This window comes from Rhinoderma darwinii, chromosome 13, assembly GCF_050947455.1.
Source record: "Rhinoderma darwinii isolate aRhiDar2 chromosome 13, aRhiDar2.hap1, whole genome shotgun sequence".
Lineage (NCBI taxonomy): Eukaryota > Metazoa > Chordata > Amphibia > Anura > Rhinodermatidae > Rhinoderma > Rhinoderma darwinii.
Window position 1 is genome coordinate 59,350,434 of NC_134699.1, and position 285,658 is coordinate 59,636,091.

Below are 285,658 nucleotides of genomic sequence, written 5' to 3' on the forward strand. Positions count from 1 at the left end.
CTGAATTACGTCTGAAAATAGGTCGTGTGAACATACCCTTAATGCCTACTTATATATTTATATCTTTTGTGAGGGAATAACCGTAAATGGTAATGTTTTTGGCAAGATATACGTCATGGACGCGGCACATAGACATACCACACATCTGCATTACTTGTCTATTCCAGCACCTTGAAGTCCACACATAAGAAGCACTTTACTAAATCGTGCGGCCATTAAAGTTCTGTTTACACATTTTTATCAAATTGTGCTGCAATTGTTGCAAATTCGTGGCATAAAACGCTATGCGACTGCGACCTGTTTGTTAAAATTACTGTCGGTTCAGGGAACCGGGGAGAACCAGGATCCAGAACTGGTCCTTCTGCACTCAATTGTATCCGCGTCCTTAGGACATTGTGGCCCTATCTCAAAGGGGCATTGTGGCGCTTTCTAAAGAGGGCACTATATAAAGGGGGTACTGTGAGTGGCATCATCTACAAATGGCAAAATTTCCAGGGGGCACTGAAAGTGGCATTGTCTATAGAGGGCACTGTGAGTGCTACCATCTCAAGGGAGCACTATCTCCAGGGGGCACTATTTCCACCGAGCACTATCTCCAGGGAGCACCATCTCCAGGGGGCATTGTGAGTGGCATTATCTACAGATGGCACTATCCCCAGGGGGCACTATCTCTAGAAAGCACTGTCTCCAGGGGGGGACTTTGTATTTTTATCTCCTGAGGGCACTATCTCCAGGGGGCACTATCTCCAGGGGGCGCTGTGAGTGGCATTATCTACAGAGTGTACTGTGAAGGGCGCTATCTCCAGGGGACACATCGTGTGTGTGGTGTTTTATTTAACTGTGTGTGGCAGTATATTCTGAGGCATAGTGTGTGATACTATTATATTCAGATTCACAGTGTGTGGCACCGTGATTTTCTTGTCTTAGTTTAGAGGTGTGGATGTATTCGAAAAGTGAGAAGATGATGGCATCTGAGCGGCAAACTCTGCAGAAATCAGTCATGGCCGGAAGAGGTCGTCATGGAGGTTTGAGCGGATGGAGAAGAAATGAGAAAAAGAACAACTAAAATCTGAGTAGATGCCACCTGTGAGATGCCTACCTTTTTTGTAAAAGCAACTGCCATCATATCTTTACCATGGTTGAGGCCATACTGTGAGCTGTAGATTCACACCGTACAAACTTATATGGCAGGGGTTTACTTACTTTGCAAATGTTCTCTGTACTGAGCTGTATTTTTGCTGGTATTACATATATATCTACTGAGCTTGGTTCTGGTGCTGTATATATGTACTAAGCTCAGTTCTGGCCATATATATATATATATATATATATATATATGTACTGAGATTTGTTCTGGTGCTGTACATATGTACTAAGCTTCGTTCTGGCTATATATATGTACTGAGATTTGTTCTGGTGCTGTACATATGTACTCAGCTTCGTTCTGGCTATATATATGTACTGAGCTTTGTTTTGGTGCTGTACATATGTACTCAGCTTCGTTCTGGTGCTGTATATATGTATGAGCTTTGTTCTGGTGCTGTACATATTCACTGGGCTATGTTCTGGTTCTGTAATGATGTATTAAGCTTGCTTCTGGTGCTGTATATATGTATGAGCTTTGTTCTGGTGCTGTACATATGTACTGGGCTTTGTTCTGGTTCTGTAATTATGTGTTAAGCTTGCTTCTGGTGCTGTATTTATGCACGTGTGTCCTCACCCTAACTTTCACATCGAGCTGGTAACCACTTTGGGGGTCCATTGAAAGGTTTTCTATGGGGCCCAGCAATGTCTGCTAAAGCCTCTGACACTAGAGCCGACTCAGGACCCCTAATAACCACTGACCCCCGTATCTCGTGTAGAATGTAGTGACGTTCATATCTCCTTATTACTTCTAATTTTTAGCTGTTTCTCTGTTACACAGGAGATTTGTCAGGTGTTTTCCCTTATTCTGGATTTTGTCCATTCTTCTAGGTTCCTCCAATCATCTTCATTCATTATCGGCCCCTAGATCTTGTAGGAAACATTTGAAGGAACTTTACAAAGTTTTACATTTATTTTTAGAGAACACAAGAAAAATAAATCAACAGTGATTAACCTTAATGTACTATTATGTCATGGGGCGGGAAGGGGTTAAATGTGCATCGATCTCTCTTCTACCAGGTTGTGTGGACCCGCCCTAGTGTGTGGCTGCTTCATCCTGAGTTTATTTATATGGGGGTCTGTATTTATAAAGGGGTCTGGGGTCTGTATTTCTTAGAGGGCCTTGGGTCTCTATTTATTAGATGGTGTGGGGTCTGTATTTATTAGGGGTCTGGTCTGGGGTCTGTGTTTATTAGGGCGACTTGGGTTTGTATGTGTTAGGGGTCTGGGATCTGAATTTATAATGTGATTTGGGGTCTGTATTTATTAGGGGGTCTGGGGTCTATATATATAAGGGGGTCTGTATTTTTTAGGATGTCTGTATTTATTAGGGGGTCTGGGGTCTGTGTTTATTAGGGGTCTGGGTTCTGCCTTTTTTAGGGCCAGTTCACACAGAGTTTATGTCAGCACTAAAAAATGGCCCAAATTGCTTCCCATGGACTTCAATGGGAGGCAGAAGCGGTTTCGGACAGTTTTGGCCGCTCACGGGAAAAAAAGCGGCATGCTCTTTCTTTGAGTGGATTCTACCTTTGACCTCCCATTGAAATCAATAGGAGGCAGAAGAAACCTACGGCACTCGTTTGCCCGAGAGAAAAAAACACGGAAATAAAAACATCAAATAATGCTGGCACTTACAAAAATGTATTGACTTGGAAGAAAACTAGACAATAGACAATGATTGACATGAAGCTTTCCTATCCCCTCTTCAAAGCACTTCTCCAGGTTCTGAAAATAGACTAGATCTTTTAATACACACCTTTCTTAGCTACTGCAGAACATCTTTGAGAATAAGAACAAGAATATGAGGAGTTTCATACCGATCACTCCCAACATTTAGGTGACGATACACAAGCTGGGTGCCTTGTACTTTTTATATGACTCTGGCCCCTGCCTGTAACCTGTCCCATATATAATATACATTATGTGTACAGGAATCCAGGGAACTCCCCAATGTTACTCTCCTGGATTCATCAGGCAAATTACCAAGTGCCACTCGGGTCGTTTTTCACAGCATCCGAGTGGCAACCGATAGTTTCCATGCACTCATTCACTGCAGTAGGTGAATCGGGTTGTGAAAATGCCCTATCTTTTCAAGGACCATGGACGGGACTCGGGCATCACACACGGTCTTGTGCAAGAGCCCTTAACCCCTTAAGGACGCAGCCTAGTTTGGGCCTTAAGGCTCAGAGCCCATTTTTCAAATCTGACATATTTCACTTTATGTGGTAATAACGTCGGAATGCTTAAACCTATCCAAGCGATTCTGAGATTGTTTTCTCGTGACACTTTGGGCTTCATGTTCGTGGTAAAATTTGGTCGATATATTCAGTCTTTATTTGTGAAAAATTGCAAAATTTGGAGAAAATTTACAAAAAATTGCATTTTTCAGAATTTAAATGCATCTGCTTGAAAAACAGACGGTTATACCACCCAAAATAGTTACTAGTTCACATTTCCCATATGTCTACTTTAGATTGGCATCGTTTTTTGAACATTATTTTATTTTTCTTGGAAGTTACAAGGCTTAGAACATAAACAGCAATTTCTCATATTCTTAAGAAAATTTCAAAAGCCTTTTTTTGAAGGTACCAGTTCAGTTCTGAAGTGGCTTTGTGGGGCCTTTGTATTAGAAACCCCCATAAAACACCCCATTTTAAAAACTAGACCCCTCAAAGTATTCAAAACAGCATATAGAAAGTTTTTTAACCCTTCAGGCATTTCACAGGAATTAAAGCAAAGTGGAAATGAAATTTGCAAATTTCATTTTTTCTGCTGAATTTCAATTTTATAAAAAAAAATTCTGTAACAGAGAAGGTTTTACCAGAGAAATACTACTAAATATGTATTGTCCAGATTCTGCAGTTTTTAGAAATGTCCCACATGTGGCCCTACTGCGCTCGTGGACTAAAACACAAGCCCTAGAAGCAAAGAAGCACCTAGTGCATTTTGAGGCCTCTTTTTTATTAGAATATATTTTAGGCAGCATGCCAGGTTTGAAGAGGTGTTGAGGTATCAAAACAAAGGAAATCCACCAGAAGTGACCCCATTTTGGAAATTACATCCCTCAAGGAATTCATTTATGGTTTTTGTTATCATTTTGACCGCACAGTTTTTTCACAGCACCTATTTGAATTGGGCTGTGAAATGAAAAAAATGATATTTTTTCCAATAAGATGTCATTTTTTAACAAAATTTCTTATTTTCACAGGGAACAACATACCCCATTTTGTTGCCCAATTTGTCCTTAGTGCGTCAATACCCCATTTGTTGTGATAAACTGCCGTTTGGGCCCATGGGAGGCCTCAGAAGGAAAGGAGCGCTATGTGTTTGTTGGAGTCCAGATTTTGCTGGATTGGTTTTCGGGTGCCATGTCGCATTTGCAGAGCCCCAGAGGTATCAAAGCAATGGAAACCCGCCAGAAGTGACCCCATTTTGGAAACTACACCCCTCAAGGAATTCATTTATGGTTTTTGTTATCATTTTGACCGCACAGTTTTTTCACAGCACCTATTTGAATTGGGCTGTGAAATTAAAAAAATGATATTTTTTCCAATAAGATGTCATTTTTGATCAAAATTTCTTATTTTCACAGGGAACAACATACCCCATTTTGTTGCCCAATTTGTCCTTAGTGCGGCAATACCCCATTTGTGGTGATAAACTGCCGTTTGGGCCCATGGGAGGGCTCAGAAGGAAAGGACCACCATTTGGCCTACTGGAGCTTTTCTGGTGCTAAGTCATGTATGCAGAAGCCCCTGAGGTACCAGTAGAGTTGAAACCCCCGAGAAGTGACCCCATTTTAAAAACTACACCCCTTAAGACATTCATCTAGAGGTGTAGTGAGCATTTTGACCACACAGGTACTGTGTAAAAGATAATGCGCAGCAGATGGTGCAGTGTGAGATTTGCAATTTTATATATATATATATGCCATTTCAGTGTCCAATATATTGTGCCCAGCATGCGCCACCGGAGATATACACCCCTTAAATTGTAATGTGTGATCTCCTGGGTACGGCAATACCCTACATGTGGCTGTTATCAGCTGCCTGGGCATACGGCAGGGCTCAGAAGGGAAAGATGAGGGGGGTAAGCTGTGCGGAGTGCATCAGGGTAAATTAAAAATCAAGGGATGTATGATACATTTTAAAACAATCTTTTATACAGAGCCCTGGTTTTTCGGGACACGTGTCACATTGGTATATTGTGTTCTTCCTTATCCCCCTCTTATAGCAGACTCTGCACCTCTTTTGACTCTTTCCCTCTCCACCGGTTTTGGGAACTTCTCCTGGAAAGTGTTGCCCTGGTACGATGCGTGTGGCCTCGCTTCCAGAAGTACTGGGTGCCCCCCCTTCCTGGTCCCTAAAGATTAGATCTTGAAATTCCAGGAAAGTTCCCCTCTGGCCTGCACATCGACGTAGCACGTACGCATTGTACAAAGCCATCTGTATGATGTGCCCGGCCAGCTTCTTATACCACACCGCATGGCGCTGTAGGGCTTCAGGACTTGATTTGACAAGTCCATCCCTCCCATGTACCTATTGTAGTCCAGGATGCAGTCTGGTTTGGGGGTGGCCTTTCCTTCATATATCCTAAATCTGTAGGTATACCCTGATGCACTCTCGCACAGCTTATACATCTTCATGCCATACCTTGCCCTCTTACCCGGCAGGTACTGGCGGAATTGAACCCTCCCTTTAAAATGTACCAGGGACTCAGCAATAGAAATACACTTCTCGGGGGTGTATGTTTGGGAAAACCGGGCACTGAAACGGTCTAATAGGGGTCTCCGTTTATACAAACGGTCAAAACTGGGGCCATCTCGGGGTGGGCACGGCTCATTATCAGTATAATGTAAGAAGCGAAGTATTGCCTCATTAATGTATTTTTTTAGGTTCCAGTTCAGTTCTGAAGTTGCTTTGAGGGGCCCATATATTAGAAACCCCTATCAAACACCCCATTTTAGAAACTAGACCCCTCAAAGTATTCACAACAGCATTTAGAAAGTTTATGAACCCTTTAGGTGTTTCACAGATATTTAGAGCAAAGTAGAGGTGAAATTTACTTTTTTTTTTTGTCAGAAAATCCTCTTTATACCATTTTTTTTATAACACAAAAGGTTTTATCAGAGAAACGCAACTTAATACTTATTGCCCAGATTCTGCAGTTTTGATAAATATCCCACATGTGGCTCTAGTGCAGTAATGGACTGAAGCGCCGGCCTCCGAAGCAAAGGAGCACCTGGTGGATTTTGAGGCCTCTTTTTTATTAGGCACCATGTCCTGTTTGAAGAGGTCTTGTGGTGCCAAAACATTGGGAACCCCCCAAAAGTGACCCCAATTTGGAAACTAGACCCCTTGAGGAATTCATTGTAGTTTTCTTGGGGTGCATGTGGCTTTTGATCAGTTTTTATTCTATTTTTAGGTGGCGCGGTGACTAAAAAACAGCAATTCTACTATTGTTTTTTTATTCTATTTTTTTTACAGCGTTTTACCGTGCGCTATAAATGACACATTCACTTTATTCTGCGGGGCGATACGATTACGGCGATACCAGATGTTTATAGTTTTTTTTTATGTCTTATGGCGTTTGCACAATAAAATACGTTTTGTAAACAATCATTCACTTTTTGTGTTCGCTTATTCTAAGAGCCAGAACGTTTTTATTTTTCAATCAATAAAGCCGTGCGAGGACTTATTTTTTGCGTAACGAACTGTAGTTTCGAACAGTACCATTTTTAGGTACATGCGACTTTTTGATCTCTTTTTATTCCATTTTTTGGGAGGTGAAGTGACCAAAGAATTGTGATTGTGGTACGGTTTATTATTATTTTATTTTACGGCGTTCATCGTGCGGGATAAATAACGAAATAGTTTTGTAGTTCAGGCCGTTACGGACGCGGCGATACCAATTATGTATAGTTTATTTGTTTGTTTATATATTTTTATTAATAATAAAGGACTGATAAGGGAAAAGGGGGGATTTTTACTTTTATTACTTTTAAATCTTTTATTTTCTTATTTTTACACATCTTTTTTTAACTTTTTTTTAACTTTATTACTTTGTCCCACTAGGGGACTTGAGGGCAGGAGGCCCTGATCGCTATTCTAATACACTGCACTACATGCGTAGTGCAGTGTATTAGAACTGTCAGCTACTCACTGACAGCAAGCATAGTGGGTCCTGACGTTGTCAGGACCCACTAGGCTTCCGTCTATGGCATAGTCGGACGCCATTGTTTGGTGTCCGGTTGCCATAGTCACCATCGCCGGCCGCTATCGCGTAGCAGGCCGGCGATGGCAGCTTAACCCCTAAAAAGCCGCGATCTCTATAGAACGCGGCTTTTAAGGGGTTAATCGGAGGGAAAACAGCGATCGGTCCCCGATGTAGGAGCTGTGACAGCTGCTGAACAAGACAGCAGCGTCACAGCTCCTGTATGTGTCGGGAGGACGGCCGAAACGGCCGTTACTCCCGAGACGTACTATTACGGCATGGAGCGCGAACGATACAGCTGCCATGACGTAATAGTACGTCAAGGAGCGGGAAGGGGTTAAGGAATTGAGGGTTGGAGGCTTTTCCTTCTCCTTGCAGGCTGTGCTCAAACCCACAAATCAGGGCACTGGGAAAGGCTAAACTGCATATAATTCCAGTACTCAACACTCCTGTCACAAAGTGCCCCTGAAACTATATGTACCACTGACTACCAGACTCTGGATGCTATATGTACCACTGACTACCAGACTCTGGATACTATATGTACCACTGACTACCAGACTGTGGATACTATATGTACCACTGACTACCAGACTCTGAATACTATATATACCACTGACTACCAGACTCTGGATACTATATGTACCACTGGCTACCAGACTCTGGATACTATATGTACCACTCATCACCAGACTCTGGATACAAATTATGTATATACTGCTGACCAACAGACTATGGCTAGTGTTTGTACCACTGACCACCAGACTTTGGATACTATATGTACCACTGACCACCAGACTCTGGATACTATATGTACTACTGACCACCAGCCTCTGGATACTATATGTACCACTGACCATCAGACTCTGTATACTATATATACCACTGACCACCAAACTCTGGATACTATATATACCCATGGCCACCTGACTCTGAATACTTTATATACCACTGACCACCAGACTCTGGACACTATATATAACACTGACCACCAGACTCTGGATAATATATGTACTATGAACCACCAGACTCTGGATACTATATGTACCATGAACCACCAGATTCTGGATACCATATGTACCACTGACAACCAGACTCTATATACTATATACACCACTGACCACAAGACTCTGGATACTATGTGTACCATTGACCACCAGACTCTGGAAGCTATATGTATTACTGACCATCAGACTATGGATGCTATATGTATCACTGACCATCAGACTCTGGATACTATATTTACCACTGACCACCAGACTCTGAACACTATATGTATATATATATATATATATATATATATATATATATATATATATATATATATACATATATATACCACTGACACCAGACTCTGGATACTATATATATACACCACTGACACCAGACTCTGGATAATATATATATACCACTGACCATCAGACTCTGGATACTATATGGACCATGAACCACCAGACTCTGTATACTATATGGACCATGAACCACCAGACTCTGTATACTGTGTATATCACTGACCACAAGACTGTGGATACTATGTGTACTACTGACTACCAGACTCTGGACACTATATATATACCATTGACACCAGACTCTGGATACTATATGCAGGGGCATAACTAGGAAAGACTGGGCCCCATAGCAAACTTTTGACTGGGCCCCCCCTCCCCTGGGTGTCACACAACCCCCCCTTGTAGATAGTGCATTCTTTACAGCCCCCCTGTAGATAATGCCATACAGCCCCCCCCCTGTAGATAACGCCATACAGCCCCCCTGTAGGTAACACCATACAGCCCCCCTTTAAGGTAACGCCATACAGCCCCCCTGTAGGTAATGCCATACAGCCCCCCCTGTAGGTAATGCCATACAGCCCCCCATGTAGGTAACGCTATACAGCCCTCCCTGTAGGTAACGCTATACAACCCCATGTAGGTAACGCTATACAGCCCCCCTGTAGGTAACGCTATACAGCCCCCCTGTAGGTAACGCTATACAGCCCCCCTTTAGGTAACACCATATAGCCCCCCCTTTAGGTAACGCCATACAGCCCCCCCTGTAGGTAACGCCACCAGACTCTGGATACTATATATACCACTGGCCACCAGACTCTGGATACTATATATACCACTGGCCACCAGACTCTGGATATTATATATACCACTGGCCACCAGACTCTGGATACTATATGTACTACTGGCCATCAGACTCTGGATACTATATATACCACTGGCCACCAGACTCTGGATACTATATATACCGCTGGCCACCAGACTCTGGATACGCCAGACTCTGGACACTATATATACACCACTGGCCACCGGACTCTGGATACTATATGTACCACTGGCCACCAGACTCTAGATACTATATATACCACTGGCCACCAGACACTGGATATTATATATACCACTGGCCACCAGACTCTGGATACTATATGTACTACTGTAATGTCCGTGGCTGCGGGCTTTCAGCTCCAACCTCCCACTGACAGCCGCAGCTACGAGTCGGCAAGCGCTGGCCTCAGCCTCCTCCTCAGGAGACGCCAGTGCTCGCGTCCACTTACCTCTGCCGGACCCGGTAGGGTGCGTGCGCCCGCTCTTAAAGGGGCAGCACGCGCACCGGACCTCATTGATGAACTTTGACCCGTGAGTACCCTGGACTATAAGAGGGGTCCAGCCCCCTAGTTCTATGCCTGAGCGTTGTTGTGTTCCCTAGTTTGTCTATGTGATGGCCTCCTAGTGAGTTTCCAGTTCCAGTCCCTGTCCCTATACCTGTTTCCAGTTCCTGTTCCTAGCAATCCATACCTTCCTGGTCTAGCACTGAGCTGTGCCAAAGTCGTGCCGTGCTATATCCACGTCTGACCTGCTTCACCTCACCCTACGTCCGCCTGCTACCTAAGTCCCAGCCGAGCCTGCCCTGCTGCTGTTTGAGCTGCCACAGGTACCTATAGAACTATAGACATTCACCTGCTCCCTGTTGGCCAGCTGCCTTACCGCCAAGGCGGTACGGCTCAGTGGGTCCACAGACCCTTCGTGACAACTACTGGCCATCAGACTCTGGATACTATATATACCACTGGCCACTAGGCTCTGGATACTATATATCCCACTGGCCACCAGACTCTGGATACTCCAGACTCTTGGCACTATATATACCACTGACACCAGACTCTGGATACTTTATGTACCACTGGCCACCAGACTCCGGATACTATATATACCACTGGCCACCAGACTCCGGATACTATATATACCACTGGCCACCAGACTCTCGATACTATATATACCACTGGCTACCAGACTCTGGATACTCCAGACTTTCGCCACTATATATATTACTGACACCAGACTCTGGATACTTTATGTACCACTGGCCACCAGACTGTGGATACTATATATACCACTGACCACCAGACTCTGGATATTATATGTGCCTCTAACCAACAGACTGTGGATACTTTATATACCACTGGCTGTCAGACTTTGGATACTATATGTACCACTGACTACTGGAAACCACTTGTAAGTGGATTAGGGTTAGTTCACCACCACTGGATTAGGGTAAATTCTCTACCGAAGGCGGCTGTATGACAATAGAGACTAGTGAAGAGGCCGGTCAGTGTTTGTGTTTAGTCAGTATTCACATTAGTCGGCAGAGTCACAGGTGGAGTGAAACGCGTGGGACGATGGCGTTGATGGACGGCACATTCAGTGGCGTCGACGCCTCCTCATCCTCCTGTTCCATTGGTGCCGGTGCTGCAGGTTTCTTCCAGCGACATAACATATATGATCCCCGTGTGGTAAGTTCTTTCTTAAGATTTTTCCTATATGACATTTTATGCCCTGTCACATATAGACACATAAAGGTGAGGTACTCACCAGGGCCGTATTTACCATTAGATACCTGCGGGCACCAGATCACTGTAGTACTACCGATAATGAGTCCTCTACCTGTGTGTTTTCCGATTTTATGTAACTAAAGCTTAATTGCTGTATAAATGAAAAGATCTACAATTTCCTAATCTACTTTATGTTTCTTAGCTGAGAGCAGGACTAGCGATGTACAGGTTTACTGCATCTGAATGTGAGCAAGAGCGTCCTCATTCACTGACAGCAAACAGATCTTGAAAATGGTGAGTAATTGAAACATAAATTATATTATAAAGTTGTAGAACTTCTCATGTATACAGGAATGAAGTATTTATTATATGGGGCTTGGCTGTAAATATGCTCCCGGATATGAAGTCTCCTTGTATAGACCAGTCCTATTGGATCTCTCGGTGTGGACGTCTCTGCAGGGGATTTTTCTTCTTCATGAATGTTGATCTCTGGTGTGTAGGATCTGGTAACAGGAGCATCCATGAGGTGAGGGCCCTGACTGTAGGGGGCAGCATTGTAGCCGATCCTCCATCTCCCACTGTGCCCCATTCAATGTATCCAGTTTAGATAATCCTCCACAATCTAAATAGCCTGTACTTCAGCTCTCTCCTGCACTGATACATTGTAACAAACTCTCACTTATCATTATATAACCATTAAAGCTGTTTTCTGGTTTGGAAAACCCATTTTCAAATGCCCTATTAGGGAATTTTAGTGTAATAGTGTGGGTTCCCCTGTTCAGGAACCTGATTAATTAGCCAGAATGGAGAGGAGCTACAAACATCATCTCCTGCTAAGGAGGATCAACACATCCATGTACTACATGCACAGCCTGGTGATTTTAGAACTGTGTAAGGCCTCATTCACACGGCAGGGTTTCCCGGCCGGGTGCCGACCGTTCATAAATCGGCCGGCACCCGGCTGCATTAGGAATAATAGACCCCTAATGGGGCTATTCACACGACTGATTTTTTGACGGCCGGGAAAACCGGCCGTCAAAAAATAGGACATGCTCTATCTTCGGCCGGGTACCCGGCCGCCCGGCTCCCATAGAAGTCTATGGGGCCGGGTATTACACGGCCATCACCGGGATGTGTCCCGAGTGATGGCCGGGTTTTCCGGCGCTTGCGCTCTATCTCCTCCTCCTCACAGCGCAGAGTGCATGTGAGGAGGAGGAGTTAAAGCCATTCGGACGAATGGCATCGCTGTACACTGTGTGGCAGTGCCGGGGTGTACAGCAGGTGGAAGGGAGCGCTGCGCTGGCTCCCTTCCCCTGCTTGTTTTAAAAGCACCCTGGCCCGGCGACACCTTCGATGGCGACGCTAGCAGCTGCAGCTGCTGCTGCTGCGGCTGCTACTACTGTAGCGACGCCACTATAGCAGAGCGGGGAGGTATCTCTGCTATGTGCTAGCCGCACTTTAGCTCCTTGAAGGAGCGGAATCCCCGTGTTTTCGGGGATTCCGCTCCTGGACAGAGCGCTTGATGTCTCTGTCCATATCTGGGCAGTGACATCAGGGGAAACTCCTGAAGCGGAATCCCCGAACACATGGGGATTCCCCTTCAGGAGTTGCCGCTGATGTCACTGTCCGGATCTGCCCGGCCCGGCATGGATGCAAAACTTAATGCAAACCGGCCGGACAAAATGGCAGATTTTACTGGCCGACACTCGGGCTCGGGAACCACCCGGTCGTGTGAATCCCGCCTAATACTTTAATAACCCTTTAGAGAGAGTGTAGGGAAATTAAACTCTTGTATTAAGTTCCCCCAGAGATTACGGGACCCCTCTAGCAAAACGGTATTGTAAAAACCTAACAACCCCTGTAAGACTCTGTTCACACCACATTTGGGCTTTAAATCTGGCATATACCTTTAAAGTGTAGCTAAACGTTTGACAAACTTCTGACATGTCATAGTGACATGTCAGAAGGTTAGATTGGTGGGGGTCCGAGCACTGAGACCCCCACCAATCGCTAGAATGAAGCAGCTGAAGCACTTGTGTGATCGCTCCGCCGCTTCGTGTTTGTTCGGACATGTCAGAAGTTTGTCAAACGTTTAGCTACACTCTAAATGGGTAAAACCTGGAGAATAAGACATTGAGACCTATACAACATTTACAACATAGACGTCCAATGGGAATAACAACAAGCACAAAGATGTAGGGGGTAAAAGGAGAATTTTATTTATAGATAAGGGAAGGTTATATTTTATTATTAGGAAATTATTATATAAGTATTAAGACTACTATTATTATATACTGTGTATATGTATGTGTCATCTATTTATCTATTATACTAAACCTAGCTAAAGGCCGTGTTGATCCAGAGGAAGGCGAAAACCCCCTGTGAGGAATGAGCCAATTGTCCTCATATTAGGGGGGAAAATTCCTTCCTGACCCCAAATATGGCGGTCGGCATAAATCCCAGGATCAAAGGCTGATGTGTAATATAGGGAAAAATTCTTAGTTTATTTTTTTTTTATTATTATTTTTAATTAACTACTGTATTTATATATGTGTAAACTATAAATTGTATTAAATTAAGAATTATTTTTTATAAATTATTTTTCTATATTTATATTATGTTACTTATGTGTGTTACTACTTATTACTCTATAATCCTAAACCTATTTAAGGCCGTGTTGATCCAGAGGAAGGCGAAAACCCCCTTTGAGGAATGAGCCAATTGTCCTCATATTAAGGGGGGAAAATTCCTTCCTGACCCCAAATATGGCGATCAGAATAATCCCAGGATCAAAGGCTAAAGTCTAATCTAAATGTACTATGTGTCTATATGCGGGTGTCTATACTTATCATGTAGTGCGGTGTCTATACATATTATGTAGTGCGGTGTCTAATCTTATCATGTAGTGTGGTGTCTATACTTATCATGTAGTGCGGTGTCTATACTTATCATGTAGTGCGGTGTCTATACATATTATGTAGTGTGGTGTCTATACTTAATATGTGGTGATGTTAGTGATGTGGGTGATGCTAGTGATGTGGGTGATGTGGGTGCATTACTTACCTGGCCTGTGCTGAGGTGAGATCAGGTATAATGGCCGCTCCGGCCCCAGGACTACAACATGCGGCTATTATTCCTGATCTCTCCAGATGGAAACTAAGCACAGGCCGCTCCTGGGGGGTGTAGAGGATCTTCAGGCTGGAGTGATGTCAGATGCCAGCCCGGGATTGGAGGATGGCAAGTCAAGGCCCTGGTGCAGCAGCAAGATGGCAGAGGTGCGGCATGAAGATGTTACGGAGAGAGATGATGGTCTGGGCAGCCGAGGTGACATACAGCAGCAGAGACATTAGGCGCGGGTCAGGAGGCGTGAAGTTCTGGGCCCTTGTCCTGAGATGTTAAGGGGTCCAGCTTGGTGACATGAAGCTGAACCCGGACAAGGGGTGAAGGGCTTTGTTATTCTCTGGCCACTTCAGATGTTGGTTCTCCAGAACGGGCACAAATGGTGTAAAAGGTGGCTGTGCCCTCCTCTCCTGCAGTTCCTCCCAGCCGATGGTGGAGAAGAATGGATGCGCTCTGATGTTCCCGCACACACCGAGGCGCCTCTCAGAATTTTTACGGACCAGTCTCTTGGTTAGATGTTTCACGTCAGGATTAAGCCAAGTTGGAAATTTAGGCTTCGCGGTGGTGATGGCTTTGAAAGCCATTCGCCTGACGGGGCCGTTGTAAAAGGGGGAGCGTCCTGCTGCCATCCTGGACACCACAATCCCCAGGCTCCACCAGTCAACTGCGGTGCCGTATTTTTTTCCAAGAAGCACCTCGGGGGCCATGTAATCCAACGTTCCCGTCACTCCACTGATCTTATTGGAGGCGGTGACTCCATCTTGGGCCAGTCCCAGGTCGATGATACGGACGTGGCCATCTGCATCCAGCATTATATTCTCCGGCTTTAGATCTCTGCAAAGAAATAAGAAGAGAGAATGACAAATTCGCCCAGTGATCCAGGAGACGGGGGATGGGTCACTGCACCTCCAAGCAGAATAGCCATTCAGGAGTGTAGGAAAGCTGGGTGCATTATTTATAGCATGTAATGGAGACGGAGAAAATGGGGAAGTTCTGCTTACCGGTGGACGATGTTGTGTCCATGGAGGAACTGGAGGCCACATATCATCTCTGCTGTGTAGAATCTGATGGGGAGAACAGAGCGGAGTCTCAATGTCATGAAATCTTCCTCTATCAATTCCCTAATATCATGTTATGATGGAGTGTGTGTGGTCTCTATCAGAGAAGAGGCGCTGATTATGGCAGCCTGTATTCTGCATTCTCTGCATTGTCCTTCATCTGACCTCTCCCTCACCTTTTCTTCTGTCCACCCCCCTCAGTCTCCTGATTATTTACTCGCCTTACGTTGCCGATGTTCAAGCAGCCGCACATCCTGATCAAAGCCTCCAGGCTGCCACCGGACAGATACTCCGTGATAAAATATGCCCGTTCCTCAGACTGATGTGCGGCATAGAGGTGGCATAGGAACGGGCAGTGTCTGGCCGCCAGGAGTATCCGCCGCTCTCTCATAATTTCGTCCGCATTGTCCCGTTTGGTGATAATTTTTACGGCCATGTAGGTGTTTCGGCCGGGGACTGATGCCAGGACCACCTGAGGAAAACAAATGGAGAGTGCCCATGAGAAGAAGAAGGATCAGGCATGGACTGAGAGGTGGGTCAGTCGGGTAGTGCCCAGAACCCTACAGCAGAACAAAGCTGAGCTACCGGCATAATGCAGTAATGCAGTGTCTGCTGTTGGGTGCTGTATGGAGAGGTCTTCACGCCTTACTGACATCTGACGTAAATGTAAGTCATAGTTGGTAGGAGGGAGAATGGAGCAGAATCACGCGCTTTAAGGATAAGTTCACACGTAGCGTAAATTCAGCAGATTTTCCGCAACGGATTTTGTTGCGAGAAATCCGCAGCATAAGACAGTAGCAGCAGAGTGGATGACATTTGAACAAATCTTATCCACACGCTGCGTAAATGATAAGCAAAAAAAAACGCTCAGAAATTGCACTGCAGGGCGGCTTTTTAATTCGCAGCATGTCAATTGTATTTCCATAATCGCTGTTTTTTTGTTGCGGGTTTTCCCCATCAAATTCAGTCGGGAGATAAAACCAGCAATAAATTGCAGATGTTCCATTTTTGTGGCGGAAAAGCTGCAATTCATTTGCAATAATCAGGGGGGGGGGGAAATCTTATACTTACCCAGAATTCTGTGCTTCTTCATCCAGATCGGCCCCTTGGGATAAAGTTTATTCCCATGTGACCGCTTCAGCCAATCAGAGGCTACAGCGGTCACATGGGATAAAACATCATCCCAGGAGGCCGGGCTGCAGGACGGCAGGTGGGTGCAGTGGCGGATTATCATTAGGGCTGTTCGGGCAGCCGCCCAAGGCTCCTGGGGGGCCCATGGCCGGCAGAACTGCACATGATCGCACGTGCCCCCTCATGCCCGATGCCATCGCTAGCATCGGAGGGGGCCCCGGTACTAGCGGTAGCCACATTCATTTGTATCTGAGTTCTCAGGACTTAGATACAAATTAATACTATAGGCTGCAGCCGGTCACGTTGGGCTTGCAGCCTATAAGGCACTGGGAAGACTCCCAGTACTGCATCACGCCGGTCTGCGCATGCGTCTAGTCCGGAGGATTCACATGCGTCCAGCTGGAGCGGCCGCCACGGGGTAAGGTAAGTAAACTGTATACATTTTTTTAGGTGGGGGACTATCGCTGTGTATATATTCAAGGAGGGGGGGGATTGCTCCGTTACACTATATACAAGGGGGAGTGCTGGGTGGCCCTATATACAAGGGGGAGGGTAGCGCTGTGTGGGCCTGTATACAAAGGGGGGAGTGCTCTGTGTCACAATATACAAGGGGGGGTGCTATGTGGCCTTTATGCAAGGGGGAGTGCTGTGTGACACTATGCACAAAGGGGGAGGGCTGAGTAGCACTATATACAAGGGGGGGCTGTGTAGCGCTATCCACAGTGGTATGTGTGTGGCGCTCTTTGTAGGGTTTTTTTTTGGCGCTATTTACAAGAGGGGAGGGCTGTGTGGCGCTTTCTACAGTGGGGCTGTATGGCACTATCTATAGGGGGCTGTGTGTAACGCTCTCTACGGGGGATGTGCGATATCTACAGGGGGCTATGTGGGGCGCTATCTATGGGGGTGTGCAATATCTACAGGGGCTGTGTGTGTGGCACTATGTATGAGAGGCTGTTTGTGGCACTTTGTACAGGGGGCTATGTGTGGCACTATGTCCAGGGGGCTGTGTGTGGCACTATGTACAGGGGGCTGTGTGTATGTGGTGTTTTACAGTGTGTGGTATTATTATATTCAGGCGCGCAGTGTTTGGTGCTATTATATTTAGGGGTACAGTTTGTGGCACCATGATAACTTTATTTTCATTTATAGGTGTGGAAATGGTGGAAAAGTGAGGAGCCGAAGACATCTGAGTGGCAAATTCTGCAGAAATGAGTCATGGCCGGGAAAAGTCGTCATGAGCTCTGGACCGGATGGAGTAGAAAAGAGGGAAAAAAATACTAAAATCTGAGACGTTGTCACCTGTGAGTCACTAGATTTATAAAAAATCTGGCACCTCTCCTGACATGTTTATTATAGAAAATTCTTGTATTTCACAAAAAGTCTTTCTGCAGTCCAGGACTGATAGACAATTCCCCTTGTCAGGAGGACGTGTCCCTGCACAGTGTGATACTGTCAGTATGTAGGGACACAGCCCTGTGACAAGGGGAATCGTAACACCCATTTGTTAATGCTTGCCCAAAAAGCTAGTGTTAAAAATTGTTACAGGGCGGCGGTGCGGAAGGGGGGCCCAAGTTTGGTAACAGCCCAGGGCCCATGGTCTACTTAATCCGCCACTGGGTGTGTCACCATGGTTATGTAAGTATAAACTAATAGCAACCGTGCCATCTAAACCGTTACTCAGGGGAAAGCTCCCTTTGTCACCCCATCACCTCTATTACGTGACACGATCGCGGTGTATAGATAGTTGTCATGGCAGCTAGAGGTCCTAATGACGGCTGCCATCTTGGTCCTCCTATTAAGCCATGCCAGAGGAAGGGCTTAATAGGAGGATGCTAAAAGCACAATACATAAATATTACAGTGTATTGTACCAGCAATCTTACCATCAAGTCCTCTAGTGGAATTTATAGAAACTCATTTAAAAAATGGTCAAACAAATGTGTACGGAACATACAAAAAATATCTAAAAAGTCACTTTACCCCTAATTTATAAAATAAAAAAAAAATAAGATGAATTGTTTTCCGTAAAAAAGATAAACGTTTAAAATCGAACGTTATTTAACCGTAAGGTGAACGCCGTAAAAAATAAATTAAAAAAAACGAAATTAAAAAAACTTTTTACATTTTGTTTTGCTCACTAAAAAATGAAATACACAGTGATGAAATGTTATATGTAACCCAAAATGGTACCAATTAAAACTACAGCTCGCCCTGCAAAAAACAAGTCCTCACACCGCTCCACCGACCGAAAAATAAAAAAAGTTCTGGGTTTCAGAATATTTTTTACAAATGGTTTTTATTGGATAAAAAGTGTAAAAAAAAAAAAAGTTATAATTTTGCTGTCACCGTAGTTGTGCTGACCGCAGAATAAAGGCAACACATTATTTTTACTGTTCAGTTGACTAAAAAAAAGTGAAATCCTAAAAACAAAGGACGAATTGCTGTTTTGTTTTCCACTCCATCCATCGAAATAAGTTTTAATTGTTTCCCAGTAGATTATATGAAACATTAATGGCAGCATGAAAAACTACAACTCATCCCGCAATAAAAATAATAATAATCTGATACGGCTATGTCAGCAGAAAAATAAAAAAGTTATGACTTTTAGAAAGTGGGGAGGAAAAAACTAAAATAAAAAACGGAAGTAGCATTCCATAGACTAACACTACAATCATCATCCATCCAGCGTGACATGGCTGATAACAGAGAACAAATGATGGAGATAAAATAGAAACTTTAGGTTTACTGCCCCTTTCAAATGTAATATTTAGATATTATACTCACTTTGCCAAAGCTGCCCCTACCCAGGACCTGGTGGATGGTGAAGCGGCTGATGGTAAGCCTGGCATAGGGGCTGGATGTTCCAGGGTCTCCGCTGCTCCCAGGTCTTGGCTCCTCATCCTCCAATCCTCTGTCCTTGGCTCCTCTCCTCTTCTTCATGATCTTCTTGAATCCGGTGACGCTGTCCTCCTCCCTCTTCCTCTTCTCTTCTTCTCTCTTCTCACTGTCTTCTCCATGTCCATTGGACGCCATTTTCTCCAATATCTTCCTACCTGTAGACTCCAGTGCGATCGCTGCCGTCGACAGTTGAAAGTAAAGGGCAGTTGGTCGTGTGCAGGTCACATGATGTCAGAGGTCATGGAATCCTCAGGTGGCACCTGCCTGGCAGTAACCTGCTCTGCCATGTCTGATGTGGGCATCATGAGTGCCAGACTCGTGTCCAGCATAATGTTTTCCAACCATGGTTCCTGAGGTTCCAGGTCAGGGGTCCACAGAACACAGTAGCAATACATGTCACTCCTACAGTAGAAATAGAAAACAGAGTTCTATTTGCTCAAGTTATTGGTGAAACATTTCTCATCCAGAATATACAATTATAGAACGCTTTACCTCCTTTACACCAAACTTCTATGAGATACATAGGAATGGGAGTAGTAGTTCCCCGGGAGTGGAAAACATGTTCCATGTTTTAAGGTTGGGAAACACCGGTCTAGAGGAATGAGAGAGAACGTCATGGCGGATCTTCTAGTGCTGTATCATTAGTAGATGGGGGGTGGGACAGGTGATGAGACGGGTATATCGGGCTGGCAGTGGATGTACAATAAATAAAGGAGTGTGAATAGATCATAATTATAAGATTATTTATAATGTAAAGCATGACACAGCGCCGGATCCATGGTATGAAGGACACCCCCGGCACCAGGACACCATTGACTTATTATGACCATTGGGTTCGGTCATTGTGTCAGTAGTTTTGATGTCATCTGATGGAGTTTGTGACAGAGATTCTGAAAGGACCCGCCAGCAATAATGTGAGATTGATAGGTTGTCTCCTGCACGTCATCTATGTCCTCATCCCAGTCCAATGGCTATGGAGGAGAAAATACATTATTATATTTTATTACATACACATTTATATTATAAATGATAGATAGATAGATAGATAGATAGATAGATAGATAGATAGATAGATAGATAGATAGATAGATAGATAGATAGATATGAGATAGATAGATAGATAGATAGATAGATAGATAGATAGATAGATAGATAGATAGATAGATAGATAGATAGATAGATAGATATGAGATAGATAGATAGATAGATAGATTGAGAGATAGATATGAGAGATAGATAGATAGATAGATAGATAGATAGATAGATAGATAGATAGATAGATAGATAGATAGATAGATAGATAGATAGATAGATAGATAGATAGAGTCCACCGTCCAGCAGCACCAGCACATATAACGGATGGGTGCACGCCTTGGGAACCCGATTTTTGGTTCCAAATCTTTCAATATGTTTCCAAGAATAGGCAGCACTCCGATTCAAAGTGAAAAAAGTGGTTTTTTTTAGCCCCTGTGCAAGGTTTCGGCTGTATTTGTGGAGCCTTTTTCAAGCACGCTGATGGTGTATAAAACAGTGGTATATACGGGGGCTGAACAAATAGTCCCATTAACATGTGATTAATACTAAGACTAAAAACAACCATGATGTCTATAAATGACATCACATATAATAATACATAAAGTATCCACAGTGATCAATACAAATATCTTCTCAATACACAAGAAAAGTGCATAATGTGCTAATTAATGTGTCCGTTATTAAACATGTACAGCTGTGAACAATTAAAAACATTAACATGTAATACTTTGGATCCAAGTTCACGTGTGTGTTGATTTCGGGGGTTCTAAGGATTCGTTTGCGCATGTCTATGACATCACGCGGGTTCGCGCATGCGCATTAGACATGTGTAGTCATCGGCGGCCTTTTTGGTTAATATAATATCATTACCTAATAGATGAAATACTGCGCGTGTCAGCGCATGCGTGATGTGATAAACTATCGTACTAGGTCAATGAGAATGATATAGGAAACAGTGAAATCGCTCACTACTCAAATTTAAGAGAATTATATATGAGACATTATAAATATAGTCCCTAATATAATATAGTTTGTTTAGAGGTGACATTTTATTATGTAGTATATGTCCCTATGTTATAAATTCTGAAAGTTATTGTGATAATATAACTAGAATTATATCAAAGTAAAAAAAAAAAGTAGCTGAAAAAACGCATCGGTGTGAATAGAGACATAATGTTGGAAAATTCAATATTAAAAATTTCTGGTCACAAGAACACTGTTATTATATATCATCCTGGTTTTCTTATGGTACATAGACGCAATTTATAAAGATAAATTTCGATGCTCATGGCGATATTAAATATAAAAATGTATGTTACCCACCGGAACAAAGGGAGTCCAAAGTAAACATGGGGAGAACTTGTATATGGCTCAGGTAAAAGTAATCTGAAAGAGATCATTTTAAAGTTATAACAAATGATGTAATAGTACACTAAGTTATATACACGATAAACGTGCGTCAACCCATCCCGACCTGTGGGATAGAATCGTTTCTCATATGTCCGTTTAGTCAAAGGATGAGTAAATTCCCCTCTCTAAGGGGGCGGCGGCGCCACTGAAACCAGCCGCCGCCACCACCTCTTGCACTATAATTGCATAAGCGATGAATGGCCGTGCACCGTTCCCGGCCATTTAGCGCTTTTCAACGATGCATGCGGCACGATGACTTCTTTACGCCGCTTGCGTCATTGAAAGCTGCTGAATGACAGGGCAGAATTACTTGCCCTGTCAATCAACGCCTTTCGTCGTTCAGCCAAAGCAAACCTGCCCAGAAGAGAGCAGGTCTGGATTGCCACCGAACGGCGTGGGAATGGGATCAGGGTGAGCATGTAAAGTTTTCGTTTTTTTTGAATAAAAAGGGCGTGTCATTATCTACAGAGGGAGATATATGTGGGGCATTATATACAGGGGTGGGCTATATGAGGGATACTATATACAGGGGTGGGCTATATGTGGGGCATTATATACACGGGTGGGCTATATATGGGGCATTATATATGGGGGGCTATATGTGGGGCACTATATACAGGGGTGGGCTATATGTGGAGCACTATCTACAGGGGTGGGCTATATGTAGGGCAGTATATACAGGGGTGGGCTATATGTGGGGCACTATATACACGGGTGGGCTATATGTGGGGCACTATATACAGGAGTCAGCTATATCTGGAGCACTAGCTATAGGGGGAGCTATATGTAGGCCACTATCTACAGGGATGAGCTATATATGGGGCACTATATACAGGGGAGTTATATGTGGGCACTATTTACGGGGGGCTATATGTGGGGATTGTCTACAGGGGGCTGTATGTAGGGCACTATTTAAAGGGGGCTGTATGTGGGGCCTTATCTACAGGGAGCTCTATGTGGGGCACTATCTACAGGGGGCTTTATGTGGGGCAATATCTACAGGGGCATCTAAGTGGGGCACCATTTACAGGGGGATCTATGTGGGGCACGATCTGCAGGGGTCTCCATGGGGGGCACTATCTACAGGGAGCACTGTGACTGTGGGAAACAGTGTATAGTGCTATTATAATCAGGGACACAGTGTATGGCACTATTTTAATTAGAGGTGCAGTGTATGGCGCTATTATATTTTGCGGCTTAGTGTGTGACACCATGAGAATTTTATCTTCGTTTATAAGTGCAGAAATGTTTGAAAAGTGAGAAGCTGAATACATCTGTGCGGAAAACTGCAGAAATGGGCTGTGGCCGGGAGAAGTAGTCCTAGAGGTGTGGACCGGATGGAGAAGAAAAGAGAAAAAGAACTAGAATTCGAGAAGACGTCACCGGTGAGTCACCTAATGTAAATGTTTATTCTGCCTCTAATCAGCACTGTAGTCACTGTATGATCTGCAGCGAGATGATGGGTGGTATGAGTTGTGTTTTTTTGTGGAACAGCAACTCCCAGCATATCCTTATGATTGTTCGGCCAATGCTGGGAGCTGTAGTTTTACGCTGTACAAACCTATGTAGCAGGGGTTGCACTACATTGAGCTGTATTTGTGCTGGTGCTGTATATATCTATGATCTTAGTTCTGGTGCTGTATATATGTTATCATCTTGATTCTGATGCTGTATTTTTGTACTGAGCTTTTTTCTGGTGCTGTATATATGTACTGAGTTGATTCTCATGCTGTATATGTTACGGTTTGTGGGTATGTGGACCAACTATGCCGCACCGACGTAGCGGGGAGGCAGCTGGCCAAACAGGGAACGCCAGCAATACAAAGTCCCGCACAAGGGTACCTGGATAGTCCAGACAGTGGCCGCAGCTCTGACATGGATGGAGGTGGGTGCAGCATGTAATGCCAGACGTGGCGGATGACAGCAGGTGCCGCAGGTTGCGCCAGACGTGGCGAATCCCTCCGGACATGGCAGATGACACAGGACGGAGCGGATGACACAGGACGTGGCAAACAACAGCAGGTGCAGTAGACACGACTCCAACTAGTAGGCACAGGAAGAAGTACACAGCACGGGATACAGGAACAAGTATCTGGGCATGGGTAACAACTGGAACGGGAAACACTAAGGGACCATTTGCAAGACAGACTAGGGATAACTAACAACACTCAGACAAGGATCAGATGGGCTGGGGCCCTCTTATAGTCCAGGAAATCATGTGTGTTGATGATGATGATGATTTCTTACATGTGCGCGCGCTGGCCCTTTAAGAGTGGGCACGAGCGTGCGCGCACCCTACGGGACACAGCGGACCGGAGCGGAAGTGAGCGCGGCGTCTCCTAGGAAGGAGATCGGGACCAGCGTTCACAGATCCATGGCTGCGGGCATCAGGCGGTGAGTAGAACTGACGGCCCACGGCCATGGACGCTACAGTATATATGTACTGAGCTTGGTTCTGGTGATGTATATATCTACTGAGCTTGTTTCTGGTGCTGTATATATGTTATGAGCTTTGTTCTGGTGCTGAATATATGTTATGATCTTGGTTCTGGTGCTGTATATTTGTTATGATCTTTGTTCTGGTGCTGTTTACATATTATGAACATTGTTCTGGAGCTGTATTTATGTACTGATCTTGGATCTGGTGCTGTATATATGTACTGATCTTGGTTCTGGTGCTGTATATATGTATAAGCTTTGCTCTGGTGATGTATATATGTATGAGCTTTGTTCTGGTGCTGTATATATGTATGAGCTTTGTTATGGTGATGTGTGTGTATATATATATATATATATGAGCTTTGTTCTGGTGTTGCATATGTGTACTGAGCTTTATTCTCATGCTGTATATATGTATGAGCTTGGTTCTGGTGTTTGTATATATGTTATAACCTTTGTTCTGGAGCTGTATTTATGTACTGAGCTTTGTTCTGGTGCTGTATATATGTTATGACCTTTGTTCTGGTGGTGTATTTATGTACTGAACTTCGTTCTGGTGCTGTATATATGTTATGATTTTGTTCTGTTACTGTATTTATGTACTGAGCTTGGTTCTGGTACTGTATATATGTTATGATCTTGGTTCTGGTACTGTATATATGTATGAGCTTGGTTCTGATGCTGTAATTATATATATTTATAATAACAAAATTGCAGGGAAGATAGAATTGTTTTCAGTTCATTATATATTTTATGGGATTTTTTTCAGGTAGTTTTAACCCCTCGAACCTCCACCATGCGGTAATACATGACCTGACAATATTTCCAAAGATTCCCTTGTATGTATTTTTCAGATGAAGCAAAATCTATAAAATCAACTTTTAAAATGACGCACACTATATGCTAATTACTCATAAAAAGGGTCATTTGGCGGTCATGTGAAGAGTCACATAGTCTTGCCTCGAAACCCACCTTTCCATTCATGATTGACATCCCCCTGGCTGTTATACATCACTACCAGTCTCCTCCAACTTTTTCGGATGCGCCATTGCCTTGTACTCCTTTGGCACACACCGTGCAACGAGGTGTACTCTGCCAGGCTGCACCGCGCATGCCAGGGGAGTACAAGGCAACGGCGCACCCGAAAGAGTTGGTGGTGGCTGATAGTGATGTAGAACAGCCAGGGGGATGTCAATCAAAATCAGGGGGGCGCCATCTCAATTTTCACCTTAAGCAGCAGAAAAGCTAGAATCGGCCCTGATATATAGACAGACAGACAGACAGACAGACAGACAGACAGACAGACAGATAGATAGATAGATAGATAGATAGATAGATAGATAGATAGATAGATAGATAGATAGATAGATAGATAGATAGATATGGGAGAGATAGATAGATATGGGAGAGATAGATAGATAGATAGATATGGGAGAGATAGATAGATAGATAGATAGATAGATAGATAGATAGATAGATAGATAGATAGATAGATAGATAGATAGATAGATAGATAGATAGATAGATATTAGATAGATAGACATTAGATAGATAGATAGATAGATATTTTGGTATCACATTATGTAATCACATTCAACATACAGTGGTACAGGCAGTGCTTATCTGTGGCACCTGTGATTGGGTGGAAGATCCAGCCAATCAGCATGGGCATTATACTGGTAGAAGTCTGTGTGTCAGCGCATAATACTGGAGGCAAGTAGAACCAATCAGTGGCCACTTTATTAGTGAAGTGCATGCAGTGATTGGCTGGCTGGCGCCTCTCTGCAGGATAGTACTAGTCTACTATGGACATCATTTTTAAATGGATTCCAGGCATCATTAGACATCCATGCCCCACGCTCCAGGGTGGCACGGCGCTGTAGAATAAGACCCCTTAGGGTATGTTCACACGCAAACGCAAAATACAACTGAAATTACGTCAATGAAAAGCAGGTCCAATTACGTCCCAAGAAGTGACATGCCCTTCTTTGAGGCGGGCGTCTTATTCCGCGCCGTCTTTTGACAGCGACGCGTCAAAATATACCTCGTCTGAACGGAACATCGTAAAACCCATTGAAATCAATGGGCAGATGTTTGCAGAAGTTTTGGAGACGTTTTTTCAGGCGTAATTTGAGGCGTAAAACGCCTGAATTACGTCTGAAAATAGGTCGTGTGAACATACCCTTAATGCCTACTTATATATTTATATCTTTTGTGAGGGAATAACCGTAAATGGTAATGTTTTTGGCAAGATATACGTCATGGACGCGGCACATAGACATACCACACATCTGCATTACTTGTCTATTCCAGCACCTTGAAGTCCACACATAAGAAGCACTTTACTAAATCGTGCGACCATTAAAGTTCTGTTTACACATTTTTATGAAATTGTGCTGCAATTGTTGCAAATTCGTGGCATAAAACGCTATGCGACTGCGACCTGTTTGTTAAAATTACTGTCGGTTCAGGGAACCGGGGAGAACCAGGATCCAGAACTGGTCCTTCTGCACTCAATTGTATCCGTGTCCTTAGGACATTGTGGCCCTATCTCAAAGGGGCATTGTGGCGCTTTCTAAAGAGGGCACTATATAAAGGGGGTACTGTGAGTGGCATCATCTACAAATGGCAAAATTTCCAGGGGGCACTGAAAGTGGCATTGTCTATAGAGGGCACTGTGAGTGCTACCATCTCAAGGGAGCACTATCTCCAGGGGGCACTATTTCCACCGAGCACTATCTCCAGTGAGCACCGTCTCCAGGGGGCATTGTGAGTGGCATTATCTACAGATGGCACTATCCCCAGGGGGCACTATCTCTAGAAAGCACTGTCTCCAGGGGGGACTTTGTATTTTTATCTCCTGAGGGCACTATCTCCAGGGGGCACTATCTCCAGGGGGCGCTGTGAGTGGCATTATCTACAGAGTGTACTGTGAAGGGCGCTATCTCCAGGGGACACATCGTGTGTGTGGTGTTTTATTTAACTGTGTGTGGCAGTATATTCTGAGGCATAGTGTGTGATACTATTATATTCAGATTCACAGTGTGTGGCACATTGATTTTCTTGTCTTAGTTTAGAGGTGTGGATGTATTCAAAAAGTGAGAAGATGATGGCATCTGAGCGGCAAACTCTGCAGAAATCACTGACTCCCGTATCTCGTGTAGAATGTAATGACGTTCATATCTCCTTATTACTTCTCATCTTTAGCTGCTTCTCTGTTACACAGGAGATTTGTCAGGTGTTTTCCCTTATTCTGGATTTTGTCCATTCTTCTAGGTTCCTCCAATCATCTTCATTCATTATCGGCCCCTAGATCTTGTAGGAAACATTTGAAGGAACTTTACAAAGTTTTACATTTATTTTTAGAGAAAACAAGAAAAATAAATCAACAGTGATTAACCTTAATGTACTATTATGTCATGGGGCGGGAAGGGGTTAAATGTGCATCGATCTCTCTTCTACCAGGTTGTGTGGACCCGGCCCTAGTGTGTGGCTGCTTCATCCTGAGTTTATTTATATGGGGGTCTGTATTTATAAAGGGGTCTGGGGTCTGTATTTCTTAGAGGGCCTTGGGTCTCTATTTATTAGATGGTGTGGGGTCTGTATTTATTAGGGGTCTGGTCTCTGGTCTGTGTTTATTAGGGCGACTTGGGTTTGTATGTGTTAGGGGTCTGGGATCTGAATTTATAATGTGATTTGGGGTCTGCATTTATTAGGGGGTCTGGGGTCTATATATATATATATATAAGGGGGTCAGTATTTTTTAGGATGTCTGTATTTATTAGGGGGTCTGGGGTCTGTGTTTATTAGGGGTCTGGGTTCTGCCTTTTTTAGGGCCAGTTCACACAGAGTTTATGTCAGCACTAAAAAATGGCCCAAATTGCTTCCCATGGACTTCAATGGGAGGCAGAAGCGGTTTCGGACAGTTTTGGCCGCTCACGGGAAAAAAAGCGGCATGCTCTTTCTTTGAGTGGATTCTACCTTTGACCTCCCATTGAAATCAATAGGAGGCAGAAGAAACCTACGGCACTCGTTTGCCCGAGAGAAAAAAACACGAAAATAAAAACATCAAATAATGCTGGCACTTACAAAAATGTATTGACTTGGAAGAAAACTAGACAATAGACAATGATTGACATGAAGCTTTCCTATCCCCTCTTCAAAGCACTTCTCCAGGTTCTGAAAATAGACTAGATCTTTTAATACACACCTTTCTTAGCTACTGCAGAACATCTTTGAGAATAAGAACAAGAATATGAGGAGTTTCATACCGATCACTCCCAACATTTAGGTGACGATACACAAGCTGGGTGCCTTGTACTTTTTATATGACTCTGGCCCCTGCCTGTAACCTGTCCCATATATAATATACATTATGTGTACAGGAATCCAGGGAACTCCCCAATGTTACTCTCCTGGATTCATCAGGCAAATTACCAAGTGCCACTCGGGTCGTTTTTCACAGCATCCGAGTGGCAACCGATAGTTTCCATGCACTCATTCACTGCAGTAGGTGAATCGGGTTGTGAAAATGCCCTATCTTTTCAAGGACCATGGACGGGACTCGGGCATCACACACGGTCTTGTGCAAGAGCCCTTAAGGAATTAAGGGGTGGTGGCTTTTCCTTCTCCTTGCAGGCTGTGCTCAAACCCACAAATCAGGGCACTGGGAAAGGCTAAACTGCATATAATTCCAGTACTCAACACTCCTCTCACAAAGTGCCCCTGAAACTATATGTACCACTCACTACTAGACTCTGAAAACTATATGTACCACTGACTACCAGACTCTGGATACTATATGTACCACTGACTACCAGACTCTGGATACTATATGTACCACTGACTACCAGACTCTGGATACTATATGTACCACTGACTACCAGACTCTGGATACTATATGTACCACTGACTACCAGACTCTGGATACTATATGTACCACTGACTACCAGACTCTGGATACTATATATACCACTGACTACCAGACTCTGGATACTATATGTACCACTGGCTACCAGACTCTGGATACTATATGTACCACTGACTACCAGACTCTGAACGCTATATGTATCACTCATCACCAGACTCTGGATACAAATTATGTATATACTGCTGACCAACAGACTATGGCTAGTGTTTGTACCACTGACCACCAGACTTTGGATACTATATGTACCACTGACCACCAGACTCTGGATACTATATGTACTACTGACCACCAGCCTCTGGATACTATATGTACCACTGACCATCAGACTCTGTATACTATATATACCACTGACACCAGACTCTGGATACTATATATATACCACTGACACCAGACTCTGGATACTATATATATATATATACACCACTGACACCAGACTCTGGATAATATATATATACCACTGACCATCAGACTCTGGATACTATATGGACCATGAACCACCAGACTCTGTATACTATATGGACCATGAACCACCAGACTCTGTATACTGTGTATATCACTGACCACAAGACTGTGGATACTATGTGTACTACTGACTACCAGACTCTGGACACTATATATATACCATTGACACCAGACTCTGGATACTATATGCAGGGGCGTAACTAGGAAAGACTGGGCCCCATAGCAAACTTTTGACTGGGCCCCCCTCCCCTGGGTGTCACACAACCCCCCCTTGTAGAAAGTGCATTCTTTACAGCCCCACCGTAGATAATGCCATACAGCCCCCCCCTGTAGATAACGCCATACAGCCCCCCTGTAGGTAATGCCATTCAGCCCCCCCCTGTAGGTAATGCCATACAGGCCCCCATGTAGGTAACGCTATACAGCCCTCCCTGTAGGTAACGATATACAACCCCATGTAGGTAACGCTATACAGCCCCCCCTGTAGGTAACGCTATACAGCCCCCCTGTAGGTAGCACTATACAGCCCCCCTTTAGGTAACGCCATATAGCCCCCCCTTTAGGTAACGCCATACAGCCCCCCCTGTAGGTAACGCCACCAGACTCTGGATACTATATATACCACTGGCCACCAGACTCTGGATACTATATATACCACTGGCCACCAGACTCTGGATATTATATATACCACTGGCCACCAGACTCTGGATACTATATGTACTACTGGCCATCAGACTCTGGATACTATATATACCACTGGCCACCAGACTCTGGATACTATATATACCGCTGGCCACCAGACTCTGGATACGCCAGACTCTGGACACTATATATACACCACTGGCCACCGGACTCTGGATACTATATGTACCACTGGCCACCAGACTCTGGATACTATATATACCACTGGCCACCAGACACTGGATATTATATATACCACTGGCCACCAGACTCTGGATACTATATGTACTACTGTAATGTCCGTGGCTGCGGGCTTTCAGCTCCAACCTCCCACTGACAGCCGCAGCCACGAGTCGGCAAGCGCTGGCCTCAGCCTCCTCCTCAGGAGACGCCAGTGCTCGCGTCTACTTACCTCTGCCGGACCCGGTAGGGTGCGCGCGCCCGCTCTTAAAGGGGCAGCACGCGCACCGGACCTCATTGATGAACTTTGACCCGTGAGTACCCTGGACTATAAGAGGGGTCCAGCCCCCTAGTTCTATGCCTGAGCGTTGTTGTGTTCCCTAGTTTGTCTATGTGATGGCCTCCTAGTGAGTTTCCAGTTCCAGTCCCTGTCCCTATACCTGTTTCCAGTTCCTGTTCCTAGCAATCCATACCTTCCTGGTCTAGCACTGAGCTGTGCCAAAGTCGTGCCGTGCTGTATCCACGTCTGACCTGCTTCACCTCACCCTACGTCCGCCTGCTACCTAAGTCCCAGCCGAGCCTGCCCTGCTGCTGTTTGAGCTGCCACAGGTACCTATAGAACTATAGACATTCACCTGCTCCCTGTTGGCCAGCTGCCTTACCGCCAAGGCGGTACGGCTCAGTGGGTCCACAGACCCTTCGTGACAACTACTGGCCATCAGACTCTGGATACTATATATACCACTGGCCACTAGGCTCTGGATACTATATATACCACTGGCCACCAGACTCTGGATACTCCAGACTCTTGGCACTATATATACCACTGACACCAGACTCTGGATACTTTATGTACCACTGGCCACCAGACTCCGGATACTATATATACCACTGGCCACCAGACTCCGGATACTATATATACCACTGGCCACCAGACTCTCGATACTATATATACCACTGGCTACCAGACTCTGGATACTCCAGACTTTCGCCACTATATATATTACTGACACCAGACTCTGGATACTTTATGTACCACTGGCCACCAGACTGTGGATACTATATATACCACTGACCACCAGACTCTGGATATTATATGTGCCTCTAACCAACAGACTGTGGATACTTTATATACCACTGGCTGTCAGACTTTGGATACTATATGTACCACTGACTACTGGAAACCACTTGTAAGTGGATTAGGGTTAGTTCACCACCACTGGATTAGGGTAAATTCTCTATCGAAGGCGGCTGTATGACAATAGGGACTAGTGAAGAGGCCGGTCAGTGTTTGTGTTTAGTCAGTATTCACATTAGTCGGCAGAGTCACAGGTGGAGTGAAACGCGTGGGACGATGGCGTTGATGGACGGCACATTCAGTGGCGTCGACGCCTCCTCATCCTCCTCTTCCATTGGTGCCGGTGCTGCAGGTTTCTTCCAGCGACATAACATATATGATCCCCGTGTGGTAAGTTCTTTCTTAAGATTTTTCCTATATGACATTTTATGCCCTGTCACATATAGACACATAAAGGTGAGGTACTCACCAGGGCCGTATTTACCATTAGATACCTGCGGGCACCAGATCACTGTAGTACTACCGATAATGAGTCCTCTACCTGTGTGTTTTCCGATTTTATGTAACTAAAGCTTAATTGCTGTATAAATGAAAAGATCTACAATTTCCTAATCTACTTTATGTTTCTTAGCTGAGAGCAGGACTAGCGATGTACAGGTTTACTGCATCTGAATGTGAGCAAGAGCGTCCTCATTCACTGACAGCAAACAGATCTTGAAAATGGTGAGTAATTGAAACATAAATGATATTATAAAGTTGTAGAACTTCTCATGTATACAGGAATGAAGTATTTATTATATGGGGGCATGGCTGTAAATATGCTCCCGGATATGAAGTCTCCTTGTATAGACCAGTCCTATTGGATCTCTCGGTGTGGACGTCTCTGCAGGGGATTTTTCTTCTTCATGAATGTTGATCTCTGGTGTGTAGGATCTGGTAACAGGAGCATCCATGAGGTGAGGGCCCTGACTGTAGGGGGCAGCATTGTAGCCGATCCTCCATCTCCCACTGTGCCCCATTCAATGTATCCAGTTTAGATAATCCTCCACAATCTAAATAGCCTGTACTTCAGCTCTCTCCTGCACTGATACATTGTAACAAACTCTCACTTATCATTATATAACCATTAAAGCTGTTTTCTGGTTTGGAAAACCCATTTTCAAATGCCCTATTAGGGAATTTTAGTGTAATAGTGTGGGTTCCCCTGTTCAGGAACCTGATTAATTAGCCAGAATGGAGAGGAGCTACAAACATCATCTCCAGAAGAGGCTGGACGCAGCTGCAGGCTTGAGGGAAGCCGACATGACCGTCCTGGTAGGGAAAGGGTTAATGTTAAGAGGTGAGGGAAAGGTGAAGGAGCTGAAGGAGGGACGGGGAGGAGCTAGGGGGGACGGGGGGGCCGTTACTGCGCTTCCCGCTGTTTCTCGGCATTGAGCCGGAAGCAGCGGGAGGAGTAATACACAAGAAGCAAAGCTCCCACCCTCCCACCCTTGTTTTGTTACTCCTTAGGTCTTCTGTACGTCCGTATATGAGCGTTGTGTTTTATTTTGTGTGTTTATTTAACATGTTTTTCTTTTTTCCGGAGTAGGTTCTGTTGTCATGGCAGCTGGCGGGGGGAGTCCTTGAGGCCAGTCAGTACAAAATGGTGGGGGGGTCGCATCGGGGGTATGCGTCCCCCAAAAAAGGTACATGGTTGAAGACTTCATCGGGTGTTATCCCTTTGAAGTGGTCTTCTGGTAGAAGGTATGTCACTTGAAGGCTTCATCGGGTGTTATCCCTTTGAAGTGGACTTCTAGTGGTCGGTATATCACTTGAGGGCTTCAACGGGTGTTATCCCCTTGAAGTGGACTTCTAGTGGTTGGAGCCATCTGCAGAGGTGAACGGTGCTTCCGAGCTGGTTTACGGCTGGAGGTAATTAGTGGTTTGCAGATGGCTAATTCGGTGTGTTCTTGAAAGGAACATCTGAAGGGGCTTCAAGGACTTCCTCTGCTCGGGTTAATGTTAACGTTTAATTGTTATTTATGATTCTGACCCATGTTGGGTCATGTGAATTATTAGGAGGAATTCTCTGGTGGATTCCTAACTAGTTATCCGAATGTTTCGGATTTAAATTGTTTTTATAAAACTGTGAAATTAATAAACGGCTGCTGTGGCCATTTCACATCCAACCTCGGTGTCATGTGTCGTTACTAAATGGGGGTGGGGGATAGTATGGTTTAAGGTTAACACACGACTCTACCTAGGCAGGTCATGCTAAGGAGGATCAACACATCCATGTACTACATGCACAGCCTGGTGATTTTAGAACTGTGTAAGGCCTCATTCACACGGCAGGGTTTCCCGGCCGGGTGCCGGCCGTTCATAAGTCGGCCGGCACCCGGCTGCATTAGGAATAATAGACCCCTAATGGGGCTATTCACACGACCGATTTTTTGACGGCCGGGAAAACCGGCCGTCAAAAAATAAGACATGCTCTATCTTCGGCCGGGTACCCGGCCGCCCGGCTCCCATAGAAGTCTATGGGGCCGGGTATTACACGGCCATCACCGGGATGTGTCCCGAGTGATGGCCGGGTTTTCCGGCGCTTGCACTCTATCTCCTCCTCCTCACAGCGCAGAGTGCATGTGAGGAGGAGGAGTTAAAGCCATTCGGACGAATGGCATCGCTGTACACTGTGTGGCAGTGCCGGGGTGTACAGCAGGTGGAAGGGAGCGCTGCGCTGGCTCCCTTCCCCTGCTTGTTTTAAAAGCACCCTGGCCCGGCGACACCTTCGATGGCGACGCTAGCAGCTGCAGCTGCTGCTGCTGCGGCTGCTACTACTGTAGCGACGCCACTATAGCAGAGCGGGGAGGTATCTCTGCTATGTGCTAGCCGCACTTTAGCTCCTTGAAGGAGCGGAATCCCCGTGTTTTCGGGGATTCCGCTCCTGGACAGAGCGCTTGATGTCTCTGTCCATATCTGGGCAGTGACATCAGGGGAAACTCCTGAAGCGGAATCCCCGAACACATGGGGATTCCCCTTCAGGAGTTGCCGCTGATGTCACTGTCCGGATCTGCCCGGCCCGGCACGGATGCAAAACTTAATGCAAACCGGCCGGACAAAATGGCCGATTTTACTGGCCGACACTCGGGCTCGGGAACGACCCGGTCGTGTGAATCCCGCCTAATACTTTAATAACCCTTTAGAGAGAGTGTAGGGAAATTAAACTCTTGTATTAAGTTCCCCCAGAGATTACGGGACCCCTCTAGCAAAACGGTATTGTAAAAACCTAACAACCCCTTTAAGACTCTGTTCACACCACATTTGGGCTTTAAATCTGGCATATACCTTTAAAGTGTAGCTAAACGTTTGACAAACTTCTGACATGTCATAGTGACATGTCAGAAGGTTGGATTGTGGGGGTCCGAGCACTGAGACCCCCACCAATCGCTAGAATGAAGCAGCTGAAGCACTTGTGTGATCGCTCCGCCGCTTCGTGTTTGTTCGGACATGTCAGAAGTTTGTCAAACGTTTAGCTACACTCTAAATGGGTAAAACCTGGAGAATAAGACATTGAGACCTATACAACATTTACAACATAGACGTCCAATGGGAATAACAACAAGCACAAAGATGTAGGGGGTAAAAGGAGAATTTTATTTATAGATAAGGGAAGGTTATATTTTATTATTAGGAAATTATTATATAAGTATTAAGACTACTATTATTATATACTGTGTATATGTATGTGTCATCTATTTATCTATTATACTAAACCTAGCTAAAGGCCGTGTTGATCCAGAGGAAGGCGAAAACCCCCTGTGAGGAATGAGCCAATTGTCCTCATATTAGGGGGGAAAATTCCTTCCTGACCCCAAATATGGCGGTCGGCATAAATCCCAGGATCAAAGGCTGATGTGTAATATAGGGAAAAATTCTTAGTTTATTTTTTTTTTATTATTATTTTTAATTAACTACTGTATTTATATATGTGTAAACTATAAATTGTATTAAATTAAGAATTATTTTTTATAAATTATTTTTCTATATTTATATTATGTTACTTATGTGTGTTACTACTTATTACTCTATAATCCTAAACCTATTTAAGGCCGTGTTGATCCAGAGGAAGGCGAAAACCCCCTTTGAGGAATGAGCCAATTGTCCTCATATTAAGGGGGGAAAATTCCTTCCTGACCCCAAATATGGCGATCAGAATAATCCCAGGATCAAAGGCTAAAGTCTAATCTAAATGTACTATGTGTCTATATGCGGGTGTCTATACTTATCATGTAGTGTGGTGTCTATACTTATCATGTAGTGTGGTGTCTATACTTATCATGTAGTGCGGTGTCTATACTTATCATGTAGTGCGGTGTCTATACTTATCATGTAGTGCGGTGTCTATACATATTATGTAGTGCGGTGTCTATACTTAATATGTGGTGATGTTAGTGATGTGGGTGATGCTAGTGATGTGGGTGATGTGGGTGCATTACTTACCTGGCCTGTGCTGAGGTGAGATCAGGTATAATGGCCGCTCCGGCCCCAGGACTACAACATGCGGCTATTATTCCTGATCTCTCCAGATGGAAACTAAGCACAGGCCGCTCCTGGGGGGTGTAGAGGATCTTCAGGCTGGAGTGATGTCAGATGCCAGCCCGGGATTGGAGGATGGCAAGTCAAGGCCCTGGTGCAGCAGCAAGATGGCAGAGGTGCGGCATGAAGATGTTACGGAGAGAGATGATGGTCTGGGCAGCCGAGGTGACATACAGCAGCAGAGACATGAGGCGCGGGTCAGGAGGCGTGAAGTTCTGGGCCCTTGTCCTGAGATGTTAAGGGGTCCAGCTTGGTGACATGAAGCTGAACCCGGACAAGGGGTGAAGGGCTTTGTTATTCTCTGGCCACTTCAGATGTTGGTTCTCCAGAACAGGCACAAATGGTGTAAAAGGTGGCCGTGCCCTCCTCTCCTGCAGTTCCTCCCAGCCGATGGTGGAGAAGAATGGATGCGCTCTGATGTTCCCGCACACACCGAGGCGCCTCTCAGAATTTTTACGGACCAGTCTCTTGGTTAGATGTTTCACGTCAGGATTAAGCCAAGTTGGAAATTTAGGCTTCGCGGTGGTGATGGCTTTGAAAGCCATTCGCCTGACGGGGCCGTTGTAAAAGGGGGAGCGTCCTGCTGCCATCCTGGACACCACAATCCCCAGGCTCCACCAGTCAACTGCGGTGCCGTATTTTTTTCCAAGAAGCACCTCGGGGGCCATGTAATCCAACGTTCCCGTCACTCCACTGATCTTATTGGAGGCGGTGACTCCATCTTGGGCCAGTCCCAGGTCGATGATACGGACGTGGCCATCTGCATCCAGCATTATATTCTCCGGCTTTAGATCTCTGCAAAGAAATAAGACGAGAGAATGACAAATCCGCCCAGTGATCCAGGAGACGGGGGATGAATCACTGCACCTACAAGCAGAATAGCCACTCAGGAGTGTAGGAAAGCTGGGTGCATTATTTATAGCATGTAATGGAGACGGAGAAAATGGGGAAGTTCTGCTTACCGGTGGACGATGTTGTGTCCATGGAGGAACTGGAGGCCACATATCATCTCTGCTGTGTAGAATCTGATGGGGAGAACAGAGCGGAGTCTCAATGTCATGAAATCTTCCTCTATCAATTCCCTAATATCATGTTATGATGGAGTGTGTGTGGTCTCTATCAGAGAAGAGGCGCTGATTATGGCAGCCTGTATTCTGCATTCTCTGCATTGTCCTTCATCTGACCTCTCCCTCACCTTTTCTTCTGTCCACCCCCCTCAGTCTCCTGATTATTTACTCGCCTTACGTTGCCGATGTTCAAGCAGCCGCACATCCTGATCAAAGCCTCCAGGCTGCCACCGGACAGATACTCCGTGATAAAATATGCCCGTTCCTCAGACTGATGTGCGGCATAGAGGTGGCATAGGAACGGGCAGTGTCTGGCCGCCAGGAGTATCCGCCGCTCTCTCATAATTTCGTCCGCATTGTCCCGTTTGGTGATAATTTTTACGGCCATGTAGGTGTTTCGGCCGGGGACTGATGCCAGGACCACCTGAGGAAAACAAATGGAGAGTGCCCATGAGAAGAAGAAGGATCAGGCATGGACTGAGAGGTGGGTCAGTCGGGTAGTGCCCAGAACCCTACAGCAGAACAAAGCTGAGCTACCGGCATAATGCAGTAATGCAGTGTCTGCTGTTGGGTGCTGTATGGAGAGGTCTTCACGCCTTACTGACATCTGACGTAAATGTAAGTCATAGTTGGTAGGAGGGAGAATGGAGCAGAATCACGCGCTTTAAGGATAAGTTCACACGTAGCGTAAATTCAGCAGATTTTCCGCAACGGATTTTGTTGCGAGAAATCCGCAGCATAAGACAGTAGCAGCAGAGTGGATGACATTTGAACAAATCTTATCCACACGCTGCGTAAATGATAAGCAAAAAAAAACGCTCAGAAATTGCACTGCAGGGCGGCTTTTTAATTCGCAGCATGTCAATTGTATTTCCATAATCGCTGTTTTTTTGTTGCGGGTTTTCCCCATCAAATTCAGTCGGGAGATAAAACCAGCAATAAATTGCAGATGTTCCATTTTTGTGGCGGAAAAGCTGCAATTCATTTGCAATAATCAGGGGGGGGGGAAATCTTATACTTACCCAGAATTCTGTGCTTCTTCATCCAGATCGGCCCCTTGGGATAAAGTTTATTCCCATGTGACCGCTTCAGCCAATCAGAGGCTGCAGCGGTCACATGGGATAAAACATCATCCCAGGAGGCCGGGCTGCAGGACGGCAGGTGGGTGCAGTGGCGGATTATCATTAGGGCTGTTCGGGCAGCCGCCCAAGGCTCCTGGGGGGCCCATGGCCGGCAGAACTGCACATGATCGCACGTGCCCCCTCATGCCCGATGCCATCGCTAGCATCGGAGGGGGCCCCGGTGCTAGCGGCAGCCACATTCATTTGTATCTGAGTTCTCAGGACTTAGATACAAATTAATACTATAGGCTGCAGCCGGTCACGTTGGGCTTGCAGCCTATAAGGCACTGGGAAGACTCCCAGTACTGCATCACGCCGGTCTGCGCATGCGTCTAGTCCGGAGGATTCACATGCGTCCAGCTGGAGCGGCCGCCACGGGGTAAGGTAAGTAAACTGTATACATTTTTTTAGGTGGGGGACTATCGCTGTGTATATATTCAAGGAGGGGGGGATTGCTCCGTTACACTATATACAAGGGGGAGTGCTGGGTGGCCCTATATACAAGGGGGAGGGTAGCGCTGTGTGGGCCTGTATACAAAGGGGGGAGTGCTCTGTGTCACAATATACAAGGGGGGGTGCTATGTGGCCTTTATGCAAGGGGGAGTGCTGTGTGACACTATGCACAAAGGGGGAGGGCTGAGTAGCACTATATACAAGGGGGGGCTGTGTAGCGCTATCCACAGCGGTATGTGTGTGGCGCTCTTTGTAGGGGTTTTTTTTGGCGCTATTTACAAGAGGGGAGGGCTGTGTGGCGCTTTCTACAGTGGGGCTGAATGGCACTATCTATAGGGGGCTGTGTGTAACGCTCTCTATGGGGGATGTGTGATATCTACAGGGGGCTATGTGGGGCGCTATGTATGGTGGTGTGCAATATCTACAGGGGCTGTGTGTGTGGCACTATGTATGGGGGGCTGTTTGTGGCACTTTGTACAGGGGGCTATGTGTGGCACTATGTCCAGGGGGCTGTGTGTGGCACTATGTACAGGGGGCTGTGTGTATGTGGTGTTTTACAGTGTGTGGTATTATTATATTCAGGCGCGCAGTGTTTGGTGCTATTATATTTAGGGGTACAGTTTGTGGCACCATGATAACTTTATTTTCATTTATAGGTGTGGAAATGGTGGAAAAGTGAGGAGCCGAAGACATCTGAGTGGCAAATTCTGCAGAAATGAGTCATGGCCGGGAAAAGTCGTCATGAGCTCTGGACCGGATGGAGTAGAAAAGAGGGAAAAAAATACTAAAATCTGAGACGTTGTCACCTGTGAGTCACTAGATTTATAAAAAAATCTGTCACCTCTCCTGACATGTTTATTATAGAAAATTCTTGTATTTCACAAAAAGTCTTTCTGCAGTCCAGGACTGATAGACAATTCCCCTTGTCAGGAGGACGTGTCCCTGCACAGTGTGATACTGTCAGTATGTAGGGACACAGCCCTGTGACAAGGGGAATCGTAACACCCATTTGTTAATGCTTGCCCAAAAAGCTAGTGTTAAAAATTGTTACAGGGCGGCGGTGCGGAAGGGGGGCCCAAGTTTGGTAACAGCCCAGGGCCCATGGTCTACTTAATCCGCCACTGGGTGTGTCACCATGGTTATGTAAGTATAAACTAATAGCAACCGTGCCATCTAAACCGTTACTCAGGGGAAAGCTCCCTTTGTCACCCCATCACCTCTATTACGTGACACGATCGCGGTGTATAGATAGTTGTCATGGCAGCTAGAGGTCCTAATGACGGCTGCCATCTTGGTCCTCCTATTAAGCCATGCCAGAGGAAGGGCTTAATAGGAGGATGCTAAAAGCACAATACATAAATATTACAGTGTATTGTACCAGCAATCTTACCATCAAGTCCTCTAGTGGAATTTATAGAAACTCATTTAAAAAATGGTCAAACAAATGTGTAAGGAACATACAAAAAATATCTAAAAACTCACTTTACCCCTAATTGATAAAATAAAAAAAAATAAGATGAATTGTTATCCGTAAAAAAGATAAACGTTTAAAATCGAACGTTATTTAACCGTAAGGTGAACGCCGTAAAAAATAAATTAAAAAAAACGAAATTAAAAAAACTTTTTACATTTTGTTTTGCTCACTAAAAAATGAAATACACAGTGATGAAATGTTATATGTAACCCAAAATGGTACCAATTAAAACTACAGCTCGCCCTGCAAAAAACAAGTCCTCACACCGCTCCACCGACCGAAAAATAAAAAAACTTCTGGGTTTCAGAATATTTTTTATAAATGGTTTTTATTGGATAAAAAGTGTAAAAAAAAAAAAAGTTATAATTTTGCTGTCACCGTAGTTGTGCTGACCGCAGAATAAAGGCAACACATTATTTTTACTGTTCAGTTGACTAAAAAAAAGTGAAATCCTAAAAACAATGGACGAATTGCTGTTTTGTTTTCCACTCCATCCATCGAAATAAGTTTTAATTGTTTCCCAGTACATTATATGAAACATTAATGGCAGCATGAAAAACTACAACTCATCCCGCAATAAAAATAATAATAATCTGATACGGCTATGTCAGCAGAAAAATAAAAAAGTTATGACTTTTAGAAAGTGGGGAGGAAAAAACTAAAATAAAAAACGGAAGTAGCATCCCATAGACTAACACTACAATCATCATCCATCCAGCGTGACATGGCTGATAACAGAGAACAAATGATGGAGATAAAATAGAAACTTTAGGTTTACTGCCCCTTTCAAATGTAATATTTAGATATTATACTCACTTTGCCAAAGCTGCCCCTACCCAGGACCTGGTGGATGGTAAAGCGGCTGATGGTAAGCCTGGCATAGGGGCTGGATGTTCCAGGGTCTTGGCTGCTCCCAGGTCTTGGCTCCTCATCCTCCAATCCTCTGTCCTTGGCTCCTCTCCTCTTCTTCATGATCTTCTTGAATCCGGTGACGCTGTCCTCCTCCCTCTTCCTCTTCTCTTCTTCTCTCTTCTCACTGTCTTCTCCATGTCCATTGGACGCCATTTTCTCCAATATCTTCCTACCTGTAGACTCCAGTGCGATCGCTGCTGTCGACAGTTGAAAGTAAAGGGCAGTTGGTCGTGTGCAGGTCACATGATGTCAGAGGTCATGGAATCCTCAGGTGGCACCTGCCTGGCAGTAACCTGCTCTGCCATGTCTGATGTGGGCATCATGAGTGCCAGACTCGTGTCCAGCATAATGTTTTCCAACCATGGTTCCTGAGGTTCCAGGTCAGGGGTCCACAGAACACAGTAGCAATACATGTCACTCCTACAGTAGAAATAGAAAACAGAGTTCTATTTGCTCAAGTTATTGGTGAAACATTTCTCATCCAGAATATACAATTATAGAACGCTTTACCTCCTTTACACCAAACTTCTATGAGATACATAGGAATGGGAGTAGTAGTTCCCCGGGAGTGGAAAACATGTTCCATGTTTTAAGGTTGGGAAACACCGGTCTAGAGGAATGAGAGAGAACGTCATGGCGGATCTTCTAGTGCTGTATCATTAGTAGATGGGGGATGGGACAGGTGATGAGACGGGTATATCGGGCTGGCAGTGGATGTACAATAAATAAAGGAGTGTGAATAGATCATAATTATAAGATTATTTATAATGTAAAGCATGACACAGCGCCGGATCCATCGTATGAAGGACACCCCCGGCACCAGGACACCATTGACTTATTATGACCATTGGGTTCGGTCATTGTGTCAGTAGTTTTGATGTCATCTGATGGAGTTTGTGACAGAGATTCTGAAAGGACCCGCCAGCAGTAATGTGAGATTGATAGGTTGTCTCCTGCACGTCATCTATGTCCTCATCCCAGTCCAATGGCTATGGAGGAGAAAAGACATTATTATATTTTATTACATACACATTTATATTATAAATGATAGATAGATATGAGATAGATAGATAGATAGATAGATAGATAGATAGATAGATAGATAGATAGATAGATAGATAGATAGATAGATAGATAGAGTCCACCGTCCAGCAGCACCAGCACATATAACGGATGGGCGCACGCCTTGGGAACCCGATTTTTGGTTCCAAATCTTTCAATATGTTTCCAAGAATAGGCAGCACTCCGATTCAAAGTGAAAAAAGTGTTTTTTTTTAGCCCCTGTGCAAGGTTTCGGCTGTATTTGTGGAGCCTTTTTCAAGCACGCTGATGGTGTATAAAACAGTGGTATATACGGGGGCTGAACAAATAGTCCCATTAACATGTGATTAATACTAAGACTAAAAACAACAATGATGTCTATAAATGACATCACATATAATAATACATAAAGTATCCACAGTGATCAATACAAATATCTTCTCAATACACAAGAAAAGTGCATAATGTGCTAATTAATGTGTCCGTTATTAAACATGTACAGCTGTGAACAATTAAAAACATTAACATGTAATACTTTGGATCCAAGTTCACGTGTGTGTTGATTTCGGTGTTCTAAGGATTCGTTTGCGCATGTCTATGACATCACGCGGGTTCGCGCATGCGCATCAGACATGTGTAGTCATCGGCGGCCATTTTGGTAAAGATAATATCATTACCTAATAGATGAAATACTGTGCGTGTCAGCGCATGCGTGATGTGATAAACTATCGTACTAGGTCAATGAGATTGATATAGGAAACAGTGAAATCGCTCACTACTCAAATTTAAGAGAATTATATATGAGACATTATAAATATAGTCCCTAATATAATATAGTTTGTTTAGAGGTGACATTTTATTATGTAGTATATGTCCCTATGTTATAAATTCTGAAAGTTATTGTGATATAACTAGAATTATATCAAAGTAAAAAAAAAAAGTAGCTGAAAAAACGCATCGGTGTGAATAGAGACATAATGTTGGAAAATTCAATATTAAAAATTTCTGGTCACAAGAACACTGTTATTATATGTCATCCTGGTTTTCTTATGGTACATAGACGCAATTTATAAAGATAAATTTCGATGCTCATGGCGATATTAAATCTAAAAATGTATGTTACCCACCGGAACAAAGGGAGTCCAAAGTAAACATGGGGAGAACTTGTATATGGCTCAGGTAAAGTAATCTGAAAGAGATCATTTTAAAGTTATAACAAATGATGTAATAGTACACTAAGTTATATACACGATAAACGTGCGTCAACCCATCCCGACCTGTGGGATAGAATCGTTTCTCATATGTCCGTTTAGTCAAAGGATGAGTAAATTCCCCTCTCTAAGGGGGCGGCGGCGCCACTGAAACCAGCCGCCGCCACCACCTCTTGCACTATAATTGCATAAGCGATGAATGGCCGTGCACCGTTCCCGACCATTTAGCGCTTTTCAACGATGCATGCGGCACGATGACTTCTTTACGCCGCTTGCGTCATTGAAAGGTGCTGAATGACAGGGCAGAATTACTTGCCCTGTCAATCAACGCCTTTCGTCGTTCAGCCAAAGCAAACCTGCCCAGAAGAGAGCAGGTCTGGATTGCCACCGAACGGCGTGGGAATGGGATCAGGGTGAGCATGTAAAGTTTTCGTTTTTTTAGAATAAAAAGGGCGTGTCATTATCTACAGAGGGAGCTATATGTGGGGCATTATATACAGGGGTGGGCTATATGAGGGATATTATATACAGGGGTGGGCTATATGTGGGCCATTATATACACGGGTGGGCTATATGAGGGATACTATATATAAGGGTGGGCTATATGTGGGGCATTATATAGATGGATGGGCTATATGTGGGGCATTATATATGGGGGGCTATATGTGGGGCACTATATACAGGGGTGGGCTATATGTGGAGCACTATCTACAGGGGTGGGCTATATGTGGGCACTATATACACGGGTGGGCTATATGTGGGGCACTATATACAGGAGTCAGCTATATCTGGAGCACTAGCTATAGGGGGAGCTATATGTAGGGCACTATCTACAGGGATGAGCTATATATGGGGCACTATATACAGGGGAGTTATATGTGGGCACTATTTACGGGGGGCTGTATGTGGGGATTATCTACAGGGGGCTGTATGTAGGGCACTATTTAAAGGGGGCTGTATGTGGGGCCTTATCTACAGGGAGCTGTATGTGGGGCACTATCTACAGGGGGCTTTATGTGGGGCAATATCTACAGGGGCATCTAAGTGGGGCACCATTTACAGGGGGATCTATGTGGGGCACGATCTGCAGGGGTCTCCATGGGGGGCACTATCTACAGGGAGCACTGTGACTGTGGGAAACAGTGTATAGTGCTATTATAATCAGGGACACAGTGTATGGCACTATTTTAATTAGAGGTGCAGTGTATGGCGCTATTATATTTTGCGGCTTAGTGTGTGACACCATGAGAATTTTATCTTCGTTTATAGGTGCAGAAATGTTTGAAAAGTGAGAAGCTGAATACATCTGTGCAGAAAACTGCAGAAATGGGCTGTGGCCGGGAGAAGTAGTCATAGAGGTGTGAACCGGATGGAGAAGAAAAGAGAAAAAGAACTAGAATTCGAGAAGACGTCACCGGTGAGTCACCTAATGTAAATGTTTATTCTGCCTCTAATCAGCACTGTAGTCACTGTATGATCTGCAGCGAGATGATGGGTGGTATGAGTTGTGTTTTTTTGTGGAACAGCAACTCCCAGCATATCCTTATGATTGTTCGGCCAATGCTGGGAGCTGTAGTTTTACACCGTACAAACCTATGTAGCAGGGGTTGCACTACATTGAGCTGCATTTGTGCTGGTGCTGTATATATCTATGATCTTAGTTCTGGTGCTGTATATATGTTATGATCTTGGTTCTGATGCTGTATTTTTGTACTGAGCTTTGTTCTGGTGCTGTATATATGTACTGAGTTGATTCTCATGCTGTATATGTCACGGTTTGTGGGTATGTGGACCAACTAGGCCGCACCGACGTAGCGGGGAGGCAGCTGGCCAAACAGGGAACGCCAGCAATACAAAGTCCCGCACAAGGGTACCTGGATAGTCCAGACAGTGGCCGCAGCTCTGACACGGATGGAGGTGGGTGCAGCATGTAATGCCAGACATGGCGGATGACAGCAGGTGCCGCAGGTTGCGCCAGACGTGGCGAATCCCTCCGGACATGGCAGATGACACAGGACGTAGCGGATGACACAGGACGTGGCAAACAACAGCAGGTGCAGTAGACACGACTCCAACTAGTAGGCACAGGAAGAAGTACACAGCACGGGATACAGGAACAAGTATCTGGGCATGGGTAACAACTGGAACGGGAAACACTAAGGGACCATTTGCAAGACAGACTAGGGATAACTAACAACACTCAGGCAAGGATCAGATGGGCTGGGGCCCTCTTATAGTCTGGGAAATCATGTGTGTTGATGATGATGATGATTTCTTACATGTGCGCGCTGGCCCTTTAAGAGTGGGCACGAGCGTGCGCGCACCCTACGGAACACAGCAAACCGGAGCGGAAGTGAGCGCAGGCGTCTCCTATGAAGGAGATGGGGACCAGCATTCACAGATCCATGGCTGCGGGCATCAGGCGGTGAGTAGATCTGACGGCCCGCGGCCATGGACGCTACAGTATATATGTACTGAGCTTGGTTCTGGTGATGTATATATCTACTGAGCTTGTTTCTGGTGCTGTATATATGTTATGAGCTTTGTTCTGGTGCTTTATATATGTTATGATCTTGGTTCTGGTGCTGTATATTTGTTATGATCTTTGTTCTGGTGCTGTTTACATATTATGAACATTGTTCTGGAGCTGTATTTATGTACTGATCTTGGATCTGGTGCTGTATATATGTACTGATCTTGGATCTGGTGCTGTATATATGTACTGATCTTGGATCTGGTGCTGTATATATGTACTGATCTTGGTTCTGGTGCTGTATATATGTATAAGCTTTGCTCAGGTGATGTATATATGTATGAGCTTTTTTCTGGTGCTATATATATGTATGAGCTTTGTTATGGTGATGTGTATATATATATATATATATATATATATATATATATATATATATATATGAGCTTTGTTCTGGTGTTTTATATGTGTACTGAGCTTTATTCTCATACTGTATATATGTATGAGCTTGGTTCTGGTGTTTGTATATATGTTATGACCTTTGTTCTGGAGCTGTATTTATGTACTGAGCTTTGTTCTGGTGCTGTATATATGTTATGATATTGGTTCTGGTGGTGTATTTATGTACTGAGCTTTGTTCTGGTGCTGTATATATGTTATGATATTGGTTCTGGTGGTGTATTTATGTACTGAACTTCGTTCTGGTACTGTATATATGTTATGATCTTGGTTCTGGTACTGTATATATGTATGAGCTTGGTTCTGATGCTGTATTTATATATATTTATAATAACAAAATTGCAGGGAAGATAGAATTGTTTTCAGTTCATTATATATTTTATGGGATTTTTTTCAGGTAGTTTTAACCCCTCGAACCTCCACCATGCGGTAATACATGACCTGACAATATTTCCAAAGATTCCCTTGTATGTATTTTTCAGATGAAGCAAAATCTATAAAATCAACTTTTAAAATGACGCACACTATATGCTAATTACTCATAAAAAGGGTCATGTGGCGGTGCCGCTATCCTGAAGAGTCACATAGTCTTGCCTCGAAACCCACCTTTCCATTCATGATTGACATCCCCCCTGGCTGTTATACATCACTACCAGTCTCCTCCAACTTTTTCAGATGCGCCATTGCCTTGTACTCCTTTGGCACACACCGTGCAGCGAGGTGTACTCTGCCAGGCTGCACCGCGCATGCCAGGGGAGTACAAGGCAACGGCGCATCCGAAAGAGTTGGTGGTGGCTGATAGTGATGTAGAACAGCCAGGGGGATGTCAATCAAAATATGGGGGGCGCCATCTTTTTTCACCTTAAGCAGCAGAAAAGCTAGAATCGGCCCTGATATATAGACAGACAGACAGACAGACAGACAGATAGATAGATAGATAGATAGATAGATATGAGATAGATATGAGATAGATATGAGATAGATAGATAGATATTAGATAGATATGAGATAGATAGATAGATAGATAGATAGATAGATAGATAGATAGATAGATAGATAGATAGGAGATAGATAGATAGATAGGAGATAGATAGATATTAGATAGATAGATATTAGATAGATAGATATTAGATAGATAGATAGATAGATAGATAGATAGATAGATAGATAGATAGATAGATAGATAGATAGATAGATAGATAGATAGATAGATAGATAGATAGATATAAGATAGATAGATAGATAGATATGAGATAGGAGATAGATAGATAGATAGGAGATAGATATGAGATAGATAGATAGATAGATAGATAGATAGATAGATAGATAGATAGATAGATAGATAGATAGATAGATAGATAGATAGATAGATAGATAGATAGATAGATAGATAGATAGATAGATAGATAGATATGAGATAGATAGATATGAGATAGATATGAGATAGATAGATAGATAGATAGATAGATAGATAGATATGAGATAGATAGATAGATAGATAGATAGATAGATAGATAGATATGAGATAGATAGATAGATAGATAGATAGATAGATAGATAGATAGATAGATAGATAGATAGATAGATAGATAGATAGATAGATAGATAGATAGATATTAGATAGATAGATAGATAGATAGATAGATAGATATTTTGGTATCACATTATGTAATCACATTCAACATACAGTGGTACAGGCAGTGCTTATCTGTGGCACCTGTGATTGGGTGGAAGATCCAGCCAATCAGCATGGGCATTTTCCTGACAGAAGTCTGTGTATCAGCACATAATACTGGAGGCAAGTAGAACCAATCAGTGGCCACTTTATTAGTGAAGTGCATGCAGTGATTGGCTGGCTGGCGCCTCTCTGCAGGATAGTACTAGTCTACTATGGACATCATTTTTAAATGGATTCCAGGCATCATTAGACATCCATGCCCCACGCTCCAGGGTGGCACGGCTCTGTAGAATAAGACCCCTTAGGGTATGTTCACACGCAAACGCAAAATACAACTGAAATTACATCAATGAAAAGCAGGTCCAATTACGTCCCAAGAAGTGACATGCCCTTCTTTGAGGCGGGCGTCTTATTCCGCGCCGTCTTTTGACAGCGACGCGTCAAAATATACCTCGTCTGAACAGAACATCGTAAAACCCATTGAAATCAATGGGCAGATGTTTGCAGAAGTTTTGGAGACGTTTTTTCAGGCGTAATTTGAGGCGTAAAACGCCTGAATTACGTCTGAAAATAGGTCGTGTGAACATACCCTTAATGCCTACTTATATATTTATATCTTTTGTGAGGGAATAACCGTAAATGGTAATGTTTTTGGCAAGATATACGTCAGGGACACGGCACATAGACATACCACACATCTGCATTACTTGTCTATTCCAGCACCTTGAAGTCCACACATAAGAAGCACTTTACTAAATCGTGCGGCCATTAAAGTTCTGTTTACACATTTTTATCAAATTGTGCTGCAATTGTTGCAAGTTCGTGGCATAAAACGCTATGCGACTGCGACCTGTTTGTTAAAATTACTGTCGGTTCAGGGAACCGGGGAGAACGAGGATCCAGAACTGGTCCTTCTGCACTCAATTGTATCCGCGTCCTTAGGACATTGTGGCCCTATCTCAAAGGGGCCTTGTGACGCTTTCTAAAGAGGGCACTATATAAAGGGGGTACTGTGAGTGGCATCATCTACAAATGGCAAAATTTCCAAGGGGCACTGAAAGTGGCATTGTCTATAGAGGGCACTGTGAGTGCTACCATCTCAAGGGAGCACTATCTCCAGGGGGCACTATTTCCACCGAGCACTATCTCCAGGGAGCACCATCTCCAGGGGGCATTGTGAGTGGCATTATCTACAGGTGGCACTATCCCCAGGGGGCACTATCTCTAGAAAGCACTGTCTCCAGGGGGGACTTTGTATTTTTATCTCCTGAGGGCACTATCTCCAGGGGGCGCTGTGAGTGGCATTATCTACAGAGTGTACTGTGAAGGGCGCTATCTCCAGGGGACACATCGTGTGTGTGGTGTTTTATTTAACTGTGTGTGGCAGTATATTCTGAGGCATAGTGTGTGATACTATTATATTCAGATTCACAGTGTGTGGCACCGTGATTTTCTTGTCTTAGTTTAAAGGTGTGGATGTGTTCGAAAAGTGAGAAGATGATGGCATCTGAGCGGCAAACTCTGCAGAAATCAGTCATGGCCGGAAGAGGTCGTCATGGAGGTTTGAGCGGATGGAGAAGAAATGAGAAAAAGAACAACTAAAATCTGAGTAGATGCCACCTGTGAGATGCCTACCTTTTTTGTAAAAGCAACTGCCATCATATCTTTACCATGGTTGAGGCCATACTGTGAGCTGTAGATTCACACCGTACAAACTTATATGGCAGGGGTTTACTTACTTTGCAAATGTTCTCTGTACTGAGCTGTATTTTTGCTGGTATTACATATATATCTACTGAGCTTGGTTCTGGTGCTGTATATATGTACTAAGCTCGGTTCTGGCTATATATATATATATATATATATATATGTACTGAGATTTGTTCTGGTGCTGTACATATGTACTAAGCTTCGTTCTGGCTATATATATGTACTGAGCTTTGTTCTGGTGCTGTACATATGTACTCAGCTTTGTTCTGGTGCTGTATATATGTATGAGCTTTGTTCTGGTGCTGTACATATGTACTGAGCTTTGTTCTGGTGCTGTATATATGTATGAGCTTTGTTCTGGTGCTGTACATATGTACTGGGCTTTGTTCTGGTTCTGTAATTATGTGTTAAGCTTGCTTCTGGTGCTGTATTTATGCACGTGTGTCCTCACCCTAACTTTCACATCGAGCTGGTAACCACTTTGGGGGTCCATTGAAAGGTTTTCTATGGGGCCCAGCAATGTCTGCTAAAGCCTCTGACACTAGAGCCGACTCAGGACCCCTAATAACCACTGACCCCCGTATCTCGTGTAGAATGTAATGACGTTCATATCTCCTTATTACTTCTAATTTTTAGCTGTTTCTCTGTTACACAGGAGATTTGTCAGGTGTTTTCCCTTATTCTGGATTTTGTCCATTCTTCTAGGTTCCTCCAATCATCTTCATTCATTATCGGCCCCTAGATCTTGTAGGAAACATTTGAAGGAACTTTACAAAGTTTTAAATTTATTTTTAGAGAACACAAGAAAAATAAATCAACAGTGATTAACCTTAATGTATTATTATGTCATGGGGCGGGAAGGGGTTAAATGTGCATCGATCTCTCTTCTACCAGGTTGTGTGGACCCGGCCCTAGTGTGTGGCTGCTTCATCCTGAGTTTATTTATATGGGGGTCTGTATTTATAAAGGGGTCTGGGGTCTGTATTTCTTAGAGGGCCTTGGGTCTCTATTTATTAGATGGTGTGGGGTCTGTATTTATTAGGGGTCTGGTCTGGGGTCTGTGTTTATTAGGGCGACTTGGGTTTGTATGTGTTAGGGGTCTGGGATCTGAATTTATAATGTGATTTGGGGTCTGTATTTATTAGGGGGTCTGGGGTCTATATATATATAAGGGGGTCTGTATTTTTTAGGATGTCTGTATTTATTAGGGGGTCTGGGGTCTGTGTTTATTAGGGGTCTGGGTTCTGCCTTTTTTAGGGCCAGTTCACACAGAGTTTATGTCAGCGCTAAAAAATGGCCCAAATTGCTTCCCATGGACTTCAATGGGAGGCAGAAGCGGTTTCGGACAGTTTTGGCCGCTCACGGGAAAAAAAGCGGCATGCTCTTTCTTTGAGTGGATTCTACCTTTGACCTCCCATTGAAATCAATAGGAGGCAGAAGAAACCTACGGCACTCGTTTGCCCGAGAGAAAAAAACACGGAAATAAAAACATCAAATAATGCTGGCACTTACAAAAATGTATTGACTTGGAAGAAAACTAGACAATAGACAATGATTGACATGAAGCTTTCCTATCCCCTCTTCAAAGCACTTCTCCAGGTTCTGAAAATAGACTAGATCTTTTAATACACACCTTTCTTAGCTACTGCAGAACATCTTTGAGAATAAGAACAAGAATATGAGGAGTTTCATACCGATCACTCCCAACATTTAGGTGACGATACACAAGCTGGGTGCCTTGTACTTTTTATATGACTCTGGCCCCTGCCTGTAACCTGTCCCATATATAATATATATTATGTGTACAGGAATCCAGGGAACTCCCCAATGTTACTCTCCTGGATTCATCAGGCAAATTACCAAGTGCCACTCGGGTCGTTTTTCACAGCATCCGAGTGGCAACCGATAGTTTCCATGCACTCATTCACTGCAGTAGGTGAATCGGGTTGTGAAAATGCCCTATCTTTTCAAGGACCATGGACGGGACTCGGGCATCACACACGGTCTTGTGCAAGAGCCCTTAACCCCTTAAGGACGCAGCCTAGTTTGGGCCTTAAGGCTCAGAGCCCATTTTTCAAATCTGACATATTTCACTTTATGTGGTAATAACGTCGGAATGCTTAAACCTATCCAAGCGATTCTGAGATTGTTTTCTCGTGACACTTTGGGCTTCATGTTCGTGGTAAAATTTGGTCGATATATTCAGTCTTTATTTGTGAAAAATTGCAAAATTTGGAGAAAATTTACAAAAAATTGCATTTTTCAGAATTTAAATGCATCTGCTTGAAAAACAGACGGTTATACCACCCAAAATAGTTACTAGTTCACATTTCCCATATGTCTACTTTAGATTGGCATCGTTTTTTGAACATTATTTTATTTTTCTTGGAAGTTACAAGGCTTAGAACATAAACAGCAATTTCTCATATTCTTAAGAAAATTTCAAAAGCCTTTTTTTGAAGGTACCAGTTCAGTTCTGAAGTGGCTTTGTGGGGCCTTTGTATTAGAAACCCCCATAAAACACCCCATTTTAAAAACTAGACCCCTCAAAGTATTCAAAACAGCATATAGAAAGTTTTTTAACCCTTCAGGCATTTCACAGGAATTAAAGCAAAGTGGAAATGAAATTTGCAAATTTCATTTTTTCTGCTGAATTTCAATTTTATAAAAAAAAATTCTGTAACAGAGAAGGTTTTACCAGAGAAATACTACTAAATATGTATTGTCCAGATTCTGCAGTTTTTAGAAATGTCCCACATGTGGCCCTACTGCGCTCGTGGACTAAAACACAAGCCCTAGAAGCAAAGAAGCACCTAGTGCATTTTGAGGCCTCTTTTTTTATTAGAATATATTTTAGGCAGCATGCCAGGTTTGAAGAGGTGTTGAGGTATCAAAACAAAGGAAATCCACCAGAAGTGACCCCATTTTGGAAATTACACCCCTCAAGGAATTCATTTATGGTTTTTGTTATCATTTTGACCGCACAGTTTTTTCACAGCACCTATTTGAATTGGGCTGTGAAATGAAAAAAATGATATTTTTTCCAATAAGATGTCATTTTTTAACAAAATTTCTTATTTTCACAGGGAACAACATACCCCATTTTGTTGCCCAATTTGTCCTTAGTGCGTCAATACCCCATTTGTGGTGATAAACTGCCGTTTGGGCCCATGGGAGGCCTCAGAAGGAAAGGAGCGCTATGTGTTTGTTGGAGTCCAGATTTTGCTGGATTGGTTTTCGGGTGCCATGTCGCATTTGCAGAGCCCCAGAGGTATCAAAGCAATGGAAACCCGCCAGAAGTGACCCCATTTTGGAAACTACACCCCTCAAGGAATTCATTTATGGTTTTTGTTATCATTTTGACCGCACAGTTTTTTCACAGCACCTATTTGAATTGGGCTGTGAAATTAAAAAAATGATATTTTTTCCAATAAGATGTCATTTTTGATCAAAATTTCTTATTTTCACAGGGAACAACATACCCCATTTTGTTGCCCAATTTGTCCTTAGTGCGGCAATACCCCATTTGTGGTGATAAACTGCCGTTTGTGCCCATGGGAGGGCTCAGAAGGAAAGGACCACCATTTGGCCTACTGGAGCTTTTCTGGTGCTAAGTCATGTATGCAGAAGCCCCTGAGGTACCAGTAGAGTTGAAACCCCCGAGAAGTGACCCCATTTTAAAAACTACACCCCTTAAGACATTCATCTAGAGGTGTAGTGAGCATTTTGACCACACAGGTACTGTGTAAAAGATAATGCGCAGCAGATGGTGCAGTGTGAGATTTGCAATTTTATATATATATATATATGCCATTTCAGTGTCCAATATATTGTGCCCAGCATGCGCCACCGGAGATATACACCCCTTAAATTGTAATGTGGGATCTCCTGGGTACGGCAATACCCTACATGTGGCTGTTATCAGCTGCCTGGGCATACGGCAGGGCTCAGAAGGGAAAGATGAGGGGGGTAAGCTGTGCGGAGTGCATCAGGGTAAATTAAAAATCAAGGGATGTATGATACATTTTAAAACAATCTTTTATACAGAGCCCTGGTTTTTCGGGACACGTGTCACATTGGTATATTGTGTTCTTCCTTATCCCCCTCTTATAGCAGACTCTGCACCTCTTTTGACTCTTTCCCTCTCCACCGGTTTTGGGAACTTCTCCTGGAAAGTGTTGCCCTGGTACGATGCGTGTGGCCTCGCTTCCAGAAGTACTGGGTGCCCCCCCTTCCTGGTCCCTAAAGATTAGATCTTGAAATTCCAGGAAAGTTCCCCTCTGGCCTGCACATCGACGTAGCACGTACGCATTGTACAAAGCCATCTGTATGATGTGCCCGGCCAGCTTCTTATACCACACCGCCAGTGGCGGATTAAGTAGACCATGGGCCCTGGGCTGTTACCCAAACTTGGGCCCCCCTTCCTCACCGTAACTATTTTTAACACTACCTTTTTGGGCAAGCATTAACAGTGTTACGATTCCCCTTGTCACAGCGCGGTGTCCCTACATACTGACAGGATCACACTGTGCAGGGACACAACCTCCTGACAAGGGGAATTGTCTATCAGTCCTGGACTGCAGAATGACTTTTTGTGAAATACAAGGATTCCTATAATAAACATGTCAGGAGAGGTGACAGATTCTCTATAAATCTAGTGACTCACAGGTGACGACGTCTCAGATTCTAGTAGTTTTTTTCCTCTTTTCTTCTCCATCCGGTCCAGCACTCATGACGACTTCTCCCGGCCATGACTCATTTCTGCAGAATTTGCCACTCAGACGTCTCCTCACTTTTCCAACATTTCCACACCTATAAACGAAAATAAAGTTATCATGGTGCCACATACTGTGCCCCTAAATATAATAGCACCAAACACTGCGCGCCTGAATATAATACCACACACTGTAAAACACCACATACACACAGCCCCCTGTACATAGTGCCACACACAGCCCCTGTAGATATTACACACCCCCATAGATATTGCACACCCCCATATATCGCCATACACAGCCCCCTCTATATATCACACATCCCCCTCGTAGAGCGTTACACACAGCCCCCTATACATAGTGCCATACAGCCCTCCCCCTCTTGTAAATAGCACCAAAAAGCCCCCCATATAAAGAGCGCCACACACATACCACTGTGGATAGCACTACACAGCCCCCCCCCCTTGTATATAGTGCCACACAGCGCTCCCCCTTGTATATAGTGCCACACAGCGCTCCCCCTTGTATATAGTGCCACACAGCGCTCCCCCTTGTATATAGTGCCTCACAGCGCTCCCCCTTGTATATAGTGCCACAATGCTATGTACACATTTAAAAACGTTATATTATAATTATATATATATATATATATATATATATATATATAATATATATATAGTATGTGTGTGTATCAGTGTGATTGATTGATTTTATTAAAAAATATTTTTACTTTTTGAGATACAGCTGCTTTGTATCCTGTATCCGTCAGGTCAGCAGGACTGACAGGATCAGTGACACGCAGGATCCACCTCAAATCTATCACATTTAAGATTATAATTTAGCGCAGGGCCCGTTTCACTGATCCCGTCAGTCCTGCTGACCTGACGGATACAGGATACAAAGCAGCTGTATCTCAAAGTGAAAATATTTTTTAATAAAATGTAATTACAAAGTTGCACCAAACACACATTTTTATTAAAAAAAAATAAAACCAACGTGATTTTTGCGACGTTTTTTCCGTAGACAATGCAGGTTTCGTTTTTTATCATTTTTATACACACCTTTTTTGCTATTTTAGAATTTTTATTCATAAAGTTTGAAAATAATAGTAAAAAAATAAGCTTTTTTACGTTTCAGCTATTTTTTTTGGGTAATAACATAGTTTTAACCTAAAATAGACCTTTTATTTGTGATCGCCATTGTCTACCGTAAACTTTAATATATTACATGTCTATATTAGGGTAATTGGGTCAGCGCTAGCGTTACAACAATGATTGGCGGGGGGAACGTTTTTTTGGGGTGGGTATTTTATGTGTATTTATTATTTACATTTTTTTTGCACTTTATTATTTTTTTATTACTATGGTCTGATCCTCAAAGGTCAAAAAAGACCTTTGGGGAACTTTATATATTTTTTTTTCTTTGTTTTACACCATGTTTTTCCACTGTAACTGGGGCTGCACAGCAGCCCCAGTTACAGGGGAAATCAGCCCTCTCACAGTGACGATCGTCACTAACAGGGCTGTGCTGGGTCTAGTAAGACCCAGATACAGTCTGCCACTAACGGCACCCGGCGATCATGTGACCAGTCACATGATCACCGGGAGGAATAGAGACAGCGCCGCTGCTGCTGTCTCTATTCCTGTACACAGCGTTCATTGAACGCTGTGTAAGAAGACATCGGAGAAGACAGAAGCAGCGAAAGCTGCTTCTATCTTCTCCTCAGGGTCCCCGGCAGTCACTGACAGCCGGAGACCCGACATTCAGCTGCCCGATCGCGCGGGCAGCAAGTTAAAACCCGAGCCGTAGAAAGTCTATGGCTCGGGTTTTAAGGACCCGTCCCTGACCGCTGGCCGTAAAAATACAGCCAGCGGTCGGGAACCAGTTGGGCAGGAGGATAAGCCTGTACTGACCTCAGCGCCGGTGACCGCCCGCCCGGCTCTTCTCTTGCTGCTTTGGAGTAACAGAACAGCCGTCCGTCGCTGTTCTGTTACTCAATGGCGGCGGGCCGCACTTGTCAGGGAGGCGTGTCCTACCTATTTCCCGGCCAATTCCCTGCTCCTCCTCATCTTCAGCCGTTAGCAGCGCTAGCGCGCTGAATAGATTTAGGAGATGATGTGCGTTTCGGGCTGCCATGGGCCCCCTGGGAGCCTCGGGCCCCGGGCGGCCGCCCGAAACGCCCATATGATAATCCGCCACTGCACACCGCATGGCGCTGTAGGGCTTCAGGACTTGATTTGACAAGTCCATCCCTCCCATGTACCTATTGTAGTCCAGGATGCAGTCTGGTTTGGGGGTGGCCTTTCCTTCATATATCCTAAATCTGTAGGTATACCCTGATGCACTCTCGCACAGCTTATACATCTTCATGCCATACCTTGCCCTCTTACCCGGCAGGTACTGGCGGAATTGAACCCTCCCTTTAAAATGTACCAGGGACTCAGCAATAGAAATACACTTCTCGGGGGTGTATGTTTGGGAAAACCGGGCACTGAAACGGTCTAATAGGGGTCTCCGTTTATACAAACGGTCAAAACTGGGGCCATCTCGGGGTGGGCACGGCTCATTATCAGTATAATGTAAGAAGCGAAGTATTGCCTCATTAATGTATTTTTTTAGGTTCCAGTTCAGTTCTGAAGTTGCTTTGAGGGGCCCATATATTAGAAACCCCTATCAAACACCCCATTTTAGAAACTAGACCCCTCAAAGTATTCACAACAGCATTTAGAAAGTTTATGAACCCTTTAGGTGTTTCACAGATATTTAGAGCAAAGTAGAGGTGAAATTTACTTTTTTTTTTTGTCAGAAAATCCTCTTTATACCATTTTTTTTATAACACAAAAGGTTTTATCAGAGAAACGCAACTTAATACTTATTGCCCAGATTCTGCAGTTTTGATAAATATCCCACATGTGGCTCTAGTGCAGTAATGGACTGAAGCGCCGGCCTCCGAAGCAAAGGAGCACCTGGTGGATTTTGAGGCCTCTTTTTTATTAGGCACCATGTCCTGTTTGAAGAGGTCTTGTGGTGCCAAAACATTGGGAACCCCCCAAAAGTGACCCCAATTTGGAAACTAGACCCCTTGAGGAATTCATTGTAGTTTTCTTGGGGTGCATGTGGCTTTTGATCAGTTTTTATTCTATTTTTAGGTGGCGCGGTGACTAAAAAACAGCAATTCTACTATTGTTTTTTTATTCTATTTTTTTTACAGCGTTTTACCGTGCGCTATAAATGACACATTCACTTTATTCTGCGGGGCGATACGATTACGGCGATACCAGATGTTTATAGTTTTTTTTTATGTCTTATGGCGTTTGCACAATAAAATACGTTTTGTAAACAATCATTCACTTTTTGTGTTCGCTTATTCTAAGAGCCAGAACGTTTTTATTTTTCAATCAATAAAGCCGTGCGAGGACTTATTTTTTGCGTAACGAACTGTAGTTTCGAACAGTACTATTTTTAGGTACATGCGACTTTTTGATCTCTTTTTATTCCATTTTTTGGGAGGTGAAGTGACCAAAGAATTGTGATTGTGGTACGGTTTATTATTATTTTATTTTACGGCGTTCATCGTGCGGGATAAATAACGAAATAGTTTTGTAGTTCAGGCCGTTACGGACGCGGCGATACCAATTATGTATAGTTTATTTGTTTGTTTATATATTTTTATTAATAATAAAGGACTGATAAGGGAAAAGGGGGGATTTTTACTTTTATTACTTTTAAATCTTTTATTTTCTTATTTTTACACATCTTTTTTTAACTTTTTTTTAACTTTATTACTTTGTCCCACTAGGGGACTTGAGGGCAGGAGGCCCTGATCGCTATTCTAATACACTGCACTACATGCGTAGTGCAGTGTATTAGAACTGTCAGCTACTCACTGACAGCAAGCATAGTGGGTCCTGACGTTGTCAGGACCCACTAGGCTTCCGTCTATGGCATAGTCGGACGCCATTGTTTGGTGTCCGGTTGCCATAGTCACCATCGCCGGCCGCTATCGCGTAGCAGGCCGGCGATGGCAGCTTAACCCCTAAAAAGCCGCGATCTCTATAGAACGCGGCTTTTAAGGGGTTAATCGGAGGGAAAACAGCGATCGGTCCCCGCTGTAGGAGCTGTGACAGCTGCTGAACAAGACAGCAGCGTCACAGCTCCTGTATGTGTCGGGAGGACGGCCGAAACGGCCGTTACTCCCGAGACGTACTATTACGGCATGGAGCGCGAACGATACAGCTGCCATGACGTAATAGTACGTCAAGGAGCGGGAAGGGGTTAAGGAATTGAGGGTTGGAGGCTTTTCCTTCTCCTTGCAGGCTGTGCTCAAACCCACAAATCAGGGCACTGGGAAAGGCTAAACTGCATATAATTCCAGTACTCAACACTCCTGTCACAAAGTGCCCCTGAAACTATATGTACCACTGACTACCAGACTCTGGATGCTATATGTACCACTGACTACCAGACTCTGGATACTATATGTACCACTGACTACCAGACTGTGGATACTATATGTACCACTGACTACCAGACTCTGGATACTATATATACCACTGACTACCAGACTCTGGATACTATATGTACCACTGGCTACCAGACTCTGGATACTATATGTACCACTCATCACCAGACTCTGGATACAAATTATGTATATACTGCTGACCAACAGACTATGGCTAGTGTTTGTACCACTGACCACCAGACTTTGGATACTATATGTACCACTGACCACCAGACTCTGGATACTATATGTACTACTGACCACCAGCCTCTGGATACTATATGTACCACTGACCATCAGACTCTGTATACTATATATACCACTGACCACCAAACTCTGGATACTATATATACCCATGGCCACCTGACTCTGAATACTTTATATACCACTGACCACCAGACTCTGGACACTATATATAACACTGACCACCAGACTCTGGATAATATATGTACTATGAACCACCAGACTCTGGATACTATATGTACCATGAACCACCAGATTCTGGATACCATATGTACCACTGACAACCAGACTCTATATACTATATACACCACTGACCACAAGACTCTGGATACTATGTGTACCATTGACCACCAGACTCTGGAAGCTATATGTATTACTGACCATCAGACTATGGATGCTATATGTATCACTGACCATCAGGCTCTGGATACTATATTTACCACTGACCACCAGACTCTGAACACTATATGTATATATATATATATATATATATATATATATATATATATATACCACTGACACCAGACTCTGGATACTATATATATACACACCACTGACACCAGACTCTGGATAATATATATATACCACTGACCATCAGACTCTGGATACTATATGGACCATGAACCACCAGACTCTGTATACTATATGGACCATGAACCACCAGACTCTGTATACTGTGTATATCACTGACCACAAGACTGTGGATACTATGTGTACTACTGACTACCAGACTCTGGACACTATATATATACCATTGACACCAGACTCTGGATACTATATGCAGGGGCATAACTAGGAAAGACTGGGCCCCATAGCAAACTTTTGACTGGGCCCCCCCTCCCCTGGGTGTCACACAACCCCCCCTTGTAGATAGTGCATTCTTTACAGCCCCCCTGTAGATAATGCCATACAGCCCCCCCCCCTGTAGATAACGCCATACAGCCCCCCTGTAGGTAACACCATACAGCCCCCCTTTAAGGTAATGCCATACAGCCCCCCTGTAGGTAATGCCATACAGCCCCCCCTGTAGGTAATGCCATACAGCCCCCCATGTAGGTAACGCTATACAGCCCTCCCTGTAGGTAACGCTATACAACCCCATGTAGGTAACGCTATACAGCCCCCCTGTAGGTAACGCTATACAGCCCCCCTGTAGGTAACGCTATACAGCCCCCCTTTAGGTAACACCATATAGCCCCCCCTTTAGGTAACGCCATACAGCCCCCCCTGTAGGTAACGCCACCAGACTCTGGATACTATATATACCACTGGCCACCAGACTCTGGATACTATATATACCACTGGCCACCAGACTCTGGATATTATATATACCACTGGCCACCAGACTCTGGATACTATATGTACTACTGGCCATCAGACTCTGGATACTATATATACCACTGGCCACCAGACTCTGGATACTATATATACCGCTGGCCACCAGACTCTGGATACGCCAGACTCTGGACACTATATATACACCACTGGCCACCGGACTCTGGATACTATATGTACCACTGGCCACCAGACTCTAGATACTATATATACCACTGGCCACCAGACACTGGATATTATATATACCACTGGCCACCAGACTCTGGATACTATATGTACTACTGTAATGTCCGTGGCTGTGGGCTTTCAGCTCCAACCTCCCACTGACAGCCGCAGCCACGAGTCGGCAAGCGCTGGCCTCAGCCTCCTCCTCAGGAGACGCCAGTGCTCGCGTCCACTTACCTCTGCCGGACCCGGTAGGGTGCGTGCGCCCGCTCTTAAAGGGGCAGCACGCGCACCGGACCTCATTGATGAACTTTGACCCGTGAGTACCCTGGACTATAAGAGGGGTCCAGCCCCCTAGTTCTATGCCTGAGCGTTGTTGTGTTCCCTAGTTTGTCTATGTGATGGCCTCCTAGTGAGTTTCCAGTTCCAGTCCCTGTCCCTATACCTGTTTCCAGTTCCTGTTCCTAGCAATCCATACCTTCCTGGTCTAGCACTGAGCTGTGCCAAAGTCGTGCCGTGCTATATCCACGTCTGACCTGCTTCACCTCACCCTACGTCCGCCTGCTACCTAAGTCCCAGCCGAGCCTGCCCTGCTGCTGTTTGAGCTGCCACAGGTACCTATAGAACTATAGACATTCACCTGCTCCCTGTTGGCCAGCTGCCTTACCGCCAAGGCGGTACGGCTCAGTGGGTCCACAGACCCTTCGTGACAACTACTGGCCATCAGACTCTGGATACTATATATACCACTGGCCACTAGGCTCTGGATACTATATATCCCACTGGCCACCAGACTCTGGATACTCCAGACTCTTGGCACTATATATACCACTGACACCAGACTCTGGATACTTTATGTACCACTGGCCACCAGACTCCGGATACTATATATACCACTGGCCACCAGACTCCGGATACTATATATACCACTGGCCACCAGACTCTCGATACTATATATACCACTGGCTACCAGACTCTGGATACTCCAGACTTTCGCCACTATATATATTACTGATACCAGACTCTGGATACTTTATGTACCACTGGCCACCAGACTGTGGATACTATATATACCACTGACCACGAGACTCTGGATATTATATGTGCCTCTAACCAACAGACTGTGGATACTTTATATACCACTGGCTGTCAGACTTTGGATACTATATGTACCACTGACTACTGGAAACCACTTGTAAGTGGATTAGGGTTAGTTCACCACCACTGGATTAGGGTAAATTCTCTACCGAAGGCGGCTGTATGACAATAGAGACTAGTGAAGAGGCCGGTCAGTGTTTGTGTTTAGTCAGTATTCACATTAGTCGGCAGAGTCACAGGTGGAGTGAAACGCGTGGGACGATGGCGTTGATGGACGGCACATTCAGTGGCGTCGACGCCTCCTCATCCTCCTGTTCCATTGGTGCCGGTGCTGCAGGTTTCTTCCAGCGACATAACATATATGATCCCCGTGTGGTAAGTTCTTTCTTAAGATTTTTCCTATATGACATTTTATGCCCTGTCACATATAGACACATAAAGGTGAGGTACTCACCAGGGCCGTATTTACCATTAGATACCTGCGGGCACCAGATCACTGTAGTACTACCGATAATGAGTCCTCTACCTGTGTGTTTTCCGATTTTATGTAACTAAAGCTTAATTGCTGTATAAATGAAAAGATCTACAATTTCCTAATCTACTTTATGTTTCTTAGCTGAGAGCATGACCTGCCTAAGTAGAGTCGTGTGTTAACCTTATACCATACTATCCCACCACCCCCACTTTAGTAAAGACACATGACACCGAGGTTGGATGTGAAATGGCCACAGCAGCCGTTTATTAATTTCACAGTTTTATAAAAACAATTTAAATCCGAAACATTCGGATAACTAGTTAGGAATCCACCAGAGAATTCCTCCTAATAATTCACATGACCCAACATGGGTCAGAATCGTAAATAACAATTTAACGTTAACATTAACCCGAGCAGAGGAAGTCCTTGAAGCCCCTTCAGATATTCCTTTTTAAAGAACACACCGAATTAGCCATCTGCAAACCACCAATTACCTCCAGCCGTAAACCAGCTCGGAAGCACCGTTCACCTCTGCAGATGGCTCCAACCACTAGAAGTCCACTTCAAGGGGATAACACCCGATGAAGCCCTCAAGTGATATACCGACCACTAGAAGTCCACTTCAAAGGGATAACACCCGATGAAGCCTTCAAGTGATATACCTTCTACCAGAAGACCACTTCAAAGGGATAACACCCGATGAAGTCTTCAACCATGTACCTTTTTTGGGGGACGCATACCCCCGATGCGACCCCCCCACCATTTTGTACTGACTGGCCTCAAGGACTCCCCCCGCACAGCGAAACAGGCCTTGACCACCTTAAGCCTGTGAGTTCCTCCACACCACCACCGCCCTTTCTATGCCTTCTGCTATCGCCAAGCTCCAAAGATCAATGCCAACCTCGGTCAGATGAACCCCGTCACTCCTCCAGAAATTCCCCACTCCTGACTCCAAATCCCTATGCCTCACGCAAATGCCCCCGTTTCTTGCCACAAAACGGGACACCGCCCGGTTAACTTTAATGCGAGCCTTATTGACTCTCTCCACAGATCTAGCTAACCGCCAATGCTTTCTTGGGACTATGTCCGACCACACTATCACCAACTTGGGATAAGATACCCACAAACACAACATATCATGTTTGATATCCCGCACCAACTCACGAAAGGGGCGGACTCCTAAGTCATTCCCACCCACGTGCAACACTAAGACCTCCGGAACCCTATCAAGCCGCGCATATGTCTGGAATTCCGCCAACACCCTGCTCCATGACATACCTCTAAAACCCAGCCAATGCACAACCGCGTCCTGTCGCGGAATGCGCAACTGGCGACCATCCGGGCGGACGTCCGCCCTCAAAGCCCCCCAGTGCACGTACGAATGACCCATCAACCACACCAAGCACGGAGGCGAATCTGAAACGGAAAACACAGTTAGGCACCACCATATAACATTTGTAAAGCGTAAACAACAAAATTATAACATATGGGGGCGGACATAGGACTTAAACCTTTTAGACTCCCAACGACCAATACGCCTCACCCCCTCATCATCCAACCCCCAGCGCCCCGCTTCCGTTGCTGCGCCAATCCTGAAGGAATGAGATGAATATGAGCCTGCCGCAACACCAACCGCCGTCAAACATTTTTTAAATACAGCTCCAAACTGAAACCTGGACAAAAACGACCCGTCCACATGACGTAACAAAGGCAAATCTGGAGACCCCCTGTTTTTCGTAAAACCCCGCATGCACTCTACTGGGCACATGACCGACCCCGGGAGAGCGAACAAAACTATCAGTTTACCCTTCCCTACTTGGTCAGTTTTAGATCGACGCAACCATACCTCCAGCCGATCTGCAAAAAGGCTCACCTCCCCAGATCTCAGCCCCCCTGCCTGTTTAGTACTTGGCGACACCAACTCACCTATTCTAAATGCTCCAAAGAACGCTAACGAAAAAGCCAACCGAAACAAATCCATTTCATCTGAAGAACGACATACCGATGCTAATGAACCGCCCAACGAGCTAAGCAAAGCAAACGACACCGGCCTTCTACTATCCGCCTCCACCCTACCTCGGCGCAACCCCTTCAAAGCCTGCGATACCAGAAATTCCTTCGATACATCCCGAAAGCCCCGCAACTTAAACCCAAACGCCACCGCAGATATGAACCGGTTCACCTTTGCTACTGAAAACCCCGCCTCCCAGGCGTCCCCTAACCAGTACAAAAGTGCCACCAACCTGTCTCTATCCGTATTGACGTCACCCAACTCTCTTACCCACTCCTCCCACTGCCTCCAACAAGCAGCATAAGCACTCCACGTCGTGCGCGCCAAAGACCTTTGTAACAGCTGCTCTACGGGACCGATACCAGATCCCAAAGATGCTCCGGACAAGCCAAACCGAGACGTTCCGCTCCCGGTGCCAATTGCCGAAACCGGTCCCACTGCGAGCGAGAAAGAGCATCAGCGATACAATTCCGTACACCCGGGACATGCACCGCCACCACCCACGCGTTCAACGACAAACACAACAACACTAAATGTCGCAACAATTGAACTACCGGAGGAGAGGACGCCGTGATGTTATTAATGGCAAGCACCACCCCCGCAGTAAAAACGGACCTTCTTATCCCTGAGCCTGTCCCCCCAAATGGTAGCCGCCACCATGATGGGAAACAGCTCGAGCAGGGCCAGATTCCGCGTGAGTCCACTGGACACCCAGCTAGCCGGCCATTGACCCGCACACCACGGACCTCCCCCGTAAGCTCCAAAACCACCCGCCCCAGCCGCATCCGTAAAAATATTCAAATCACTCGTATCCTGCGCTGGGGCCATCCATAGCGAGCGACCATTGTACTGGCCCAAGAAGTCATCCCAAACCTGAAGATCAGCTCGGTGCTCCTCCTTGAGCCGCACAAAATGATGCGGCGCACGCACTCCCGCCGTTGCCGCCGCCAACCTCCTACCGAACACCCTCCCCATCGGCATAATCCGGCAGGCGAAATTCAACTTCCCCAACAGCGACTGAAGCTCCCTCAGCGTCATTTTCTTCATTCTACAAGCCCGTCGAACCTCCAGCCTCAAAGCACCCAACTTATCCGCCGGGAGACGACACTCCATTGCCACCGAGTCTATTTTGATTCCCAAGAAACAAATCGTCGCAACCGGGCCCTCCGTTTTTTCCGGCGCCAAAGGAATCCCAAAATCCCTCGCCACCTTCTGTAGTGCATGAAGCAAATTACCGCAAACCGGCGAACCCCCAGGGCCAACGCACAAAAAATCATCTAAGTAATGGATCAACGAGTCGACCGCGGATACTCCCCTCGTTACCCACTCCACGAAGCTGCTAAACGCCTCGAAGTATGCACAAGAAAGGGAACACCCCATCGGAAGGCACCGATCCACGTAAAAAGCCCCATCCCAAAAACAACCCAACAGCCGTTGGCTTTCTGGATGGACCGGCAACAACCTGAACGCAGCCTCGATGTCGGTTTTTGCTAGCAGCGCCCCCGGACCCGCAGCCCGCACTAACCCCACCGCCTTATCGAATGAGGTATAAACTACGGAGCACAACTCGTGATCAATCCCGTCATTTACCGACGAACCCTTGGGATACGATAAATGTTGAATCAAACTAAATTTTCCGGGCTCGCGTTTAGGGACAATACCCAACGGGGACACAACTAAATCTTCTACCGGCGACTCAACAAACGGCCCCGACATGCGGCCCAACGAAACTTCTTTTAACAACTTTTCCGACACGACTTTCGCATGCAAGTAAGCCGATTTTAAATTCCTCCGCGTAACCGGAACCTGATAAGGAGGCGGAGGAATAACAAAACCAACACGAAACCCTTCATAAAGCAACTTAGACGCCGCCCTATCCGGATACTCATTTAGATAAGGGGCCATCCTTTCCACCCTCACCGGCGACACCCCCTTGACCAGCCGCGTGCTGGTTCCCTGACCTCTTTTTTCGCAGACATTTTGCCGCCCCGTGTGATGCACCATTACACTCGGAACACACATGCTTGAACTTGCACGTGGCCCCGAACTTGCACTGACCTTCATTAAATTGCCAGCAAAACCCCGCCTTTCCCCCGCCGCTTTGTCCAACCTGACTAGACTGGCCTCCCTGGCCGGCGCTCCCGGGAAAGGACTGCCTAACCGGAGCCGTAACCCGTAACCAGAGAGCAATATCCTTCTGGTCCCACCGAATCGCCGGCCGAACCGCCTTCCGCTGACGGAATTGCTCATCGTATCGCAGCCACGCCTGACCCCCATATGCCCTATGAGCCTCCCCAATGGCATCGAAATAACAAAACAACGCCGAACAATTTTCCGGCGCCTTTTCCCCTATCACACTGGCCAATATGGCGAACGCCTGCGACCAATTAACGAACGTCTGCGGGATAAGCCTATACCGCCGCCGTTCCTCCTCGTCCTTTTTACTCTCATCCCGCTTGCTCTTATCCAAATTAAATTTAGCCAGCGGCAAGAGAGAAAAAATTTCAACATATTCGTCCTTCCAGATCCGATCACGCACCTCCTGCTTTAAATGCGCCCCCAACGGACCCTCAAAACAAACGTACACCTCCCCCCGAGCACGATCATCCATACGCACTCGATCGCCATCCTTTTGTGCCTCGGTCTGTACCGACACCGCGACCGCCTCTCTAACCGCCATCACGGGACGCGCCTGTAACGATCCCACGTCCCTGGGGCCTTCCCAAACTACCGCAGGGGACACTTCCGTTACTACCGGCGCCGCGGCCCTGTCTAGGCGCCCCACCAGCTCCCGTAAGCAACCCACTAAGTCTGCCAAACCCGCTCCGTCGCGTCCGCCCGCGCCACTACCGGCCCCCGATGCAATGCTAGCAGCCCCCCCGCCGACACCCGACATAAAAATCGCTGGATAAGACAATGATGGAGTTATACACTCACCGGGCTGCACAGGCGCTGTGTTCCCGTCAGCCGGACCATCCTGACCTCGACGATACACGTCCAGTTCACCTTCCTCCAGCTCTTCTCTCGCCGACGACTGTCCATCCCAACCACATCTGTGGAACGGGGATGAGGACGCGCTGACCGATGGGCCGGCAACCTGCCGCCCGACCGCCGGGACCCAGACTTCCGACCGGACCTGTTGCCTCGACGTCGCTGCAGATCTAGGCGTCCGTCTAGACGATCCTGACGAAGCCTGTCCCCTGGCCGGAACATCACCAGGCGGGGCGGCCGTACCTTGTCCTCCAAATCTTCCATCTGATGGGGGAGGGGTGACAGGGAGCCCAGCCTGCGACTCCCTGCTTACCGCCGGACCCCGTCGCGGCCTGGGATTCCTGCCAGGACGCAGGACCTGAGAAGGGGCGGTCCTCCCAGCTGCCTGGCCTGCAGCGTCCGGGATCGGGCTCCCTCTGCGACGCCGTGTCCGCGGGACTGCCTCCGGACTGAGGCACTCTGGAGGTCGGGACCGCCGAGAGGGACGGGTCGACCCGGCCTGCGTCGCCGTCACCCCCGGCAACGCTCTCTGCCTGCTCTGCGCAGGAGCGGTTGTTGCCGACTCCCCCCCGCCGCCATAGCCATGCTTGTAAGGGGGCCGGGGCGGGGAGCCTGTCCTGTGCAACAGACCCCGAACGCCGGGCCCGACGTGGCGAAACGGCGTCCGGGATCTTAGTTATTGCAGCCACGGTCTCCTCTAGCCATCCGGGACCGTGGTGCACAGCAGCGGCACGCAGCCGCTCTAACATTAAAGACTCTGCCATCCTGAGAAGCACGGGCAACGGGGAGCTTACTGTTTCCGTGTTACTCCTCCCGCTGCTTCCGGCTCAATGCCGAGAAACAGCGGGAAGCTCAGTAACGGCCCCCCGTCCCCCTTAACTCCTCCCCGTCCCCCCTCCAACTCCCTCCAACTCTCCCTCACCTAATTAACCCTTTCCCTACCAGGACGGTCATGTCGGCTTCCCTTAATCCCTGCAGGCTGCGTCCAGCCTCTTCTGGACTAGCGATGTACAGGTTTACTGCATCTGAATGTGAGCAAGAGCGTCCTCATTCACTGACAGCAAACAGTTCTTGAAAATGGTGAGTAATTGAAACATAAATTATATTATAAAGTTGTAGAACTTCTCATGTATACAGGAATGAAGTATTTATTATATGGGGCTTGGCTGTAAATATGCTCCCGGATATGAAGTCTCCTTGTATAGACCAGTCCTATTGGATCTCTCGGTGTGGACGTCTCTGCAGGGGATTTTTCTTCTTCATGAATGTTGATCTCTGGTGTGTAGGATCTGGTAACAGGAGCATCCATGAGGTGAGGGCCCTGACTGTAGGGGGCATCATTGTAGCCGATCCTCTATCTCCCACTGTGCCCCATTCAATGTATCCAGTTTAGATAATCCTCCACAATCTAAATAGCCTGTACTTCAGCTCTCTCCTGCACTGATACATTGTAACAAACTCTCACTTATCATTATATAACCATTAAAGCTGTTTTCTGGTTTGGAAAACCCATTTTCAAATGCCCTATTAGGGAATTTTAGTGTAATAGTGTGGGTTCCCCTGTTCAGGAACCTGATTAATTAGCCAGAATGGAGAGGAGCTACAAACATCATCTCCTGCTAAGGAGGATCAACACATCCATGTACTACATGCACAGCCTGGTGATTTTAGAACTGTGTAAGGCCTCATTCACACGGCAGGGTTTCCCGGCCGGGTGCCGGCCGTTCATAAATCGGCCGGCACCCGGCTGCATTAGGAATAATAGACCCCTAATGGGGCTATTCACACGACCGATTTTTTGACGGCCGGGAAAACCGGCCGTCAAAAAATAGGACATGCTCTATCTTCGGCCGGGTACCCGTCCGCCCGGCTCCCATAGAAGTCTATGGGGCCGGGTATTACACGGCCATCACCGGGATGTGTCCCGAGTGATGGCCGGTTTTTCCGGCGCTTGCGCTCTATCTCCTCCTCCTCACAGCGCAGAGTGCATGTGAGGAGGAGGAGTTAAAGCCATTCGGACGAATGGCATCGCTGTACACTGTGTGGCAGTGCCGGGGTGTACAGCAGGTGGAAGGGAGCGCTGCGCTGGTTCCCTTCCCCTGCTTGTTTTAAAAGCACCCTGGCCCGGCGACACCTTCGATGGCGACGCTAGCAGCTGCAGCTGCTGCTGCTGCGGCTGCTACTACTGTAGCGACGCCACTATAGCAGAGCGGGGAGGTATCTCTGCTATGTGCTAGCCGCACTTTAGCTCCTTGAAGGAGCGGAATCCCCGTGTTTTCGGGGATTCCGCTCCTGGACAGAGTGCTTGATGTCTCTGTCCATATCTGGGCAGTGACATCAGGGGAAACTCCTGAAGCGGAATCCCCGAACACATGGGGATTCCCCTTCAGGAGTTGCCGCTGATGTCACTGTCCGGATCTGCCCGGCACGGATGCAAAACTTAATGCAAACCGGCCGGACAAAATGGCCGATTTTACTGGCCGACACTCGGGCTCGGGAACGACCCGGTCGTGTGAATCCCGCCTAATACTTTAATAACCCTTTGAGAGTGTAGGGAAATTAAACTCTTGTATTAAGTTCCCCCAGAGATTACGGGACCCCTCTAGCAAAACGGTATTGTAAAAACCTAACAACCCCTGTAAGACTCTGTTCACACCACATTTGGGCTTTAAATCTGGCATATACCTTTAAAGTGTAGCTAAACGTTTGACAAACTTCTGACATGTCATAGTGACATGTCAGAAGGTTGGATTGTGGGGGTCCGAGCACTGAGACCCCCACCAATCGCTAGAATGAAGCAGCTGAAGCACTTGTGTGATCGCTCCGCCGCTTCGTGTTTGTTCGGACATGTCAGAAGTTTGTCAAACGTTTAGCTACACTCTAAATGGGTAAAACCTGGAGAATAAGACATTGAGACCTATACAACATTTACAACATAGACGTCCAATGGGAATAACAACAAGCACAAAGATGTAGGGTGTAAAAGGAGAATTTTATTTATAGATAAGGGAAGGTTATATTTTATTATTAGGAAATTATTATATAAGTATTAAGACTACTATTATACTGTGTATATGTATGTGTCATCTATTTATCTATTATACTAAACCTAGCTAAAGGCCGTGTTGATCCAGAGGAAGGCGAAAACCCCCTGTGAGGAATGAGCCAATTGTCCTCATATTAGGGGGGAAAATTCCTTCCTGACCCCAAATATGGCGGTCGGCATAAATCCCAGGATCAAAGGCTGATGTGTAATATAGGGAAAAATTCTTAGGTTTTTTTTTTATTATTATTTTTAATTAACTACTGTATTTATATATGTGTAAACTATAAATTGTATTAAATTAAGAATTATTTTTGATAAATTATTTTTCTATATTTATATTATGTTACTTATGTGTGTTACTACTTATTACTCTATAATCCTAAACCTATTTAAGGCCGTGTTGATCCAGAGGAAGGCGAAAACCCCCTTTGAGGAATGAGCCAATTGTCCTCATATTAAGGGGGGAAAATTCCTTCCTGACCCCAAATATGGCGATCAGAATAATCCCAGGATCAAAGGCTAAAGTCTAATCTAAATGTACTATGTGTCTATATGCGGGTGTCTATACTTATCATGTAGTGCGGTGTCTATACTTATCATGTAGTGCGGTGTCTATACATATTATGTAGTGTGGTGTCTATACTTAATATGTGGTGATGTTAGTGATGTGGGTGATGCTAGTGATGTGGGTGCATTACTTACCTGGCCTGTGCTGAGGTGAGATCAGGTATAATGGCCGCTCCGGCCCCAGGACTACAACATGCGGCTATTATTCCTGATCTCTCCAGATGGAAACTAAGCACAGGCCGCTCCTGGGGGGTGTAGAGGATCTTCAGGCTGGAGTGATGTCAGATGCCAGCCCGGGATTGGAGGATGGCAAGTCAAGGCCCTGGTGCAGCAGCAAGATGGCAGAGGTGCGGCATGAAGATGTTACGGAGAGAGATGATGGTCTGGGCAGCCGAGGTGACATACAGCAGCAGAGACATGAGGCGCGGGTCAGGAGGCGTGAAGTTCTGGGCCCTTGTCCTGAGATGTTAAGGGGTCCAGCTTGGTGACATGAAGCTGAACCCGGACAAGGGGTGAAGGGCTTTGTTATTCTCTGGCCACTTCAGATGTTGGTTCTCCAGAACGGGCACAAATGGTGTAAAAGGTGGCCGTGCCCTCCTCTCCTGCAGTTCCTCCCAGCCGATGGTGGAGAAGAATGGATGCGCTCTGATGTTCCCGCACACACCGAGGCGCCTCTCAGAATTTTTACGGACCAGTCTCTTGGTTAGATGTTTCACGTCAGGATTAAGCCAAGTTGGAAATTTAGGCTTCGCGGTGGTGATGGCTTTGAAAGCCATTCGCCTGACGGGGCCGTTGTAAAAGGGGGAGCGTCCTGCTGCCATCCTGGACACCACAATCCCCAGGCTCCACCAGTCAACTGCGGTGCCGTATTTTTTTCTAAGAAGCACCTCGGGGGCCATGTAATCCAACGTTCCCGTCACTCCACTGATCTTATTGGAGGCGGTGACGCCATCTTGGGCCAGTCCCAGGTCGATGATACGGACGTGGCCATCTGCATCCAGCATTATATTCTCCGGCTTTAGATCTCTGCAAAGAAATAAGACGAGAGAATGACAAATCCGCCCAGTGATCCAGGAGACGGGGGATGAATCACTGCACCTACAAGCAGAATAGCCACTCAGGAGTGTAGGAAAGCTGGGTGCATTATTTATAGCATGTAATGGAGACGGAGAAAATGGGGAAGTTCTGCTTACCGGTGGACGATGTTGTGTCCATGGAGGAACTGGAGGCCACATATCATCTCTGCTGTGTAGAATCTGATGGGGAGAACAGAGCGGAGTCTCAATGTCATGAAATCTTCCTCTATCAATTCCCTAATATCATGTTATGATGGAGTGTGTGTGGTCTCTATCAGAGAAGAGGCGCTGATTATGGCAGCCTGTATTCTGCATTCTCTGCATTGTTCTTCATCTGACCTCTCCCTCACCTTTTCTTCTGTCCACCCCCCTCAGTCTCCTGATTATTTACTCGCCTAACGTTGCCGATGTTCAAGCAGCCGCACATCCTGATCAAAGCCTCCAGGCTGCCACCGGACAGATACTCCGTGATAAAATATGCCCGTTCCTCAGACTGATGTGCGGCATAGAGGTGGCATAGGAACGGGCAGTGTCTGGCCGCCAGGAGTATCCGCCGCTCTCTCATAATTTCGTCCGCATTGTCCCGTTTGGTGATAATTTTTACGGCCATGTAGGTGTTTCGGCCGGGGACTGATGCCAGGACCACCTGAGGAAAACAAATGGAGAGTGCCCATGAGAAGAAGAAGGATCAGGCATGGACTCAGAGGTGGGTCAGTCGGGTAGTGCCCAGAACCCTACAGCAGAACAAAGCTGAGCTACCGGCATAATGCAGTAATACAGTGTCTGCTGTTGGGTGCTGTATGGAGAGGTCTTCACGCCTTACTGACATCTGACGTAAATGTAAGTCATAGTTGGTAGGAGGGAGAATGGAGCAGAATCACGCGCTTTAAGGATAAGTTCACACGTAGCGTAAATTCAGCAGATTTTCCGCAACGGATTTTGTTGCGAGAAATCCGCAGCATAAGACAGTAGCAGCAGAGTGGATGACATTTGAACAAATCTTATCCACACGCTGCGTAAATGATAAGCAAAAAAAAACGCTCAGAAATTGCACTGCAGGGCGGCTTTTTAATTCGCAGCATGTCAATTGTATTTCCATAATCGCTGGTTTTTTGTTGCGGGTTTTCCCCATCAAATTCGGTCGGGAGATAAAACCAGCAATAAATTGCAGATGTTCCATTTGTGTGACGGAAAAGCTGCAATTCATTTGCAATAATCAGGGGGGGGGGGGGAAATCTTATACTTACCCAGAATTCTGTGCTTCTTCATCCAGATCGGCCCCTTGGGATAAAGTTTATTCCCATGTGACCGCTTCAGCCAATCAGAGGCTGCAGCGGTCACATGGGATAAAACATCATCCCAGGAGGCCGGGCTGCAGGACGGCAGGTGGGTGCAGTGGCGGATTATCATTAGGGCTGTTCGGGCAGCCGCCCAAGGCTCCTGGGGGGCCCATGGCCGGCAGAACTGCACATGATCGCACGGGCCCCCTCATGCCTGATGCCATCGCTAGCATCGGAGGGGGCCCCGGTGCTAGCGGCAGCCACATTCATTTGTATCTGAGTCCTCAGGACTTAATACAAATTAATACTATAGGCTGCAGCCGGTCACGTTTGGCTTGCAGCCTATAAGGCACTGGGAAGACTCCCAGTACTGCATCACGCCGGTCTGCGCATGCGTCTAGTCCGGAGGATTCACATGCGTCCAGCTGGAGCGGCCGACACGGGGTAAGGTAAGTAAACTGTATACATTTTTTTAGGTGGGGGACTATCGCTGTGTATATATTCAAGGAGGGGGGGATTGCTCCGTTACACTATATACAAGGGGGAGTGCTGGGTGGCCCTATATACAAGGGGGAGGGTAGCGCTGTGTGGGCCTGTATACAAAGGGGGAAGTGCTCTGTGTCACAATATACAAGGGGGGGTGCTATGTGGCCTTTATGCAAGGGGGAGTGCTGTGTGACACTATGCACAAAGGGGGAGGGCTGAGTAGCACTATATACAAGGGGGGGCTGTGTAGCGCTATCCACAGCGGTATGTGTGTGGCGCTCTTTATAGGGTTTTTTTTTGGCGCTATTTACAAGAGGGGAGGGCTGTGTGGCGCTTTCTACAGTGGGGCTGTATGGCACTATCTTTAGGGGGCTGTGTGTAACGCTCTCTACGGGGGATGTGTGATATCTACAGGGGGCTGTGTGGGGCGCTATCTATGGGGGTGTGTAATATCTACAGGGGCTGTGTGTGTGGCACTATGTATGGGGGGCTGTGTGTGGCACTATGTACAGGGGGCTATGTGTGGCACTATGTCCAGGGGGCTGTGTGTGGCACTATGTACAGGGGGCGGTGTGTATGTGGTGTTTTACAGTGTGTGGTATTATTATATTCAGGCGCGCAGTGTTTGGTGCTATTATATTTAGGGGTACAGTTTGTGGCACCATGATAACTTTATTTTCATTTATAGGTGTGGAAATGGTGGAAAAGTGAGGAGCCGAAGACATCTGAGTGGCAAATTCTGCAGAAATGAGTCATGGCCGGGAAAAGTCGTCATGAGCTCTGGACCGGATGGAGTAGAAAAGAGGGAAAAAAATACTAAAATCTGAGACGTTGTCACCTGTGAGTCACTAGATTTATAAAAAATCTGTCACCTCTCCTGACATGTTTATTATAGGAAATTCTTGTATTTCACAAAAAGTCTTTCTGCAGTCCAGGACTGATAGACAATTCCCCTTGTCAGGAGGACGTGTCCCTGCACAGTGTGATACTGTCAGTATGTAGGGACACAGCCCTGTGACAAGGGGAATCGTAACACCCATTTGTTAATGCTTGCCCAAAAAGCTAGTGTTAAAAATTGTTACGGCGCGGCAGGGCGGCGGTGCGGAAGGGGGGCCCAAGTTTGGTAACAGCCCAGGGCCCATGGTCTACTTAATCCGCCACTGGGTGTGTCACCATGGTTATGTAAGTATAAACTAATAGCGACCGTGCCATCTAAACCGTTACTCAGGGGAAAGCTCCCTTTGTCACCCCATCACCTCTATTACGTGACACGATCGCGGTGTATAGATAGTTGTCATGGCAGCTAGAGGTCCTAATGACGGCTGCCATCTTGGTACTCCTATTAAGCCATGCCAGAGGAAGGGCTTAATAGGAGGATGCTAAAAGCACAATACATAAATATTACAGTGTATTGTACCAGCAATCTTACCATCAAGTCCTCTAGTGGAATTTATAGAAACTCATTTAAAAAATGGTCAAACAAATGTGTACGGAACATACAAAAAATATCTAAAAAGTCACTTTACCCCTAATTTATAAAATAAAAAAAAATAAGATGAATTGTTATCCGTAAAAAAGATAAACGTTTAAAATCGAACGTTATTTAACCGTAAGGTGAACGCCATAAAAAATAAATTTAAAAAAACGAAATTAAAAAAACTTTTTACATTTTGTTTTGCTCACTAAAAAATGAAATACACAGTGATGAAATGTTATATGTAACCCAAAATGGTACCAATTAAAACTACAGCTCGCCCTGCAAAAAACAAGTCCTCACACCGCTCCACCGACCGAAAAATAAAAAAACTTCTGGGTTTCAGAATATTTTTTACAAATGGTTTTTATTGGATAAAAAGTGTAAAAAAAAAAAAACTTATAATTTTGCTGTCACCGTAGTTGTGCTGACCGCAGAATAAAGGCAACACATTATTTTTATTGTTCAGTTGACTCAAAAAAAGTGAAATCCTAAAAATAATGGACGAATTGCTGTTTTGTTTTCCACTCCATCCATCGAAATAAGTTTTAATCATTTCCCAGTACATTATATGAAACATTAATGGCAGCATGAAAAACTACAACTCATCCCGCAATAAAAATAATAATAATCTGATACGGCTATGTCAGCAGAAAAATAAAAAAGTTATGACTTTTAGAAGGTGGGGAGGGAAAAACTAAAATAAAAAACGGAAGTAGCATCCCATAGACTAACACTACAATCATCATCCATCCAGCGTGACATGGCTGATAACAGAGAACAAATGATGGAGATAAAATGGAAACTTTAGGTTTACTGCCCCTTTCAAATGTAATATTTAGATATTATACTCACTTTGCCAAAGCTGCCCCTACCCAGGACCTGGTGGATGGTGAAGCGGCTGATGGTAAGCCTGGCATAGGGGCTGGATGTTCCAGGGTCTCCGCTGCTCCCAGGTCTTGGCTCCTCATCCTCCAATCCTCTGTCCTTGGCTCCTCTCCTCTTCTTCATGATCTTCTTGAATCCGGTGACGCTGTCCTCCTCCCTCTTCCTCTTCTCGTCTTCTCTCTTCTCACTGTCTTCTCCATGTCCATTGGACGCCATTTTCTCCAATATCTTCCTACCTGTAGACTCCAGTCCGATCGCTGCCGTCGACAGTTGAAAGTAAAGGGCAGTTGGTCGTGTGCAGGTCACATGATGTCAGAGGTCATGGAATCCTCAGGTGGCACCTGCCTGGCAGTAACCTGCTCTGCCATGTCTGATGTGGGCATCATGAGTGCCAGACTCGTGTCCAGCATAATGTTTTCCAACCATGGTTCCTGAGATTCCAGGTCAGGGGTCCGCAGAACACAGTAGCAATACATGTCACTCCTACAGTAGAAATAGAAAACAGAGTTCTATTTGCTCAAGTTATTGGTGAAACATTTCTCATCCAGAATATACAATTATAGAACGCTTTACCTCCTTTACACCAAACTTCTATGAGATACATAGGAATGGGAGTAGTAGTTCCCCGGGAGTGGAAAACATATTCCATGTTTTAAGGTTGGGAAACACCGGTCTAGAGGAATGAGAGAGACCGTCATGGCGGATCTTCTAGTGCTGTATCATTAGTAGACGGGGGATGGGACAGGTGATGAGAAGGGTATATCGGGCTGGCAGTGGATGTACAATAAATAAAGGAGTGTGAATAGATCATAATTATAAGATTATTTATAATGTAAACCATGACACAGCGCCGGATCCATGGTATGAAGGACACCCCCGGCACCAGGACACCATTGACTTATTATGACCATTGGGTTCAGTCATTGTGTCAGTAGTTTTGATGTCATCTGATTGAGTTTGTGACAGAGATTCTGAAAGGACCCGCCAGCAGTAATGTGAGATTGATGCGTTGTCTCCTGCACGTCATCTATGTCCTCATCCCAGTCCAATGTCTATGGAGGAGAAAAGACATTATTATATTTTATTACATACACATTTATATTATAAATGATAGATAGATAGATAGATAGATAGATAGATAGATAGATAGATAGATAGATAGATAGATAGATAGATAGATAGATAGATAGATAGATAGATAGATAGATAGGTAGGTAGGTAGATAGATAGATAGATAGATAGATAGATAGATAGATAGATAGATAGATAGATAGATAGATAGATAGATAGATAGATAGATAGATAGAGTCCACCGTCCAGCAGCACCAGCACATATAACGGATGGGTGCACAACTTGGGAACCCGATTTTTGGTTCCAAATCTTTCAATATGTTTCCAAGAATAGGCAGCACTCCGATTCAAAGTGAAAAAAGTGCGTTTTATTAGCCCCTGTGCAAGGTTTCGGCTGTATTTGTGGAGCCTTTTTCAAGCACGCTGATGGTGTATAAAACAGTGGTATATACGGGGGCTGAACAAATAGTCCCATTAACATGTGATTAATACAAAGACTAAAAACAACCATGATGTCTATAAATGACATCACATATAATAATACATAAAGTATCCACAGTGATCAATACAAATATCTTCTCAATACACAAGAAAAGTGCATAATGTGCTAATTAATGTGTCCGTTATTAAACATGTACAGCTGTGAACAATTAAAAACATTAACATGTAATACTTTGGATCCAAGTTCACGTGTGTGTTGATTTCGGTGTTCTAAGGATTCGTTTGCGCATGTCTATGACATCACGCGGGTTTGCGCATGCGCATTAGACATGTGTAGTCATCGGCGGCCTTTTTGGTAAATATAATATCATTACCTAATAGATGAAATACTGCGCGTGTCAGCGCATGCGTGATGTGATAAACTATCGTACTAGGTCAATGAGAATGATATAGGAAACAGTGAAATCGCTCACTACTCAAATTTAAGAGAATTATATATGAGACATTATAAATATAGTCCCTAATATAATATAGTTTGTTTAGAGGTGACATTTTATTATGTAGTATATGTCCCTATGTTATAAATTCTGAAAGTTATTGTGATAATATAACTAGAAGTATATCAAAGTAAAAAAAAAAATAGCTGAAAAAACGCATCTGTGTGAATAGAGACATAATGTTGGAAAATTCAATATTAAAAATTTCTGGTCACAAGAACACTGTTATTATATTTCATCCTGGTTTTCTTATGGTACATAGACGCAATTTATAAAGATAAATTTCGATGCTCATGGCGATATTAAATATAAAAATGTATGTTACCCACCGGAACAAGGGGAGTCCAAAGTAAACATGGGGAGAACTTGTATATGGCTCAGGTAAAGTAATCTGAAAGAGATCATTTTAAAGTTATAACAAATGATGTAATAGTACACTAAGTTATATACACGATAAACGTGCGTCAACCCATCCCGACCTGTGGGATAGAATCGTTTCTCATATGTCCGTTTAGTCAAATGATGAGTAAATTCCCCTCTCTAAGGGGGCGGCGGCGCCACTGAAACCAGCCGCCGCCACCACCTCTTGCACTATAATTGCATAAGCGATGAATGGCCGTGCACCATTCCCGGCCATTTAGCGCATTTCAACGATGCATGCGGCACGATGACTTCTTTACGCCGCTTGCGTCATTGAAAGGTGCTGAATGACAGGGCAGAATTACTTGCCCTGTCAATCAACGCCTTTCGTCGTTCAGCCAAAGCAAACCTGCCCAGAAGAGAGCAGGTCTGGATTGCCACCGAACGGCGTGGGAATGGGATCAGGGTGAGCATGTAAAGTTTTAGTTTTTTTAGAATAAAAAGGGCGTGTCATTATCTACAGAGGGAGCTATATGTGGGGCATTATATACACGGGTGGGCTATATGAGGGATACTATATATAAGGGTGGGCTATATGTGGGGCATTATATAGATGGATGGGCTATATGTGGGGCATTATATATGGGGGGCTATATGTGGGGCACTATATACAGGGGTGGGCTATATGTGGAGCACTATCTACAGGGGTGGGCTATATGAGGGCAGTATATACAGGGGTGGGCTATATGTGGGGCACTATATACATGGGTGGGCTATATGTGGGGCACTATATACAGGAGTCAGCTATATCTGGAGCACTAGCTATAGGGGGAGCTATATGTAGGGCACTATCTACAGGGATGAGCTATATATGGGGCACTATATACAGGGGAGTTATATGTGGGCACTATTTACGTGGGGGCTATATGTGGGGATTATCTACAGGGGGCTGTATGTAGGGCACTATTTAAAGGGGGCTGTATGTGGGGCCTTATCTACAGGGAGCTGTATGTGGGGCACTATCTACAGGGGGCTTTATGTGGGGCAATATCTACAGGGGCATCTAAGTGGGGCACCATTTACAGGGGGATCTATGTGGGGCACGATCTGCAGGGGTCTCCATGGGGGGCACTATCTACAGGGAGCACTGTGACTGTGGCAAACAGTGTATAGTGCTATTATAATCAGGGACACAGTGTATGGCACTATTTTAGTTAGAGGTGCAGTGTATGGCGCTATTATATTTTGCGGCTTAGTGTGTGACACCATGAGAATTTTATCTTCGCTTATAGGTGCAGAAATGTTTGAAAAGTGAGAAGCTGAATGTATCTGTGCGGAAAACTGCAGAAATGCTGTTATGGCAGGAAGGAGGTGAAGGGAACAAGTGAGCCCTAATCTACCCACCGCCCTGTCCCTGCCTACTTGCAACGACCCGCCCTAGGCGACGGGGTACAACTTGGCGGCGGTCCCTACGCTGTCTAAGTGCAAGGGAATACAAACAGGGAACAAGCAAGGGAAGGGGCAGTAGCCCACGGAACGCCGCGAGGAAACGGAGCGGTGAATGAGCCAGTCAGGATCAGGATGTAGTGGAGTATACAAACGGGAGCACGGAGCAGGAAGCAAGCCAGGGGCAGAGCGAAGCAGGATAAACGGAACTGAAGCAAGGCAGAAGCACGGCAGAAGCAGGCTGGAGCAAGGCAGCAGTGGGGCCAGGAATTCAAGAAGAATAACAAGCAAAGAGGAAGAGAAAACGGCAGGTATAAATGGACAGGGGGCGGAGCTAACTCCGACTGACCAGGCCGCGATAGGCTCTCCCACTCCTGAGCCTGCCACCCTGATTGGTGGGAGCCGGTGTCAGTCTCAGAGGTCTGGCCTCAGGTGTCGACTGATTAATCCTGGGAGTATACCCAGACGTAGTGCCTGGCAGATCCTTTACAGTACTCCCCCTTTTATGAGGGGCCACCGGACCCTTACTAAGAGGACCCGGTTTAGTGGGGAAGAGAAGGTGGAACCTCCTGATCAATACCCCAGCGTGAACATCTCGAGCAGGTACCCAAGTCCTCTCCTCTGGCCCGTATCCTCTCCAATGGACCAGGTACTGGAGGGAGCCCTGGATCATCCTACTGTCCACAATCTTGGCCACCTCGAATTCCACCCCCTCAGGGGTGAGAACAGGAACAGGAGGTTTCCTCGAGGGGGACCAGGACGGGGAGCAGCGTTTAAGGAGGGAGGCATGGAGAAGAAAAGAGAAAAAGAACTAGAATTCGAGAAGACGTCACCGGTGAGTCACCTAATGTAAATGTTTATTCTGCCTCTAATCAGCACTGTAGTCACTGTATGATCTGCAGCGAGATGATGGGTGGTATGAGTTGTGTTTTTTTGTGGAACAGCAACTCCCAGCATATCCTTATGATTGTTCAGCCAATGCTGGGAGCTGTAGTTTTACGCCGTACAAACCTATGTAGCAGGGGTTGCACTACATTGAGCTGTATTTGTGCTGGTGCTGTATATATCTATGATCTTAGTTCTGGTGCTGTATATATGTTATGATCTTGGTTCTGATGCTGTATTTTTGTACTGAGCTTTGTTCTGGTGCTGTATATATGTACTGAGTTGATTCTCATGCTGTATATGTCACGGTTTGTGGGTATGTGGACCAACTAGGCCGCACCGACGTAGCGGGGAGGCAGCTGGCCAAACAGGGAACTCCAGCAATACAAAGTCCCGCACAAGGGTACCTGGATAGTCCAGACAGTGGCCGCAGCTCTGACACGGATGGAGGTGGGTGCAGCATGTAATGCCAGACATGGCGGATGACAACAGGTGCCGCAGGTTGCGCCAGACGTGGCGAATCCCTCCGGACATGGCAGATGACACAGGACGTAGCGGATGACACAGGACGTGGCAAACAACAGCAGGTGCAGTAGACACGACTCCAACTAGTAGGCACAGGAAGAAGTACACAGCACAGGATACAGGAACAAGTATCTGGGCATGGGTAACAACTGGAACGGGAAACACTAAGGGACCATTTGCAAGACAGACTAGGGATAACTAACAACACTCAGGCTAGGATCAGATGGGCTGGGGCCCTCTTATAGTCCAGGAAATCATGTGTGTTGATGATGATGATGATGATTTCTTACATGTGCGCGCGCTGGCCCTTGAAGAGTGGGCACGAGCGTGCGCGCACCCTACGGGACACAGCGGACCGGAGCGTAAGTGAGCGCAGGCGTCTCCTAGGAAGGAGATGGGGACCAGCGTTCACAGATCCATGGCTGCGGGCATCAGGCGGTGAGTAGATCTGACGGCCCGCGGCCATGGACGCTACAGTATATATGTACTGAGCTTGGTTCTGGTGATGTATATATCTACTGAGCTTGTTTCTGGTGCTGTATATATGTTATGAGCTTTGTTCTGGTGCTGTATATATGTTATGATCTTTGTTCTGGTGCTGTATATTTGTTATGATCTTTGTTCTGGTGCTGTTTACATATTATGAACATTGTTCTGGAGCTGTATTTATGTACTGATCTTGGATCTGGTGCTGTATATATGTACTGATCTTGGTTCTGGTGCTGTATATATGTATAAGCTTTGCTCTGGTGATGTATATATGTATGAGCTTTGTTCTGGTGCTGTATAGATGTATGAGCTTTGTTATGGTGATGTGTGTATATATATATATATATATATATATATATATGAGCTTTGTTCTGGTGTTGCATATGTGTACTGAGCATTATTCTCATGCTGTATATATGTATGAGCTTGGTTCTGGTGTTTGTATATATGTTATGACCTTTGTTCTGGAGCTGGATTTATGTACTGAGCTTTGTTCTGGTGCTGTATATATGTTATGATATTGGTTCTGGTGGTGTATTTATGTACTGAGCTTGGTTCTGGTGCTGTATATATGTTATGATTTTGTTCGGTTACTGTATTTATGTACTGAGCTTTGTTCTGGTACTGTATATATGTTATGATCTTGGTTCTGGTACTGTATATATGTATGAGCTTGGTTCTGATGCTGTAATTATATATATTTATAATAACAAAATTGCAGGGAAGATAGAATTGTTTTCAGTTCATTATATATTTTATAGGATTTTTTTCAGGTAGTTTTAACCCCTCGAACCTCCACCATGCGGTAATACATGACCTGACAATATTTCCAAAGATTCCCTTGTATGTATTTTTCAAATGAAGCAAAATCTATAAAATCAACTTTTAAAATGACGCACACTATATGCTAATTACTCATAAAAAGGGTCATGTGGCGGTGCCGCTATCCTGAAGAGTCACATAGTCTTGCCTCGAAACCCACCTTTCCATTCATGATTGACATCCCCCCTGGCTGTTATACATCACTACCAGTCTCCTCCAACTTTTTCGGATGCGCCATTGCCTTGTACTCCTTTGGCACACACCGTGCAACAAGGTGTACTCTGCCAGGCTGCACCGCGCATGCCAGGGGAGTACAAGGCAACGGCGCATCCGAAAGAGTTGGTGGTGGCTGATAGTGATGTAGAACAGCCAGGGGGATGTCAATCAAAATCTGGGGGGCGCCACCTCAATTTTCACCTTAAGCAGCAGAAAAGCTAGAATCGGCCCTGATATATAGACAGACAGACAGACAGACAGATAGATAGATAGATAGATAGATAGATAGATAGATAGATAGATAGATAGATAGATAGATAGATAGATAGATAGATAGATAGATAGATAGATAGATAGATATGAGATAGATAGATATTTTGGTATCACATTATGTAATCACATTCAACATACAGTGGTACAGTGCTTATCTGTGGCACCTGTGATTGGGTGGAAGATCCAGCCAATCAGCATGGGCATTATACTGGTAGAAGTCTGTGTGTCAGCACATAATACTGGAGGCAAGTAGAACCAATCAGTGGCCACTTTATTAGTGAAGTGCATGCAGTGATTGGCTGGCTGGCGCCTCTCTGCAGGATAGTACTAGTCTACTATGGACATCATTTTTAAATGGATTCCAGGCATCATTAGACATCCATGCCCCACGCTCCAGGGTGGCACGGCGCTGTAGAATAAGACCCCTTAGGGTATGTTCACACGCAAACGCAAAATACAACTGAAATTACGTCAATGAAAAGCAGGTCCAATTACGTCCCAAGAAGTGACATGCCCTTCTTTGAGGCGGGCGTCTTATTCCGCGCCGTCTTTTGACAGCGACGCGTCAAAATATACCTCGTCTGAACAGAACATCGTAAAACCCATTGAAATCAATGGGCAGATGTTTGCAGAAGTTTTGGAGACGTTTTTTCAGGCGTAATTTGAGGCGTAAAACGCCTGAATTACGTCTGAAAATAGGTCGTGTGAACATACCCTTAATGCCTACTTATATATTTATATCTTTTGTGAGGGAATAACCGTAAATGGTAATGTTTTTGGCAAGATATACGTCATGGACACGGCACATAGACATACCACACATCTGCATTACTTGTCTATTCCAGCACCTTGAAGTCCACACATAAGAAGCACTTTACTAAATCGTGCGACCATTAAAGTTCTGTTTACACATTTTTATCAAATTGTGCTGCAATTGTTGCAAATTCGTGGCATAAAACGCTATGCGACTGCGACCTGTTTGTTAAAATTACTGTCGGTTCAGGGAACCGGGGAGAACCAGGATCCAGAACTGGTCCTTCTGCACTCAATTGTATCCGCGTCCTTAGGACATTGTGGCCCTATCTCAAAGGGGCATTGTGGCGCTTTCTAAAGAGGGCACTATATAAAGGGGGTACTGTGAGTGGCATCATCTACAAATGGCAAAATTTCCAGGGGGCACTGAAAGTGGCATTGTCTATAGAGGGCACTGTGAGTGCTACCATCTCAAGGGAGCACTATCTCCAGGGGGCACTATTTCCACCGAGCACTATCTCCAGGGAGCACCATCTCCAGGGGGCATTGTGAGTGGCATTATCTACAGATGGCACTATCCCCAGGGGGCACTATCTCTAGAAAGCACTGTCTCCAGGGGGGACTTTGTATTTTTATCTCCTGAGGGCACTATCTCCAGGGGGCACTATCTCCATGGGGCGCTGTGAGTGGCATTATCTACAGAGTGTACTGTGAAGGGCGCTATCTCCAGGGGACACATCGTGTGTGTGGTGTTTTATTTAACTGTGTGTGGCAGTATATTCTGAGGCATAGTGTGTGATATTATTATATTCAGATTCACAGTGTGTGGCACCGTGATTTTCTTGTCTTAGTTTAGAGGTGTGGATGTATTAGAAAAGTGAGAAGATGATGGCATCTGAGCGGCAAACTCTGCAGAAATCAGTCATGGCCGGAAGAGGTCGTCATGGAGGTTTGAGCGGATGGAGAAGAAATGAGAAAAAGAACAACTAAAATCTGAGTAGATGCCACCTGTGAGATGCCTACCTTTTTTGTAAAAGCAACTGCCATCATATCTTTACCATGGTTGAGGCCATACTGTGAGCTGTAGATTCACACCGTACAAACTTATATGGCAGGGGTTTACTTACTTTGCAAATGTTCTCTGTACTGAGCTGTATTTTTGCTGGTATTACATATATATCTACTGAGCTTGGTTCTGGTGCTGTATATATGTACTAAGCTCGGTTCTGGCTATATATATATATATATATATATATATATATATATATATGTACTGAGATTTGTTCTTTGTGCTGTACATATGTACTAAGCTTCGTTCTGGCTATATATATGTACTGACCTTGTTCTGGTGCTGTACATATGTACTCAGCTTGTTCTGGTGCTGTATATATGTACTCAGCTTTGTTCTGGTGCTGTATATATGTATGAGATTTGTTTTGGTGCTGTATATATGTACTGAGCTTTGTTCTGGTGCTGTATATATGTATGAGCTTTGTTCTGGTGCTGTACATATGCACTGGGCTTTGTTCTGGTTCTGTAATGATGTATTAAGCTTGCTTCTGGTGCTGTATATATGTATGAGCTTTGTTCTGACGCTGTACATATGTACTGGGCTTTGTTCTGGTTCTGTAATTATGTGTTAAGCTTGCTTCTGGTGCTGTATTTATGCACGTGTGTCCTCACCCTAACTTTCACATCGAGCTGGTAACCACTTTGGGGGTCCATTGAAAGGTTTTCTATGGGGCCCAGCAATGTCTGCTAAAGCCTCTGACACTAGAGCCGACTCAGGACCCCTAATAACCACTGACTCATAGCTAAAAAATGGCCCAAATTGCTTCCCATGGACTTCAATTGGAGGCAGAAGCGGTTTCGGACAGCTTTGGCCGCTCACGGGAAAAAAAGCAGCATGCTCTTTCTTTGAGTGGATTCTACCTTTGACCTCCCATTGAAATCAATAGGAGGCAGAAGAAACCTACGACACTCGTTTGCCCGAGAGAAAAAAACACGGAAATAAAAACATCAAATAATGCTGCCACTTACAAAAATTTATTGACTTGGAAGAAAACTAGACAATAGACAATGATTGACATGAAGCTTTCCTATCCCCTCTTCAAAGCACTTCTCCAGGTTCTGAAAATAGACTAGATCTTTTAATACACACCTTTCTTAGCTACTGCAGAACATCTTTGAGAATAAGAACAAGAATATGAGGAGTTTCATACCGATCACTCCCAACATTTAGGTGACGATACACAAGCTGGGTGCCTTGTACTTTTTATATGACTCTGGCCCCTGCCTGTAACCTGTCCCATATATAATATACATTATGTGTACAGGAATCCAGGGAACTCCCCAATGTTACTCTCCTGGATTCATCAGGCAAATTACCAAGTGCCACTCGGGTCGTTTTTCACAGCATCCGAGTGGCAACCGATAGTTTCCATGCACTCATTCACTGCAGTAGGTGAATCGGGTTGTGAAAATGCCCTATCTTTTCAAGGACCATGGACGGGACTCGGGCATCACACACGGTCTTGTGCAAGAGCCCTTAAGGAATTGAGGGGTGGTGGCTTTTCCTTCTCCTTGCAGGCTGTGCTCAAACCCACAAATCAGGGCACTGGGAAAGGCTAAACTGCATATAATTCCAGTACTCAACACTCCTCTCACAAAGTGCCCCTAAAACTATATGTACCACTCACTACTAGACTCTGAAAACTATATGTACCACTGACTACCAGACTCTGGATACTATATGTACCACTGACTACCAGACTCTGGATACTATATGTACCACTGACTACCAGACTCTGGATACTATATGTACCACTGACTACCAGACTCTGGATACTATATGTACCACTGACTACCAGACTCTGGATACTACATGTACCACTGACTACCAGACTCTGGATACTATATGTACCACTGACTACCAGACTCTGGATACTATATATACCACTGACTACCAGACTCTGAACGCTATATGTACCACTCATCACCAGACTCTGGATACAAATTATGTATATACTGCTGACCAACAGACTATGGCTAGTGTTTGTACCACTGACCACCAGACTTTGGATACTATATGTACCACTGACCACCAGACTCTGGATACTATATGTACTACTGACCACCAGCCTCTGGATACTATATGTACCACTGACCATCAGACTCTGTATACTATATATACCACTGACCACCAGACTCTGGATACTATATATACCCATGGCCACCTGACTCTGGATACTTTATGTACCACTGACCACCAGACTCTGGACACTATATATACCACTGACCACCAGACTCTGGATAAGATATGTACTATGAACGACCAGACTCTGGATACTATATGTACCATGAACCACCAGACTCTGGATACCATATGTACCATGAACCACCAGATTCTGGATACCATATGCACCACTGACAACCAGACCCTATATACTATATACACCACTGACCACAAGACTCTGGATACTATGTGTACCATTGACCACCAGACTCTGGAAGCTATATGTATTACTGACCATCAGACTATGGATGCTATCTGTATCACTGACCATCAGACTCTGGATACTATATTTACCACTGACCACCAGACTCAGAACACTATATGTGTATATATATATATATATATATATATATACCACTGACACCAGACTCCGGATACTATATATATATATACCACTGACACCAGACTCTGGATACTATATATATACACCACTGACACCAGACTCTGGATAATATATATATACCACTGACCATCAGACTCTGGATACTATATGGACCATGAACCACCAGACTCTGTATACTGTGTATATCACTGACCACAAGACTGTGGATACTATGTGTACTACTGACTACCAGACTCTGGACACTATATATATACCATTGACACCAGACTCTGGATACTATATGCAGGGGCGTAACTAGGAAAGACTGGGCCCCATAGCAAACTTTTGACTGGGCCCCCCCTCCCCTGAGTGTCACACAACCCCCCCTTGTAGATAGTGCATTCTTTACAGCCCCCCTGTAGATAATGCCATACAGCCCCCCCTGTAGATAACGCCATACAGCCCCCCTGTAGGTAACACCATACAGCCCCCCCTTTAAGGTAACGCCATACAGCCCCCCCTGTAGGTAATGCCATACAGCCCCCCCTGTAGGTAATGCCATACAGCCCCCCATGTAGGTAACGCTATACAGCCCTCCCTGTAGGTAACGATATACAACCCCATGTAGGTAACGCTATACAGCCCCACCTGTAGGTAACGCTATACAGCCCCCCTGTAGGTAACGCTATACAGCCCCCCTTTAGGTAACGCCATATAGCCCCCCCTTTAGGTAACGCCATACAGCCCCCCCTGTAGGTAACACCACCAGACTCTGGATACTATATATACCACTGGCCACCAGACTCTGGATACTATATATACCACTGGCCACCAGACTCTGGATATTATATATACCACTGGCCACCAGACTCTGGATACTATATATACTACTGGCCATCAGACTCTGGATACTATATATACCACTGGCCACCAGACTCTGGATACTATATATACCGCTGGCCACCAGACTCTGGATACGCCAGACTCTGGACACTATATATACTACTGGCCATCAGACTCTGGATACTATATATACCACTGGCCACCAGACTCTGGATACTATATATACCACTGGCCACCGGACTCTGGATACTATATGTACTACTGTAATGTCCGTGGCTGCGGGCTTTCAGCTCCAACCTCCCACTGACAGCCGCAGCCACGAGTCGGCAAGCTCTGGCCTCAGCCTCCTCCTCAGGAGACGCCAGTGCTCGCGTCCACTTACCTCTGCCAGACCCGGTAGGGTGCGCGCGCCCGCTCTTAAAGCGGCAGCACTCGCACCGGACCTCATTGATGAACTTTGACCCGTGAGTACCCTGGACTATAAGAGGGGTCCAGCCCCCTAGTTCTATGCCTGAGCGTTGTTGTGTTCCCTAGTTTGTCTATGTGATGGCCTCCTAGTGAGTTTCCAGTTCCAGTCCCTCTTCCAGTCCCTGTGCCTATACCTGTTTCCAGTTCCTGTTCCTAGCAATCCATACCTTCCTGGTCTAGCACTGAGCTGTGCCAAAGTCGTGCCGTGCTATATCCACGTCTGACCTGCTTCACCTCAGCTGACGTCCGCCTGCTACCTAAGTCCCAGCCGAGCCTGCCCTGCTGCTGTTTGAGCTGCCACAGGTACCTATAGAACTATAGACATTCACCTGCTCCCTGTTGGCCAGCTGCCTTACCGCCAAGGCGGTACGGCTCAGTGGGTCCACAGACACTTCGTGACAACTACTGGCCATCAGACTCTGGATACTATATATACCACTGGCCACTAGGCTCTGGAAACTATATATACCACTGGCCACCAGACTCTGGATACTCCAGACTCTTGGCACTATATATACCACTGACACCAGACTCTGGATACTTTATGTACCACTGGCCACCAGACTCCGGATACTATATATACCACTGGCCACCAGACTCCGGATACTATATATACCACTGGCCACCAGACTCTCGATACTATATATACCACTGGCTACCAGACTCTGGATACTCCAGACTTTCGCCACTATATATATCACTGACACCAGACTCTGGATACTTTATGTACCACTGGCCACCAGACTGTGGATACTATATATACCACTGACCACCAGACTCTGGATATTATATGTGCCTCTAACAAACAGACTGTGGATACTTTATATACCACTGGCTGTCAGACTTTGGATACTATATGTACCACTGACTACTGGAAACCACTTGTAAGTGGATTAGGGTTAGTTCACCACCACTGGATTAGGGTAAATTCTCTATCGAAGGCGGCTGTATGACAATAGGGACTAGTGAAGAGGCCGGTCAGTGTTTGTGTTTAGTCAGTATTCACATTAGTCGGCAGAGTCACAGGTGGAGTGAAACGCGTGGGACGATGGCGTTGATGGACGGCACATTCAGTGGCGTCGACGCCTCCTCATCCTCCTGTTCCATTGGTGCCGGTGCTGCAGGTTTCTTCCAGCGACATAACATATATGATCCCCGTGTGGTAAGTTCTTTCTTAAGATTTTTCCTATATGACATTTTATGCCCTGTCACATATAGACACATAAAGGTGAGGTACTCACCAGGGCCGTATTTACCATTAGATACCTGCGGGCACCAGATCACTGTAGTACTACCGATAATGAATCCTCTTCCTGTGTGTTTTCCGATTTTATGTAACTAAAGCTTAATTGCTGTATAAATGAAAAGATCTACAATTTCCTAATCTACTTTATGTTTCTTAGCTGAGAGCAGGACTAGCGATGTACAGGTTTACTGCATCTGAATGTGAGCAAGAGCGTCCTCATTCACTGACAGCAAACAGATCTTGAAAATGGTGAGTAATTGAAACATAAATGATATAATAAAGTTGTAGAACTTCTCATGTATACAGGAATGAAGTATTTATTATATGGGGGCATGGCTGTAAATATGCCCCCGGATATGAAGTCTCCTTGTATAGACCAGTCCTATTGGATCTCTCGGTGTGGACGTCTCTGCAGGGGATTTTTCTTCTTCATGAATGTTGATCTCTGGTGTGAAGGATCTGGTAACAGGAGCATCCATGAGGTGAGGGCCCTGACTGTAGGGGGCAGCATTGTAGCCGATCCTCCATCCCCCACTGTGCCCCATTCAATGTATCCAGTTTAGATAATCCTCCACAATCTAAATAGCCTGTACTTCAGCTCTCTCCTGCACTGATACATTGTAACAAACTCTCACTTATCATTATATAACCATTAAAGCTGTTTTCTGGTTTGGAAAACCCATTTTCAAATGCCCTATTAGGGAATTTTAGTGTAATAGTGTGGGTTCCCCTGTTCAGGAACCTGATTAATTAGCCAGAATGGAGAGGAGCTACAAACATCATCTCCTGCTAAGGAGGATCAACACATCCATGTACTACATGCACAGCCTGGTGATTTTAGAACTGTGTAAGGCCTCATTCACACGGCAGGGTTTCCCGGCCGGGTGCCGGCCGTTCATAAATCGGCCGGCACCCGGCTGCATTAGGAATAATAGACCCCTAATGGGGCTATTCACACGACCGATTTTTTGACGGCCGGGAAAACCGGCCGTCAAAAAATAGGACATGCTCTATCTTCGGCCGGGTACCCGGCCGCCCGGCTCCCATAGAAGTCTATGGGGCCGGGTATTACACGGCCATCACCGGGATGTGTCCCGAGTGATGGCCGGTTTTTCCGGCGCTTGCGCTCTATCTCCTCCTCCTCACACCGCAGAGTGCATGTGAGGAGGAGGAGTTGATGCCATTCGGACGAATGGCATCGCTGTACACTGTGTGGCAGGGCCGGGGTGTACAGCAGGTGGAAGGGAGCGCTGCGCTGGCTCCCTTCCCCTGCTTGTTTTAAAAGCACCCTGACCCGGCGACACCTTCGTTGGCGACGCTAGCAAGTATCTCCCCGCTCTGCTATGTGCTAGCCGCACTTTAGCTCCTTGAAGGAGCGGAATTCCCGTGTTTTCGGGGATTCCGCTCCTGGACAGAGCGCTTGATGTCTCTGTCCATATCTGGGCAGTGACATCAGGGGAAACTCCTGAAGCGGAATCCCCGAACACATGGGGATTCCCCTTCAGGAGTTGCCGCTGATGTCACTGTCCGGATCTGCCCGGCCCGGCACGGATGGAAAACTTAATGCAAACCGGCCGGGCAAAATGGCCGATTTTACTGGCCGACACTCGGGCTTGGGAACGACCCGGTCGTGTGAATCCCACCTAATACTTTAATTCCCCTTTAGAGACGCTGTAGGGAAATTAAACTCTTGTATTAAGTTCCCCCAGAGATTACGGGACCCCTCTAGCAAAACGGTATTGTAAAAACCTAACAACCCCTGTAAGACTCTGTTCACACCACATTTGGGCTTCAAATCTGACATATACCTTTAAAGTGTAGCTAAACGTTTGACAAACTTCTGACATGTCATAGTGACATGTCAGAAGGTTGGATTGTGGGGGTCCGAGCACTGAGACCCCCACCAATCGCTAGAATGAAGCAGCTGAAGCACTTGTGTGATCGCTCAGCCGCTTTGTGTTTGTTCGGACATGTCAGAAGTTTGACAAACGTTTAGCTACACTCTAAATGGGTAAAACCTGGAGAATAAGACATTGAGACCTATACAACATTTACAACATAGACGTCCAATGGGAATAACAACAAGCACAAAGATGTAGGGGGGTAAAAGGAGAATTTTATTTATAGATAAGGGAAGGTTATATTTTATTATTAGGAAATTATTATATAAGTATTAGGACTACTATTATTATATACTGTGTATATGTATGTGTCATCTATTTATCTATTATACTAAACCTATCTAAAGGCCGTGTTGATCCAGAGGAAGGCGAAAACCCCCTGTGAGGAATGAGCCAATTGTCCTCATATTAGGGGGGAAAATTCCTTCCTGACCCCAAATATGGCGGTCGGCATGAATCCCAGGATCAAAGGCTGAAGTGTAACGTGTAAAATGGGGAAAGACTAGGGAAAAATTATTAGTTTATTTTTTTTTTTAATTATTATTTTTAATTAACTACTGTATTTATATATGTGTAAACTATAAATTGTATTAAATTAAGAATTATTTTTGTTAAATTATTTTTCTATATTTATATTATGTTACTTATGTGTGTTACTACTTATTACTCTATAATCCTAAACCTATTTAAGGCCGTGTTGATCCAGAGGAAGGCGAAAACCCCCTTTGAGGAATGAGCCAATTGTCCTCATATTAAGGGGGGAAAATTCCTTCCTGACCCCAAATATGGCGGTCAGAATAATCCCAGGATCAAAGGCTAAAGTCTAATCTAAATGTACTATGTGTCTATATGCGGGTGTCTATACTTATCATGTAGTGTGGCGTCTATACATATTATGTAGTGCGGTGTCTAATCTTATCATGTAGTGTGGTGTCTATACTTATTATGTACTGCGGTGTCTATACTTATCATGTAGTGTGGTGATGTGGGTGATGTGGGTGATGTGGGTGCATTACTTACCTGGCCTGTGCTGAGGTGAGATCAGGTATAATGGCCGCTCCGGCCCCAGGACTACAACATGCGGCTATTATACCTGATCTCTCCAGATGGAAACTAAGCACAGGCCGCTCCTGGGGGGTGTAGAGGATCTTCAGGCTGGAGTGATGTCAGATGCCAGCCCGGGATTGGAGGATGGCAAGTCAAGGCCCTGGTGCAGCAGCAAGATGGCAGAGGTGCGGCATGAAGATGTTACGGAGAGAGATGATGGTCTGGGCAGCCGAGGTGACATACAGCAGCAAAGACATGAGGCGCGGGTCAGGAGCCGTTCTGGGCCCTTGTCCTGAGATCTTAAGGGGTCCAGCTTGGTGACATGAAGCTGAACCCGGCCAAGGGGTGAAGGGCTTTGTTATTCTCTGGCCACTTCAGATGTTGGTTCTCCAGAACGGGCACAAATGGTGTAAAAGGTGGCCGTGCCCTCCTCTCCTGCAGTTCCTCCCAGCCGATGGTGGAGAAGAATGGATGCGCTCTGATGTTCCCGCACACACCGAGGCGCCTCTCAGAATTTTTACGGACCAGTCTCTTGGTTAGATGTTTCACGTCAGGATTAAGCCAAGTTGGAAATTTAGGCTTTGCGGTGGTGATGGCTTTGAAAGCCATTCGCCTGACGGGGCCGTTGTAAAAGGGGGAGCGTCCTGCTGCCATCCTGGACACCACAATCCCCAGGCTCCACCAGTCAACTGCGGTGCCGTATTTTTTTCCAAGAAGCACCTCGGGGGCCATGTAATCCAACGTTCCCGTCACTCCACTGATCTTATTGGAGGCGGTGACGCCATCTTGGGCCAGTCCCAGGTCGATGATACGGACGTGGCCATCTGCATCCAACATTATATTCTCCGGCTTTAGATCTCTGCAAAGAAATAAGACGAGAAAATGACAAATCCGCCCAGTGATCCAGGAGACGGGGGATGAATCACTGCACCTACAAGCAGAATAGCCACTCAGGAGTGTAGGAAAGCTGGGTGCATTATTTCCAGCGTGTAAAGGAGACGGAGAGAAGGGGGAAGTTCTGCTTACCGGTGGACGATGTTGTGTCCATGGAGGAACTGGAGGCCACATATCATCTCTGCTGTGTAGAATCTGATGGGGAGAACAGAGCGGAGTCTCAATGTCATGAAATCTTCCTCTATCAATTCCCTAATATGTTATGATGGAGTGTGTGTGGTCTCTATCAGAGAAGAGGCGCTGATTATGGCAGCCTGTATTCTGCATTCTCTGCATTGTCCTTCATCTGACCTCTCCCTCACCTTTTCTTCTGTCCACCCCCCTCAGTCTCCTGATTATTTACTCGCCTTACGTTGCCGATGTTCAAGCAGCCGCACATCCTGATCAAAGCCTCCAGGCTGCCACCTGACAGATACTCCGTGATAAAATATGCCCGTTCCTCAGACTGATGTGCGGCATAGAGGTGGCATAGGAACGGGCAGTGTCTGGCCGCCAGGAGTATCCGCCGCTCTCTCATAATTTCGTCCGCATTGTCCCGTTTGGTGATAATTTTTACGGCCATGTAGGTGTTTCGGCCGGGGACTGATGCCAGGACCACCTGAGGAAAACAAATGGAGAGTGCCCATGAGAAAAAGAAGGATCAGGCATGGACTGAGAGGTGGGTCAGTCGGGTAGTGCCCAGAACCCTACAGCAGAACAAAGCTGAGCTACCGGCATAATGCAGTAATGCAGTGTCTGCTGTTGGGTGCTGTATGGAGAGGTCTTCACGCCTTACTGACATCTGACGTAAATGTAAGTCATAGTTGGTAGGAGGGAGAATGGAGCAGAATCACGCGCTTTAAGGATAAGTTCACACGTAGCGTAAATTCAGCAGATTTTCCGCAACGGATTTTGTTGCGAGAAATCCGCAGCATAAGACAGTAGCAGCAGAGTGGATGACATTTGAACAAATCTTATCCACACGCTGCGTAAATGATAAGCAAAAAAAAAAACGCTCAGAAATTGCCCTGCAGGGCGGCTTTTTAATTCGCAGCATGTCAATTGTATTTCCATAATCGCTGTTTTTTTGTTGCGGGTTTTCCCCATCAAATTCAGTCGGGAGATAAAACCAGCAATAAATAGCAGATGTTCCATTTTTGTGGCGGAAAAGCTGCAATTCATTTGCAATAATCAGGGGGGGAAAAAAATCTTATACTTACCCAGAATTCTGTGCTTCTTCATCCAGATCGGCCCCCTGGGATAAAGTTTATTCCCATGTGACCGCTGCAGCCAATCAGAGGCTGCAGCGGTCACATGGGATAACACATGATTCCAGGAGGCTGGGCGGCAGGTGGGTGCAGTGGCGGTTTATCATTAGGCCTGTTCGGGCAGCCACCCAAGGCTCCCGGGGGGCCCATGGCCGACAGAACTGCACATGATCGCACGGGCCCCCTCATGCCCGATGCCGTCGCTAGCATCGGAGGGGGCTCCGGTGCTAGCAGCAGCCACATTCATTTGTATCTGAGTCCTCAGTACTTAGATATAAATTAATACTATAGGCTGCAGCCGGTCACGTTCGGCTTGCAGCCTATAAGGCGCTGGGAAGACTCCCTGCGCAGGCCGGCGTGATGAGGTACTGCATCACGCCGGTCAGCGCATGCGTCTAGTCCGGAGGATTCACACGCGTCCAGCTGGAGCGGCCGCTACGGGGTAAGGTAAGTAAACTGTATATATTTTTTTAGGTGGGGGACGATCGCTGTGTATATATTCAAGGAGGGGGCATTGCTCCGTTACACTATATACAAGGGGGAGTGCTGGGTGGCCCTATATACAAGGGGGAGGGTAGCACTGTGTGGGCCTGTATACAAAGGGGGGAGTGCTCTGTGTCACTATATACAAGGGGGGGTGCTATGTGGCCTTTATGCAAGGGGGAGTGCTGTGTGACACTATGCACAAAGGGGGAGGGCTGAGTAGCACTATATACAAGGGGGGGCTGTGTAGCGCTATCCACAGCGGTATGTGTGTGGCGTTTTTTATAGGGGGTTTTTTTGGGCGCTATTTACAAGAGGGGGAGGGCTGTGTGGCGCTTTCTACAGTGGGGCTGTATGGCACTATCTATAGGGGCTGTGTGTAACGCTCTCTACGGGGGATATGTGATATCTACAGGGGGCTTGTGGGGCGCTATCTATGGGGGTGTGTAATATCTACAGGGGCTGTGTGTGTGGCACTATGTATGGGGGGCTGTGTGTGGCACTATGTACAGGGGGCTATGTGTGGCACTATGTACAGGGGGCTGTGTGTGGCACTATGTTCAGGGGGCTGTGTGTATGTGGTGTTTTACAGTGTGTGGTATTATATTCAGGCGCGCAGTGTTTGGTGCTATTATATTTAGGGGTACAGTATGTGGCACCATGATAACTTTATTTTCATTTATAGGTGTGGAAATGGTGGAAAAGTGAGGAGCCGAAGACATCTGAGTGGCAAATTCTGCAGAAATGAGTCATGGCCGGGAAAAGTCGTCATGAGCTCTGGACCGGATGGAGTAGAAAAGAGTGAAAAAAATACTAAAATCTGAGACGTTGTCACCTGTGAGTCACTAGATTTATAAAAAAATCTGTCACCTCTCCTGACATGTTTATTATAGGAAATCCTTGTATTTGACAAAAAGTCTTTCTGCAGTCCAGGACTGATAGACAATTCCCCTTGTCAGGAGGACGTGTCCCTGCACAGTGTGATACTGTCAGTATGTAGGGACACAGCCCTGTGACAAGGGGAATCGTAACACCCATTTGTTAATGCTTGCCCAAAAAGCTAGTGTTAAAAATTGTTACGGCGCGGCAGGGCGGCGGTGCGGAAGGGGGGCCCAAGTTTGGTAACAGCCCAGGGCCCATGGTCTACTTAATCCGCCACTGGGTGTGTCACCATGGTTATGTAAGTATAAACTAATAGCGACCGTGCCATCTAAACCGTTACTCAGGGGAAAGCTCCCTTTGTCACCCCATCACCTCTATTACGTGACACGATCGCGGTGTATAGATAGTTGTCATGGCAGCTAGAGGTCCTAATGACGGCTGCCATCTTGGTCCTCCTATTAAGCCATGCCAGAGGAAGGGCTTAATAGGAGGATACTAAAAGCACAATACATAAATATTACAGTGTATTGTACCAGCAATCTTACCATCAAGTCCTCTAGTGGAATTTATAGAAACTCATTTAAAAAATGGTCAAACAAATGTGTACAGAACATACAAAAAATATCTAAAAAGTCACTTTACCCCTAATTTATAAAATAGAAAAAAAAAAAAAATGAATTGTTATCCGTAAAAAAGATAACCGTTTAAAATCGAACGTTATTTAACTGTAAGGTGAACGCCGTAAAAAAATATTAAAAAAACTTTTTACATTTTGTTTTGCTCACTAAAAAAAATGAAATACACAGTGATGAAATGTTATATGTAACCCAAAATGGTACCAATTAAAACTACAGCTCGCCCTGCAAAAAACAAGTCCTCACACCGCTCCACCGACCGAAAAATAAAAAAAGTTCTGGGTTTCAGAATATGGGGACACACAACAACTTTTTTTTTTACAAATGGTTTTTATTGGATAAAAAGTGTAAAAAAAAAAAAAAGAAAGTTATAATTTTGCTGTCACCGTAGTTGTGCTGACCGCAGAATAAAGGCAACACATTATTTGTATTGTTCAGTTGACTAAAAAAAAGTGAAATCCTAAAAACAATGGACGAATTGCTGTTTTGTTTTCCACTCCATCCATCAAAATAAGTATTAAAAGTTTCCCAGTAGATTATATGAAACATTAATGGCAGCATGAAAAACTACAACTCATCCCGCAATAAAAATAATAATAATCTGATACGGCTATGTCAGCAGAAAAATAAAAAAGTTATGACTTTTAGAAGGTGGGGAGGGAAAAACTAAAATAAAAAACGGAAGTAGCATCCCATAGACTAACACTACAATCATCATCCATCCAGCGTGACATGGCTGATAACAGAGAACAATTGATGGAGATAAAATGGAAACTTTAGGTTTACTGCCCCTTTAAAATGTAATATTTAGATATTATACTCACTTTGCCAAAGCTGCCCCTACCCAGGACCTGGTGGATGGTGAAGCGGCTGATGGTAAGCCTGGCATAGGGGCTGGATGTTCCAGGGTCTTGGCTGCTCCCAGGTCTTGGCTCCTCATCCTCCAATCCTCTGTCCTTGGCTCCTCTCCTCTTCTTCGTGATCTTCTTGAATCCGGTGACGCTGTCCTCCTCCCTCTTCCTCTTCTCTTCTTCTCTCTTCTCACTGTCTTCTCCATGTCCATTGGACGCCATTTTCTCCAATATCTTCCTACCTGTAGACTCCAGTGCGATCGCTGCCGTCGACAGTTGAAAGTAAACTGCAGTTGGTCGTATGCAGGTCACATGATGTCAGAGGTCATGGAATCCTCAGGTGGCACTTGACTGGCATGGACCTGCTCTGCCATGTCTGATGTGGGCATCATTAGTTTGGATGGTGCACTGTGCAGAACCTTCTTTTGACGCCTCCCCCTATGATGTACCATACTGTGCCCAAATAACACTGCCGGACAGTTACCTTAGTAATACAAACGGGCCAAATCGCTAAACTAGGGGCTGAATCTACCTCCCGCTCTTATGCTCGCGAGTTTTGGACTGAAGTGTATGTATATAATAAATGTATAATCGACATGTGCTGATTTATAGAGGTGAGATGAGCGGGGCTACATAGGTGCCCCTTATCCTGCCTATAACAGGTGCCATGTGCTATCTGTTACACTATTAATGACACAATCTCTAGTTTGTACTGTTTAAAGAGGTTTTTGCACTGTTTATAGGGGCACATGGCACGGGTTATAGGGGCACTCTGGCATTTTTTCATATGGGTACTGACACTGTTATTAGGGGCACTTTACTACTGTTTATAGGGGCACCCTGGCACTGATCATAGGGGCACTTAGTTTTAATGCAGGTGTTTTGTCTATCATTGGGCGGTGTGGCCATTATTTCAAGGCAGAGCGTAAGTGTGTCCTCTAAAATCTCCCTTATGGCAATTCTCAATTTTCTCCACCATTATGGAAGCTCCAGTGACATTTTTTGGGTTTCTACAGAGTGGATGATGGGGGCATCAAGTAAAGGTGGCCAGACACGTAATGATAAGAAGCACAGAGTCGACCGGAAAGATGATTGTTAGGGATTATCACGTATATTTCCTGTTCCAATCATTGCTGATATCTAGTAGTGTCTGTCCCTTTAACAACCAGCGACCGATACATAAAACGCACAGACTTCAGATACTTTTATGAATAAACTTTTTAGCAATACGCCCCTATTAAAACTATTACTGTAAAGCAGTGGCGGGTAATATATATGGTGTTCACGTGAGAAAACTGGCGTAATTCCATTAATAAAAAATTGCCCCTTGTGTCATTTAAGGTGGTATTAAAGGGGTCCTGAAGGCTTATTACTTTTTCTCTTGTCATGCGGTGAAACATATGGGCTGGCACCATTTTTTATGGGGTTGTTCTCTGCCTGGTACTGTTTATAGGCTGCTCTCTGGCTAGTATGGTTCTGGAGGCACTATTTTGTTGGTATTGTTTACGAGGGCACTCTCTAGCATGTTCTGTATATGGGGCACGCAGCACGCTATAGCTTGTACTGTATATAGGTATGCTCTCTGTCTGGTGCTGTATATGGGGGCACTTTCTAGCTTGTTCTGTATATGGAGATGCTCTCCGGCTGGTACTGTATATGAGGGCAATATCTAGCTTCTACTGTATATGGGAATGCTCTCTGGCTAGTACTGTACATGGGGCACTCTCTAGCTTCTACTGTATATGGGAATTCTCTCTGGCTAGTACTGTACATGGGGCACTCTCTAGCTTCTACTGTATATGGGGATGCTCTTTGGCTGGTACTGTATTTGAGGGCAATCTCTAGCTTCTACTGTATATAGGTATGCTTTATAGCTGGTACTTGACATGGGGGCACTCTCGAGTTTGTACTATACAGTGAAGGAAATAAGTATTTGATCCCTTGCTGATTTTGTAAGTTTGCCCACTGTCAAAGACATGAACAGTCTAGAATTTTTAGGCTAGGTTAATTTTACCAGTGAGAGATGGATTATATTAAAAAAAAAAAGAAAATCACATAGTCAAAATTATATATATTTATTTGCATTGTGCACAGAGAAATAAGTATTTGATCCCCTACCAACCATTAAGAGTTCAGCCTCCTCCAGACCAGTTACACGCTCCAAATCAACTTGGTGCCTGCATTAAAGACAGCTGTCTTACATGGTCACCTCTATAAAAGACTCCTGTCCACAGACTCAATGAATCAGTCTGACTCTAACCTCTACAACATGGGCAAGACCAAAGAGCTTTCTAAGGATGTCAGGGACAAGATCATAGACCTGCACAAGGCTGGAATGGGCTACAAACCCATAAGTAAGACGCTGGGTGAGAAGGAGACAACTGTTGGTGCAATAGTAAGAAAATGGAAGACATACAAAATGACTGTCAATCGACATCGATCTGGGGCTCCATGAAAAATCTCACCTCGTGGGGTATCCTTGATCCTGAGGAAGGTGAGAGCTCAGCCGAAAACTACACGGGGGGAACTTGTTAATGATCTCAAGGCAGCTGGGACCACAGTCACCAAGAAAACCATTGGTAACACATTACGCCGTAATGGATTAAAATCCTGCAGTGCCCGCAAGGTCCCCCTGCTCAAGAAGGCACATGTACAGGCCCGTCTGAAGTTTGCAAATGAACATCTGGATGATTCGGAGAGTGATTGGGAGAAGGTGCTGTGGTCAGATGAGACTAAAATTGAGCTCTTTGGCATTAACTCAACTCGCCGTGTTTGGAGGAAGAGAAATGCTGCCTATGACCCAAAGAACACCGTCCCCACTGTCAAGCATGGAGGTGGAAACATTATGTTTTGGGGGTGTTTCTCTGCTAAGGGCACAGTACTACTTCACCGCATCAATGTGAGAATGGATGGAGCCATGTACCGTCAAATCCTGAGTGACAACCTCCTTCCCTCCACCAGGACATTAAAAATGGCTCGTGGCTGGGTCTTCCAGCACGACAATGACCCAAAACATACAGCCAAGGCTACAAAGGAGTGGCTCAAAAAGAAGCACATTAAGGTCATGGAGTGGCCTAGCCAGTCTCCAGACCTTAATCCCATCGAAAACTTATGGAGGGAGCTGAAGATCCGAGTTGCCAAGCGACAGCCTCGAAATCTTAATGATTTACAGATGATCTGCAAAGAGGAGTGGGCCAAAATTCCATCTAACATGTGTGCAAACCTCATCATCAACTACAAAAAACGTCTGACTGCTGTGGTTGCCAACAAGGGTTTTGCCACCAAGTATTAAGTCTTGTTTGCCAAAGATGAATAATTGATATAATACTATCTCACTGATAACCAAGGTTTTCGTTCCGTTAAATTGTAAATATGACTGCCTGATTTGAACGATTAAAATAAATTTATTAAGATATTCTTAAAAATGGGCCCTTAGAGCCAAATTAACAGGCTCAATCATTAGGTCAGCTATTATAATATATATGCTGAATCCCAATGATTGACTAGTAATAGCGCCGTACCACGCTACACCTTGCGCTATGTTGCGCTCGTCCGGCTCTTAAAGCCACGTACAATACTCTGGTCAGCAATAGGGTCAAAACCTCCAAGGTTTGGTAGCAAGCCCCCTATTACAAGATCACTGACCAGTATTCTTCTCAAAGTTAAATTGTTAGTTGTGATACTCTATCGTTAATCCTACGCGTTTCAGAACCACCGTTACTGGTGGAACCTCTTCAGGGATTATTAGTGTTAAACGATAATTTTTGATTTAAATGCCGGAGCGCACGGTTGTGTGCATTAATGAACCTCCCGGCCCGTGCACGATCAAGATATAATGGTCGCACACGAGCCGGCGAGGTGCCGGTCTTTTAAGCGGCTAGGGCCCGCCCCCCATACTGACATGCCCCCGGCGTACCACCAATCCACATCCGACACGTCACTCAGGACCTGTCAGGATTGTGGCACGCCTCCAATTTTCGGCAGCCAATAGGGTATATGTAAGACGACTAGCGTCCCTAGTAACGCTGGAGATCCACAAGCGGATCTAATACTTCAATGGGGAACATTAAACTGTGAGTGGATGCAATGTCCTAAGCAGAGGACAATGCGCCGAACAAACGGCCCAAGACCCCCACTACTACTACCAGATTGCAGAGTGAACACAGTGCACGGCATAAGATCGTCTGAATGACACCACAGTTGCGTCTCGTTGTTATGACGACCACCGGACGCATACATATCACTGGGTAGGTTACAAGCATGCAACGCCACTCCTCAACGATATCGAAATGTTTAAACCTCCACAGACATCTACAAGGTCTTCTAGGGTGTACTTATTACTATATCAAGGTGGTACATAACCATAGTACGAAGTAATTAGACAGCTACCCTGACTCACAAACCATGTATCCTTACAGTGTTCTATCTCTCCCTGGATTTAGATTAACCCCTTCTCGTGTATACTAAAGGGGACAAAATCAACCAGCTTGTAATTCAAGGGTACACGGGTTCCTAGACGTTAACCTTTGTGGATGACAAAACGATGTCATAGAAAACAAGCATAAGAAATTTGTTCGTTCATACCCAGGGGAGCAGTGGTGCGCAGTCGAAAAATCCACTGTGCTTCCTTTTGAAGGATAATTTTATTCAAATTCCCTCCTCTCATAGTGGGTCTCACATATTCAACACCTTGGAATCTCAGAGAGGAACTATCCCCATTATGAAATTCCCATACGTGACGAGATATCGGGGTATCCTCCTTCCTTCTGCAATCCCCTATATGATCCCGTATCCTCCTCCTGAACTCTCTGATAGTTTTACCAACATACTGTTTTCCGCATATACAGGTAATCATATAGACAATGCCCTTAGTCCGACAGTTGATATACGTTCTGTTCTCAAAAATCCTTCCCGTACTCATGCTCTTGAAAGTCGTGCCACATTGAATAGAGGCACAATTCAATGTGGCACGACTTTCAAGAGCATGAGTACGGGAAGGATTTTTGAGAACAGAACGTATATCAACTGTCGGACTAAGGGCATTGTCAGAGAGTTCAGGAGGAGGATACGGGATCATATAGGGGATTGCAGAAGGAAGGAGGATACCCCGATATCTCGTCACGTATGGGAATTTCATAATGGGGATAGTTCCTCTCTGAGATTCCAAGGTGTTGAATATGTGAGACCCACTATGAGAGGAGGGAATTTGAATAAAATTATCCTTCAAAAGGAAGCACAGTGGATTTTTCGACTGCGCACCACTGCTCCCCTGGGTATGAACGAACAAATTTCTTATGCTTGTTTTCTATGACATCGTTTTGTCATCCACAAAGGTTAACGTCTAGGAACCCGTGTACCCTTGAATTACAAGCTGGTTGATTTTGTCCCCTTTAGTATACACGAGAAGGGGTTAATCTAAATCCAGGGAGAGATAGAACACTGTAAGGATACATGGTTTGTGAGTCAGGGTAGCTGTCTAATTACTTCGTACTATGGTTATGTACCACCTTGATATAGTAATAAGTACACCCTAGAAGACCTTGTAGATGTCTGTGGAGGTTTAAACATTTCGATATCGTTGAGGAGTGGCGTTGCATGCTTGTAACCTACCCAGTGATATGTATGCGTCCGGTGGTCGTCATAACAACGAGACGCAACTGTGGTGTCATTCAGACGATCTTATGCCGTGCACTGTGTTCACTCTGCAATCTGGTAGTAGTAGTGGGGGTCTTGGGCCGTTTGTTCGGCGCATTGTCCTCTGCTTAGGACATTGCATCCACTCACAGTTTAATGTTCCCCATTGAAGTATTAGATCCGCTTGTGGATCTCCAGCGTTACTAGGGACGCTAGTCGTCTTACATATACCCTATTGGCTGCCGAAAATTGGAGGCGTGCCACAATCCTGACAGGTCCTGAGTGACGTGTCGGATGTGGATTGGTGGTACGCCGGGGGCATGTCAGTATGGGGGGCGGGCCCTAGCCGCTTAAAAGACCGGCACCTCGCCGGCTCGTGTGCGACCATTATATCTTGATCGTGCACGGGCCGGGAGGTTCATTAATGCACACAACCGTGCGCTCCGGCATTTAAATCAAAAATTATCGTTTAACACTAATAATCCCTGAAGAGGTTCCACCAGTAACGGTGGTTCTGAAACGCGTAGGATTAACGATAGAGTATCACAACTAACAATTTAACTTTGAGAAGAATACTGGTCAGTGATCTTGTAATAGGGGGCTTGCTACCAAACCTTGGAGGTTTTGACCCTATTGCTGACCAGAGTATTGTACGTGGCTTTAAGAGCCGGACGAGCGCAACATAGCGCAAGGTGTAGCGTGGTACGGCGCTATTACTAGTCAATCATTGGGATTCAGCATATATATTATAATAGCTGACCTAATGATTGAGCCTGTTAATTTGGCTCTAAGGGCCCATTTTTAAGAATATCTTAATAAATTTATTTTAATCGTTCAAATCAGGCAGTCATATTTGTTTGCCAAAGAGATCAAATACTTATTTCTCTGTGCACAATGCAAATAAATATATATAATTTTGACTATGTGATTTTCTGTTTTTTTTTAAATATAATCTATCTCTCACTGGTAAAATTAACCTAGCCTAAAAATTTTAGACTGTTCATGTCTTTGACAGTGGGCAAACATACAAAATCAGCAAGGGATCAAATACTTATTTCCTTCACTGTATATGGGAATTATCTGTGTCTAGTCCTGTATGTGGGGGCACTCTAGCTTGTAGTATATATTGGGATGCTCTCTGTTTGGTACTGAATATGGGGGCACTTTGTAGCTTGTTTGTATATGAGGATGCTCTCTGGCTGGTACTGTATATGGGGGGGCACTCTCTAGCTTGTATTTTATACGGGGATGCTCTCTGGCTGGTACTCTTTATGAGGTACTCTTTAGTTGATACTGTATAAAGAGATGCTCTCTGGTACTGTATGTGGGGGTACTCTCTGTCTGGTACTGTACATGGGGGCCCTCTCTAGCTTGTACTGTATATGGGCATACTCTCTGGTACTGTACATGGGGCACTCTCTTGATTGTACTGTATATGGGGATGTTCTCTGGGTGGTACTGTATATTGGGGGCACTCTCTAGCTTGTACTGTATATAGGTATGCTCTCTGGCTTAGGTTCCGATAATGGGTTCCGTCAGTCCTTTCCGTCAGGGGAACCTATCAACGGAAAGGCAAACAGAAGCCATAGCTCCTGGTGAAGCCCCTGGTGTGACTGTCCATATGTGGACAGTGATGACAGAGGCTCTTCCTGAAGTGGAATCCCCGGACAGAGCATTGCCAACGCTTTAGCCGGGTATTCCCCTCCTGGAGAAGCCCCTGGCGTCACTGTCCATATATGGAAAGTGGCGTCAGGGGCTCTTCCTGAAGCGGAATCCCCAGCCAGAGCATTGTCAACTGGAGAGAAATCACCGGCCACAGCGTGACCGACGCCCTGGCCAGGCATTCCCCTCCTGGGGAAGCCCCTGGTGTCACTGTCCATGTATGGACAGTGGCGTCAGGGGCTCTTCCTGAAGCGGAATCCCCAGCCAGAGCATTGTCAACTGGAGAGAAATCACCGCCCACAGCGTGACCGACGCCCTGGCCAGGGATTCCCCTCCTGGGGAAGTTCCTGGTGTCACTGTCCATGTATGGACAGTGGCGTCAGGGGCTCTTCCTGAGGCGGAATCCCCAGCCAGAGCATTGCCGACGCTCTGGCCGGGAATTCCCCTTTTGGGGAAGCCCCTGACGTCACTGTCCATATATGGACAGTGACGTCAGGGGCTCTTCCTGAAGCGGTATCTCCGGTCAAAGCATTGCTGACGCTCTGGCCGGGGATTGCCCCTCCTGGAGAGGAATTCCTGGCCACAACGTGACCGACGCTCTGGCCAGGAATTCCCCTCCTGGAGAAGCACCTGGCGTCACTGTCCACATACGGACAGTGACGACAGGGGCTCTCCCTGAAGCAGAATCCCCGGCCAGAGCATTGCCGACGCTCTGGTCGGGGATTCCCCTCCTGGAGAAGCCCATGGCGTCACTGTCCATAAATGGACAGCGTCGTCAGGGGCTCTTCCTGAAGCGGAATCCCTGGCTAGGGCATTGCCAACGCTCTGGCCAGGGTTTCCCACTTCTGGAGAGTGCTCTGGCTGGGGATTTCGCTCCTAGAGGGAGCCCCAATGGATCTACAGGAGGCGGGGGTTAGCGCTATCTACAGGTAGGGTGGCGCTATCTTCAAGGCGGGTGTGGCACTATCTACATGGCCACTGTGGCACTATATGGGCACCATCTACATGGACACTGGCACTTTATATGTGGGAATAGGCACTTAATATCTGGGCACTGTGGCACTATGTGGACACTGTGGCACTATCTACATGGGCACTATGGCACTATATTGGCACCACCTACATGGGCACTGTGGTACTTTATATGTGGGCACTGTGGCACTATGTGCGCACTGTGGTGGTATGTGAGCACTAGCACCATCTATGTGGGCACTATCTACAGTAAGCACGGTGGCTCTATCTACAGGGCATTGTTGCAATATGGGGCAGCTATACTGTATGGGGGCATCTGTGTGGGCATTATACTGTATGGGGGCAGCTATGGGGGCATTATGTTGTAATGAGGCAGCTATGGGTCATTATGCTGTAGGTGGACAGCTATGGGGCATTATACTTTATGGTGGCATCTGTGTGGGTATTATACTGTATTGGGTCATCTGTGTTGGCTTATCCTGTATGGGTGTATGTATGGGGGCATTATACTGTGCGGGGGCAGCTATTTAGCATTATACTCTGTGGGCGGCAGCTATAGTGGCATTATACTGTCTGGGGGTTCTATGGGGGCATTATACTGTGGGGAGGCACTATGGGAGCATGATACTGCGTGGCTGAACAGGGTTTGTATGGGCGGGGTTAGAGGCGTGGCTTAAAATAAAAAAATTGCGTGCCGCATCGATTGTCCCTCTTTGCGATACTTGAAAGATCAGAGGTATGGTGTATATGTCCCAGGCGGTGTCCCACTGTCCTGGGCGGCCGGTGGTATGTTCCCGGCTCCTCAGGGTGCAGATACAGTTGAATCCAATGCTGGAGCAGGAAGCCAACAGCTCCCTACTTCAGCATTCACTGTATAACACTAGTTGGGAGCAGCTCGGCACAGACAGGCGCGATGCAGCAACGTCATTGCGCCTGTCTGCGCGAGCGGCTCATAGCACAGACCGGAGGAGCAGAGGGATCTCATCCACTTGTCATGGGAACGAAGTTAGGTAAGTATTTTTAACTTTTTTTTTTTTGGGCAATATGGGGGCATTATAGTGGGTATGGCAGCTGCTATTGGGAGATTATACTGTGTGGGGGCAGTTATGGAGCATTATATTGTATAGGGGCAGCTAAGGGTTGTTATACTGTGTGGGGGCAGCTATGGGGCATTATATTGTATGGAGAAGCTATTTGGACATTATACTGTATGGGGGCAAACTGTATAGGGGTAGCTGTGGGGGCATTATAATGTATGGGAGAAGCTATTGGGGCATTATACTGTATAGGGGCATCTGTGGGGGTATTATACTGTATTAGGGCAGCTATAGGGCATTATACTGTGTGGGGCAGCTGTAGGGGGCATTATACTGTATAGGAGCATCTGTGGGGTATTATACTGTATTAGGGCAGCTATAGGGCATTATACTGTGTGGGGCAGCTGTAGGGGGCATTATACTATGTGGGGACAGCAATGGGGCATTATATGGTTTTAGGGCAGCTATAGGGCATTAGACTGCGTGGGGCACTATGGGGCATTAGACTGTGTGGGGCACTATGGGGCATTAGACTGTGTGGGGCACTATGGGACATTAGACTGTGTGGGGCACTATGGGGCATTAGACTGCGTGGGGCACTATGGGGCATTAGACTGTGTGGGGCACTATGGGACATTAGACTGTGTGGGGCACTATGGGGCATTAGACTGCGTGGGGCACTATGGGGCATGAGACTGTGTGGGGCACTATGGGACATTAGACTGCGTGGGGCACTATGGGGCATTAGACTGTGTGGGGCACTATGGGACATTAGACTGTGTGGGGCACTATGGGGCATTAGACTGCGTGGGGCACTATGGGACATTAGACTGCGTGGGGCACTATGGGGCATGAGACTGTGTGGGGCATTATACTGTGTTGGTGGCTCTCTGGGAGCATTATATTGTGTGGGCTGAGCTGGATGTGCATTGGCGGACATTGTGCGGGGTTAGAGGTGTGGCTCACGGTTGCTTTATTGTTCCTGATTGGCTATGGACTGGATGGTGGGAGTTAATACAAGCTGCTGTTTGGCTGGCTGGGTTTTCTGATACAGAGCGGGATCGCATTTGAAATTCTTGGCGCTCCACAGTGTCAGCGCTGGTTTCCCGCTCTCCGGTCTTTTTCCCCCTCAGCTCCGCAGACATGAACTGCCTCAATGTGGCCGAAATCATGCCCGTCTCCCCCAGCAAGATACGTGGTCAGATCCAGGCGAGTATCCAGCTCCCCGCTGCGTCATAGGCAGTGTATATATTGTGTATGTACCGCCGGCTGTATAGGAAGCGCCTTTATATTTGTTTATTGATGTCTTTTGACCTTTGAGGGGTGAATATTTTTGGAGCAGCGTTGTGTAAGTAAATGACCCCCTGGGCACCGCCATGTGGGCACAACATATCTAAAGGGCACCCGATTTAACCTTTTTATATACTTTCTTAAAGGAACAGTGACGTCAGTCCCTTAACCCCTCAATGACCAGGTTTTTGTTCTCCTTTTTGGCTCTTTCCATAATCAGTAATTTTATATATTTTTTTTTTTTTTCAATAAATAATAAAAAAAGGATTGTTTGTGCAGTTTCCATATCAAAATCCGCTTTTTATTCCCGGGTGGCATTTGGTTGCTCACGGGGAAAAAAAGTGGCATGCTTTTTTGTTAAGCTCTTTTCACACGCAGTTTTTTGCAGGCAGAAAAAAAATCATCTGCCTCAGAAGGTAATGCAAGGACAACGGAGAGTCACAGGTTTTTTCAGATTTTCATGTTCGTTTTTTTTCCTCCCCACATTCCGGAAGCCATAACGCCTTTATTTTTCCGTCTATATAGTACTATGAGGGCTTGATTTTTGTGGGACGAGTTGTAGTTTTTAATATCATTTTGGCATAAATGCAACGTTTTGATCACTTTCATTTTTTGTGGGAGATGAGGTGACCAAAAAATAGAGATTCTGGCGTTTACATTTTTTTTTTTTTTTTACGGCGTTCACCGTGCGGGTTAAATAATGATAAATTGTAATAGATCAGACTTTTATGGACGCGGCGATACCAATTATGTTTATTTACTTAATTTTTTTACTATGCTCTAGGGGGAAAATGGGAAAAGGTTTTTTTTGAACGTTTAATAACTTATTTATATTTTACACAAAAAAAACCAACTTTAACTCATTTTTACTTTTTTTTATTAGTCCCCCATAGGAGACTTCAACCAGTGATCGTTAGATCGCTTGCACGATATACTGCAATACTGATGTATTGCAGTATATCGTGATTCTAACAGGCAACTATTAAGATAGGTTTACAAAGATGGCGGACCTGGGGTCTTCATTAGGCCCCCAGGCAGCCATAGCAACCATTGCCCCCCTGCGATTGCGTTGCGGGTGCAGCGATGAGCTGTTAGAGGGGGTTGCCCCCCTCTTTCTAACTATTTAAATGCTGCGGTCGCTGTTGACCATGGCATTTAACGAGTTAAACGAGCGAGATCGCGCTCGAGCGCGATGCCATTCATTACTCAGTGTCAGCTGTAACATACAGCCGACACCAGCATCGTATGAAGCGGGGTCACTGCGTGAGCCCGTTCCATACTTTCCCTACCTGACTATAACGTAACTGTATGTCGGGAATGGGTTAAACACTAGAGTGTAAATAAAGCGCCTCGTATGCACTACAATGTGTTTTCCCATTGATCTCAATGGCAAGTGGTTTTGATGCATTTTTCAGGGTGAACTTGGCCTTACCCTTAGAGCAGGAGCTGAGCTGTCATTAGATGCCCATGCTGGGATTTATTCCTTGGCGGTGCTGAAGAGTGAGGCCCGTTAGTTACCGCCGTAAGGAAGCGTATTGACTGTCAGTCGGGTTGAAGGACAGGGTTATGACTGGTTTGCCCTCATGAGCGCGGCTGTTCTCACCTCACGATTGCTTGTGGGGAGGGGGGGGGGGGTCTGGCTGCTAGAACCCCTAGTAATCTGCTGTCATTGCGGGAGGAATTGGTCACCTGCGGGTGAATGGCGACCCTAGAATACGAGATCATGCCATGTACTGGGTAATAGGGGCCGGGTCTCCCTCTCAGGACCCCAGTGTTTCTGCGCATAAATAAAGCACTTTAATTGCTAGAAATACAATTCCCTATAATCCGTTCACCAAAGGCAATTGCTGTAAACCCGGCCTCGTGTGACGCGGGAAATGTAACCTCCTTCTACTTGTCTTTCAGGTGATTCTTGGGCCCATGTTTTCAGGGAAAAGGTAAGAGCCATTCCTTCTCCGTGGGTGAGGATGATGGGGGTGATGATTTTCTGACGTTTACCCTTTATATTTGCTCGTCTGTTTGCAGCACGGAGCTGATGCGTAGAGTGCGGCGGTTTCAGGTAGCGCAGTATAGATGTATCCTGATAAAGTACGCCAAAGACACACGCTACAGCAAGGAGCAGCTAGCCACTCACGACCGGTAAGCAGAGCGCGTCTTATTCTTGGAGACAGCCATGGTGATAGCGACAATATAATGGGGGTGTTCACTTTTGCAACCAACTGTTTTTTTTTTTCTCCGATCTCTAGAAAATGGAAAACGAAGCAACTTTGCAGATGTTAATGCAAAGGGTGATTGTCGTTCGGGGTGGGTGGGTCCAGGTCTTGACAGTCACTGATTGCAGAGACAAATTGGCAGAAGTGCTCAGCTAATCGCTCTGCTTGTCTGTCTTAGGGGACGCGAGCAGAGAGGTGTGCTTTTGTTTTATGTATGCAGCACCTATGCATATTTATGTATCTACATAATACGAAATAAATAAACCCAGTGTAGCCTGATCCTGGTCTTAATCCTATACTTTCCTGTCCTTCCTCTTCTTGCTGATCAACAGACAGTAGGAGAGGAGACATGACTACAGGGTTGGTTTGTCTGTAACCATGGAGACACACAGGTCAGCATATGAGCCGTATACGCAAGACAGTGTTTTTGTTTTTTAGGAAGACTGATTTAGAGCTCCAAATTACTTGCATAGGATTAATTGATATTATTCAGTCACCACTAGGGGGAGCTCACTACATATGCATTTTTACAGCTCCTGGTGATCTCTGTAATCTCTATAGTAGCTCCCCCTGGTGGAGCTTAGGTGTGTGAATTATTTAAACCTTCTGTCTCCGCAGGCACACCATGTCTGCCGTTTCTGCGTGTAATCTGGCTGATGTGTTTTCGGAGGCGCTCATCTACTCTGTGATAGGAATCGATGAGGGCCAGTTTGTAAGTGTAGCCAGAACTTTTAGTAATATAAGATCTAGAAATATAGAGGGGGAGAATTTTTTTTTAAATTTTATTATTTTTACTTTTGCAGTTCCCAGATGTTGTCGAGTTCTGTGAAGACATGGCCAATAAAGGCAAAACTGTAATCGTAGCCGCACTGGATGGTACTTTTCAGAGGAAGGTGAGTAAACTGGAGACACTGCACAATGGTGGACTGATCCTTGTAGCTATTGTATAATCGCCTGCACCATTATTCTCGCTGCTCTCGCCAGTTCAATTCTCCATTGATATCAGTGACTTCACAACCGTTTTGTTAGCGGAGGTGTCTAATGGCGGCCTCTTTCAGCCTGTTAAAGTCTATAGGAGTAATGGAAACCACTGTGCAAACAACCACTCTGCTTGTAGAACGGGTCTAGAGACACTTGTTCTGGTAGGTGGAGGTCTCTTTAGATTTTCTCTGTTGGGTTCTAACCTTATTAAAGGGATTCTCAGCTTTGGACAATCTCTACTTGTTGAAAGGCTCCCCCTGATCAGTGTCCCACTGCGATCAGCTGTTATCTTTGGGGAAACCTGGCAGTAAGTGTTCAGTTTCCCTGCAGTGCCACCATAGGGGATATGAAGCATTACACAGTGGCCATTCAGATCAATGGGTTGTCTGTATAACACAGGACCGGTCCTCCAGAGCGAGAGATATCCTTTGTAACTGCTCTCCACTTTGGCCAAGAGATGAGGATGCTGAACGGAACTCAGAATTTCCTAGTAGGATATAGGTAAATGGATTTCTGGACTGGTGCAGTAGATGACGTCCTCTGTGTCTTGTCTTTTTCACAGGCTTTTGGTGACATCCTCAATTTAGTGCCTTTAGCAGAGAGTGTGGTAAAGCTGAATGCTGTGTGCATGGGGTGCTACCGGGAGGCCTCATACACCAAACGACTGGGAGCTGAGAAAGAGGTAACGATAGTAGTGGAATATTACTGGTCACATTTACAGAATGTACTAGATTTAAGGGTATATACACTTTAGCAAAAATACAATAATTTTGTGTATGCAGCTCCTATGCAGGCCTGTCTCTGTGGTTATGGACTACAAACAAATCGTTCCCCTCTTCTACTGTTTATAGGCTAGCAAAAAGAAGGGGCTGTAATGAAGGGGGAAAGACTGTAGGATCAGACACGCAGGGTGTGTGTGTCATTTGCATTCTGGATCACCTCTGTTTTGAAACTCCAACAGAGCAGGGCATCCTGGGAATTCTATTACTGCATTCAGATGTATGGAATGTATTTTTAAATACCAAGATTTCTGCCACATGTGAACATACCCTTAATGTGTTAAAGAGGCTCTGTCACCAGATTTTGCAACCCCTATCTGCTATTGCAGCAGATCGGCGCTGCAATGGAGATAAGAGGAACGTTTTTATTTTTTTTAAAACGAGCATTTTTGGCCAAGTTATGACCATTTTTGTATTTATGCAAATGAGGCTTGCAAAAGTCCAACTGGGCGTGTTTACAGTAAAAGTCCAACTGGGCGTGTATTATGTGCGTACATCGGGGCGTGTTTACTTCTTTTACTAGCTGGGCGTTCTGACGAGAAGTATCATCCACTTCTCTTCAGAACGCCCAGCTTCTGGCAGTGCAGACACACAGCGTGTTCTCCAGAGATCACGCTGTGACGTCACTCACTTCCTGCCCCAGATCCTGCATCGTGTCGGACGAGCGAGGACACATCGGCACCAGAGGCTACAGTTGATTCTGCAGCAGCATCGGCGTTTGCAGGTAAGTCGATGTAGCTACTTACCTGCTGATGCTGCTGCAGAATCAACTGTAGCCTCTGGTGCCGATGTGGCCGACACGATGCAGGACCTGGGGCAGGAAGTGAGTGACGTCACAGCGTGATCTCTCGAGAACACGCTGTGTCTGCACTGCCAGAAGCTGGGTGGTAACGAACAGAAGTGGATGATGCTGATTCGTCAGCATCATACACTCCCATTCCTAACGCCCAGCTAGTAAAAAGTAAAAACTCCCCGATGTACACACAATACACGCCCAGTTGTACTTTTGCAAGCCTCATTTGCATAAATACAAAAATGGTCATAACTTGGCCAAAAATGCTCGTTTTTTAAAAATAAAAACGTTACTGTAATCTACATTGCAGCGCCTATCTCCTGCAATAGCAGATAGGGGTTGCAAAATCTGGTGACAGAGCCTCTTAGTATGGGGTCTGGACTTAGAGTAATGTCCTGTTGCTTTTTAAATGTAATGTGTCGCTAGAAAAAAAATATATATATTTTTTTTTTTTTTTAGTTAAACAGTTACTGTATAAGTGATTAAACATTGTTCTAATTTTTTTTACTTTTTTCACGAGTCAGGAAATATTATAAATTCGATTCTAATTTATAACATTTCCCAGTGCTGGTCACTAGATGGAGCGATTCCCAAAATTGCAGCATTGGCATGTGGTAAAGCAACCACATTGCTTTATGCTGCAAAATTTGAGAAAACTCACTTGCTATAGTGTGCTCAAACAATCCCCCCTCCTTTATCCTGGCTAGTGCCAGGAGACAGGAGGGGATTGAACGGTCAAACCTCCTACGCTGTCGCCATTTTTTGAGCGAACACACAGTGTAGTACGTTTACATACAGTAGTAATCACACACGAAAACACGTACATACACAGAAATAACTTACCTGCTCCTGCCGCCGCCGCTGCTCCCTCCGCTCCGTCTGCTACCTCCGCTCCAAGTGCATAAGTCCGGAAGCTGCGACCGGAAGTAGTAATCTTACTGTCCGGCCGCGGCTTCCGGTCCACAAGAAAATGGCGCCGGACGTCGCTCGGCCGAAGACCTTCAATTTGGACTGTGTGGGAGCGGCGCATGCGCCGTTCCCACACAGACGGCGTACAGCATAGTGGATGGAACGGGTCCCGTTCGCATTCACTATGGGGATGTATGTGCCGTATTCTATGTCTGTGTGTCGTTAAACGACACATACAGAGATGGAAAAAAAAATAGCAGCCCCATAGACAAGAAAAAGTGAAAAAATGAAAAAAAGTAAAACACAAACACACAAAGTTTTTTGTTTTTTTTAACAAAACAAAGCAAATTGATATAAAAAAAATGTTTTTCGCGACACTCGTCCTTTAACCATTTTTCACTTTGCACTACCCTTTCCTTCCTGCAGGTGGAGGTAATTGGAGGAGCGGACAAATACCACTCTGTTTGCCGACCGTGCTACTTCCGGAATCTGCAGCCGAGGGAGGGGAAGGAGAATCTGCTTCTCACACTTAAGGACAAAGCATCTGCGCCAATCAGCTGTAAATCCCTCACACCTCGGAAACCTTTGTCACAGCTACAGAGCTCTTAATCATAAGCACTTGCTCCAGACAGTGGAGGATCTGGTCAGTAGGTGGCGCCAGAGGATTGCGCTGAAGCCACACTTACTAATTGCTGGCAATGGGTGCAGGCAGGGTGCATGGCTGAAAATGTTGTTTTAAAGTAATGGCATTTTTTAGTCTAAAATATTTTTTTTGCATTTATTTTTATTTTTTTACTCTGCCCGGGAGTTGACGGACTATTGACCTAACTAATGAATTGTTGTGTTTTGTTACAATTAAACTGTAACTGAATGTTTGACAAACTTCTGATGTCCTAGTGACAAGTCAGTGCTCAGATCCCCACCAATCAAAACTTCTGAGGCCCACACTAATCGCTAGAACAAAGCAGCAGAAGCGCTTGTGTGAGCGCTCAGCCGCTCGTCTGTTCGGCTTTTGCCATAAAGCCTATGTGTCGGAGTACATGCTCATAGACTCTATTGGGCCCGTACTCTGATACATTGATTTTTGGAAAAAGCTGAACCGACACGAAGCGGCTGAGTGCTCACGCAAGCACTTGTGCTGCTTCATATTAGCAATTGGTGGGGGTCTCAGTGCTCGGATCCCCACCAATCAAAACTTCTGACATGCCTGAAGTTTGTCAAATGTTTAGTTAGAGTTTAAAGAGGCTTTGTCACCACATAAGTGGCCTATCTTCTACATAATGTGATCAGCGCTGTAATGTAGATTACAGCAGTTTTTTATTTATTTAGAAAAACGATCATTTTTAACGAAGTTATGACCTATTTTAGATCTATGCTAATTCGTTTCTTAATAGACAACTGGGCGTGTTTTATTATATGGCCAAGTGGGCGTTCTGGAGTGAAGTGTATGACGCTGACCAATCCGTGTCATACACTTTTCCCCATTCATTTAGTCAGCACATAGTGATCTTACTAGATCACTATGCACACACACACACGCATTAATAGACATCAGTTCCAGCTGGGAAGCGATGTCTATTCACAATCCTGACACCTCTAACGTTTGTGTGAGATTTACAGCACAGTAAGCGTAATCTTGCGAGAACACGCTGTAAATGACAGGCCAGCGTGATCTTGCTGTGCTGTTAATCACACACACATGTTACCTAAGTGTTAGGATTCTGAATAGACATCACGTCCTGGCTGGTAGTGATCGCTATTCATTGTCAGGACACTTGAGTAATGTTAATGTGTGTGTATATGCTGTGTAAATGAATGGAGAGGAGTGTATGACACTGATTGGTCAGCGTCCTACACTCCTCTATACAACGCCCACTTGGCCATACGCCCAGTTGTCCATTGAGAAACTCATTAGCATAAAGCTAATATAGGTCATAACTTTGTCAAAAATGATCGTTATTCTAAATAAAAAACACTGCTGTAATCTACATTACAGCGCCGATCACATCATGTACAATATAGAGCACTTATGATGTGGTGACAGAGACTCTTTAATGGAGGAATGCTCCATGGGACAGCGATTGTCTCCGTACTGTACAGGAAGCTCTGAGGTAAGTAGTACTGTGCTACTACTATCCATGACTGACACTTTCCATAGGGAAAGCCGATTTATGTGAACTTTAATGGGTGCTGCAAATTGCCACTTACTAATTTTCTATTGCATGCTGTTTATGTAGAGTATAGATTTACTTCCATCAGACGATCGTCTACCATAAATTTTTTCGGCAAAGCTGCAGTATAATGTGAGGTAAGCAATAGACTCTGCTTATTGATTTGTTCTATCGGAACATGAATGGTAGGGCTCAATTTCGGCTATGTTCACAAACCAACTCCAGTCATATAAATTATTCTTCCTGTAGTGGAGGTCCATAGTGTAACTTTGATATCGAACTGGGTTTGGCCAGGCTGATGGTTAACTGGTCTTAAAGGGACCCTTAAAGAGGCTCTGTCACCAGATTATAAGTGCCCTATCTCCTACATAATCTGATCAGTGCTGTAATGTAGATAACAACAGTTTTAATTTTGAAAAACGTTCATTTTTGAGAAAGTTTTAAACCATTTTAGATTTATGCTAATTAGTTTCTTAATGACCAACTGGGTGTTGTAAAGAGGAGTGACCAATTAGTGACATACACTTCTCATTGTTCCAGCCCAGCTTCTGTCACTGCACAATTACACTGTGCTGGAACAATGAGAAGTGTAGGTCACTGATTGGTCAGCGTCATACACTCCTCTGTACAACACCCAGTTAGTAAAAAGTGAAAACACGCCCAGTTGTCTTAAACTAATTAGCATAAATCTAAACTAGCTCATAACTTGCTCAAAAATGATCGCTTTTCAAAATAAAAAACCACTGTCGCCTAATATTACAGCACCGATCAGACTATGTAGGAGATAGGGCACTAATAATCTTGTGACAGCCTCTTTAAGAGAAGCACGTTCCTGCAGGTTCTCTACCTGGGATGGAAATAAAGTAAAATCGTGCTCATGGGGGCAGGGGTTTAATGGACTTCCTGTTGGTTGTCCCGCTACATTCGGCTTCTTTCCAGCCTGAATGGCTAATGACCAGGAACAATGGACTGCACAGTAGATTCAGTAGCCCTATATTCCAGCTTTAGTGTCGTTTTTAAGTGTGACTGTCTTGGAAGCAATAATGTGCACCGCGCTGTTGTCACTTGGTAGCTCATACATTAAGGCCTTATTCACACGAACGTGTTATACGTCCGTGCTACACGTGTGATTTTTCACGCGCGTCGCACGGACCTATGTTAATGAATGGGGCCGTTCAGACTGTCAGTAAATTTCACGCAGTGTATGTGCGCTGCGTAAAACTCACGACATGTCCTATATTTGGCCGTGTTTCGCCCAGCACGCACCCATTGAAGTCAATGGGTGCGTGAAAAATCGCGCACGGCACACGGAAGCACTTCCGGGTGATGCGTGCTACAGTAGTAAAATAAATGAATGAAAACAGAAAAGCACCACGTGCTTTTCTGTTTGTAAACCTAAAACCAGAGTGTCATCATGATGGCGGCTGCACGAAAATCACGCAGCCACGCACCATATACTGATGCCACACAGACCGTTTACGCGTGCAAAACGGACATGTCTGTGTGAATAAGGCCTAAGTGATGCGATGTTGAGCAGAGCAAAAGGCTCCTTTCAGGTTAGAGAATATGGGCTCTGTCCTGTGGTACGTTTAATTGTACCATTGATATCGGCTTATGACTGGATTTGAAGTTAAAGGGGTATTGCGCTTTTTGGTTTATAATATATTTGCTATGTAGCGCCAACCCCCATATCTGTCAAGCGCGTTCACTATAGACATCACCACCAGTCCTAGTGATTTCCCATGGTAGCTGTGACTTCAGATCACTGAGGCTTGACATCAGACCTCACTGGGGCTCAGAATTGAATCATGGCTTCAGTAAACCATAATATGTTCTGGGATAGTATAGATATAGCGTATACACACTCGCCACTGCAGGGTTGTAACTATTAAACTCGAGCAGCTGCTTCCATGAAGCATTTTACATGGGTGATGTAGAGTTTTATATACACGTAGTGTCTATAGAGACAAAATGACACAATTTGGTGACTTTGATTTTACTTTTGCGTGTGGCTCCCAGCAAGGCTTATAGATATATAAATATCTCACACTTCTATTTACAGCGCCAATCTGTACAGACTTACCGCTTGTGCCACTCTTGGATAGACTGCTTAATTTTTGTGCTTTTATTGTTTATTTATTTTTTAGTAATAAAGTGTAAATGAATCACGTGACTTGAACTGCAATCCTTTTCTATATATATTTTTTTTAATCTTCAGTTTTAAAGTGCACCCTTGAAGAAAGACAGGTTTCAGAAAATACTAGGAAAGTAGCTAAGGGGTAACTCCGCTGCCGTAAGTGCCTCCACCTAATCTAAGTGATAACCGATAAGGGTTTTGTAGTTCCATGTGTATTGGGTCTGGTTGGTGTGACCTTGACTTCCTGTTTAGGTGACCACCTTTTCATTACATGTAGCTTCCGCTACAGAAGTGGTTTCAGGAAGTTTATCGCCTATGTTACTACCATGTATGCAGTCCCTCTCAGGTAATGTGGAAAGAACGCAGCTGTTACATAACATACAAAGTACAGGTCAAGGAACCAAGATGAATGTGTATGTGCTGTATATAGGAAGTAAGGCTGTGTTCACACGCTAAAGTAAAAACGGCTGTAAAATACGCAGTGGTTGTCAAGGGAGAAAAGCCTCTGCTCTTCAGCCGTGTGAAAGTATCCTAAGAACGGGACTGGAGAGAGATGTTAAAGGGGTTAAGATTAACTCCTTTCCACCCTATGACATACAGGAACTTTATGGTTTCTGCAAACTGTTGTAATAGGGTTTACTAGGATAACTCCAATCCTGGCCATTAAACCCCTACAATGCTGCGGTCAATGCATCTAAGTGGTAAGATGGAGAGGGCTCCCTCGCAACAGGGTTGTGGGGCTTCTACAGGCCTAATAATAGCCCCCAGATCTGCCCTGTACATAGGCACAATACATTGCCATATAGGCGTGTTGCAACATATTATAGAAGTGATAAAGTGATTGCATGTTCAAATCCCCTAAAGAACAGAAATGGTTTTGATGAGAAAATGTAAGAAATTTCCTTTCTATAACTGCACATAATTTGGTATTGCTGAACCCCTCATTTTATATATTTTCTCCTACAAAGAGAATGTCATAAAAAAAAAAACAACTTAGGCCCCATGCACATGACCGTAAAAAAAAACACCTATTTTTGCGGACCGCAATTGCGGTCCACGAAAACGGAGTCAGGCACTTTCATTGAACACTGACACCTTTCCGTAGCGTGGAAATGTTCTGGGAATTATGGAACATGGCCGTTCTTTTGCATTTTGTGGGCCGTGCTCCCATACTTTGTATGGGAGCACGGCCCGAAAATGCAGCTGTCAGTCAGCGGCCAGCCGTGCCCGTGATTGCGGGCACGGTCGTGTGCCCGCAATTGCGGGCCGTGAGTGCGGGCACGGTCGTGTGCATGGGGCCTTAAATGCAGCAATGGCTGTTTTTGTTTATCTAGTCTACCTAAAGAAAGGTTTAAAAAGTAATGCTGGCGTATGTACCTCCAAAATAGTACTAGTAAAAAGAGATGGGTCTTCCTGCCAAGCCCTCGTATAGCTAAATCGATGGAAAAATTTAAATTATTATTACTCTGACGCAATAAACTATTTTTTTTGTGCAAAAGTAAAAAAAAAAAAGTTATACAGACAGGCAGAAAAAAGTTACGTCCTATGTCACATGGAGAATATGAGGGGGATTGTCTGGTACAACAGCCCAGACCCATTCAAGTAAATGCAATTCTGGGCATGGACAAGGGTGGCACTGGCCTTAAGCAAAAGCTCATACAAACCATTTAACGGCAGCAGTCCAATGGTTTTACTCATTCCCCATCATAATACTGCTCTTGCTAGGAGGGAGATGTTCTCACACACACTGAGGCCTTATTCACACGAACATGTGAGTTGCAGTTCCGTGTGTCATAAGTGATTTTCACGCATATGCCATCCTTATGACACGTGGTTTTGATGTTTAGAAAATGAAAAGGTGGTTTTATTTTTCCCTTCATTTCTTGATGTAATGTTGCGACACGCACGCGCTGTGTGTGATTTTCACACGCGTACCATGGACATTAAACACGTTCATGTGAATAAGGTCTGACCCATATGAGCAAGCTGAGAGAACCACACAGGGTATCTAATGATCCTGGGTAAGGGCAGATTTGTTGTAGGATTTCACCACCTCATATGAATGGGGTTTGTAGAAGGGGTAGGACGATTTTCACAGATCTTAGTCAGCATGTTATCCATCTCTAACATACTATGGCATAATCCATAGATACCAGTGCACGTCAGAACGTGGGGTCTGGTATATGGGGTGGTCTGGCATTCTTACATATGTCCTAATGTAAAGGTCTTTTCTGGTGTGAGGATCCTTTATTAATATTTCATATTTATTAAAACCAGTACACTGATAGAACAGCAGGGGGCAGCACTACCTTGGTGATAAAAATCTTTATTAAAATTCAAACTAGTGCAACGTGACACAAAGCAAATTTCATTTATCCCACCACCAGAATGACTGCTCCTCCAGATCAAACTCCCCTTTCCTGCCAGTCACATGCAATGACCACTCAGATTGCTAGGTGTAATTGGAAGTCAACAACATAACGCTATCCTATAGGGCAATGTATTATGGCTTCTGCCCTTAACCGTTTGGCACAATGTGTAAGGCAGTGGTTATATAAAATAGTTTCATTATAAAGATCTATAAGGGGTAAACTTTTTATAGAACTTACACATTCAGTTTCTGAACTTCAGGATTTGTTGCAAAACTAGTGAACAATACTGGAGGCAAAGTTTGGTGGGCTTAAAAACAAAAGGTTACGTGACCAATCCAAAATAGCAAAAGAAGTATTCATAATATACGCAAATGTGCAACGTTTTCTAACAACCCACCACCATGTGGTTCTCAGGACCATATCGTGAGCTATATGGGAGATTTCTAGTAGCACATTCATGCCCTTAAAGTGTCACCATAAGGAGAACCTGTCACTGGCACGGACTTCATGTGGCTTGGCATCCATCTCAAAAAGACATGTGGGAGGAGCTATGTAAACTGCAGTGTCAGCCAATCAGAATCACAGGAACATGTCCTTTTCAGCTGGACTCTAGTTTAACACTTCGTGTTCATGTAGTAGATGCTATTGCTTAGAATGAAGTGTCTGAAAACAGTGATGCTGGAGATAGACCTGAAGGCTCAGTCATGCCCTCTGGTGGCATCCACTAAAACGGCAGGCACTTTAGGGAAGAACTAATAATCTCAATGTTTATCTAAATAGTCGACCCCTTATATTATAGGCTATGGCTGACCCTCAATTAATAATGAGATCCAGCAGAAGGCACTACTGATTATAAACAATTTGGGATAATTGATTTTGCTACTAGAAATCACCACTAAAGCTCAGGACACAGTGACAAGCAATTTTCAGCCCACCCACTATGGCTACCTGCACCGTGTATATACAACAAGTTAACCTGCCGCTTAAATATCCAGTGACTGATCCTAGGACACAACTAGTGACCCTCCTACATTTGGCATCTTGTTTGGAGTGAATTCGAAACTAAAAAAAAAAAATAGTAAAAAAAACAATTCTACATTTCATTGTTATCTAATAGAATGTGCAGCAGTGAGACCCCCAGAGGCGTCCCTGGACGTGACTTTGGTTGTGGCAGTGACCACGCATCTGGCTGCAATAGATAAGGCACTTGAGAAGCGTAAGAGCGTAGTCAGGCTTGGGAAGCCATAGAGCTGATAGTCTGTGTCTGTGGCCTCCGCCGACGTGTCTACACAGTGACGGGATTCTCAGTATGATGGCGGCTTGTAGCCCTCATCTGTCTCTGCGCTTTGTGTGAATGGCGGCCGCTGGTAATTATCGGTGACTGCATCCGGGTAGCTGGAATAGGGAGAGGCCGTGGCCAAGTTAGGATCCATGTAGTTTGTGTTGAAGTCATCCACTCCCATCCTGAACTTCTTATAGGCCAGGCTTGCCAGAGGGAACTGTGAAGACAGGATGGCATCAGCATTACAGACAAACGAGGTCTCCCAGACTATCAGACCTATACATTTTATTAATGGGATTGTGTGGTTAATGGGGGGAGGGGGAGCAGGCTTTCCAAATAGGAATAAGCACCATCTCCAATGTACAAGAAGAGCCTGTCAATATGGACTTTCGAATTTAGGCTGACATAATACAGTCTGCAGATGGACAAGCATGGCAACCATGAAAAAACCTAAAAGGTTATTCGAAAACTCATATTAGGGACAGAAGAATGCAAAGACAAAAGGGTAAGTCTATTTTCGAAAACAAAACCCATTTTCATACACCCAGTTAGGGAATTCTATGTTAATAGTCGGGGGGTCTCTTCAGGATCATCATCTCTTGGCTAGAGGTTACATAAAGAGTCTCACTCTGGCGGTCCTGTCCTGTATTACACATACAATCCATTAATATGAATGGACACTGTAATGCTAATTTTGCCCTGTGGTGGCACTGCAGAGAAGTTGAACACTTACTGACAGGTTTCCCCACTGATCAAATTATCAAGAGACCTTCTAACAAATAGTGAATGTCCAAAGTGGCGAACCCCTTTAAGTCTCTACCTCATCCCTGACCTTGGGGGTACGGTCTGGTGTCAATGTGTATGTCATCAATATGGGTGCAGCCAGAACTATGCAGGATCTTCCACATAGAAAAGAGGGGAGGGACAGCTGCTCATACAATACCTGCCACAAGGCAAATGCACGTTAAATAGGGGATCTTCCCAATACCCTTAAACAAGGGGGCACCAAGTGTTTCAGGGGTGCCGCATGCATTCTTGGTGATTGCTGATTGGAGAGGTGGTTGACCATTCAAGATCTTTGCTTGCTGTCATTGAATGGAGACATGTCCTGCTCACACAGCTGATGTGTTTACTACAAGCTGTCATTGAAGGAGAGTATGATGTCTAGACTGATCGTCACAAAAACACTCAGCTGTCAGGAAGAGGAAGCCAGTCTCTAAATGTTTGAAAGTAGTTTCTATTCACTGACAGCAATCAGATGGTGAGGCTTTGTATGCAACATAGGAGACAATACGTGATAGAGGGCAAGTGATGACTTACCCAGGATAGGATGGAGAAGAAGCAGAAGGCAATGGCTGCCCGGGCATTATCACCCCCTACAACATATAATTCTGGGTTGGTTGATGCCCACTGATTGGCCAGGAAGCAGAAACCTACAAACCACAGGAAAGTCCAGAAACCTGAAAGAGAAATGTGTGAGGTTAGTGCCATTTTCCTTCCAGGATATTAATTAAAACAATATCATGAACTGTGGCAACTGGTTGCTGCCACGGCCCCAGTTACATTTATAATATCTCTTTACAGGGTTCAGTTTCTCTGTTACAAAGCTCCAAATCTTCTACTTCCCATCGCACAGTTAAATGGTAACATTCTCTGTGCCTGTAGCGGCCACTAGGGGGAGCTCACAGCATAGAAATGTATACTACTATTAAAGTTAATGGGAACAGTAGCATGCACGTGCAGCAAGCTCCCCCTAGTGGCGCCTGTTCTGCCAAGAACTTCTCTCCTCTTTGGGAAGACTTCTTTAAATGAGATTTACTTTATTATTGCCCAAGATAAGTGTGTGAGTCAATGGGAGGGCAGGATGTGTGTAATCCTAGTGATGACCTGGGGAGGAGCAGATAAGGAAAAGAGCGCTGTATCCCACGAGCATAGAGTTAACCCCTCCATGGATGTTACAGGTCAGCAATTGGCTGGTTAAGGGTAACTGATAAAGCTGGGGGGGGGGGGGGGGGGTGTATGATATAACTCAATCTCCAGGCTCCTGTGAATATCCAGATCTGTCTTTCGGTATAGAGCAGTAGGGCTGTTACAGTGTATTAGCGTTACCTCTGCTCTCCACCGCATTACACAGAGGAAGTTAAAGGCTTAATAATTGCATACTGAGAAGTTCTGCAACTTTCTACCAAAATTTGTCTATCAATTTCTCAACCTTTAACATCTCTGCTTGCTGTTGGTGAATGAGAACATTCTTGTTTACCTCCAAAGATTAAAATACTTTTCACAGATGAGAATTCACCACAATAGTATCCAGTCCAGATAATCCTCTGAGCTAAACACATTAGCAGTTTATTACAATGTATCAGTGCAGGTAACATGTATCAGTCGGAGCGGTTTACTACACAGGATTGTCTAGAAAGGACACCATTGTAACAAACCATAGCTGTCAGAAGTACTCGGTTAGGAAGGATTTTCAGCCTCACTGATGCTTCAATTCTCTGACAGCAAGCAGAGATTGTCAAAATAGACTGTCTAATCTTTTATTTTCATTCTGCATCAGTCTTGTCCAGCAGAGCTCAAAACAAGGACAGGAAGCTACATGCAGTGTCCAGGCCTGCCATCAGAGGGCAGCGCAGTGGAGGTAAATCTAGATCAGGGGTCTCAAACTCGGCAGGGTAAGTGGGTCGCATATAGAAAAAATGGGAAGTTGACGGGTCGCATTACTTTCAAATTTGATACAATACAAAATTATTGTTAACAAATTACTTATTTGAACTAGGGGAGTATTTTTTTAAATTATTTTTTATTAGGCATTATGGGGTCATTATACTGTGTGGGGGCAGCTATAGGGGTATTATACGGTGTGTGGAGACACTGGGGGCATTAAACTGGGTATGGGGGCATTATACTGTGTGGAGGACACCGGGGGAAGTTATCTGGGCACTATGGGGGTATTTTACCGTGTGGGGTCACTACGGGGGCATTAGACTGCATGGAGCATGTTATATAGTAGTATACAGCACGCACAAAATATATATTCACTCCATGGCGCAGCATGCAAATAAAGGTGTGTGTGGTCTAAATAATTGTTCATTAATCGTAATCGAGGTTACACGTTCAATCATTATTTTGTTTTAGTTACATTAAATACGTTAATTATTCTTATTCTCATTACGGAACCTTTAGCTCAATCCATTAGAATCAACGTGCGGTCACGTGAGCGCACCCAGAGTAAACTTTTCACTTCCTCTGACGCTCCGTGCCGTTCCTCAGCCAGCACTTCCGACAGGTAAGGGCACGGCGCGTCATCAACTAGGTTGATGCTGGTACACTCCCCCTTCTCCCCCCCTCTATCAGAGTTCCCGCACTGCCTGCCAGTCTCCTCTGAACGCCCACACCTTCTCTTACTTTCAGATTCCATTTCTGATACCCGTCCCTTTCACTTCATGTAATGCCGGCACGTCGCCCCCCACGCCTCGATGGTATATACAGTTATTACAGGGGCTATATAAACACAGAGATAATGGTGAGGTAATACACAATATTTTACTTTAGAATGATACGACCAGCAGATGATCCAGCGTTTGCCCGTTAGTCTGCTGATCGTTCCCGTTTACACAGGGCAATTATCGACGACCGAGTGTTCTATGAACTCTCGTCTGCCCAATAATCACCCAATGTAAAACCCCCTTCAGAGTAAAGCAGAGATTTGCCAGATAACCAAAGAACAAGGGAGGTTTAAATATCCCTGACTTTAGATGCCACTTTTTGGCCTTCTATCCAGCGCGTATGCAATCTAATCTGCCGCAACATGTAAAAGCGCTATTGCACATGCGCCGTGACGTCACCAGTATGATGTCACGGAATATCCGGTAGTATACAGCGCATGTGCCGGATAGAAAGTGCGCAGGCATGGCTTTTCGTCTATATAGCCGTATAAGGGCTTGTATTTTGCAGGACTAGTTGTAGTTACGTTGTAATAGTTCGGACCTTTATGGACACAGCGAAACCAATTTTATATTTGGGGGAAAGGGGGGGGGGGGTTTGCTTTTAATAATTTGAATGTATAAAAAAAAAATTGTGATTTTTTTTCTTTTTTTTTTTTCTTTTTATTAGCCCTGCTAGGGGACTTGATCTAGCGATCGTTGGATTGCTTGCACAAACTGAAATATTAATGTCTTGCAGTATATTGTGTTTTCTACCCGCTCCTATTAAGCCGTGGCAGGCAGAAAGACGGCAGACCTGGGGGCCTTTATTAGGCCCCTTGGCTGCCATGATAACCTTCAGCACCCTGCAATTGCCTCGCAGTGGGGCTGATGGGCATACCACGTCCCCTTTCTAACTGCTTAGATACCGCAACTGACCACAGCACCTAATGGGTTAAATAAGCAGGATCACAGTTCTTTCCGATCCCGGCCACGGCAGTGAGGTGTCGGCTGTAACATAGAGACCACACTAGCGGAGTCTAAAGCGGGCTCAGCTGTGCCTGGCCCCGTACCTTGTCCCCCTCCCCAGACTACCCACTCCGGTGAGGCGAGCATGCTTTTATTATTTTATGTCTAATGGGGATGGATGGCGCATGGTCGCGGTCGTTGCCCCACACAGCCAGCGGGAAGATGCAACAGATTTATTAAGAGGTGTGCAGCTCTTAATACATCTGCCTCCTGTTACTCCAGCGGAGCAGATCGCGAAGATTGGCATAGGAAACACCAATCTTAGTAAATCTGCCCCATAACATTTCTGCCACTATAGGGAGCTTACTGAAGACAGATTCATAGGATCCCATTCTTTTCATTAAAGAGGCTCTGTCACCAGATTATAAAATCCCTATCTCCTATTACATGTGATCGGCGCTGCAATGTAGAGAACAGCAAAGTTGTTGTTTTTTTGAAAAACGATAATTTTTGCCCAAGTTATGAGCAATTTTATATTTATGCAATAGGGCTTTTCAATGGATAACTGGTCGTGTTTTCTCATTTTACCAACTGGGCGTGTTTACTGGTTTTACCAACTGGGCGTGTTTACTGGTTTTACCAACTGGGCGTGTTTACTGGTTTTACCAACTGGGCGTGTTTACTGGTTTTACCAACTGGGCGTGTTTACTGGTTTTACCAACTGGGCGTTGTGAATAGGGAACGATGAGAAGTGTATGATGCGGATTTGTCAGCGTCATACACTTCTATTCACAACGCCCAGTTGGTAAAACGAGAAAACACGCCCAGTTGTCCATTGAAAAGCTAATTTGCATAAATCTAAAATTGCTCATAACTTGGGCAAAAATTATCGTTTTTAAAAAAAACAAAACAAAAACTTTGCTGTTATCTACGTTACAGCGCCGATCACATTCAATAGGAGATAGGGATTTGATAATCTGGTGACAGAGCCTCTTTAAGCTCCTTCTAGTGGTGGCCATTGGAATTCATGCAGGGAATTAAAAGGATTTGTGGGACAGAAATGGAGCTGTTCCAACCTGTAGGGAAACACGACGGATTATTTCGATAAAAACAAATGACGTATATTTTAAGTTAACCCCATAAGCGATATGCCTCTCTCTACCAATGCATAGCTTTACTTACCTGCAAAGCCCAGGTCTGACAACACAATGTACTTCCTAGTGTTGGCGTTGCTGAGCGTCGGGAAGTAGACATCTAATGCAAGAAATGCCAGCGCTCCAAAAAAGGCGATAACGCCGATCGTCACGCCGTAGTGACAAGCATCCATGTTTGCATTGAAAATGCAATAAAGTGTGCCTGTGGTTTCATGTGCCTTACTGACATAGCCGTCCGTCAGAATACAGGCGAACACAATGAGTGCGAAAACCTGGGGGGGACGAAAATAGGAGATTAAAACACGCTAAACAAACAGAATAAATCTAGGGGGCGAATCAAAAAGGAACGGTGTGTGGACCATAATAAAACAGTAGCAGGGATGTGGACCGTGTGATTTGGATCCACACAATGTCCCTGTGACAGAGCTGACTTGTTAGAGCACATACCAGGGAGTGTTGTCATGGGAACATTGAAGCTGCAGGCTTCTGGGCTGTAAATAGGTGTTGCCAGGAGCGGTTTTATAACAAACTGGGCACCCTGGAAAAAAGTAGGCCAGTCTGACACCCACCACTCTGCCATTTTTAGACAGTCCTTGTACTTACTAAATAAACAAAACAGACAGACGCGCTTTCTACCCCACTGTGTATATCTGAATACTGAAAACCTGGAATAAACCTCCATAAATAAAGAGCGTGGAATTCACAGAACCTATATCCACCCAGAAGAGAGAAGGAATAACCTCAAACAATCTGTATACGAAAATACTAAACATATTTTATTAGTACATAATATATAGATCAAATATAATAAAAAAAAGGAGAAAATACTGACACTGACGAAGTTGCAGGTCAACGAAGCGCGTGTGCAGGTATTTCTGTGCCAGGACCTCTCATTATGTCTAAAGGTAAATCTTTGGTCCAATTTCAGCTTCTGGCTTTTCAGACTCTTATTACCCTCGTGCTCTATAGATTGTTTATTATAGCTATCAGGTCTTTCTATCTGTGATATGGTATATTCGGTGTAATTCTGACTGTCATTCATATATACCTTTTAGCATGTGGGGTCGTTATTGGAGTGTGATAGACAGACACACACACTATCTGATTTTTGTAGCTAGTGGCCTCTTTGTACAGTATTATTTATATTCGTATATACCTGTTGATTATATATTCCGGGTGATATTGGCTACAGACATGTTATAATTGGTAGTGTCTGAGTTTCTATATTATCCTGATTGGTTTCCTTCTGTTTCTGTAACTTTGGGCCCTTTTTCCTTCTCTGTGGCCCCATCAATAGTAGTTTTCTCCTTTTTTTTAATTATATTTGATCTATATATTATGTACTAATAAAATATATATTTTGTATTTTCGTATACAGATTGTCTGTGGTTATTCCTTCTCTTTTCTGGGTGGATAATGGATAGATCTGAATACTGCCATACAATGCCAAGTAATACTCCCATATAGGGCCCACATAACACTGCCATACAATGCCACGTAATACTCCCATATAGGGCCCACATAACACTGCCATATAATTTCCCACTTAATACTACCATACAATGCCCACATAACACTGCCATCCAATGCCAAATACTAACATATAGGGCCCACATAACACTGCCATATATTTCTCAAACACTGCCATACAATGTCCACATAATACTCCTATATAGTGCCGGCGTAACACAGCCTACAATGCCACATACTTCCATATAGTGCCCTGATAATGCCATGTATAGTAACATGTGTGAAATACCCACAAAATACTGCCATACAATGACAAATACTACTTCTATATAGGGCCCACATGACACTGCCATATATTTCCCACACAGTACTACCATACAATGCCCACATAACACTGCCATACAATGCCAAAGACTTACATATTGTGCCCACATAACGCTACCACCATGCCACGCCCACATACTACCACAGTGGCCACAATGCCCACATATTGCTGCCATAGAATGTCTACAAATAGTGAAAGGGTTAAGGGCAGTGGTCGGCCACGTGCTCCACACTCAGGTTGCTCCAGGGGGGGGGTTATACCTGATAAGCTCGGCCCATCCCAGTGAACGGGGCTGAGCTGCAGTACCAGACACACTCGCATAGATGTCACCATGCTGGGTACTGAAGTGGGTGCCACTCCGGCTCTACTGGTCAGTGTGGGTCCCATTAATGTAATATCCTGGAAAACCCCACGTAGTGTTTTTTTTTATAAACCCCGTTAATGGACGGTTTATTTTTCCCACAGGGCAATAAATCTTTTGGCGGGAGCATAGCCGGACTCAGAGTACAGACCCCATTATACCATCACAGACCTCCAGCAACGGCAGGCAGACAATGTAGAGGTACTGCACACAACCAGTAGGGGGAGATACTGAGAAACCTTCATCATGGAGGGGAGGCACTGACTTCTACGTTTTATAGGCGACCAGCACAACTTCCCGGAAGTTATACTGTGGATGACGCCTGTTCTATTTACATGGCACTAGGGCAACATGAACGGTGAATTTAAAGAGACAGTAATGCTACCACAGCACTGCTGGCACTGCTGTAAGGTGGCACCAGCGTATACATTTTTTGTGACTGATGTACGGGACAGTCTAGTGTGACATTAATATTTAGAACAGAAACTACAACTCCCAGCATGCTGTTATATAGGAGTCTGCTAGAAATGCAGGTGGGGAACCCCCTTTATGATGTCCATGTGTCCTAATAGGGCAGACGGACAGGAGCCGTTATTGTTTGGGGTTTTTTCTTTTAGGTTGTCTTATTTTTGTTTTTTTAAAGTAATTTTTTTTTTTTGTTCGTTCTCTTTTTTTAAGGTAGTTTTGGGGGTTTTTTAGGGTAGTTTTATTTTTGGTTTTCGTTTTTTTTAGTACTTTATTCTTATTTAAAAGGTTTTTTTTGTTTGCCAGAAAGCGAGATGCCTGTACTTGGCTGAGGTGAGTTTTTGTTTTTTTTTTAATTTAAAAAATACTTTAACAGGAAATATATTTGGGGCAATATCGATAGCACAACCTGGTGCCCTCCAACACCACGGCTGGTGGACTACTGGTTGTTGCCGCTTTTCAGCTTCAGCCGTGTCGTTATAATACCACGTCACCCTCCCTGTCTGGACCAGGCTGCGGAACCGGATCTACTACAGCGTGCCCCCCCTCTCCCTCATGCAATAGCACAGCAGCCTGGCAGTGAATGAGTGTGTCCCCCTCCCCCAGCTCTCTAATATTATCCTCTGTAAACAGACCCCACGTGCCCCATCATCACATGACGCAGACAGGGGTGGTTGTGGGGGGCGCATGTGACTCCCAGTATAATCCCAGCATATGACTCAGGGTGGAGTGGAGTCAGGTGATGAAATCTACAGCACGTGCAGGGTTAAGTATTCTTCCCTTCAGACTGGAACGGGAAGGGGTTAATAGGACATCCTCAAAATTAGTCCACCCTGACTGCAAAACTGAACATTTTTAACCTCATTGTTTTCAGTGTCCAGCTGAGACGGATCCATATCCTATATTATTTACCCGCAAACTAAAGTCAACAGGTTCCGCGATAATTATTAACCCAGAGACTTATGTGGATATTGGGCATAGTAGTCGGTTGTCTCGTATTAGACGCCTGGAGGTGGCGGCTGCCACGGTGCAGATCTTATCAGACCCAACATTGTCAGATTAATTCATGGAATACACGTTTACAGCTCCTAGACCACATTGCAAAAGTTATCACGCCCCGAGTAGGGCGGATATACAATGCTAGAGTATCAGCCACTACACGGACCCTTTAAAGTAAAAGGGGATCCACTATAAAAAGGTCGAACTTCCCATCCTCCAGCTCCTCCCACTGCGCTGGAGGAACCAATAGAATCTAATCTGTGACCGATTTCTCGAGATTGATCTCTTCTGATCGCCAGGATTGCTTGGAACGTGGTGTGACATCTCCAATTCTCAGACCCCATGCTGTGCCAGGAGAGCTGCTGGCACTGCCAGGCTCCAATCCTTCCAAAGTTTCACCTTAAAGTGACAGCACACTCTTTTCGACGAGCCCCGAGATGATTACCCATACTGTCCCTTTTAGAAATGGCAGCAATATAATTGTTGACAGCAGCTGGCGCCACTTATTTAGCCGGTCACATATATGTAAATAGTCAGCGAGGGGCGGTCCGTGCAGTCATGTGATCCCCAGGAATATCCACCGCTGATATTATATAGACCGGCGGCTAACTACAACTCCCATTATGCCCTGGCCAAAGTGAAAGTGCAATTTCCAGAAACCACCACTCCCAGCCTGAGAAGGGTTAAAGATGAGTATCACGTGACAGCCATCGTCGGTACTCACAGAGCTGAGCAGCCTCAGGATGGTCTCCGGGCGTCTCATGAAGTCCTGCAGGTTGAAGCTGCCCCCGGCATTCGCCGCCCCGTACGCCCCGGTCTCCATGCTGCTGCTTGTCTCCTACCCGAGCTGCTCTTCCTGGACAGCAGTCGACCACGCCCACTAGTTTCTGGGGCGGGGCGACACCTCAGCCCCTCCCTGTGCCGCCTGTCAGAGGAGGAGGAGAAAAGCGCCGAGTACATGGGGGAGACCGACAACCCACAAACGTATGGACGGGAGAAGCCTTCATTTAACCCTTCAAGGGGAACTCCATCTACTTTATTTTCATCTTGTTCTTATTGATGATGTTCTTGACACTGGCACATTCTTGTAAAAAGTGTCCTTGTTGCCCATAGCAAACAATTGGACTTTTTGGCAAATTAAAACTGGTTGCTTTGGGCAATTAGATTGCAGATTCATGTTGAAAAACACTTGATCTTGTGATCAGTACAGGATAAGTAATGTAATGTATGTACACAATGACTCTACCAGCAGAATAGTGAGTGCAGCTCTGGAGTATAATACAGGATGTAACTCAGGATCAGTACAGGATAAGTAATGTATGTACACAGTGACTCCACCAGTAGAATAGTGAGTGCAGCTCTGGAGTATAATACAGGATGTAACTCAGGATCAGTACAGGATAAGTAATGTATGTACACAGTGACTCCACCAGCAGAATAGTGAGTGCAGCTCTGGAGTATTATACAGGATGTAACTCAGGATCAGTACAGGATAAGTAATGTAATGTATGTACACAGTGACTCCACCAGCAGAATAGTGAGTGCAGCTCTAGAGTATAATACAGGATGTAACTCAGGATCAGTACAGGATATGTAATGTATGTGCACGTTTAAAGAGGTTGTCCACTACCGGACAATTGATGACCTACCCACCGGATAGGTCATCAGTATATCATCCGTGCGGATTAGACACCCGGACCCTGCACCGATCAGCTCCGGTGGCCTGCGTGCATCGGATGTTTTGGCACATTATGCAATGTACGGAGCTGGAAGCATTACATAGTATAGCGGCTATGATGCCGAACTGCAGCTCTGCTCCTCTTGAATTGACTAGTGCTCCCAGTACTACAGCTCGGCTGCTGTTCCATGACTGGAGCCAACTACTTCTGGCATGGACGTCCGGTGCGCTGTGGAAGCTGGAGAGGCTCAATGGTTCGGGTGTCGGACCCCCACAGATTATCTACTCATGACCAATCCGGTGGATAGGTCATCAGTTGTCCGGTAGTGGACAACCCCTTTAACATTCAGGAATCTGGGAGAGCTGTGTGACTACCCATGTAGGATCTATAATTTCATCCTTTATTAGCTATCACCCAGCTTTCCCAGGGACAGAAATAGTTAAGAAATGTAATAGAAATGATTAGTAAGTAGGCGTTTGTTTGCATAGAGGGGTCACCTAAACATTACGATTGATACTGAGTAGGGGAGGGAGCAGGGTTTGACCTGTGGTCTGTGGAGTGGAATGTAGTGAAACTCCTGTTGTCGGTCATAGTCCTAGTGACAGGCCGGGAAGCAGCATGGAGAAGGAGCGCTGGAGAAAGCTGGGGAAGGAGGTGAGGACTGAAGTGATAGACATCTGTGCAGTGTTACTGATTACACGTACTCACATCAAATCATATATAATGTATATATCTGCTTTACTGATACAGATGATCCAGATCTTTACAGCCCCCGAGAGATAACTAGAGGGCAAAGTACCCAAGCAGCAGTCACCGCCGCACATGCAAAAGTCACATCCATGCTGATTGTCAGCTCTCCAAAATACTTGTCCAATAATTTGATAAATAATATTTTTTTCTTCTTTATTTTGTGGCCACAAGGGGGCGTAATGATTCACAATGTTCGTGTGTCTATACTTATTTTTATATGATGAGGTCTAAACCTATAAGAGAATTAAGCATTTTTATTTACTAGGCAGCCATTTTCAGATAATTTTTGATTAGATAATTTGAAAGGTCACAGCAGCGCAGAGACTTTCAGGAGAGGGGCAGTGAACTGACTCCTCATCTAATAGTGAGCATTGTCATGATGTAAGAAGGGGAATAGAAACAAGTGTGGGGTCACAGACTGACAGCTACATAGTGGGAGGAGAAGGGTGCCGCAGCAGCACAGATGATTTCAGGAGAGGAATGTTCTGATCTTGTGAGAGGTCACTGAATGAGAGTTACATAGTGAAAGGAGTATGCTGGTCTTGTGGGAGATCACAGAATAATATTTACATAGTAAACTGCATAGTCTCTCAGCAGTACAGGGTATTTTAGGAAAGTGGGATGTTGATCTTGTAGGAGGTCACAGACTGATAATTACATAGTGATGTGCAGGGTCTCTCAGCAGCACAGAGAATTTCAGCAGGGGATTGTGTTGATCTTGTGGGAGGTCACAGACTAATGATTACATAGGTAGGTACAGACATTAAGACTTGTATAATACGAGGAACCGTGTCCTCCCAGCAGCACAGATTATTTCAGGAGAGGATTGTGTTGATCTTTTGGGAAGTCACCTACTAAGAGTTCATAGTAGAAGGAGCAGGGTCCTCCCAGCAGCACAGAGTATTTCAGGATTGGAGTGTGCTGCTCTTGCAACCTGTCTAGTTATTTTTGGCTGTTTTTGAGAACTGAGACTTGATCCTTTGTGTTTCCAGGAGCTCGATCATCAGTACTCACCAAGTCACTGGTCTCCTCGTATGGACAAGGATGCCGTCATAGAGGCACACATGAAGGAAACCGCAGCAGGTACCAGACGCAGTACCGTATATACTATATATACGTCTACGCTTCGCTTTTTTATTCACTGTATTATCCTGACTACTACTCATTACAGGTACAAAAATATCTCGTACTTTGGCGCAGACCGTACTGAACATCCAATATGGTGACGGTGAGAGTGAGAAGATGGACCTTTATCTACCTGAAGGAGAACCAATCAGTAAGAGTCTTGTCCATTAACATACACAGGGGGGAAGGGGCTCTATAGAGAAGGTCAAAATAGTCCCTTATTCCCCCTACCCCCATGATGCTAGTTTATACCACTGCACCAACCTTTAGGCCCATCAATGACTTCACCCCCTATTTTAGAGCCCGGCAATGACTGCACCACCCTTAGGGCCCGGCAATGACTGCACCACCCTTAGGGCCCGGCAATGACTGCACCACCCTTAGGGCCCGGCAATGACTGCACCACCCTTAGGGCCCGGCAATGACTGCACCACCCTTAGGGCCCGGCAATGACTGCACCACCCTTAGGGCCCAGCAATGACTGCACCACCGTTAGGGCCCGGCAATGACTGCACCACCCTTAGGGCCCTGCAATGACTGCACCACCCTTAGGGCCCTGCAATGACTGCACCACCCTTAGGGCCCTGCAATGACTGCACCACCCTTAGGGCCGGGCAATGACTGCACCACCCTTAGGGCCGGGCAATGACTGCACCACCCTTAGGGCCGGGCAATGACTGCACCACCCTTAGGGCCGGGCAATGACTGCAACCCCCTTAGGGCCGGGCAATGACTGCAACCCCCTTAGGGCCGGGCAATGACTGCAACCCCCTTAGGGCCGGGCAATGACTGCAGCACCTTTTCGGCCCAGCAATGACTGCAGCACCTTTTCGGCCCAGCAATGACTGCAGCACCCTCTGGGTTATGGGCTTATAGTGGGCACTGTGTTAACCCTCGATGGGCATCTTATAAATGCTTCCCTTTAAAGGGATCATGATCCTATCTGCAGGCAGCAGGTTATAGAGCAGATGATATATGAGTCATGGTGGCGGTCCTACTCAGTGATTGACAGATACCTCTGTATCCACGCTCATACAGGAAAAGCTGTCAATCATGAAGTCACTCCGCCCACTGGTCTCCTCAGCTCCTCTTTGACATGCTCTACGTGACAGGGGGATTATTTCTGCAGCAGAATGACTTGGTCTAGTTAATAATTTACTCCATTATTCCCATTACAGAATTCCCACTACTGGTTTACATTCATGGAGGATACTGGCAGTTTTTGAGGTACAGACATAGCAGATGGCAGTGGTGGTGAATATCGACTGCCGCCATGCTTCCAAAATATCTGAATTCCTATTCCCAGGAAATTTTAAGCCCCGCCCAGGAACAACCACAAAACCTCCGAGAGACTTCCACTTTGGGGCTCATTATATGAGCCCTCCCCTTTGAGGTCTGGGATGGTTGGGAGTTATCGCTGATGTCCTTATATCACATGTGACGATGTCCTCCGATCTCCCAGTCATTACAGCATAGTGGCTCAGTACTATATCACTGCACACTCTTTTCCTGAAATACTTTGTGCTGCTGGGGAGACTCTGCTCTTTCCACTGTGTAACTTTTAGTCTGTGACCTCCCATAAAATCAGTACACTCCTCTCCTGAAGTACTCTGTACTGCTGGGGGACCATGTTCCTTCTACTATGTAACTCTCAGCCTGTGACCTACCACAAGATTAGCACATTCCTCTCCTTAAATACTCTGTGCTTCTGGGGGACCCTGCTCCTTCTACTATGTAACTCTCAGCCTGTGACCTCCCAGAAGATTAGTGCACTTGCAGTTCAGTCCCCTCATCTGTGATCTAAACAGCCTGGACCTTTAGACTGATACATTTTACATTCACTGATACATTGTAACAAACTATGAGTCCTAACAAGTAGTACATAATCATTGGCCAGGCTACTCGGGCTCATCATTACACACTGTAGATTGTCATTGTGTTTACCACACGGTGAGGGCAATTATTACTGGAGGGGTTGTGTTTGTGTGTGATATTTTACACTGTATGATGAAGGGGACGTGTAAACTCATCATCTCTACGAGGAATTCTCCATCTGTAGTCATAACATCCTGACTGCAGCCGGACGTACAAGCAGCAGACCACACACAGTCCTATATTCCAGCTTCATCCCATAATAATCATTTATGCAACCAAGCACAGGATATGCAGAAGGTTTGTTCCACATGTGCAGCAGTAGATCTGATTTCAGGGGCCACGGCACCAGGGACACGAGGGGTATCACAGCTGTATGTACCAGATCATAGAACTATGGTTATTTTTGTCTTTTAGCAAAGAAGAATCTGGATTCATGGCTCCTCCGCTCATGTCTCATGGGGTGGCAATGATGGTGATGGACTATGACATTGCCCCAAAAGGTGAGATTATATCAGAAGATGTGCCACCGATGACCATACCTCCCAACTTTCAAGTATCCCAAAGAGGGACAACCGATGTGGAGCGGCAAATTTTTTTTATTTTAAACCACGCCTCTAATCCCACCCAATCCCCGCCTATACACACCCGTTTCAGCCTACACAGCATCATGCTCCCCTAGTGCCTCCCGCACAGTATAATGCCAAATAGCTGCCCCCACACAATATAATGCCACCATAGCTGCCACCATACAGTATAATGCCCCATACAGTATAATTTCCCCATAGCTGCCACCATACTGTATAAAGCCAACACAGATGCCCCTATGCAGTATAATGCCCAAACAAATTCCCCCATACAGCATAATGCCCCCATACAGTATAATGCCCCCTTAGCTGCCCGTAGTGCCAGTGCCCTTGTAGATATATATGGACATTGTCAGTGCCCATATATGGACAATGACGTCAGGAGCTCCTCCTGGAGCGGAATCCCCGGCCAAAGTCGGCAATGGGGATTCCGCTCAAGGAGTAGCCGCTGACGTCACTGTCCATATATGGACAGTAACGTCAAGGGCTTCGCCGAGCACAGCTCCTCTGTTCTGAACTAATACTGAAGCAGGGAGCTGATGGTTCCCTTCTTCAGAATTGGTTTCAACCGTATCTGCGGGACAAACCCGGAATCCGGGACTGTCCCGCTGAATCCGGGACGGTTGGGAGGTATGCCGATCACCACAACAACTCCTATCTATCTATCTATCTATCTATCTATCTATCTATCTATCTATCTATCTATCTATCTATCTATCTATCTATCTATCTATCTATCTATCTATCTATCTATCGTCCAGATAGTGTCATACAGTGCCCAGATAAATCAAGCGTACTGTGAGAAGATCTTGCCACACAACAGCACCCACAAAACAGTACAGAAAATAGCCTTAATATGTCACAGACTACCCATATAAATTGTGTTATTCAGTGCTCATATCGTGCCCCATACTGTGCCACACACTGCCCCAATAGTACCATTTAGTGGCCATAACTTCTCTGCTTTACAGGCGGGTGGCCTTTTCCGGTCTGTCACTCCACAGTCAATGTACAACTGTCTAATCTCTATGCGGAGCAGTTACCTGAAAACCTTTTTCCCACTAGAGGTTTAGTTACTTGTAGTTTATTATCATTCTGTCCTTCCTCCGTTTTTTGACTTCCTTGGAGCCAATCCAAACAAGCAGGGCTGCAGTGTAAAGCATGAGTCGTAATGTTACCAGTTAATCATTTCAGGTCACATGGATCTCATCGTGGCACAGGTCAGACGCAGCATTGTGGCAGTTCTTAGGCTTTATCCACAGATTACGTAAGTCTATGTTCCAGTGGCTACGCCTGATATAGGTTCTTATTGCTACAATGACATAGATCAATATATACATTTTCGTGACCATGTGGAGAATGCATTTAGTTTAACTATGTACCTACCGATTCTGCTATGTATGACATCTTTACATTATTTTTTGGGGTTCAGTTCTTGTGCCTGCATATCTTGGCTTTGACACAAGGTGGCGCTGCAGCTACTAGTATTGCAGAGGTTGAACACTATATACAAGGCATACACTACTGCGAATATACGCTTACTATTATGAAGGCGTGGTACACTCAGGGCATACAAGAAAGAGAATAAAAAGTTCTGCAACTTTCTAATATACTTTGTCTCAATTTCTCACCATTTCAAGATCTCTGCTTGCTCTCAGTGAATGGGAACTCTGTTTCACATTCAGATGCTGAAAACCTGTATAGACCTCATACTTCTTACAGCTGAAGATTAATCCTTTGTGAGCTAAAGAGTCTGGAGTCCAGGCTGGTACATTTTACCTGCATTGATACATTGTAACAAACTATCAGAACAGGAGAGTGATTTCTGATGTATTTAGCTCACAGAGGATTGTTTAGACTGGATACAATAAATTGTGAGAAGAATTAGATCTATTCAGGGTTTTCAGCTTCTGGATGTTGACAAGAACGTTCCCATTCAATGACAGCAAGCAGATATTTTTAATATGGTGAAACATAATATATTAGAAAGTTACAAAACTTTAATTACACCATGATTTAAGTTTCCTTGTTTCATTTTTTTAATCTTAAGATGTCCACATTTCCTTATAGCGATTGAAGCTCCTTTTTTCTGATGCAGAGCTCCAAATCCTCTGTCTGGACGTATTTAGATGATAACATTTTATCCACTAAGGGGAGCTCCTTGCATAAACATTTATATAGCTCCTCCCATTGAGCTCATTAATAAATCTGTTGAGCTCCCCCTAGTGGTGGCAGTAGTGGAGAAGTGGTCCCTATAAAGATATATTCTGATGTTTATCAGTCTACCCGTCCCCTATAGAAACTAGACCGTGAGCTGATCAGTGACACAGATCTAATGTCTCTGCCATCTTCATACTTGTATAGTGACCTCAATGTCCTGTATCTATGACAAGGTCGACCACAGTCCCCACCTTTCTCCTTCTATGATCTGTTATGTGAATGTCTGATATTTTTCTCTGCAGTGGGGTCTATCTATGTGGCCATTCTGCTGGAGCCCACCTTGTAGCCATGGCACTCTGCACTGACTGGATACAGTATGGACTGACACCAGATATTAAAGGTCAGTCTTAATTTAAAACATATATCCAACATTTCACAGTGTATACATAGATATAATCTACATATAAAGTTGGACAGCAGGAGTAACGAAAAAAAAGGCGCAGCCGGTTTGTGGAGATCCCCGGTTAGAGGTGTTCATTCATCCAGGTCGTATAGACAAGGTGAGTAAAAAGGATTTTATTAGTACAAAAACAAGTTGTTTTTGTACTAATACAGTGACAGAATGGTGAGTGCAGCTCTGGAGTATAATAAAGGATAAGTATTGTTATACATTTATAAGATGACAACTATATATATATATATATATATATTTCCAAACGAATAGTCAGCACAACACAGGTTCCAATTCAGTGGAAAAAAGGTTTATTCACCCATACGCCAGTGCAACGTTTCAGCCCACTTGATTACTTGATGTGACTGTCATCTTTCCCCTCCATTATTAATAGGAGCAGTCCTGGTGAGTGGAGTATATGACCTGGTACCTATCATACACACCTATGTAAACGATGCCCTAAAGATGTCACTGTAAGTCTACGTCTCCTTAGTCACTGTGTATTTTCAGGGAAAAAAACCTCCATGCGCCCTATTAGGGTATACGGACGTCTTATAGTGGGGGGGGGGGGTCTCCTGCTCAGAATTCCTATTAGTGTGTTGATGCAGAGTAAGGGTATGTTCACACGGCCAAATTTCAGACGTATACGAGGCGTATTATGCCTCGTTTTACGTCTGAAAATAGGGCTACAATACGTTGGCAAACATCTGCCCATTCATTTGAATGGGTTTGCCGACGTACTGTGCAGACGACCTGTTATTTACGAGTCGTCGTTTGACAGCTGTCAAACGACGACTCGTAAAAAATACAGCCTCGTCAAAAGAAGTGCAGGACACTTCTTTGGACGTTTTTGGAGCTGTTTTCTCATAGACTCCAATGAAAACAGCTCCAAAAACGGACGTAAAAAACGCTGCGAAAACGGTGCGAAAAATGCGAGTTGGTAAAAAAACGTCTGAAAAGCAGGGTCTGTTTTCCCTTGAAAACAGCTCTGGATTTTCAGACGTTTTGGTTGACTACGTGTGAACATACCCTAAATAATATTGCCGCTAATGACAGCCGGATGATAATGACATCTTATCTCCCCCGGCCTGATCCTGATAAAGGTCACAAGATGAGCACCGTCAGATCATCCGCGACGTCTTTATTGACTGCTTCCTGTTACTCGCCGTCGTTATTTATAGCGCTGTTATTGAAGGCCGCAACAGGAATACAGCAGTGATGTCTCTCATGTCTGTACTAACCTGAGTTGACACTCAACCTAAAGCAACATACAGTATGTAGTCTATTGTTCCCTGTTATCATCCATTTCAGGGGAGAGGGGTTCAATGAGGGGAAGTGCAGAAAAATCCTATCCCCATGATCACTACTTCATATTACATATGGGATGGGCACATAATAATCGTGGCAGGATAGAACTAGTGGAGCTATCACACTAATAAATGCTTATAGGGGTTGTCCAGGATTAGAAAAACATGGCTGCGTCCTTCCAAAAACAGCGCCACACCTGTCCACAGGTTGTGTGTGGTATTGCAGCTCAGCTATGTTGAAGTAAATGGGGCTGAGCTGCAATACCACACACAACCTGTGGACAGGTGTAGCGCTATTTTTGAGTCTGACTCCATTCTCCAAAAGTCATTATGTCTAAAGCCAGCCCTATAGCAAGGTGACAGAGCAATTTTCTGATTGGCTGCAATGCTCTTTTTCACAGTGAGGTGGCGAAAAAGAACAGCCCCATACAGTGTGTGAGACAGATGAACGCTGGGACCTGTCCGATACTCATTGCGGTGGCTGAGCACGACTCTCCGGAGTTCCACAGACAATCACAGCACTATTTTCAGGTAAGGATGGTCGTGCCCACCGATGAAGGATCTTACCATGGACATGACGGCTGAGATCACCTGTAGATGAAAATATTGTCTATGTGGGGGGTGTGGCTTAAAAATCCAATGCAGCTGATTGGTTATAAACAGGAGATATCGCCTCTTCTGACATGTCTATTATAGTAAATACTTATATCCCCCATAAAATAACAATTCTGGCACATTTTTTCTTAGAAACTACGTTGTGCCATTCCTCTGTTATTCCTCCTAGAAATGTATTAATAATTTAACAACTGGGTGTTACCATTCCTCTTGTAAAAGGGGCATGACCCCACACAGTCACTCTGTCAGCACTGATTGGACAGAAAGATTATCCAGAATTGTTATTTCATGAGGAATACAGGTATTTAATAAAAATTGACTTGTCAGGAGAGGTGAGACGTCCTGTATAACTCTTGATGAGGCTCAATGGCACCCATTGACCTAAAGAATCGATCTTGATCTTGTCGAAATTAGCCGTAACTGATATAGCCATAATCAAGTGGATAGGGCTGAGCTGCAGTACCAAACACATCCTGCGGACAAGAGGGGTGCTGTTTCTGTATGAAAAAAAAGCATACAATCCAACGAAATCTATTTTTACATTTATATGTACATGTAGAGATCCAGTCACTCAGCTTTCCCAGTGTCTGAATGGCAAACTAGTCTCGTTATGGGGCAATATTCTAAGGCGGGATGTGTCACTGAATAAGTAGGTTTTCCATTCAGGAATCTGGAAAAGCTGAGTCATTTCTCATCTCTTACCTTTCAGAGCCTGAAGGAATTGGGACTTGGTGTCTCCTATGAACATATAGATGGCGCTGATCACTTTGACGTTATAGAAAAGTTATCCCAAGAAGACTATGTCCTGACCCAGGTAAGTCAGCCGAGATCGTCTCGTGCAGCAGAGCCGAGATCGTCTCGTGCAGCAGGGCCGAGATCGTCTCGTGCAGCAGAGCCGAGATCGTCTCGTGCAGCAGAGCCGAGATCGTCTCGTGCAGCAGAGCCGAGATCGTCTCGTGCAGCAGAGCCGAGATCGTCTCGTGCAGCAGAGCCGAGATTATCCGATGTAGTACAGCCAAGATTGTCTGATGTAGTACAGCCAAGATAAAAATATAGATATAACACCAAAAACAAGAACCCACAGAGTCTATAAGTCAAATGCAAACACAGTCTTTTTATTCCATAAATGACAACAATTACATATACACAATATTAAAAATGAATCACAGATAACAAGAGGATCGCCAAAAAAGAGTAAGTATTCAGCAGATATTTCATTATACCAGAACAGATATCAATATGGGCCACAAAAAAGTGCATAGTGCAAAAGAGAAGTCAAGCATAGTCTGCATACTCTATCTAAGCCAGGGGTCTCAAACTCGGCCGGGTAAGTGGGCCGCATATAGAAAAAATGGGAAGTTGACGGGCCGCATTACTTTCAAGTTTGATACAATACAAAATTATTGTTAATCAATTAGTTATTTGAACTACTATAACACTATATTACTAAAATAATAATACTACATTACTATAATAATAGCGCTAGGTTTAAAATTTGAGATTTCTCCACGTGCTTATTTCAACAATCCAGCTTTCCAGTTTAAGTGTTGCCAAATGCAGTCCGGCGGCTCAGTTAGCACACATGTCAAGATTGGGCAGCCCCTTTTTAGATAGTGCCGCAGTGCCCTCTGTGGATGCTGCCGCAGTGCCCTCTGTGGATGCTGCCGCAGTGCCCTCTGTGGATGCTGCCGCAGTGCCCTCTGTGGATAATGCAACACACCCCTAGATAAGGCCACAGTGCCCTCTGCAGATAAGGCCACAGTGCCCTCTGCAGATAAGGCCACAGTGCCCTCTGCAGATAAGGCCACAGTGCCCTCTGCAGATAAGGCCACAGTGCCCTCTGCAGATAAGGCCACAGTGCCCTCTGCAGATAAGGCCACAGTGCCCTCTGCAGAGAAGGCCACAGTGCCCTCTGCAGAGAAGGCCACAGTGCCCTCTGCAGAGAAGGCCACAGTGCCCTCTGCAGAGAAGGCCACAGTGCCCTCTGCAGAGAAGGCCACAGTGCCCTCTGCAGAGAAGGCCACAGTGCCCTCTGCAGAGAAGGCCACAGTGCCCTCTGCAGAGAAGGCCACAGTGCCCTCTGCAGAGAAGGCCACAGTGCCCTCTGCAGAGAAGGCCACTGTGCCCTCTGCAGAGAAGGCCACTGTGCCCTCTGCAGAGAAGGCCACTGTGCCCTCTGTAGAGAAGGCCACTGTGCCCTCTGTAGATAATGCAACACACCCCTAGATAATGCCAGTGTCCTCTTCAGATACTGTCACACACCCACTTGTAGATAACGCCACAGTGCCCTCTGTAGAGGCTGCCCCAGTGCCCTCTGTAGAGGCTGCCCCAGTGCCCTCTGTAGAGGCTGCCCCAGTGCCCTCTGTAGAGGCTGCCCCAGTGCCCTCTGTAAAGGCTGCCCCAGTGCCCTCTGTAGAGGCTGCCCCAGAGCTGGAGTCCCAGGCAGAGCGCTAGTAGGCTCTTCCTGGGACTCCAGCTGTGCTCCTGACATCACTGGGACTCCTGCTCTGGGGAAGCCCCTAACATCATTGTTGATGTATGGACAGCGATGTCAGAGGCTTCCCCAGAGTCCCGGAGAGGAGCCGATAATAGCGCTCTGCCTGGGACTCCGCTCTGGGGAAGACCCTGACACACTGTCCATATATGGGCAGATATGTTAGGGAATTCCGCATTGTTCGGGAGCAGAGCCTATACTAGCGCTCTGCCCGGGACTCCGCTATGGGGAAGACCCTGACACACTGTCCACATATGGGCAGCGATGTCAGGGAATTCCACAGAGTCCCGGAGCAGAGCCGACACCAGCGCTCTGCTCGGGACTCCGGCTCTGGGGAAGCCCCAGACATCGCTGTTCATATGTGGACAGCGATGTCAGGGAATTCCACAGAGTCCAGGAGCAGAGCCGACACCAGCGCTCTGCTCCGCTCTGGGCAAGACCCTGACACACTGTCCACATATGGGCAGCGATGTCAGGGAATTCCACAGAGTCCCGGAGCAGAGCCGACACCAGCGCTCTGCTCGGGACTCCGGCTCTGGGGAAGCCCCAGACATCGCTGTTCATATGTGGACAGCGATGTCAGGGAATTCCAGAGTCTCGGAGCAGAGCCGATACTAGCGGCTCTGCGTCCCGCGGGCCGCAGTTGACAGCCCCAGGGGCCGCATGCGGCCCGCGGGCCGCGTGCTTGAGACCCCTGCTCTAAGCTATGTATATGGGCCTGTATTATTGGCAGTTACTATAGAGAGTCAAATATAGAGCCCATACTGCTGATTCCATTGAATTTAAAACTACCGATCATAAAGTGCTAAGTCCAAAAGAACAAACGCGGACATGACGTCAACAAATGATCAAGGTATTTACTTAATATATTGTTCACCTGGCGGATCTATATGTAATTGGTCCTTGTATAGGATAAATAGGAAGTATCTATTTGTAAGTGCCACCCCCAGACGAAGGCGGAAACGCGTTGGGGCCGGTCGCCATTCTTGAGTTCCAGCCACATGGGTCAGGACTCTATTCTCCACTTTAGATTTCCCCTGAAAACCTTTTGCACTCAGCACTTTATGATCGGTAGTTGTAAATTCAATGGAATCAGCAGTATGGGCTCTATATTTGACTCTCTATAGTAACTGCCAATAATACAGGCCCATATACATAGTTTAGAGTATGCAGACTATGCTTGACTTCTCTTTTGCACTATGCACTTTTTTTGTGGCCCATATTGATATCTGTTCTGGTATAATGAAATATCTGCTGAATACTTACTCTCTTTTGGCGATCCTCTTGTTATCTGTGATTCATTTTTAATATTGTGTATATGTAATTGTTATAATTTATGGAATAAAAAGACTGTGTTTTTACATTTGACTTATAGACTCTGTGGGTTCTTGTTTTTGGTGTTATATTATACAATAGGAGTACAGTCGTGTTACTTGGGAGGATTTATCATGTGAATGCCCTAGATATAGGTTCTATAAAAATATGGATGTAGCAGAGTCGAGATTGTCTGATGTAGGAGAGCTGAGATTGTCGGATGTACTAGAGCCGAGATTGTCAGATGCAGCAGAGCCTGTTTCACTTACAACATTACATTTTTGATGTTACCTCATTGACCTGTCCATGCTCCTTCTTTTTGCAGCTCATCCTAAAAATGATCTTGGATAAGTGACTTTTAAAGGGACGGTTACCCAGGCGCCGTATCCGTCATGTGTGATGACTTCACATTGTATAGGATGTCTATGTAGGATACCTGTATCCAATTATGAACTCGCCGGACCCCTCAGCACTGCCTATATATATTACTGCTGTCTTCTTATGTGGCGGGGGGTCTTAGTGCCCCCTCCCAGACATCAGACCCTTGTGCAACTGGAACATCTGACCCCTGGTAGCAACCACACTGCATCTCCCACTAAAATAAACGAATCTCCACTAAGTATAAGTCATCCTCTTCTGAATTACTTACAAATCTATTTGTCTGTTGTTATCTCCGTTTCTAGGAAAGCTGGGTGGCAACCAACATGGCGCTTCCATACATTGTTTTTGCGGCAAATGTATTTATAACAAGTAAGATTTGCCATTAAGGAGCCTGGGAAATCTGGGTGACAACTTGTCTAGTTATGCAGTGATACAGAAGCAGGGGAAGTAACACTGGATAACTATTCAGATTTGGTATTCAGGAGTCTGAAAAAGCTGGGGGATCTGTAATAGAAGTGGTAGTACTTGTCACCCAGCTTTCCTAGAAAAAGATATAACAAACACTTGCTTGACACTCTTATTTTCAGGTAATCGTTGGAGAAACGGTTTCTAACCAGAGAATCTACACCCAGCTTTTCCTGGTTCCTGAATAGTAATTTTACCTAGTTATTTAGCTATATAAGAGCAGAGAAAGTATTACTGTATAACATAGGCAGATTTGTTCTTCAGGGAAAGCTGGGTGATTACCCTTGTGGGAGCTAGGAAATAGAAAACACAGCGCCACATAGTGTAGATTACCCAGGTAGAATGAGGTGCAATATACAATTTGCTGCTCACCTTGGGTAAGAGGGTGATGAACAATTGAGAGAACCGTTGCTGCTGCTGCCAGGACTTAGGACCGGTGTTCCAGGGAAAACCGCAGAGGATGTGCTGATTATGCAGGAAAAAAAAGAGTCTCCAAGGGCGCTGCTGCACTAAGGACGCATTAGGCATGAAGGGTGAATAACATCAAAGACACATTTATTGAAAACAAGAGGCTACGCGTTTCAATGCCGCATTGGCATCTTCATCAGGCCTGAAGATGCTGGTGCGGCATTGAAACGCGTAGCCTCTTGTTTTCAATAAATGTGTCTTTGATGTCATTCACCCTTCATGCCTAATGCGTCCTTAGTGCAGCAGCGCCCTTGGAGACTCTTTTTTTTTTTTTTCCTGCATAATCAGCACATCCTTGTGGGAGCTGTAATGGAGGCCACACTGCTTGTCACCCAGCTTTCCCAGAAACAGATACAACAAAGAAGCATTTATCTTATATTTATAAGCAGCCTGATACTGTAGGGTTCACATACTTACAGGCGATTAATGGGTGGGATGCTGTGGCCAGGAATGTGTCTGTCCCCCCCCCCCCCTGCATCTAATCTCATTTATTGTAATCCCTGTCCTGGAAATGGTAGCAGGGTTAATGTTTGTCTATGGCTGACGAGGCGTCTTCTTCTTCCAGGAACACTTTGACTGTAATTATAACAAGAATCACCAGCCTTATCAGATCCTGGGAAAGCTGGGTGACAACCAATGGTGGCTATTACGACTACCACAGCTTTCCTAGACTCCGAATGGCAAATCTGACCACAAATCTCTCTACTGTTCTGATAGTTTGTTACAATGTATCAGTGCAGGTAAATGTATCAGCCTGGAGTTAACATAAGATCATCCGGACTGGATACAATTATAGCAACCCCTCAGCTGTGAGAAGTATTAGGTCTCTGAATGTAAACAAGGATGTTCCAGTCACTGACTGCAAGCTGAGATCTTAGCGAAGAATTGAAACACAAAGTATATTAGAAAGAAGAACTTTTCGTTATACAGAAGATTTATTTACATAAAAATGGATGTCCCCTAAGCTGCGAGTCCTACAAATTACTTCAGCCACAAATTACCCATGTCACCCCGTGCAGCAGCCATTATCAACCTATCAGGATTCCCATTTCATTTTCCAGGGTGTATAAAATTAAATCTGAGCTCTGATTGGTTGCAGTTTTGATATAAGCACTGACAAGAATCCCAACTGGTCACATTTCTACTTTACAGAATTGCATAATTATGTATTCTGGGGATTGATTCTACTTACAACCACAAGTATCTGCAGTTCTGTTGGCAGGATACAGGCTGCCATAAACAGCAGCGGGACCATCATCACTACCGGCTAAGGCCAGATTCACATGAACGCATGCAACATGCAAACGTCCAAGTTGCACCCGTGCAGGACCCGTTTTCACGGATCCGCATGGACTTGAGTCTCTTGAGGGACCTATGAAAACGGAAGAAAATAGGATGTGTTCTCTTTTTCAACTGACCCTTCAAACGGCCCCACGGTGAACGGCCCAATTGAAATACATTCATCCGTGTGACGGCCGTTGTTTTAAGATACGTCAATTGGACGTATACTATGGTTGTCATAACATTAAGACCACTGACAGGTGAAGTGAATAACATTGATGATCTGGTTATAATGGCGTCTGATAAGGGGTGGGGATATATTAGGCAGCAAGTGATCAGTCAGGTCTTAGGGTATGTTCACACGTACGTAATTGGAGCTGTTTTTCTATGGAGTCAATGGAAAACTACTCCAATTACGTCCCAAGAAGTGACAGGCACTTCTTTGACGCGGGCGTCTTTTTTACGCGCCGTCTTTTGACAGCGGCGCGTAAAAAAAATGACCGTCGGCACAGAACATCGTAAAGCCCATTCAAATGAATGGGCAGATTTTTGCCAGCGCATTGGAGCCGTATTTTCAGACGTAATTCGAGGTTAAAATGCCCGAATTACGTCCGGAAATAGTGTGTGTGAACCCAACCTTAAAGTTGATGTGTTGGACGCAGAAAAATGGAGAAGTGTAAGGCTGTGTTCACACGGCAAACAAAAAACGTCTGTTCAATACAGAGCACTTTTGAAGGGAAAAGAGCCTCTGATTTTCAGCCATTTTTTATTCATCAAGTGCTTTTTGAAGCGTTTTTTTACGGCCGTTTTTGGAGTTGTTTTTCTATTGACCCAATGAAAAACGGCTCCAAAAGAGGCTCAAGTAGTGACAGGCACTTCTTTTTTAGCCGCCGTTTTTACAAACGGCCGTGTAAAAACACCCCGTCTGAATGATCAGCTGTTTTTCCCCATTGAAATGGGCAGATGTTTGGAGGCGTTCAGCCTCCATATTTTCAGCCATTTTTTCGGGCGTTTACGGCTGAAAATAAGCCAAAATAAGCCGTGTGAACATGCCCTAAGGATCTGAGTTAGGGTATATTCACACGGCAACGCCAATTACGTCTGAAATTACGGAGCTGTTTTCAGGCGAAAACCGCTCCTGAATTTCAGACGTTTTGACAAGTGCACGCGTTTTTCGCTGCGTCTGTTACGGACGTAATTGGAGCTGTTTTTCATTGGAGTCAATGAAAAACGGCTCCAAAACGGCTCCAATTGCGTCCCAAGAAGTGACATGCACTTTGAGGCGGGCGTCTTTTAACGCGTCGTGTTTTGACAGCGGCGGGTAAAAAAAAAAAAAAAAAGCCTGTCTGCACAGAACACCGTAAGACCCATTGAATTCAATGGGCAGATGTTTGCCGACGGTTTGGAGCCGTCTTTTCGGACGTAATTCGAGACGTAAGGCTCATTAATTGTGTGTGTGGGGAGTGAAGACTAGCCCGTCTGGTCCGATCCTACAGTAGCAAAAATTGCTGAAAAACTTTACTGCTGTATATGATAGAAAGGTTTCAGAACATGCAGAGCATCGCAGCTTGTATATGGGGCTGCCAGTCAGAGTGCCCATGCTGCCCCCTGTCTACTGCCGAAAGGGCCTACAATAGGCACGTGAGCATCAGAACTGGACCATGGGGCAATAAAAGAAGGCCGCCTGATCTGATGAGTCCTGTTTTATTTTACATCATGTGGGTGGCCGGGTGCGTGTGCGTGTGCGTGTGCGTCGCTTACCTGGGGAAGAAATAACAGAAGGATGCATTGTGGGAAGAAGGTGCCGGCGGAGGCAGTGTGATGCTTTGGGCAATGTTCTGCTGGGAAACCTTGTGTCCTGCCATTCATATGGATGTTACTATGACACGTACCACCGACCTAAACATTGCTGCAGACAAGTACCCCCCTTCATGGCAGCGGTGTTCCCTAATGGCATTGCCCTCTTTATGAAGGATAATGCCCCCGCCACACCGCAAATATTGTTCAGGAATGGTCTGAGGAACATGACAAAGAGTTCACGTCGTTGTTGACTTGTCTACAAATTCCCCAGATCTCAATCCGATCCTCTGTGGGAGGTGCTAGAAAACCAAGTCTGATTCGTGGAGGTCGCACCTCACAACCAGGGTTGCCAACCATCCGTAAATTTACGGACAGTCCGCAAAAATGGGTGTTTTTTTCTGTCGTCCGTAGAGTCCGGCAGGAAAAAGCAACGTCTGGGATTTTCGGCAGTCTCCCGCCAAAATTCACATGCGCAGTGAAAAGGTATAGTATGCCGCGGCCAGGCATATATTTTCAGATTCTGTGGAACCTGAAAATATGCAGGCCGGCCGCTGCCAAGTGAGGTCGGTGCTGGAAGTGGACCAATCCAGTCACCTGACATGAGGTCAGGTGACTGGTCCAGTCCTGTGCTGTCGCTGACCTCATTCAAAGTGATCCTCCGCCGCTTCGCTGCATGACCACCTCCTGACGGTGAGTGGTGTCAGACAGAGCGGAGAGTGGTAGCGGTAGGCTACCGCTCTCCGCTCTGTTTGCACTAATTACAAGGGAAGAGCTGTGTGGCTATCTACAAGGGGGGAGCTGTGTGTCTATCAACAAGGGGGGAGCTGTGTCTATCAACAAGGGGGGGAGCTGTGTGTCTATCAACAAGGGGGAGCTGTGTGGCGCTATCTACAAGGGCGGGCTGTGTGTGGCGCTATATACAGGGGGGGCTGTGTGTGGCGCTATATACAGGGGGGGCTGTGTGTGGCGCTATATACAAGGGCAGGCTGTGTGTGGCGCTAGATACAGGGGGCCGTGTGTGGCGCTATATACAAGGTCGGGCTGTGTGTGGTGCTATATACAGGGGGGCTGTGTGTGGCGCTATATACAGGGGGGTTGTGTGCGGCGCTATATACAAGGGCGGGCTGTGTGGCACTATATACGGGGGGCTGTGTGTGGCGCCATATACAAGGGTGGGCTGTGTGTGGCGCCATATACAAGGGTGGGCTGTGTGTGGTGCTATATACAGGGGAGGCTGTGTGTGGCGCTATATACAGGGGGGGCTGTGTGTGGCGCTATATACAGGGGGGCTGTGTGTGGCGCTATACAAGGGCAGGCTGTGTGTGGCGCTAGATACAGGGGGCTGTGTGTGGCGCTATATACAAGGTCGGGCTGTGTGTGGTGCTATATACAGGGGGGCTGTGTGTGGCGCTATATACAGGGGGGTTGTGTGCGGCGCTATATACAAGGGTGGGCTGTGTGGCGCTATATACGGGGGGCTGTGTGTGGCACCATATACAAGGGTGGGCTGTGTGTGGTGCTATATACAGGGGGGGCTGTGTGTGGCGCTATATACAAGGGCAGGCTGTGTGGCGATATATACGGGGGGCTGTGTGTGGCACCATATACAAGGGTGGGCTGTGTGTGGCGCTATATACAGGGGGGGCTGTGTGTGACGCTATATACAAGGGCAGGCTGTGTGTGGCGCTAGATACAGGGGGCCGTGTGTGGCGCTATATACAAGGTCGGGCTGTGTGTGGTGCTATATACAGGGGGGCTGTGTGTGGCGCTATATACAGGGGGGTTGTGTGCGGCGCTATATACAAGGGCGGGCTGTGTGGCACTATATACGGGGGGCTGTGTGTGGCGCCATATACAAGGGTGGGCTGTGTGTGGCGCCATATACAAGGGTGGGCTGTGTGTGGTGCTATATACAGGGGAGGCTGTGTGTGGCGCTATATACAGGGGGGGCTGTGTGTGGCGCTATATACAGGGGGGCTGTGTGTGGCGCTATACAAGGGCAGGCTGTGTGTGGCGCTAGATACAGGGGGCTGTGTGTGGCGCTATATACAAGGTCGGGCTGTGTGTGGTGCTATATACAGGTGGGCTGTGTGTGGCGCTATATACAGGGGGGTTGTGTGCGGCGCTATATACAAGGGCGGGCTGTGTGGCGCTATATACGGGGGGCTGTGTGTGGCACCATATACAAGGGTGGGCTGTGTGTGGTGCTATATACAGGGGGGGCTGTGTGTGGCACTATATACAGGGCGGGCTGTGTGTGGCGCTATATACAGGGGGCTGTGTGTGACGCTATATACAAGGGCGGGCTGTGTGTGGCGCAAGATACAGTGGGCTGTGTGTGGCGCTATATACGGGGGGCTGTGTGTGGCGCCATATACAAGGGTGGGCTGTGTGTGGCTCTATATACAGGGGGGGGCTGTGTGTGGCGCTATATACAGGGCGGGCTGTGTGGCGCTATATACAGGGCGGGCTGTGTGTGACGCTATATACAGGGCGGGCTGTGTGTGACGCTATATACAGGGCGGGCTGTGTGTGGCGCTAGATACGGGGGGGGGGCTGTGTGTGGCGCTATAAACGGGGGAGCTGTGTGTGGCGCCATATACAAGGGTGGGCTGTGTGTTGGCGCTATATACAGGGGGTTGTGTGTGGCGCTATATACAGGGCGGGCTGTGTGTGACGCTATATACAGGGGGGCTGTGTGTGACGCTATATACAGGGGGGCTGTGTGTGACGCTATATACAGGGGGGCTGTGTGTGACGCTATATACAGGGGGGCTGTGTGTGGCGCTATATACAGGGGGGGCAGTGTGGCGCTATATACAGGGGGGGGCTGTGTGTGGCACTATATACAGGGGGGGGGCTGTGTGTGGCGCTATATACAGGGGGGGCTGTGTGTGGCGCTATATACAGGGGGGGCTGTGTGTGGCGCTATATACAGGGGGGGTTGTGTGTGGCGCTATATACAGGGGGTGGTGTGGCGCTATATAAAGGGGGGGCGGTGCGTGGCGCTATATACAGGGGGGGCTGTGCGTGGCGCTATATACAGGGGGGGCTGTGTGTGGCGCTATATACAGGGGGGGGGCTGTGTGTGGCGCTATATACAGTGGGCTGTGTGCCGCTACATACAGGTGGGCTGTGTGTGGCGCTACATACAGGGGGGCTGTGTGTGGCACTAGATACAGGGGGGCTGTGTGTGGTGTTATCTGCAGGTAGCACGGTTAGTTACTGATGGGGCACTTTTATTGTGTCGAGCACTGAGGGATCATTATCTAGGGCACTGTGGATTACGAGTTTGTTTAGAGGATGGGGTATAGGAGGGGAGGGTGCTGGAAAAGTGAGAAACCAACATGTCTGTGTGTCAATTTCTGCAGAGATGAGTCGTGGCTGGAATAAGTCATCACAGTGGTCTGGGCCGGATGGAGAAAAAAGGGAAAGTGAACGACTCTAATCAGAGAAAACATCACCTGAGTGAGCGGGGGAAGCTACAAGCGGAGCTGTGATTGGTGAGTCACTCCTAGAACACTGCACAGGAAACGATTTTGTAATGTGTCTGTAAACATTTTGATCAATTGAAAAAAAAACGCTTCAAACAAGCTGCGCGTTTCTCTTCTGCCTCCCATTTATTTCAATGGCATGTCAGAGGCGAAAACCGCTCCAAAAAAGAGCATGTCGCTATTTTTTTATTCGAGCAGTCAGGAGCCATCTGGGTAATAAAAAAATGTCTCTGCTTCCCATTGAAATCAATAGAAGGTGATTTAGGGTGTTTTTGGCGCTGATTCCAACGCAGTTTGAGTCAAAATCAGCTCCAAAAAACAATATAAGAGCTACCCCTACGGTTACCCCTACAGTTCCTGATGGTGCAGCATTGACGTGACCAGCAGCTGAGGCTGGTACCCTGTTCGGAACGGTTGTCAAATTTCGTGTTAATGACCGCACGTTGTAGAACGGCTATTTACCTGAAAAATCGTGTGGCCGAAAGGGTGTACTTATTAATAGCCAAATAATTTTGCAGGTAAACAGCCGTTATACAACGTGCAGTCATTAACACAAAATTTGACAACCGTGCCGAACAGGGTACCAGCCTCGACTGTTGGCTACGTTACCCGGCCTTATACTCCAGTGCTGAATTCATAATTCTGAAGGTTGTTGTTGGAAACAATAAGCATGCTTACTATACATTACATTTTTATACTCCAGAGCTGAATTCATAATTCTGAAGGTTGTTGTTGGAAACAATAAGCATGCTTACTATACATTACATTTAAAACTCTGCTATTTTCTATTAATATCACTGGAGAGAAAAGAATCTCTACCAAGCTGGAGTCAATAAAAGATGAATGTCAGGAATGACCAGTCAATAAAGTTTATTTAAGATGACGTCACAGCGTGTAGCGTCATGCCGCAGTGCATTCCGGGTTCTGTAGTTCTTATACAAGGCGGAACTTAGGCTGGGTCATTAAGAGCAGAGCTTTTCCCGTGGTGCTTTGCACCGTGACGTCAGAACAGCGCTAGTTTTAAATTGTGCGCCATGGATATGAAGTCTCCGTTCGTCCTGCCGGCTGCTAAGCACGGAGAGCCCGCGGTACCGGACGAATGGCGCCTTTACCTGCTAGACACCCGGGTCCAGACCTTCAGCAACTGGCCGTTCACCGAGGGCTGCGCCTGTACACCGGAAATGGTAAGCGGAAGACCAGAGTCCCTGAAGTTCCCATGTTCCCTACGTACAGGGAAAGTATCTTAAATTTTTTTTCCTGGTTCAATGATTTTGGGGAAATACTTTCTTAATAATTACAATGATCGGGGAGCCCTGAGGAGAATGAAGCTGAAAACACCCGAGAAAAATGAATGGGCACAAAAAAAGGGCGTCAAAGTGGTCAACTAAGATGAGTAATAGGTGTGTGATCGGTGGGGGTCCCTGCCAATCAAGAGAACGGGGGTCCTGAACGACCGTGCACATGCTTGACCGCCGAGATGTTTGGTCAGGGATCCCTAAATCTAGATTGGAGGGGCCCCCGTGTTCAAACACTTATCACCTATCCTATGGATAAGCTGATATGGTGGAATAACCCCTTTAAAGAGGTTTTCCCATGATCAATATTGGCTATGGAATATGTGATCTGTGGGGGTCTGACCGCTGGGACCACCACTGCTAGAGGGGGTTTTACACTGGGCGATTATCGGGCAGACGAGCGTTCGTATGACGCGATTTGCCTAGAATTGTCCTGTGTAAACGGGAACGATCAGCAGATGAAGGAGCAAACGCTGGATCATCTGCTGGGCGTATAGTTTTAAAAAAAGTGAAATATTATCGTTGTCGGCAGCACATCTCGGTGTGTAAACAGGGAGACACGCTACCGACATGATGATAATATATGGGGAGGAGTGATCGGAGTAATGACCGCTCGCCCCCATCCATAGCTCTGTGTAACAGGAGCAAACTAGCCGATCAACAATCTCTCGTTGATTGGTGCTCGCTGCACCGGCCGGTGTAAAAGGCCCCTTACCGCGCAGTTCCTGGGTGCCCCATTGGAATGGAGCAGCGGTTTACACGGCTCCATTCATTTCTATAAGGCTTTGGGCCACTGAGTTTATGCTGCAGGCCCAGAGAGATTGATGACCCACTTCAAATTCAAGTAGTGTCCAGGCGGCCCAAAGTGGTTCTGGGCAAACAAGCTGGCATCAAAGTGGGCACATGGCCACTGATTACTGTTTTGAATAAGCAACTGGTGTGTACAAAGGGTTAGGCCAGGGCTACAGCGAAACTTCTTTTTTTAGTTCTACGTATGCCCAATGCACACGACCGTGCAAAAACGTACCCATTCACTTCCATTGAACGCGGACACCTTTCCGTATCGCTATGGATGAGTGTCCGTGCTGCAGAACTGTGCTGGGAGAGAGTGTCCGTTCTTGGTCTGCAATTGCAGCACGGACTGCTCCGCAGAAGTCTATGGAGGAAGCCAAAATTGCGGATGACTACGGAGCCGCAAATACGGATAGCCATCTGCAAATACAGAAGTGTTGCTAAGCGACACAAAAGGGATTTCCCATCAACCAGGCCTCCTTCTTTGCGGAGTCGTATATACGGATGCACTACGGACCGTATTTGCGGATACTATTCAGCAGACATGGGTACGTTGCTGATGACTATAAAGCAATACGGCACTGTATTTACGGTCAGTATTTGCTTATACGGTCATGTGCATGGGGCCCACATGGCCGTGCCCGTAATCACGGCTCACGTTTGCGAGCATGGACGATCGCATTTTTGAGCACGGCTCATAAAAACTGAAAAGTAGGACATGCGCCATAATTCCCGGCACGGTTCTACGGTACTGACGCCTATCCGTACCGATACGGAAAGGTGTCCACGGCCAATAGAATCGGACGGGCCCGTAATTGCCGACCGTATTACGGCCCACAATTACGGAGATTGTTTTTAATTTTTTTTTACAGTTGTGTGCATGGGGCCTCATTTTGGGTTGTTGAGTGACAGCTGCAGTCCACAAGATTGCGTGCAACTCAATGCGTTCATGTGGACTGTAGCTCAATAGTTAAAATCCATCAGCAGTGCCACAAAGTGTCGGCCTACCAGTTACTTATTCAAATCAGTGGCCGTCTGCCAACTTTGATGCCAGCTTTTATGCTCCGAACCACTTTGGTCCAGTCTGGTCTCAACCTGCGAATCTCTCTGGGCCTACAGTGTGTACTCAGTGGCCCTATGTTATTTAACCCTTTAAATCGCACTTTTGGTTGCCCACTTGATTCCACATTTTGTGCCAATTTATTCCTATTTTTGGGCTGCGTTCAACTTTATTCTCCTCAGGGCACCGGGTCATTGTAATTTAAGTTCTACATAGTCACTGAACCAATAAAAATACTTTGAATATGAAACCAACTTCAGCATCGAGTGTCTGTCTATAGGGGTGCGTGTGTATATAATCTGATCCTTACATAGGTGTGTGTATCTGCTTGGCGTCACATAGGTGAGCGGGCAGAATCTCCATCCATGCTCCACTGCAGGTTCAGTCTGCTGAGATGCTGGGAGCTGTAGTACATCCATCCTGAATATAGAGCTGTAGACAGGGCAGTACAGACATGACTGTTGTCGGGGACACGGCCGCAATTGGATCAATATAATTAGAGGACGAGTGACTGTGGCCGGCGCTGGAGCTGCTTTCTATCTGTTCTTTACATCCAGTATCTACAGTGCAATGATTTATTTTAAAAGCCCCTGCCACTCACTGTCTCCCTGATGCCTGTCCAGAGCCCTTGCCAGGTTCTTTTCTCCTTGACCTCGCCCCCACATAGCCCTGCCACAGTGACCCCTTTACCAGGAGATTTTGCCATATTGTCTTTACACCATCTCTCCTGTCAACATGGCGGCCCTGGTTGTAGATCTAGTCACTCACCACTGCTTTTCTCATGACAGATGGCTGCGGCCGGCTTCATCCACCGTCCCAGTGGGAACAGCCCTGATGTCGCACAGTGTTTCTTCTGCCTAAAGGAGCTGGAAGGATGGGAACCAGAGGACGACCCCATGTAAGTGTCATGTGTGGAGATAAGATAAGGGATCCCTGGCGCTTTTGTATCCTTGGGGCACATTAAGCTGAGTGACGGGTGCGGGGGTGTTGTAATGGCGGCCATATTTGTCGGAGGTGCCACTTTTATATACAACTTCTATATACAACCCTTCCAGGAAAGAACATAAGAAACATTCCTCTGCCTGTCTGTTCATTGCCCAGAAGAAAAAGGCTGAAGAGATGACACTCATGGAGTTCCTGAAGCTGGACAGGGAGCGGATGAATATTAAAATGGTGAGAGAATCCATTGATCAATCAAGCCTGGCAAAGAGTTGAAGGGGCCAATCAGATTTTAGCACCCCCCCCCCCAAACAATCAAAGTTGGACTCCGTATGGTATGGGGATGAACAATCCCCGAGACTCTTTGGGGGAGATATAGCAAAACTAGTGCATAGGAAAAAAATGGGTTGGTTTATCAAAGCAACCTATCAGGGCTCACTGTGGTGGACACTATTTCCTTAGCACACTATGATTGGCAGAGGAGGTCAGGTGACACTACTCTGCGTGTATATGCGGTAAAGTGTACACCGGATGCTGCGTCCGTCTCCGCTCAGGCCTTCAACTAGGGACAACTGTAGTTGTGCCTGGAGTGTTTATTTAATGGGGATACCCAGGAGTAGAGTAACAGCGCCACACCTGTCCACAGGTTATCTGTAGTATTACAGTTCCCTTCCATTCTCTTCAATGGAACTGACGTGCTCTGTCCTGGGTGGCAGACTTGGGTTTCACAGGTGAGGTCCTTACTGAGCAGCCTGGCAGGCAGGCAGACACTTGTCTCATGGGCACTAGTATAACTTCGGTCAGTCTGGCGTTGGGGCACTTCTCGGTGCCCCATTTCCAGAGGGTGCTATTTATTAGGGTAATGTTTCTTATATCCTGTCCAATTTATTATTTTACAGCAAAAAGTGAAGAGCCAGCACATCGAGAGGTTCCAGAGGTCGGCACAGAAGGTGAGAGAAGTGCTGGAAAAGCTGAGTAAAGATGAATGATCGCCTCCTCCCCCGCTCTCCTTTGTATATTTTCTTGTGTGTTCCATTGTATAGAAACCTTTACCTAAAAATGTACTGCTGGCTGTGAGCAGAGTAAGGGCATGTTCACACTGCCTATTTTCAGCCGTTTTTCAAGCCCTAATTACCCTGAAAAACACCCAACAATATGGAGGCTGAACGCCTCCAAACATTTGCCCATTGATTTTCAATGGGTAAAACTGCGTTTCCTTCCACAGGGTGTTGTTTTTTTTTTTCTTTTTAACGTGACCGTTTGTAAAAATAGTGCCTAAAAAAAACTCACCGTAAAGTGCGTGTCAATTTTTGAACCGTTTTTTTTTGATTCAATAGAAAAACCGCTCCCCAAAAAACGTTCGTAAAAAAAAATGCATTAATAAACGCTTGATGCTTTAACAACGGCTGAAAATCAGGGACTGGTTTCCCTTGACAACAGAGCAGTGTTTTATGTGAACATGGCTTAATAGAGGTCACCAAGTTATTCCCGTCCTGTATACTGCTGTATATTTCCATTGCATATTTCTAATAAATGTTTTGTTTCTTAACGGAGTGTAATGTCTATTCTGCTCCTTATTTCTCGTTGGGAAAGCTGGGTGACAACCAATATTACGGCCCCTCACCCAGCGGAACTACTGGAGTCAATGATCTGACCCTGCAAATTTGGTGACCATATTGACTTCCCCAGTGAGAGTACAACTTTAGGGTTTCCCTCATATGAACGTTATAAAGGGGGGACGGGGACTCATGCATTACATGGACGGCTGTTCATCTGAATGGCTGGCATGTGGCGGGTAATGTGTGGCGGCTCACACTGCTGAGTTGATTACAGAAGTTGGACCTACACTATATTTATTTTTCTTCTACAAAAAGGGGTTAGTCATAGGACAGCTTAACCCCTTCCCGACATCCGCCGTATATATACGGCGCTGTCGGGAGGTGCTTCTCGCAAAGCGCCGTATATGTACGGCGCAGTGATGGTGCGGGCTCAGGAGCAGAGCCGGCACCATCACCGCGGGGTGACAGCTGTATTATACAGCTGGCACCCTCCTGTAACTGCCAGGACCGGAGCTATTCTCCGATCCGGCAGATTAACCCCTCAGATGCTGCGCTCAATAGAGCGCAGCATCTGATAGGTTTTCACCCGATCGGCAACCCAGTGATGCAATCGCTGGGTCGCTGTGGCAATCGGACGCCAGAAAATGGCGTCCGAGTCTGCCTTGTACGGGAGCCGATGAGGACCCGCCTGCGGCGCGTCCTCATAGGCTTGCTGTCAGTGAATAACTGACAGCGCTAATACACTGCACTACGTATGTAGTGCAGTGTATTAGAGTAGCGATCGGGGCATCAGGCCCTCATGTCCCCTAGTGGGACAAGTCAAAAAAGTTAATAAAAATGTGGTAAAACAATAAAAACACACACATTTCAAATAAAAATAAAGCTAAACTCACTTTTTTCCCATAGTAAGTCTTTTATTATGGGAAAAACCGTAAAAATCAAAAAAACTATACATAATTGGTATCGCCGCGTCCGTAACGACCCAAACTACAAAACTATTATGTAATTTATCCCGCACGGTGAACGCGGTAAAAAAAACCATGAAAAACAACGCCAGAATCTTTGTTTTTAGGTCACGTCTCCTTCCAAAAAATGTATAAAAAGGTGATCAAAGTCACATTTACTCCAAAATAGTACTAATAAAAAATGACAATCCGTCCCGCAAAAAAAAATCCCTGACACCGCTTTGTGCACGCAAAAATAATAAAGTTATGGGTCTTAGAATGTCGACACAGAAAACAAATGATTTTATAAAAAGTGATTTTATTGTGAAAAAGCTGCAATACATAAAAAAACTATATAAATTTGGTATCGCCGTAATCGTATCGACCCGCAGAATAAAGCTAACATGTAATTTAGGGCGCACTGTGGATGCCGATAAAAAAACCAATAAAAAACTATTCCAGAATTGCTTGTTTTTGGTAATTTCCTTTACCAAAAAAATGAAATAAAGTGATCAAAAAGTCGTATGTGTTCTAAAATGGTACCAATAAAATCTACAGCCCGTCTCGCAAAAAACAAGCCCGCACACCGCTCAATCAGCTGAAAAACAAAAAAGTTACGGCACTAGTAATGCGGTGATGAAAAACATCTCAATGCGCAGGCCGGAGGGGAAGATTCCTTCAGATTCAGGACCATGGTATTTAGGAACTAGGAAAGGGAAGGGACATCGCACATCCGCTGGAAGCGAGGGCGCCCGTATTATATCAGCGCAAAACTTTCCCAGTAATATTTCCCAAACTACGAAGGAGAAAAAGTCCCCAAAAGGTGCAGTGTAAAGAGTGTTACAAAAGGGGGATAAGAAAGAAAACCGTTTATCAGTGTGACACCGGCCTGTGCATAACGGATCGCTTCACATCGTAACCCACACCTATGGATAATTGTATTATTTACCCCATTATTATACCCTCTTATTATGCCCTGATGTACTCCGCACAGATTACATATACCCCTGATGTACTCCGCACAGATTACATATACCCCTGATATACTCCGCACAGATTACATATACCCCTGATATACTCCGCACAGATCACATATACCCCTGATATACTCCGCACAGATCACATATACCCCTGATATACTCCGCACAGATCACATATACCCCTGATATACTCCGCACAGATTACATATACCCCTGATATACTCCGCACAGATTACATATACCCCTGATATACTCCGCACAGATTACATATACCCCTGATATACTCCGCACAGATTACATATACCCCTGATATACTCCGCACAGATTACATATACCCCTGATATACTCCGCACAGATTACATATACCCCTGATATACTCCGCACAGATTACATATGCCACATTATAAACTGAAATACCAGCAAAACCCCAAACAGAACTATTACCAAGCAAAATCCATGCTCAAAATGGCGGTCTTTCCCTTCTTAGCCCTACAGTGTGCCCAAACAGCAATTTATGGCCACATGTAAGGCATTACCATACCCGGGAGAACCTGCTTAAAAATTTATGGGGTAAGATTCTCTAGGGGCACAACATCTTGTGCGGTGAATGGGCAGATCAGTGGAGAAATTGCAATTTTCACTTTGCACCATCCACTGCGTATTCATTTCTGAAAAACACCTGTGGAGTCTAAATTCTCACTACACCCCTTGATAAATGCCTTTAGGGGTGTAGTTTCTAAAACGGGGTCACTTTTGTTTGGTACATCAGGGGTTTTGCAAATGCAACATGGCGTCCGCAAACCATTCCAGCAAAATCTACGCTCCAAAAGATAAATACCGCTCCTTTTCTTCTGAATGCTCCCATATACGTAAACAGCCGATTATAACCACATATGGGGCGTTACTGTACTCGGGAGAAATTACTTTACAAATGTTGGGGGGCTTTTTCTTCTCTATTCCTTGCAAAAATGAAAAATGTGTATCTTAAACTACATCTTGTTGGAAAAAAAAATTATTTTTCATTTTCATGGCTTAATTCTAATTAATTCAGCAAAAAACCTTTGGGATCAAAATTTTCACTATACCCCTAGATGATTCCTCAGGGGGTGCAGTTTCCCAAATGGAGTCACTTTTGGGGTGTTTCCACTGTACTAGTACTACAGGGGCTCAGCAAATATGACATGACACCCAGAAACCATTCCAAAATCCAAATGGTGCTCCTTCCATTCTGAGCCCTACCGTGTGTCCAAACAGATGTTTGTGACCACATGTGGGGTATTTTTTTACTCGGGAGAAGTTGCTTTACAAATGTTGCGGTGCTTTTTCTCCTTCAGTCCTTGTGGAAATGAAAAAAAAAAATACCTAAACCTACATTTTCTTTGAAAAAAATGTAGATTTTCATTTTTACGGCCTACTTACAATAAGTTCTGTAAAAAAACTGGCTGGTCAAAATGCTTGCTACACCCCTAGATAATTTCCTCATGGGGTGTAGTTTCCAAAATGGGGTCACTTGTTGGGGGTTTCCTCTGTTTTATCCCCTCAGGGGCTTTGTAAATGTGACATGGCCTCCGCAAACCATTCCTGCTAAATTTGAGTTCCAAAAGCCAAATGGCGCTCTTTCCCTTCTAAGCCCTGCCGTGTGTCCAAACAGCTGTTTATTACCACATGTGAGGTATTGTTTTACTCGGGAGAAATTGCTCTACAAATGTTGTTGTGCTTGTTCTACTTTAGTTCTCTTGGAAATGAAAAAAAATTAGCTAAACCTACATTTTATTTGAAAAAATGTAGATTTTCATTTTCATGACCTAGTTCCAAAAATTTTTGCAAAAAAACTGGCCGGTCAAAATGCTTGCTACACCCCTAGATAAATTCCTTGAGGGGTATAGTTTCCAAAATGGGGTCACTTGTTAGGGGTTTCCACTGTTTTGTCACCTCAGGGGCTTTGCAAATGTGACATGGCCTCCGCAAACCATTCCTGCTAAATTTGAGCTCCAAGAGCCAAATGGCGCACTTTCCATTCTAAGCCCTGCCGTGTATCCAAACAATCGTTTATTACCACATGTGGGGTATTGTTTTACTCGGGAGAAATTGCTCTACAAATGTTGTTGTGCTTGTTCTACTTTAGTTCTCTTGGAAATGAAAAAAAATTAGCTAAACCTACATTTTATTTGAAAAAATGTAGATTTTCATTTTCATGGCCTAGTTCCAAAAATTTTTGCAAAAAAACTGGCCGGTCAAAATGCTTGCTACACCCCTAGATAAATTCCTCGTGGGGTGTAGTTTCCAAAATGGAGTCACTTTTGGGGGATTTCCACTGTTTTAGTTCCACTAGACCTGTTCAAAGCGGATATGGTGCCTAAAATATATTCTAATAAAAAGGAGGCCCAAAATCTACCAGGTGCTCCTTTGCTTCTGAGGCCGGTGTTTCAGTCCAGTAGCACACTAGGGCCATATGTGGGATATTTCCTAAAACTGCAGAACCTGGGCAATAAATATTGAGTTGCATTTCTTGGGTAAAACCTTCTCTGGTACAAAAAAAATGGATTCAAAATGAATTTCTGGAAAAAAATAATGAACTTTGTAAATTTCACCTCTACTTTGCCTTCATTCCTGTGCAACGTCTAAAGGGTTAAGAAACTTTCTAAATGCTGTTTTGAATACTTTGATGGGTGCAGTTTTTAAAATGGGGTGACTTATTGGGGGTTTCTAATATCTAAGGACCTCAAAGCCACTTCACAACTGAACTGGCCCCTGTAAAAATAGCATTTTGAAATTTTCTTGAAAATGTGAGAAATTGCTGCTAAAGTTCTAAGCCTTGTAACGTCCTAGAAAAATAAAATGATGATCAAAATATGATGCCAATATAAAGTAGACATATGGGGGATGTTAGTTAGCAAGATTTTTGTGTGGTATAACTGCCTGTCTTACAAGCAGATACATTTAAATTGAGAAAAATGCTAATTTTTGCAATTTTTCGCTAAATTTTGGTCTTTTTCACAATTAAATACTGAATGTATCGGGCAAATTTTGCCAGTAACATAAAGTCCAATGTGTCACGAGAAAACAATCTCAGAATCGCTTGGATAGGTAAAAGCATTCCGGAGTTATTACCACATAAAGTGAAACATGTCAGATTTGAAAAATGAGGCTCTGTCAGGAAGGTCCAAAGTGGCCAAAGAGGGAAGGGGTTAATACAGGGAAAAGTTTGCGATGTATGTATTGACTTTCACTTTTTTTTGGCCATCAGGTGGCGTAAGTGCTTTTGTTCACTACTGATGAACGTGGCCATTGGTCTAGATGAGTGGATACAATATGCCGGGGGGTTGGCAGGAGCTGTAATAGGGTTTGCGGACCAGACTCTATATAGAATGCAATGAAAGCAGCCTCCTCCTTTACAGCCGCTGTTAAGTATACGCTGTAAGATATACACACTATCCAGCAGCAGGACACTATGGATTCCACATTAATATGAATTTAGGATATGAAGTGTAACATTCAAATACTTCAGCTGTAATAAAACTGACAGGAGGGAGTGGCCTGACACTGGGATTCAAACACCAAAAAAAAATAACCTGGTCATGCTCCACCCCTGCACTAGACGTAACTGGAAACTGGGGCCATATATACCAAACTGCTGCATCATATTTTTTTACCTTAAAAGGTCTGTACAGGATTGGAAAAAACATGGCTGCTTTCCACAAGCAGCGCCACACCCGCCCATGGGTTGTTTGGTATTGCAGACCAACTCCACTAAACTGAATGGGGCTGGGTTGCAAATGCAATACCATACACAACCTGTGCACAGATGTGGCAGTAGGGTACCTGCTCTCTGCTTAGTGGATACAATAGCTGTAGCCAGATGGGAGCTGGAATGTTGCAGACTTCTGCTGTATAGTGTAGCGCTGACTTGTGCCCTCTCCACACTGCCTGATGTGCTCCCATCATTGGGTGAGTGTGTATACGTTCCTTTATTATACATTCATGTTCAATCACTGGTTATTATACAATAAAGAAAACTATGCTGCAACGGGTGTAAAAGTTTTAATACTGTCTAGCGACAATCACCCCCTCCTGGGTGCCTCTGGCTATGCCTGGAGTACCCCAGTTTTGTATTTTTGCAGCACCCACTTGAGCTTCTCCAGTGCCCGCATGGTGTACTCTGTGGAGATGTCACGATGCCAGACAAGCCGCACTGTCTGAGGTGAGATGGCGAGCGCTTTCACTGCCACGCCGGCCTGCTGGTCGCCTGCCCTCAGCTGATCACACAGTTCCTGTCCTGACAGCGGTGCCGTGACTGTAAGCAGCACCATGTTACTCTCCACCACCGCAGGGTCGGCCGAGCAGATGGATGACCCGAGCTCCTGCACCGCTGGGAAGAAACATGAAAAATCCAGGTCACATCAACTAGCAAAATGGCTGCATGGAAAGACACATGCGCTGGGCCTTTAAATGGGTAAGAGATGATCATTCAGGTAGTGGGTTTGATTTATGCTCTTCCTTTAAAGGGGTATTCCCCTGTTAAGCATTTGACATTGCCACAGGATTACAAATACCCGGGAACAGGTACAAAAGGAGCGCTGTATGTTCATGCAGCCCCTTACCGTGGGCGAATGCCTTGGCATTCTGATGATCTAACTTCACATTCTCTTTGGCATGTTTCAATGCCACCAGTCCAGCAGCAGCGAGTACGCCAGCCTGGCGCATTCCTCCTCCAAGCATCTTCCTTGCCCGGCGCGCCTCAGCAATAAACTCTGCTTTCCCCCCAATTAACGAACCCACTGGCGCGCCAAGGCCCTGCAACCCAACATGAGAATTCTGTTCAGATCCCGTCCATCTTTTGAAATATATATTTTTTTCATTAATTCTTTACCTTTGAAAGACACAGTAACACTGAGTCAGAGAATCGGACAATCTCTGCTGGCTCCACCCCCAGCGCCTCCGCAGCGTTAAATAATCGCGCCCCATCTAGATGGATCTTCAGTCCGTAGCGATCTGCGATGTCCCGCACCTGCATGTGATGAGGAGACTGAGCTCATCTGGAAGGGTATGACACACAACACAGTGGGGTACACTGTGCCCACCTCCTTCATATAGGACAGGGGTAACACACGGCCGCCCATGCGGTTGTGACTGTTCTCCAGGCAAATGAGACACGTCTTGGCAAAGTGCACATCGGGGTAGCCATGCTGGATTCTACCCTCCAAATCCTTCAGATCCAGACGACCATCTTTCATGGTCCTCACAGCACGAGAGAACACCCCTGCAACCTGCAACGAGACAACGGCATTTACCTAGTCCCCTCATTTACGGCTCGTTCACACTACGCAATAAGATGACAAACGGTAATAATTAAAGGGACGGTCAATGTAAAGTGCTGGGCCTGAGGGGTGGAGCATGACTTCTCTAGTTAGTCATGCTCCGCTCCCAGGCACTAGGCATAACTCTGTATATGTTTTAACTGGAGTGATCCTTTAAGAAAAGAACGAGCAGAATGAATCTTCTAAATCAAGTGTTTAAGCAAAGTATACAGTGTTTCAATTACAAACCACTCTCAATATGTCTGCTTGCTGTCAGTGCATGGCAGCATTCATTACATCCAGACTGTAACCCTGTACAGACAATGTTGCTCACAGTTTGTTACATTTGAATCCAGTCAAGGAAATCCTCAGTGAAATAAATACAACAGCACAAATCCCTCTCCTGTTCTGGTAGTTTGCTGCAATGTATCAGTGCCGGAAAAACGTATCAGCCTGGCGTCTAGACTGTTTAGCTCAGAGGATGGTCTCGAGTTGATGCAGCTGTGACGAGTATTAACTTTTGTATAGGTTTTCAGCTTCTGCTTATAAATAAGAATGTTTCCATTCACTTACAGCAAGCAGAAATGTTGAATGAAAGCTAGAAGTAACTTTTTAATTATATTATGATTAAGATTTATTTACAACTGGGCCTTTAAACTTAGACTCTGGGCATGTTTTTAAAAGGGTACAAAAACGCATCAAAAGTCGCGACAAAACCAATTTACAGCGGTTTCTGAACAGTTTTTTTGCCTGTGTGGTTTTTACAGGTAACTTTTAAAAAAAATTTCACTTGTAAAAAAACAGAAAAAACGCATTGCACGACGCGGCAATTTGTGGTAAAACTGCATGCGTTTTTACCGTGATTTGCAGCTGCAGTTTTTACAGGTGAAACGTAAAATAAATGTTTCACCTGTAAAAATTTCAGACAAACCGTGGTAAAACCACGTGCTTTGGGCAGCAATTTGTTTGCCTTTTTAATTTCTTTTTTTACCACGCGGCCAAAAACTTTATCTATATGCACTTTAAGGGTCAGTTCACACAGAGTTTTTGGCGCTAATTTAGAAAATCTGCCCCAATTGATTTTGATAGGAGGCAGAGACATTGTCTTTCTGCAATTTCCACCTCTGACCTCCCCCGGCGCTCATTTCAAGCGTTCTTTGCATTTGATTCAATGGCCGCGGGCAAAAAACACGAAAAAGAAAAATATGCCTTCAAGCAGATAAACTATGGCGCAAGTCAGTACTGCGCCATCTGCTGGATATAGCTTGTATAGCTTTTATAAATAATCTCTGCAGTTACAAACAGCAGACAGCAGGTGGCAACATAACAAACCAAAGCAGTGGGTATAAAGGTACCTTACCTGTGCGGCACTTCCTTGCTCATAGAAGTATAAGTGAGATTCATCCCCAACCAGGACCTCAGATCCTCTGACCGGACAGTGAACCATGACTGGTGAGAGACAAACATTAAACATGACTGCGTGTCCTGCACCTTCATGTAAGGTATTAACCCTCCTGTAACTTATTTTCTGAGTATGAAAAGTTTGAACAAGCCCATTGCATAAAGAAAAATTCCACAACTTTCTAAGTTACATTGTATTTCAACTCCTCCAAATGTTCAATATGTCTGCTTGCTGTCAGTGAAATCTTCATGTTTAACTGACACGTATACGGCTCGTGACAACCAAAAGTCCTGACACACTGTGACCAGTGAGTATTTCTCACCTCGGTCAGTTGGACAAGTAGGATTTTTAAAAATAAATAAATTTAAAGCCTCGGGATGCCCTGAATGATTCCATTCACTGACCGCAAGCAGAACTATATTGAATATAATGAGAAATTGAACCACAAAAACTATCTGAAAGCTGCAGAATTCATTATACCATGATTCAGTTTTATTCACACTGCTGATGAGGTGGGAGTTTGGGGGTCACTTGCCTGAGATCAGATTTCCCATAGCGCCGCTGGTCACAAAGAGAGCGTCTTCGGTCCCGAGAAGTTGTGCAGCATGTCGTTGAATCTCTGTGCGGACAAATATACATATGCATGAGCTAGCTGGCATTTAAAGGGCCACTCCACCCACAAAGGTTATAGCTAGGGATACAATCAGCAATCCTTTTCACATACATGTTGGGGGTGGCGCTCCGTACTCACCATTCACTGTGGGGTCTTCACCATAGACATCATCTCCGACCTCCGCCTCTGCCATGGCTGTCCTCATCTCTGCGCAGGGCTTAGTAACCGTGTCACTGCGCAGGTCCACCACCACTACACCCATTCCTGCACCGATTTGGCTGCCTGAATACATAGAACGGAAATTTGGGCCTGGTGGGAGCCAGAAGGGGAGCGCTGTGTATGCGGATGCTTTATACTGTGGCGGCGGACAACTACTGCTGCTTCTGAGCTGAAAGATAAGGAAATGATTGAAAAAGTCTATAAAACTGACACGAACAATCTACCGTAATTGAAAGGAATTCCAATAATCCAGAATATTTGATAATCCGGCAATTATTTAGGGAAGTTTACTGTATGGGTGAAGATTATGCCTGTAGATAGAGATGGTTTCTGCACTTCTGGTCTGGGGTCTGTATTAGTTTAGGGGGTCGGGTCTGGTCTCTATTTAGGGGTCTGGTAGTCTGTATTAGTTTAGAGGTGTGGGTCTATATTTAGGGGGTCTGATCTGGAGTCTGTATTTGTTTAGAGGTCTGGGGTCTGTATTTAGGGGGTCTGGTATGGGCTCTGTATTTGTTTAGAGGTCTGGGGTCTGTATTTATGGGGTCTTTTGGTTTCGGGGGTCTGTATTCACGTTGAGATCAATGTTGCGCTGCGGGCACCGCTTTATCTCCCTGGTGACCTTTTTAAAGCTTGGCAAGCACGGCAAAAAGTTGTCGCTACCAATGAGAGAGAGAGAGAGAACGCGCTAATACAATACCCAGCAGCGGAGCCAGGCCCCCGGAGTCACAGCCGTCCTCACCCTCCACATAGGGCTTTACACATGTAACTCTGGAATTTGGACCCTTGAAGCCGCGGGGCATCATAGGAAAAACGCTGGTCTGATCGTATCCCAGCATGCACAGGGGCTGCTTCTGTACGCTGTTGACGCGGGACTACATTTCCCGGGATTCTTCGGGCGCTATTGTCGTAGGCGTGTGTGAAGGAAGGTTGCCAGGGCATGCAGAAAGTTGTAGTTTAACAACCAGCCGGACCGCCACACATCGCAGATTACACGGGTATGTGTCAGTGTTTCGTGGGAATCTTTTGAGTAACTTTATAAGCAGGAAAGTTCTGATAAGATGTGGAGTGGAAAGGAAATTACATTTCTCGAGACTTTCTGGTCAGAAAACCCCCCCAAAAAATCAATGTAGGTGTAAAATGGAGACGTTGCCCCTGGCAACCAATCTGATTTCAGTACTTATTTTTCTAAGGTAGGTTGGTAGATGAAAGAAGGTATTTGATTGGTTGTTAGGGGCAACAGCTTTATTTGCATTCCAGCTGCAAATGGAAGCAATTCTGATAAAAAAAACAAAACAACATACATTAGGGAATTGCTATTTAATATGTTTTAAATGGTGAATGGCATCCCCAGCGATCAGCTGTAATCATGGGGGAAAGTGGCAACTGACCTATTGCGGCAATGAAGCATTAGGGTATGTTCACACGCCCTATTTACGGACGTAGTTCCGGTGTTTTCTGCCTCGAATTACGGCCGAAAAAACGGCTCCAAACAGTCTGCAAACATCTGCCCATTGAATTCAATGGGTCTTACGGTGTTCTATGCAGACAAGCTTTTTTTTATGCGCCGCTGTCAAAAGACGGGGCGTAAAAAGACGCCCGCCTCAAAGAAGTGCATGTCACTTCTTGGGACGTAATTGGAGCCGTTTTTCATTGACTCCAATGAAAATAATCTCCAATTACGTCCGTAAAAGACGCCGCGAAAAACGCGTGCACTTGTCAAAACGTCTGAAATTCAGGAGCTGTTTTCAGGCGAAAAAAGGTCCTGAATTTCAGACGTAATTGCTCGTACTCACGTTTTTCGCGGCGTCCATTACGGACGTAATTGGAGCTGTTTTTCAATGGAGTCAATGAAAAACGGCTCCAATTACGTCCCAAGAAGTGACATGCACTTCTTTTGACGAGCCGTCTTTTTTACGCGCCGTCTTTTGACAGCGACGCGTAAAATGACAGGTTGTCGGCACAGAACATCGTAAGACCCATTGAAAGCAATGGGCAGATGTTTGTCGGCGTAATGGAGCCGTTTTTTTCAGACGGAATTCGGGGCGTAAAACGCCCGAATTACGTCTGAAACTTGGTCGTGTGAACATACTCTGAATAGTAAATTACACGGACATGCCGCATTCTCCACAGAAAGGGTTAATTTTGGGACAACCCCTTTAAATTATAGGTTAAATAGCAATTCCCTCCTATGCCATTATCAGAATTACCCCCTTTTGCATGTGCAGTGTAACCGTTGCCCATAGCAACCAATCAGAAGCCATCTTCCAACCTCCTAGGAAAGTAGACAGCCCCTTTAAGAATAAGAATCCGTCTCTATAGTAGTGACTACCATATTGGTAAGCACCCAGCTTTCCTAGAAACAGATATAACTAAACGGCTGAACAGAATTTTTACAAACTTGACGGAAGAGGACGACTCAAGGACTTCTATTAATGCTTTCTTATTACAGGGACAAATTTTCTTTGTAGCAGCTGTTATAGTGACTTTTACCCAGCTTTCCCAGAGTCCTGAATGTCAGATCTGCCTTGTTATCTGTGTAGATTGTATTATTATAGTTCAATTTTCTATTCAGGAACCTGGTAAAGCTGGATAAAGATATCTAATTGTATACTCAGACATTGTAGTTGAACTTTGGTTCCTGACGCACGGCCGAGAACCGCACACAGTTTTAAAGTGAATTGCCGCTGGTAGCACAGGTAAGGCTCATTAAAACAGAAAAAACGCTGCTATTCGCTTCCGGTTTTTGCCTTCCGAGTTCCCGACCACGCAGCAAAAATCGCACCTCAACTGCAATGTCTGAATGCACTCTAAGGCCCTGTTTACACAAAGTTTTTTGCCGCGGTTGTTGTCGCGGAAACCTCGTCAAAAAACGGCCGAAATTGACTCCCATTGATTTCAATGGGAGGTGGAGGCGTTTTTTTTTTACCACGAGCAAAAAAAAACGCGGTAAAAAGAAGCGACATGCCCTATCTTAAGGTGTTTTCTGCCTCAAAAACCCCATTGAAATCAATGGAAGACGGAAAAAAACGGGTTTTTTTTGTTGCGTTGTTTTTGGAAAAAAACGCTTGCGGTTATTCCATCTTTCTTTTGAAGAGATAGCTAAAAAAAAACGCGTCAAAAAACGTGTGTGGTGCAAAACCACTGAGGGTATGTTCACACGGCGGGGGTCCGTAACGGCTGAAATTACGGGGATGTTTCAGCCTGAAAACATCCCCGTAATTTCAGCCGTACCGGCATGTGCAGGCGCTTGAACGCCGCGTCAATTACGGCCGTAATTAGCGCTGCTATTCATTGGAGTCAATGAATAGCGGCTCCAATTACGGCCAAAGAAGTGACAGGTCACTTCTTTGACGCGGGCGTCAATTTACGCGCCGTCATTTGACAGCGGCGCGTAAATATACGCCTCGTGTGAACAGACAAACGTCTGCCCATTGCTTTCAATGGGCAGATGTTTGTCAGCGCTATTGAGGCGCTATTTTCGGGCGTAATTCGGGGCAAAAACGCCCGATTTACGTCCGTAAATAGGCCGTGTGAACATACCCTTAAAAAAACCGGAGCTGATTTTTCCAGGCAGAAATTTAGGCCCCATGCACACGACCATAGATTTCCGTGCAGAAGAAACCTTCCTATTTTTTATTTTTGCGGACCGTGCTCCTATACTTTATAGGTCCACAAATGCGGACGACTGTTGCGGCCGGCCGTGCCTAAAGTATGGGAGCACGGTCCATAAAATAAGACATGTCCTATTTTTTACGGAAGGTTTCTACGACAGGAACGTGTCAGTGGGCAATAGAAATGAATGGGTCCGGTCGTGTGCACGGAGCCGGAAGCTGTAATGGTAGTCATATTGGGTGTTTTAGATGTAGCAGAGCTGAATTTGTCAGTCGAATGTTGGTATTGTGCCTCTCTAAGTTAAAGGGGTATCCCAGCCAATCAGACTGGTGGGGGAGGGGGGTGACCGCTGTGAACCCCAATGATCACTAGAACTAGACCCTGATCTTCCATCCCCCCAACTGCGTTTTTCCTCCGGTCCTGTGTAAAACACATTTTGCGATCATATAAGCATGTAACAAACCCTGCTCCATCTGTAGTGTGTTTTGTTTCTAGGATAGGGATTCCCCTCTGTCATTTCCTGCATTTATCCCTCAACCAAAAACGGTCGTCTCCTCCAAGTGTTCCCCCGTAGCGAGCGCGCCCTGCAGCTGTTTTCTGCTGTGAGCATACACTTCAGGAATTTCTGGAAACTGGGCGAGAATAAACGGTAACCATGACAAACACAACACAAACTGAGTGGAGCCATGTTGTAATCTTCCCCTCCGTATGCCCCCGCCGGCTGCTGGAGAGCGGTCAGGGACAATGATGCAGCCTGGAGGAGGAACTCTGCATCTACGGCGTGAAGACTTAAGAAACCTATTCCTGTAATGTAGTGGTCATACATGACTAATAGACCCAGCTGGCCAGGGGGGTCAGTACATTGTATGCCGGGCAGGGGGCATCCTGGACTGGTAATCCAGGCAATCGCTTATACAACAATTCCCTAATCTACTTGTATCAGAATCGCTCCCACATTATGAGTAGGAATCTGCATTCTGAAAATCATAAATGATCACCTATCCACAGGATAGATCATCATTTTCCGATCGCTGGGGGTCCCACCGACCGTGAGAAGTGGGTTCCCGAACCTCTAGATCCTCCTCACTGCAGTCGAGCTGTCGATCTATTCACTGCCTATGAGAAGGACAGCAACAGCCGGGCGCTGTGCTCGGCTGTTTCCGTCATTCCCATAGGCTTTAGCGTGCAGGCTCGACCACCACCACAGCAATATCCCCCTCACTCATGATCGGTTGGGTCCTGTGGATAGATCATTTATGGTTTTGGGAATACGCCTTTTATGGCAGACGGAACAGATTCCACCACCTGACTGTATACAGGTATAACTAGGCAGATTCGCCATTCAGGAGTCTGGGAAAGCTGGGTGACAACTTCTATAATGAAGCTTCCTCCGTTTTACAGGACTTGTTCATACAGGTGTTTGTGATCCCAACCACTAGGCCCCGCCGCCTTCCCCCCTTTTCTGAATTTCCTGGCACCCAGATCGGAATCTGTGTGTTTCCACAATGGTCGCGTTGTCCTGGAAACAAGGAAGTGCGTTCGAGACGGTGCTAACAGGAATATAATTACGGGGGATTATGACGCACGGACGGCATTCCTGACTTTGACAGAGGAAGGGATGACTTCCCTGCAGAAGGCCTCGCCAGTTAACCCTTCTGTTCGCTGTCATGTACGAAATAAGGAATTTGCCACACACCCTCCACCCAGTGCCGAGAATAGCCGACAAATCCCTCCACCTTGTGAGACAACCCGTGTCATCGATATAAAACGCCTTGCCGCGTCACCTGGATTAACCCTTCGTCATTCATATTGACACACCTCTGAGCTCATGTAGCGTGGGATGGGGTGCTTTTATTTTTAGAGCCGGCAGATCTGCAGGTAAAAAATTTGGGAGTGTATCAGTGTGGTTTTGCCATTCAGGAATCTGGGAAAGCTGAGTGTCAGTTGTCATAGAAGCCATATTGATTGTAACCCAACTTTCCCAGGCTCTTGTATAGCAAATGCGCTTTGTTTTACAGGGGCTGTGGATGTGTCACTGATATATTTGGTATTCAGGAGCAGAGTGACAATCTGCCTGGTTATGGAAGCCAATTTGGTTGTCACCCAGCTTTCCCAGAAACAGATAAGGGTTATAATTTTTTTTTTTTAGGGGGGGGGGGGTTTGTACCATTTGATTGCGTTTTTGCCTTCTGTTGGAGGTATACGACTCCGGACGTATACCTCCAAACGAAGGCTGCAACGTATCCCACTCTACCTGAAGCACTGTGCCCGGGAAGCTCCTGATGTCACTGTCTATATATAGGAGCTTCCTGACGTATACGTTTCATGTATACCTGTGAAGGATGCCATACAGTGCTTCTGGCGGGATCATGGAGCCCTGTGGACACGTGTAATTATGTGATTTATGACGTTCATCGGTTTGAGCAGACCTTATTAAGGGGTTTCATAGCAAAGGGGGTGAATTCACATAAACTCACAACTTCTTAGTTTTAGGTATTTTTGTATTTTAATTGTTTAAACAAAGTTTTGTTTTTTTTCCACTGTATCAATTTGGACTATTTTGTCAGGTCCGTTACATAAAATCCATTTTTATTCCAGGTTGTAATGCAATAAAACAGGAAAAACACTAAAGGGTTGAATACTTTTGCAAGGCACTGCACGCACGCACGCACGCACGCACACAAATATACATACTAACTAACACACACTTATGCGTACTAACACACACACTAAAGACAGATCATTTTCTATGGTTTTTTAAAAAAAAAAACAATAGTTCTGTTTATTATAAATTAAAAAGCCACGTGTAAAATATAAATAAGTGCAAATGTCCCAAATAGTCAGCGCCATTAGGGGGCGCCATGTAAACATAATTGAGGTCAGAATGGCAATGTTTGCCCTAGGACATGGGGTTAGTCTGGTCCAAAATTTTCTTGTGCAAAATCGACTTGTGCAGTCAGAGTCGCCATGCGGACTTCTCACGTACATGATAGTCACATGACATTCCTCCTCCATCTTGCCACTATGACTCCCCACCCCCGAAGTTTTCAATTAAGCCGCCTTAACACACGGGGCCACGTCATGTGCCTAAAATTTGTGCAAAAGTTCCTTCTGCTGGGCACCGGCTCACGTGTCCGTCACACTGCCGCCAGTTATATCATATACAGGTAATGCCCTGCAGTGTGTACACGTTTAACCCTCGCACTTCCAGCAGATTAAGGCCACGTAGGTGACAATAAGCGTTTCCTCCATATAACCAAAGTGGACATTCAGTGCAAAGAGGGTGCTTGGTTCTGGCCTTGTGCCAGGGATGGGTACCAGAACCACGCCTGCCGTCTCCATGGTCCTGTTCCCGGTACGAAGCGTAAACATGTGGAGTCGGCTATAGTCAGTAATGCTGGTGGTCTCGACAGTCTCTCCTTGGGTGCCAGGTCTAGGCCTGAGTCTCTCTGTCTTATTAGGCACTTACAGTTGGCATCAGTACCAATACTTGGCCTCCAAACCACTTGTCTTAGCTCCTTCATTGAACCCATCTTTGGCTCCAAGTGACGATGATTTATAAGGCTCCAGTTGGCCGTTTTACGCTTTCCTCATTGATGAAGCTTGGTCATTACACAGGGGAATCGTATTCCTGTAGGAAGTCCTTAATGGGCATCGGTAGTTGCTCCCTGGCACTATACTCTTCCAGTTGCCCATTCACAGCCTTACGGCAAAGATGTTGTAGAGAGGAGACACTTGAGGACAAAGGCCTAGACAGCAGCAATGGGACACGTTCAACCCCGGAGTAGATGTAATAAGATTTCTTGGCACTGCCAGAGTCCTTGGTGGACATATAATGCCTGAGAAGTTTCAATACGCAGTCAAACCGTGGCACCGGCTGCAAGCTGCGTGGGTCAGTCTGCAAGGAGAAGCCACAAGGCTCGCATTGGATGCGCAAGTTCTTGGTGCCAGACTCGGTTTTGACGCTGAGGGTGAAGAAATGGCGGTTGTCTGAACTGTCCCGGATAAGGAAGGTGCCCGCCGGTTCTGTGCGGAGGAGCAGATTGGCCTGGCTGCCCGTCACCGTGCTCCAATAAAATCCGCTCTCCTGCAGTTTATGCACCGCGCTCAGCACCAGGTTGTACTCGCCTAGAGAGGAGAAGGTCTTGAGTCGAAGACTGGAGTCCAATGCCCGGCTCATGCTCGGGAATTTGCTCTGAGTGACCATGACGGTGGGAGCCAGCTTTGCTGAGAGTCAGGGCTGAGCCTTTGACCCTCTTGAGAAGTGCGGAGTTGATTTCTGGATAAAGAAGAGGCCAGAGGTTAGGACTTTATACAATGTGATGCCAAGAAAACAATGCACGCCACTCAAATCCAGGGGTGACTTCAGGAAGATGGGATATGTGGAGCTGCCTGGGGGGGGCAACCAGCCTGACCACCAAACCGCAACCCATATCACAGCTTCCCGACCCCCTGATATGGAGGTTCACTGCAGTCACACCTGAATTTCCACGTATTGAATGAAGTTAGGTTTTACGTAAATGTAGGTGTGCTATGTGCGCGTATCGTTTGCATAGTTTCATGACATCCTAAGAAGAATATCCTAGGAGTAAATCCAAGGTCTTGTTTTGCCTAACCCCATTGTAATGTATATAGGGCATACACATTATAATTTATTCAGAACAAACACCCCATAGCATTGGAAACAACTACACAGAAGTAGAAGAGCAGAGTTTGTCGAGAAAACCTACTACTCACAGTGACAAAATGCAAAAATATACTCAGCTCTGCTACATCTGTGTGCAGGGGTTACAAATGCTATACTCTAGCAGTAAGACCTTAACACCATCTGAAATCCATGGATAAATGTTAGAAGGATCCACTCGGCATTATTATATAAAAATGTGTAAAAAATAATTTTTTTTATATATATATTTTTTTTATATTTAGATGCAAAACCTGAATTCGATTACTTACCGGTTAAGTTTGCAGCAGTTGTAGGGTGAGTTTGTGGTTTGCTTTGTGTTTGCAGTAATATCCTATGTCCAGAGTGGAATATTCCGCTTCGAGGGACTCTATAATAATCCAGCTTTGTGCTTGCTCCAAGTTACAAGTGAGCGTATAACTCCATGAGATCACACTCACACTCTTCTTATAGAGTAATCTATTGCCCCTCCCCCCAAACCACCCCCCTTCCCCATACACCCCCCTTCCCCATACACGGCTTTAACATTACAGGAAGAGGCTCTTCCAGGAACAGGCCTGTATCATGCACACAGCTCAGTATAATGGCAGGCGTCCAGATCCTGCCTCCCTATTCCTGGCAGGGCTCAGGGCAAAGGCTTCTCCCATTCTCTAGTGGTGTTTCCTTCCAAGAATCATTAAGGACACACACCAAGACTCGGACTGCGGCTTGTCAATCGTTTTCTGGAACTCAACGTATTCATTCGAAATTTCGCTTTCTGGCAAACTGCTGCTAAGAAGAAAAAAAAAATCACAAGAAATTATTGTGACAAATGCAGATTATCAGTAGTTGTGGTTAAGGTTCTTCTTTCTTTTTAATTTTGCATAAACTGCCTGTGGAATTTTTATATTTTTTTTTTGGATCCTCTATTATGTTTTTACATTTTTGTTAATGTATATTTTATCTATTATTTAATTTTGACTTTTTTTTTATATGTTTACTGTATTATGGTTCCTCATCGATTATTTTTTTTTATATCCATATATATTTTATTATGTTCATTTTTTTTACTACCTTTTGATATTTTATTATATAATTTTTTTTATTTTATTTTTAATTATGATGAGTTTTTTTCCATTTATTTTTTTACAAGTTTTCATCTTATTATGGACAATTTTTTTAAAATATATTTTATCTCTTACATAATTTTTAATGTTTTTGCAATAATATTATGCTTCCTCATTTACAATTTTTTAGATATATATATATTTTTTTTTACTATTTTTTTAATATTTCATTATATATATATATATATTTATTTTTTTTTTAAATTGATATTTTTTGTCAATTTTTTTTTTTTAATCCTGTTTTTAAAATATATTTTATTATATCATTTTGACCATTTTTTATTTTTTTTAAAAAAGTTTTGATTTCACAATAAACCCAAATGCAATTTATTTTTTTTATTGCGCTGCAGTACCACTACAATTTATAATCTGGATAGACTAGGTCCTTATAAGCAATTATTATTTAATTTTTTTAATATATTTTTTTGTAATCAAAACAGAAAAAAAAGAAAAAATGTCCAATTTTTTTTTTTTTGCATCTTTTTAAATGTGATACTTAAATATCATATCACTATGCTTTGCATTAACTGACTAGGCCGTTGAATATTTCTATTACAGGGGCATAGTGTTGGCACCTAACAGGTTAATGGCAGCACGTTGCCGGCGGCAGTGCTGTTTTTATACGTGATGTGCAGGATGTGCGGCCCTCTGTTGTGCGTGTGTCTGTACTGTAACTACACAAACATGCTCTGCACTTCTGGGAATCGGGTCTCTGAAAACACAGCTGCTGCCGCTTCAGGTGAAATGCAAACCATGTGTTGTATGCTGCGCCACAGCAGCGTGGCCCATCCTCCGCTCATATTTGGCATCACATTGTGGAACAGAGAAAATACTTTCATAAAAAACAACAACAGAGGAATCTATTCCCCGAGCAGTCAGCTGGAGACGAGTGAATAGGGCTCAGTGTGCTGGCGCAGAGAAACGGGGGAGGGGGGCAACGCTCACGGCCTCAAATAAACTTCATATTCGCATTAGGAAAAAATGTTAATGAGAAGTAGGAAAACATTGAAATGACGTTAAGGCGCCTCACATTCCTTGTTCGGGCGCAACTAAAACACTAAGATAGCCCCCCCTCCTCAAAACATGATGGCCCTGGCATGAGGGATAGTGTTGGCGCCAATGGGTGAAGTGCATGTGTTAGTCGGGCACTGGCGTCCGGTTATGTCATCAGTCAGGGTGTTCAGCCAATGGCATTCATTACCCCAATGTTTTTCGGTCGTTGGCTAGCATTGACACCGGGAGCGCCTATCAATCCAGGGGTGGTACCTGATCTTGAACCGACCCATGTATTATTCCGCAAATTCACTCCTGGCGCAATGGTCCTGCTATGAACACCCCTGAATAAAAAAAAAAAATGTCCTGCTTATGTGGACATTTTTGGGAACGACTTCTTCCCGTGACCTTTCATTGCACAGGTGAGCGATGTAGGTGACAAATGGCCGAATTGCTGCACGTATTTAAGGGGTATCCCCCACCCAGCTTTCCCGGTCTCCTTACCGTCTAGCTATGTCACATTACCCCCCCCCCCCCACATCTAGCATTTGCCATTCAGCTGGATATTAACCCTTGTGTAGTGGCAGCCACATTGGTTTGTCACCCAGCTTTTCCCAGAAGTAGAAGAAGGTTTTTTCGGGGAAATGTTTTTTTTTTAATAGGGGACAATGTGAACTCCACCCACACCTGAGATTTCAGCTATTGGGTGGGACCGTCCTATGATAAGAAGCTGCGCCCCGTAGACATTGATATTGGTCATTTCTGTATCCTGTCTCTTTAAAGTTCCTCTTTCTTGTAACCCAGAAGCAGACAGTCTTTTTTTCTCAATAATTGTGACGCACCTCAGGAAGGAGGACGTTCTGCTCAGTGTGAGACACGTTTTAGTCACATTTAGACAAAAAGTTCTCAACAATTCCCCTAAATGGAGTAAATCTGGTGCTTTTACTATGAGAGTTCCAGAGGAATTTTTTTTTCAGGTCTTCCTAGCAACATCCCCAAATTAAAGCATTGTGTCACCCTCATATCATTCCCAGCATGCCCTTGGGCGCTATAATTCACTCAGCGAGAATTATAAGAAGGTGGGGCAATGATCTATAGCTTCTATACCTGACATCATCTCATCATGTGTAGTTGTGGGTGGTTATGTGGAGGACCCAGGTTTAGCTGAGGTCGAAGCGTACGTATGCGACGTCAGAAATGGGGGACAGGGCACCCTTATTCTTGACGTCATTGGGGTCCGAACAGTTGTAATCCCATCATGATGCAGCTCCTCTGATGCATCACCACAACCGGTAGATTTGCACAGCCCAAATGGGATTTGTTTGGGGGCGCCTCGGCACCACAACTATCCTCCCCAACCAAGAGCCCCCTCGGCCATCACACTTCCATGACTGCACCCGTCAACCACCAAATGCAGCACTTCCGGTGATGAAGAAGCCGCCTCCCCATGTGACGATTTCACAATTGTAAGGTGTCGCCATGACGGTGAATTTGAACCCCCCCGCGCTTCTACCGTCCCTAATTACCTGAATCGCACTCACGTATATCGCAATACATGCGACTATCTGACCATGCCCCTTTTTCGTAAAGTAGACGTCCCAGAAAGTTTTGGGCCGATTTTGGCCCACGCCGGGCAAAGTGCTGTGTGAAATGCCCCAGGCAGTGGCAAAAGTAACTGGCATCAGTACCAGCATTTTCAATTCATGCAAATAATGTGCGGGCAAAATATGGGCCGACTCTCCAGGCAGCGCTGCCACTGGGTGACCTTTCCACAAACCAGGACCTTAGAGCATTTACCCCTAAAGTAAAAAAAATGTCCTCTTGTTAAAAACTCTACACGGGCAGTGACTCAGCTTTCTCAGTGGACGGTGTTACGTACCGCCTGTGTCGTTCTGTGGCCGCGCCATATTGCCCAGCTGTAGGCTGGGTATAGTAAACGCGCCGGCCGTCTTGCTCTGGCCTTCTGGGGTTATTCAGCGTCGACTGTAGACTGTATGTCCCACGATGGGTAACGCTCCACACGTCAGCAGATGTGTTACACAAGTTACATTGGTTGTGAAAGAAAACGGATAGGAATACGATTGCGGGTTTCTGAGAATAGGACCACGGGCACGTTAAACGTTTCTGTAATACACGACCAGATAACTTGGTTCTGGAGAAAAATCACATTTGGACATTTAATTCCTCACATGTAGTCATAGCAACGAGCGGACACGGTATACTAGCGACTACTAAGCTGCGACCGGAGGCTAAATGTAGGGACTTAAAGGGTAACTCCACTTAAAACCTAAACAATTAAGGTTAACTGCAGTTTACATCCAATATCCTACTCCCCCCAATGTCGCACAGGGGCCCAGGATGCTGAGACTTGTTTGATGCTCTATAGTTGGAGAGAACAAGGTGGTCACCGCTGGTTTTCTTAGGTATGTTGACACTGTTTTAAAGGGGTATTTCGAGAATCGACAATTATCACCTATCCTATGTGTGAACGTTGGGAGCCCCACCGCAGTGAGGAGGACATTGAATGGAACGCCTGCTGCTCCATTCAATGTCTATGGAAATGACGGAGCACTGTACTCGGCTGTTGGGGCAGCAGCACGCCAGCTCGACCTCCGCTCCATTCAATATCTCCCTCTTTGACTGCAGTGAGGAGGAAACGGGTGTTTGGGACCCTCGGGTCGCAATCGGTGGGGATCTCGGCTACCAGAGAAAAATCACCTGTTATGTGGTCAGCTGATAAAGATCAATTCTGGGAATCCCACTTTAAAAATTAGTCGCTGAATCAGCCTCTAAAATATATGCGTTTTCCACACTGATTTTTGGATGCCGATTTAAAAATATACAGAGTTTTTGGCGCTTTTCAGCACAAAAAAAACAGCGCTGTTTTTTCAGCTTCCCATTGATTTCAATGGGACGTTTCAGACAGATTCTGCCGACTAGATAGGTCAGAACATTATTTTTTTTTGCTGCCGTTAAATTAGATTCAATGCGCTCAAAATTTAGCACTGTATGAACTACAGAGCTGATTCCTATTAAAAACAATAGGAGACAAAGTAGAGGAATTCTCATGACAAAAAAAAACTGTGAACATTTAGGTCTTTTTACACGGGCAGCGGTAATGAGCGCCAGTCGACGATAATAGCATTTTTACCACAACGTGTTAACCAAGCCTTAAATGGGGCAATCGTGGGATGAACGAGCGTTATTATGGTTCTTCACCCCATATGGTTTCATATTGTCGGCTGCACATCCCTGGTTTACATGGGGATATGTGCTGCTGACAAACGATGATTTTTTTTGCCTGCATAATAGATGCGATCATCCCTTCGTCGACTGATTGCTGCCATGTTTACTCAGGGAAATGATTGGGAATGAGCGTTTGAGGGGATCAAAATAGGTCCCCCATTATTCTGCTGGGTAACTACAACAGGGAGAGAATCGTCTGCCGCTTGTTTGCCCTCTCCATCTCTTTCCATGACTCTTTTTCCAGTTACCCCCTCCCTTGTTTGCTAACATTTCGGCACGCGAAGGTGTTCCTCTAAACGAGGGGGCAGCCATTGCTGTGGCTTCTCGACATAGAAAGAAAATGGCGGCCAGGACACAATGATGGGCTATCGGATTTATTGAAAAGTAATATCAAGGGCATTAAACGGCAAAAACAACAACAAGAGCGCAAAGAAAAGTGCGCTGCTTTCATCTTGTAACAAGCGCTGGAAAAATAACACCTGGAATCTGATTGGTTGCTATGGGCAGCTCCTTTGGTTTTTACAAAAGGCTCAGAAAGTGGAGCAGTTGCCCATAGCAACCTATCACAGCCCAGCTTGCAGTTTCTAACCACAGCTCAGAAGATGAAAGCAGCATCCTGATTGGTTGCTATGTGCAGCTGCTCTGGATCTTGTACATGAGGCCCAGTCTCCTCACACAGTGACACGGTAACGTCTATTACATTCATGGCGTCTTGTGGAGGAGATTATGGTACATTCCCTACAGACGGTTTTTGATCATTAGACCCAAAAATAATTTCTTACCACAGAACAGTGAACTTACCACAGAGAACAGTACAACTACACAAGAGGCACAGTACAACTACACACGAGGCTCCGTACTACTACACACGAGGCTCGGTACAACCGCACGCGAGGCGGAGTACACTACACACGAGGCACAGTATTATTAGTATTATTAATGTTATTATTATTCGTATTATATCAGTATTATTATATCCGTATTATTTTATCAGTATTATTAGTATTATCATCAGTGTTACTCTCTAGTTGTAGTTTCCGGTCGGAGACGGGACTGTGCGGCTTCCACTTCCGGGTAAGATGGCGGCGCCCGCAGTGTTGTGGCGGCGGCTCCGAGGCCCGGGACTTCTGGCCCTCTTGGCTCGTCTCTGTGACAGGACCCGGGACCGTGGTGGCAGGTATGGGCGCCGGTCACTACTGCGTGTTTATTACTGCGGCGTCCGTCATACAGAACCGGGAGAGGAGGCTGCGTGTATCCTGTCATACCACATGTCACTGCGCAGAGACTGCTCAAATTCTACTTACATGTCACCTCCTCACCACCGCATACATGTCACCTACTCCTCACCACCGCATACATGTCACCTACTCCTCACCACCGCATACATGTCGCCTACTCCTCAACACCGCATGCATGTCGCCTACTCCTCACCGCCGCATACATGTCACCTACTCCTCACCGCCGCATACATGTCGCCTACTCCTCACCGCCGCATACATGTCACCTACTCCTCACCGCCGCATACATGTCACCTACTCCTCACCACCGCATGCATGTCACCTACTCCTCACCACCGCATACATGTCACCTACTCCTCACCACCGCATACATGTCACCTACTCCTCACCACCGCATACATGTCACCTACTCCTCACCACCGCATACATGTCGCCTACTCCTCAACACCGCATGCATGTCGCCTACTCCTCACCGCCGCATACATGTCACCTACTCCTCACCGCCGCATACATGTCACCTACTCCTCACCGCCGCATACATGTCACCTACTCCTCACCGCCGCATACATGTCACCTACTCCTCACCGCCGCATACATGTCACCTACTCCTCACCGCCGCATACATGTCACCTACTCCTCACCGCCGCATACATGTCACCTACTCCTCACCACCGCATGCATGTCGCCTACTCCTCACCACCGCATACATGTCGCCTACTCCTCACCACCGCATGCATGTCGCCTACTCCTCACCACCGCATGCATGTCGCCTACTCCTCACCACCGCATACATGTCGCCTACTCCTCACCGCCGCATACATGTCGCCTACTCCTCACCGCCGCATACATGTCGCCTACTCCTCACCGCCGCATACATGTCGCCTACTCCGCACCGCCGCATACATGTCAACTACTCCGCACCGCCGCATACATGTCAACTACTCCGCACCGCCGCATACATGTCACCTACTCCTCACCGCCGCATACATGTCACCTACTCCTCACCGCCGCATACATGTCACCTACTCCTCACCGCCGCATACATGTCACCTACTCCGCACCGCCGCATACATGTCACCTCTGCACCACTCTATACATGTCACCTACTCCTCACCACCGCATACATGTCACCTACTCCTCACCGCCGCATACATGTCACCTACTCCGCACCGCCGCATACATGTCACCTCTGCACCACTCTATACATGTCACCTACTCCTCACCGCCGCATACATGTCACCTACTCCGCACCGCCGCATACATGTCACCTCTGCACCACTCTATACATGTCACCTACTCCTCACCGCCGCATACATGTCACCTACTCCTCACCGCCGCATACATGTCACCTACTCCTCACCGCCGCATACATGTCACCTACTCCGCACCGCCGCATACATGTCACCTCTGCACCACTCTATACATGTCACCTACTCCTCACCGCCGCATACATGTCACCTACTCCTCACCGCCGCATACATGTCACCTACTCCTCACCGCCGCATACATGTCACCTACTCCTCACCGCCGCATACATGTCACCTACTCCTCACCGCCGCATACATGTCACCTACTCCTCACCGCCGCATACATGTCACCTACTCCTCACCGCCGCATACATGTCACCTACTCCTCACCGCCGCATACATGTCACCTACTCCTCACCGCCGCATACATGTCACCTACTCCGCACCGCCGCATACATGTCGCCTCCGCCTCGCCGCCGCATACGCGTCGCCTCCTCGCCGCCGCATACGCGTCGCCTCCCCACCGCCACTACTGCATACGCGTCGCCTCCCCACCGCCACTACTGCATACGCGTCGCCTCCCCACCGCCACTACTGCATACGCGTCGCCTCCCCACCGCCACTACTGCATACGCGTCGCCTCCCCACCGCCACTACTGCATACGCGTCGCCTCCCCACCTCCACTACTGCATACGCGTCGCCTCCCCACCGCCACTACTGCATACGCGTCGCCTCCCCACCGCCACTACTGCATACGCGTCGCCTCCCCACCGCCACTACTGCATACGCGTCGCCTCCCCACCGCCACTACTGCATACGCGTCGCCTCCCCACCGCCACTACTGCATACGCGTCGCCTCCCCACCGCCACTACTGCATACGCGTCGCCTCCCCACCGCCACTACTGCATACGCGTCGCCTCCCCACCGCCACTACTGCATACGCGTCGCCTCCCCACCGCCACCACTGGATACGCGTCGCCTCCCCACCGCCACTTCTGGATACATGTCATCCAGTTAGTTAATAATTGTGACGTCATAACTCTACTCGCCACTTCACCTGTCATTCACACAACCACCATTTCCACTTGTGAAGTATATAACCCTATAAACTATTTTGCCCAGGTGCTTCCAGAGTGATTCTTTAATATGGCAACTTATACTTTGTAATGCCCAGTCCCAGAGTGTGGCATAAAGTGAGCGCTGTTTAGTTTTGTAACATCGGTATGTTTGCCACCTTTCCCACCCAAAAATACCGGCCAGGTTAACTTGTGTTAAAAAAGGGGCTGTGATTTTGGAGACATGGCATCACATGGAGTGTAAATTTACACAAGGAACTTTAATGCCTTTTTGGTAAAGGTGACCATACACTATAGATGAGTCGGCCGAACCCCTCTGACATATTCTGCGTTCCCTGCATACAATCTTGTCATATACACAGTCTCCCATAAAAATAGTACCACAGTGCCGTAGGTTGTGCCTCATAATAATAATAGTAGTGAGACACACAGTGCCCCCTGTAGAAAGTGACACGCTGGGACTCCAGACCCCTGATCATATCCGACCAGACTAAAAAAGAAAAAAAATATTATAAAATTACTCACCTTTCAAGTCCCCCTGACGCTCCAGCGGTCCTGCAGCGATGACACCGTATACCTAATTTACATGACTGATGCAGCCAATCAAGGTCCTCAATTGGCTTCAGCGGTCACGTGAATGATGTACGTGGCGTCATCGCTGTGGGTTCAGCGGGGACCACTGGAACGTTGGCGCTGGAGCGGAAGGGGAATTTAAAAGGTGCGCTATTTTGTCCTGCCAAAACGGCCAGCTGCAACAGGGGCCCCTAACAAAGCCTCCAATGCAGATGTGAACAGAGCCTAAGCCACTTGAAAAACTTAACTTGATGACGTTAACTCTGCCCGCCTTCCATGGTGCAAGCATTTGTAGTTGACCAAAATGATTGTGCAGTCTGACACCAGCGCACGCCATATAGAAGGTAAATTGTGAGTCACCACAGCGCTTACACAAACTTCACTGGTGAGAAAAACATAATTGCTCAACTAGAAATTGCACAACTTATGTCATGTGACACAGATTTTATATGGCCAACTTAATAGGGGGTATCCCTGGAATAGAAAAATATGGTGCTTTTTTTTCCAGAAATAGCGCCACGATAGTCGATGGGCTGTGTCTAGTATTGCAGATCATCTCCATTGAAATGAATAACGTTGACCTCAATACCAAACACATTCACCGGTGTGCCGTTGTATTTGATAAAAAGCAGCCATGTTTTCCTAAGGGCTTATTCACGCGACTGTAGTATACATCCGTCTGACAGCCGTTAAAACAACGGCCATCACGCGGACACGTATTTCAATGGGGCCGTTGTTTTAACGGACCATGTGAAGGATCCGTTAAAACGTCCTATTTTTCTTCCGTTTTCATGGATCCCTCAATAGACAAGTCTATGAGGGATCCGTAAAAACGGGTGCAGCTCGGACGTGAAAAACTGCTGGTTTTTTTTCTATAAAAACGCCACTGTCCCCAAAAACGCAACGAAAACACTTTGTATGTAGGCATCTTCTTACTTCACTGTAGACACTTGAAACTAAAATCTGGCTGCGGTTTTTTTTAACCCAAAAAAATTGCAGGGAAAAGCCCCCGAAAAGCTGTGTGAGAACCCTGTGAAGGGTGTATTCATACAAGTGGGTTTTAACCGAAACTGCAATCTTTTTGCCGCAAAAAGGACCAAGACCGTGGTGCTCCTCCACTGTATACGTAGCAGCAATTTACCATAGACCACAGGTCTCAACCAGTGGCTCTCCAGCTGTGGCAAAACCAACTCCCAGCATGCAATGACTGCTGCAGGGTTACCAGGGCAAGCTGGGTGTTGCAATTTCTCAACAGTGAGAGCCACAGGTTGGAGACCACTTCAATAGACACTTATTGGTAATGTATGACGTATTTGGCCAAAGTTCTTCAGTGTCGGGAGCCCATTAACAGACTGCAGATTGCGTTACGTGGATTTAAAGGGCAGCAGCGACGGAGATTACACGTTCTCCACTCTATTGCAAGTTATGATAAGAATGCTCCCAGGGCTGACATGGAGATTGTGAGAACAGCATTGTATTAGGCAATAGATAAATATGCAATCCCTTAATGGAGCCTCAGTGAAAGATGTTATTGTAGAGCTTGCTTGGCCGCTTTCTCATTATGTAACCTAAGAATTGGCGTGAGTTATTGCAAAAAATAATGCATTTAGACCGTGTCGTGTGTGCCCAGCCTAAGGCTACACTCAGACGAGCGTCGCTAACCTCGGACGTGCAATACTGCCGTTTTTCATGTCCGAGGTGCACCCGTGCGGGGCGAGTTGTCGTGGTTCCCCCATAGACTAGTCTATAGAGGGATGCGTGACGCAGTAAATTAGGACATGTCGTATTCTTTTACGGACCCTTAACACGCTCTGTTGAAACACCGGTCGTCTGAACGGCCCCATTGAAGTACATGAGTTTGTGTGATGGCCGTTGTTTTAATGGCCGTCACACGGACTACATATACGCTCGTCTGAGTGAGCCCGAGGAGGTGCAAGCTATGTAGAAGCTCCAGCTGCTATCTCTAAACCTGCCCGTACATTTATAATAGTTGTTCGACCGACAGCTATTCCAAGCCTATGTTTTAAATGGGGAGTTGGAAATAAGCAGCTGCCTGACACCTCTGGTGGCAGCTTATCTCTCCCGGGGATAAAGGATCAGGCACGTTGAAATCCAACATGCCCAATCCTTTTTTACCCCTGACATATACCAGAGGGTTGAGTTGGAACGTCCCCATACACCTTAGTCGCCAGTGCCGCTTTTCTAATGTGTATGGGCATCCTTAGTGAGCCCTCTTGGCCTGACAGATATGATGACCTGTATGAACGTTTTTGTTCAATCTGCCTTGTACTTTTTCTACTCGTAGTAGATTCCTGCGGGGCTGCAAAGCTTTTTCACATATTGCGGTCATATGGAGATATTTGGCACGATTTAAACAAAACTGCTGCGGTTTCACTGTTGCCATATGACCTCAACTTGTGTATAGACCCTTACGATATGGTTCATGTATATCACTGACAGACCAGAAATCTACCCATTTGTTTTATCACGTGACCCTGCATGTCCTGGACCACCATGGTCTCCGCTATAGGGGATACACTAAACATGGATGCATTGACTTTGATGGAATGGATATGCGTCAATGTAGGGCTAGACAAATATCACTGGAGTTGGGCGGCCAAGTTGTTCAGTTATTTGTTGCTGGCCCGTAACCTTTTGGGTTGTTTACAATAGATGATCCCTTCATCAATGGGTCTATAAAGTGCCCTCCGGTTCCCCCCTGGGGAGTGAAACAAAGCATCCCGTAATGAATGCATATAGTAATGTGGGTCTGACCAGGATCACCCTTTGTTTCTATGGACATCTGTAGTGAGGACGTTGGTGAGAAGACAGGCTTATTTCGCTTCCTGTAAATGGCAATCCACTATTCAGGGAATTCACAGCTATTTGTTTTTGGTTGTGTCCAGTGGGGGTTGGAGTCCGCAGCGGCTCAGGTGATCTCACGCTTTGAGGTTTCTCCACTTGGTCAGTGTAGTAATGTTTCCCAGCAGTGAGACGTGTTGAATCAGCCTGGTAGACCGTCCTAATATTCTGCGGGGTGAGCAATGGCCAGACGGTTATCCTTGAGATTCCTTTCCCTCCTGTAATCTTTGACGTCTTCTGGGAACTATTGTACCTTGGAGGAATAAGTGTCGGTGGTGATGTGCCAACTGTGTGTAGATGCGCATCTTGTGTTATTAGAAACCAACAGGCCACATCACCGCTGCCATCCAGCGCTGCCCGTCATCAGATCTACTCTCATGGCACCCTCAGCTGGTTTTGGTGATGCTGTTGCTTTACGATGACACATGAAGGTCTGTTAGGCTGGGTTCACACGACCATGTTACGTCCGTAATGGATGGAACGTATTTCGTCCGGAAGACCCGGACCGAACACAGTGCAGGGAGCCGGGCTCCTAGCATCATAGTGATGTATGATGCTACGAGTCCCTGCCTCACTGCAGGACAACTGTCCCGTACTGTAATCATGATTTCAGTACGGGACAGTAGTTCCACGCAGAGGCAGGGACTCCTAGCGTCGTACATCACTATGATGCTAGGAGCCCGGCTCCCTGCACTGTGTTCGGTCCGGGTCTTCCGGACGAAATACGTTCCATCCATTACGGACGTAACATGGTCGTGTGAACCCAGCCTTATACCATATTATGAGGTGCCTTCAGTTCACGGATCTCTCAGCATTCGTGCCATAGCATGTTATTGAGATCAGTATTTCCTAGAGCGATTCACTGGTAAGAGACAACACGTTGGTGGATTTGGAGGAGGTTGAGAGACTTATGAGTAAGCATTCTGCCACCGGGCCGTGACCAAATATCTGTTCGGTATTTTTGTAATTAAATCAATACAGACTTTTTCAGTGGTGATGCGGCTCTGTGCCACAACACAATGGTCCTATGAAAACTTTTTAACCCAAAAACGAACCTTGCTGTCCACTGCAGCCAATCACAGTGCAGCGTTCGTTTTCCCAGAGCAGTTTAAAAATTGAGAGCTAAGCTCTGGTTACTGACTAAGGGTTCTAGTACTTCTCCTATTTCCCTTGAATACTACTATTACCTTTCTGAGTGTGTGTACATGGGGATTCATGAAACAATGTAATAGTAAATAAAGCAAGTTTATAGAAAACACAGTAAGGCCTCATGCACACGACCGTGCTCGTAATTACGAGCACGGGCAGCCGGCCGCTTTTGCGAGCCGTGCTGCCATTATAAAGTATAGCAGCACGGCCCGTAAAATGAAAAAATAGAACATGTTCTATTTTTTTAACGGCACGGGCACCTTCCCGTGAGAAAACGGGAAGGTACCCGTGACTAACAGAAGTCTATGGGCCCGTTATTGCGGGTCGTAATTACGACCCGCAAAAACGGGTGTTTTTACGGTCGTGTGCATGAGGCCTAAGTTGCATAAAATATATAAACACGGTATAGTATTCGTATACCTCAATACATATAACTATCAATATGTATTAAGTGTACTAACACTATACGTACCACAATACATTTACAATACCTTACTGCACTTTTAACCACCCACTTACCTACATAAATATATACAATACACTTACTGTGACCCTCCCCCACCTTGCTCTACCTGCCCCTTTTAAGGGGTGAAACTGGTACACAAGAAGGTGCTGTAGGGCTTATAAGAGGGGAGTTGCAATAGGGTAAGGGCTGTAGGATTTGTATATGAGTTACAAGATGGGCTAGATGTCAGAAGGACTGGGGTATAGCAGCTATAGGAACGAGCTGCTGTGAGAAGAGGGTTAATGTTAGCAGCCTGGTGCCGAGCAAGGGGAGGAGAGGGTTAATGAATGCTAGCAGCCTGGTTGCTGCTTCTGAACAAGGATGAGAGGGTTAGGAAGCTTATACAGCTTGTTCCGTCCAAGGAGTAGTCAGCTGACTCTGAATTGGGAAGGAGGAGCAGCTGAGGACTCTAATAGGTGGTAGTGGGTAGCGCTGGCTTCAGAGACCGGGAAGAATGGTGGTCTGTTGAGAGGAATGGTGGTGGTCAGCGGGTGTATTTCTGGATGGATCCAGGTGCACTAGTGCCTGCACATAGTTCACGTAGGTTGGTGCGGTGATATGACATCACTGTGCCAAACTGTGGACATGCGAGACCTCAGGCGTCTGACAGTCCTGTGCTGCGTAAACCGCAGAGGATTAGCCAGTTAGCCGAAATTATGCCCCCCCCCAGTAGCCTGAGGAGCCAGAGGATCAAAGGAGAACCTCTGCTCCTTCTTATTGGTAAAACTGGATAGGGCAGCTGGCTTCCTACCAGCTGTTTACTGTCCAGTACCCTGGGGCACTTACCCTCACGCATGTGTCTGATAGGAATGAAAATATATATATATTATACAGTACTGTGCAAATGCTTTAGGCAGTTGTGGAAAAATGCTGCAAAGTAAGAATGCTTTCAAAAATTGATTTATTTTTGGCAATTAGCAAAATGCAAAGTGAATGAACAGAAGAGAAATCTAGATCAAATCAATATTTGGTGTGAGCACCCTTTGCCTTCAAAACAGCATCAATTCTTCAAGATACCCTTGCACACAGTTTTTGATGGAACTCGGCAGGGAGGTTGTTCCAAACCTCTTTGGGAACAGATCTTCTGTGGATGTAGCCCTCCACAAATCCTCCTGTTTTTTTCATGTAATCCCAGACAGACTCGATGATGTTGAGATCGGGGCTCGGAGGGGGCCATATCATCACTTCCAGGGCTCCTTGTTCTTATTTACGCTGAGGATAGTTCTTAATGACATTGGCGAATAAATTTGGAGCCAGACGCCTCCCTGATGGTACTGCATGATGAATAAATATCTGACTGTATTTCTCAGCGTTGAGGACACCATTAATACTGACATAATCCCCAACTCCATTTGCAGAAACGCAGCCCCAAACTTGTAGGGACCCTCCACCATGTGTTACTGTTGCCTGCAGACACTTATTATTGTACCGCTCTCCAGCCCGTCGGCGAACAAACTGCCTTCTGTTACAGCCAAATATTTCACATTTTGACTCATCAGTCCAGAGCACCTGATGACACTTTTCTACACCCCAGTTCCTGTGTTTTCGTGCATAGTTGAGTCGCTTTGCCTTGGTTTCATGTTAAAGGTATGACTTTTTGGCCACCATTCTTCCATGAAGACCACTTCTGACCAGACTTCTCCGAACACTAGATGGGCGTAGCTGGGTCCCACTAATTTCTGCCAGTTCTGAGCTGATGGCACTGCTGGACATCTACCGGTTTAGAAGGGAAGTAAGCATGATGTGTCTTTGATCTGCTGCACTAAGTTTCCTTGGCCGACCACTGCATCTACGGCCCGTTTCTTTGTGCTTCTTTAACCGCTTCCCGACTGCCCACAGTAAATTCACGTCGGCGCTTGCTGGGCTCTGTGCAGCGCCAACGTGAATTCATGGTGGGTGTTAAAAGCGCGATCCGGGTGTCTGAGTAGGGCTGACACCCGGATCGCGCTGTTATCCCCTGCCTCTGGTCCTGGAGACATGATCGTGCCCTAATTGGTTCAGGTCCCGGTCATGTGATCGCAGGGAAAGTTTATTGTAGCAACGAACTGGAAAGTTTGTTGCTACAACAAACTTTCCCGGGGACCGATTCTGGGTGCTGCAGTCGGTTACATGGCAAAACCGAAGGCCATACAACAGCCCCCGGGTCTGCCATGCACGGCAGCCTATGAGAAACAACCGGATGCCGGTCCTCATAAGCTTCCTGTCAGTGTGACTCTCAGCGTCACACTGACAGTTTATAATACGTTACACTACCTAGGTAGTGTAATGTATTATAGCAGCGATCAGTGCTGCAGGTCTTCTAGTAAAACAAGTAAAAAAAAACAAAAAAGTTATAAAAGTGTAAAAACAAGTTATAAGTTACAAAAACAGAAAATGCTTTTTTTCCTTTAATAAGTCTTTTATTATAGGAAAAAAATGAAAATGTTAAAAAAAAGTACACATATTTGGTATCACCGCGTTCATAACGACCCAAACTATAAAACTATAATATTATTATTTTTCCCGCACGGTGAAAACCGCAAAAAAAAAATAATTAAAAAACAATGTCAGAATCACTATTTTTTGGTCATCGACCCTCGCAAAATATAGAATAAAAAGTGATCAAAAAGTCGCATGTACCCCAAAATAGTACCAATAAAAACTACAACCCGTCCCGCAAAAAACAAGCCCTTACACAGCTTTTTTGACTGAAAAATAAAAAAGTTACGGCTCTCAGAATATGGTGACACAAAATATAAATAATTTTATTGAAAAGTGATTTTATTGCGCAAACGCCACAAAACATAAAAAAAACGATATACATCTGGTATCGCCGTAATCGTATCGACCCGCAGAATAAAGTAAGATGTCATTTATAGCGCACGGTGAACACTGTAAAAAAAAAAGACAAAAAACATTTTTATTTATTTTTCTTTCACTTTGCTTGCAAAGAAAATCTAATAAAAAAATCACATGTACCCTAAAATGGTACCAATGAAAACTACAGATTGTTCCGCAACAAATAAGCCCAAAAAGTTCTGGCTCTCAGACTATAGCGACAGAAATTGTGCAGTGTCCAAAAGCGGATAAGATGGGGCGCCATTTATCAGTGTGACATCGGCCACATGTCTGCGGATTATTATTTATTTACCCCATTATTATACCCTCTTATTATACCCTGATGTACTCCGCACAGCTTACATATGCCCCCATATTATAAACTGAAATACCAGCAAAACCCCAAATAGAACAGTTACCAAGCAAAATCTGCGCGCCAAATGGCGCTCCCTCCCGTCTGAGCCCCACAGTGTGCCCAAACACCAGCTTACGTCCACATATATGATATTTTATATCCGGGAGAATCCGCTCAACATTGTATGAGGTATTTGTCTTCAGTGGCACAAACTGGGCACAACATATTGTGCATTAAAATGGCATATCAGTTAAAGATTTTAATTTTCACTTTGCACCATCAGCTGCGCATCAACGCCTTCGCGCACCGTGACTTAATAGCATGTCGTGGTGCGGGGGGTTATATATGGAGCGGGCTCATGCGCTGCGCCCGCTCCATATTCTGCAGGTGTCAGCTGTGTATTACAGCTGACACCCGGGACTAACGGACAGGAACAGCGATCGCCCTGTAAAAATTATATTCTACTGCAATACATTAGTATTGCAGTGTATTGTACCAGAGACATAATAATCGCTCGTTCCAGTCCCCTAAAGGGACTTTTGGGGGGTTTCCACTGTTTTGGTACCTCCGGGGCTTTGCAAATGCGACATGACACCCGAAAACCATTCCAGCTAAATTTGAGCTCCAAAAGCCAAATATTGTTCCTTCCCTTCTGAGTCCTGCCGTGGGTCCAAACAGAAGTTTATTACCACATCTGGGGTATTGCTGTAATCAGGACCAATTGCTTTACAAATTTTGGGGAGATTTTTCTCTTTTATTCATTGTAGAAATTAAACATTTCTATGTTTTTTCAGAAAAAAGTAGATTTCATGGCCTAATTCCACTAAATTCAGCAAAAAAAACTGTGGGGTCAAAATGTTAACTATACCCCTAGAAAAATTCCTTGAGGGGTGTATTCTTCAAAATGGGGTCACTTTTGGGGGGTTTCCACGGTTTTGCTCCCTCCAGGGCGTTGCAAACACGACATGGCACTGAAAACCAATCCAGCAAACTCTGCGCTTCAAAATGCAAATGGCGCTCCTTCCCTTCTGAGCTCTGCTGTGGGTCCAAACAGCAGTTTAGTACCACATATGGGGTATTGCCGTAATTGGGAGAAGTAGCTTTACAAGTTTTTGGGTGCTTTTTATTCTTTCTTCCTTGCAAATATTATTTTTTTTTTTTTTTTTTCAGAAAAAAAGTAGATTTTCACAGACTAACTCCAATAAATATAGCAAAAGACCTGTGGGGTCAAGATGCTAACTGTGCCCCTAGATAAATTCCTTGAGGTGTGTAGTTTCCAAAACCGTGTCACTTTTGGGGGATTTCCACAGTTTTGGCACCACAAGACCTCTTCTAACCTGACATGGTGCCTAAAATATAATCTAAAAAAATGGAGGCCCCAAAATCCTCTAGGTGCTCCTTTGCTTCTGAGGCCTGTGTTTCAGTCCATTATCACACTAGAGCCACATGTGGGATATTTCTAAAAACTGCAGAATCTGGCCAATAAATATGGAGTTGCATTTCTCTGGTAAAACCTTCTCTGTTACAGAAAAAAAATGTATTACAAATGAATTTCAGCAAAAAAAATAAAATTTGTCAATTTCCTCTCTACTTTGCTTTAATTCCTGTGAAGCGCCTAAAGGGTTAAGAAACTTTCTGAATGCTGTTTTGAATACTTTGAGGGGTGCAGTTTTTAATATGGGGTGATTTATGGGGTCTATCTAGTACATAAGGCACTCAAACCACTTCAGAACTGAACTGGTCCCTGTAAAAATAGCCTTTTGAAATTTTCTTGAAAATGTGAGAAATTGCTGCTAAAGTGCTAAGCCTTGTAACGTCCTAGAAAAATAAAATGTTCAAAAAAACTATGCAAACATAAAGTAGACATATGGAATATGTGAAATAGTAGTACCACACAAAATAGTTACTATCTGTTTTACAAGCAGTTACATTTAAAATTAGAAAAATCATAATTTTTGCAAATTTTCTCTAAATTTTTGTGTTTTCTCTAAATTTTGGTGTTTTTCCACAAATAAGCAATGAATTTATTGACCAAATTTTTCCACTAACATAAAGTACAATATGTCATGAGAAAACAATCTCAGAATCGCTTGGATAGGCAAAAGCATTCCAGAGTTATTACCACATAAATTGACACGTCAGATTTGAAAAAATAGGGCTGGTCCTGAAGGCCAAAATGAGCTCGGTCCTGAAAGGGTTAAAAGAGCTTGAAACCCCAGTCTGCTTTAAACTCTTTGCCTAGTAGAGACCTTGCTGATGCAGTATAACTACCCTGTATCCTGTTGCTGCGCTCAGTCTTGCCATGGTGAACCTATGACATCAAACTGTCCTCCACAACCTCACCTTTGTAGCAGAGTTTGGCTGTTCCTCACCCAGTTTTAAGCCTCATACACAGCTGTTTTTGTTACAGTTAATGACTGTGCCTCAACCTACATATAAAAATGATGATCATTATTGCCTGTTTGGTATAATTGGTTAATCATACACCTGACTATAATCCTACAAAATCCTTGGATTTGTGCAAGTGTACCTAGAAGAATTGATGCTATTTTGAAGGCAAAGGGTGGTCACACCAAATATTGATTTAATTTGGATTTCTCTTCTGTTCATTCACTTTGTAATTTGGTAATCGGTTAAAAAAATCATAATAAAATAACACTCATACTTGGGATGTATACTTACGGTAAAGATGGATAACTCTCATTTTCTCTTTCTCATGATCAGTTAAGTCGGGGCCCATGTTGTGTTGTAAATCTTTACCCTTATTTATATAACCCCCTTTAACGCAGGTTTCTCTGATTCAGGATGTTTTGGAAAAAAATGAAATACAGAACTGAATACCATTCTATGTGAATGCGGTTTGCCCGGCGCCGGTGGTATCTGTTGTACGACTGATCCGATACGGTCTTGTGTTTTCCGTAAAAACAGAACTTTATATACATCCCAGCAGAGTTCTTCCTCTGCCCCCCGTCCCCGTCCCCGTCAACATCTGATAGTCCGGGGGTTGTGACTTGGCCGCAGTGACTTTGTGTCCATAGTAAAGTAACGTCCCACGGTGCCCATTGAACATTGTAGTAATGTTATGAAACCTCAATACGGCCTTGTCATCGCACTGAACTTTCGTATGCCGGCGGTGGGGGACAGTGGAAAAATTCGGATGGTATGTGTATTAAAAAGTTTATTATATTTTCTCCCTTAAAAGACAGACATTCCCTGTAAGTTTTACAGAAACTTTATTTTAGAAGATGAGGTAAATTTCTGTTCTGTTAGCACTGACCTAACTCGCTAGTTATTTGCTCTTCAAAATGACGAAATCTATGCAACGATTTATCGGATTACGTCAGCGTGGTAAAGTGGGGGGGGGGGGCGGTCTGTCAAGTGGTGAAATCACATCCCATCTTCTCGTAGATCATTGAACGCCTTCCTCTCGCTGCAGAATGTACGGACATTTGTATATCCTGTCCACGCTGCAACTTGAGGAATGTGGATTGTTATTGTCAGATAAATCCTCCACGTCTGGCATTACTTCATCGACCCATTAGGAAAAGAAGAACAAAAAGTTCTGCAGCTTCAAAGTTATTAACTATGTGACTAATCCGCTGCTGATGGCCGGCAGCCGCTATCACTCAAGTTGAAGGAGGCATGTAAACTCATCCTTACAATGGAACAGGCCAAGACATAGTTTCCTCTGGCTGCTTGGGAAACGTAATTGAATCAGGATTTGACGCCGTCCATCTGTATTGTGAGCAACTGACCCTCCTGTCCGTACCCCGAATAAAATGGCTGGATATAGACTAATAATAAATAAGGTGAAAATATATTGTATGCACTAGAATAAGTCCTCACTACCTTCTCCGATCTAGAGCAGTGGTCTCTAACTTGAGGAACTACAACTCCCAGCATGACTGACCACTGAAAGATCACGTTAGCAAATATGAATACTCTTGAAATCTAATCCCCATAGAAAAGAATACCATCTTTGGACGATCACTTTTCATTAGAAGGATCCCCCAAATATTAGCTCATCAGTGTGACCTGATGTAATCTGTGGGAGCAAACCTGGCAGCCAGTGTTTATTTTCCCTGCAGCGCCACCACAGGGGAAATAAAGCATTACACAGTTCCCATTTAAATGAACGGACTCTGTGTAATGTAAGGACTTCACGTCTTCCAGAAAAAGAGATGCTCTTTGTAGCCAGTGAGCTTGTTTTTATACGCAGCCGCCAATTTGAGCAGGCAGTGCTGCAGTTTAAAGCATAGGGGTGGGACATAACAGCAGCCTGAGCTTTTATGCGACTCCAACAAATGTTAAGTCTAGGATGGGATGTAGAAATCCCTGAAACAAGGCAGCCAATGGGCTTAGCCATATATTAGATTTCTTATCAGACATAGCCTCCATGCTGTGTAGCAGCCCATATTCTGCCAGTGTAATATTAATACAGACTATCCTGGTTTGCTTCTTGTAATGAGGTCACTGTGTTTCCTATGGCAGAGGCTGGAGATGGTCTTGTGTATGGTGCACTGAAATGTACTCCATCTGTATTGAGTTATTGGATTCTGTGGCATTATCTATTCTAAGCTTTGGGTATCCAATTACACATAACAGGAAACCCATAAGATCAACAAATGTTACCAGGAGACTCGAGGAATGGAAAGCGTGACTAGATCTAGAGGACACTAGTAAAGAAAGACGTGTAAACGTCCTCACTCCATCATATCCTACAGGAATGGGTTAAGCTGGCTGTGGATATTCAATAAATGTTGGCAGATCCTACTGATAATCTGGTATATGTGGGACAACCGGACTGCAAACTTTGGGGAGGTTGGTCTAGGATCTGGTATGTTGGTTTTCAGCATACCGGATCCTTTATTCCCTGGGAATAAGCGGCACCAGATGTGTCTGGCAGCCACTTAACCCCCTCTCTCCAAGCATAAATGTTTATAGGGTGATCGCGTCTGCCGACATCTGTCTCATGTGTATGATGTAAGAAATTGAGAGATTCAGGCAGTTTTGTTGGGATCTGCCAGCAATCTAATGTATGTCACTCGCTAGATGCCCATACACATTAGGTAAAAGTCGGTCAAACCCATCGATTTCAGCCAGCAACCGATATGTTTATGGGGCTGTCCCGAGTCTCCCCATTTTCCAGATGTTTGGTAGAAAGAAGTATCCGGCCCTTCACCTGTCTATACACCTACATCAGAAGATTTAGAATCTCTGGAAAAACGTAAGGATATGACCAGGACATCTTGCGTAACCAGGGGAACCAGGCTCTCCGGCGGGACGATCAATATGGCTGTCGAATTGCTTTCTCTGTTTTTTTTTTTTTTTTTTTTTTTTTTTGAGGACCCTTAGGATCAATTCCAGTGGTGGAAAGACCTATGCAAGACTGGAATTCCACTCTTGGGAGAATCCATCCAGGCTTGTTGGGTGGTCCTTTGCATTTAGGGAATATAATCTTTAGGGAAAATGTGTTTGTACTAGTTCATTTTGTAATGTCTATTAGACTGCCTTGGAGAAGTTCTCTGATCGAGTCCACCGCCATAGGGCTTTCACAGCCTCTAGGAGTAGGAAAGTCTTCTGAGCAGCGACCCTTTGATAGCACGTCCTGCTGGAGAAGGTGAGAATACGCCTAGGCCCACATCACCACAGGTATGTAAGATGTCTACTGGCCTAGCACTGACATCGCTGTCATTATGGTCCATGTTGGATTGTGACACTGCCACTGTGCAATCTTCTTGATCTCAATCCCAGATTTCGAAGGATATGTAGAACTCTCTCCACTTGATAAATATGCTCGGTGTGACCAATAAATCAAATGGGAGGGCATAAAAATTTCAGAGTAGAGTTCAGATAAATCGCCCTCCTTTAGGACTTTTTGGAATTCTCGATGAATAGGGGCATGGTAGTAGACAACTTTTTATGTCTACTGACTCCATATGACAATTTCTCTAAAAATGTTCACAGTTGGCTTTAGTGTCTTTATTTTAAATCTGATATTTTAAGAATTTGTTTAGGGTTTTTAGGATTATTATGTTCCTCCATGACCCATTTGTTTTTTTCACAAAAGACAAGTTTGAGTAGAACCCCTGAACAGATTCCATAGGTGGTACTGGAACCACTACCCCACCTAGTCTCTTTCTCCTGACGTCTATCCTCTCTAGGTGTTGGTTTCTAAAGCGTCTGCGACCAGCCCTAGAGGGAAAGGACTAGGGCTTTTCCTAAAAAATCTTCCAGATAGGAGCCAAAGAGAAACTTGCCCTCACATGGAATTGGGCATAACCTTTTTCTGGAGCCCAGGATTTGAGCCAGAGGGCTCTACGAGCAGATGATCGAGCTGAGAGTCTTGACTGCATCTACAGGGGCAGCGGCTATAAATTCCATGTTTTTTTTTGTTTTTTTTTTTACGAGTGGGCAAGGATTTTAGGAGTTGTTCTCTTGGAGAACTATTCTTGAAGTGTTCTTCCAACTGATCCAGACAGATAACACATTTTCTGGCAGTACAGGTAGCCGCAATATTCGGTTTGAAGGCTACGACCGCCACCATTCAGGACTTCATAAGGAAGCCACCTGGCTCTTTATTCATGGGGTCCTTTAGGAAATCCATATCCTGAAATAGAAGGGAAGTATCTATGTGACCCTTTGGAAATATGGACCACAATCTTAGGGGGGTCTATGCCAGAAAGTTGTTTCTTTTTCATCAAACTGTAGCTTACGCTTCACGGATTATGGTATGTAAGCTTTCCAATCGGGCTGTTTTCATTTTTAATTAGCGGCCAGATGATATTGGAAATGGGGAATATGCGTTTTCTGCGGGTGCTTAGACCCACGAACATAATGTCCTAAACTGAACGTGTTTCTTTAGGGTGTTTAACTTTCTTTGTTCCGCTAATAGTCGATTTAAGAAGCTGTTCCTTATCCTAAAGGAAATCAGGGTTTACCCATTTTAGAATCGGCATCAGAAGATGAAGAGTCTGAGTCCAAGTCTAATTCACTTTCATCACAACTCCCCCCATTATCAGAGGAAGAGGTGTTAGCTCCCCGAGGAGAAGAGGTACTAGGTTTGTCGCCTTTTTTTGGAAAGGTTTTAATGGAATTGCGGTCTTCTGAGCATATCAAAGTTTTTTCATTCTTTCATTCCTTCGGCATCGCTTTATTTATACAATCAGGGTAAATAAGCTTTGAATAAGCGCCTGACCGCTTCTTTTTGCAAATGCTGCATTTTTAGATATTAACCTTACTTAGGCTGGGTTCACACTGAGTTTTTTGCAAGCAGAAAATCTGCCTCAAAATTCAATTTTGAGGCAGGTTTTGCTCTGCCTGCACGCCGATTTTCGCAGCGTTTTTCGCCCGCGGCCATTGATCGCCGCGGGCGAAAAACCCTGCAAAATACGCTTTCTCTTCCTCCCACTGATGTCAATGGGAGGTCAGAGACGTAAACGCCCGAAGATAGGGTATGTCGCTTCTTTATCCCGCGAGACGGTTTTTCTTCTCGCGGGAAAAAAACACCACTGCCTCCAATTTTAAATCAATGGGAGGCATTTTCGGCGAGTTTTCCCACGCGGTTTCCGCATCAAAAAACGTGTCAAAAAAACTCAGTTTGGACTTACCCGTAGGGCTTTCCTATGTACAGTCTCTCCCTGTGGGCATACATAATGCAGATATATACTTGCATAATGCGGCCACCAGCATGAAGACCTGTAGACTACTGGGAGAACTGGGAGTCTCTGATGGGTTATTTCTGGCTCCTTTCCATCCTAGCATTGGGCCTTGAGGAGTCGCTGTGGGCTGCTTGGTGACTCTGGGAAACCTCACGGCTGTTCCCTGGGTCTAACTGGCTTCTTTTGAAGAAAGAAGAACATGGCAAGCACCATTTTGGTTCCAGCGCGCATTGTTCAGAGTGCCTCTTTTTTATATCTAGGTTTCCTGTCCCGAGGGGAAAGGTTCCTCTCTCATGGTGCTTTCGTGGGAGAGGGGAAAATAATAATACTGGAGAATCTTTTCTTAGAACTTTGTGCCATTCCTCTGTTGTTCCTCCTAGAAATTTATGAATAAATTGACAACTGGGTGTTACCAGTTGGGGGGGGGGGTGTCCTTACACAAACTGACAATGTCCAATCCATGCAGAACCGTGAGACTGTAGGGACACGCTACTTTGACAAGGGGATTGGTGATAACCAGTTGTCTTTAGTTATACATTTCTAGGAGGCGTAACAGAGGAACAGATTTGTAAGAAAAGATGTTCTGGACTTATTCCATGGGGAATACAAGTATTTAGTAATATAGACATGTCCGAAGAGGTGACCCGTCCTCTTTAACATGCCATGGCATCTCGGGAGACTAATGGCTGAAAGCGGGAGAACAACAAAACCCCTATGACCATACCTTAATCTGCGATTTCTCTACAGTTTATGTGCTGGACCATACCACGACGCAGCATGTAAACTCACCCATAAATGGAATCTTCGGAATTTTTGGCCCCTGATTGCTAAGTAACAGGTGCTGTTCTGTCCACTAGACCATTGAGACCTCATGCAGATGGAGGTATCCCCGGTGACACATAGTAAATGTAGCTGAAACGCAGATCTGATCGTGGTAACTCCCTCGTATGTTATCTGCATAATCTGCTCTGCATATAGGAAAGTATTAGATTTATAGTAAACGGGATTCATTGTTCATTCTGAAACTGGTTTGTTTCGTATTGTAAGATCTTGTGCCAAGATACATAAGAAACATGACTGTAGGTGTTTGCGGCCTTCAGAACTTGGGTGATTCCCTGAACTGTTGTTATAATGTCCAAGTGTTGTCTATCCTGGAATGTGCGCAGTGTTTTACGTCCACACCTTTAATAAGAACGCTACCTGATTGTCCTCGACTAATTACCGAATCACGAGGCTTATATAATAACATTGCTTGTTTGTATTTATCATCTATTAGTTAGATCTAGTTCTGGGAAAGTTGGGTGACACCCAATTTTACTGCCGATACAGGACTCTTGGATCGCTCCGTGATCCCCCCCCCCCATCTCCTTCCTTCCTGAGAGCCAAATTTTCGGTCACCTGGCTTTCCCTGAAGACAGATATAGTTATAATAGGTCCTCTCGCTGTTCTCTGGCCACTGGCTGACGAGGAGGTCAGAAGTGCTGAAACACCAGAGTGCGTTTTGCTACGCTGTTTCCAGGTCTCCCATAGAAGTGAATGGGAGTCAAGGAAACAGCGTAGCACCGCTTTTTCATTTCGGAAACCGCACAGAAAAACGTGCTGGTCTGTTTCTGGAAAACCTGACCACCTCGTCAGTCAGGGGCCGGAAGCTAGCGATGGCGGCAGATGGTAGGACAGGGGTCAGGGGGCCCTGTCCTAGAGATAGGTGCAGGTCCCAAAAGTGGACATTTATTGGACATGACATATCCTATGGCTATGTCAGAGATGGGAATACTCCGTTTTGGTGGGGTCAACCGACCATCTAATGTGTCTGGCACCGGCTTACTCCCCTCTCCCCATTCAGAACACATGCACACTCGTTCGAGCATGCATGTGTATGGGGGGGGGGGGATCGGGAGGAATAGCTGTGGGCTGACGGCTACCTGTGTATGGCCAGCCTAAGACAGACGTTTTGCATATGCTCTATTTGGGCATTTAGATATCGATGGTTGCACCTTACACGCGACTCCCCCCTGTCAGCCAGGTCAGAGAGCTGCTAACAGTATCTCAGGCCGAGTACTAAATTGGCTTCCTCCTAAACAGGTTAAAGAGGCTCTGTCACCAGATTATAAGTGCCCTATCTCCTACATAGTCTGATCGGCGCTGTAATGTAAACAGTGGTTTTTAATTTGAAAAACAATCATTTTTGAGCAAGTTATGAGCAATTTTAGATTTATGCTAATTCGTTTCTTAAAGACCAACTGGGCGTGTTTTTACTTTTGACCAAGTGGGTGTTGTAAAGAAGTGTATGAGGCTGACCAATCAGTGACTAATCAGCGTCATACACTTCTCATTGTTCCAGCCCAGCATGATCCACAGCACAGTGTGATTGTGCAGTGAAAGAAGCCGGCCTGGAACAATGAGAAGTGTATGAGGCTGATTGGTCAGCGTCATACACTCCTCTGTACAACGCCCACTTGGTCAAAAGTAAAAACACGCCCAGTTGGTCTTTAAGAAACTAATTAGCATAAATCTAAAATTGCTCATAACTTGCTCAAAAATGATCGTTTTTCAAAATAAAAACCACTTCTGTTATCTACATTACAGCGCCAATCAGACTATGTAGGAGATAGGGCACTTGTAATCTAGTGACAGAGCCTCTTTAAGTGCCCTGAAAGAAAAAAAATCCAAGGGAACTCTGGTTTACCATTATAATTATTCATTGGAAAGGCTTCCAGACTCCCTAGTGAATAATTGTTTAGCCGCACTATTATCTCAGCTGGTTGGTAAAATGACCTGTTACACAAAGACCCCAATCATTTCTTGTAAGAAAAACCTTCTTAAAATTAGATTTTAAGTGGAGTGTTGAAAATGCTTTAAAACCCTGAAAAATAGTTTGCTGAAACATAAGGCTATGTTCACACTGAGTATTTTGGGGGAGGAATATCTGCCTCAAAATTCCGTTTGGAACTTTGAGGCAGATATTCCTCTCCCTGCACGCCGATTTTCGCGGCAATTACCGCGCCGTTTTTCGCCCGCGGCCATTGAGCGCCGCGGGCATAAAACAGCGAGATATACGCTTTCTCCTGCCTCCCATTGAAGTCAATGGGAGGTCGGAGGCGGAAGCGCCCGAAGATAGGGCATGTCGCTTCTTTTTCCCGCGAGGCAGTTTTACTGCTCGCGGGAAAAAGACGCCGACGCCTCCCATTGAAATCAATGGGAGGCGTTCTCGGGCCGTTTCTGCCGAGTTTTGCGACGCGGTTTCCGCGTCAAAAAACTCGGCAAAATACCCCGTGTGAACATAGCCTAAGTCTGAAAATGACCTCAATGTTAGCAATGATATGATATAAATATTCACCATCGTCCTCTTTTATACATGAAGACCACTGAGCGCTCTACCAGCAGAATAGTGAGTGCAGCTCTGGAGTATAATACAGGCTGTAACTCAGGATCAGTACAGGATAAGTAATATAATCTATGTACACAGTGACTCCACCAGCAGAATCGTGAGTGCAGCTCTGGAGTATAATACAGGATGTAACTCAGGATCAGTAATGTAATATATGTACACAGTGACTCCACCAGCAGAATAGTGAGTGCAGCTCTGGAGTATAATACAGGCTGCAACTCCGGATCAGTACAGGATAAGTAATGTAATGTATGTACACAGTGACTCCACCAGCAGAATCGTGAGTGCAGCTCTGGAGTATAATACAGGCTGTAACTCAGGATCAGTACAGGATAAGTAATATAATGTATGTACACAGTGACTCCACCAGCAGAATCGTGAGTGCAGCTCTGGAGTATAATATAGGATGTTACTCTGGATCCATACAGGATAAGTAATGTAATGCATTTGCAAAGTGACACAAATGGACTATAGATCAACTATAAAATGTTTTATCTTTGCATTTACAACCCGGCTATTGATCTCCGATCACCGTATACACTCAAATATATAGTCTGTGGGATCCAATCATGGCGGTTATTGCTGTGATCTAATATTCTCTATGGCAATCATAACTACTCCGCTTGTGTGAAAGTAGTCCCCTGCTCTCTCCTTTTGTTTCTTACATAGTGTTATCATTAGCTGTCTGTTTTGAAGAATAGCAGAGCACTCTCCGTACGAGAAAAGGGTTGTCTGCCAGTAAAATCCGTGTACAGGTAAATATCTGCTGCGGAGAGTTTATTCAATTCAGATTGTTTTTTTATAGAGCCAAATATGAAATGTTTACAATGGCAGATCTATCTTGGATTTTCATTAGACATCATTTAAGTGGGAAATACACCACCGCTTCCTGTACAACCAGAAGACCCGCAGCCCGGACACATATCCGAAATCTATTCTCAGTCTGGAGTTCTCCATTTCCATTAATACGTTCTCATTCGCTTTGTCGTGATAATGTGATACAACTAAATAATCCAGCAAAACGGCCCATGGAGTCACCTAGAACTTGTGATTTCGTAAGGGTCTTCTTGATTTATATGAGGCATGATGAGCAAAACTTCCAGTATCTTGGCATTGTAAGAAAAACGTGGTAACCGTCTGGACCCTACACCACCGGGAACTTTTGTAATATTACCTCATTTACATATTCTTACACAGACTGTGGTGTAAGATATTTTTAGCCGGAATATACTTGTTTCCTGCAACATTAATTACATTGTGCAATAAGGATTGTTCTTGGATTTCAAGTTAACTTGCAACATGTTAGTGCGTATATAGCTTAGGAGCGTGTGTTTTACATAGCGATCTATATATATATACATCTCCGACTGCTATTCCTTCCAATTCTCCCAAATACATGCACTGTCCGCTCGTCTGAGCATGTATGTGTTTTCAATGGGATATCAGGTATCTTCTACAGGAACAAAGGATCGGTCATGCTGAAATCCAACACGACTAAGTCTTCTTTCTGCCGATATCTGCCGTCGGGGAAGGTCAGGACACACAGATACACATTACATAGTCAGTCGGTCCAACCGAATTTGGTGGGTTCAGCCAACACTCATCTAATGTGTATGGGCACCTTAAAATGTAGTTCCCTGTTACTAAATGGGTAAATCGGTCTTTAGTTGGAGCTTTGTGTTATGGAATTCCTGAAGTCGATGGGTTCCATCGGCGGTGTCTGTTGTGTAACGGATCCGTTCCTTCCGTTATTCCCTTGTTCTCATCTGACGGAGCAGAAGAACGGAATGTCGCAACGTAGGTGTAAACATAGCTTTACAAGTCAGTAGTAATAGTCTAATCTAAGGGACATGTGCTGTAATGACTTATAATGTGACGGGCCAGCATCAATGTACCCTCAACCCCCTTCCCGCCTCAGCCATTTTTCAGATTTTCGTTTATTTACTCCCGACCTTCCAAAAGCCGTAACTTTGTTTCCATCTACGTGGATGTATGAGGGCTTGAATTTTGCGGAACAAGCTGTAGTTTTTCATGGCAGTTTATTCTCCCATATAATGTACTGAGAAACTGGCAAATAATTATTTGTGCGGTGCAATGGAAAAAAAAACACCTATTCCTCCCATTTCTTTATTTTTTCTTTATTTTTTTACAGCATTCAACGTGCAGTAAATGCGGCATGTTAACTTTATTCTGCGGGTCCAGGCGATTACAGCGATGCCATATTTCTATGTAGTTGTTTTTATGTTTTGTTACTTTTACAAGGAAGAAGCGAATTGTTAAAAATAATGTTTTGATCATGTGACTTTTTGACACTTTTTTTCAATTTGTTTTTGGGGCAAAATCTCTGACCCTATCGTTGTTTTATCAATGATCATTTGATGTATACTATGTAATATGTGCAATAATGGTATACATGTTCAGAGGTGCCGTTGTCATGGGATGTCTTGTTGATTCTTTGTTTTTAACGTTTGCAAAAATAAAAAAAATACATAAATGAAAAAAAAAATCTTGTTTTGAGTCGCTGTATTTTGAGAGCCATATCTTTTTCTATTTTTCTGTTGATTGAGAGAAATGATGGCATTAGACTGATTGCTTTTTATTTAACATTTTTGGTAGATGAGGTAACTAAAAAACAGCCATTCTGGCGTATTTTTATTTTTTCCGCGGCGTTCTTCGTGCGTGTTAAATGTGTTATTGTGATAGTCGGACCTTAAAGTACGAGACAATGTTAATAAATATATCACTTTAGCTGTATTTAACGTTTTGTTTTTTACTAGTGTCCCTTTTGGACTTGAACCAGTGATTGTTGGTTTGCTTACATGATAGTCTGCCCTCCGGCGGGGCTCGACAACGGCAGACCTGAGAGCCTTCATTCTATCATAATGACTACCAGCACTACGCGATCACGTCACTGAGGGGCCAGTGGCACGTCAGAGAGGGCCGTCCCCTCATTCTAATGGCTTAGATGCTGCGGTCGCTATTACCTCCGGCATCTAAGGGGTTAAATGAGCGCCATCCCGCTCGTTATACTGAAGTGTTGGCTGTAAGATACAGCTGACACGCTTGTTCTATGGAGCAGATGAGCCTGCCCTATACTTCGCCACCCGACCTCTGCCGTGTATATATACGGTGGATGTCTGGAAGGGGTTAATGTGTTAATCTATTGACATCCGAGAGCATCTAGTTCTGAGGCTGGAGAGTGGGCACTGAGAGCCATTGACTCGGCGTCTATCCGTCCACTAATGTTTGCCATCGTTTTTTTTTTTTTTCCCTTGGTGATAAGTGGGGCAGGAGTTGTCCGCCGCTTATCCTCATCTTCTTTAAATAGGCATGCTTGGCTGATCACAATGGGGGTGTTTATTGCAGGATTTAAATAACGGTTATATGCCCCCCCCCCAGCTGCCTGACTCTGTGATCCAACTCCCCTCAACATTGTGAAAGACATTATTACGATGCCCCGTCCATTCACCCTGAGGAATATACACTCGTGGGGCACCGCTCTGTATATCGGGGGCTCCGCACTTATCACTGAGAGGTTTTGCCATCTCGGTTTTCTCTCAAGCCTTTCCCTTGGTAAACGGATCATGTGATGTATTGCAGAATGTGGATAGATTGGACTTGGTGTAAACATTTAGGGCTTCAGCTGTAGGAGGATATTGTGTAGTTTGCCTACTTAGGAGAAACCGTTCCTGGGCGATGACTCAGTTCTATTGCATTGACCTGACATTAGCAAACATCAAGCTTCTGGGAATCCTTGTCTTAGCTGTTGGTGACTTGTCTTTTGACATGAATCACATTGTTGAAATGGTCTTCCAGAAATCATATGAATGGTTTCTACTTCTCCTTCCCTTTTCCCTATGAAAGGAATTTTTTTTTTCTTCTGTGTAGCAAAGCAGAACAGAAGATCCAGGTCCGGCTCGGCCAAAAGTGTCACCGATAAATTATACGCCTACAATGCTCCATTTCAAGGAAAACTCAACTTGTCCTAAAAGACCCCCCCCCCCCCCCGGTGGCTCTCCACCTGTTGTGAAACTACAACTCCCAGCATGCCCAGAGAGTTGCAGGTTGTTTCACCACAGTTGGAGACCACCGCTCTCTGGTTTCACGGTATCTGGGTTTTACCATTGCGTGATTTCATCAGATTCCCCTCGGTGAATCGACATGAAGCGAATGATACAGACTGTTGGTGGTTCCTCCTTTCTAATGTGTTTCTGTGAAACTGGCTGGAATCCTACAAGAGAACTACGGGACTTCCCAATATCGTAATACATTTCTTCTTATAGGACTTTTATCGGGTATCTCCCAAAGTCCTGTTTAAGGGAATGGATGACATTTCTGCAAAACCTACACACAATGGCTATGACTTGTCTCCTGTTTTACCCTTTACTGGGTATTGAGAAAGGAAAAAAAAATTATTTGTAAATATTCTTGTCACTGAGTTGTTCTCAAGTTGTTAAAGGAGTTGTCCACATTTTTTTTTTTTCATAGAAGGAACCCCTAAATAAGCAGATCACAAATCGTCCTGCTGGGACCTCCAGCGATCATCCGCAATCTGTGGGGGATCCTGGCAGCAAGTGTTAAATTTCTCTGCAGCGCCACCATAGGCGAAATGAAGCATTAGACAGTGCAAATTGAAATCAACCAGCTGTCTGTGTAACACGACGTGTGCATCGTCTTCATTTTGAAGTCTTTGAACACTATGGAAAGAGACTCAGGCCCTCACACGTTCTTGCATTTCTAGATTAACCGCAGTATGTGGCATAAATATTCAAGATCGGAATACCCCTTAACAATAACCTCTTTGGCTTAAGCCTAGAAGGGTTGTAGGGGAAATGTAACATTACGCACCACCAATTGGAGACCTATCAATCGCTTCTAGTTGTCCAGATTGACAGCTGCTTGTTTCGGCACCACCCTGGTGTGGCTATCAAGGGGGGGGGGGTGGTCAGTCATATGCCCTTTAAGGCCCTATGCACACGATAGTATTTTTCATCAGTAATTATGGACCCATTCATTTCTATTGGCCATGGACACCTTTCAGTATTTTTACTGATGGGTGTCCGTGCTGAAAAAATTATAGAACCTGGCCTATTCTTGTCCGTAATTACGGCAAGGAGTCTATGGGCGCTTCCGTAAATACGGACGGCTACTGATTTGCATCTGTAAACCGTCCGTATTTACGGGAGCATTGCTGGGCAACATGATATAATTTGCAACCTCCCTCTTTTTGTACGGATCCACATATGCGGATGGAATACGGATGCAATACGGACGTATTTATGGACAGTATTTTGGGATAGATGAAAATATATCGTGTGCATGGGGCCTTAGATCTTGGCAAAATAACGTCAGCCTTCAGGTAGTTGTAGGAGGCATGTACCCAACAATCGTCCCATTAGATGCCTCAACACTGCACCTTAGACCAGGCTGCTTTTAAGTGGACAACAAAAAATGCATTTGGAAAAACCGCCTCTGTAGTATTTTATTGTGTAAAACGACGTAGTCTTGAAATTAACCAGTTCAGGACCAGGAACCGTTTAGCCATTTTTAGCACGCGTTCTTTAAACACCTACAACTTTTTTTTTTTGTATTTGTGATTTTTGCAATGTGTTTTTTTTTTTTTTGTGGTCAATGCAGGTTTCTTTTTATATATCGTTTTTATACACCATTTTTGTCTTTTTTTCTTTTTTTTTTATATATAGGCTTCGTCCTCACTACCGTTAGTATACGGTTCCGTCAGAGGAAGAGCGGATCGAAAGATTAAACGGAAAACAACGGTTCCGTTAGAATTACCATTAATTTCAATGGTAATTATTTTTTTCTGTTGCTTTACGTTTGTTTCCGTTCGCTAGTTTGAAGTTCTGCAGGCTGCAATTTTGCATCCATAAAAAACCCGGAAACCTAGCGAACGGAGACAAACGAAAAGCAACTGAAAAAAAGAATTACCATTGAAATCAACGGAAATTCTAACGGAACCGTTGCTTTCCAATTAATCGTTAAATCCTCTCTTCCTCTGACTGAAGAGGGGCAAACGAATACGAACGCTATTGTGAAAGAAGCCTTATGTAGACAGTGGGCGGTCCTCAACTTGCATTCTAAGTGTTTTGTATTGTTTCATATTTCTAGGACCCCTTTGATTCTTCTGGCTCCTCTGGTGGCTCCATCTGTCCCACCAGCCACTACCCAGCGCCATCCTTTAGGTTGTGTTTGTCCACGCGGAGCACATCGATTTCAATGGGTGGGGAACCTGGTTCCAGAATTTGGAATCTCCAGTTCGAGTGTGAAGATTCTCTCCAGTCCAGACGAGTTCTACCAAGTTCTGAAAGTAAGTGGCCGTTGATCGCAAGGGTATAAATCATGATGAACTCGCCATAGTATTGTCGAGTCGGCTTGCCGATTTAAATAAATGCATTAAAACTGAAGCCAAAAAAAGTGCTGTTGCCCATGGCAACCATTCAGATTTTGGCTTTCTTAGGCAGGCTATTAAATGATGGCTGTGATCTGATTGGTTGCTTTTCTTGTTCTGATTCAGATTTTCTTGTGCACCAATTTTTATAAAGCTCCCCCAAAAGTCCTGGATCATGTTAGAATATCAAAAAAATCAATGGTAAAGCTATGAGGGATTGGATGACAAGAAGTGCGAATAAGAATGAGATAATTGTCGACTGAACGTTGGGCCGAAAGATATTCTTCCTGACTCCCCCTCGGCCGAGCGTTGATTTGTGTTCAATAGGGAGAAAGTCACTGGCAGAGATTATCTACTTTCAAACCAAAGGATCAGGCATATTCTCTCCCGATTGGGGAGAGTCGGGACCCCAACATACGCAGGCGGTCCAGCAGAGATTGGCGCGTTCGACCCACATGCAGCTAATGTGTATTGCCAGCTTAAGCCCAGAGCCTAGACTACCGCCATTTGTAGTAGTAAGCAGTATGTAGTGTCAGCCTATAGACTTCTAATACTGTTCGTGTGACAATCAGGGTATGTTCACACGGCAGCGTCCGTAACGGCTGAAATTACGGAACTGTTTTCAGGAGAAAACAGCCCTGTAATTTCAGCCGTAATGGCATGTTGAGGCGCTTTTTGCTGCGTCCATTACGGACATTAAATGGAGCTGTTTTTCCATGGAAAATGGCTCCATTTACGTCTGAAGAAGTGACAGGCACTTCTTTGACGCGGGCGTCTTTTTTACAGCCCGCCTTTTGACAGCGGCGCGTAAAAAAAATGACCGTGTGCACAGAACATCGTAAGACCCATTCTAATGAATGGGCAGATGTTTGCCAACGCTATCGAGCCGCATTTTCGGACGTAAATCGAGGCGTCAAACGCCCGATTTACGTCCGTAAATAAGCCGTTTGAACATACCCTCACACTGCCAGAAGTTGCAGTTGAATACAAATATATAGTGCCTCCTGTCATTGCAAATTCTCCGTAGCCATTGATAGAAACTTAAAGTCCATTTAAAGAGGTTGCATGATATTAGAAATAGTTTGCTTATTTCCCCCCCAGAAAAAGCGCCAGTAGGCGGTGTCCTGTATTGCAACTTAGCCAGAATCCGTTTAATACCAAACACAATCCATGGACAAGAGTGGTGCTCTATCTGGGAGAAATAAAAAGCAGATGTATATCTTTTACCTAATTTTTTATAACCCCTTTAAGTTGGGCCAAGCTCTTTTGCTGGGCAATGCATGGCACAAGTAACTGCAGCACCAGCCGAAAACAAATCTCTGAGCTCTGTCAGACTACATTCAGAAGAATTATATCAGAAGGTGAAGTTGTTTTTGGATCTGGATCTTTTTAATAACCATTGAAAAGGGGTTCTTTTACACAGGCAAATTTGGCCCATAACAATTAGCGCTGATAAGAGACAGCTGATCGGCGCTGATCAAAGAGACAGCTCGTTGATCGGCGCTCATTTGCTCCTTTCACAAGGGGCTATAATCCGTAATGTAGGGGACGAGCACTTGTTACTACTATCGGGCGTCCTCATACATTACCATCATGTCGGCAGCGCATCTACCTGTTTACACAGTGAGAAGTGCTGCCGACAAGGATAATGTTTTGTGCTGCATGAAGGATACGATCATCCGATGAATAAGCGTTACCCCGTTCATCGACTGATTGTTGCCTTGTCTACACAGGGCAATGATCGGGAACGAGGGTTCATATGAACGCTCGTTTGCCTGATCATTGGCTTGTGTAAAAGGGCCTAAATACTAGCAGAAATTTACAACTATGACGGTCTAGGGACAAAATTGTATTAAAAGATCCTCTGCCAGTTTTACTGAATAATGGGCTGTGGTTTTCCAGTCATTCCCAGTGCAACTGAGTTATAAAAGTCCAGTATAACCTGACGTTCAGGCACTGGATGTTTTAACTGTTTGCTGCAACTTTCCAACTTCTTTATTTTTTTTGCTCAAATTTTGTAGTTTTTGTTTTTCTTCAGGCACAGGTGAAAACTGCCAAGAAGCGAATCACGATGGCATCTCTCTACCTGGGTACAGGTGCTCTGGAACAGGAACTGGTGAGCTGCTGTTCTGTCCTTATGTTTGCCTATGAACTCTTGATTCAGATTGTTTTCCTGGTAGCTTTCAAGTTTCATTCTTTAAATAAAATTGTAATTCCCAGTCACTTCTATACAGGCAATGTCTATCCATTTAGGTCAAGAGGAATAAACGCTCATCCTCATAGACATTCGATATCTGTTGCTGACCACCTATACTGGGGGAGATTTATCCAAAGTCGTGCAAGGTTGGAGCAGGCGGTTATAGCAACCAATTAGATTCCATCTCTTAATTTTCGGAGGTCCTTTGGAAAATGAAAGCAGCAAGATGATTGGTTTCCATGGACAACTGTTCCTTGCATTCGTTTTGGATAAATCTTCCTTAAAAGGGAATTTCCATCCAATATTTAAGGGATATCCACATGATTTTCGATGTTTCTCCGCATGGATACGTCGGCCGCCTCACTAGGCGGGTCAGGGGGCCTCCATTCTCGACATAGAAGTGGGTCCCAGACATATATGGCATATACTGTCTGAGATGGAACTACCTCTTTAATGTCCTATCCTGATGGTGGTGGGGGGAGTGGATGGATCAGGAAGGTTGTATCTTTTGGAGGGCAACTACCATTTTACTTAGTGGCCAAGTGATAGTTCAGCTGATTTATTTTGCCTGTGACTAGTTTTAGCGTCATTGGATTGTTTAGATAAATGTCCTTTGAATTGTACTTCCAGGTGGACTGCATAGAGGAAACCCTACACAGAACGGGCCAGACTGACCTCCAAGTCTCCATTCTGCTGGACTACACCAGAGGATCACGAGGTCAGTGATGAAGGTGATCACAGGCGGTCAGATGGTCATCACGAAGAGATTCCCGTCACACTAGAGGATAGTGCCTCACAGGGTATTGGAATAATTTTTGCCTTGGTTGTTTTTCACGTTTTACTTCTCTTCTGTCACAGGAAAGAAGAATTCTCGCACCATGTTGCTCTCCTTGCTTCGTAGATACCCAGACCGAGTACGCGTGTCCCTCTTTCACACTCCAAACCTGCGAGGACTCCTGCGTCTGCTTACACCAGAGAGATTCAACGAGACAATTGGTCTCCAGCACATGAAGATCTATCTGTTTGATGACAATGTTATCCTTAGTGGGTAAGTCCACCAAACGTTCTAATACAAGAATGGCTTGCAAAGTGTCTCTCTTAACCTCACCATACACGTTCGCTAAAAAGCGTCAAACGGTAGGACGGATTAGCATTTCATCACCAACATAACAGATAAATGTTGGTTGATGTAGCAGGGTATCAAGCCCAAAAAATATTTTTGCATTCTGTAGGATTGGATGTAAGGCTCTGTTTAAATATGCGTCGGAGGCTCCGCTTCTGTCGCAGATCCAGCGAGAAATACAGGACAAAATAGATCAGCATGCTGCTCTATTTTGTCTGTTAAAACGATGGGTACCATGAAGGAAACCCGGTGGAACCCATTAAAAACAATGGGTTCTGTCGGGCATTGGTGTCCATCATACAACGGATTTAGCGCTTCCATTCTTTCACTGTTCTGCTCTTATGACGGAGCAGAACAACAGAAATCCAGAACGCAGATGTGAACAAAGCCCGATGATTCGATAATGGCTTGTTGCCGGCCCAAAAAAATAAAACCGGGCAGATCACAATTTCATAAGATTTTCATTTCTGCTAAAGACTGACTAATGCTAGATAACTGGCTCGAATGGTTGAAATAGCTGATCTCATGTATATGGTGAGCATGAGCAATCCTTCGCTCTTAACGACTTCATTCGCTTTTTGGCCGCTGTACTAATTTACCGCATCAGCTGGATGTGCCATTGTAGTGACTGGAATATAATAAAAATCCCAGACACGCAATGACGCTTAAAGGAGTTCGGGCAAGTTGACTTCTGAATTGCAGCATGCCCGATCTGTTCCCTCTTTTTTACATTTAGCTCATCAAGGATTCTGATTTTAAGGGAGATTTCCCACTACAAATCTGATTGGTGAACATGCACTGTTTCAGGATATTGTAAGATGTTTGTACATGGGCACCCACCTCTCTGCCAGGAACGGGGCAACCGACTCAGGATTTGTTTTGGTCATGGCGTTTGGGTCCCCGACTGATCAAACATTTATTATTTATCCAATCAATGTGACGTCAATGTTTGTTTTGGGGAAAATCCCTTTAAGATTGTCGGATAGATTGCTGCTGGACTCATTCATTTTCTGTATTTTGTTCATAATTTATATGATTATTTTTAGAGCGAACCTGAGTGACTCCTACTTTACCAATCGTCAGGACCGTTATATTCTACTGCAGGGTTGTCCAGAGGTGGCGGATTTCTTTAATGGGTTGGTGGAGGCTGTTGGAGACGTTTCCCTTCAGCTTGATCCAGATGATACAATTCACATAGAAGAGGGAATGGAGCACCCGTATGAAGGCAAGTAGCTAAACGCTTGAAAGGTCAGAGGGACACTTCCGATATGGGATGAAGGGATTTTATCCAATTCCTTTAAAGAGGCTCTGTCACCAGATTTTGCAACCCCTATCTGCTATTGCAGCAGATAGGCGCTGCAATGTAGATTACAGTAACGTTTTTATTTTAAAAAAACGAGCATTTTTGGCCAAGTTATGACCATTTTTGTAGTTATGCAAATGAGGCTTGCAAAAGTCCAAGTGGGTGTGTTTAAAAGTAAAAGTCCAAGTGGGCGTGTATTATGTGCGTACATCGGGGCGTTTTTAATACTTTTACTAGCTGGGCGTTCTGACGAGAAGTATCATCCACTTCTCTTCAGAACGCCCAGCTTCTGCCTGATCACTGCTGTGACGTCACTCACAGGTCCTGCATCGTGTCGGACACATCGGCACCAGAGGCTTCAGTTGATTCTGCAGCAGCATCGGCGTTAGCAGGTAAGTCAATGTAGCTACTTACCTGCAAACCTTGATGCTGCTGCAGAATCAACTGTAGCCTCTGGTGCCGATGTGTCCTCGCTCGTCTGACACGATGCAGGACCTGTGAGTGACGTCACAGCAGTGATCAGGCAGAAGCTGGGCGTTCTGAAGAGAAGTGGATGATACTTCTCGTCAGAACGCCCAGCTAGTAAAAGTATTAAAAACGCCCCGATGTACGCACATAATACACGCCCACTTGGACTTTTGCAAGCCTCATTTGCATAACTACAAAAATGGTCATAACTTGGCCAAAAATGCTCGTTTTTAAAAAATTAAAACGTTACTGTAATCTACATTGCAGCGCCGATCTGCTGCAATAGCAGATAGGGGTTGCAAAATCTGGTGACAGAGCCTCTTTAACTGGTCAAAGAAAAGAGATTGTGGTGTTAAACGGCAACCAATCAGATCCTAGCTTTTATTTTGGAACATTCACTTGCATATAATTGTTGGAATATGATTGGCTGTTAACACAAGGTATTGGAGATTGAATCCAAATATGGCAGCAATTCACTGTTGAAAAACATACTGATGGGTTGGTTGGCTATGTATGACATGTAATAAATAGCAGGTGGTAAAATAAGTATTTTACAGGTGACAAAGCAAAATACTGTGAAGCTGCCAGGAAAAGAGTAATGAAAGTGATCGAGGCAGCAAGACACCAGCAGTGTGAGCTTCACAGCGCAAGCTTCCGGAGCAGGGAGCCGGCCCTCCGCACGGAGCCCCCGGACACTTGGGTTTATCCACTGATACAAATGAAGCCATTTGGAATACAGATAGATGAGCTAGTCACAGAGACTTTGCTGACAGAAGCTGAACGCGGAGACCGGCTTCACCTGACCACGGGGTATTTTAACCTGACGCAAGGTTATATGGACTTGGTGCTGGGCACAAGGGCCGACTACAATATTCTCCTGGCCTCACCAGAAGTTAATGGCTTCTTTGGAGCTAAGGGTATTGCAGGCACTATCCCGGCGGCTTATGTACACATAGAACATCAGTTTTATAATGAAGTCTGTAAAAAAGGGCAGCAGCTGAGGGTCCAACTCCGAGAGTATTTCAGAGACCACTGGACATTTCATGCCAAAGGTAAGTCTATAGTCTGGAAGAGGTTTTCTCCACCACTTCCCTTTTTGTGAAGATTATGTGGTGTGGGTATTTATTTTTGCGTGCTGTTTTCAGAGCATAATAATTGCATGACTTATGAAACCAGCCTTTACCATCATATAATTCTGTATGACCTCCCAGAAATTGCTAAATGTTTGTCTATGTACTTGAACAGGACCGCAATTTCATAGTCTATAGCTTTATTCACACATTGCAGCATTATTGTAGTTTTTTGGTGCGTTTTCTCATGCCACAACCAGGAGTGGATCATTAAGGAAGGGATAGTATATGTGTTTGATTCTATTTCTCTTTTTTTGAATCCACTCCTGTTTGTGGCTTCAAAAACTGCACTGTGTGAATAAGGCCTAAAAACTCTCTTGTCTGCACAAATGATCAGCGAACGAGCGCTCATTCCCGATCATTGCCCTATGTAAACAGGGCAATGATCAGCAGGTGAACGAGCTTGTTCCTTGGCTGATCCCATCCTTTACAGGAGATAAGCTGCCGACGAGATGCAAAATGATGAACGAATGTGTAAACGATCGTTCGTCCCCACACTTTCCGACCATTGCTTCATGTAAATGGAGCTAAACAAGCAACGATTGACGCGCTATATCAGTAATTGGCGCTCGTCAGGAAATCTGGCTGTGTCAAACCGCCCTTTATTCTAATCTCATACTAACCCTTTTAGGGTGTATCTCCGCAATAAGACGACCAAACGCTATTATCCCTCCCCCCACCGTACCAAATTTATCCATACCAGTATTCATTACAGCATTAAAATCCCCCATCAAAAGTAAAGGCACCTCCGGGAATCTAGACCGTTCTTCCACTACTTTCCTAATACACCCACTTGAAAAGGGAGGAGGAACATACAGCACCACCAACACACATTCCCAATGATGGAGAGAACAATGCACCCCAACATACCGCCCCTCCCCATCCTGGAAGGAAGAATGACAAATAAATGGTACTGCCCTATGTATGAGAAGACTCACCCCCTGGAATAAGTAGTGTGGTAAGAATGGAAGCTATGCCCTATCCAGGCCCTATGCATCATGGAGGTCGAGTCCCTAGTCATATGTGTCTCCTGTAATCCAATCACCCGTGCCTCCTGTTGCTTGAGAAGTTCAAACACCGCCTGCCTTTTCCGCCGGCGCCATCTTGGGAGCGGGACCCTGGACTCGCCGGCGGCGATTTCTGTTTCTTAGAACGAGTCATCACAGCCGGGCACTCTGACACCACCACCTCCAAATCGAGGTAAGGCACTGGGGAGAAAGTTTTCCCCGAATTCAGCGCGATATATAGGGCTTACAGGATGGGTACAGCAGGAGCTCCGGTCACACACGTCCACTCACATTCACCGCTAGGCTACGCCCCCCATGTTCGGCCGAGTGCGCATGTGGATCCTAAGGAGCCTTAAAGAAGTTCACTAATAATTAATCTATACAAATTATGAAATATGCAGCGCTGAAATAGATTTGGTCAACATAATTTTTGGAGATCCTTCCAGGAGATGTAAAGAAACATGATTATCCAAAGTAGACATCCGAGGGCTGTAGATTACTTGATCCCGCATGTCCCGTCACTCTGTGATGGTTTTGTGGTGTTTATAGATGACTGTGCACCGCCATTCACACTGTAAGAAATATTACTCACCCATCATGTACTGCAGTGATCATCTATCCGAGGACTGGGACATAACGTGACTTGTAATGTCAGCACAGCTGTCAACTGCATTGTCTAAACCACAATATGCCGAACATCTGGAGAAACCCTTTAAGAAAGGGAAAATCTACCATTTGCAATGTTGTTTTTTTTTTTATCCGTGCTGTCACAGGGTGAGTCTTTTGTTCAATTAATGAAACGTAGGAAACAAGTTGATAAACGTATGTACCTAAGGCCTCGTTTACACGAGCGAGATATACGTCCGTGCGACGCGCGTGCTTTTCACGCGAGTCGCACGGACCTATACAAGTCTATGGGGCAGTGCAGACAGTCCGTGAGTTTTGCGCAGCGTGAGTCCGCTGCGTAAAACTCACGACATGTTCTATATTTCGCCGTTTTCGCGCATCACGCACCCATTGAACTCAATGGGTGCATGAAAACCACGCATGGCGCACGGAAGCACTTCCGTGCGAACAGCGTGATTCGCGCAACAGCTGTCAAACTCTGAATGTAAACAGAAAAGCACCACGTGCTTTTCTGTTTACAAACATCCAAACGGAGTGTCATAATGATGGTGGCTGCTTGAAAAGCACCCAGCCGCGCATCATACACTGATGACACACGCAGCTAAGTGCCTTTTGCGCACGCAAAACGGCACGTTTTTTGCGTGCGCAAAACGCACACACTCATGTAAATAAGGCCTAACCGTGTACGTCAGGAAAGCCCCCGGCGTACACACTAAACGTATCCATAGGGTAACATTAGCTTGAAGGAGGCCAAAAGTGTGTCCTTTTTGGCCTCCATCTCGCCGGTATACATCAATGTATCATAAAAAAAAGTATGAAAAGTAGTCACTCTTGTGCTTGTTGTTGGCAGCTATTCATTTCCCTCTGATACAGTTGTGCCAAATATTTTTAGTCACCCGCAGGTACTGGCACTCTCCTCATGTAAGCTCATACCAGGGTCTGTCTGTACAGGTTTTGGTAACACAAGACCTCTGAGTAGCCTGGTCAAGTCAGGACCCGCTCTGCTTAAATAAGTGTTAGGGACTTTGCTGAAGGAGGAACAATATGAGAAACAGCTCTCGTTCTCCTTCTCTATAGAAATCCAGCTCAGGTGTCTTGTGCTGTGAAACTGGCTGAACCTGACAAGCCACTGACCGTAAATCCTGATTTACTAAGAGACTGCCAGGAAACCACAGCAAAGTGAATGCCTGTGTGTTGACATAGATGTTTTGTGGGCGACGCTGGTCTTTTTATTATTCATTGTATATTGATGGGTGCAGGTTTAATAGTTTGTGAATAGCGCACTGCTATATTAAATGAAACTTTTTTTAACGTTTTTTTTTTTTTGTTTTTTTTCCTGCTCTATAATCCGATATTTATTTACTGCCCCCTACAGGTCTGTGGCTGTACCCTGCAGGTAAAAACATGCCATGTCTCACTCTTATTGGCTCTCCAAACTTTGGGTACAGATCTGTTCACCGAGATTTGGAAACACAAATCGCCCTAGTGACCGAAAACCAAGACTTGCAGCGGCTGCTACATCAGGTGACCATGATCTCTGGGGAGTGGGGGGCGATGATGACAAGGGCTTGTGGGGGTGATGTGTTATGTTATGACCTGTATGGAACACTGTGGGACTTGCTCTATTTTAGGAGCCGTCTGTGGTTTGGTTGTCATTACAGAAGACAAGTGTTTGTCATAGAGAATCCCCTCTGTGTCTGCCAAGTTTTTTTTTTCTTCTCCTCTGGTCTCTCAGCAATTAATTCCTTGTAATGTTAGATGTAACCCCCACGTCAGCTGCCTACCATCGGTTAACCCCTTTAGGACGCAGCCTGTTTTGGCCTTGTGGACACAGATGATTTTTTTCAAATCTGACATGTCACTTTATGTGGTAATAACTCTGGAATGCTTTTACCTATCAAAGCGATTCTGAGATTTTCTCGTGACATATTGTACTTTATGTTAGTGAAAATATGTGGTCGATAAATTCAATATTTATTTGTGAAAAACGTCAAATTTTAACGAAAATGTGCAAAAAATAGAGTTTTTCGGAATTTAAATGTATTTGCTTGTAAAACAGATAGTAATACCACACAAAATAGTCACTAGTTAACATCCCCCGATTGTCTACTTTATGTTTGCATTGTTTTTTTTTCACGTCCTTTTATTTTTCTAGGACGTTACAAGGCTTAGAACTTTAGCAGCAATTTCTCACATTTTCAAGAAAGTTTCAAAAGCTTATTTTTTCAGGGACCAGTTCACTTCTGAAGTGGCTTTGAGGGCCTTATCTATTAGAAAGTCCCCATAAATCCCCCCCATTTTGAAAACTGCACCCCTCAAAGTATTCAAAACTACATTCAGAAAGTATTTTAACCCGTTAGGCGTTTCACAGGAATTAAGGCAAAGTAGAGGGGAAATTTACAAATTTCATATTTTTTGCCGAAATTCATTTGTAATAAAAAAGATTCTGGAACACAGAAGGTTTTACCAGAGAAACGCAACTCAATATTTATTGCCCAGATTCTGCAGTTTTTAGAAATATCCCACATGTGGCCCTAGTGTCCTAATGGACTGAAACACCGGCCTCTGAAGCAAAGGAGCACCTAGTGGATTTTGGGGCCTCCTTTTTTTAGGAATATATTTTAGGCACCATGTCAGGTTTGAAGGGCTCTTGTGGTGCCAAAACAGTGGAATCTCCCCAAAAGTGACCCCATTTTGGAAACTACACCCTCAAGGCATTTTTCTAGGGGTATAGTCATCATTTTGACCCCACAGTTTTTTTTGCCGAATTTAGTGGAATTAGTCTGTGAAGATGAAAATCACTTTTTTTTCTGTGGAAACATAGAATTTTTTCATTTTTACAAGGAATAAAGGAGAAAAAGCACCTCAACATTTGCAATTTCTCCCGATTACGGCAATACCCAATTTGTGGTCATAAACTCATGTTTGGACCCACTTCAGGGCTCAGGAGGGAAGGAGCGCGCTTTGGATTTTGGAGCGCAGATTTTGCTGGATTGGTTTTTAGTGCCATGTCGGGTTTGCAACGCCCCGGATGGACCAGAACAGTGGAAACCCCCCCTAGTGACCCTATTTTGGAAACTAAACCCCTCAAGGAATTTTTCTAGGGGTATAGTGAGCATTTTGACCCCACAGGATCTTTTTAGAGCTAAGGTGACCAAGAAACAGCGATTTTGGCGCTTTAAATTCTTTATTTCTTACAGCGTTCACTGTGCGCAATAAATTACTTTTACTTTATTCTGCGGGTCGGTGCGATTACAGCGATACCATATGTGTATAGGTTTTTTTTTAAAGTTTTGCAGCGTTTTCACAATAAAATTAAGTTTCTATAAAATAATTGATTTTCTGAGACCATATTCTGAGCCGTAACTTTTTTATTTTTTCGTCAAAAAAGCTGTGGATAGGTCTTGTTTTTTGTGTGGGACGGGTTGTAGTTTTTATTGGTAAATGCGACTTTTTGATCACTTTTTATTCTATATCTTGGGAGGTGTGGTGACCAAAAAATAGCTATGCTGACATAGTTTTTTATTTGCGGCGTTCACCGTGCGGAAAGATTAAAATTATAGTTTCATAGTTTGGGTCGTTACGAACACGGTGATACCAAATATGTGTACTTTTTTAAAAATTTTCATTTTTTTTCCTATAATGACTTATTCTAGGAAAACAAAACCTTTTATTTTTACACTTTTTATAAAACATTTTTATAAACTTTTTTTTACTTTTTACACTTTTTTTTTTTTTTACTTGCAGCTCTGATCGCTGCTAGAATACTTTACACTACCTAGGTAGTGTAACGTATTCCAACTGTCAGTCTGACGTCACAGTAACTCTGACAGTAAGTCTACGAGGACCAGCCAGAGGCTGGTCCTCATAGGCTTCCATACACGGCAGACCCGGAGGCCGTTGCCTGGCCTCCGGGTGCCATCACAAGCATCAGCAGCCCCCACAATTGCATAGGGGCTGCTGATGTGCTACAAACCCCCTAAATGTGGCGATCGCAATCGAGCACCACATTTATCGGGTTAATTGATGAAATCAGCGGCGATGAGCCGCTGATCGGCAACACTGGAGTGTCCGCTGTCGGGGACAGCTGATCTCCCAGTTCCCGATGCACACCTTGTCGCCGACAGTGTGCATCGGGAACGACACAGTGAATTTCTGCCACCTTGACAGGAAGCCTATCGGGACCAGCCAGAGGTAACCGTAACAGAACAAGAGAAGGACCTGGGTATTCTGGTAACAAATAAGCTAAGCAGCAGAGCCCAATGTCAGGCTGCAGCTGCAAAAGCAAATAGGATTTTAGTGTGAATAAAAAGAGAGCTATAAACCTGTGATTCTAATGTAATATCACTGCTCTATAAATGTAATATTACCACTCCATAAAGCTCTTGTAAGGCCACATCTTGAATATGGACTTCAGTTTTGTCCACACTGTAAAAAGGACATAGGAGAACTGGAGAGGGTTCAATAACAAGCAACTAGATTATTAAATGTTATGGGAGATATCGCTTACAATGAAAGGCGAGAACAAATTGGGCTTGTTCAGCTTTGAAAAAAGACGCCTTAGAGGTGATCTTATTAACATGTATAAGTATGTGTGTGGTTAATACAAAGAACTAGCACATGATCTGTTCTTTCCCAGGACTTTACAAAGGACAAGGGACATTAATTACGTGTGGTGCAAAGACGTTTCATACGTCCATAAAGGAAAGGGTTCTTTACAGTTAGAGCAGTCAAACTATGGAATTCCCTACCTCAATAGGTAGTAATGGCAGATTCATTGTCAGCATTTAAATGGAATGTGTCGCTAGAATGTTTTTTTTTGTTTTTAAGTTAAACAGTATATAAATGATTACACATTGTTCTATGTTTTTTTAATTTTTTCACAAGTCAGGAAATATTATAAATTAGATTCTAATTTATAACATTTCCCTGTGCTGGTCACTAGAGGGAGTAATTCCCCAAATTGCAGCATTGGCATGTGGTAAAGCAACCTGATTGCTTTATGCTGCAAAATTGGAGAAGACACACTTGCTCTAGTGTGCTCAAACAATCCCCCCTCCTTTATCCTGGCTAGTGGCAGGAGAAAGGAAGGGGTTGAATGTTCAAACCTCCTACACTGTGTGCCGCCATTTTTTGAGCGAATGCACAGTGTAGGAGGATTAGATACAGTTCTAAGCAGACAGTATAACACTAACATACACGAACATAATACACACATCACATACACAAACATAACTTACCTGCTCCTGCCGCCGCTGCCTCCGCTCCTAGTCCTTGCTTCTGAATATATGGACGGAAGCCGCGACCGGAAGTAATGATCTTACTGTCCAGCCGCGGCTTCCGGTCCAGATGAAAATCGCGCTGAATGTCACTCTGCCGAAGACCTTCCTTTTGGACTGTGTGGGAGCGGCGCATGCGCCGTTCCCACACAGACGGCGTACACTATAGTGAATGGAACGGCTCCCGTTGGCATTCTCTATGGGGATGTATGTGCCGTATTCCATCTCTTTGTGTCGTTAATCGACACATACAGAGATGAAAAAAAAAGTGGCAACCCCCATAGAGAAGTAAAAGAAAAGTAAAACACAAATAAATAAAATTTATTTGAATAACATAGTAAAAGCAATAACATAAAAAAATTTTTTTTTCGTCACACCTTCCCTTTAAAAAAGGGCGAGATGTTCATCTAATGACTAATAGCATTGGGGGTTCTAAGTAATCTAGCAATGAATGACATATAATGGAACGCGAAAGGTTGAACTTGATGGACTGGTGTCTTTTTTCGACCTTTGTAACTATGTTTATATTTGAAGGCTGACAACCTATACAATCCTCAATCTTCTCAAAGCGCAGAGTTTACTAAAATTGTATCTCGTCTAAGCAATCCCCTGTGAGCGTAAAAACATCCACCATCACAAATCTTTCCTGATCTGTTTAATGCAATGTCTGTGTTGCCAGATCTGTGCTGCAATGGATACCAACATTGCCCTGTGGACCCCATTGACGGGTCTGTCGGGTTCTGTCATGCTGTCTGTCGTTTTAACTGTAAAAATAGTGCTGCATGCTGTTCCAATCTGAACTGCAGTGTTAACAGAGCCTTAAAGTGTAGCTAAATGTTTGATAAACCTCTGACATGTCATAGTGACATAGTACTCCGATACATCGGCTTTCCGGAAAAAGCCGAACAGACACGAAGCGGCTGAGCGCTCACACGATCACTTCAGCTGCTCGGACCCCCGCCAATCCAAGCTTCTGACACGTCACAATGACAGGTTAGAAGGTTGTCAAACTTATAGGTACACTTTAAATGTATAAACTAGTCCAGGCTGTTTAGCTCACAGAGGAATGCCATTGACTGGACATAAATGTAATAAACTTTAGGCTGTGCGAAATATTATGTCTGCATAGGGTTTCAACCTCTGGATATAAACTAGGTTTTACAATTCACTGATGGTATACAGAGATCTTGAAAATGTTGAAGTACTTTTCTTTATACTAGGATTTGGCTTTAGTTACTTTAAACGAGAAACCTACTATTAAAGGAATGATCTGCTTTAGTCAAACCCTTTTTTTTTACTCCTTATTAGGAAATATGTTTGCAATAGAGGGGGATCTCAAACCCTTGCGTCCCCATTTTAGCCAGAGTGGAGAGCTGTACAAAGAGCAGCTCTTGGTCTGTAAGACCTGGCTTAAATCGTACGTAACTTTTCAGGTGACTTGTCATATGTGTGCCATGAGGAATAACACTATTTCTGGCCATTATATGACTTGTATTTGGCATCATTTAGCAGTTTTCCCCTCTGCAGGTTCTATCTCTAAATCTCAGGTGTCTCTGAGCTAGTGGATAGATGTCTTCTATACACAGCACACATAAAAGAGAAGAAGCCTTCTCTCGTCTCAATCTATCACATATATACAAGATGCAGCAGCATGGAGGACATTATACAGCAGTACTGAGCAGTGTAGATGAGAATCCAGCACTTGGATGACATAGATATTTTACCTACAGTCTGTGTCTTTCTCACTTTTTTCTTTGCTCTCACGTCCTTCTCCTCCCTTCTCCATAGACTTGTATAGGCAGCGTGTCTGTGTCTCTGACGGCTCTTGCACCCTCCTCCTGCTAGCACCTCACCTCTCCATAGACTTGTATTGGCAGCATGTCTGTTGCTGACTTGCTCTACTCCTACATCCCCCTCGCCTGTATATAGACTTGTATAGGCAGCTGTGTGTCTTTCACTTTGTGCAGACTCACTTCTCCTGTTTCCCCTTTTGAATCCATAAACTTGTATAGGCAGCATGTGTGTGTCTCTCACTTTGCTCCTGCTTTCTCCTCTCCATATGCAGTCAGTCTGTGTCTGACTCACTCTCTCTGTGCTCCCCCTCCCCTCTCCTTAGACTTGTATATGCAGGCATTAAAGGGACACATCTCCACCTTCTGCAAACCATTAATTCTGCTCTGTAGCTAGGTCCAGATTTTTCTTGACAACAGGGATGACACGAAGGGAGACACCTAGTGGCAGTAACTTCACACAGACTCTGCTTGGATAAAACTACATTTTAACTGAAAATAAAATTACAAAGTTGATCTATATCAGGATTACTATCAGATCAGCAGAAGTTGTTTAAAAAGTTGATGTCCATACACATTAGATGAAGTCAGCGGCACTGTCCGACTTTCTTGTTCGTGGGGTCTCCTCACTCTTCTGCTATAGCAGATGTTGGTGGGAAAGGCCACTGCCAGAGGGGTCAAACAGCAGCTCATTACCCTCTCGCCTTTGAGAACACATGCTATCAAAAGTGTAAGGCTACCGTTATTCCATTGACGACCCACTGATTTCCCCGGATGCTGTGTAAAGCCACGTTTCTATGCAGTGTTTCTGCAGGGAGAATAGAGACTAGCTGTCTGGTTTTTCTTGGCGCAGAGCGCAGATTGAGGGGGACCCCAGTAAACATCTAGTTGTGGGGGGGGGGGGGCACCTTTCACCAATCCGGACAACCCTTTTAAGTGGCTGCTTCTTTTCCCAGCTTCACTTTTCAGAGTCTTCGCTTATTTTCCCTCTTCTATTACTTCTTTGAAATAATTAGTTTTTCCTGTATAGGGGTCAAATTGTGAAATGGTGTGTGTACACTTCATGTGTGTAACCGGCTTCTTTATATAAAGAAATGCTTTGTCAGTTATTGTAAAAGGAGCTGTCGGATGAGTATCCATTTCCTCCCATGTGTTACAGCAAGGACAATGACGCAAAAGATTTATTTTATTTGCATAAAAGCCCAGCGACACGTCGGCCCGTTATTTGAGTCCACGTGACCAGCATTGATGTTTCTTTTCCCTTTACGTCCCATTACTGAGGTTTACTGTAAATCAGGAAATCCTTCAATACGCTACAGTTGTGGGATGTGCTTTTCATGAGGTCGATGTCCCTGATGCATGTGGGTAAACTTCCTCATTACACGCCCTTTATTGTGAGTTTACTGGCATTGGCATGTTATCAGTGTAATCCCATCAGTTCTGAAATTGGTGAAAATAGGGAAGCCATGACCCTACGTCTTTTGGTCTTGTCAAGTCTCAACACTTTCATCGGCCCTTTAGGGGAAAATCACAGTTCCTGTTTCAATTTGCAGCCATTAACATGATTACGGAGCACAATGTAAAGGGCCCTTGAGGTGTTAAAGTAAGCGCCATGTATAATCATTGCGTTGCGTCGTTACATTGTTTCTCCCAGAGTTTTAGACATTTGTTTTGTCCGTGTGCAGTTTCAACACGGCCTTGCAGCAATGTATCGTTCACATTCCAGTACGCAGGTAGAGTGCAATGCAGAACTCGCTTGTAATGTAGGAATTCATGAATAAAGGTGAATCGCATGCTTAGCGGTGCACAGTACCCCCATAATATTCGTTTTTCCAGCTCTTGACAGAGCCGCTTGAAACATTGTGGGGAGTCTGAGCTGGATATATACCGGAACATTATATTAAAAAAAATTAAAATCTTCTCTATAGGCTTAAAAAAAAAAAAAAAAGTTAAATGAATAAACAAAATAATGTAAAAGCACTGTAAAAAACATCGTTTTTGCTATACATAAACTTTATTAAATATGAGGCCCGATCCTTACTAGTTGCCCTACTTCATATCCTAAAGGCACTTACCCACCTCTCTTGACAGAGGAGTTTATATTGTGGTGTTCAACCCCTCCAAGGTGGTGTGTTCCCAGATTGCCCCCCCCTCACTTGGAGCGGCCACCATTGTACCCTGCAGCCTTACAGCGGCTGCCGGTACTCCATTCAGCCTTCCCTGCCGGAAATCTTAGTGGCCTAAAACTCGGCTCCTTGCAGGGTCAGAAGAGACACGTCTACAATCTCCTGGTGGGGTGAATCTGTAAGTTTCCTGCCTATAAACCATTGGAGGTCATTACTTTGCTTCAAGGGAAGAGGGTCCTAGAACTGTGTAATACTCTGCCTGCTGACTAAGGGGCTGCATACTACTTTCATCTTTAATATCTCAATTGTCCGTCTTGCACAATCAGCAGTCGGTCGGTTCGAATTTAAAGGGCCAGTACCTCTATATACATAACCTGGGACTGTGATCTCTCTCAACTCTGGAAATTATTCTCCTGATACCTATACTATCCCTGGACTTTATATATGTGCTCTGCTGAAGGGGATGTACCCTCTGACAATTCATGAACCTACGGTGTGACTGTATTTATATATAATAATCCTCCGACAAGGTGTTTTCCTGCTGTTCTACCTACCACAAAACCCTCTCTCGTATAGACTTGGCTTTGGCCTGACAGGACCTACTTGCTGCAATTTGAGAAATGAGTTCTAGTCCTCGTGGCATATCTGACCGCTCTGCCATCCTGATTACCCTTCTAATAGGCCCACTTCTCCAATCCAGACTGTGACATTTACATCCAAGATGGTTACAGGTCCCACTAGTAGACGAAAAGGCTAAGTCTGCCCACAAAGTCTACTGGGAACTTAATTCTACACATGCTGTTCATTTTAATTAGGTGGGACACAGACAAAGCCACCATTAGGGGCACGGTAACCCTCGGGATTAGGTCTTTGCGACAACAAAAGTTGTGGGTGCTGAGCGTGTTTATGTAGATGACCCATCTGATCAGAATAGACTACGCTGGTTTCAATTTCAAAGGGTGCGCCTCAAAGACTAAACTAAAAAAGAAGCTTGTTTTTAGGGAGGCAGCGGTATTTGCAATGGGGGATAAGAATTGGAATTTTCTTGCGTACCTTGGCACCTGACTGATGTTCAGTTCACCATATTGGAGGCCGCATTGTCTGCTTCGGAAGTGGTGGAAGCTGTAGTGTCTCTACCTACTGGGAAGACTCCTTTGGTGCGGCATTGTGTGCTGGCCAAGTGTTCAGCAGCGTCAAACACAATGTAGCGACACTCTCTTTCCTGGTGATCAGCACCACCAAGCGCATATTGAAGCTCTGCTCTCTCTCCCCCTGTGTTCAGCAGCGCCAAGCACACAACAGCGCTGGCCACTAGGAGAGGGAAGTGTCAGCAATCCATGCCCCACGTGACAGCCGTCACAGGCAGCTGACAACTGCTTCATATGGAGCGTTATGTGGATCCTATAAAGACCTTGCAAATATATTGTTTTGCTATAAACCCCCCCAAGATTCCCCTGTATTTCAACCGCCCGGAGAATAGCTTGAGCTAAACTGAAAGGTGGATCCTTCTCTTTCACCTAGGACCCCCTATATGGCTTAATCCGCACTTTTCACACCTATATATGCACTGCTGGGCATCTCATGGTATAAACTACCTCAAGCATATCTTTTCCAACCCGTAAGGCTTCCCATTTTTAGAAACTCCAGGAATCTAACAATATTCCTGATCCCGGTGTTTTCCGATATTTACAACTCTGGCATGCAATGCGCTCAGAGTTTGGATCTCTACAAGTATCCCTAGTTAGCTCTAGTTTGGAGGATTTACACTGCACCTCAGATTTAACGACACCCCTTACATCATTATATACTCTGAAAGCGCAGTGTAAATGGACAGTCGATATCCCTGAGCTTACGGCTGAGGATTGGTAGGATGTGGCAGTCTATTTTCTGCCCTCAGTAATAAGCGCTAAGGACACCAGGGATCCAGTGAAAATTCTTACATAGAGTTAAAAACATTTGGAATTAAAGGAGTTGTCAGGGCATTTTATATTGATGGTCTATCCTTAGGATAGGTCATCAATATCTGATATGTGGGGGTACAACGCCCAGCACCCCCACCCATCAGCTTTTCACAGTTTACAAGCACAGCACAATACAGTTCGGTAGCGGCCGTGCCTGGAATTGCAGTTCCGGTCCCATTCAAGTGAATGGGACTGAGCTGCAATCCCAGGCACGGCCACTACGGAAGGGTACGGCGCTGTGCCTGGTGAACACTGAAGAGGCCATGGCGACAAACCCTGCGGCTCCTTAATTCAGCTGATCGGTGGGGTTGCCTGGAATCAGACCCCCACCGATCTGATATTGATGACCTATCCTAAGGAAAGGCCGTTAATATAAAATGCCTGGAGGACCCCTCTAATAACGGTGATGTATATTTCCGTTATCAAAATGTGCACGGCACCTTCCTGCATGCTGTGTGGTCCTGTGATAGAGTAGCGCCCTTTTGGTCCTCTATTCTTTTGTTCCTGAACCTGACTCACTTTGACTTCCCCAGGGTTTTGTCTCTCCAGGGTAGAGGGTACTCTATTACCTATAAAACACTTTTTTTTTTTTTCGCTTCCTCTTGTATTGTGATCGTAAAGTTAAAATAATGGCTTGGAAGTCTATGGATACCCCTATCCTGGTTTAATGGCTTAAAGGGGTTGTCCAGGCACAGGACGGTTTTTCAAACGGATGACCTATCCACAGGATAGGTCATCCGTATATGATCCGTGGGGATCTGACACCTGAACCGGGTACCGGATGTCCGCGCTTGAAGCAGATGTCTCCGGTCCCGCTGTATAGTGGTCATGCTGAAGTACTGCAACTCTGCTCCCATTCAAGTAAATAAGAGCACAGTTGCAGTTCTGCTGCACGGCTGCTATACAGTGTATGGAGTGATCTGCTACCGACCACAGCATAACATCCGGTGCCTCTAGGCAGCCAAAACAGCTGATCAGTGCAGGTTCCGGGTGTCGGACCCCCACTGATCATATACAGATGACCTATCCTGTCGTTAGGTCATCAGTCTGATAAACTGCCCTGTGCCCGGACAACACCTTTTAAGCTAGTTAATACATGTGTCACTTATTATAAAATTCTGTATACAAATATTTGAGCAGCTATGGTCCGATGGTTACGTTTTCCCGTCTACCACACAAGACGATGACGTAGCAGGGTTACTTAACCCTGAGGACTTCTCAATCCTCTTTGGGGGGCCCGGGAAGAGAGGTACATACCTATATATGTACGCGTTCTCCTGAATCCTGGGTTGGTTGTGCATTATATATACGTCCACAGCTTTCACAAAGTACTGATAAAAATATTATTTATTTGCCATTTGTATATGAGTTCAGCCATACGCTGCTTGAACTGATGGTTTTTTTTCAGCTGTTGACTGTGGGACTTTATGTTTTTGTTGGTAATTTTAAGATGCAAAATAAAACCTTAAAAAATAAATAAAATTGTTCTGGTCCTTAAGGGGTTAAAGAATACAGAAATCTGATCTCCGACGTCATGTGGGGCTGCAACCAGAGGTCACACTAGAAAGTTTCTAAGAGTAAAAGTACTAGTCCCAGCATTTTTAAGGAGTATTTTTAGAAAGGTGTAGTACGTAATTTGCGGTAAATCGTGATACGTGACGTTAAAAACTCGCTATTTATGCACTGAAACAATATTAGAACTTTTTTAAGAATACAAGTTTAAGTCTTTATAAACCTATTCTATATGATACACTAAACATAAGCAGTAGACCATGCGAACGGTCAACACAATACCAGTTAAAAAAAACAACACACAACCGGATCAGCGGGACTTGTCAAAGAAGGCGTGCGCCGCCCGAGACATCGATTTAAGTGATGTGGGGGAGGGGGAGGGCATTGTAACGATACCGTTTGACTCGGTCATGCAATTTGCAGCAAGTGCCACTAAGGCCCTGTTGACACTGAGTTTTTTGCCGCGGAAACCACGGCAAAAACCGCAGCAAAAACCTGTTTGAACAGACAGCTGCGCTGGTAGGATCAACCGTTGGTTTTTCGGTTATCCAAAATTAAGGACCATTTGCTGACGTGATGTATGTTTGTATTTGCTTCTACAGGAGCAGCAGCATTTGTATGAGCGATCGACTGAAGTGACCCCTGCTACCTTCCAGCATTCGAGCCGATATGTAAAGCTTTGGGTAAAACTAGTGACTCCTCTGATAAAGAATTTTTTCTGAAGTTCTGGTGAGTGAGGTCGACTGAGAATCATTTTTTGACATTTTATTTTTGTGATTCATTTTAATTGGATTAGTCTGACCTTTTTGAGTTCGGATCTTTGCATTTGGCAGACCGTTTATTTCAGCAGTTGGTCCTTTTAATATATTTTGTATAATATTACGCACTTTTTTCAATATCTCTACTTGCAGTCAGTGAATGGAAACATCTGTCTTTGCATCCAGAAGCTGAGTCTTTACAAACTTACAGCTGAGGTTTTGTAACTACTGTATCCAGTTTATACAAGCCTCCGTGAGCCAAGGCCCCATGCACACGGCCATAATTTTAATCCTCAATTATGGACCGTAATTGCGGATCAAAGTATGGACCCATTCATTTGTATTGCCCAAGGTCACCTTCCCGTATGTTTTATAGAAATGACCCGCAAAAAATGACAGATTTTTTTATTTTACAGACCGTGTTCCCATACTTTATAATGGGAGCACGGCCCGCAAATGCGGGTGACTGCCTGCGGCCGACTGTGCCTGTAATCACCGGCTGTGATTGTAATCACCGGCTGTGATTATGGGCACGGCCGTGTACAGGGGGGCTAAGCAATCTTTACTACAGACTGATACATTGTAACAAAACAAACGGCTTTAATTGTAGCTAGCCCTTAGCTATGGGAAGTGTTCGGTCTGTTCTGATTTGTAGCCTCGATGTTAACAAGAATGTTTCCATTTACTGACAGCAAGCAGACATCTTGTAAATGTTGATGGATTAAAGCACAACGTATATTAGAAAGTTATGGAACTTTTTATTATACTATGATTCAGATTTATTTACAGAAAACCCTTCTGAAGCTGGAGGAGCTCTTGTTATCTCTAGTTCAGGGCATGAGGGGGCGCTACATGACATAGGGATTCAAAGAACACTAAAGAAAGAGAACCCTGTGTCATGCTCCGCCCCCTTTATGAACCTTCACTATGCGTAATATACTATATCCGTTTTGCCTGCAGTGTTCCTTTTAAGATGTCACTTTTTTTAACATCTTTTTTTTTATTCGGAGGTCCTAATCCACAGAACAGGAGTTCCCCTGTCATGAAGCGGTGTCCCTGTCATAGTCTACGCGGCCATGATGCAACTGTAGGACGTGGACAACTTTTCTACGCCGGTTTTCTGGCCTAGGAAAGTCACAAACCGCTCAAAAGTTTTGAGCTGTTTCCACCACTTTTATAATAAGTGGTCGTGACTTATTGGAATGGGTGGAACCATCCACCGCCCGACACGTTCACTATAATTTACTATATTGAATTTGTGCTATTTTGTCTGGCAAAAACAGACACCATGACAAAAACCCATTCGATTTCAAAGGGTTCCGTCAGGCGCCGTTGGTCTCCGTCATGCGACTGATCCGGCAGCTCTGGGTTTTCATTGTTCTGCTTCTATGACTGAGAATATAGATGTGAACAGAGCCTTACAGGTTTCTGGATATCCCTGATGTAACTGTCTGAAAAAGATGGAGGACATTGAGAGGGGTGGAGGTTGTTAAGACTACTTCAGTTTTAATACAAACAAGCTGGAGTAAGATGCGCCTCTTAATAAATTTGACGTACAGATGTAGCCATCTTTATCTTGGCTTTTAACGCATTCAATACACGGTGGCTGGATCCTTCAGTTTGGCTTTTTCAATGACTTTTGTTGCGTTAGATCACGCTGCAGCGAGTTATCAGTCAAGATAAAGATGGCTACATCCGTATCTTCGACTGTCCGTGTGCCACTGCGACGGGCCTATACTGTAGCCACCAACGCAGATGTGAACAGAGCCTTATCTGCATGTAGTTGACGTGCCTGCGTACTGCAGATGTTTTTGTGGAAGTGGTGATGGTGTTTGTGTTGATGTGGTCACCTGGACAGCAGGACTATATTACTACACTCGTAACCCCCGTCACAGAGAATCATTTCACAATCCACTACCCAGAACAGGAAGGACTGAAACACATGGCAAGGTCTGGTGTCCTTGCTTTTTTGGGTGGCATGACTCATTTGACTTTTGCAATGGAGACCAGCAGCGGTCGGGTATTTCATTAATCTTCAGTAGATTTCTTTGTCTTCCCTCTTAACAGAAGTAAGATTTTTTTATTTTTTTTATTCATCAGAAACTCAAGCACTTCGGTCACACTTCTTTTTAATGTAATCGGCTCTGCTGCATAAATTCACATGAAGTAAGACATTTGCGATTGCACTGAAGGGGTGGATTCTAGAAACACCCTCACAGTTTCGCATGAGTGAATTTATGCAAATTCCACGTTGGTCGCTTCACTTTTCCTTACTGCGGGGCTCTCACAGGCCGCGTTTCACATCGTTCTGCATCACCCCCCAGCTGTAGATTAAATATACAGCGGGTTTCCCTCAATGTGCATTACAGGAAAACAACTGTTTTGAGCCTGGGTGGGCCGCCAGTGTTTAGATCCAGGGTAGCATTAGTTACAGCATGTTCTTCTATTACCGTATGACATTCATTCTTTCCGTCTTGTAATTACAGGGGATGGTGAGTGCCAAAGAGGATGACCTGGAGCAGCATTTAAAGTTAATATATGTCTGCGAATCGTTCTCTGCTAAAAATACTATCCAGGCATTGTGGGAAATCTGGCTGCTAGTCTATAGGGCCACCAATGCAGCTTCCACAGAGTTGGAAACACCAGAATGGTTTTCCTTGGAAAGCGTAGCGAGTAGAGTACGGACTCAAGACTTTCTATGGAGTCCGTACACCGCTCGCTTGGCTTCCCGAGGAAAGCCGATCAGAAGCGAAGCGGCACAGCGCTCACCCGAGCGCTTCTGCAGCTTTGTTTTAGTGATCGGTGGGGGTCTCCGTTTCTCGGACCTAGTTCTTAGTTACCCTTTAAGTTTGGGCAATCTCAGTGATAATAAACATAGTCCTTCACCATTTCTGGATGTATGTAAATAAAGGGATTGTATAAGTTCTGTTTCTTTCTAATAGACTTTGTTTCAGTTCCTCACTGGTTTCATGAGCTCTGCTGGCTGTCAGTGAATGGAATCATTCCTGTTTACGTCCAGAGGCTGAAAACCTCATACATTTCACAGCTGAGCGTTTATTACAATTGTATCCAATGTAGAGAATCCAATGTGATCTAATCAGTGATAAATTTTATCTACGCTGATACATTGTAACAATCGAGATTCGTGCTGCTGATGTATTTGGCTCACGGAGGGATTCTGCCGTGAGTAGGATTAAAACTTTTTTTTTGTTATTGCTTACATTTTTTTATGTAATAGAAAATGTATACATAAGGCTGTATTCACACTGCCGAACGTCTCATTTTAATTATTTTTTTTTTAACTGTATAAGGATTAATGATGTCAACTCCACTATTCAATACAGAGGCGTCCAGTATAAAAAAAACAAAGAAAAACGTAAGCGCAGTATAATGAGACCCTACGGGCAACGTATGGACTGACACAGATAGCAGAGGGTCCCCATGCAAGATCAGTATATGGACCCTTAGTTCATCGTAGAGACCCCCTTTCATAGAGAATCCCCCTATGTCTCTCCACTAGTAATGATGAGCTACAAAATTCATTAGCTCAGTCCCTCACATGTAATATAATACACAGTAGGAAGCAGCTTTTAGGGTGACCGTGAGCCCCCTATGTTCTGCGCCACTGGGCAGCTGCTCAGGTTGCACTTACGGTATGTCCGCCCCAGGCCTATGCAGTGGCATACATCAGAGCCATCTGTCGGGGGTACCGTATATGTCCGGAAATACTCCGATTTATATATACCTCCGATGGTAGCCTCAAGCACAGTGTGAATAAAGTCTTAGTGGTGTGTGGAATTACTGTAAATGAAATACAGACATTGATAGCCCTGTGGCTTGTAGCGTGCTGCTCCCAGGATTCCTATAATGGTATGTTTATGAGGTAATTGCTGTTTATGTCTTCTCTTTATTATCAGGTGCAGTAAATGGTATTTTCTTCTTACTGGAATGGGACGCTTGACGCCTTGTTTCCAGGTCACAGGTCACAGGTATAAGTGGACGGTTTGCACTGATGACCTTGCTCTGGATATGGACGTCTTCGCAATCTCCGAAGGATCCACCGAGATGCCTTCTAGTGAGGACATTTTTTGCTCAAGTTTTCCATAGTTTCTATGCGGCTTCTTCTGCCTCCTGGCCGGCTCTTGAGGTATCTTATTAAAGTGTCTTCCAGCTATTTAACAGGACTTGTATATAAATCAAAGTATTGTTCATGAATGGAAATAAAACCGTAACGCAAGAGTTTTGTGTTTTGAAGTTATTCACGTCATTGACTGGCAGACTGCCATGAAGTTGGCATTAATCTTGGTGTGAATAACTTCCACCCAGAAACCCTGGAGATTGCAGACTCCTCTTATGTAAGTATCACCTTGGATACAACTTTGTATGTGGGATCCTTACATCGACTATGTACACATTCTTCAGTCATCAATACAGCACCGACCCGTTTACCAATCACTGTGCCAACGCATCTACATGTGACACGAGTCAGGATATGTCATGATAATGAGGGCAAACAGGAAGCGACAGGCTGATAGTAGATGCAACAGAAAATCAATGCAATTCTTAGAATTTGGTGTCTGCCCGAATTCCCCCCCCCCCCTCATAAATTTGATTCAATGCTTTAACCCACTGTTGACCAACTGGTGCATTCATGGGCCGATAGTGTCCGTATCCTTGGTTAGCGTGCATTCTGTATAAATATATAGTCCATGAGTATATATTTAAAATACATACTTTTTAAAGCAGACCTATCATTATAATTGTTCTGCACGAGTCAGTAGTACATAAGAGTGTGAGTAAAAAAATAAATTAGCGGACAGTGAACTCTTCCTCACCCTATAGCAGACTAGTCCGCCCCCCCCCTTCCCTGCATATATTCAGAAACCTCCTCAGACACCAAAAATCCATCTAGAGTAAAACTGTAAATAGTAACTAGAGAGAAGGAAGTTCTAGTGAACCGCATGCTATGAGGAGGGGGAGGGGAGACATCTGGTTGGCTCAGAGCATTATGCACAGCACTATGGGATGTTTCACACATTGGCACTATGTGCAAACTGCAATCCCCGTCTCTGATTTTTCCCTCTCTCGAGCAAGGCCTATATAATGTCCTCTACACGTTGTCTACATAGTGGAAATGCAAACCTTCTAGGCACTTATGAGTGTCTTCGTGGGTTTAATAGAGGCGCTTATTATCTATTGGCCCCCTGATCAGCTCTGCCCTATTAGTGTGCCTTGTATGTGCCCTAATTACCATTCTAGTAAGAGATACAGATAAGCTGAGGGTAAGAAAGCCAGGACTGTGACAGGCAGGGGCTTCTGGCGGAGCTACATGTGGATTATACAGTTTATGGCTTGTAGGGGCAGGTTCATGAATGTGAGTCCTATATAGGGCTGGGCAATTAATTGAAAAAAAACAAAAAACACAAATTGATCACAATTAATCGACGTCCTCTTAAGAATTTCGGTTTTATCAACTATTATTCCCGGTTTAAACTATCTGCATCTTCAGGACGCAGATTGAGTTGCATCCAATGGTAGAGCAGAGACCTTATGTCCCACTGCTCTAACATTCACTATATATCCCCGGGCGCGAGTCAGTGACGTCATCGCGCCTAATATATTACTACATTTATCAGGCGTTCTTGGGGCTCTGTGGGGGCATTATACATCGTGGGGGCATTATACTGGATGGCAGTTATGGGAGACACTATATGGGGGGCTTTATACTGTGTGGAGGGCAGCTATAGGGGCATTATACTGTGGAGGGCAGCTATAGGGCATTGATGTGTGGGGGCAGTGTCAGGGGGTATATTATATACAGTAGTATACAGCAGGCTCGGGATAAATATTAATTCAATGGCGTGGCATGCAAAAATGGACGTGGCCTAAATAATCATTCATTAATCATAATCGAGGTTACATGTTCAATCAATCGTGATTTTGATTTAGGTCATAATTGCCTAGCAGGAAAAATACTCTTATGCCTAGGACTGGGCCTGACGGGGCGGTGCATGACACAGGGATTCTCTCTGGTGTTATTTGAATCCCTTTTGTCATGCCCCGCCCATACCAACAATGTATCCGTTGTCTGGAGTGTCCCTTTAATTATGCCTAATCTCACGAAATGTTTATCTTCACTCAGTTGTGTTGCTCATCCAATAAGATGATGCCTACTCCGCAGACCTCTTGAAATTGACTTGATAACTGTGCAGCAGATACAGGGACAGATACAATTCCAGGTAACTTTAACCCTTTTGAGTCCTCCCTTCCTTGGTTACGTTTGTCTCTATAATGTTGGGTGGTAATATGGCTGCCAATAACGCTCCCACAGGGATGTTGCTCCAAGTGGCATATCCCTTCCTAACTAAGGTACATTGAGAAATCTGCAAATGCCGTCTGACAACCACTTGTAGTACCCGTTACAGTGCCCATGGTGGTTGTTACCCAGCTTTTCCAGACACAGATATCACTAAGGCATGGCTATATTTCATGACATAATATATAACTCCCTTTAGCATCTGGCCTGAGATAACGCATATGTGACGTCACCCTGTAGTAGCCTCTTTACAGTAATTGGCCAATGCTGCCTGTCGCTGGATCATTAGGGGAACATCGTGTTATAACTGGCCCCGTCCCTGCAGTCAGGCTATTTACGGTATCAGGCGCTGGAACGAACTCTAACTGTAAATCCCTGAAGGCACATTCTACACGGAGCTTTTTATAGAACGTCTTTTACATCACAGTCTTTCTTGTAAGATGCTCAACAAGTTCTGTTACTATTAGCCTTGATATTTCTTTCTATTTTAACAATGTAGCACCTTGTGGCTGGTGAACGTTCAGGGCGACCGCCCCAAATATTGAGTTTAAGTTCCCTATGAGCCTGATAATAAAGCTGCAGGTCTTCGTCAGTGGCTGCTGCGCAGGTACATTATACACACAGGTTTGTTGCAAATGGCGGCCGCTCAACGCTCAAAAATGTACCTGCAGTGCGGAGTTTTATTTCGCAGCACGTCAATTGTATTTGCGTAAACACTGCTTATATGTTGCGGGTTTTCTCCATTGAATTCAATGAGGAGGTAAAACCTGCATCAAATAGCAGATGTTGAGTTTTTTTGCGGTGGGTTGGCAGCAAAAAAAACACAACTCCAAAAAAAATCTTCTACTGACCCCGAAGTTTGTGGTGTTCCCCCCAGGGTGGCCTCCTGGGATGACGTTTCACAGGCTGTAGCGGCGGTTACATGGGCTGAAACATCATCCCAGGAGGCCGGCCTGGATGAGGTCAGATGGCTGGCCTCCTTCATCCCATGTGACCACCGCTGCAGCCAATCACAAGCTGCAGCGATCTACTGGGATGAAACGTCATCCCAGGAGGCCGGCCTGCTAGGCTAACTGCACTACAGGTGTGGTTTATCGGTCGGAATTCCCTGCGGCGCACAGGGTGGATACACTGCGTGCTTTTACGCAGCGTATCCGCCCTGTGTGAACTCGGCCTAAAGAATCCCTAGCATCTTATAAAAATAAAAAAAAATGCAGCATTATAGGGCCATGGTATAAATGCAGTGTAGTCTGCGAGTTGCAGTAAAATAGCGGGTTTACCATGGGATCTTGTCCATATCGAAGCACTTAGAGTTGCTGCTGGGATCAGTCACATCTATGTACGTAAATGGTAAGTAGTCGGCTGGACGGGATTTTTGACACTATAGTTTTGCCAGCCTGAAACAGCTGATAACAGGGAACAATAGACTGCATTTAGCAATTCTTATATTCCGATTATAATTTATTAGCAAACACTCAATTGGGGGTTGGCATTTTTGCTACAGAGCACCCATCCCCTTCCCACAGAAACTTAGTTGCTATCCTAGGGGAGAATACATCCGCACATACGGAGTCCAATCGAACACGCTATGATTATTTTTCCTTCAGATTTGTACGGGTTCAGACAGAAAAAACCTGAGTACAAAATTGAAATGGGGCTCATGCACTTCTACAGAAACCCTTTTACGGTTCCGTTTTAATACGGCCGTGTGCATGTGCCCGTACTAACGCTGGCTAAGGAAAATCTATCATTCGTGTAACAATTGTCATAACCTTTATTTTAATTTTTTGCCGTGTATGGAAGAAAAGTCCTGTGACTACTTGGAAACCATCAACAAGCAGGTCTTGGTGGGTCTTACTATGATTTGTGAGTGTTTCTGCCAGTACTTTGAGTGCATATGGGATGGTGTATTGATTGATTGACCTGAGATTCTCATTCTTAACACCCCCTGCAGCTCTGCTCTCGTACACCTGAAGGTCTTAAGTATTCATATAATCGGACTTTTCAGATATTCATGTTGAGCTGAGCTGCTCTGGGTATTCACAGGAAGCGTAGAGTTAAAAAAAAAAAAAGCCATGTGAGGATCTTTCCGCTGCAGCTGTCCTGCTTGTTGATGGTTTCCACGAGATTATTTTTTTTTTTTTTAGATTGTAAACCAGAAGTGAAAATGGCATAAACGGAAGTGAACATATATTGCAGGTAGCGTCAGTGACGGGAAGGGGGAGGGGCTAAAATGATCAATTCTGACCTTTCCACAGGATCACTATTACCAGCAATCAAAAAATTATCACCTATCCTGTGGATAGGTGATGTGGGATCCTGGCAAAATCCCTTTAACATTTAGGGGCTGCAATGTTTTTATTCTCGGGGTCAATAGATTTCCACTGATTGCAATTAAGGGGGGGTGGACACATGGTGATCACCCATCACAGCTGTATGCTATAGAACTGTAAGATCGGCAGATTAGCTGCAGTCCCATGTAAAAGCACAGATGCTACATGGCTTTTCACTAGGGGTTCAGTTCCAGTCAGTACATGTAATTATCATCCAGTCGTTCCCCTGAGGGGAGGTAGAGGGACCGACAACTCCCACTTCCCAGAACATACTACATCAAGAAGACGCTATTACTGCCGGCGTCTCCTGAGGGCAGGTCACACTTGTTTCCAGTCCTTGTTATTACACAAATAGTTGTCTCTCTCCTCATTGTAGGGTTGGCTTCCAGCTTTTCTACAGCCCTGCACAGCAAATTTTCCATGAGGATGTTTTACTGCATAACTAGACAGTATGCCTTTCAGGAATCTGGAAAAGTTGGGTGGCAATGTGACCGCTTCAACATGGCTTGTCTCCTAGCATTCATAGTCCTACATGGCAAATCTGCCAAAGCTTGGAGCGATATGGGGATAAAAACATACCTAGGCAAAGGAAACCTAGGCGAGTCTGGGAAAGCTGGGTAGCAATCCAGTGGGCAGATATATTGATTGTCACTCAGCTTTTCCGTGCAGCCATGCGTGTTACCCGTGCTACTAATATGATAACATAACTAATAGAATCTGAGGCCCAAACAAGATGTTTCCATATGCAGAAGACAGGCGAAGCCCTGAGGAGGAGGAGGCGGCTGATATTGCCTTATATACGATCTACCCAGAATCCTCCACCAGTTGGGGAACCGGGAGCGCACATCGCAATGAGCAGGTACATGTTATATTCGTGTCTGATGAGAGGTGATCTCTGAACTGTTGTCTCCCCAGATTATCCTGCAGTTCTGTGTTTAAAACAAGTGCCGGACTATTGGAATTGTAATGTCGGATTGTGGGACTTTAATTAACCACTATTAACTCCTCGTTATTGATGCTACAGGTATTGTCTTATACATGTTATTCCTGCCAGTGTTACTTCTATTCTTCATTTATTATTCATTAGTACTTTATATTATTATACAGAAGTGGCAATGATCCATCCATAATCGTTATATTGTGATGGCAGAACATCATAATATACACCTCATCTGCTGCAGAACCTCATAAGACGCACCTCAACGACTGCAGAACCCCAAAATACACACCTCAGCTGCTGCAGAACAGCGTAATACGCACCTCCGCTTCTGCAGAACATAATGCACACCTCAATGACTGCAGATCAGCATAATACACACCTCAGCTGCTGCAGAACCTCATAATACACACCTCCGCTGCTGCAGAACCTCACAATACACACCTCAGCTGCTGCAGAGCAGCGTAATACACATCTCGGCTGCTGCAGAACAGCGTAATACACACCTCGGCTGCTGCAGAACAGCGTAATACACATCTCGGCTGCTGCAGAACTGTAATACACACCTCGGCTGCTGCAGAACAGCGTAATACACATCTCGGCTGCTGCAGAACAGAGTAATACACATCTTGGCTGCTGCAGAACCGCATAATACACACCTCAGCTGCTGCAGAACAGCGTAATACACACCTCGGCTGCTGCAGAACAGCGTAATACACATCTCGGCTGCTGCAGAACAGCGTAATACACATCTCGGCTGCTGCAGAACAGCATAATACACACCAGCTGCTGCAGAACAGCATAATACACATCTCGGCTGCTGCAGAACAGCGTAATACACATCTCGGCTGCTGCAGAACAGCGTAATACACATCTCGGCTGCTGCAGAACAGCGTAATACACATCTCGGCTGCTGCAGAACAGCGTAATACACATCTCGGCTGCTGCAGAACAGCGTAATACACATCTCGGCTGCTGCAGAACAGCGTAATACACATCTCGGCTGCTGCAGAACAGAGTAATACACCTCGGCTGCTGCAGAACAGCATAATACACACCAGCTGCTGCAGAACAGCATAATACACCAGCTGCTGCAGAACAGCGTAATACACACCTCAGCTGCTGCAGAACCTCATAATACACACCTCAGCTGCTGCAGAGCAGCGTAATACACATCTCAGCTGCTGCAGAACAGCGTAATACACACCTCGGCTGCTGCAGAACAGCGTAATACTCATCTCGGCTGCTGCAGAACAGAGTAATACACATCTTGGCTGCTGCAGAACCGCATAATACACACCTCAGCTGCTGCAGAACAGCGTAATACACATCTCAGCTGCTGCAGAACAGCGTAATACACATCTCGGCTGCTGCAGAACAGCGTAATACACACCTCGGCTGCTGCAGAACAGCGTAATACACATCTCGGCTGCTGCAGAACAGAGTAATACACATCTTGGCTGCTGCAGAACCGCATAATACACACCTCAGCTGCTGCAGAACAGCGTAATACACATCTCAGCTGCTGCAGAACAGCGTAATACACACCTCGGCTTCTGCAGAACAGCGTAATACACATCTCGGCTGCTGCAGAACAGCGTAATACACATCTCGGCTGCTGCAGAACAGCGTAATACACATCTCGGCTTCTGCAGAACAGCGTAATACACATCTCGGCTGCTGCAGAACAGAGTAATACACCTCGGCTGCTGCAGGACAGCATAATACACACCAGCTGCTGCAGAACAGCATAATACACACCAGCTGCTGCAGAACAGCATAATACACCAGCTGCTGCAGAACAGCGTAATACACACCTCAGCTGCTGCAGAACAGCGTAACACACACCTCAGCTGCTGCAGAACAGCGTAATACACACCTCAGCTGCTGCAGAACAGCGTAATACACACCTCAGCTGCTGCAGAACAGCGTAATACACACCTCAGCTGCTGCGGAACAGCGTAATACACACCTCGGCTGCTGCGGAACAGCGTAATACACACCTCGGCTGCTGCAGAACAGCGTAATACACATCTCGGCTGCTGCAGAACAGCGTAATACACACCTCGGCTGCTGCAGAACAGAGTAATACACACCTCAGCTGCTGCGGAACAGCGTAATACACACCTCAGCTGCTGCAGAACATCGTAATACACACAGCTGCTGTAGAACAGCGTAATCCACCCCTCAGCTGCTGCAGAACAGCATAATACACACCACCGCTGCTGCAGAACAGTGTAATACACTCAGCTGATGCAGAACCTCTTAATACACACAGCTGCTGCAGAACATCTTAGTACACTCCTCAGCTGCTAAAGATCTTTTTGAAAAGCATGGTGAGGTTTCATCATTCAAGGCTAGACCTAAATCTCCTACTCTTCATAAAGAGGTTCTGCAGCAGCTGAGGTGTGTATTATGAATAATGTGCGTGATCAGGAATATTAGGCGTCATCTTTTATTCTCCTTATCCCAGATATTACTATTGCTCCCACTCCCAGTGTTAGATGGATGATGATGATGATGATGATGATCCTGGATATGGAGGATCTTTGTTGGGCGCCGCTTATCACATCCGTCACTGACATCTTGCTGATTTTTGTGATTGAGAAGAGAACAGAGAAATTTCATGTAACGTTGTTTGTGCAATTTTCGGCCTAATTCACACGAGCGGATTTCACGTCCGTGTTCTGCGTGTGAAAATAACGCGCGTCACACGGACCTATGCAAGTCAATGGGGTCATTCAGACATTGTGTTTTTCATGCGTGTCCACTACGTGTAACTCACTGCATGTCCTATACTTGTGCGTTTTTTGCGCATCACGCACCCATTGAAGTCAATGGGTGCGTGAAAATCACTGACAGCACACGGACGCACATCCGTGTGCTGTGCGTGATTCACGCAACAGTTGCTAAAGAAATGAGTTTGAAAAAGAAAAACACCACCTTCCGTTTTTTTGCTGACGTGAAACGCGTGACATACTGATGACATACGCGCGTAAAAAACGCTGACAAGCACCGTACACTGATGTCACACGGAACTGCAACGCAGGAAAAACGCTGCGTTTTTTACGCGCGCAAAACGGACACGTTTGTGTGAATAAGCCCTTAGGGAATTCTATGGTCGTGAGTTACAGGACTAGTTTGGTGTCATTTACTGAAAGTCTCATAAGATAAAACAACTTCTATTCTGCCGCATTCACACTGGACCTCCGCTGCTCTACTCGCTGAATCTTATATATAGGGGCTGTGCATAGGGGCGGTGAAGCATCATTTGGGGCCTGTCAGCAGATTACATTGACGACCATATGACTACATATAGCTAGTTGTATGGTCATAGGATGTTCCTTGTGCTGCTCAGGAGACTGCCTCACCACAATACACAGCCTTGTTTTTGGTAATGGGAATCATAGGAAATAAGAGGACCACGTTGCATTTATGGCTTGTGGGGAACCTAAACCTATATGGGGGTCAGGGGTGTAAATACTTTTGCAATGTAAACACGTGTCTTGTATATATTTGGGTTTATGGCTCTAGTTCTACGTCTGTGTAGTCATATGTGGCCGCTGTTAGTTTTTGTTTCCTTATTCCGCAGAGCTGATCCTCCTCTGCTGAACGCTCTTCTGTGAAGTGAATGATTTCTGTAAAGCTGCACCTCATTCCACCCTCCAGTTTCACACTGAGAACTGAGCTTCTACTTCTGCCTTTTCCCTTTTACATGTTCAAGGGAAACTAAAGCGCCATTTCTGGATGAGTCATGTGCCTGAGAACACGCTACTGCTACATTTCCTATTAAATAGACCAGGTCTGACTTTACTTAGGAAACCCAGATAAAGACGAGGTTCACTCTCTGGGGGAGGATGGGCAGATTGCTGAACATATTTATGAGAAGTGTGTGTCACGCTGATGGTTTATCTCCTGTTTAGGGCTATAGGAGACAAGTATATGTTATGTCTTGTATCTGGTAATCCAGAAATTCTGATAATCCAGTACTTGCTCAATTTTCAGTTTTTGCCAAGAGTTTCTCTTATCAGGGGTTCCCCGCTTTGGCCAATCCCTACTTTTTAGAAGGGTCCCTTGACCATTAACTCCTCACAAAGTCTCTCCCTGCTAGGACCCCCAGTGATCAGCTGTAATCTGTGGGGATATCATGCAGTAAGTGTTCAAATTCCCTGCAGCGCCGCCACAGGACAAAAGAAGCATTACACAGTGCACATTCACATTAATGTGTTGTCTGTGTATTGCAGGACATGTCTTCTAAAGCGAGAGACGCTCTTTGTAATCACTCTGACCCCACCGGGACCCCCCTCTATTAATTCTTAATTCCCTAATAGGGTGCATATGGGTCAAACTGGAGAACGATTTTCCTGTGCCACATGAAACCATGCATGTGTTGATTCTTGCGATCATCCTACTATAGTCAGTGTGGACGAAGTGATTAAAATAGGGGGCGCTGCATTTCAATAATATGGACATTTTAGGGAGTTGCTGCTAATTCATTCACATAAGTTCCCAAATATACATCTGCCCTTCAGCTTTTAGGATCTTTGTTGCCAATGCGAACTGATGTGTCCAAACTAAGCAGCCGTGTCACTGTGTTACCTAAATTGTTCACCCCCAGCCTTCCATCATTTTTTTTTTTAGGCCCAGATACTCTGCTGATTTATTTTACAATATATCTGAAGGGTTGAATCTCCATTTTTCCTGTTTGGAGAACTGTATATAGAGTGAAATGATGATAAAATTTGATCTTCCTGCAGACACCACTAGGGGGAGCTTGAGTTATTGAGTTTAACCCCTTAATGACCAGCCTATTTTAAACCTTCATGACCAAGCCATTTTTTACATTTTTCCATCGTCGCATTCCAAGAGCTATAACTCTTTCATTTTTGCATCGACATCGCTGTATAAGGTCTTGTTTTTTGCGGGACAAGTTGTAATTTTTAATAGCACCATTTTGGGGGACATATTATTTATTAATTAACTTTTATTAACTTTTTTTGGGGGGGAATAGAAAAAACCCTGAAATTTCGCCACGCTTTTTTGCGTCTTAAATCTACGCCGTTTACCGTGTGATATAAATAACACACTAACTTTATTCAGCGGGTTGTTACAATAGCAACGATACCAAATTTGTATAGTTTTTGTATGTTTTACTACTTTTACACAGAAAAAATGTTTTTTTTCAAAATTATTTGTTTTTGTGTCTCCATGTTTGAAGAGCCGTAACGTTTTTATTGTTCCGCCGATGCAGTTGTATGAGGGCTTTTTTTTTTGCGGGAAGACTTGTCGTTTTTATTGGTACAATTTTGGAGTAGATGCGACTTTTTGATCACTTTTTATAAAAAAAAATGTAAGTCAGGATTCACAGAAAACAGCAATTTTTCCATAGTTTTTTATTAATTTTTTTTACGGCGATCACCGTGCGGGTTAAATAATGTAATAGATTTATAGTCGGGGTCGTTACGGACACGGCGATACCAAATATGTGTAACTTTTTTAATTTATTTTGGTTTTTTAATAGTAAAGGAGTTTGTAAGGGAAAAAGCTGGGTTTTTCATTTTTTTTCACATGAACTTTATGAAACTTTTTTTTAACTTTTTTACTAGTCCCACTAGGGGACTTTAATATGCGATTCTCCGATCGCTATTATAATACACTGCAATACTTCCAGAAGTCATGATCCAGAGGCATGCCAGAGGCATGATCTAGCAGGCATTCATGGCAGGCAGACCTGGGCGCCTTTATTAGGCCCCCGGCTGCCATAGAAGACACAGACACTCGGCGATCTCATCGCCGGGTGTCAGTGGGATGAGAGGGAGCTCCCTCCCTCTCTCCAAAACCACTCAGATGCGGTGCTCGCTATTGTGCACGGCATCTGAGGGGTTAAACATGTGAGATTGATACTTATATCGATCTCACACGGCAGGGACGCCCCCAGCCCTCAGCTGCCTCTGGCAGCTGAGAGCAGGGAGATTTGACGGCTGCCTGCTCTGTTTACTCATCCTGATGCAGCGCAGTAAAAAGGCATATGCATCAGAATAAAGCCCGTTAGTGGCCGCCGTTAAAAGGCGTATTGGCGGTCACTAACGGGTTAATGTGAAGTTTATAAATCTATGTAGTGAGCGCCCTCTAGTGTTGACTGCAGGAAGATCACATTTTATTATTTTATCTCGGTCTACGCAGGGGATTTGGAGCTTCTAAGAAATTAATCTCTAATAAGTTTGGACCCTACAAGGAAGTGATGTTGGAGGTCGACTATAAAGTGTCACGAGATTAGATGCAGCTTCAAAACAATTGCCATTCACAAAATATTGAACTATGGTAATTTAATATTAAAAAAAGGGTGCTGGGAGTTGTAGTTGTGAAACAGTTAGAGACTACTCTGTGCGCACGTCCTGTGTGGAAACCAGTGCAGTGAAGAAGAAACGTTTGAAGTGTCCTCTTCTGAAACCAGGGCCCATAGTTACAATGACTGGCCGCCCCCATGCCCTGTGCCAGCGGATTACATTACAGCCGGTGTCCTCATCTGACTTCCCCTTTTTCTGCTTTCCCAGAATCGTCTGCTCTTCAGGGGAACTAGTGAATGCTTTTTAATACACTGGCTGGGGTATGTTGTGTTTTATTAACCCCTTATTGACTGGGCCTGTTTAGACCTTAATGACCAAGCCAAATTTGTTAAATCTGGTATGTCTGACTTTATCAGAGAATAACTCTGCGAAAGTTTTGAATATCCAAGTAATTTTGACATTGTTTTTTCGTCACATGTTGTACTTTATTTTAGTGGTAAAAGTAGACTGATACAATTTGCGAAAATTAATAAAAAAATAGAAAAATTGAAGAAATTTTGTAAAAATTAAAATTTTTAACTGCAATATGTCACATGTAGACACATACTGTACAATTTTTTTTATTAAATATATATTTCCATCTCTTTACTCTATTTTGGCAGCACTTTTGGGGGGGAAAAATTTTTTTGACCAATTTAGAAGACTTACAAATGTATAAAATTATTGCTACATTTGTAAGTACATTTTGTTTTCCTGCACCAAGCCAGGTTTTCAGAGGCTCATAGGTGTCAGAATGGTGGAAACACCCACAAGTGGCCCCATTTTGAATACTACACCCCTTAAGGTATTTATTAAGGGGTGTTGTAAGTATTTTGACCCCAGAGTTTTTTTGCAAGAATTCATGCAAAGCAGGGGTAAAAAAATATAATTTCACTTTTTTCATAAAAGTATCACTTTGAAGACCGATTTCTTTGTAAAGCGACCATGAGAAATGGGAAACAGGGTGATAGATTTTGGGGTGTGTTTCTTCAGTTTTCAAAAATGCCCACATTGTGACCCTAATGCGTTGCCTGGACACACGGCAGGGCCCGAAAGGAAGGGAGCAACCGGAGGCTTTCAGGTCTCATATTTTGCTTCAAAATGTTTTAGGTCCCACTGTACATCTGGAGAGGTTTTGAACTACCAGAACAATAGAAACTCCCCATAAACGACCCCATTTAGAAAACTAGACCCCTTAAGATATCTAGGGGTATAGTGAGTATTTTGACCCCACAGTTTTTTGCTAAATTTAATGCATAGCAGGTGAAAAAAAAAAAATGAAACTTTTTTTCATAAAAGTGTCAGTTTGAAGACCGATTTCTTTGTAAAGCGAACATGAGAATGAAGAAACACACCACAAAATCTATCACCCGGTTTCTCCTGTTTTCAAAAATACTCCCATTGTTGCCCCGATCTGCTTATTAGATGTGTGGCTGGGCCAAAAAGAGAGGGAGCACCCTTTGGGTTTCAGGGCACAATTGAATAAATTCTAGGCCCCATATCATGCATTTAGAGGCATTGAGCTGCCTGAACAAAAAAAAACAAAACACGAAGAAATGACCCCATTTTAAAAACTAAACCCTTAAAGGTATTCATCTAGTGGTGTAGTGGGCATGCGGACCAAAAATTTTTTAAAGGAGGAAATAATGGGTATTATTTCACACTGTGGGTATATAATGTTTTCTTCAGATAAAATAGAGGAGACGTGGTAGAAGGTTATTTTGTTAGAAATACGCCACATTAATAAATTTGTGCGGCATACAGAAGAGAAGTGAAGCCGTGTATTCATAACGGATACATGTTGCTATAGACGTATTTGCCTGTACTTATGACTATGTCTTGCTGAAGAAGCCGTTGTCCTGCATCTGTGCCATTATGATGTCATAGTGGACAGAATTCTGTCCTAATATAGAATCAGTCAGAGAGGAAAAAATAAACTGTACTGGAGTGACGGGCAATATCTTCAAACAAATGGAGGAAAATGGATCCAACTATGTTGCAAACTCGAGTCTGTTCACTAGATAGAAGAACCTGCAGGGCTCCATCAATCCTTATGAGGGACGGACGTGCCAAGTGACGCGGTACACCATAAAAGGCCCCTGCCCGGCAAGGTAGGAACCGCTATGTCCACAAAACTGCCCCTTTATATATTCTGTAGGTGATTACTGTTCCTATAGATGGTTTTGGACACAGCCAAAGGATCACTAATCCCCAAAATGATGTCAGTATTTCCAAAAGAACTGTAACAAAGCCCATGGTGTATTGATAAGGAACAGCTCGATTATTAGAGATCCTCCAAAAAAAAATATATCATGCCCGTATCACGGTACAGAATTAGGAATGTAACAGCCGTATGTGGCAGGACGTAGTCATAAGAAAAAGGAAATACATCCCCAATTTATTCTTGTAACCATTGCTAAAATGCACGACTTGCACTAATTCAGGGGCGGCACGGGCCGCAGGTGTTGGATTTATCTACTAATAAATGCAATGCCCACATTTATTTTTTATTTCAAGAACACTTGTGGGGGTCCATGTTCTGAATAGACAGATGTGGCTCCTGCACAAGAAACTGTATTCATTTGTGAGTGATCAAGTCCTGGATTTAATTGTCCAAGAAATGTATAAAAAAAAAAATCAAAAAGGGGAAAATTAGATTTACAGTCTGAAATAAATAATTTACTACCTCCCCATGAGAATCCCTCCCTCCCTTGGAAAGCCTAAAAACAAAACAAAAAATATGAATAAATGAAATTGACTCCCTAAAATGAATCCCCCCCCACCCCACCCTGTTTGGTGTTCCCTAAATTATATATAAAATCAATAATTAGAAACGGTGTGGTAGGTCTCAAAACAGGGGAATTTGTACAGGCCTGGATTTGAAGGTCACATGGGGCAGTAAAACCGGGTATCCCTCCTCCTCCCATGTTTACTACACACCGGCATCTCTTGGGGGGTATTCCTTATTCTCAGTGGCAGGGACGGGGTGAAGGAAGTGGCGCTCAGTGAGCCTTTTGACTTCCTCTGACTCAAAGGATTCTCTAGGTCCGGGGGAGTCAAACAGGAGGTGCTCTATAATGTTCTCCTGATATTGGAGGAAACTGAGCGTTCCCTGGGTCTTGTAGAGCACATATGCAGATGGCCACTTACAACAGCTGAGATAGATCGCTACCTTTTTATACCAGGCCCTAGTTTTGCGCTTGACCAGGTACGGTTGTAGGACCTGGTCAGATAGCTCGACTCCCCCCATGAACTTGTTATAGTCCACCACGCAGACCGGTTTCCTCTTATCAGAGGTAGCGCCCCTCTCCCTCACTGCCACTGTGGTGTCCTCGTGCACGGTGGAGAGCATGTAAACCTCCTTTTTGTCACTCCATTTGACAGCGAGCAACTGGTTGCTTGCAAAGGAGAGTGTCGACTCCCTTTCTATTCGCCTGGACACCAGTTGTTGAGGGACGCCGACTCTATTTTTGCGCACCGTCCCACAGGCCCCTGTATTCGCAGCATGGAGGGACTTGTACAGGGGGACACTGGTGTAGTAATTGTCGGTGTACACATGGTACCCTTTCTGTAGGAATGGCACCATGAGTTCCCAGACAATTTTCCCACTAATACCAATATCCTCTGGACATCCTGGGGGATTAAGGTGGCGGTCCCTGCCCTCCTATATAAAAAAAGGCACAGGTGTAGCCCGTTGTGCTCTCGCACACCTTATAAAGCTTCACACCGTATCGGGCTCTTTTGGAGGGGATGTATTGGCGAAATGATAGACGGCCCTTGAAGGACATAAGAGACTCATCTCCCGCTATTTTTTGTCCTGGGGTGTACAAATTTAGAAATGACTAAGATAGGAGGGAGATGAGGGGTCACTTGGGCTTGTTGAGGCGATCATGGGCTGGGTCACTTCTTGGGGGGTTTGGGAGTTGTCTGAGAAGTGCATGAAAAGCATTAGAGTCTCATAGCGCGTTCAGGTCATGACAGCAGCAAATACAGGGGTGCTATGGATAGCACTGGTAGCTCAGTAGGAGCGGATAGAAGGTTCTTTTACTATCCCCATGTTTAGTGTAATTCCCCAAAAAATGTTAATTTCACAGACGGTTGTGGGGATCCATCCTCTGTCACCCAAAATCCCAGGTCTTACTATGACAAATTGCCTTGTGTATAAAAATTTGTCTGCTGGACAATTCGTTCCAGGACCTGATCGCCTATAAACAAATTCAAAAAATTATAGGGGGTAAAATTTGTGACATCGGATTTGATGCCTGGAGTCGCTGTAAATGGCGGAATTTGGGGGAAGAAAGAAAGTGCAGGATCCCACATTGCGGGAGGGACTGCATTACTAGGCCCGGCTCCTGACCCTTCACCGGTGACCGCTGCGTCCACCACCATGGGGCTGGGGGCTCCAGTGGCAGAAGTAGAACTTGTGTCGCTTTCTGAGCCAAGTTCTGCTTCTGACGTAGTGTCCGTATTGCTGCCGGAACCGCTAGAGCATAGCATGGCGTATGCCTGCTCTGCAGAGAACATTCTGCGGCTTCTGCGGTTCATTATTTTGTAACACTAAACTAACAAGTTTAAATTTTTTTTTTTGTATTTTACATTTTTTTTTTTTTTATATATATATATAATATAGACAACACTAACAGAAAAAAAAATAAAAATACGGTAAACCGCAGTTAACAGCAACTAAAACTAAATCGGCGAAAAAAAATAAAGAATTACGGAGATAACAAGTAATTCCGGGTAATCTGGGGTGATTACGGATAATATCGGAACACTGGCGAGTAAGTATGTGGTGTATTTTACAGTATAATACAACACAAGATTTGTATAGTATTTCTCTCTCCTATCACAGATCAACTACAGTGAGAGGAGGGAAGGGAAAGAGCACAAATCCTGTGCTGTATTGTGTAAGTATGGGACTATGGTCACTGTGATAGGTATATCACAGTGACCATCTGATCAGGGACTAATTATCAGGGTCCCTGATCAGTTTCTATGTACAGGCAGAATAGCTGCCTTACACTGACAGCGCATGCGTGCGCCATTTTTATTTTTTTCCCGGCAGTTAGGGGTGGGGGGGCCAGGACCCGATCGGTGGCAGCAGGGGGCCTAACAAGTAGTTTTTTTTATCTCCTCTCCCCAAACGTAAATGAGGTTTTTATCTCCTCTCACCATGTATATCGGCACATCCATTGTAACGGCGGTCGCCGGTATTCGTTGAATACCAGCAGTGGGGACCGCAAAAAGCGGTCCCCAGTCACTGCTCCAAGCCCTTAGCTACCTCCGGCAGCTAAAAGCAGGGAGCTAAACCTCCCCCCGGCGACGCTACTTTATTCCGATGCAGTGACGTAGAAAGTCAATGGCATCGGAATAAAGCCTGTTAGTCTTTCTACGTTGGTCACTATGGGCCGGTCACTAACGGGTTAAAGGATCGACTGCTTCATGTTAGATTGCATGTGATGGTTTTATACCTGCCTGCTGCTGAAGCCTTCTGCCAAAGGGATGGGGGTCCCGCTTACTGGATTGGGACAACATGGCTGCTTGCTTCCACAAACAGCGCCACATGTGTCCGTGGACATGTGTGGTATTGCAGCTCAGTTCAATTGAAACTGATATGGCTGAACTACAATAGCAGTGCCACACCTGTCTACAGGTTGTGTGTGTTTTTGTAATCCTGTAATAACCCCTTTAATCTCTCAATGTGTACAACCAATACGGTAGCCATTTTAACACCCACACAGCTTTCCATGAGTCCTGAATGGCTAATCTGCCTAGTTATTTGGGGATATACCTTATATTCTCCGAAGAAATGTAACTGAGCCCCTTTGGTGGCTGTATTGGTTGTCACTCAGCTTTCCAGGAATGGGATATATCAAAGAAACCGCTGTATATAGTTTATGGACTGAGGACTCCAGGACTTGTATTGAGTGGGACTTTTGTTACGTTTGTGGGTTTTTCAGTATAACTTCAGTCTTATGGGTCTGTGAGGAGTTTATTGCAGGGCATATATTCGAGCCTGAAGCGCTTCTCTCGTCTGTAGTTTGGCGTGGCCCCCGGTGATGCCCGCTCTTCCCTTGAGGCCTTGCTTACAATCAGTACAAGCTGTGTACATGTTCACGGGGGAGGATTTTGTTTTGTTGTGGCAGAAACGTGTTATTTCTGGAAAGTCATTTCTAATGGGATTCCAGGGATGAGGGGCCGCAGCCTTAACATTGGATCCCGAGGTTTTCTGTTAAATGCTGGTGCATTGTGTAATGGGAGTGTAATCGCTTCTAATAATTGTGATCAGAGTAAACGTTCTCTACGCTTGTCAAGCTGAGGGTGGGGCGGACAGGGGACTACAGTGACCCTGTCGCTACATAACCCATGTAGAGCGGCATGCCTAGTCTGTGTACGCTGACCTCCCGCAGAAGCAATGATTAATAGGGAATTACTATTTATGTAATTCCCTAATATATATACTCTGTTATCCGGTGACTCTCAGTTACAGACTCCAAATCAAACTACAGCTCTGAGGGGAGAAAGCGATGTATCTGTATATTCAGTCTTTATGTCCTTATAGTGTTTACGAAAGGTCCCTGTAGAAGAAAAACCTTAATGTTAGTGTTTACAACCCTGTATGGCTACGGGTCCTGATAGACTGGCATGGACTTGGCACTAATTCGGGCACAGTTTCCAAAAGACTTTTCCCTCTTTGTTTTTTTCACAAGGCCCCTGTGGGGCAGCGCGCTCTCTCTACTGTAGCTTGTTCCAGCAGTGCGTGTGTTACATTATGTATTCTGTGTAATCGCTCCATGTCCTTTTCTTGAACAAACAGTCTCATTAATCCAGACTGTAATCTCTGCCTGGAAACCGATCCCCTAAACTGGAATTCTATGCACACACCCAATACAGTCCTGCCCGCTGCGGAGGAGCTGGTGCCAAGGTCGACTACGCTATCGATTCTGTCAAAACGACGGAACCCTTGCACAACGGAGATAAACGGAAGCCATTGGCGACGGATCTGTCACCATTTGAAATCAATGGTGATGGAAATGGAAAACCTTTCCGTTTGTGTCAGTCAGGGCTCCGTCCTGACGGAAAGCTCAGACGGAACGGAGCCCTGACGCATATGTGAACGAAGCCATATGTAAATATCCCCCCGATACGTCAAGCGTCCCCATGGAACAACTTTGCTATTATGGGAAATGTCTTTTCTTTAATAAGATTGCAGTAAAAAAAAAATGCTCCGACCAATGGGGCAGATTTCTACTATAGACAAAATGACTTTCCATAGAGCGGCTGTTACCTGGATAAACTCAGTGCTGCCGTGTATTACATGACAAGGTGCGTGGGGTCCACATGTGGTGTCTGTCGGACCCCTGTAATGGCGGCCGCAGGTCATGGATGGTCCGCAGCCTGTTACATCTACTGGTACGGATGTGTTTGAGCTGCTGTGACATTGGAGGAATAGACATTACATTACTGTCAGTGGGTCTGATGGTTTTTGTTGGGATCATCTGTATAGGAGATGGACTGAAGCTGCCAGATACCCATGAACATCAGGATCATGCCACCATAATCATTGAGATAAATGACTCGTGATATAGTAGCTGCTCTTCCTACCTTCCCCATAAAGATTAATGGGAACTTGTCACTGGGTTTGGGACTACTAAATCGATGCCACTGGACTCCTCTCTGGTAATATTTTACTACCTGAAGCCAAGACGGATAGCGTTTCAAGCCTCTCCATGTCAAAACCAAACGCCAGCTGCACAACTACATCGTGGTGGTTTAGTGGCAGGTCCCCTTTAACATGCACAGTCGTGAGTGTCTAACCAGACAAGATGTGCGGATGCATCTACTTAACCAGGCACAATAACCATACAGATGTCTGGGAAAGCTGGGTGACTACATTGATGTATGATAATCCGGATCTCTTAATCTGAAGTAATGTTTTCTCTCTTTACTTTCAGGGGTTTGTCGCTTTACTGCACTCCTCTGACAGGTAAGGCGAGGCCACCCTCCTCCAGTGCCACCACTTCCCGTCACAGCAGAAAGGTGTGGTGTGGTTATGGGTTTAGAACTGATTAATTTTACCACTTTCCCTTTCAGAGCACTGAATATGTAACATACGGGGGTGGTTATTCAGCGCAGGCAGTGAAGGAGGGACCCTCTGAATTTCCAGCTGATCCCTAGTATTACATTTTAAGGGGTTGTTGGGACCACCTTTCCTCTACTAGGTCATATGGATGTCATGTTCTCTGCTCTACTAGTGCAAAGAACAGGTTAACCATGTAAGACACAGACACCCCAGCACCTTCCACCAGTGATCCACTTACCTGAGGGGGTGCTAGTTGACCCCGACAGCCCCTTTTAATTCACTTAAAACGTGAATATCCACTAAATGTCTGTTATTTCACAGAATATCACTGACCGTCATCCTCCGCTAAAAACTTGTTATCTGGACTACTCTATAGTCATTTGTAGTGTTTACTGCCACCATGTGGAAATCTTCTGTATTCTTTTTTTAATTTAAATCCAGATTTATATCGCTCTGTTATTCTGAGACACAGATCCAAATCCCCTGCAGACCCAAGGAAGTTGTCTCCACCTGATTTAGGTAAAAATTAGGTGCTGGTTCCACCATGTGGAAGTATGGTGTATGGCATAAGTTTTATAGATGTATTAGGGCTTGTGCACACGTAAAGGAATTGCTGTGTATTTTCCGTTCTGAATAGTGGACAGAAAATACGCAGCAGAATACAGTAGCAGCGAAGTGGGTGAGATTCAACAAATCTCATTAATCTGTGGTGCGTATATATCGTACTGCAGCATGTCAATTCCTGCTGTAGAAAGTGTAGTGAATTGCTGTGTTTGTCGGAGATGTCACAATCTCCCAACACTGAAAGAAATGCAGCAAAATCCACACCATATTCTGCAGTAAAAAAACGCAGAAAATGGTGCGGTTTTTCCGCAGCGGAATGTCTGCTGGTTTTAACGGAAATGCTGCAGCAATTCCATTATGTGTGGACACGCCTCGGCTCACTGACGGCAGACAAGGTCGTGTGCATAAGGAAAGATGGGACATGTCCGATTCACCTGCTAAAGTGAATGGGTCTGTGAAGACTATCGGATGCCGTTAAAAATGGTCGAGTGGCACAACCGTCGTGTGCATGAGGTATTACTGTTCACATTTTGTCTTCACTGATGGTCTATAAATATCTATGCACGTATCTGCCACACCGCTCATATATTATAAACTGCGGCCTTATGATCCTGCACTGTGCAGGTGTATATCGAAGTCGGTATTGTTTAGTATTGTCTGCATCTGCGGGGGGAGATATGCTCTGATATATGGCATGAAGAATACCACTGTATCACATGGATCCAAAATGTGTTTCTGTGTATGAGCCCCTTGTGTATATACTGTGCGCTGCTAATCTATGGGTTCTGGTAAGGTCCTTTAGTTGAAAGTCAACACTTATATCAGGACAACCCCAGTCCATAACAATTAATATGAGCTATTAGGACATATGGATGTTATTAGGGGGGGGGGGGGGCTCTGAGCCAGAGCGGAGAGATGCTGAGTATCATGCGCCAATTTTTGTTTTCCTCTGCGCCTTCCGAGAACCATAACTTTTTTATTTTTGCATCGATAAAGCCTTATCCGGGCTTCTTTATTTAAACAACAAGTTGTAATCTCACTTAATGCACCATATGTAATGTACTGAAAAAACAATAAAAATATTTTGGTAGAATGAGGTAAAAATGACATTTAACTTTATTCTGCGAGTCAGTGCGATTACAGCGAAACCAAATTTACTACTTCTACAAACCATAAAAAGTAACAAAGAGAATTTGTTTTCTGTGATGCCTTATTCTGGGAGCAATGGGATGGCATAAAGGACCCCTGCGGTCGCTATTGACCACAGAGTCAAAGCGGTTAAACATGCTTCATTCCATTGACCGGGATTGGGGATAACTCGCATCAGCTGTAATATACATCTGACACCCGCAGCATATTGAGCACACTCTCCCTATGACGTACAGGTATGTCATGGTGCGGAAGGAGTTATCATAGTATAATGACATGTTAAGAATGATGCAGATTTCTTCACAGAACACGGACTGGCCTCTTCTCCCCTAGCAGGTCATGCTGTCAGGATTTCCTCAGTATTACACCAGTGATATTATTGTCAGTGTTCGCTCTATGGGATATCCTCAGATCATGACCTGTTGAGAAACATTGCTGTAGTAGATTGTGAATCTTCTGACAAGCCGCTTTGTCCTAGTGCGGGGTCTCGACAACCAGAATCCTGTTTTCTAATATGTGAGGATAATACCCAAATTGTGTACACATTACCCTTTAACATGAATGTCTGCCATTGAACGCCAAATCGAAAATTTGCATCTCAGTATATTTCATCTAATTATATCTTTATATTGTACAGAGCTCAGTTTTTATGGTCCTCAAATTCCCCCTTCTTGGCCATAGAGAGAAATGATAAAATCCTGGATGCCTGCAGCCACCACTAGAGGGAGCCAAGGCGTTTACCCGTTCAATATTGAGTTCAATGTGTAACTCCATACTTGTTTTTTTTAAATTATTGTGTAAGCTCCCCAGGTAAGACCCTGGAAAGTATATAAGTCCGTCCTCTTCTGTCAAGCTGCAGATGTGCCATTCAGGATTCTGGAAAAGCTGAGTGGCATTTTTTATTGTGAACTTGTGCACACATGTTGTAGGCAAAGAATGTGGGGCAGAGACCACATCAGTGCATCACATTACCGAAGAACAAGAGATGCTGCCTCTCCAGATCTTCTCTGCTCTCCGTTGTTTCCATTGGTAAGTGCCACTTATGTCCATTTCCTCCGTGTCCTGCTCTTTTGTCAGCTCAAGGAATGCCTGGCGAGTAAAGGCAGAAGAAGCCTATAAGAAAATTGTGACAATGCAGAATATGTAAAATAAGAGCGCGAAGGTTGACATGTACCCCGTATTTATTACTGTATTGTGCCAATACCCCTAAGTAACATGTTTTGCTGGAGGGAACCTGTTACCAGCATTTCACGTATTAAACCAGCAATACCTTGTGGTAGAGGGTGAAAAATAATTTATATATAATCTATAATTGTCTTCATAGTCGGCTGTGTAGCTTTAATATAAATTTTTTAGTGTTCCAGCGCCGTATGTTAATGAGCATAAGAGTCAAATCTTTGTTTGAAAAGAGTCATATCTTCATTCCTCTAGTCTTTGCGAGTTTACCCTGCCTCCTTACTTTTGATTGACAGCTCCTCGCCCTTCCCCAGCATACAAAATCTTGCGCTTGTGCATTGATGTCCTCCAATGGAGCGTGCGCACAATGGGACACCGGATTATTACTATAAAAGGCGCAAAATGTTTGCAGACCGTTCTTTACAGTCGGAGAGTGGAGGGGATAAGGATAATGAACTTTTGACAACAGTGGCCAGTGAGGGATAAGTAAAGTTCAATATGTGAAATGCTGGTGACTGATTCCCTTTAAGGTTGTTCTTTAGATTGTACACAGTTTGCATCAGGCCCAGGAATTTTAAGTTATGCCTCCGCATGGTAAATAACAAAACATAGGTTAGTAATACTGGTATGAAACATGTTACCCCCTTACCTGCCCAGGGTGGGCCGAGAGAAGTGTTACTCTTCTATGTTTCAGGCTGCTCTGGAGGGGGAAGTAGCAGAGGTAAACACTGTCTGCCACAGCCCAAGAATAACCAGGTAAGTGATCTGTCTGTTCACATGTGCAGCAGGGTTCTGTGCCACTATCCCATGTCCTCAGACAGATGTGGTGGAGGGGCTGGCCTCAGTTTTTTCCTGATCGGATTGAGTGTACACGGCATGTGTGAGTGTGTATACAGGTAGAGCTGTCAGTCACACTGTGAGAGGGCAAATCAGGACACACAGCTTCTCTCTGATTCCTGGCTGCATTTTAACAAAATTTCACATAAAAATACTGAATAAGATCATGGAAAAGGCTGCGGCGGGAGGGTTGTGTGTGTGGTGGGAGGGGTGTGTGTCTTGTGGGAGAGGTGTGTGTGTGTGTTGGTAGGGGTGTGTGTGTGTTGGGAGGGGTGTGTGTGGTGGGAGGGGTGTGTGTGTGTGGTGCGAGGGGTGTGTGTGGTGGGAGGGGTGTGTGGGGTGTGGTGCGAGGGGTGTGTGGGGTGTGGGAGGGGTGTGTGGGGTGTGTGTGGTGGGAGGGGTGTGTGTGGTGGGAGGGGTGTGTGTGGTGGGAGGGGTGTGTGTGGTGCGAGGGGTGTGTGTGGTGCGAGGGGTGTGTGTGGTGCGAGGGGTGTGTGTGGTGCGAGGGGTGCGAGGGGTGTGTTGGGAGGGGTGTGTGTGGTGTGGTGCGAGGGGTGTGTGGGGTGTGGGAGGGGTGTGTGGGGTGTGTGTGGTGGGAGGGGTGTGTGTGGTGGGAGGGGTGTGTGTGGTGGGAGGGGTGTGTGTGGTGGGAGGGGTGTGTGTGGTGCGAGGGGTGTGTGTGGTGCGAGGGGTGTGTGTGGTGCGAGGGGTGCGAGGGGTGTGTTGGGAGGGGTGTGTGTGGTGTGGTGCGAGGGGTGTGTGTGGTGTGGTGCGAGGGGTGTGTGCGGTGCGAGGGGGGTGTGCGGTGCGAGGGGTGTGTGCGGTGGGAGGGGTGTGTGTGGTGGGAGGGCTGTGTGTGTTGGGAGGGGTGTGTGTGGTGCGAGGGGTGTGTGTGGTGCGAGGGGTGTGTGTGGTGCGAGGGGTGTGTGTGGTGCGAGGGGTGTGTGTGGTGCGAGGGGTGTGTGTGGTGCGAGGGGGGTGTGGTGCGAGGGGGGTGTGGGGTGCGAGGGGGGTGTGGGGTGGGAGGGGTGTGTGTGTGTGTGGTGCGAGGGGTGTGTGTGGTGCGAGGGGTGTGTGTGGTGCGAGGGGTGTGTGTGGTGCGAGGGGTGTGTGTGGTGCGAGGGGTGTGTGTGGTGCGAGGGGTGTGTGTGGTGCGAGGGGTGTGTGTGGTGTGTGTGTGGTGGGAGGGGTGTGTGTGGTGGGAGGGGTGTGTGTGTGGTGGGAGGGGTGTGTGGGGTGTGTTGGGAGGGGGGTGTGTGGTGCGAGGGGGGTGTGGTGCGAGGGGTGTGTGTGGTGCGAGGGGTGTGTGGGGTGCGTGTGGTGCGAGGGGTGTGTGTGGTGCGAGGGGTGTGTGTGGTGCGAGGGGTGTGTGTGGTGCGAGGGGTGTGTGTGGTGCGAGGGGTGTGTGTGGTGCGAGGGGTGTGTGTGGTGCGAGGGGTGTGTGTGGTGCGAGGGGTGTGTGTGGTGCGAGGGGTGTGTGTGGTGGGAGGGGTGTGTGTGGTGGGAGGGGTGTGTGTGGTGCGAGGGGTGTGTGTGGTGCGAGGGGTGTGTGTGGTGCGAGGGGTGTGTGTGGTGCGTGGGGTGTGTGTGGTGCGAGGGGTGTGTGTGGTGCGAGGGGTGTGTGGGGTGCGAGGGGTGTGTGTGGTGCGAGGGGTGTGTGTGGTGGGAGGGGTGTGTGTGGTGCGAGGGGTGCGAGGGGTGTGTGGTGCGAGGGGTGTGTGTGGTGCGAGGGGTGTGTGGGGTGTGTGTGGTGCGAGGGGTGTGTGGGGTGTGTGTGGTGCGAGGGGTGTGTGCGGTGCGAGGGGTGTGTGCGGTGCGAGGGGTGTGTGCGGTGCGAGGGGTGTGTGCGGTGCGAGGGGTGTGTGCGGTGCGAGGGGTGTGTGCGGTGGGAGGGGTGTGTGCGGTGCGAGGGGTGTGTGCGGTGGGAGGGGTGTGTGGGGTGCGAGGGGTGTGTGTGGTGGGAGGGGTGTGTGGGGTGGGAGGGGTGTGTGTGTGTGTGTGTGTGGTGCGAGGGGTGTGTGGTGCGAGGGGTGTGTGTGGTGCGAGGGGTGTGTGGGGTGGGAGGGGTGTGTGTGTGTGTGTGTGGTGCGAGGGGTGTGTGGTGTGTGTGTGGTGCGAGGAGTGTGTGTGTGGTGGGAGGGGTGTGTGTGTGTGTGGGAGGGGTGTGTGTGTGGTGCGAGGGGTGTGTGGGGTGGGAGGGGTGTGTGGTGGGAGGGGTGTGTGGGGTGGGAGGGGTGTGTGGTGGGAGGGGTGTGTGGGGTGGGAGGGGTGTGTGGTGGGAGGGGTGTGTGTGGGGTGTGTGGGGTGCGAGGGGTGCGAGGGGTGCGTGTGGTGCGAGGGGTGCGTGTGGTGCGAGGGGTGCGTGTGGTGCGAGGGGTGCGTGTGGTGCGAGGGGTGCGTGTGGTGCGAGGGGTGTGTGTGGTGCGTGGGGTGTGTGGGGTGCGAGGGGTGTGTGGGGTGCGAGGGGTGTGTGTGGTGCGAGGGGTGTGTGGTGCGAGGGGTGTGTGTGGTGCGAGGGGTGTGTGGGGTGTGTGTGGTGCGAGGGGTGTGTGGGGTGTGTTGGGAGGGGTGTGTGTGGTGCGAGGGGTGTGTGTGTTGGGAGGGGTGTGTGTGAGTGTGGTGCGAGGGGTGTGTGCGGTGCGAGGGGTGTGTGCGGTGCGAGGGGTGTGTGCGGTGCGAGGGGTGTGTGCGGTGCGAGGGGTGTGTGCGGTGCGAGGGGTGTGTGCGGTGCGAGGGGTGTGTGCGGTGCGAGGGGTGTGTGCGGTGCGAGGGGTGTGTGCGGTGCGAGGGGTGTGTGCGGTGCGAGGGGTGTGTGCGGTGCGAGGGGTGTGTGCGGTGCGAGGGGTGTGTGCGGTGCGAGGGGTGTGTGTGTGTGGTGCGAGGGGTGTGTGTGGTGCGATGCGAGGGGTGTGTGTGGTGCGAGGGGTGTGCAGTGGGAGGGGTGTGTGTGCAGTGGGAGGGGTGTGGTGTGTGTGTGGTGGGAGGGGTGTGTGTGGTGGGAGGGGTGTGTGTGGTGGGAGGGGTGTGTGTGGTGCGAGGGGTGTGTGTGTGGTGGGAGGGGTGTGTGTGGTGCGAGGGGTGTGTGTGGTGGGAGGGGTGTGTGTGGTGAGGGGTATGTGTGGTGGGAGGGGTGTGTGGTGGGAGGGGTGTGTGGTGGGAGGGGTGTGTGTGGTGGGAGGGGTGTGTGTGGTGGGAGGGGTGTGTGTGGTGGGAGGGGTGTGTGTGGTGGGAGGGGTGTGTGGGGTGCGAGGGGTGTGTGGTGGGAGGTGTGTGTGTGTGTGGTGCGAGGGGTGTGTGTGTGTGTGGTGCGAGGGGTGTGTGTGGTGCGAGGGGTGTGTGTGGTGCGAGGGGTGTGTGTGGTGCGAGGGGTGTGTGTGGTGCGAGGGGTGTGTGTGGTGCGAGGGGTGTGTGTGGTGCGAGGGGTGTGTGTGGTGCGAGGGGGGTGTGTGGTGCGAGGGGGGTGTGTGGTGCGAGGGGGGTGTGTGGTGTGAGGGGTGTGTGGGGTGCGAGGGGTGTGTGTGGTGGGAGGGGTGTGTGGTGTGTGTGTGGTGCGTGTGTGGTGGGAGGGGTGTGTGTGGTGCGAGGGGTGTGTGTGGTGCGAGGGGTGTGTGTGGTGCGAGGGGTGTGTGTGGTGCGAGGGGGGTGTGTGGTGCGAGGGGGGTGTGTGGTGCGAGGGGTGTGAGGGGTGTGTGGGGTGCGAGGGGTGTGTGTGGTGGGAGGGGTGTGTGGTGTGTGTGTGGTGCGTGTGTGGTGCGTGTGTGGTGGGAGGGGTGTGTGTGGTGGGAGGGGTGTGTGGGGTGTGTGTGGTGGGAGGGGTGTGTGGGGTGTGTGTGGTGGGAGGGGTGTGTGGGGTGTGTGTGGTGGGAGGGGTGTGTGTGGTGTGTGTGTGGTGCGAGGGGTGTGTGTGGTGGGAGGGGGGTGTGTGGTGCGAGGGGGGTGTGTGGTGAGGGGTGTGTGTGGTGCGAGGGGTGTGTGTGGTGGGAGGGGTGTGTGTGGTGCGAGGGGTGTGTGTGTGTGTGTGGTGCGAGGGGTGTGTGTGGTGGGAGGGGTGTGTGTGGTGCGAGGGGTGTGTGTGGTGGGAGGGGTGTGTGTGGTGGGAGGGGTGTGTGTGGTGCGAGGGGTGTGTGTGGTGCGAGGGGTGTGTGTGGTGCGAGGGGTGTGTGTGGTGCGAGGGGTGTGTGTGGTGGGAGGGGTGTGTGGTGTGTGTGTGGTGCGAGGGGTGTGTGTGGTGCGAGGGGTGTGTGTGGTGGGAGGGGTGTGTGTGGTGCGAGGGGTGTGTGTGGTGCGAGGGGTGTGTGTGGTGGGAGGGGTGTGTGGGGTGTGTGTGGTGCGAGGGGTGTGTGTGGTGCGAGGGGTGTGTGTGGTGCGAGGGGTGTGTGTGGTGCGAGGGGTGTGTGTGGTGCGAGGGGTGTGTGTGGTGCGAGGGGTGTGTGTGCGGTGCGAGGGGTGTGTGTGGTGGGAGGGGTGTGTGTGGTGGGAGGGGTGTGTGGTGCGAGGGGTGTGTGCGGTGCGAGGGGTGTGTGCGGTGCGAGGGGGGTGTGCGGTGCGAGGGGGGTGTGCGGTGCGAGGGGGGTGTGCGGTGCGAGGGGTGTGTGTGGTGCGAGGGGTGTGTGTGGTGCGAGGGGTGTGTGTGGTGCGAGGGGTGTGTGTGGTGCGAGGGGTGTGTGGGGTGTGTGTGGTGCGAGGGGTGTGTGTGGTGCGAGGGGTGTGTGGGGTGTGTTGGGAGGGGTGTGTGTGTTGGGAGGGGGGTGTGTGGTGCGAGGGGGGTGTGGTGCGAGGGGTGTGTGTGGTGCGAGGGGTGTGTGGGGTGCGTGTGGTGCGAGGGGTGCGTGTGGTGCGAGGGGTGTGTGTGGTGCGAGGGGTGTGTGTGGTGCGAGGGGTGTGTGTGGTGCGAGGGGTGTGTGTGGTGCGAGGGGTGTGTGTGGTGCGAGGGGTGTGTGTGGTGGGAGGGGTGTGTGTGGTGGGAGGGGTGTGTGGGGTGTGTTGGGAGGGGTGTGTGTGGTGCGAGGGGTGTGTGTGGTGCGAGGGGTGTGTGTGGTGCGAGGGGTGTGTGTGGTGGGAGGGGTGTGTGGTGTGTGTGTGGTGCGAGGGGTGTGTGTGGTGCGAGGGGTGTGTGTGGTGGGAGGGGTGTGTGTGGTGCGAGGGGTGTGTGTGGTGCGAGGGGTGTGTGTGGTGGGAGGGGTGTGTGGGGTGTGTGTGGTGCGAGGGGTGTGTGTGGTGCGAGGGGTGTGTGTGGTGCGAGGGGTGTGTGTGGTGCGAGGGGTGTGTGTGGTGCGAGGGGTGTGTGTGGTGGGAGGGGTGTGTGGTGTGTGTGTGGTGCGAGGGGTGTGTGTGGTGCGAGGGGGGTGTGTGTGGTGCGAGGGGTGTGTGGGGTGCGAGGGGTGTGTGGTGCGAGGGGTGTGTGTGGTGCGAGGGGTGTGTGGGGTGTGTGTGGTGCGAGGGGTGTGTGGGGTGTGTGTGGTGCGAGGGGTGTGTGCGGTGCGAGGGGTGTGTGCGGTGCGAGGGGTGTGTGCGGTGCGAGGGGTGTGTGCGGTGCGAGGGGTGTGTGCGGTGCGAGGGGTGTGTGCGGTGCGAGGGGTGTGTGCGGTGGGAGGGGTGTGTGTGGTGCGAGGGGTGTGTGTGGTGGGAGGGGTGTGCGGTGCGAGGGGTGTGTGTGGTGCGAGGGGTGTGTGGGGTGCGAGGGGTGTGTGTGGTGCGAGGTGTGTGTGTGTGGTGCGAGGGGTGTGTGGGGTGGGAGGGGTGTGTGTGTGTGTGTGTGGTGCGAGGGGTGTGTGGTGTGTGTGTGGTGCGAGGAGTGTGTGTGTGGTGGGAGGGGTGTGTGTGTGTGTGGGAGGGGTGTGTGTGTGGTGCGAGGGGTGTGTGGGGTGGGAGGGGTGTGTGGTGGGAGGGGTGTGTGGGGTGGGAGGGGTGTGTGGTGGGAGGGGTGTGTGGGGTGGGAGGGGTGTGTGGTGGGAGGGGTGTGTGTGGGGTGTGTGGGGTGCGAGGGGTGCGAGGGGTGCGTGTGGTGCGAGGGGTGCGTGTGGTGCGAGGGGTGCGTGTGGTGCGAGGGGTGTGTGTGGTGCGAGGGGTGTGTGTGGTGCGAGGGGTGTGTGTGGTGCGAGGGGTGTGTGTGGTGCGAGGGGTGTGTGTGGTGCGTGGGGTGTGTGTGGTGCGAGGGGTGTGTGGGGTGCGAGGGGTGTGTGTGGTGCGAGGGGTGCGAGGGGTGTGTGGTGCGAGGGGTGTGTGTGGTGCGAGGGGTGTGTGGGGTGTGTGTGGTGCGAGGGGTGTGTGGGGTGTGTTGGGAGGGGTGTGTGTGGTGCGAGGGGTGTGTGTGGTGGGAGGGGTGGGTGTGTTGGGAGGGGTGTGTGTGAGTGTGGTGCGAGGGGTGTGTGCGGTGCGAGGGGTGTGTGCGGTGCGAGGGGTGTGTGCGGTGCGAGGGGTGTGTGCGGTGCGAGGGGTGTGTGCGGTGCGAGGGGTGTGTGCGGTGGGAGGGGTGTGTGCGGTGCGAGGGGTGTGTGCGGTGGGAGGGGTGTGTGGTGTGTGTGTGGTGCGAGGGGTGTGTGTGGTGCGAGGGGTGTGTGGTGCAAGGGGTGTGTGTGGTGGGAGGGGTGTGTGTGGTGGGAGGGGTGTGTGGGGTGTGTTGGGAGGGGTGTGTGTGTTGGGAGGGGTGTGTGGGGTGGGAGGGGTGTGTGGGGTGTGTTGGGAGGGGTGTGTGGGGTGTGTGTGGTGCGAGAGGTGTGTGCGGTGCGAGGGGTGTGTGCGGTGCGAGGGGTGTGTGCGGTGCGAGGGGTGTGTGCGGTGCGAGGGGTGTGTGTGGTGCGAGGGGTGCGAGGGGTGTGTGTGGTGCGAGGGGTGTGTGTGGTGCGAGGGGTGTGTGTGGTGTGTTGGGAGGGGTGTGTGTGGTGCGAGGGGTGTGTGTGGTGCGAGGGGGGTGTGTGGTGCGAGGGGGGTGTGTGGTGCGAGGGGGGTGTGTGGTGCGAGGGGGGTGTGTGGTGCGAGGGGTGTGTGTGGTGCGAGGGGTGTGTGTGGTGGGAGGGGTGCGAGGGGTGTGTGTGGTGGGAGGGGTGTGTGGTGTGTGTGTGGTGTGTGTGTGGTGCGTGTGTGGTGGGAGGGGTGTGTGTGTTGGGAGGGGTGTGTGGGGTGTGTTGGGAGGGGTGTGTGGGGTGCGAGGGCTGTGTGTGGTGCGAGGGGGGTGTGTGGTGAGGGGTGTGTGTGGTGCGAGGGGGGTGTGTGGTGAGGGGTGTGTGTGGTGCGAGGGGTGTGTGTGGTGCGAGGGGGGTGTGTGGTGCGAGGGGGGTGTGTGGTGCGAGGGGGGTGTGCGGTGCGAGGGGTGTGTGCGGTGCGAGGGGTGTGTGCGGTGCGAGGGGTGTGTGCGGTGCGAGGGGTGTGTGCGGTGCGAGGGGTGTGTGCGGTGGGAGGGGTGTGTGCGGTGCGAGGGGTGTGTGCGGTGGGAGGGGTGTGTGGTGTGTGTGTGGTGCGAGGGGTGTGTGTGGTGCGAGGGGTGTGTGTGGTGCGAGGGGTGTGTGGTGCAAGGGGTGTGTGTGGTGGGAGGGGTGTGTGTGGTGGGAGGGGTGTGTGGGGTGTGTTGGGAGGGGTGTGTGTGTTGGGAGGGGTGTGTGGGGTGGGAGGGGTGTGTGGGGTGTGTTGGGAGGGGTGTGTGGGGTGTGTGTGGTGCGAGAGGTGTGTGCGGTGCGAGGGGTGTGTGCGGTGCGAGGGGTGTGTGCGGTGCGAGGGGTGTGTGTGGTGCGAGGGGTGCGAGGGGTGTGTGTGGTGCGAGGGGTGTGTGTGGTGCGAGGGGTGTGTGTGGTGTGTTGGGAGGGGTGTGTGTGGTGCGAGGGGTGTGTGTGGTGTGTTGGGAGGGGTGTGTGTGGTGCGAGGGGGGTGTGTGGTGCGAGGGGGGTGTGTGGTGCGAGGGGGGTGTGTGGTGCGAGGGGTGTGTGTGGTGGGAGGGGTGTGTGTGTTGGGAGGGGTGTGTGTGGTGCGAGGGGTGTGTGTGGTGCGAGGGGTGTGTGTGGTGCGAGGGGTGTGTGTGGTGCGAGGGGTGTGTGTGGTGCGAGGGGTGTGTGTGGTGCGAGGGGTGTGTGTGCGGTGCGAGGGGTGTGTGTGGTGGGAGGGGTGTGTGTGGTGGGAGGGGTGTGTGGTGCGAGGGGTGTGTGCGGTGCGAGGGGTGTGTGCGGTGCGAGGGGGGTGTGCGGTGCGAGGGGGGTGTGCGGTGCGAGGGGGGTGTGCGGTGCGAGGGGTGTGTGTGGTGCGAGGGGTGTGTGTGGTGCGAGGGGTGTGTGTGGTGTGTGTGTGGTGCGAGGTGTGTGTGTGGTGTGTTGGGAGGGGTGTGTGTGTGTGTGTGTGGTGGGAGGGGTGTGTGTGGTGCGAGGGGTGTGTGTGGTGCGAGGGGTGTGTGTGGTGCGAGGGGTGTGTGTGGTGTGGTGCGAGGGGTGTGTGTGGTGTGGTGCGAGGGGTGTGTGGTGGGAGGGGTGTGTGGTGCGAGGGGTGTGTGTGGTGCGAGGGGTGTGTGTGTGTGTGGTGCGAGGGGTGTGTGTGGTGCGAGGGGTGTGTGTGGTGCGAGGGGTGTGTGGTGTGTGTGTGGTGCGAGGGGTGGGTGTGGTGCGAGGGGTGTGTGTGGTGGGAGGGGTGTGTGGTGCGAGGGGTGTGTGCGGTGCGAGGGGTGTGTGCGGTGCGAGGGGGGTGTGCGGTGCGAGGGGGGTGTGCGGTGCGAGGGGGGTGTGCGGTGCGAGGGGTGTGTGTGGTGCGAGGGGTGTGTGTGGTGCGAGGGGTGTGTGTGGTGTGTGTGTGGTGCGAGGTGTGTGTGTGGTGTGTTGGGAGGGGTGTGTGTGTGTGTGTGTGGTGGGAGGGGTGTGTGTGGTGCGAGGGGGGTGTGTGGTGCGAGGGGGGTGTGTGGTGCGAGGGGGGTGTGTGGTGCGAGGGGTGTGTGTGGTGCGAGGGGTGTGTGTGGTGCGAGGGGTGTGTGTGGTGGGAGGGGTGCGAGGGGTGTGTGTGGTGGGAGGGGTGTGTGGTGTGTGTGTGGTGTGTGTGTGGTGCGTGTGTGGTGGGAGGGGTGTGTGTGTTGGGAGGGGTGTGTGGGGTGTGTTGGGAGGGGTGTGTGGGGTGCGAGGGCTGTGTGTGGTGCGAGGGGGTGTGTGGTGAGGGGTGTGTGTGGTGCGAGGGGTGTGTGTGGTGGGAGGGGTGTGTGGGGTGGGAGGGGTGTGTGTGGTGCGAGGGGTGTGTGGGGTGTGTGTGGTGCGAGGGGTGTGTGGGGTGTGTTGGGAGGGGTGTGTGTGGTGCGAGGGGTGTGTGTGGTGGGAGGGGTGTGTGGTGGGAGGGGTGTGTGGTGGGAGGGGTGTGTGGTGGGAGGGGTGTGTGTGGTGGGAGGGGTGTGTGTGGTGGGAGGGGTGTGTGGTGCGAGGGGTGTGTGTGGTGGGAGGGGTGTGTGTGTGGTGGGAGGGGTGTGTGGGGTGCGAGGGGTGTGTGGTGCGAGGGGTGTGTGGTGCGAGGGGTGTGTGGGGTGGGAGGGGTGTGTGTGGTGCGAGAGGGGTGTGTGGTGCGAGGGGTGTGTGTGGTGGGAGGGGTGTGTGTGGTGCGAGGGGGGTGTGTGGTGGGAGGGGTGTGTGCGGTGCGAGAGGTGTGTGGGGTGTGGTGGGAGGGGTGTGTGGGGTGTGGTGGGAGGGGTGTGTGGGGTGTGGTGGGAGGGGTGTGTGGGGTGTGGTGGGAGGGGTGTGTGTGGTGCGAGGGGTGTGTGTGGTGCGAGGGGTGTGTGTGGTGCGAGGGGTGTGTGTGGTGCGAGGGGTGTGTGTGGTGGGAGGGGTGTGTGTGGTGGGAGGGGTGTGTGTGGTGGGAGGGGTGTGTGGGGTGTGGGAGGGGTGTGTGGGGTGTGGGAGGGGTGTGTGGGGTGTGTGTGGTGCGAGGGGGGTGTGTGTGTGGTGCGTGTGTGGTGGGAGGGGTGTGTGTGGTGGGAGGGGTGTGTGGGGTGCGAGGGGTGTGTGGGGTGGGAGGGGTGTGTGTGGTGCGAGGGGTGTGTGTGGTGCGAGGGGTGTGTGTGGTGGGAGGGGTGTGTGTGTGGTGCGAGGGGTGTGTGTGGTGGGAGGGGTGTGTGTGGTGGGAGGGGTGTGTGGTGTGTGTGTGGTGCGAGGGGTGTGTGTGGTGCGAGGGGTGTGTGTGGTGCGAGGGGTGTGTGTGGTGCGAGGGGTGTGTGGTGCGAGGGGTGTGTGGGGTGTGTGTGGTGCGAGGGGTGTGTGGTGCAAGGGGTGTGTGTGGTGCGAGGGGTGTGTGGGGTGTGTGTGGTGCGAGGGGTGTGTGGGGTGTGTGTGGTGCGAGGGGTGTGTGGGGTGTGTGTGGTGCGAGGGGTGTGTGGGGTGTGTGTGGTGCGAGGGGTGTGTGGTGCGAGGGGTGTGTGGGGTGCGAGGGGTGCGAGGGGTGTGTGTGGTGCGAGGGGTGTGTGTGGTGCGAGGGGTGTGTGTGGTGCGAGGGGTGTGTGTGGTGCGAGGGGTGTGTGTGGTGGGAGGGGTGTGTGTGGTGCGAGGGGTGTGTGTGGTGTGTTGGGAGGGGTGTGTGTGGTGCGAGGGGTGTGTGTGTGTGGTGGGAGGGGTGTGTGTGGTGCGAGGGGTGTGTGTGGTGCGAGGGGGGTGTGTGGTGGGAGGGGTGTGTGCGGTGAGGGGTATGTGTGGTGGGAGGGGTGTGTGGTGGGAGGGGTGTGTGGTGGGAGGGGTGTGTGTGGTGGGAGGGGTGTGTGTGGTGGGAGGGGTGTGTGTGGTGGGAGGGGTGTGTGGGGTGTGGGAGGGGTGTGTGGGGTGTGGGAGGGGTGTGTGGGGTGTGTGTGGTGCGAGGGGGGTGTGTGTGTGGTGCGTGTGTGGTGGGAGGGGTGTGTGTGGTGGGAGGGGTGTGTGGGGTGCGAGGGGTGTGTGGGGTGGGAGGGGTGTGTGTGGTGCGAGGGGTGTGTGTGGTGCGAGGGGTGTGTGTGGTGGGAGGGGTGTGTGTGTGGTGCGAGGGGTGTGTGTGGTGGGAGGGGTGTGTGTGGTGGGAGGGGTGTGTGGTGTGTGTGTGGTGCGAGGGGTGTGTGTGGTGCGAGGGGTGTGTGTGGTGCGAGGGGTGTGTGTGGTGCGAGGGGTGTGTGTGGTGCGAGGGGTGTGTGGTGCGAGGGGTGTGTGGGGTGTGTGTGGTGCGAGGGGTGTGTGGTGCAAGGGGTGTGTGTGGTGCGAGGGGTGTGTGGGGTGTGTGTGGTGCGAGGGGTGTGTGGGGTGTGTGTGGTGCGAGGGGTGTGTGGGGTGTGTGTGGTGCGAGGGGTGTGTGGGGTGTGTGTGGTGCGAGGGGTGTGTGGTGCGAGGGGTGTGTGGGGTGCGAGGGGTGCGAGGGGTGTGTGTGGTGCGAGGGGTGTGTGGGGTGCGAGGGGTGTGTGTGGTGCGAGGGGTGTGTGTGGTGCGAGGGGTGTGTGTGGTGGGAGGGGTGTGTGTGGTGCGAGGGGTGTGTGTGGTGTGTTGGGAGGGGTGTGTGTGGTGCGAGGGGTGTGTGTGTGTGGTGGGAGGGGTGTGTGTGGTGCGAGGGGTGTGTGTGGTGCGAGGGGGGTGTGTGGTGGGAGGGGTGTGTGCGGTGGGAGGGGTGTGTGGGGTGTGTGTGGTGCGAGGGGTGTGTGTGGTGCGAGGGGTGTGTGTGGTGCGAGGGGTGTGTGTGGTGCGAGGGGTGTGTGTGGTGCGAGGGGTGTGTGTGGTGCGAGGGGTGTGTGTGGTGCGAGGGGTGTGTGTGGTGCGAGGGGTGTGTGGTGCAAGGGGTGTGTGTGGTGGGAGGGGTGTGTGTGGTGGGAGGGGTGTGTGGGGTGTGTTGGGAGGGGTGTGTGTGTTGGGAGGGGTGTGTGGGGTGGGAGGGGTGTGTGTGGTGCGAGGGGTGTGTGTGGTGCGAGGGGTGTGTGTGGTGCGAGGGGTGTGTGTGGTGCGAGGGGTGTGTGTGGTGGGAGGGGTGTGTGTGGTGCGAGGGGTGTGTGTGGTGCGAGGGGTGTGTGTGGTGCGAGGGGTGTGTGTGGTGCGAGGGGTGTGTGTGGTGCGAGGGGTGTGTGGGGTGCGAGGGGTGTGTGGGGTGTGTGTGGTGCGAGGGGTGTGTGGGGTGCGAGGGGTGTGTGGTGTGTGTGTGGTGCGCGGGGTGTGTGGGGTGTGCGTGGTGCGAGGGGGGTGTGTGGTGGGAGGGGTGTGTGGTGCGAGGGGTGTGTGTGGTGCGAGGGGTGTGTGGGGTGGGAGGGGTGTGTGTGTGGTGCGAGGGGTGTGTGTGGTGCGAGGGGTGTGTGTGGTGCGAGGGGTGTGTGTGGTGCGAGGGGTGTGTGTGGTGCGAGGGGTGTGTGTGTTGGGAGGGGTGTGTGTCGTGCGAGGGGGGTGTGTGGTGCGAGGGGGGTGTGTGGTGAGGGGTGTGTGTGGTGCGAGGGGGGTGTGTGGTGTGTGGTGTGTGTGGTGCGAGGGGTGTGTGTGGTGGGAGGGGCGTGTGGTGTGGTGCGAGGGGTGTGTGGTGTGTGTGTGGTGCGAGGGGTGTGTGTGGTGGGAGGGGTGTGTGTGGTGGGAGGGGTGTGTGGTGTGTGTGTGGTGCGAGGGGTGTGTGGTGTGTGTGTGGTGGGAGGGGTGTGTGTGGTGCGAGGGGTGTGTGGGGTGTGTGTGGTGCGGTGGGAGGGGTGTGTGTGTGTGTGTGGTGCGAGGGGTGTGTGTGTGTGTGGTGGGAGGGGTGTGTGGTGTGTGTGTGGTGGGAGGGGTGTGTGGGGTGTGTGGGGTGTGGTGGGAGGGGTGTGTGTGGTGGGAGGTGTGTGTGTGTGGTGCGAGGGGTGTGTGTGGTGCGAGGGGTGTGTGTGGTGCGAGGGGTGTGTGTGGTGCGAGGGGGGTGTGTGGTGCGAGGGGTGTGTGTGGTGGGAGGGGTGTGTGTGGTGTGTTGGGAGGGGTGTGTGTGGTGCGAGGGGTGTGTGTGTGTGGTGGGAGGGGTGTGCGTGGTGCGAGGGGTGTGTGTGGTGCGAGGGGGGTGTGTGGTGCGAGGGGGGTGTGTGGTGCGAGGGGGGTGTGTGGTGCGAGGGGGGTGTGTGGTGCGAGGGGGGTGTGTGGTGCGAGGGGGGTGTGTGGTGCGAGGGGTGTGTGCGGTGGGAGGGGTGTGTGCGGTGGGAGGGGTGTGTGCGGTGCGAGGGGTGTGTGGGGTGCGAGGGGTGTGTGGGGTGGGAGGGGTGTGTGGGGTGGGAGGGGTGTGTGGGGTGGGAGGGGTGTGTGGGGTGGGAGGGGTGTGTGGGGTGCGAGGGGTGTGTGGGGTGGGAGGGGTGTGTGGGGTGCGAGGGGTGTGTGGGGTGGGAGGGGTGTGTGTGGTGCGAGGGGTGTGTGTGGTGCGAGGGGTGTGTGTGGTGGGAGGGGTGTGTGTGTGGTGCGAGGGGTGTGTGTGGTGGGAGGGGTGTGTGTGGTGGGAGGGGTGTGTGGTGTGTGTGTGGTGCGAGGGGTGTGTGTGGTGCGAGGGGTGCGAGGGGTGTGTGTGGTGCGAGGGGTGTGTGTGGTGGGAGGGGTGTGTGGTGTGTGTGTGGTGCGAGGGGTGTGTGTGGTGCGAGGGGTGTGTGTGGTGCGAGGGGTGTGTGTGGTGCGAGGGGTGTGTGGTGCGAGGGGTGTGTGGGGTGTGTGTGGTGCGAGGGGTGTGTGGGGTGTGTTGGGAGGGGTGTGTGTGGTGCGAGGGGTGTGTGTGGTGGGAGGGGTGGGTGTGTTGGGAGGGGTGTGTGTGAGTGTGGTGCGAGGGGTGTGTGCGGTGCGAGGGGTGTGTGCGGTGCGAGGGGTGTGTGCGGTGCGAGGGGTGTGTGCGGTGCGAGGGGTGTGTGCGGTGGGAGGGGTGTGTGCGGTGGGAGGGGTGTGTGTGTGTGTGGTGCGAGGGGTGTGTGTGGTGTGTGTGGTGCGAGGGGTGTGTGTGGTGGGAGGGGTGTGTGTGGTGGGAGGGGTGTGTGTGTTGCGAGGGGTGTGTGTGGTGCGAGGGGTGTGTGGTGCGAGGGGGGTGTGTGGTGCGAGGGGTGTGTGGGGTGGGAGGGGTGTGTGTGGTGCGAGGGGTGTGTGTGGTGCGAGGGGTGTGTGTGGTGCGAGGGGTGTGTGTGGTGCGAGGGGTGTGTGTGGTGCGAGGGGTGTGTGTGGTGGGAGGGGTGTGTGTGGTGCGAGGGGTGTGTGTGGGGTGTGTGTGGTGCGAGGGGTGTGTGTGGTGCGAGGGGTGTGTGGGGTGTGTGTGGTGCGAGGGGTGTGTGGGGTGCGAGGGGTGTGTGTGGTGCGAGGGGTGTGTGGTGTGTGTGTGGTGCGCGGGGTGTGTGGGGTGTGTGTGGTGCGAGGGGTGTGTGTGGTGCGAGGGGTGTGTGTGGTGCGAGGGGTGTGTGTGTTGGGAGGGGTGTGTGTGGTGCGAGGGGTGTGTGGTGCGAGGGGTGTGTGGGGTGGGAGGGGTGTGTGTGGTGCGAGGGGTGTGTGTGCAGTGGGAGGGGTGTGTGTGCAGTGGGAGGGGTGTGGTGTGTGTGTGGTGGGAGGGGTGTGTGTGTGTGTGTGTGTGGTGCGAGGGGTGTGTGTGGTGCGAGGGGGGTGTGTGGTGGGAGGGGTGTGTGTGGTGTGTGTGGTGCGAGGGGGGTGTGTGGTGGGAGGGGTGTGTGGTGCGAGGGGTGTGTGTGGTGGGAGGGGTGTGTGTGTGGTGGGAGGGGTGTGTGTGGTGCGAGGGGTGTGTGTGGTGCGAGGGGTGTGTGTGCGGTGCGAGGGGTGTGTGTGGTGCGAGGGGGGTGTGTGGTGAGGGGTGTGTGTGGTGCGAGGGGTGTGTGTGGTGGGAGGGGTGTGTGTGGTGGGAGGGGTGTGTGTGGTGGGAGGGGTGTGTGTGGTGCGAGGGGTGTGTGTGGTGCGAGGGGTGTGTGTGGTGCGAGGGGTGTGTGTGGTGCGAGGGGTGTGTGTGGTGGGAGGGGTGTGTGGTGTGTGTGTGGTGCGAGGGGTGTGTGTGGTGCGAGGGGTGTGTGTGGTGCGAGGGGTGTGTGTGGTGCGAGGGGTGTGTGTGGTGGGAGGGGTGTGTGTGGTGCGAGGGGTGTGTGTGGTGCGAGGGGTGTGTGTGGTGCGAGGGGTGTGTGTGGTGGGAGGGGTGTGTGTGGTGGGAGGGGTGTGTGGGGTGTGTGTGGTGCGAGGGGTGTGTGTGGTGCGAGGGGTGTGTGTGGTGCGAGGGGTGTGTGCGGTGCGAGGGGTGTGTGCGGTGCGAGGGGTGTGTGCGGTGCGAGGGGGGTGTGCGGTGCGAGGGGGGTGTGCGGTGCGAGGGGGGTGTGCGGTGCGAGGGGGGTGTGCGGTGCGAGGGGGGTGTGCGGGGTGTGAGGGGTGTGTGTGGTGTGTGGGGTGCGAGGGGTGTGTGTGGTGGGAGGGGTGTGTGGTGCGTGTGTGGTGGGAGGGGCGTGTGTGGTGGGAGGGGTGTGTGGTGTGTGTGTGGTGCGAGGGGTGTGTGTGGTGGGAGGGGGGTGTGTGGTGCGAGGGGGGTGTGTGGTGAGGGGTGTGTGTGGTGCGAGGGGGGTGTGTGGTGCGAGGGGTGTGAGGGGTGTGTGGGGTGCGAGGGGTGTGTGTGGTGGGAGGGGTGTGTGGTGTGTGTGTGGTGCGTGTGTGGTGGGAGGGGTGTGTGTGGTGGGAGGGGTGTGTGTGGTGGGAGGGGTGTGTGGGGTGTGTGTGGTGGGAGGGGTGTGTGGTGTGTGTGTGGTGCGAGGGGTGTGTGTGGTGGGAGGGGGGTGTGTGGTGCGAGGGGGGTGTGTGGTGAGGGGTGTGTGTGGTGCGAGGGGTGTGTGTGGTGCGAGGGGTGTGTGTGTGTGTGTGGTGCGAGGGGTGTGTGTGGTGGGAGGGGTGTGTGGTGTGTGTGTGGTGTGTGTGTGGTGCGAGGGGTGTGTGTGGTGCGAGGGGTGTGTGTGGTGTGTGTGTGGTGCGAGGGGTGTGTGTGGTGCGAGGGGTGTGTGTGGTGCGAGGGGTGTGTGTGTGTGTGTGTGGTGCGAGGTGTGTGTGTGGTGTGTTGGGAGGGGTGTGTGTGTGTGTGTGTGGTGGGAGGGGTGTGTGTGGTGCGAGGGGTGTGTGTGGTGCGAGGGGTGTGTGTGGTGTGGTGCGAGGGGTGTGTGTGGTGTGGTGCGAGGGGTGTGTGGTGGGAGGGGTGTGTGGTGCGAGGGGTGTGTGTGGTGCGAGGGGTGTGTGGGGTGCGAGGGGTGTGTGGGGTGTGTGTGGTGCGAGGGGTGTGTGGGGTGCGAGGGGTGTGTGGTGTGTGTGTGGTGCGCGGGGTGTGTGGGGTGTGTGTGGTGCGAGGGGTGTGTGGGGTGTGTGTGGTGCGAGGGGTGTGTGTGGTGGGAGGGGTGTGTGGGGTGTGTGTGGTGCGAGGGGTGTGTGTGGTGCGAGGGGTGTGTGTGGTGCGAGGGGTGTGTGTGGTGCGAGGGGTGTGTGTGCGGTGCGAGGGGTGTGTGTGGTGGGAGGGATGTGTGTGGTGGGAGGGGTGTGTGGTGTGTGTGTGTGGTGCGCGGGGTGTGTGGGGTGTGTGTGGTGCGAGGGGTGTGTGTGGTGCGAGGGGGGTGTGTGGTGCGAGGGGGGTGTGTGGTGCGAGGAGTGTGTGGGGTGCGAGGGGTGTGTGTGGTGCGAGGGGTGTGTGTGGTGCGAGGGGTGTGTGGGGTGTGTGTGGTGCGAGGGGTGTGTGTGGTGCGAGGGGTGTGTGTGGTGCGAGGGGTGTGTGTGGTGCGAGGGGTGTGTGTGGTGCGAGGGGTGTGTGTGGTGCGAGGGGTGTGTGTGGTGCGAGGGGTGTGTGTGGTGCGAGGGGTGTGTGTGGTGGGAGGTGTGTGTGTGGTGCGAGGGGTGTGTGTGGTGCGAGGGGTGTGTGTGGTGCGAGGGGTGTGTGTGGTGCGAGGGGTGTGTGTGGTGCGAGGGGTGTGTGTGGTGTGTGTGTGGTGCGAGGGGTGTGTGTGGTGTGTGTGGTGCGAGGGGTGTGTGTGGTGGGAGGGGTGTGTGTGGTGGGAGGGGTGTGTGTGGTGGGAGGGGTGTGTGTGGTGGGAGGGGTGTGTGTGTGGTGGGAGGGGTGTGTGGGGTGTGTTGGGAGGGGGGTGTGTGGTGCGAGGGGGGTGTGGTGCGAGGGGTGTGTGTGGTGCGAGGGGTGTGTGGGGTGCGTGTGGTGCGAGGGGTGTGTGTGGTGCGAGGGGTGTGTGTGGTGCGAGGGGTGTGTGTGGTGCGAGGGGTGTGTGTGGTGCGAGGGGTGTGTGTGGTGCGAGGGGTGTGTGTGGTGCGAGGGGTGTGTGTGGTGGGAGGGGTGTGTGTGGTGGGAGGGGTGTGTGTGGTGCGAGGGGTGTGTGTGGTGCGAGGGGTGTGTGTGGTGCGAGGGGTGTGTGTGGTGCGAGGGGTGTGTGTGGTGCGAGGGGTGTGTGTGGTGCGTGGGGTGTGTGTGGTGCGAGGGGTGTGTGTGGTGCGAGGGGTGTGTGGGGTGCGAGGGGTGTGTGTGGTGCGAGGGGTGTGTGTGGTGGGAGGGGTGTGTGTGGTGCGAGGGGTGCGAGGGGTGTGTGGTGCGAGGGGTGTGTGTGGTGCGAGGGGTGTGTGGGGTGTGTGTGGTGCGAGGGGTGTGTGGGGTGTGTGTGGTGCGAGGGGTGTGTGCGGTGCGAGGGGTGTGTGCGGTGCGAGGGGTGTGTGCGGTGCGAGGGGTGTGTGCGGTGCGAGGGGTGTGTGCGGTGCGAGGGGTGTGTGCGGTGGGAGGGGTGTGTGCGGTGCGAGGGGTGTGTGCGGTGGGAGGGGTGTGTGGGGTGCGAGGGGTGTGTGTGGTGGGAGGGGTGTGTGGGGTGGGAGGGGTGTGTGTGTGTGGTGCGAGGGGTGTGTGGTGCGAGGGGTGTGTGTGGTGCGAGGTGTGTGTGTGTGGTGCGAGGGGTGTGTGGGGTGGGAGGGGTGTGTGTGTGTGTGTGTGGTGCGAGGGGTGTGTGGTGTGTGTGTGGTGCGAGGAGTGTGTGTGTGGTGGGAGGGGGGTGTGTGTGTGTGGGAGGGGTGTGTGTGTGGTGCGAGGGGTGTGTGGGGTGGGAGGGGTGTGTGGTGGGAGGGGTGTGTGGGGTGGGAGGGGTGTGTGGTGGGAGGGGTGTGTGGGGTGGGAGGGGTGTGTGGTGGGAGGGGTGTGTGTGGGGTGTGTGGGGTGCGAGGGGTGCGAGGGGTGCGTGTGGTGCGAGGGGTGCGTGTGGTGCGAGGGGTGCGTGTGGTGCGAGGGGTGCGTGTGGTGCGAGGGGTGCGTGTGGTGCGAGGGGTGCGTGTGGTGCGAGGGGTGCGTGTGGTGCGAGGGGTGTGTGTGGTGCGTGGGGTGTGTGGGGTGCGAGGGGTGTGTGGGGTGCGAGGGGTGTGTGTGGTGCGAGGGGTGTGTGGTGCGAGGGGTGTGTGTGGTGCGAGGGGTGTGTGGGGTGTGTGTGGTGCGAGGGGTGTGTGGGGTGTGTTGGGAGGGGTGTGTGTGGTGCGAGGGGTGTGTGTGGTGGGAGGGGTGGGTGTGTTGGGAGGGGTGTGTGTGAGTGTGGTGCGAGGGGTGTGTGCGGTGCGAGGGGTGTGTGCGGTGCGAGGGGTGTGTGCGGTGCGAGGGGTGTGTGCGGTGCGAGGGGTGTGTGCGGTGGGAGGGGTGTGTGCGGTGCGAGGGGTGTGTGCGGTGCGAGGGGTGTGTGCGGTGCGAGGGGTGTGTGCGGTGCGAGGGGTGTGTGCGGTGCGAGGGGTGTGTGCGGTGCGAGGGGTGTGTGCGGTGCGAGGGGTGTGTGCGGTGCGAGGGGTGTGTGCGGTGCGAGGGGTGTGTGCGGTGCGAGGGGTGTGTGTGTGTGGTGCGAGGGGTGTGTGTGGTGCGAGGGGTGTGTGTGTGTGGTGTGTGTGTGGTGGGAGGGGTGTGTGTGGTGCGAGGGGTGTGCAGTGGGAGGGGTGTGTGTGCAGTGGGAGGGGTGTGGTGTGTGTGTGGTGGGAGGGGTGTGTGTGGTGGGAGGGGTGTGTGTGGTGGGAGGGGTGTGTGTGGTGCGAGGGGTGTGTGTGTGGTGGGAGGGGTGTGTGTGGTGCGAGGGGTGTGTGTGGTGGGAGGGGTGTGTGGGGTGGTGTGGTGTGTTGGGAGGGGTGTGTGTGGTGCGAGGGGTGTGTGTGGTGGGAGGGGTGTGTGTGGTGAGGGGTATGTGTGGTGGGAGGGGTGTGTGGTGGGAGGGGTGTGTGGTGGGAGGGGTGTGTGTGGTGGGAGGGGTGTGTGTGGTGGGAGGGGTGTGTGTGGTGGGAGGGGTGTGTGTGGTGGGAGGGGTGTGTGTGCAGTGGGAGGGGTGTGGTGTGTGTGTGGTGGGAGGGGTGTGTGTGGTGGGAGGGGTGTGTGTGGTGGGAGGGGTGTGTGTGGTGGGAGGGGTGTGTGTGGTGGGAGGGGTGTGTGTGTGGTGGGAGGGGTGTGTGTGGTGGGAGGGGTGTGTGTGGTGGGAGGGGTGTGTGTGGTGCGAGGGGTGTGCAGTGGGAGGGGTGTGTGTGCAGTGGGAGGGGTGTGGTGTGTGTGTGGTGGGAGGGGTGTGTGTGGTGGGAGGGGTGTGTGTGGTGGGAGGGGTGTGTGTGTGGTGGGAGGGGTGTGTGTGTGTTGGGAGGGGTGTGTGTGGTGCGAGGGGTGTGTGTGGTGGGAGGGGTGTGTGTGGTGAGGGGTATGTGTGGTGGGAGGGGTGTGTGGTGGGAGGGGTGTGTGTGGTGGGAGGGGTGTGTGTGGTGGGAGGGGTGTGTGGTGTGGTGGGAGGGGTGTGTGTGTGTGTGGTGCGAGGGGTGTGTGTGGTGTGTGTGGGGTGGGAGGGGTGTGAGGGGTGGTGTGTGTGTGGTGGGAGGGGTGTGTGTGGTGCGAGGGGTGTGTGTGGTGGGAGGGGTGTGTGGTGGGAGGGGTGTGTGGTGCAAGGGGTGTGTGTGGTGCGAGGGGTGTGTGTGGTGCGAGGGGGTGTGTGTGGTGCGAGGGGGGTGTGTGGTGCGAGGGGGGTGTGTGGTGAGGGGTGTGTGTGGTGGGAGGGGTGTGTGTGGTGGGAGGGGTGTGTGCAGTGGGAGGGGTGTGTGCGGTGGGAGGGGTGTGTGCGGTGCGAGGGGTGTGTGGGGTGTGTGTGGTGCGAGGGGTGTGTGGTGCAAGGGGTGTGTGTGGTGCGAGGGGTGTGTGTGGTGCGAGGGGTGTGTGTGGTGGGAGGGGTGTGTGTGGTGGGAGGGGTGTGTGTGGTGCGAGGGGTGTGTGTGGTGCGAGGGGTGTGTGTGGTGGGAGGGGTGTGTGTGTGGTGCGAGGGGTGTGTGTGGTGCGAGGGGGGTGTGTGGTGGGAGGGGTGTGTGCGGTGCGAGAGGTGTGTGTGGTGTGTGTGGTGCGAGGGGGGTGTGTGGTGCGAGGGGGGTGTGTGGTGAGGGGTGTGTGTGGTGCGAGGGGTGTGTGTGGTGCGAGGGGTGTGTGTGGTGCGAGGGGTGTGTGTGGTGGGAGGGGTGTGTGTGGTGGGAGGGGTGTGTGCGGTGCGAGAGGTGTGTGTGGTGTGTGTGGTGCGAGGGGGGTGTGTGGTGCGAGGGGTGTGTGTGCAGTGGGAGGGGTGTGGTGTGTGTGTGGTGGGAGGGGTGTGTGTGGTGGGAGGGGTGTGTGTGGTGCGAGGGGTGTGTGTGGTGGGAGGGGTGTGTGTGGTGAGGGGTATGTGTGGTGGGAGGGGTGTGTGGTGGGAGGGGTGTGTGTGGTGGGAGGGGTGTGTGTGGTGCGAGGGGTGTGTGTGGTGCGAGGGGTGTGTGTGGTGCGAGGGGTGTGTGTGGTGCGAGGGGTGTGTGTGGTGCGAGGGGTGTGTGTGGTGCGAGGGGTGTGTGTGGTGCGAGGGGTGTGTGTGGTGCGAGGGGTGTGTGTGGTGCGGGGTGTGTGTGGTGCGAGGGGTGTGTGTGGTGCGAGGGGTGTGTGTGGTGCGAGGGGGGTGTGTGGTGCGAGGGGGGTGTGTGGTGAGGGGTGTGTGTGGTGCGAGGGGTGTGTGTGGTGCGAGGGGGGTGTGTGGTGTGTGTGGTGCGAGGGGTGTGTGTGGGGTGGGAGGGGTGTGAGCGGTGGGAGGGGTGTGTGCGGTGCGAGGGGTGTGTGTGGTGCGAGGGGGGTGTGTGGTGAGGGGGGTGTGTGGTGAGGGGTGTGTGTGGTGGGAGGGGTGTGTGTGGTGGGAGGGGTGTGTGTGGTGCGAGGGGTGTGTGTGGTGCGAGGGGTGTGTGTGGTGCGAGGGGTGCGAGGGGTGTGTGTGGTGCGAGGGGTGTGAGGGGTGTGTGTGGTGCGAGGGGTGTGTGTGGTGCGAGGGGTGTGTGTGGTGGGAGGGGTGTGTGGGGTGTGGGAGGGGTGTGTGGGGTGTGGGAGGGGTGTGTGGGGTGTGTGGTGCGAGGGGGGTGTGTGGTGGGAGGGGTGTGTGTGTGTGGTGCGAGGGGTGTGTGTGGTGCGAGGGGTGTGTGTGGTGGGAGGGGTGTGTGTGGTGGGAGGGGTGTGTGGGGTGTGGGAGGGGTGTGTGGGGTGTGGGAGGGGTGTGTGGGGTGTGGGAGGGGTGTGTGGGGTGTGGGAGGGGTGTGTGGGGTGTGTGTGGTGCGAGGGGGGTGTGTGGTGCGAGGGGTGTGTGTGGTGGGAGGGGTGTGTGGGGTGTGGGAGGGGTGTGTGGGGTGTGTGTGGTGCGAGGGGGGTGTGTGGTGGGAGGGGTGTGTGTGTGTGGTGGGAGGGGTGTGTGTGGTGGGAGGGGTGTGTGTGGTGCGAGGTGTGTGTGTGTGGTGCGAGGGGTGTGTGTGGTGCGAGGGGTGTGTGTGGTGCGAGGGGTGTGTGTGGTGCGAGGGGTGTGTGTGGTGCGAGGGGTGTGTGTGGTGCGAGGGGTGTGTGTGGTGGGAGGGGTGTGTGTGGTGCAAGGGGTGTGTGTGGTGCGAGGGGTGTGTGGGGTGCGAGGGGTGTGTGGTGGGAGGTGTGTGTGTGTGGTGCGAGGGGTGTGTGTGTGTGTGGTGCGAGGGGTGTGTGTGGTGCGAGGGGTGTGTGTGGTGCGAGGGGTGTGTGTGGTGCGAGGGGTGTGTGTGGTGCGAGGGGTGTGTGTGGTGCGAGGGGTGTGTGTGGTGCGAGGGTGTGTGTGGTGCGAGGGGTGTGTGTGGTGCGAGGGGTGTGTGTGGTGCGAGGGGGGTGTGTGGTGCGAGGGGGGTGTGTGGTGAGGGGGGTGTGAGGGGTGTGTGTGGTGCGAGGGGTGTGTGTGGTGCGAGGGGTGTGTGTGGTGCGAGGGGTGTGTGTGGTGCGAGGGGTGTGTGTGGTGCGAGGGGTGTGTGTGGTGCGAGGGGGGTGTGTGGTGCGAGGGGGGTGTGTGGTGCGAGGGGTGTGAGGGGTGTGTGGGGTGCGAGGGGTGTGTGTGGTGGGAGGGGTGTGTGGTGTGTGTGTGGTGCGTGTGTGGTGGGAGGGGTGTGTGTGGTGGGAGGGGTGTGTGGGGTGTGTGTGGTGGGAGGGGTGTGTGGGGTGTGTGTGGTGGGAGGGGTGTGTGGGGTGTGTGTGGTGGGAGGGGTGTGTGTGGTGTGTGTGTGGTGCGAGGGGTGTGTGTGGTGGGAGGGGGGTGTGTGGTGCGAGGGGGGTGTGTGGTGAGGGGTGTGTGTGGTGCGAGGGGTGTGTGTGGTGGGAGGGGTGTGTGTGGTGCGAGGGTGTGTGTGTGTGTGTGGTGCGAGGGGTGTGTGTGGTGGGAGGGGTGTGTGTGGTGCGAGGGGTGTGTGTGGTGGGAGGGGTGTGTGTGGTGGGAGGGGTGTGTGTGGTGCGAGGGGTGTGTGTGGTGCGAGGGGTGTGTGTGGTGCGAGGGGTGTGTGTGGTGCGAGGGGTGTGTGTGGTGCGAGGGGTGTGTGTGGTGGGAGGGGTGTGTGGTGTGTGTGTGGTGCGAGGGGTGTGTGTGGTGCGAGGGGTGTGTGTGGTGGGAGGGGTGTGTGTGGTGCGAGGGGTGTGTGTGGTGCGAGGGGTGTGTGTGGTGGGAGGGGTGTGTGGGGTGTGTGTGGTGCGAGGGGTGTGTGTGGTGCGAGGGGTGTGTGTGGTGCGAGGGGTGTGTGTGGTGCGAGGGGTGTGTGTGGTGCGAGGGGTGTGTGTGGTGCGAGGGGTGTGTGTGCGGTGCGAGGGGTGTGTGTGGTGGGAGGGGTGTGTGTGGTGGGAGGGGTGTGTGGTGCGAGGGGTGTGTGCGGTGCGAGGGGTGTGTGCGGTGCGAGGGGGGTGTGCGGTGCGAGGGGGGTGTGCGGTGCGAGGGGGGTGTGCGGTGCGAGGGGTGTGTGTGGTGCGAGGGGTGTGTGTGGTGCGAGGGGTGTGTGTGGTGTGTGTGTGGTGCGAGGGGTGTGTGTGGTGCGAGGGGTGTGTGTGGTGCGAGGGGTGTGTGTGTGGTGTGTGTGGTGCGAGGTGTGTGTGTGGTGTGTTGGGAGGGGTGTGTGTGTGTGTGTGTGGTGGGAGGGGTGTGTGTGGTGCGAGGGGTGTGTGTGGTGCGAGGGGTGTGTGTGGTGCGAGGGGTGTGTGTGGTGTGGTGCGAGGGGTGTGTGTGGTGTGGTGCGAGGGGTGTGTGGTGGGAGGGGTGTGTGGTGCGAGGGGTGTGTGTGGTGCGAGGGGTGTGTGTGTGTGTGGTGCGAGGGGTGTGTGTGGTGCGAGGGGTGTGTGTGGTGCGAGGGGTGTGTGGTGTGTGTGTGGTGCGAGGGGTGGGTGTGGTGCGAGGGGTGTGTGTGGTGCGAGGGGTGTGTGGGGTGCGAGGGGTGTGTGGGGTGTGTGTGGTGCGAGGGGTGTGTGGGGTGCGAGGGGTGTGTGGTGTGTGTGTGGTGCGCGGGGTGTGTGGGGTGTGCGTGGTGCGAGGGGTGTGTGGGGTGTGTGTGGTGCGAGGGGTGTGTGTGGTGCGAGGGGTGTGTGTGGTGCGAGGGGTGTGTGTGGTGCGAGGGGTGTGTGTGGTGCGAGGGGTGTGTGTGGTGGGAGGGGTGTGTGTGGTGGGAGGGGTGTGTGGTGTGTGTGTGTGGTGCGCGGGGTGTGTGGGGTGTGTGTGGTGCGAGGGGGTGTGTGGTGCGAGGGGGGTGTGTGGTGCGAGGAGTGTGTGGGGTGCGAGGGGTGTGTGGGGTGGGAGGGGTGTGTGTGGTGCGAGGGGTGTGTGTGGTGCGAGGGGTGTGTGGGGTGTGTGTGGTGCGAGGGGTGTGTGTGGTGCGAGGGGTGTGTGTGGTGCGAGGGGTGTGTGTGGTGCGAGGGGTGTGTGGGGTGTGTGTGGTGCGAGGGGTGTGTGTGGTGCGAGGGGTGTGTGGGGTGTGTTGGGAGGGGTGTGTGTGTTGGGAGGGGGGTGTGTGGTGCGAGGGGGGTGTGGTGCGAGGGGTGTGTGTGGTGCGAGGGGTGTGTGGGGTGCGTGTGGTGCGAGGGGTGTGTGTGGTGCGAGGGGTGTGTGTGGTGCGAGGGGTGTGTGTGGTGCGAGGGGTGTGTGTGGTGCGAGGGGTGTGTGTGGTGCGAGGGGTGTGTGTGGTGCGAGGGGTGTGTGTGGTGGGAGGGGTGTGTGTGGTGGGAGGGGTGTGTGGGGTGTGTTGGGAGGGGTGTGTGTGGTGCGAGGGGTGTGTGTGGTGCGAGGGTGTGTGTGGTGCGAGGGGTGTGTGTGGTGGGAGGGGTGTGTGGTGTGTGTGTGGTGCGAGGGGTGTGTGTGGTGCGAGGGGTGTGTGTGGTGGGAGGGGTGTGTGTGGTGCGAGGGGTGTGTGTGGTGCGAGGGGTGTGTGTGGTGGGAGGGGTGTGTGGGGTGTGTGTGGTGCGAGGGGTGTGTGTGGTGCGAGGGGTGTGTGTGGTGCGAGGGGTGTGTGTGGTGCGAGGGGTGTGTGTGGTGCGAGGGTGTGTGTGGTGGGAGGGGTGTGTGGTGTGTGTGTGGTGCGAGGGGTGTGTGTGGTGCGAGGGGTGTGTGTGGTGGGAGGGGTGTGTGTGGTGCGAGGGGTGTGTGTGGTGCGAGGGGTGTGTGTGGTGGGAGGGGTGTGTGGGGTGTGTGTGGTGCGAGGGTGTGTGTGTGGTGCGAGGG

The 285,658-nt window shown here is 46.9% G+C and overlaps 11 protein-coding genes and 2 long non-coding RNA genes across 25 annotated transcripts; 6 read left to right on the top strand and 7 right to left on the bottom strand.

The window, feature by feature from the left end:
• Positions 1-11,393: 11,393 nt before the first annotated feature.
• LOC142665733 (uncharacterized) lies at positions 11,394-96,549 on the top strand. The gene is made up of 7 exons (XR_012851555.1): positions 11,394-11,485; positions 17,650-17,801; positions 32,244-32,335; positions 39,488-39,639; positions 74,464-74,615; positions 90,247-90,338; positions 96,407-96,549. It is a non-coding gene; the product is annotated as an uncharacterized LOC142665733 (long non-coding RNA).
• Positions 13,397-20,163, bottom strand: LOC142665729 (protein kinase C delta type-like). Of its 2 annotated transcripts, none has more exons than XM_075845480.1 (4): positions 19,890-20,163; positions 19,284-19,799; positions 15,313-15,841; positions 13,397-15,145 (listed from the first exon to the last, which is right to left on the bottom strand). In XM_075845480.1, the coding sequence occupies exons 3-4, from the start codon at positions 15,408-15,410 to the stop codon at positions 14,587-14,589; spliced, it is 657 nt and encodes a 218-aa protein (XP_075701595.1). In that variant the 5' UTR covers positions 15,411-15,841; positions 19,284-19,799; positions 19,890-20,163; the 3' UTR covers positions 13,397-14,586. Both variants share the same exon structure in this region, with proteins under 2 accessions (XP_075701595.1, XP_075701596.1).
• LOC142665638 (protein kinase C delta type-like) lies at positions 35,237-37,675 on the bottom strand. The gene is made up of 2 exons (XM_075845361.1): positions 37,153-37,675; positions 35,237-36,985 (listed from the first exon to the last, which is right to left on the bottom strand). Exons 1-2 carry the CDS (start codon positions 37,248-37,250, stop codon positions 36,427-36,429), a joined length of 657 nt encoding a protein of 218 aa, XP_075701476.1. The 5' UTR covers positions 37,251-37,675; the 3' UTR covers positions 35,237-36,426.
• LOC142665730 (protein kinase C delta type-like) lies at positions 70,335-76,426 on the bottom strand. Of its 2 annotated transcripts, none has more exons than XM_075845483.1 (3): positions 76,105-76,426; positions 72,127-72,655; positions 70,335-71,959 (listed from the first exon to the last, which is right to left on the bottom strand). In XM_075845483.1, the coding sequence occupies exons 1-2, from the start codon at positions 76,351-76,353 to the stop codon at positions 72,356-72,358; spliced, it is 549 nt and encodes a 182-aa protein (XP_075701598.1). In that variant the 5' UTR covers positions 76,354-76,426; the 3' UTR covers positions 70,335-71,959; positions 72,127-72,355. The 2 variants fall into 2 exon arrangements, with proteins under 2 accessions (XP_075701598.1, XP_075701597.1); XM_075845482.1 differs by having other exon boundaries at positions 76,105-76,425.
• Positions 94,278-98,357, bottom strand: LOC142665731 (protein kinase C-like 1). Its single transcript, XM_075845484.1, has 2 exons — positions 98,063-98,357; positions 94,278-94,589 (listed from the first exon to the last, which is right to left on the bottom strand). Exons 1-2 carry the CDS (start codon positions 98,309-98,311, stop codon positions 94,290-94,292), a joined length of 549 nt encoding a protein of 182 aa, XP_075701599.1. The 5' UTR covers positions 98,312-98,357; the 3' UTR covers positions 94,278-94,289.
• A 10,111-nt stretch (positions 98,358-108,468) lies between these two features.
• Positions 108,469-115,642, top strand: TK1 (thymidine kinase 1). 2 transcript variants are annotated; one of them, XM_075845219.1, is made up of 7 exons: positions 108,469-108,649; positions 110,590-110,621; positions 110,710-110,823; positions 111,516-111,609; positions 111,701-111,790; positions 112,441-112,560; positions 114,786-115,642. In XM_075845219.1, exons 1-7 carry the CDS (start codon positions 108,551-108,553, stop codon positions 114,966-114,968), a joined length of 732 nt encoding a protein of 243 aa, XP_075701334.1. In that variant the 5' UTR covers positions 108,469-108,550; the 3' UTR covers positions 114,969-115,642. The 2 variants fall into 2 exon arrangements, with proteins under 2 accessions (XP_075701334.1, XP_075701335.1); XM_075845220.1 differs by having other exon boundaries at positions 108,469-108,603.
• A 5,331-nt stretch (positions 115,643-120,973) lies between these two features.
• Positions 120,974-132,382, bottom strand: SYNGR2 (synaptogyrin 2). The gene is made up of 4 exons (XM_075846557.1): positions 132,214-132,382; positions 127,898-128,141; positions 123,642-123,781; positions 120,974-122,538 (listed from the first exon to the last, which is right to left on the bottom strand). The coding sequence occupies exons 1-4, from the start codon at positions 132,310-132,312 to the stop codon at positions 122,344-122,346; spliced, it is 678 nt and encodes a 225-aa protein (XP_075702672.1). The 5' UTR covers positions 132,313-132,382; the 3' UTR covers positions 120,974-122,343.
• An 8-nt stretch (positions 132,383-132,390) lies between these two features.
• AFMID (arylformamidase) lies at positions 132,391-146,462 on the top strand. Of its 2 annotated transcripts, none has more exons than XM_075846556.1 (11): positions 132,391-132,473; positions 134,911-135,001; positions 135,090-135,194; positions 136,222-136,270; positions 137,333-137,418; positions 138,697-138,769; positions 139,965-140,062; positions 140,508-140,586; positions 141,822-141,951; positions 142,745-142,849; positions 146,169-146,462. In XM_075846556.1, exons 2-11 carry the CDS (start codon positions 134,953-134,955, stop codon positions 146,196-146,198), a joined length of 804 nt encoding a protein of 267 aa, XP_075702671.1. In that variant the 5' UTR covers positions 132,391-132,473; positions 134,911-134,952; the 3' UTR covers positions 146,199-146,462. The 2 variants fall into 2 exon arrangements, with proteins under 2 accessions (XP_075702671.1, XP_075702670.1); XM_075846555.1 differs by lacking the exon at positions 132,391-132,473 and adding an exon at positions 133,736-133,822.
• An 8,214-nt stretch (positions 146,463-154,676) lies between these two features.
• Positions 154,677-159,372, top strand: BIRC5 (baculoviral IAP repeat containing 5). Its single transcript, XM_075846598.1, has 4 exons — positions 154,677-154,916; positions 157,668-157,777; positions 157,935-158,052; positions 158,718-159,372. The coding sequence occupies exons 1-4, from the start codon at positions 154,767-154,769 to the stop codon at positions 158,805-158,807; spliced, it is 468 nt and encodes a 155-aa protein (XP_075702713.1). The 5' UTR covers positions 154,677-154,766; the 3' UTR covers positions 158,808-159,372.
• A 5,954-nt stretch (positions 159,373-165,326) lies between these two features.
• Positions 165,327-169,708, bottom strand: LOC142665903 (uncharacterized). Of its 3 annotated transcripts, none has more exons than XM_075845712.1 (8): positions 169,530-169,708; positions 168,752-168,895; positions 168,536-168,619; positions 167,959-168,047; positions 166,383-166,568; positions 166,172-166,309; positions 165,903-166,095; positions 165,327-165,670 (listed from the first exon to the last, which is right to left on the bottom strand). In XM_075845712.1, the coding sequence occupies exons 1-8, from the start codon at positions 169,666-169,668 to the stop codon at positions 165,387-165,389; spliced, it is 1,257 nt and encodes a 418-aa protein (XP_075701827.1). In that variant the 5' UTR covers positions 169,669-169,708; the 3' UTR covers positions 165,327-165,386. The 3 variants fall into 3 exon arrangements, with proteins under 3 accessions (XP_075701827.1, XP_075701828.1, XP_075701826.1); XM_075845713.1 differs by having other exon boundaries at positions 168,752-169,001; positions 169,572-169,704; XM_075845711.1 differs by having other exon boundaries at positions 168,752-169,001; positions 169,530-169,703.
• Positions 169,652-237,272, top strand: PGS1 (phosphatidylglycerophosphate synthase 1). 7 transcript variants are annotated; one of them, XM_075845706.1, is made up of 11 exons: positions 169,744-169,827; positions 183,502-183,650; positions 211,473-211,671; positions 213,791-213,868; positions 214,580-214,667; positions 214,808-214,997; positions 216,119-216,297; positions 217,401-217,895; positions 220,983-221,131; positions 232,878-233,004; positions 235,520-237,272. In XM_075845706.1, the coding sequence occupies exons 2-10, from the start codon at positions 183,553-183,555 to the stop codon at positions 232,995-232,997; spliced, it is 1,596 nt and encodes a 531-aa protein (XP_075701821.1). In that variant the 5' UTR covers positions 169,744-169,827; positions 183,502-183,552; the 3' UTR covers positions 232,998-233,004; positions 235,520-237,272. The 7 variants fall into 7 exon arrangements, with proteins under 7 accessions (XP_075701819.1, XP_075701820.1, XP_075701821.1 ...); XM_075845707.1 differs by lacking the exon at positions 169,744-169,827 and adding an exon at positions 183,090-183,159; XM_075845708.1 differs by lacking the exon at positions 169,744-169,827 and adding an exon at positions 183,185-183,202.
• Positions 174,961-177,577, bottom strand: SOCS3 (suppressor of cytokine signaling 3). The gene is made up of 2 exons (XM_075845714.1): positions 177,401-177,577; positions 174,961-176,723 (listed from the first exon to the last, which is right to left on the bottom strand). The coding sequence occupies exon 2, from the start codon at positions 176,649-176,651 to the stop codon at positions 176,055-176,057; it is 597 nt and encodes a 198-aa protein (XP_075701829.1). The 5' UTR covers positions 176,652-176,723; positions 177,401-177,577; the 3' UTR covers positions 174,961-176,054.
• A 13,659-nt stretch (positions 237,273-250,931) lies between the features above and the next one.
• On the top strand, positions 250,932-260,183 carry LOC142665834 (uncharacterized). The gene is made up of 4 exons (XR_012851581.1): positions 250,932-251,056; positions 256,901-256,932; positions 257,470-257,547; positions 259,671-260,183. It is a non-coding gene; the product is annotated as an uncharacterized LOC142665834 (long non-coding RNA).
• Positions 260,184-285,658: the final 25,475 nt, after the last annotated feature.

Bases quoted from the DNA above. Each gene is read 5' to 3' on its own strand.
- TK1 (XM_075845219.1), top strand. From the start codon at position 108,551: ATGTGGCCGAAATCATGCCCGTCTCCCCCAGCAAGATACGTGGTCAGA. The intron at 111,610-111,700 runs GTAAGTGTAGCC...TTACTTTTGCAG, and splicing joins GAATCGATGAGGGCCAGTTT to TTCCCAGATGTTGTCGAGTT. The intron at 111,791-112,440 runs GTGAGTAAACTG...TCTTTTTCACAG, and splicing joins ATGGTACTTTTCAGAGGAAG to GCTTTTGGTGACATCCTCAA.
- BIRC5 (XM_075846598.1), top strand. From the start codon at position 154,767: ATGGATATGAAGTCTCCGTTCGTCCTGCCGGCTGCTAAGCACGGAGAG. The intron at 157,778-157,934 runs GTAAGTGTCATG...CAACCCTTCCAG, and splicing joins GAACCAGAGGACGACCCCAT to GAAAGAACATAAGAAACATT. The intron at 158,053-158,717 runs GTGAGAGAATCC...ATTATTTTACAG, and splicing joins AGCGGATGAATATTAAAATG to CAAAAAGTGAAGAGCCAGCA.
- LOC142665731 (XM_075845484.1), bottom strand. From the start codon at position 98,311: ATGGCGTCCAATGGACATGGAGAAGACAGTGAGAAGAGAGAAGAAGAG. The intron at 94,590-98,062 runs GTGAGTATAATA...TGTTTTCCTCAG, and splicing joins GTAGGGGCAGCTTTGGCAAA to GTGGTCCTGGCATCAGTCCC.
- SOCS3 (XM_075845714.1), bottom strand. From the start codon at position 176,651: ATGGTCACTCAGAGCAAATTCCCGAGCATGAGCCGGGCATTGGACTCC.
- LOC142665730 (XM_075845482.1), bottom strand. From the start codon at position 72,224: ATGACATTGAGACTCCGCTCTGTTCTCCCCATCAGATTCTACACAGCA. The intron at 71,960-72,126 runs GTAAGCAGAACT...ATTTCTTTGCAG, and splicing joins GGACACAACATCGTCCACCG to AGATCTAAAGCCGGAGAATA.
- LOC142665638 (XM_075845361.1), bottom strand. From the start codon at position 37,250: ATGACATTGAGACTCCGCTCTGTTCTCCCCATCAGATTCTACACAGCA. The intron at 36,986-37,152 runs GTAAGCAGAACT...ATTTCTTTGCAG, and splicing joins GGACACAACATCGTCCACCG to AGATCTAAAGCCGGAGAATA.
- LOC142665903 (XM_075845711.1), bottom strand. From the start codon at position 169,580: ATGTGGAGGGTGAGGACGGCTGTGACTCCGGGGGCCTGGCTCCGCTGC. The intron at 166,310-166,382 runs GTGGGCACAGTG...CATCACATGCAG, and splicing joins CCCTGTCCTATATGAAGGAG to GTGCGGGACATCGCAGATCG. The intron at 165,671-165,902 runs GTAAGGGGCTGC...GTTTCTTCCCAG, and splicing joins TGCCAAGGCATTCGCCCACG to CGGTGCAGGAGCTCGGGTCA.
- PGS1 (XM_075845704.1), top strand. From the start codon at position 169,667: ATGCACAGGGGCTGCTTCTGTACGCTGTTGACGCGGGACTACATTTCC. The intron at 214,998-216,118 runs GTAAGTCCACCA...GATTATTTTTAG, and splicing joins GACAATGTTATCCTTAGTGG to AGCGAACCTGAGTGACTCCT. The intron at 216,298-217,400 runs GCAAGTAGCTAA...AGTATTTTACAG, and splicing joins AATGGAGCACCCGTATGAAG to GTGACAAAGCAAAATACTGT.
- LOC142665729 (XM_075845480.1), bottom strand. From the start codon at position 15,410: ATGACATTGAGACTCCGCTCTGTTCTCCCCATCAGATTCTACACAGCA. The intron at 15,146-15,312 runs GTAAGCAGAACT...ATTTCTTTGCAG, and splicing joins GGACACAACATCGTCCACCG to AGATCTAAAGCCGGAGAATA.
- SYNGR2 (XM_075846557.1), bottom strand. From the start codon at position 132,312: ATGGAGACCGGGGCGTACGGGGCGGCGAATGCCGGGGGCAGCTTCAAC. The intron at 128,142-132,213 runs GTGAGTACCGAC...CGTCCCCCCCAG, and splicing joins TCCTGAGGCTGCTCAGCTCT to GTTTTCGCACTCATTGTGTT. The intron at 123,782-127,897 runs GTAAGTAAAGCT...TTTCTCTTTCAG, and splicing joins GTCAGACCTGGGCTTTGCAG to GTTTCTGGACTTTCCTGTGG.
- AFMID (XM_075846555.1), top strand. From the start codon at position 133,787: ATGGAGAAGGAGCGCTGGAGAAAGCTGGGGAAGGAG. The intron at 135,002-135,089 runs GTACCAGACGCA...TACTCATTACAG, and splicing joins CATGAAGGAAACCGCAGCAG to GTACAAAAATATCTCGTACT. The intron at 138,770-139,964 runs GTAAGTCTATGT...TTTTCTCTGCAG, and splicing joins AGGCTTTATCCACAGATTAC to TGGGGTCTATCTATGTGGCC.